The 243,793-nt window shown below is 46.2% G+C and overlaps 7 protein-coding genes across 8 annotated transcripts; 5 read left to right on the top strand and 2 right to left on the bottom strand.

The window, feature by feature from the left end:
* Positions 1-12,417: 12,417 nt before the first annotated feature.
* Positions 12,418-62,745, top strand: NARS2 (asparaginyl-tRNA synthetase 2, mitochondrial; the record flags this gene model as incomplete). 2 transcript variants are annotated; one of them, XM_079549348.1, is made up of 14 exons in its annotated part: positions 12,418-12,558; positions 16,025-16,134; positions 17,082-17,202; positions 17,890-18,030; positions 21,081-21,161; positions 29,956-30,056; positions 43,131-43,263; positions 50,367-50,465; positions 51,087-51,124; positions 53,017-53,083; positions 54,426-54,563; positions 55,320-55,417; positions 57,208-57,234; positions 62,601-62,745. In XM_079549348.1, 14 exons carry the CDS (start codon positions 12,418-12,420, stop codon positions 62,743-62,745), a joined length of 1,440 nt encoding a protein of 479 aa, XP_079405474.1. The 2 variants fall into 2 exon arrangements, with proteins under 2 accessions (XP_079405474.1, XP_079405473.1); XM_079549347.1 differs by having other exon boundaries at positions 51,081-51,124.
* Positions 62,746-75,290: 12,545 nt separating this feature from the next.
* On the top strand, positions 75,291-161,451 carry GAB2 (GRB2 associated binding protein 2; the record flags this gene model as incomplete). The annotated part of the gene is made up of 10 exons (XM_079549404.1): positions 75,291-75,365; positions 126,346-126,646; positions 150,449-150,689; positions 154,417-155,003; positions 156,177-156,271; positions 156,847-157,129; positions 158,121-158,211; positions 159,946-160,048; positions 160,862-160,987; positions 161,308-161,451. 10 exons carry the CDS (start codon positions 75,291-75,293, stop codon positions 161,449-161,451), a joined length of 2,046 nt encoding a protein of 681 aa, XP_079405530.1.
* Positions 161,452-178,364: 16,913 nt separating this feature from the next.
* On the bottom strand, positions 178,365-195,940 carry USP35 (ubiquitin specific peptidase 35; the record flags this gene model as incomplete). Its single annotated transcript, XM_079549063.1, has 10 exons — positions 195,179-195,940; positions 193,995-194,130; positions 189,301-189,430; positions 187,692-187,793; positions 183,959-184,117; positions 183,038-183,231; positions 182,826-182,919; positions 181,148-181,254; positions 179,409-180,630; positions 178,365-178,535 (listed from the first exon to the last, which is right to left on the bottom strand). Exons 1-10 carry the CDS (start codon positions 195,858-195,860, stop codon positions 178,365-178,367), a joined length of 2,997 nt encoding a protein of 998 aa, XP_079405189.1. The 5' UTR covers positions 195,861-195,940.
* A 14,567-nt stretch (positions 195,941-210,507) lies between these two features.
* Positions 210,508-211,290, top strand: KCTD21 (potassium channel tetramerization domain containing 21; the record flags this gene model as incomplete). The annotated part of the gene is made up of 1 exon (XM_079549265.1): positions 210,508-211,290. The coding sequence occupies one exon, from the start codon at positions 210,508-210,510 to the stop codon at positions 211,288-211,290; it is 783 nt and encodes a 260-aa protein (XP_079405391.1).
* Positions 211,291-217,728: 6,438 nt separating this feature from the next.
* Positions 217,729-228,509, top strand: ALG8 (ALG8 alpha-1,3-glucosyltransferase; the record flags this gene model as incomplete). Its single annotated transcript, XM_079549469.1, has 13 exons — positions 217,729-217,835; positions 218,357-218,435; positions 219,773-219,966; positions 221,477-221,586; positions 222,233-222,300; positions 222,834-222,960; positions 223,542-223,645; positions 223,745-223,865; positions 224,153-224,292; positions 225,264-225,403; positions 225,795-225,892; positions 226,922-226,994; positions 228,278-228,509. 13 exons carry the CDS (start codon positions 217,729-217,731, stop codon positions 228,507-228,509), a joined length of 1,593 nt encoding a protein of 530 aa, XP_079405595.1.
* Positions 228,510-229,433: 924 nt separating this feature from the next.
* Positions 229,434-233,326, top strand: LOC306948023 (NADH dehydrogenase [ubiquinone] 1 subunit C2-like). Its single transcript, XM_079537483.1, has 3 exons — positions 229,434-229,584; positions 232,574-232,717; positions 233,177-233,326. Exons 1-3 carry the CDS (start codon positions 229,446-229,448, stop codon positions 233,224-233,226), a joined length of 333 nt encoding a protein of 110 aa, XP_079393609.1. The 5' UTR covers positions 229,434-229,445; the 3' UTR covers positions 233,227-233,326.
* Positions 233,327-235,264: 1,938 nt separating this feature from the next.
* LOC306954010 (thyroid hormone-inducible hepatic protein-like) lies at positions 235,265-235,672 on the bottom strand (the record flags this gene model as incomplete). Its single annotated transcript, XM_079545052.1, has 1 exon — positions 235,265-235,672. One exon carries the CDS (start codon positions 235,670-235,672, stop codon positions 235,265-235,267), a length of 408 nt encoding a protein of 135 aa, XP_079401178.1.
* Between the last annotated feature and the right edge of the window lie 8,121 nt (positions 235,673-243,793).

The following is a 243,793-nucleotide window of genomic DNA, read 5'->3' as shown; positions in this document are numbered from 1 at the left end:
ATGCTGATACCCCTCTGCCTGCACAGGGAAGGTGGCACACAGTAAACAAAGGCAACATTTCACTGCAGCATACAGTACAGCTCACCTCAGGTAAATATGCCATAGATTACTAATAAAAAGAGCCCAGGCTGTTATAAGGAGAGGCTGTCATGGAAACCCTGGCAGCAAGTGGTGGCATTTAGAGGACTCACTTAGGAGTGATAGAAAAAAGGGCATAGTTCCTTGGAAGGCAGCAGAACTCTGGGATTAAATACTGAGCAAGGCTGAAGGATGGGCAGTTCTACAGGTTGCCCATCAACCCAGCCTTTCATTGTCTTCCTTGTAAACCAGGGGGATTTTCACCTACTATGAGTCGTTGAAAGGGTCTACATTCTTCAGAACAAGGAACATCTCTATGTGTTGGCAAAGAAATTGTACATAGGCTACCATAGGGAACCTCTCTGTAACCAGAAAGTTTTGGTGTGGGTATCCACCAAGAGGTTTGGCAACAGAGCCTGAAGGAATAGCAGCTGGATGACTGAATTCCCTCTGTACCACGGTCCAGAAGCCCATGGGTGATCCTGCAGTCTTCCAAATCAACTGGAGCACAGAGCAACTCCATGCTGCTCGTTTGATCTGAATTAATACTAACACTTTCAAAATGAACCCCACATTTTCCAAACCTGGTTTCATCAGGTGTGGGAAGATCACCATACACAACGCTGCTTTTGCTCCAGTGGTGTGCAAGCATCTTGTTCCTGGCATTCATATTGGGTTTTATGTCTTAATTGGCATCCCCCAAACCACGCCAGCACAAAGGCAGACAGTGTGATAAATGCAAGAACTTGCCCTCTTTGTGGTGCCTTTTCCATAGCAATTCCCCTTGCAGGCAGCCTGAGCTGCCTTTATCCCTGTCTGAAAAGGAACATGCAGCTGAGCCCCCAAACCTCACAGCAGCAGGGTGCTGGAGATAAAGCAGGGAAAATATTTCACTTGCAAGGAAACTGTGCTCATCTCACACTAGCGTCTCCATCCTCTGGAATCCAAGGCAATAATTACAGCAATTTGTAGATAATTATTTGTTAATTAAAAACAGGCTTGCTGGGTACAGTTACCAATTTCTGCTGGCTGCATAGGGCTGCACAAGGAGACACTGGGGGATTGGTGATTTCATAAAAGCATTCGTCTGTTCAGTTCAGAAAAAAAAGCCCCCAGTGGGTCGCCTTCCTCTCCCCCCACATCCTGGCAGGTCTGATTCATTCTCTGAAGACATCCCAGAGAAATCCATGCCTGGCTTCCCCTTAGAGATTTCCAGTGATGGTGACGGCTGCATCTCTCCATAGCAGTCTGTTTTCCTGGCTAATTTAATGACCCAGGTTCACACATGCATTTCCATCCACACTTGACTTAGTAGTTCCTAAAGGAGTTGTAGCCCTATATTGAGGCCATAAGGATGAGAAAAGCTCACTTCCATCCCATATTTATACTAGTAGTAATAAATGAATAATCCATAGATGATGTTAAAGCTGGGAGCAAAATGAAACCTCTGACTTACATAGTGCTGTTGGGCAGACTGTTTTGGGTAGCTGCCTGAGCACAGTTTCCATGCCAGCCGCAAGATAAAGCAATGAAAGGATTTCAGATGTCCTCCAAGAAATACAGCACGTGTATCTTGGAATGATTATCCTGACAATGTGCCAGGATTTGGGATCTATTTGGTCCTTTGCCTTACTTTCTCCAATGGAGCACATGTTCTCCAGGGCCCACCACCAGCCAGAAACCTCCTTCAGGGTTCCCCATTTCTCAAAAGGCTGGAGGAATTATTTAGCCTGGAAGCAGGGAGGTCACTGCTCCTCATCCACTGCTGGACTGAGCTGGATCTCAGCAGTCATTTTCATAGAATGATAGAATCATTTGAGTTGGAAGACACCTCTGAAGATTGTCTAGTCCAATTAGAATGCAATGAACAGGGACACCTACAGCTCGATCAGGTTGCTCAGAGGCCCATCCAGTCTGATCTTGAGTGTCATTTTGGATGTCCCTTCTTCAAGGGCACAGAGGAACCAGCTCATGTACAAAAGTGCGTTGGATATGTGGGCTGTGCACCAAAACTGCACCAGGAGCACCGGCCTCAACCCTCATAAATAAATCCTCCTGGCTGTAGCAGAGCTGCTCAGTGCCCTGGTGACAAGGACAGGACCAAGGAGTGACACAACCATTTTGTCATTTTGTCCAGAAACAGATGCTTCTCATTCCCCATAGCAAAACAGCAGAGAGGAAAACAAGCCAGTGCTAATGGCAGGGAGCAAATTAGACTGTCAATATCCTCTTCATGGAAATAATCTCATGGACTGTTAGTCACACAGAGCTGCCTTCGCCCCTCTAATTTTCTCCTGTATGTGGGCTTTCGTGTTCCTCTCATCACCTTAGCAGCTGAGTGCCAGCACCATGTGCCAAGGAATCACAATTAAGCAAAGTGGCTCGATGTCATGATGTATGGGGTGACATGTCAGCTTCAGCAGCACAGAAAACTAGAGAAGAACTAAGATTAAACACTGGGTTAATTAGTACATTTAATTAGCTCTCAGTTATTAAGTCCTTTCAGACCCTCAGATAAATTGCTCAAAACATTCCTGAGAAATGCTGTTATTTATTCTGCTCTTCTCTCTCCAGGTGTGTGCAGGGCTGGGAAGCTTTAGCTTTCTTCCTACATCTTCATGCATCATGAGCTTCATGAGCATGGTGGTCCCTTGCTCACCCACCCTCTGTCTCTCTACAGAGACTCACAGAGCTTCAGAGATCATCACAGCAGTATTGACAAAGGGGTTTTAGTTGCAGCAGGAGAATCCAGTTTCTCAGACAACACTGAAGGACCACCTAAAGTATCTATCATGGGGGTACTGTGAGGCCCTGAAAAACACAGGCTCTGGAAAGGCTGTGAAACTTCATTTCCATGGAGTCAAATCTGTAGGCTGTGCTCATCGTGCAGTTCATTGGGAAATAGATGTTTGGGTCTAAGAAAGGGAGTTTCAGCATCTTCAGCATCAAGCTTCCCTGTTCCTGCTTATTCACAACTGTGATGATGGGCACAGAATTCAGGTCCTCCTCTTATTGGTGACCTCAACCCTTACACTGAGAATTAATAGGACAGAGGACTATCTTGGCCATGACTTGCTTAGAAAAAAATAACAGTACAGGATTAAGCTGAGGGATATTTCCCACTGCACCATGGAAGTTATCCCACAGCAAGGATTCACCTAGTATTTGTCTGTGGTTCTAATAATTCTAAACAACTAGTAAGGAGAAAACAAAGCCTATGGGAAGGCACTGTTACACAGCAGACTAACATTTTGGGAACAAGAATGTAGCTTTACGGAAGATAATGTTCCTTCTTTTTTGCCCCTGCACAGCTTTGAAAGAGAAGTATTTAATCTTTTTATAAAGAAGTAGAATGAATTTGCTTCCGGAGTCTACAAAATATGTCTGCAATGAGGCAATGTGGAAACATTTGGGAATTAAGCAGCTAATTTGATTCTCATAAGAAACCATAACCATAGCTGAGGACTGTATCTCAGAGGACAGGGCTGACCTTTCAGCAGCTGATGCTAGTTCTAAAATGGCTTCTCATCACTGAAAGCCCAAATCTAACTTCAGTTAAAATAAATTAAAAGCTATCAGTGGCTTCTGCAGATATTGGATTAGACCACATAAAACCCACTTGAATGCTGGGAACCCAAGGAAATTATCATGGTAAATCTAACTTCTAGTGAAGTCTTACAGGCTTTAAAACATCTCTCTGCTGTCTCATTAAGAATAGGTTTCCACTTAGCTCATGAATAATTCACCTTTCCTTTTCTTCTGATAGATGATGAGTCCCATGAGGAAGCCTAACTCCAGCACAAAGTCCAGCATTCCAGTTTCCATCTTCCCCACAGCAGATCCAGAATTCATTTTAATTGGAAGAGCAGTTGAGAGAGTTAAGGTCCAAGCTAGACACTGTGTCTTCCTAAAATCTTTTCTAGTTTCCTGCTGTTCCCATATTGCTGAGAGTGACCTTTCCCAAGATTTTCTGATCCCTCAATTTTCAGTCTCTTTCTCCAGGCCATGGTGATGGGCAGCTTTGTTCATTGTGTCGTGCCCATTTTTGAAGCACTGGATCTTGATTTCAGAAGGATAAAAGCCTGTTACTGAACAGACCACCTTCTTGGTATATAGATCCATGCTTTTATTTGCACAGCAGAAATTTTCACTTTGGTTTTAACTGAAAAAAAGAGAGACAGAACCCTGGCAGATAGGCTGCACCTCTCCTGCATCATCCTCCCTGAAAACTGTTCTTAGCAATGGGATCTATGGACATCATATGCATTCCTCATCCAAAACCATTTCTCAGGATGCCCTTTAGTCGAGACCAGCTGTCTTCAAAATGATCTCATGCTACAGCCATAATAATCTTTAATCCCCTTTTAAACCTCCCTCGGTGAAAGACCATCATGGAAGATGCACCTAGTAAAAGCATTTCATGACTTCTCCACTTCTGAGGTGAGTTCACTGCTCTAGAAATTGGCAGGAGGGCGCTTGCATTGGTTAATTTTCAGAGTCCTTCCCCACTATTTTCTGCAAGGTTCCTGTAGGTCGTTTCCTTCAGTCTTCGACTCATAGTATAGATGTTAACTACTCCAATCCATTTCACTCCTTCTCCCCCTGCCTCACTGCATTCACACCTATCTCCCACCATCCACTCAACTTCTGATGTCAAGTGGCTGCCAAACAGAGAGGTGGCAGAGGGGGACAAATATTATCCCAGCCTGCATATTTCTCCCTTGAATCATACCGGTAACAGAGCCACTCCATTCTGTTCTAGTGCTTTGTGACTGTCTCAGATCCACACTGGACACATAGAAACCCACATCACTGTCATGGGAACAGATCTGCTGGTCCCAGAGGAATCTGTCCAGGTGCCTTGCTTGCTGAGTGCCATTCATGTAGCAGCACTCCTGTTTTGGATGTAGTAGGAAATGCTCTAGGGAAAGACACACAGAACAGGTTCAGAGTGGACACCTTGCTGCAGTTTTCTCCTATTCCCCAATAGCCAGGATCTCTGCTCACCTGGAGGATCTGTGCAAAGAGCCAGTTTTCTTTTCAGTGTATCACTGCCAGAGCCCCAGCACAAAAAGATCTTGAAGCTAGAAATTGCCACAGAGGTCACTGTTGCTCAGGTGGGTAAAATAAAATAGTTTTAAGAGAGAGATGGCTGGTAATAACCATGTCTCTTTCCACAGCATGAAGTTCTCAGTGGAGGAAATCAAAGGACTCCTGAATGCTGAGGGAACTGCGCAGTTCCTCAGTGCAAATCCACTCAATAGCAGAAGTGGCAACATCACTGATAACCAAGCAGGAACGGGTTTAATTTCTTCCTTTCACCTTTCTTCTGGAGGAAGGCAGGTTGTTCCATCAACAGACACCAGAAACAAGCAGCATCAGAGCAGGACAGTTATCAGAGGTGCTCACATACCGTTGTGATCTCCCTGGCTCCATCCCTGAAGTGATATCTTCTGTCTGGCTCCTTCCTGGGATGAAGGGGTAATCTCAGAGGACCACGATACACCTTAAGCTCAGCACAGGGAACTTGCAGCATCTCTGGGTATTTACTCACTCATCAACCTGTCAGGAGCATGGTACCACCAGTACAACCCCAAAGTCATCCATGTCAAGCCACGTATTATCCTCTGACAGAAGGATATGTTCTTTCCTTTTCTTCCCCTGCTGGGAAATGTAAAGGAAAAAAAAGCAAAGGACGGTGTAGGAAACAGCTTTTGTGTCTGCTTTTGTTTCTTTTCAGTGAAGGGTTAAGAAAAAGAAAAGGAAAAGGAAAGCTGAGATAGAAAGAATGAATTATCTAAACCAGTGATTTGTTTAGGAAAATCATCTTTACTTATTGGAAAAAATGTTCTTTTTATTGTATCTCGTTTCATTGGAAAGTTACTGCTGTGAAACAGAGAAATACAAATTCTTTACTTTGGAATAAAGACAAATGTGCTTCATTTTGGGTTACCAGGATACTACTGGGAAGGAAAGGAAAAAAAAGAAAAGAAAAAAAAGAAAGAAAGGGTAAAGAACAGCATTTTCTGATCACTGTGTCCCCTCTGCTTTTTCTGAAGCATTAGCAGGATGCTGCCTATCTGGTGCATCTCGGTTTCATGCTAAGTAAGACCTTTAGGGGGACCAGGGGGCATCTGCTGATACAGTGAAATATCTCCATAAAGTGGGAAGTGTGTCAGGTTGAAGGACTGCATATTAACCACAGGTTAACAAGGATATTTATCTGCCTTACTCCTCTTCTTCTGGGGAGAGCATGCTTATGCCTTGCACACAGTCTTTTACATGTTCAGAAAACACGATACTGACCTGCAACTAGAAGGCACAGGCTGATCTGATGACACAGTGAAAGGGATGTAAGACTTAGGGTTAGGATCAGGGATCTGCAAACAGTGGACACTCCTGATGACAAACACCCTCACTGAAATCAGAAAGAGAGGCCACTGCTGGGAAATACATGCTCTGGGCTGACAGAAGTAAAAAGATGGAAAAGATTTCCATAAAGCCAGATCTGAGGGCAGAGTTTTGCTATAATGGCATCTCCAGTTCCTAACTATGCCAAGAAAACATGTTCAGTTATCAGCTACTAAAAAGACAAGAGCCTTCTTGAAGGAGTCAGGATTTGATTTTTTGCTTCACATCACTCCCACTCTGTTCCTTGTTATTAGTTCCACTTCCCAGCCAGATCTGGATGGCTTCCCTAGATGTTCTTGCTTGGGAATGCTCCATTTCTTTAATGGACTCTCTGGTATCTTGACTGAGAAATCCTCTCTCCCAGTTGCTCTTCTTGAGGCCTGAAAGAGGTCACAAGTCCAGACAATTATCATGGGAATGTGCTAGCTAAAACCTCAGCATCAAAAGGAAACAGGGACAGGTTTACTTCAAAAGCAGAACTGCATGGAGCTATTCCTCCTCTACTCAGTAGACAAAATGAAGTGGGGGAACAGAAAGCTGTAGAGTGCGTGGATGAGGAGGCTGAACTTTGAGATAGAGAAAAAGCACCAGGATGAAACATGCATAGAGGAGGCTTTTCAGAGCATTTCTCCTGCCAGGTGATGATGCCAACAAGGTGATGACTTACAAGCACATCACTAATTGTCCACTCCCATCCAAAAACTGATGCTCCTTGTTTGGAAGTTCTTCACCACCATCGTTTCAAACTTTCTCAGCAAACCCTACAACCAGCTGGGAGTGTAAGAGAATGATCATTACTCGCCATTCTTTAAGCTTCTCTCCCTGCAGACATCCTGACAATTGGCTTTCTGCCTCTCAGCTCAGACTTACATTATTAAACTGATGCAAAAACAACACTAGTGTCCTCTGGAGACCTTTTAGAAGAACTCTTTTCTGTGGGGAAGGAAGAAGAGCACAGATTTAGACACTGCCACATCCTTTTTAGATACCCAAACTGGCTCCAGGGCACCCAGTTCAGGTACCAGAAAGGGAACAGACACGTGGGCTAGCTCTAGCACTGTATAGGCCCATGAGGATGAACTGAAACAACCTGCAACCTCTGTTTGTTACTGGGACTGTTATTCATGTTATCAACACTACAGAATATCTGTCCAGTAAGGACAGCAGCCAGCAGTGACAGGAGGATGGTCAGCTTTGAGAGGAACAAACTGATGTTTGTTGGAGAGCTTTGGGAATATTCTAACACCCGTCTGTCCCTGTGTTCTCTTAAAAAGCTTGCTTGGAACTGTATTCATTAGCACACAAATGTTATCTGCAGTCCAGGAACCTGGAGCAGCTCACAGCAAAATGACTAATGCTTCATCCTCATTTTCTTTCAGGGATGATGGACCAAAGTCCTGCTCTCTCCAGTAAAACCATTCCATCTTCAGAAGGAAAGTTATTCAAATGGATGGGACAAGATCATAACAAGCGTTAGAAATCTGAGGCCAGATTTGCCAAGTTATTCACTTCTCTCAAAGACCCATAGGTGGCCCTGGTGCATAGGGATGTGAAGGAAGAACCTTACCTCTTACCTCATGCCATCAGTTGCTGGCATTGGTGTTACTCCCAAGTTTTTCTGAAATAAATAGTTTATCCAGGCTGGAGATAGTTCTATGAGTCAAGCTATCCTGGAGAAAAATGTTCTGGAACACAATGAGCCAAATACTAGAGGCAAAATCTACAGATGAAAAGTAATAAATGTAGTACCATCTGTGACCTGGCAGAGAGAAGACCTAACATACACTGAACACTTATTACATACTCATTTAATTCTCACATAAGCCAGCAGCTTCCTGAACAGTAGGGAACTAATTTCCTACCAGTTTCTGTATTTCTGTCTCTCACCACAGCAGTACCAGCTCCTTCCTGCACTGTGATTCCCTAAGAAGCCACATCATGTCACTGTGTTAACACTTAGCAAAGCTCAGTACTGGCCCTTATAGAACAGGGAAGTGGCTGGCAATAAAAGAAAACTAATTCTACCAAGTAAGAAGCACCAGCAGATGTAAGGCTGTGAGTTTCTATCCAGTACTACCGCATGTGTATCCAGGCAGTCTGCCTGATCCCTTGCAAGAGGACAGAGGACAGATGAAACCAGCAATCAAGTTCTCCACATTGGTTTTAGCCTAACTCCCACCCACCCTTTCTGCGTCCCTTTCTGTGGTCTCCTGTCCTTATTGTGACTTTCTTTCTCTTCCACAGAGATATGCCTGTGCCCCTGATCACACCTCTAATTCCTCGGGATGGCCTTCTAAGGGAGCTCAGAGCTCAGGTCTAGACTGAGAGCCATGGGTGGGGACATCACTGACTAGAAGAAAAAAGAGAGGTGAAGGAAGGCCCCAGCAAGCTGTGTGAGGACTTCAAGGACAAGCTTCTTATTCATAGATAAAAAGCACCACAGGGGAAAGTAAAAACCAAGTATCTACAAAGCTTTCCTCTTCTCTTTCCCATGAGCTCAGCTTATTTCTTTTAAATGAGGTCTCTGGCCATTTTTTCTTGCCCAAGACCATGCAGTGAGGCAGCGGTTTGTCTTCCTGCAAGCAGTGCTGCTAACAAAGCTGCTTCCCAGCATCTCCTGGCCTGAGGGCAGATGCTGCTGCCACTTGGGAGGGGGAGGAAATTGGGAGCATGAAGCTGAATGGCAATGTTTCACATCTTCATTCCGTTAGCACTGTGTGTGGGAAAGCAAGACAGTCACCCAGAAGGACGGGAGAGTGGGACGATGGCAGACAGGTGCTACAGGTGCAAAAACCCACTGCAGCATGCTCCACATCACCATACTGAACTGCTGCTGAGGAGAGTGGCCTCTCCCTTCCATTCTTTCCTATCAGAGTCCCTGGTGCCATGTCATGAGTAGGGCCTGCAACCTGCTCCAAAGGAGCATCGGGAGTTGTGTTTTCACTCAGCCAGCCCCATTCCCAGCTTCCCTCATGCAGCAGAGAAAATGGGAGCCTTCCTGGGGCTCCTGGGACAGTGGAGATGGTGACTGCTACCAAGATCTTGGAAAGCTGCAGAAACTTAGTCTTCTCCATAGGGACCCCTTGTCCCCACCATATCATAGACTCATAGAATCATAGAGTGGCTTGGGTTGGAAGGGATCTTAAAAATCATCTGGTTTCAACATCCCTGCCATGAGCAGCGTTGTTGTCTGCTAGATCAAGCAGCAGATCAGGTTGCCCAGGGTCTCATCCATCCTGGCCTTGTATACCTCCAGGGACGGGGCAACCATATCATGGGATCCTTTGTCTGCCACTGTCCTGCTCTGCAATGCTATGGCCCCACTGGGAGCAGATTTGGGCAACGCAATATTAGGATATAAAACTACTTGAGAGCATGCAAAGAAGGGCTACAAAGATGGAAAAGGGTCTGGAGGGCCCTTATAGATTATTACAGAAGTCATAGAATGATAGAATCATAGAATTGCTCAGGTTGGAAAAGACCTTTAAGTTCATTAAGTCTAACCGCAACCTGACCATACTATCCTAACTAAAAACCCTCCTCTAAACCATGTTGCTGAGCACCACATCCAAATGGTTTTAAATACATTCTGGGATGGTGACTCAACCACCTCCCTTGGGAGCCTATTCCAGTGCTTAACCACACTTTCTGTAAAGAAGTTTTTCCTGATATCCAACCTAAACCTCCCGTGGTTTAGCTTAAGGCCATTTCCCCTCATTCTTTCACCTGTTACCAGTGAGAGCAGCCCAGCTCTTGCTGCAATCACCTTTCAGGTATTTGAAGAGAGCAATAAGGTCTCCTCTCAGCCTCCTCTTCCCCAGACTAAACAGCCCCAGTTCCTTCAGTCTCTCCTCATAGGCCATATTCTCCAAGCCCTTCACAAGCTTTGCTGCCCTTCTTTGGACCTGCTCCAGCACCTCCATGTTCTTTCTGTACTGAGGTGCCCAAAACTGATCACAATACTCGAGACGGGGCCTCACCAGTGCAGAGTACAGGGGCAGGATGACGTCCCTAGTCCTGCTCACCACAGCATTCCTCATACAAGCCAGGATGCGTTGGCCTTCTTGGCCACCTGGGCACACTGCTGACTCATATTCAGCCAACCGTCCATCAGTGTACCAAGGTCCCTTTCCATCAGGCAGCTTTCCAGCCATTCATCCCCAAGCCTGTAAGACTGCCTGGAGTTGTTGTGACCAAAATGCAGGACCTGACACTTGGCCCTATTGAAACTCACACTGTGGTGCCTTTCTCCCCTCTGGCAGATCAACACTCTCTCCCAGCTTGGTATCTTCTGCAAACTTACTGAAGGTACACTCAGTAAGTGTGGAGCAGCACACAGTTCCCTGCAGCCCAGAAGATGCCCATAGGCAGCACACATAGCAGATGTCCACATGCAGCAGTGGAGGAGCTGATGTTGCAGCAGTAGATGTGGCCTGGAGGAATCCGCAGACCATGGAGAACCAGCAAAAGTTGACTGTGGGCCGGAGCTGCAGCCCAAGGAGAGGAGTAGGTGGAACCAGGGTGGAGCAGAGGCACAGAGTGATCACAGAGGAGCAGCAGAGATGAAATGTTATGGATTGATCACAGCTCCCATTCTCCATTTCCCTATGCTGCTTGAAGGGGAGAAGAAGGGGCTAGGAAGAAGGTGTTTGTAGTTTGCTTTTAGTTCTTGCTGCTCCAGTCTGTTAGCAGTAGGCAATAAATCACATTGATTTATGCTCAAGTCTGTTCTGCCTGCTGTGGTCATAGGTGAGTCACCTCCCTGTCCTCATCTCAGCCCTTGAGCCAACAGTAGAGGGCTGGAACTCAGAGAGATCTGGACAGGCTGGATAGCTGGGCTGAAGCCAATGGGATGAGTTTCAACAAGGCCAAATGCCAGGTCCTGCACTTTGGCCACAAGAACCCCAGACAATGCTACAGGCTTGGGGCAGAATGGCTGGAAGACTGTGTAGAGGAAATGGACCTGGGGGTATTGATTGATGCTCGGCTGAACATGAGCCAGCAGCATGCCCAGGTGGCCAAGAAGGCCAATGGCATCCTGGCCTGCATCAGGACGGTGTTGCCAGCAGGAACAGGGCAGTGATCGTTCCCCTGTACTCAGCTCTGGTGAGGCCGCACCTCGAGTACTGTGTCCAGTTTTGGGCCCCTCACTGCAAGAAAAACATTGAGGCCCTGGAGTGGGTTCAAAGGAGGGCAACAAAGCTGGTGAGGGGTCTGGAACACAGACCTGATGAGGAGCAGCTGAAGGAGCTGGGATTGTTCAGTCTGGAGAAGAGGAGGCTCAGGGGAGACCTCATTGCTCTCTATAACTACCTGAAGGGAGGTTGTAGTGAGCTGGGGGTCAGCCAATTCTCTCGTGTAACTGGTGATAGAACTAGAGGGAATGGCTTCAAGCTATGGCAGGGGAGATTCAGGCTGGACGTTAGGAAATACTACTTCTCTGAAAGAGTGGTCAGGAACTGGAATGGGCTGCCCAGGGAGGTGGTGAAGTCACCGACCCTGGAGGTGTTCAAGGAACGTTTGAATTTTGTGTTGAGGGACATGGTTTAGTGAGAGCTATTGGTGATAGGTGGATGGTTGGACTGGAGGATCCTGCAGGTCTTTTCCAACCTTGGTGGTTCTGTGAAAGATCTTTAAAGTCCCTTCCAATCCCAGTTGTTCTATGAGCCTACAATATTTACTCCCTCTCTTCCTTAAAGAGTGGCAGTGAAAGAGCCTCCCACAAGTATTAAGCTGCCACAACCCCACCCTCTGCGAACTACATTTCCCAGAAGGCCTTGCGCCCGATCGGCGGAAAACGCAGTCCTTGCGAGCTCGCGCTCTCCCTTCCGATTGGTGCGCTGGGGGAGTCCGCCGAGCGGCCATTGGCTGCGGAGGTCACGTGAGGCGGAGGCGCTCGGAGGGCACCAGGCGTGCCCGGCCGCTGCCATGCTGGGGACCCGGGGCGGGTGGAGAGCTCTCCGCCGCTGCTTCTCTTCACTGCCGCGGGAGCAGCGGGTTCCGGCGGCTCGGCTGCGGGTCCGGGAGGCGTTGGGGGCCCGGGAAGCGGCGGGCAAAGTGAAGGTGCAGGTGTGTGGCGGCGGCGTAGCGACTCCCAGGCGGTAACGCGACCTGCGGCCGGAGAGAAAGGGAGAGGAGCCACCAGGTCCTCAGCTTCGGAGTTGAGGGCTTTAGTTTTAGCGTTTTGTAAAACTGTCTGGTCCCCTTCGCCGTCCGGCTCTGCCGTCCCTGATCGCTTGGTGTTCGTTAGATTGGATGCGAAGCTTTGCGATTACCCCGCAGGTGTGCAGGGAACGGCAGTTCCTGTAGCAGATTACACTGACGAATAGCAGCACGTCCACGTGTCCCCACACGCCTGGATGCTAGGAAGACATTCCTTGCTGTGAGGGTGGTGAGACACTGGCACGGGTTGCCCAGAGAAGTTGTGGATGCCCCACCATAGAGGCATTCATGGCCTGGCTGGATGGGGCTGCGAGCAGCCTGGTCTACCATGAGACCAGGTCTAGCTACAAGAGGTGCCCTGTCTATGGCAGGGAAGTTGGAACTCTATCGTCTTCAAGGTCCCTTCCAATCCAAACCATTCTATGATTATGTACAGCCTAACAGAGAAGGAAGGAGCTTAATACAGGTGCTTCTCATCTGTAGTTTTATGAATTATGCATTCTAGAATAAGATGCTGCTAATATTGACAGTACTCCCTTTTTGTTTCCTTGATACTTTGTTGTCTTTCCCTTGTGTTGACATGCGTGCTTTTGCATTAAGCTGGGCTGGAGAACTGATCTGGCTTAAAATGATCCTTATTGTGAGTAGTTTTAGTTACTGGAAGTTGCAGTTTGATATGAATTGAGACTGGCACTTAGCGGTGCTTTTGATAGGGTATGAAGTAGTCCAAACACTTCTGCTACAGCCTCTGCTGCTCTGTTGTAAGCCTGAGGGCACACTGATATTTTCCTGTGGCAGGCTGGAAGACTCATCTTGTTTAACAAATCCTGGTGCTGCTTGAGGTAGAAAAAAGCTATCAAGAACGTTTCTTTGTTTGGGATTTTTTTTTATGTCCTTGCAAGGAAGGAAACTAAGAAACACATCTACCATTATGCATCATGTACCTGTTCTGGGGGTTTTACTGGAATACACGAGACAGGCACAGCAGCCTTAGGAATGTTATTGTACAAAACACCTTTTAAACACCTGTTGCTTTAGCTATAAGAATATGAGGATGCCATGCCAGATAATCAAACTTTTGTTTTGGACTTAGTTTTTTTTTTTTTTTTTTTTTTTTTTTTTTTTTTTTATTAACACTGCTTCAAGTGGAACCACCTGCAGAGGATGCTCAGGTAAACACGTATCTGAATTTGCGAGGCTGAAAGAAAGGCTGAATTTTTAGTAATCCTTAGTTTTATGGCATAAACTTCTTTCACGTTTCTTATATGCACCTGCCCTGCACACTTTGGCAGGTGTTTCCTGTGCAGGAGATTTGAGGGTTCTGCAGAATTATCATAATGTGAGCTGGAAACTTCCCAGTGGACAGGTTTTGTTATAAGAGCAGCTTTGTCTTAGCTCTGGTGAGGTGAGGAGCTGCTAGGGGAGTTGCATTTTGGATGCCTTGCATATCGTAGAATCACAGAATGGCCTGGGTCAGAAGGAACCTCAAGGATCATGAAGCTCCAACCCCCTGCCACATGCAGGGCCACCAACCTACACGTTTAATCCTAGGCCAGGCTGCCCAGGATCCCATGCAGTCTGGCCTTGAACACCTCCAGGGACAGGGCATCCACAACCTCTCTGGGCAGCTGTTCCAGCACCTCACCACTCTCATAGTAAAGAACTTCTCCCTGGCATCCAACCTAAATCTTCTTTCCTTCAACTTAAAACCATTTCCCCTTGTTCTGCTGTTATCTACCCTTTCTAAGTGCTGATTCCCCTCCTGTTTGTAGGCTCCCTTTAGGTACTGAAAGACTGCAATGAGGTCACTCCACAGCCTTCTTCAAGCCCAGTTCCCCTAGCCTGTCTTTGTATAAGAGGTGCTCCAGCCTTCTGATCATCTTTGTGGCTCTCCTCTGGACCCTCTCCAACAGCTCCCTGTCCTTCTTGTACTGGGGGCCCCAGACCTGGACACAGTGTTCCAGGTGGTGCCTCACAAGGGCAGAGTAGTGAGGGACAATCACCTCCCTGTCCCTGCTGGCCACCCCTCTTTGATGGAGCCCAGGATACCATTTGCTTTCCGAGCTGCAAGAGCTCACTGCTGGCTCACGTTCTGTTTTTTCATCCATCAGGACCCCCAGGTCCTTCTCTGCAAGGCTGTTCTCAACGATTGCTACTTCCAGTCTGGATACATGCCTGGGATTCCTCCTGCCTAAGTGCAGAACGTTGCATTTAGTTGTGTTTTGCTTGGTGTCTTGGTACATTTTAGGTTATTTTATTTCATATTTCATTTCCTAAAATGCATCATAGAATTGCAGACTGATTTGGGCTGGAAGGGGCCTTCAGCCCATCTGTTCCTGGCCTCTGCTACAGACAGGATTCCTTCCACCAGATCAAGCTACCCACAGCCCCATCCAGCCTGTCCTTGGACACTCCCAGGGATGGGGCAGTCAGAATTTCTTCCTTATACCCAATCTAAATCTCTCTTCTTTCAGTCTACATCTGGTTGCCCCTTGTCCTGTCACTCTTTCTTATGAGCCCCTTTTATATATTGGAAGGCCACAGAAAGATCCCCCTGGAGCCTTCTCCAGGTGGAACAATCCTCATTCCCACAACCTCTATTCATCTCTCGCTGAACCACTGACTTAATTCTTTGGTTCAAAATGGCTAAGAATGTTTTTTTGCTTTTTTTTTTTTTTTTTTTTTTTTTTTTCAATGGGGACAGCATGGCAATATTGATTTTTAAGGCATAAAGAGAAACGTGAAGAAGTGTCAGAGTTTTAATTTTCATTTTTACGTTGCATGAATTGGCTGTAGTGTCATTATTTCAGTAGTCCAGTGGCTTTGGGCATATAATCAAAAACAACTAGTGAACCATTTCCAATTGGAACCTAAATACAGGCGCTGCTGCAACAAAGATTGGTACTAACTTTGTCAAAATAGCCTGGAGTATTTTCACTTAAAGCACTGTGCATTCCTGCACAGCTGCAATAAAGATGCTCATGAGGGAAATAACTAATAGAAATGTGTACGTTGCTAAAATGCTTTTCATCTTCAAAGCACTCTGCCAGTTTCGTTATTCTAAGCTGCACAGAGATGCAGGTAGATCTTAGTTATGCTTGCTTTACTCCTGGGGAGAGCTGATGTCTCTGCCTAAGGTTTTGTTCCTATTTGCTTTGAAGTGAATAGAAAAAAATGACATTGTTGGGTTGTTGTTGTTTTTTTTCCAACTTCCTCATAGAGAAATATTTCCTTTGATTTCAGTGAAAAGCTGAAATAGGCCTGCTGTGGCGTGTCCAGCTCTTCGGGGGAGGGGAAGAAAACAACAAAAAGAAACATGATTATATGGAACTGATGACAAGAAATAACAAATTTCTTTTTCTTTTACCTGTAGGGCTGGGTTCGCTCCGTCCGATCCCAGAAGGAGGTTTTGTTCCTGCATGTAAATGATGGGAGCTCTCTGGAAAGCCTCCAGGTGGTTGCTGATCCCAGTCTGGAGTGTAGGTGAGTCAGTTTGCGATACCTGGGGAAATATGTGTGTTGATCAATGCTCAGAGGGGTCTCCTGAGACCTCCTTTCTTGGGCCACAGTGCTGGAGGAGCCTCCAGCAGCTGGCACCTGATCATAGGAAAGAAACAGCTGCAGTTTGAGGTCCCTGGTTGTGTTTTTTCAGATAGAGCAGTGGCTTTGGGGTTCAGCTGCTTGTCCTGTCAGATTAATTTGGATCTCACTTTCTTGGTAGCTGTAGTAGTGAGGGTGTTCTGGACTACTGTTGGACCTGCTTGGAAATTGCACTCTGTTTTTGAGGATGACTGTTCTCCAGGTTTTTGATGACCACTGTTGTTCTTACTGTGCTGATTGAGAGATGGCTGGGTAGGCATACTTCCTAGATGGGCATGCCTGTTCTGTTGTCAGATGATAATAGAATAATGCACTTGATTTTCAGCTTCATTTTGTTACTGTCAGTTGTACTTTGGGGGTTTCATGACAGTCCAGGAACCTTCTGTGCATTACTTGATGTGTTTTATTTTTGTTACAAGCTTCATTTGTCCACATCAATGTGTTCTTATAAAAACCCATGTTCCTCTCTCTTGTCCAACACTCCAGTGTCCTAAATTGTTCTAGTGTGAATTTATTCTCATTTCATAGAATCATAGAACAGCCTGGGTTGAAAAGAACCTCAAAGATCATCTAGTTTCAACCCCCCTGCTATGTGCAGGGTCGCCAACTATCAGACTTAGGCTGCCCAGAGGCACATCCAGCCTGGCCTTGAATGCCTCCAGGGTTGGGGCATCCACAACCTCCTTGAGCAACCTGTTTCAGTGTGTCACCACCCTCTGTGTGAAAAACTTCCTCCTAATATCTAATCAAAACCAAATCTAACTTGCTGTTAAATTGTTATTGCCTTTGTATTAACAGCTGATGAATTGTTGTTGCTTCTGTTTTCATAGAGACCTGACTTTTGGAAGTGCAGTGGAAGTGCAAGGGAAACTGGTCAAAAGCCCTCACAAGATGCAAGATGTGGAGCTGCAAGCTGAAGCCATTCATGTGGTGGGACCTTGTGATACTTTGGTATGTCACTGCAGCAGGGGGTCCAACTGGTAGGAGCACTTTGGGAATGAAAGCCAAAATGCCCAACTGTCCAGTAGAGTGTGCTTCAAACTGTGCTGTTTGTTTGTTTTCCAACTCAGTATGCCTGCAGACTTTGATTTGGCTGCAGTGTATGTAGGGTGCATCATTTGAGGAAAAAAATTGATAGGAATGCCTTGAATGCTCTCCTCTGGGGCAGTGCTGTTCCTGTGTGGAAACAGGTGCAAATGTTGGCAGCTGAATGAGTGCATTTGTCCCACCCTGAAGCAGTTTTCTGGGCTACGTGGTTTACCTGGTAACTCTAGCCAAGAATCAGGGAAGCAATGAATCTGGCTAACTGCTCCAGATTGTGAAGGCAGAAGAATCTGCTGCAAGCATGTTTGGGAACAGCTCACTATTGCAGCAGTGAGTTGAACAGTTGACTTTCAAGGGGCTCAACTTCCAAAAGATGAAGCATTTCAGAGTGCTGCTACTTTTCTTCTGTTCATGGCGTAGAAAAATTTAAAAAATAAAATGTACATCCACAAAATATTAGAGAAGATGAGGAAAAAATGCTCTGTAATGGTGATTGAGTTTTAGAATGCGGAGATTGCTATTCCATGCATGGCAATAAAGATGTACTGACTCCATATTCTGATCGTCTTGTGTTTCTTGGCTTGTTGCTTTTAGTCATTCCCCTTCAAAATAAAGGAGAGGCACCCACTGGAGTATGTCCGACAGTTCCCACACTTGCGCTGCAGAAGCAATGCACTTGGAGCCCTCCTGAGAATCCGCAGTGAAGCCACGGCAGCAATCCACTCATTCTTCCAGGTAGTCCTCACTGTCCTGAGCTTTATATGTAGACCACTACCTGGGCTAGGCCTCACAGGAACTTGTTAAAAGGAAAGGGCCATCATGTGTTCACTGCATGGAGGTGTTTTTTCAGGTCTGGCCAGACTGAGACCTTGACCAGGGTGTTGCTGATGGTGAGGTTTGCACATTGGTGGTCTTTTCAGTGTCTTTCCACCTGTTTTCCTGTTATTTTTATCCCTTTTGCTTAGTTGCAGTATAATTGCCTGCAACTGTGTGTGGTCTGTAAAACACAGCATAATAAGGAATTATTTAACTCACTCTCAGCAGTGACCTTGGGCAGTAGCCTCCTCCTACGTGGAAATATCTGTGATACTGGAAAGCAACAGACAAACAGACTCAAATCTTCATGTTATTGCTGTCAATTCTTTTTATCTCTCTATGCAAGTCTGTGTGGATACTGTTAGCTGAGATTAAGATGCTTCTGTTTTAATGCTTTTCAAACTGATGGAGTGTAAATACCTATATTTAATGAAAATGTCCCCATCCTCAAGCTGTGGGCAGGGTGTAGGCAGTGAATTAACTCTAATTCCAGATGCTGTACAGAGACCATGTGAATACGTAAAGTCAGAAAGCAAGTCCTCTAGCAAACTGGAGCTCTTTCTTTTACAGCAATTCTTTATGTTTCAGTTGAAATAAACTGGCTTTAGCTGGTGTAGAATCATATGCACAACATTCCTATTATTATAGAAAGTCTGAAAGAACAGATTGGAATTGTTGAGGTTGAATTTCTGGTCCAGAGTGTGCGCTTACTTTCTGCTTGTAGTGACGAAGAAAGCGTGCTTGCTCACTCAGAGACTTGTCTGTATGAAATTGTGTGGTATTTTAAAGATTGTGTTTTAAGAGCTTAATAGTTATATCGTGTCAGTTAAAGCTGCTGTTAGTTTCAGCATTGTGCCTACTCATAACACAGAGCATGACTTTGCTGGGAATTGGTCTCTGCTGGTTTTGAGCCACTAGATGGCAATACCTACAAAACTTTGTCATTTCAAACCTGCAAGGAAGCCAGCTAGTACCAAAAAGCATCATATTCTGATAAAGACTTTACTTCTCCAACTTAATCCCAGCTCAGGCTGATGTATTTCTGTTTAAACTGCTCAGAATTATTGCAAAATGTGAAGTATTTTATCATCAGCAGCTACAGTAAAGTTAAGAGATGAGGAGAAGATGAGGAGTAGTGCTATTTGCAAATGCTGGTGTCACGACTCCTAGCACCAAGGATGGCTGTAGCTTTTTTCAATTCTGATGGAAGGAAAGCATTCCCTTTAAATTGCCACCTACGTTGTCCCAAAAATGCTGCAGTTTCAAACTCGATGTTGTCAGGTTGTATGATTGCTGGGAAGTACAGCCACAGCCTTTTTGCTCTGCAGGGCTGTAGGGAGGATTTCTGACCTTTGCAGGTCACGCAGAAGTTCCCTTAGGTGCTTTGGAAAGGAGTTTGAAACATGTATCATCTCTCATGTGGTATAAACAGTTGCTGTAAAAAAGAAAAAGAAGAAAAAAGGGGGGGTATTCTGAAGTCTTAAGGGGCAGTGAGAGGACCCATGACCAGCAGGTCTCCAGAATATGCATGGGGATACAGGAGAGAGCTGCACTTTGTATTGATAGGCTAAAAGTTCCTTCCCAGGCAAAGCAAATAGTTGTGCACAGAAAGATGTTTGAAAACCAGTAAGTGGATCTCTGTGAGGAGCACCTGGGCAAGCTAAGGTCTTTGCACCTGTAACCAAGGTAGCTTGGAGCTGACTGTGGGGACTTTGCTCTCTCTTGGTTGTGATAGATTACTTCTACAAAATACACTGCATGTCCATATAAGTTCTTCGGTCCTAATTCATTTTAGTTTGATTCTCAGTTTGAACAGTAAGTCCTATTCCTGTTTTCCTAGTCATTTAACTAGCTGATGATAAGAGTCAGAACTTGTGGTGTGAATTGAATTGTATTACCCTGGCAAAATCTGTGATTCTTAGCTTTTATGAGCACTCTTTATTTGTTTGGTGGTTTTTAGTGTTTCGTGTAAGTAAGATAATGGGTTATGCTTCATCATTGCCTGTATCGTGGTAATGCTGGCACACCCTCATTTTTAGAAGGATTCCCTTTTACTGGGCATTACAGTGATGCAAGAGAAAACAAGTCCTTCTTGTATTGGAGGCCCTAGAGCTGTATGCAGTACTGCAGGTGTGGCCTCACAGGAGTAAGGTAGAGGGGGACAATCGCCTTGCTTGACTTGCTGCCACCCTGATCTTGATGCAGACAAGGACACAGTTGGCTTTCTGAGCCACAATCACACTTTGACAGCTCATTTTGAACTTCTCATCAGCCAGCACCCCTAAGTCCTTCTTCGCAGGATTGCTCTCAATACGTTCTCTGCCCAGGTTGTATTTGTGCTTGGACTTGCCTCAACCAAAGTGCAGGACCTTGCATTTGGCCTTTTTCAGTTTCAGGGTTCAGACAGACCCACCTTTTAAGCCTGTCTGGGTCTCTTTGGATAGCATCCCTTCCTCCAATGTGTTGACTGCAACGCTCAGCTTGGTGTCACTTTCTGAGGTGCAAACTTTCTGAGGGTGCAATCAGTCCCAGTGACAAAGATGTTAAACAGCTCCAGGTCCCAGTAATGACCCCTGGGAATGCCTCTTATCACTGATCTCTATCTGGGAATCGAGCCATTGACCACAGCTCTTTGTGGCCATCCACCCTTTCCTTATCCAGTAAGTGGTCCATCCATCAGATCCATGTCTTTCCAATTTAGAGGGAGTGTTGTGGAGATGAGCAGTTGCAAATCATGTAGTAGTTGCATAAATCTTTAGGAAATATGGGTGTAAAGCACAAGTAGCATGCTTGGATTTGTAGTCCTCTTGTTTTTTGTCCATGAGAGGCAGAAGTTGCCTAAAAGGCTGCACATACTGTCCTGGTTGGGGTCTGATAGCGGAGTCATGATTTGTTCTGGTTGAGATCATCTTTAAAGTTGATACTTGATATCTTCAGTTAGTTAACTTTGCATGTTCTATCTGTTCCAGGATAATGGCTATGTGCATATTCATACTCCCATAATTACATCAAACGACTGTGAAGGTGCTGGGGAACTCTTTCAAATTGGGGTAAGTTGGAATGGGTAGAGTTTCTTGATCTATTTATTTATTTTACTTGCAGAGCAATATTGGGATCATTGAAGGTTAGGTGGAGTGTTTGCATAACACCTTTACTTTATATTCTGCTGTGATTATTATTATTTTTTTTTTAATATAGCAGTCCTTCAACGAATAACTGGGTCAGAATTAAACAGTTGGATTGCTTTTAAAGTCCTGTTTAGTGCGTTAATCAGTACTTTTTGTACTGAGGAGTTACTTTATCCTTGGTGCCCTGAGGTAGATTAGTGAGCAGGAAGACATGATAGAGACATAATGGAACGTTCAGGACAGCCTGATATACAAAAATATTTGTTAGCTCTGAAATTAGGAATATAATTCACCTTGATTCTTCTTTGCAACCGTGAGATTGCTCCTTAAAAGAATGTCAGCAATATCCCAAACTGCTTTTCACACATATATTCCTCCCTACAAATTACTCTTATTGCGTATTGGAATTCTTCCTACTGAAATTGCCTTGTCTCCTGATATTGCTAAGTCTCTCTGTTTGTCCACCAGACTTCTGCCACAATCTGTCATTTTCTTAAGTACTTGACATCTTGGGTCAAAAGTGCCTGTGAAACTTGTATACAGCTATAAACACTACAGATTCCTCATGATTCCAACCCCCCCCCCACGTTCATGAATCACAGGAGGTTCCATCTGCTTTTTATACTTCTGTATTTGAAATGTACTTTTCTATCTCAAACAATTACATCCATTGCCACTTATGCTCATTGACTCCAGCCTTGCTGGTGAATCATCTGTAAGCAAAAGTAAAACTGTTGAGGTAGCAGTTGCTTGCTGCAGGATCACGTCTTCCACTCTCTGCACAGCCTCATGGCAAACAGCCTCCATCTACTCATTCTCCAGGATGTCACTGTCTAACCTGTGCTTCTAGTGATTCCCTTCCATATGTGTGCCTCAGCTTTTTGTTTGCTGTGACAATAGAGTTGATTAGCTAAACTAAGTTGTTACTGTTTAATTGAGATCCCTTAACGCTACCAGAGGTTTCCTCCAGGCTGTTGCATGCAAATTAAGATGTGAAAACAAGTGACACTTAATGATGAGAACATTATACAGTGTGCAGCTGTACAGTATATTACGTCTTTGGTACAAATTGTATCCACTTGAAAGCAGGACTGGAGCGTAGGTGGCTGGTAGTAGCAGAAGCACTCATGCAAAATGTAGGTTGAGGTGGTAAAATATGAATCTGAAACTTGTATCAACTGGATCTTAACAAACAGTTCAAGATAAAAACTGCTAATCTCTCTCTAGCATGACTGCTCAGGTGTGAAATAGTACCAGTCCTGGGGAAACTGGGCTTGAAAGGAATGGAGTAAGTACTGAGTAATATACCATTGAGTGGTCTGCCACACAAAGAAGAGCCTTCAGAGAAGTTTTCCCTGATTTATTTCTTCTTTGAGCACTGTTTTATCATTTTGCCTAATTTAGTTAGGGCTTGGTTTCCTTTCTGCAGAGCTCTGCTCAAAGTTGGTCTTGGCTAGCAGAGGTCCAAGACAACTGGCTGTACTGCTGTGACTGCTGCACTCTGCAGGAAAAGCAAGACTGTTCCTTGGCAGTGGAAATCTCGGGAGCATGTAAATCATGGACATAAGATTGTAAGACCAGTCCTCCAGTTGTGAACAGAACATAAATTGATGTCCTATCGCTCCTGAATTAGTAGTAGTAAAATGTACCTGTGCTGACGGTCTGCAAGCAGACAAGGCTGGCTTTTTTGCACTTCTTTTTAATTAATTCCATCGAGCAGATGGGTAGTATCACCAGTTTAGTTATGCTGCTTTGGTTGAAATAAGCTGAAAGCTTTGAGTAGCCTTTAAGACCACAGTAGTTTTAATCCTCTAACTGATGTCTGACCACTGTTCAGACTGCTGTGTTCTTTAGAGATGGTGGAAAGTGAAGAAAGGAAGAGTCTATTTTCACATGAGACTTGGAGAGATGGGAAAGCATTATTCTGAGTTAGAAAGGAAAAGCTTTTTGAAGGCATATGATCTTTGATTCCTAGACCTCTTAATCCTGCAAGATTCATGTTTGTTTATATATTTGGCTTCCTCATCATCTTTGTTTGGTTTTGAGTGAACTGATTAGTCTACGTAGTTTTGGTTGGGATGTTCTCATACTAGGATTTAAAGTGAGGGGGAATCCCTTTCACCTCTGCTGGGCAAGTCAATTCAAGAAAATATTTTTAAAATGAAGTACTGTAAAATTGAAAAGAGAGTGGTAAACAGAGGAAATCTTAAAAAATAAGTCAGAAAATGGTAAGAACTTCAGAGAAATCCTTTGTATTTGAGGTTTTTTTTCTGCAGCTCAAAGAAAACAAATTGAGGAGAAACTGCTGGAAGTTTGAAAACAGCTAGGCAAATCTTAACCTGCACAGAGAACATCAACAACACCAACCTGCAGATTTCTGCACCTTTGGTAGTGTCATCTTTCTTTGGAACCCTGAAGGCAGGAAGCCTCTTGGCTGTGCCATCTTCCTTGAAGGAAACTTACTGAGAAGTCCAGAAGAGCTTTGAATATTGAGAGCTGTGTTTTAGTGAAATGCAAAGTAGGACAAGGTAATCCTCCAACTGGGGAGAGTTAGGATTAACAAGGTGAGACAGCCCTTTTTATTTTTAATTTAATCACAGAATAATTTCTTTGAGAACCTTAGGGGAGATCCTTTCCTTGTCTTTTTTTTTTCTTTTCTACTGAAGTCTAAAATCCTTTAAAAGCTTTGTATATCTCAATAAACTTGACCCAGTCTACTTCTGGGGCTGCTCCCTAGGAAATCTGCCTGCCTTTTGTCGTTGTGACCCAGCTGCGTGTCTGTTCCCTGCTATTTTCAGCAGCCTCCCACTCTGTCTGCAATGTTGAAGACTCTGTACGTTCTGGGTCTCTTTCTGTCTTTTTGACTTTGCTCTCTGGAAAGTTGCCTTGTTTGACTGTCCTCAGCTGCTGTGGGGAAGTTGCAGTCTCCTCTCCCCTCTGCAAGAGCTTTCCTGACATGGACTGCTCCGATAAAACCCTGGGCAGCCATATTCCTTACCACTCAGCCTGTTAAAAGAGCTTTTGCAGTCACTTAGCATGACAGTTCAATTGGCATCCACAGCTCTTTGAAGTGTATCTCACCTGTGTATGGTGTTGCCTGCAGACTTACTCTTTTCTGGAACAATGTTCTACTGAGAAGAGGTGCAGTCTACATAGTGGCTTCAGTGGAGGTAGTATGTTCTCTGTATCAGATTTATCTCTTCCCACACACATACCTCATTGCAGTTGACATCAGTGCTTGACTGATCAGACTAATTCATTAAATGAAGGAATATTTATTTTACTCCTAAACTTGAGAACCATCCAAGTATTGTTCTTCTCCAAAATGTATCCAGAGAGAGTATAGTGTTTGGTTTTCTTACCACTTGCTCATAGAGAAGAAGTAACTCTGGATCCCTGAAGAGTGAAGTTCATGGCTGCGTGTCCTGTGGAACCAGAAATGTGTGTCTGCTACTGAAATTTACTCCTACCGTACTTTCAGTACTTCTGAAAAATAACCCTGTCAGCACCAAGAAAGGCTGGGATCTGCTGGGAAGAGAAGCACAGTTAAATGCAACAGGATTAGCATCCGTCAGGTGTTTCCCCTTCAGAGATGTGTCACAGTCTGGGAGGCAGCCAGTACCTGGGAGCCTGGGACTTCAAGAGAGCTGCTCAGCACGGCTCAGCATAAGCTGGAACTGAGCTGAGGGAGAGCTTGCTGTCATCTTCCCTGGCTCTCCTGGTTTATGTTTTTCTTTACCTGGCTCTTCACTGTCTGTAATTCCAGTGCAGTTTGTGTGAGATGTTTCTTGCAGTAGAAATAGCTGATGCTGGACTCCCACTGGGCCATAGCAGAATTAGGGCTGGAATTGAAAGGAGGACTTCCTTGAAGTTAAAAATTCTGCAGTTTACCCACACATGTTTGTAATAGGGCATCACAGAGGGTAGGCTGGATTGAAGTTGTGTTACTGTGAAGCTTCAGCAGTGTGCTGTTCTGGGCCTGCTCTAGAGCTAGAGCAGTGATTTCTATGAGCTTTAAAGTCATCTCCTATCCCCTCATGCTTATGTAGAGTAGAAGAATCAAACGGTTTATACTCTCCTAAAGCAAATTGCCTCAAGTAGAAGTTAATACAAGACTGACATCAAAGTGAATAATTTTAAATTAAATCGTTAGACATTTGAGAAGGAGAACAAAACAGGTACTAAATCCAGTTGTTCTCGTACTTAGAATGAAAATAAAAAGCCTTTGATGTTGATGTCAAATCCTAGCATGTTTATAGTGCATTTACTCTGAAACACCAAGATGTTTCATACAAACTCCCCCTCCCTCTCTCTTCACTGTAAGTAGAGGAGTTTTTGATTAGGAAATGGAGAGAACTTTAAAGCAAACACATTATTTCCCCTCCCTGACTTGTAACAGGTAGGTTTGGTTTTGTGTTGTTTTTTTTTTTGTTTTTTTTTTTTTTTGAGGGGAAGTGGGAAATAAAGCCATCTAATTGAAATAAAAGCACAAGGTTGTAGCTTCATTTTCCTCATCATGAACATGAAAAAGCAACCTTGCTCTGTATCTGCAAAGAGATGACACTGTGAATGGGGTTATTTATTATACAGAAGCAGGCTGAGCATAAATCTGGGCCATAAATGCTTCAGAACGTTGGCCTTAGCCTGTTCTTGTATGTATAGAGTGGAGGAACCACTTCTGGTGGGTTTGTCAATATTTGCATGTGTGAAATGGGAAGTTGTTAATTACAGGACACCTTGCTGAAGGTGTCCCTTCTGCCCTTTTCCAAAGGAGAAGGGAGTCATCTTCTCCAGACAGCAAGTGGATTGATTTGGTGATTTTTTTTATTTCTTTTTTTCCAAATTCACAGCACCCATTTGTCAAGATTGTGCTTCAAAGTGGGGGAAAGTGAACACTTGGGAATGGGGACTAAAATTGTATTTAAGTTGCCATATTCACTCTCCAACTTTTGTTGGAAATAGCCTAGCAGCTTCTTGCAGTGCACACTTACATCTCAGGACCTGAAGGATGTACCAAGCTGGTTTGTATAGATCTAGTTTAGCTGTAGTGTCTCAGTTTTCCTTCAGTCACTTGCTGTTGTGTCTGTTTTCCCTTTGCCTCACTGTAATTACATCTGATATGAAGAATGAAAAATGACACAAAGTCATCAAAAATAAACCAGGGCCCAGCTCCTGGAGGCAGCTGTATCCTGTTTGTGGCTTTGGGGGAAGTATTGAGATTTCATGGCTGATTTCTTCTGTTCTTTTCCTGCTTCTAGTCTGTCTTTTTCTCATTGTTTAGAAGTTGCATCCCACAGGATTAGGTGGGATTTTTCACTGGTGGGATAAGGAATGTTAGTGAACTAAACTTCCAGTAGGATGAGCTGGGGTGGTACATGGCTCTTCTCTCTGGTTCTATGGGCATGGCTCTGGGTCTGTGGTATGTGGATGCTTGAATGTTTATTAATATCCATATTGTTTTTGAATAAATACACTGGATTTATTTGAAGAAAACAATAGGGGCCTGCTTCTGCATCCTTGTTTTCTTTTTTAGAACTACAAAACCTATGAAACAAAGGAAGCCGTCCTGGGGTTGCAGCAACAAGTTGTCTTACTTCCATTGATCTTTGTGTATCAAGGCAGGCTTGCTCTTTTCTTTAGCTTGATGATGTAAAGAGATAAAACTGCTCTATGATCTGAGGCCTTTGACAGTCTCTTTTTTTTCTTTTTAATCTTTGTGATGAGCAGCGAAGCTTTTTAAGAACAAAAAAGCAACATCTTCCAACTCATTGAGAAAAATGGCATGTTGTAGAATATCAAAGGCTGGCAGACAAGCCTGAGCTGAGCAACCTCCCCATGACAAAGCAAGCTGAGGAGCAGGGTGGCTAGAGGCAGTAGTGCGCTTTGTTGAGCTGGTAGCACTTAGCTTAAAATTCTAGGATCTACTCTTTGAAAAAAAGTATTTCAAATTTATCTCAGAAGAAAGTATTCATTTTGAAGTGAACATAGATCAACAAAGCCTCAAATTATCTTCAGAGTTTCTTTCATTTTCCTGAACCACTGACTCCTCTAAAGCTTAGGGATGATGTTGAGATACAGAAGATGCTGCTGTGATCTCATTTATCTTACTGTTTTTTGTTTTAAAAAAAAAAAAAAAAAAAAAAAAAAAAAAGTAAATAATAAATGACAGAATTGTTACCTTTAGACATAATCCAACTGCTGCTCAGGCAGAGCCAGGTGGAACAAGCTGTCTGGGGCTGAGTCCACTTGAATTCTGAACATCTCTGCAGCCGGAGCTTCCTTAGTCCATACCACTGTTTGAAAAAAAATAAAACTTCTTCAGATCGAATGGCACGGTGTTTTTATCTTCTCTTTTCTTGTGGTTGGGCACCACTTGCAAGAGGACCTGGCACTGTCTTCTTTGCACTGTCCTTTCTGGTATTTGTGGACAATGATGCGCTCCCCCTGAGCTACCTGTTCTCCAAGGTGAGCAGTCACAGCTCTCTGTCTCTCCTCATCTGAAAGATGCTCCAGTTCCTTCATCACCTTTGCTGGACTCACTGCATTATCATCTATCATGAGTACTCCTGCATCTTTCTTCGCTCCAAGGGCTCATTGCTGTTTTTGGGCCTCCTTGGTGTTCAGGAAAATAGTGAAGCATAATTTTTAAATGATTTATGAAGGTATCATTGCAAAGGTCTTTCAGTTTCTCTTTCATACCTGGAAATTAAAACCTGAAAATATGCCTCACTTGAATGGAATTTATTTCAGACTTCTTTCGTAATTGCTGAACTTGCTAAATTTTCCATTACATGTAGTTTTTTATACTTAAATATCTGGAGACCAGAACTAATGGGCAAAAGCTGAAATGAAATGCTTTTCAGTGCCTATACAATGTCTGTGCTGTGATGTTTCCAAATCCAGGTTGTTGTAGTTCTTCTTTTCTGGAGACTGAAAAACAATGAAGCCTTAAGAGGATATTCCATTGCTTTTCTTTTGCTGTTGGTTTTTGTTTTACTAGTGAGGGAAAAAATCACTTGTCTATGAACAAGAAATAGCACTGATTATAACTGTTGTTAAAGGAGTGTACCAGCATGGAAAATACTCATCTGCTTTTTCAATAGGCTTGAAATTGAATTTTGAAAGAAATGCTATTGACCTTCATAATAGTAGAGATTCTTCCCATTCATTATTCTTCTTGGTAGGAAAGAATGAAAAATAGAGTTTTCTGTTTAGAGACACGGTTGATACACTGCTGTCACTCTTTTGAATGTTGCTGAACAAATTGTCATGGAATCACAGAATGGCTTGGAAGGGAGCTCAGAGATCTTCAAGCTCCAACTCCCTGCCACATGCAGGGCCACCAACCTACACATTTAATCCTAGACCAGAGCCTCATCCAACCTACCTTGAACAGCTCCAGGGACGGGGCATCCACAGCCTCTCTGGGCAGCTGTTCCAGCACCTCACCACTCTCTCTGTAAAGAACTTCCCCCTGACATCCAGCCTAAATCTTCCCTCCTTCAACTTAAAGCCATTTTCCCTTGTCTTCTATTATCTACCATTGTAAAGAGTTGACTCCCCTCCTGTTTGTAGGCTCCCTTTAGGTACTGAAAGGCTGCAGTGAGGTCACCCTGCAGCCTTCTCTTCTCCAGGCTGGACAAGCCCATCTCCCTCAGCCTGTCTTCATAGGGGAGCTGCTCAGCAGACGATCCAATTTGTACAATTTTCATTGTGTGTTTTTATTTCCTATAAACATGGTACATCATTTCTCCACCTTCTCCCAAGTTCCTAGATGGGCAGAGCCTTTAGTTATGATATCTTTTACTCTGCCTTGGAGTTAAAACCCAGAGGTGATCCTAGAAAATCTGATCTTCCACCGCCTGTATTCTCTGACTTGCTTTTTAAATGGTGCAGATGTCCTTCTTGTCACTTTATTTTACTTTACTTTGCTTTATCATCTCCTTCTTTTCTGCAATATCATTTCTGTTTCAACTCACCCATATTTAAATACATACGTTACATAGTTGTTTACTTAGTAGAATTCAGAGCTCCTGATGTATATATCCAACATACGAGGGCAAGAGTGAGAAGGGAAGAGTCATGAATTCTTTTAGTTGGTAAGAACTCTCCACTGCCCTTGAAAAGTTTTTGGCTGATGGTCAAACCCTGTGAAGCTGTGTCACTTCAGCGAGTTGCTTCTCTGCAGCTGAACTGATAAAACTAATTGTTCTGCATCTAATTTACAATCCCTGTCATTCTGAGAAATATCTGAAAGAACTGTTTGTTTTTCCTCTGTGTTGACGTGTCTAAACTTTCTTGGTGATGCAGGTGGAATGTGCAACAGTTCACTTGTTCTGTTAGTTGTGATACCTCCAACCCACATCTTCATAAATTGCTGAAAGTGGAAGTGGGGAGCTGTGTTGTTTCCAGCTTAGAGTTTGACTTTTTACTATGCAGCCACTTCAGGTGCTTCAAAGCCCTGCAAAGAGAAGTCTCCGAGAGTACTTTATCATGTGGGTTATTTTTGTTTTCCTGTCTTTTGTTTGAATTGTTTATAGAGCCTGTTAGTTGTCTGAGCAAAGATGGGTAACATCATCTATGACTGTTGGGTTCCTTCTCAGAGGTGTTTGGGTGGACTGTGATGTAAGTTGTTAGGAGGAAAAAAAAAAAGAAATGGGGTGCTGTGATCTTTATTCAAACACTGATAGACTAACTGTGGATTTTTTATTTGCAGACATCACAGGAGGCAAAAAAATCTGTGGAAAAGAACCACTTCTTTAATGTGCCCACCTTCCTTACAGTTTCTGGCCAGCTCCATTTGGAAGCGATGGCAGGGTGAGCAAAACTAGACGTTTTTGGTTTGATCTATGATATCCTTTCATTTGGCAGTTGTGCCCCATTGTTACCCATTAGCTATCTGCAACGTGCACCAGAAAGAAAATGAGCAGCAGTGCCTGGATGATGATGTGAAAGGTCAGTGTATGTAGGTGAAAGCTGAACTTTTGATTCTGGTCTGTGAACTAGATTTTGTTGTTGCTACGTATCTGGTGTGGATTGGGAATACTGGATGCATCCTTGTAGGAATGACAAGAGGTTTGTTATCAACAGTTGTAATATCTTAAATGTCTGTTTGTTGTTCTTCACATTTACTGTGTCTCAGAAATTCGTTTTAACTTGAGCAATCGCATTACTTTCTTCTTTTTTTCTTTTCATTCCAAACTACATTGGTGTCTACAGTCTTTCTGTTGTGTTTCTTCCCCCTGCCAGTTTTCAATTCTCATGTTTCATGGCTTTCACACTTAATGCTATGTTCAGTCTGGCCACCAAAGTGATCACAGTTGAATAATTAATACTGACTTTAATTTAAAAAAAATAAAAATCCTTAAGCTTTCAATATTAATGTTTCACTGAGACTGCAAGGGGTGAAAGTGTCATAATCTGTCAGAGACACATTTGCCTTTGATGAGGGAATGTTATGCTCATCTACACCAAATTCTCCAAGTAAATTAAAACAGTTTGTCAAGCTGAAGGAGTCAGAAAGCAAAGTTCTCTGAACACTTAAAATGTGGGTTATCCTCAGATGTGGTGCTTCAGCCAAGTTGCTGTCAGCCAGCTGAATTGCTGGCAAAGCCTATCACAGGTCACGTAGGACTGTGTCTTTTTCTCAGTTGCCAAGGGGGTTTGACATGCACTTACAGGGGATACAGAGCTCTTTCTGAAGTGATTAGTTACTGTTAGGTAACTAATTAGAAGCAAGTCTCCAGAAAATGAGAGGAATAAAACCCTAGCTTTAGAAAACATGGTTAGAAGTTGAACAGCCTGCCTTTTCGTGTAGACTCTGAATATTTCTGACAGTCACAGTATAAGCTGTTGTCCATGCCATTCCAGTGTTGAGAACCAAATCATAAATGTTTAGCTGCTTTCTGTTTAATCAGTGTTGCAGAGTGCATTTGACTGCTGATATGTAAATAGTTGCAGTGAAGTTGTTAAAGTTTTGCCTGCAAATAAAAATAGCAATTTCTTCAGAAATCTGTTTTCTGCCTTGTTTATTCTGTCTGTGAGACTGTATCTCAGACCACCTAGACAGCTGGGATCTGCTAAAATACTCAAGCCAGAGGTTCTCAATGGACAGGATGTTTTTGACTTGCTCTCATGTGGTGCCCTGGCTGTTGTGACAGAAGCACAGGTCACTTGGCAGCCAAAGGCTGATGCGTCATCTCAGACATTATCTGAGGCAAGATAATGAGGTTTGTTTAACTGTAGAGTTTTGCATCCCTGAAAGAAGATGGGATGACATCCACTCGTACGTGTCAGACTTAATTGGCTTTCATGCCTTGTGACCTTTATTGAAAGACGTAATTCCATGAATCAAATAAGTGCAAAGAAAAGTATGGATTGTAATGATTAACTTGAAATACAATCTCGCCCTCGTACATCAGTCTGTTCCCTTTAAATAGTACACAGCCTGCCCTGGGATTGAGCAGAAGGCTCAATTGGGCAGATGCAGGACCTGTCTGCTAACTATTTTTTCCATTGCTGTCATTCACGTGCACCTTGCTCTGTAAAGATGGGCAAAAAAAATCAATGCTCTTCTGAATGCAGTACATTGTATTACAGCTTTGTGTTCTTGTTTGACAGTAGCATGCTGTTCTTACAGGCATTTAAATGGATCCAGTGCTGTCTAAATTTAGATAAGTGGTTTTTATTCGTAATGGGGCATAGCTGCTCTGTGAACCCACTCTTAGTATTTTTATTTTATTTAGTGGGTTTTTGAGGCCTAGAACTCAAGTGCTTTGCATCCCTTCAGCCTTCAAAACTTGATCAAGCTCTTCTAGATGCAGAAACATGATGCTTTGCTGTGGAATTGGGATATTAGCCATCTTAAAGCTGTGAAACCCTTCAGATACTGAGAAGATCTTTATTTCTGGTTTCTTGTGTGAAGAAAGTTGGATATTAGTCTGTGAATAGGATTCTTACACAATCAAATAATTTAAGTGCATAGTAGTAACGAAATCTGCTTGGCAAACAAATTTGTTCTCATGATGCTTTCAAAGCATGAAAACGTCAGTCCTTTTCCCAAAAGTGGAAATACACTGGTCCTCTTAGTAAACAAAGCAGTCAAAACAGTGTAGAATTATGTGTTTTAGATTTGATCCAATGAAATTTACCCTTTCTGTCAGTTGTGTTTTAACCAAATTTATTTTTCTTTGTGCCCCAAAAATGAACTATTCTTCAGTAATTCCCTTTTGCTTAAGTAAGTGTTGACTTGCATCAGTCATACCATTTTCAGGAACAACTGGTCCATGAGAATCTGCGAGAATCTCGTGAGACTAAGGTAGAAATATATGGGAGACAGACCTTCCTCATCCGATCTTGGCTTGTTTCCTGCTCTGACTTGCTGTGGGAAATGGGAGTGCAGAGGCAGATCCTGCACAAATCCATTACAAACCAGGGGTGGTGCAAGACAGGTATGAGAGGAATTTTTCCATGGGGTTTTCTAGGGGACAGAAAGTCAACTGGGCAGACAGTCATGTTTGCATGGAGCTTGCTTTTAGCTTTTCAGAGCTCATGAGCAGGCTGCAAGCTGTGGTTGGAAAAGTCTGGGCAGGGGCCGTATGGGAAGACTTACCAGATGTGTCTGGATCCAAGCCTTCTGCTGTCCTTGCTGAGAGTTCATTTGCAGTCTGTGGGGTGTCACTGTTAGGACATGATGTCTGTGTTGTCCAGAGACCTGGGCTCTATTTTACAGTGCTATTTCTGATGACAGAAGTAGAGCAGTTGAGCAGTTATGACTTAGGAGTTTTGAATCTTTTTCTCTGAAGAAAAAGGAGAAAAGAGGAGTTCCTGTATTTATTGACTATCTACTAAGCTGTGTGTGCTTGTTATTGAAAGCAAGGTCAGAGGAGTTCGTCTTGTTTCTCGGCGTGACACCAATGGCCTAGTTGGCACAACTTCTCATTTCATTTGCAGTGACGGCATCTAGGTTGACTGCTCAGCGTGTCTGAATCACTGTCAGCTGCTATAAATCTAGAGGCTGACTGAGGTCTCCAAAAAAAGTCTTCATTCAGTAATACAGCTCTGTAGCCTTCTAAATCCTAAATGAGTCAGTAAACACTGTGGGTAGAGGTTTGTAGGACTGTGTGCGCCCCAATATCTGGTTTAAAATGTCACTGGTTTGCTGTGAGGTCACTGGTCCTTGTGGTATTTCCTCCAACCCTCCTGTGAGCATAAAGGCCCTTTTGGGGATTTGAACTAGGCTGGAGGATCTGTGAGAGTTGATGATTCAAAGTCATGCTGCAGACAGCCAAAACCAACTGTTGCCAAGAAGTAAAGCTCACTGGGCTTATTTACTCATTTATTTCTCCTTTCGCCCATCTGAACTTCCCACAAGATCTACCTGCTCCTCTCTTTTCAGCCTTGTTGCTAATAGCTTACATCATTGTTTTGCTCTGGTTGTCCTGGCCTCTCATTCCATGTCAGGCACTGTCTGTTCTGCCTTTTGCATCATTAGTTTCACTGGAGCTGCTCTTCTAGATAACTCTGGAGCCTATCCCTTCCCTAAATCGCAGAAGTTTTCTCTTTTCTTGCCCTCCCTAGCTCTATTTCTTCCCTCTCTTCAGTCCCCCAGTAGGCTTCTCATCTCCTATTAATCTCATGTTTTCCTACAAATGAGCAAAAAGCTTAGGTGCAACCTTCTAGGAGCCTACTAATACCTGCATAGAGGTTGTCAAGAAGACAGTCACAGAATCTTTGCAGTGGTGAGTGACAGAAGGGCAGGAGAAAATGGGCATAGGTAGCAGTGAGAACTTCTGAATATTTACAGGGGAAAAACTTCATGAAGAGATCAGTCAAGCATCAGAGAAGATTACTGAGGGAGCTTTTGCAGTTTGTATCCTCAGAGATTTTCTAAGACAAGAGCTGGAGAAAGCCCAGATAACCCTGTTCTAATCTTCTTGCTGACCCTGCTTTGAGCAGCAGGTTGGGCCTGCGACCTCTCAAAATCCCTGCCAGCTTGAATTGTTCTGCCATTCTAAGTTTATTCTTGACTTCTTTCCCATTTGTGTCTTTGCTGATCTCATGCACAGAACCATCTGAATGAACCATCTCTAGTTCAGCATCTCTCCCTAGCACTTGTATTTTTCTGCCTAAACTACATTCTCAGCCTTTTGCACTGACATCTGCCTGTTAATGTCTAATTATCAAACTTGGTTTAGTTGAAACATAATTGATTTTGCTCTCATCTCCTTAAGCACATCCTCTTGGTTTCTAAGAGATTGTGGATTTTACTGGTTTCCTTCTAATTCCAGATATTATCTGCAATCCTGCAACTGGCTTTTCTGGTTTTAGAGAGACTCTAAAAAAATCTCTGTCATTCAGACCATGTTAGCTGTGTCTACCCTGAGTTTGCAGAGAGCTAAAAGCGTGAATTTCCTGTTGGTTTCAGAAGAATGCACAGATTTCATTTCACTGCTTTTCAAAGCAGTGGTGAAAGAGAGCTGTCTGTTTGGATTGATGTTCAAGAAGATATTGCAGAGCTGCACAGAGATGCGTGTGAGGCCTTCTTCTGTAAAAGTGGCTTTTCTTCTGGCAGTCTGGCAAATGCAGCCTTAAAATTTGACTCTGAAATGACTTGATAATTATGGAAAAAATTGCATTGACCTCAAGCAAATATTTGCTCTACATTGTACTATTTCAAATACTTTCAGATGCAGCTGCAAGAATGATGTCCAGTTGTATAGCATTCCTGTTGCTAAAAATTAACAAATAGAAGTGTAATTATTTATATTGGATCCCTAAAAAAATCTCTGACATTTCTTGTGCAACAGTTGAGTCTGACTCACAACACAGACTCTTATAATTAGCACGCTAACTTCCATTAATTAAGCTGCCACTTAACTTGAGCTATAAAAAGCATCTGTGACATGTCTGGTTTTAATCAATTACTGCATGCTTCAGCCTGGTACATGACTGCAGCAGTTAACGACTTTGTATCACTGGGAAGCCCAGTTCAAAAGCTCTGTAAAGTGCCTGGGGCTGCTTGGCTGGTTGGGGCTTTACATAGATACCCACTTGGTCTTTTCTACATCTTCACATTTTTGGGAGAGGAGGCAAAGGGAATGTGCTGACCCTAGCCATCCACACATGTAGGGCTGAGTGTAATCCCAGCAATGTCTTGAACTGTGCTCTTTACTTTCTCATGTGGCTGTAAAACACGTGCAGGTAGAGTCAGAACAGGTTTTATGTTGATCTGGTGAAAAGTATCATCATTCAAAACTCCAGGTCCTCCTAGCTAAGCAAAGGTAAGCTATTCTGTGTGTCTCCTAAATCCTTTACCCTTTCTTGTCATCCCTGTTCAAAGCACTAGTAGATGCTTCAGGATCCAGGTCAGCAGATCTAAACGTCCAGACTTGTCTAGGGCCTCATACAGCTTCAAGTGTGCCAAGCCAAACCTTCATGTCTGATGAAGGGAAGGATCTGTGGCTTTGTGAGTTGTGACAGGGCCATTACAGCCATCTCCATGTCCCATTGTAGCCACATTCATGGTGGTTTCCATAAACTTGTTCTTTGTGAGAGAGGCAAGCAAGAGGCTGCGGGTGCTCTGTGCTGCAGCTTACCTAATGCACAGTTGCTGATGTGGCAAACTTGATTGCTTTGAAGGGGATAAACATAGTGGTCTTTTCCAACCTTGATGATTCTAAGTTAATTCTAAGTCTCCCACAGTATTCTCCTGGAGAAGCTGGCTGCCCATGACTTGGACAGATAAAAGAGCTGGCTGGCAGGCCAGAGAGAGTGGTGGTGAATGGAGTTAAGTCCAGTTGGCAACCAATGATGAACCAGTGGTGTTCCCCAGGTGTTGATATTCTGACCTGTTCTGTTCAGTATCTTGATTGCTGACCTGGATGAGGGCATTGAGTGCACCCTCAGTAGGTTTGGAAATGACACCAAGTTGGCAGGACATGTCAATCTGCCTGGGGGTAGGAAGGCCCTACAGAGAGACGTGGACGGACTGGATTGCTAGACTGAGACCAATAGGATGAACTTTGACATGACCAAGTGATCCTGCACTTAGGCCACAACAACCCTAGGCAATGGTACAGGTGTGGGGCAGAGTGGAAGAAGGGGGTTGTTTGGTCTGGGGAAGAGGTGGCCTTATTGCTCTTGTTGACCTTATTTAGCAATGGGACGAGAGGGAATGGCCTCAAGTTGTGTCAGGGGAGATTCAGGTTGGATGTTAGGAAAAATTTCTTCTCTGAAGGAGTGGTCAGCTTCTGGAATGGGCTGCCCGTGAAGGTGGTGGAGTTACCATCCCTAGAGGTGTTCAAGAAGCATATACATGTTGCACTGAGGGGCATAGTTTAATGAGGAAATACTGGTGATTGGTGTACAGTTGGACTGGATGATCTTGAGGTCTTTTCCCACCTTGGTGATTCTATGATTCTGTGATAATCTAGTCCAGCCATCAACCCATCATCTCCATGCCCACTAAATCACATCCCTCATGGCACATATCCACGGTCCTTGAGCACCTCCAGGGATGGGACTCCACCACTTCCTTGGACAGCCTGTCCCAGTGCATTACTGCTCTTTTGGAGAAGAGATTTTTCTTAATATCTAGCCTGAATATGCCTTGTGTTCCAGCAGCTCCTGCTTCCCAGGGTGGCTTTATGCCCCAGGAAATGGCTGCAGTATTAGGCATTAAGGCAGGCAGCTCCATCTCCTTTTGCTCCTTTTCCAGTTATTGCACTGAGGTAGAATATATAGAGATGGATATTTTATAATCAACTAGAGTGTGTTGCATTGAATATAACCTTTTAAAACTATACTTAAAATAATTATTTACTTATCACTGTAGATCTCGAGGCCTTGCAAATTTTAAACAGCCTCACCCAAACTTTCAAGTGGGGCTCCAACTATGCTACTCTTTATGCAATGGTGCACCCACCAATGTGGTTTTGGGCTGCCATTCATATTTATGGAGCTGGGAGAGCCAGTGTCCATTTGAAAAAAAGCTGACCAAAAAAAAAAAAATCCTCTTTAAAGTTATTAAAATGGAGTTTATGGAGAACATGTGATTTTTCCACTCTGGAAGAAAAAGGATTTATCACAGTTGCTTTCTTTTTTTTCTTTTTTTTTCTCCCATGGTGGTAATGTATTTTTATTGCTTAGAGTTGGAGTCGCTGGAATGAATACATTTTGAAAGAGACCTTTGGACCTTGCTTTATTTAAATGCATGATACATTTTGTATCACTTCTTTGTGGAAGTTCTCTTTTATCTGGGGCATGGAAAATTATTTGAATAAATGCTGAAGTGCTTTGGTGGCTCTCATCAGCCCATCTCGAGTTATCATTGCTAATTGGTTGCTTTATTGACTCAAATTAGAAATCATAATAACAGAACTCAAACAAAACAAGAATCCAAAGAGAATAAAGTACTACAGAGACTCATAAAAGGGCAGAGGGCACATGCTGATGAGATCTTTGAGCCTCGAGCAGAAGAGGTTGTATGGCTCCAAATAACTCTTTGTGTCTCCCCTGTTCTCCTGCCACTTGTAAACTAACAATAGGAAGCCTAGGTGTGCAGTGAGGCTTCATAAGGAAAGTGTGGAGTGCTTTACCAGATAGTTGGAGAGTATGGATCACATTGCTATTCATTCATTTGTGCCTGGATCTTTGTCAAGCAGAGATGGGTGGCCTGGAGAGGAGCCTTGCTGCTGAAGCCAGAGAATATGATGTGGTTGGGGAGAAGCTGCTGGTAGGACTCTGCCCTTTGGAAGTCACAGCAAGGGAAACTGCTGCGTTGCTGCTGGCTGGCTGGGGTGGAAGTCTGGCACTTCCCAATCCCCGTCTGGGAACTTAGACAATATAATTTTTTTTAATATGTGTGTTTATTTTTGACTGCCTACAGAAGGAAATACAGTCCCATCTTGTCACAGCATGAATTGGAACCGGAGCACTCAGCATCTCAGCTCTGCTGCCCAGGCCTGAGCCTCACAGGCTGCTGTAAAAGCCCCTGTCAAGATGCAGCTTTTCCTCACGGGCAGGTGGAAGTGGCACGTTCTGTGAGGAATCCTTTAAAACTCCTTTTTCTGCTTCTTTTTCTGGATAAAATGCATGTCTCCTCTCGCTGACTTTTCAGCAAAACCATGAACATTTTGATTGCACAAAATCCAAACCACCAAACAACAGTCATGGGAATGTTAGTTTTACATTGAGGTTAAAAAACAGATACTTCTGTCCAACTCTTAGGTTTCTCTTTAACATAGTCCACTCAGATCAAAGATGTAAAACACAGTCCCAGAACCACAGGTTCTTCAAACTGCTGAGCACCTGTGCCTACCTTCCCAGCATCTTTAGGAGCTCAGTGTTTCCACCCCCTCTGAAAACAAGAAGCTGGAGATATTGGATTGATAGGTTTGAATGGTCATATTTGTGCATACAGCTTCTTGTATTGGGCCACAACATCTTTCAACATACATATTTCAACATGCCTGAATATCCCAGTTGTGTTTGGGTCAAGCGTTGACCCAAAGCGTTGACACATCAAACAGCTTGCTTTAGTGATTTCTTCCCTTTCCAAAGGAAAGGACAGTGTAGTTGACAAAGCTGCACTCCTGATCTTTACAGTGACCTTGCTCTTCTCTCTCCTCCTCTGCTGATGTTACGTGTTGTTTTACCCTTCAAGTACAACCTATTGCTTCTAGATTTTCTTGCAATCAGGATTTTAATGTATATCAAGGGGTGGGTCCTGTGGAAGAATATGAGGTGGAATACATTGTTTTGAAGGGTCATTCACTGTGGCCAAAGATAAGAATTGGCACAAATCACCTTCCAGCTGAATTCCTGCCCATAGACCTGGTATGTCATTGCTGTATTTTGGGTTAAGCAGGCACCTGTAGTATTTTGGGATGAGAATGAGAGCTCTGAAGAAATAAATAGCTGCATGCTGGTGTGGTTTAGTGCTTAGCCCTGAGTCACAACAAGCAGCTTCTGTCTCCAGCTGTGTCACCAGTGTGTGGTGTGACCTTGGCATAGGCTGTAAGCTGACTGTGCAGGAATTGCATCTTTTTGATTAATTGCCTTGCTCAGAGTTAGATCCCCTTGGTTCGACAGCACAAATAAGTCTTTATTACTGCAGTAACAGCATGAAGTCCTGGCTCAGAAAAAGCAGCTCAATCCACCTCTGGCTTGGGAACCATCAGCACAATTAATTATATTTGAATTGCAGTGTAAAAATTGCCAGGAAGGCAGAGATGCTCAGGCCCACAAACATTGTGTGAGTTTAATTAAAAGGACAATTTCAAGCAGCTTTGGGCACAGATACTTTATACTTCTCCGTTGATTTCTATCAGTGCTTTACTAATGAATTATCAACTAGTTTGAATGAAATGAGTTTTCATTCTGCATGCTGTAAAGTTCTTTGCATGGGAGAGAAGACTGTAGATTGTTTTAGTAATGTATAAGCTTGCAGGAGGAAGAAGTTTCTCCCTTCCTGGATATTTTACAGGTGGAGATCACAAACACAGCCTCCCCTAGGTGTCTTTCAGTGCAGAGGAGGGCAGTACTCCAGCAGTGTACCCAAGCAGTGATTTCTGCTTCCAGAGGGACTCCTGTGAGCCTGCACCTTGAAGATACCTGAGTTCTTGGCTGGATTGCAAGCTCAGCTTTCTGCAGGATGGGGCCCTGTATTTTGTTGGGGAATGTAGTGGGTATTCTCTTGGCCTCCTGCTTAAATTCTCAGGCATGCCCAGGAAACTGGATAGGGAATATACTGTCCCAGAAGGGGAGCGATTAATTAAGCAGCTCTGTGCTACCTTCTTGTTTTTAACCCCAGCAGCATCTGGGAACTGAATAAATGCACTCGGACTTGCTGACCAGAAAGCTCTGATCTGGAGCTCTGGGTCAAGTTGGCTGCAAAGGGAATCACTTCAAAACCTCTCTTCTATACTGTTATAGCAGATGAAAGGACAGCTAGCATTCCAGACATTATACTGCTCTGCCTGTAGTGGATAAAGCAAAGGGCTCAACAGATTGTTGTTCATTTTGTTGTTGTTGTTGTTGTTGTTTTTTTACCTAGGCACATTTTGGAGTCTGAGCCAATATTTTCAAGCCATTTTTAAATGCTGGAGAAAATCTCGCAGAGGTTTGGGAATGTAAATGATATTGGCATAGGAGATACAGCCCTGGACTGAGGCTCCATTGTGCTAGGTGTCAAATGCATACAGAACAAAATGCCCTTGGTACCATAACATTGAAGCAGAACCAGCTCCAGTGTCTGCTTTCTAATATATTTATACATGCTCGATATGATACTGCAGACACGCAGCTGAAGAACAATTTGAGGTCAGATTTGTACAGCCTGCATTTGTGTAAAGTCTTACATCCTTATTGTTGCTGTTGTTGAGCACCTTGAATAGTCCATGGAGCTTCAGGGCTGATGTTTTTTATCCATGTAGGTGCTACTCTGTGTACTTGTTAGAGGAGATTGGTCCCAGCAGGGTGGCTAGAGCTGAGAAGAAGCTGGATTCAGTGTTCTGAGAGAGCTGTTCTGCACTTGTCCTCCCCAAAATGTCTGGCACAGAGAGGCTTTATTCTAGCAGTGCAAAATCCATCTGTGGCTGTGAAGTGTTTGACCACACTTGACATCTTGGAGCAATAGTTGTTCTTATTTTTTATTTTTTCAGATGGCCTGCAGTCAGAGAGCCCCTTGGAAGATAAATAACTAGGCATCATGTTTGAGCTGCTGTCGAGTAAGAAATAAGGACAGTTCAGAGTACTCACAATAGTCTGTATTGCTGGAGTCTGTAATCTGCTACAGTGTCCTGCACCAAATTACACGTCAGTGATTTGTGCCTTGAGAAATGTGTGTCTAGCTCCTGGTTCCCACTGCAGGCCAGCCTCTGTGTCCTGTGAAGCTCCATAGCAAGTTTTTGACCAGCTCAGCCTTAAGCATTAAACCATTTTGGCCGAGTGAGTCATTGTTTTATGTTTGTTGTTTGTATTGCTATAGCAGTTGAGACTCTTAAGCTTTGGATCCAAGACCTTGTTGTGCCAGGTGCTGTAGGAACATGGAGAGGAAAAAAAAAGTGGTGTGAGGAAGAACATGCATTTCTCTAGAACCTGAGACAACAGATGGCTCCAGATGGGAGAGCACAAGGAACCGATGAGGTAATACTGACCAGTGTGGTGAGCAATGGTGTTGGAATATCACTTATCCAAACATCACTGAGGTTTTTATAGGCACTGTAGCATAGGACAGTTTGAAGGAGGACGATCAAGGCAGGGCAGAAGTTCACAGTAATGTCCTATCAAGCACAGGGGAAAGAAGCATGCTGAAAGGGATCCTGGATAAAAGGATTTGCTGCAAAATCTGGTGTTAGCAGCAGAGATGTTGTGGTCATGTATGGAGTCAGAGCTCAGGAGCGGGAGCTGTGGTTTCTGAAAGCAGACAAACTGTATTTGTTTAAATGGAGAAAGCACAGCCAGTAGGGAGAATAAGCCTACAGGCAGGCTGTGTACTTGAAATCTTGGCCAGGAACTGTTTTCTAATGTGTATACAACTAACAGCTCAAGGAAGAAGAAAGTGCTGCTGTTTTTGATCATAGCATTTATCTGTCATGTGATATGAGAGAACAGATGAGTGAACCAAAACATGCATGCGTCTTTGTTTGCCACACAGATGCCTCCTTAAAGGGTATAGGAAAAACATAGCTTTTTAGTAGCATTTTTTTGTTTAAATTTCAATTTAAAAATTTAATTTGTGCAAAATCCCTAATAAACATCCTCACTGAGCAGAAAGCTTGCAGAAGATACAAGTCAAATGCCAAACCCTGCAGATAGCACACATCCTTTCATGGGTGTTAAACTGTGCCTGATCTCCACTGATTGTGTCCTTTTTCCCCTAAACATTGTCAACTCTTAAAAATAATGACAAATTAGTTGTGTACTGAAGGGACCTGCTGCCCAGTCCTTGTTTTTTTCTGAAACAGCTCTGTCTCTACCCCACTCGTGGTTTGCCTCCCCTGCAGTGTGGCAGTAAAGACAGCTGCCATGGGATCTGATTGGGGAGCAGAAGATGTCCAGGAGCCCACCTTCTTGTAGCCTGCAGTATAAAAACGTTGCTTGGAGTGCAATTTCCCCACAGTTAAAGTAAGATTTGAAAGGAGCATTGCTCTTTGTTACAAAGAATTTTTAGGAAGGGATCATCAAAAAGGCCTTGTATCCTTTGTCGTGCAACTCAGCGTGGCTGGAGGGGAGACACTTAGGCTTCCCAGAAGGTTGCTGGAGGAAAAACTTCATAATAGGAAATGCACAGATTACGTCAGCGTAAGATGCTATCCCAGATGTGTTCTGTAGGAACTGCATTTAGCTGAACCATTCTCAGCTGGTTGGAAGGAGCTCCATCCATTCTCCTAAAGGGCCTTTCAGGGATAAACTTTGATCCTGTCGCTAGAGAAGACTGCGAGCTGTACAGCATACATTCATCCTGCTAACACCAGTCGTGTAGCATCAGCAGCAGGACTCTCTCTTCTCTGCTGTGCTTTGGGATGTCATAGCACCTAGAGATGTCAGACCTTGCAGTGTGAAGAGGTATGGATGAGGGGAGCGTGGCTGGTGTCTTCGTGCTTCTCCCTTCACCTGGTACTGCAGAATGGACCGTGGGTGTAAATGTTGTTCAGTGAAAACTGCACAGGGTTTATGCAACCTCGCTTAGTCATAGGGCTGCGGATAACCCCTCTTCCCACCACACTGAAGGAATGTAGCTGCAGTGTACACAGTAGCATCATTAAGCTGGTCAAAGGTAAAATGGAAGCATGAGTATTTCTAGATCCTGCAAGAAAAGTGAGCTTGTGGATAGGGTTTTCTTTGCTTGTTTTGTTGGGCCTGACCTAGCTGGTTCTTGCCTTTCAGGGCTTTTACTCGTGTGTTCACCTTTGGCCCCACATTTCGAGCTGAGAACTCACAGAGTCGCCGGCACCTGGCAGAGTTCTACATGGTGGAGGCTGAGCTGTCCTTCACTGAAAGCCTCCAAGACATCATGCAGGTAGGCACCTCCTGGTGTTTATGCAGAACCAGTGTCCAAACTTCCTCCTCCTCCCTCAGCTGTGCTTCCTGCCCTCACCTTGAGGTCACAGCTTCTCTCTCCATGCGTGAGCCAAGGAGGGGTTGCACAGGCACATCCCAAGGTTCAGGGTTTGATCAGCAGAGTTGGGGCCACCAAAGGGATTGGGAAGGGAAGGTATAAGAAAGAACAGAGGGAAAAGCAGAAATTTCCTCTGAATGGGAGGCTGCGTACAGCCAGAAGATGGATAAATGCATGTGACCAGTGCTAATGAAAGTGGCACTCTCCTCTTCAAAGCCTTCTGCATCTCTCCAGTGAATCTGAGCAGTATTTACGCAGTGGGCCCCTTGTTATGCTCTTTGAAAAGAGTTCCTTGAAAACTGCATTGAAATCAAAAGTAGAAACAGCTGCTGACTTACACTACTCACTGAGACTTTAGTACAGACTGAAATCCCTACAGTAGCTAGCTTTATATATTCCAGGTTAGATCTCTTAATCACATGATGGATGCTTATGCATCTCACTACTTTCAGCATATGAGCCATTTTGTACTCAGTAGGACTTGTGAGCAAATATCCACAAGTGCTCTCATATAGCAGATGAGCTCCTCGGAAGGCTGTTGAGGAAATATCCTTATTAATATAATAAAAGCTTGAGGCCCTGGTTATGCATGCATGAAGTAACATCCAAGTCATGTTTTTTTTCATCCTGAATCATGTGCAGTCTTCAGAGTTGGTCTGGCCTAACAGCAAAACTGAATTCCAGTCTGGAGAAGAGAAGGCTCCTGGGAGACCTTGTTGTAGCCTTTCAGTAGTTAAAGGGTGCTCATTAACAGCAGGGAGACCGACTTTTTAAATGGTCTGATAGTGACAAGGGGGAATGGTTTTAAACTAAAAGAGGAGAGATTTAGGTTAGATGCAAGGAGGAACTTCTTTACACAGAGTGTGGTAATGTGCTGGTGCCCTGATTGCTGTGGGTGCCCCAGCCCTGGAGGTGCTCAAGACCAGCCTGTTTTAGAGTGTGCCAGCTCTGCTGACAGGAAGAGATTGGAACTGGGTGTTCATTAAGGACCCTTACAACCCAAGCCATTCTGTGGTTTTGTCCTGTACAGAACTGTGCTGCTGCTTTATCTTGTATGTCTCGTTGGCACTGGGCTGTGCAGAATGACCCACTGGGAATCTCTGTGCTCCATTAACAATAACCCAATCTTTCTTTTCTCTTGTTTGTTTCCTCCAAAATGCCTTAGTATACTCTTAGAATATAACATACATGTCTGTTTCCACCTTACTTAGAATCACAGAATCATAGAATGGATTCTAAAGGACCACAGTGATCATCTAGTTCCAACTCCCCTGCTATGTGCAGGGTCACCAACCAGCAGACCAGGCTGCCCAGAGCCACATCCAGCCTGGCCTTGAATGCTTCCAGGGATGGGGCATCCACAACTTCCTTGGGCAACCTGTTCCAGTGCTTCACCACCCTCTGTGTGAAAAACTTCCTCCTAATATCTAATCTAAACCTCTCCTTGTCCTATCACTATCCACCCTTGTAAACAGTCATATCCCTTCCTGTTTATATGCTCCCTTCAAATATTGGAAGGCCACAATGAAGACTCCCTGGAGCCTTCTCTTTTCCAACCTAAACAAGCCCTGTTCCCTCAGCCTTTCCATTTCTTAAGGTAATTAGGTGCTGATTGAACCCTTCACTGGTTTTGTCATACAATAAGCAGGTTCTTCTGCAAAGTGGTCTTTAAGCCTTTGAACACAGCATGAACATGTACTGTTGCAGTGAAAACTCTAATTTCTTGGCTTCAAAACTATATATGGCCAGTAGGCTTCAGATAATTAGATTTGAGAGCTGTCTTGGAATGCGTAGGACCTTCACTTTGTAGGAAAAGAAATAATTCCTTCCTTGGCTTATTTTTTATTGCTGCTAAACATCTTACAAAGTCTCAGCTTGTTCTCTCCTTTTTCTCTTGCCTCAAAGTCTATGAGAATCATCCTTTCTTATACCAGAAATTCTCCTAACAGTAATGGTTTTGCATTCCCCATAGCAAGTCCACATTGCAACATGTGCTTACTTTAGTGAAGTTCTCACTTGCAGAAGTGGAGTTCCTGTTTTGTTTATTTTTAGATCATTGGGCAATCTCTTTAAGAGAAAAACACCCACGCTAAAACAAACAAAAAACAAGAGACAGCTGCTGTAAAGTCTAAGTTAAGTTTCTTTTTCCCCATTTAATTGACCTAAATTCAGTGTTCTCTCACATATTTGCCCACTGGGCAGTTTGGCTGTTTGTCATCATCTGCAAGTTCTTTGTTTGGTGCAGAACACTCAGTTGAAAGCCTTGGGGGCTATTGACAAGAGTTAGCGTCTGAACTTTATCCTTAGATAAATAGCTGGATTGCTTAAAAATTATTTTTGAAATTGGCATTCAAGATTTGGAATGAATACCTCTAAATTTAGCAAGTTGGGGTGCTGGGAATGCTCAGCTTCTTCAGGGACGTCTTGAAGTATTTGCTTATACACCATTCAAAGGTACAGAAAAACCTCGCTACAAAGAAATGCATGTTTACCATTCTCTGATGAGGCTTCAGATTTTTGCTCCCAAAGAAAAGCAGCTCTCTTTACAAAATAAAAGGAAGAACAATATTTAATAACAAAGGCGCATGTACTTAGGAGCAAAGGGCCTTTTTTCCCCACTGTAATTGCACAGAGCAATGCTCAGTTATTCCTAAATTAGTAACCCAGTTCTTATGAAGTCTTAAGTGCCTTGATCACGCAGTCTAAATTTCTGCTTTGTGCCAAGATGTGTTTTAGTGCTCCAAATAAACTTAAACTCTTGTAATACTGGTTTCACAATACTTTCTATGGAAAGTCCCACTATGCTCGGTGTTTGGTGCCACGCTGTGTGCTGAGTGTTTGGGTGATACTATTACAATTTAGCGTACTGGGTGTATGCAAGAGTTTCTGTGGAGAGGCCTTTGTGGCCACTTCCCAAAAGAGTCTAATCAAGAGGTTGAGTCAAACTGCCCCAAGGCACTGCTCCTCCAAAGCGAATGAGAGAGAATGAGTTAGAGGGTCAAGTTAGAAGGTGGAAGAGGTCCAGCTTGTATTGAAGTGTCTGGTCTCACCAGTCACCTCTCTTCCAGTTCCCAAATGAGAAATCCAAGATCTCTTCTTATCTGTGCTCTGGGATGCCTGCTGCCATCTTTTCCCATTCTATTCAGTGCTGTGTCCATCGTGTCTGTAGGTTTCTGTTTTTCCTTTCAGCTGTCTTGACAGTGAAGTGGATTTTGAAGGGTCCCACTTTACTCGTGGAGCCTCAAAGAGCTCATGTGATGCCATCATCATTGAATTACATCAAACGTGCATACAAAACCATGCTAAAATAACATTATTTAGACTGTAAAGATAGGAAATGCCAGGAGGAAAAATTTTTGAGGACACTTTGGAAAGTCTATGCATAGTGATAGTCTTAATAAAATTGGATCTTGTAAAATTGGATCTTAGAACCACTGTCTCTCACTGCCGAAGATGGAAGATATAATTTAACACTGTATTTGTGCTCTGTTCTGGGTGCAGAAATATCATCTTCCTCTGGTTATGTACTTCATCAAAACATTCATTGCTACAGCCCAGTGACATGAAGTATTGTTATCTCCCTTTTATAGAAAGGAATTCAGGCACAAAATGAAATCAGTAGTAGCACTGATATTGGGCACCAGTTGGAGGCTGTATCTTCAAGGTGATAGTTTCCCTTTCTAAAGTGGCATCCAACTGTCATAGCTGAACCTTTCTCTGTTTCCTGGGTTCCATCAGCAGTTACTGTTTAAGTTCTATGGTCAGAAAAGCAGTGGTCCAACAGACAAGTCTCCTTCCTTCCATAACAACAGCATCACTGCAGAGTGGGTCTAGTCTAAGAAAACCAGTACATGACCATGTAATTATGAACAGTGGGCAAGAATGCTCACTTGGAGCTGCATGCAAGATCTTCTGAAGTTCCTAACTGAAGTGAGCGATCTCACGTTTCTAATGCTTCTCTTCTACAAACTTGTTTGGAGAACTAATGGGTTAAAAAATGATCAGTATATCATAGTCGATGTGAAAAGGATATCCCTTGCAAGGTGCTACAGTCCTCATAAATGCTTTCTTTGCTATTGAAGTTCAGCTTGCTTTCCAAAGTGATGATTTTTCAAGACTGGTGAGGGCAGCAACACTGTACAGGTATATTTTGCCTTTGCAACAAGCGTACACTGAGCACAGGTGGAGCTTTTTTTTCACCAGGTGACAGTGAAGAGTGATCTTCAGCCTATAGAAATCTAGCTCTTGAGCTGTTCAGAATATAGATGAGAGAGGAGTCTTCACAACAAGGTCAGCTGTGAGTCTGCCCTCTGTGCGTGTGTATATATACATGCATGTGGTGTGTGTGAGAGCAAGCATGAGGGCAACAAATAACGATCAGGTTGATAAATGTATGTACATTTACTGTGATCTGTGTTTGCATCAGTACTCAAGGCCTGGGAAAATGTGGAAGCAAAAATCCTACTGTTACTGTGATTTTCTGGTAGTATGGTTGCATGACCTAATAAAAATCAGAGAGATGGTTGTTAAGTTCCACAACAGCACTGGGACAGGTCAGGACTGATGCTGCTGAACTTCTTTGAAAGGTGAGGATTAAGAGGAAAAGTGGGGAGAGGTGAGAGAAAAAAATTTTTACCTCACCTACACTTCTACCAGCACATTTCCTGTATTTTCCTTGTGAAGCAAGCAAACAAACAGGCTTTTGAAATCAAGAGTCCCACTTCTAAGACAGATGGCCATCTGTGAGTCTTCTGCTGTTTTTCATGTATAAGCCTCCTATGAAACATGCTTAATTCAGGATATATTCACACACAACCACTTGATCTATCCCTCCAGCTCACGTGCTCCCTCAACTAGCAAGCCAGTGGCTACGGTTCTCCACTCACTTTTCACGCATCCTGCTTTCTAGTCCTTCATTATATTATCTGCTTAAAGCCATAACTTCTGCATTGGAGCTTTTCTTTGCCTTTATTTTTCCTGTTCCTTGTTTGTGCCTGGTACACATTTGGCATAAATAAGAGTGGTGAGAAAGCCAGTGCATGACCCACGTGTCTGCCTTCTTTGCCAGGATAAAACCTCACGCTCAAACCTGGAAATATTTCTCAGATTGTTTTTCCCATACCACCCACATTTTTTTTCCACAAGAGGAAGCCGCTTATGTTGAATGCTGTGGGAACCTAATTGTTACTTTATCGCACTGCGAGGAAAAAAAAGTGCTAATTAAACAACATGCTTTTCTAAAAACAGATGATACTTTCATTTTCTAGAAAGAGGAAGCTTAATGTAAAATCCCTTTGTCTCTGCCTCGGTGAAACCAGATGAATTGCCAAGAAGTTCTCTAATTTCATTTGCATAAGCCTTTTTCTAGCTACTTTGAAAAAAGTTCAAAGCTGCCTGTTTGGTTATTTGCCAGCAGGAATGCTGGCTTTTCATTTCCTCTGCATTTGAGTACTAGTAGGGGTAAAATTGTTTATCTGCATATGATAATGCTGTGCCTTTATTTGGACCTTCCTTTTTTAGCACTCTGCACAGATTGATGCAGAGTATGAAGGTTCTGAAGGAGCGAAGATGGTCTGTTAAACAAGCTTCTCCTGGCAGGTGGGATGCAGTGACTGTTCATCAGTCAGTGTTTCAAGCAGTTTATAACAAGTGATCAAACATGAAAGTCTGAGCAAGATGCCTAAAAGCTAATCTTAGCTGTGTCAGTCGCCGAGCTGCTTCTCCCTGTGTTTTGTTCCTCTTGCCCAGTATAAGGTTCCTTATGGGGCAGCGACTTGCTTCTTCCTCAGACCTGCTGACAGTAAGGTTCATCTTTTCACACTTTGCCTCCCCTGGGCTTAGCAGTGTGGAGAGCCCACTGTTCATCTAGGTATCATGGGTGAATTCTTTGCTTTTGTCAGCTCTGCAGTTAATGAAACAAATTGTTACGCTTACAGAAAACACAGAGACCTGCCAGGACTTCCAAAAGTGCTTTTTGTTGCAAAAAAAAAAAAACACCTCCATCTCAGGCCAGGGTGATGAAATGCAGCCCAGCTGCATTGCTTGTTGCTTACAAAGGTGAGAATAAGGAAAGTGATTCTAAAGAAAAGTTGGGAGTGTCAGTTATCCACAGGTATCCCTGCTTTGTGCAGGCATGGGGCTACAAGTAGTTATGGGAACTCTTACTGGCCAGCATGACAGCGAGTGTTCTGGATAGACTGCCTTGCTTAACCAAGCATGAAAATGACTCTTACAGCAGGTTGATCAAAAAGCACTGAAATCCAGTGTGGGAGCTTTTTTTTTTGTTAAGAATCAAAATGGCATTTGTTTCATTTAATTTCTTCGTAGGTGAAGCCCTTTTTAACGGGTAAGTATATCAATGTTGTTTAGATTATCCACAGTAGTTTAGAGGAATTAAAGCAGGTCGTTTTTTTGTCTCTCAGGCATCTCTGAATTGATGTGTACTCAGCTTTATCTCACTGCTCATCTCTACAGATGTTCTCTTTGAGTTACTGTGCCGGGTCTCTCTAACTGGAATTTGTTGAATAGTCTGATTCCACACAGTGTGCATTTATTCTCTTCTCCTTTACTTCTATCTGTTGTGACAATAAAGCAGAAGGACAGAATTGCTCATTACAGGAAAGGCATCTCACTAGTGATTTATCTGAGACCAGTCACCACAGATGGTTGTATTGTGTTCATTTGTGGCTGACCTGGGCTGCTCGTTGTATATTTTAGTGTTTGGTTTTTGTTTTTTTTTCCACTGGAAATAGTTGACTGAAGATACTAAGGCCATCAGCAGACACTGAGACTCAAAACCTGTAGCAGAAAAGCAAGTTCTAATCCACTTCAGCCAGTGAGCAAGCCTGCTAATTAGGAGCATTAGCAAGCTGGTACTCTCTTATGCAGTCTGATCATGCAAAACCTCCTTTTGTACCCTTTGGTTGATGTGTACTGTGTTTTATTTATAGTCCTGGACGTCTAAGCACTGTTAATTTTCCATGCACTTCTGTTTTCTCTTTTAGGTTATGGAACATCTTTTCAAGACAGCAACAAGCACTGTGTTCTCCAAATGCCCTCGTGATGTTGAGCTTTTTCATAAATATGTAGCTCCTGCACAGAAGGTAATAAATGTGACAGGAAAGAGCTGCAACACTTTTATGCATTTGGGGGGGCTCTTGACAATAGAGAGGCTTGATTTTATTGTGTTCTCCTGTTAATCATAGAAGCATAGAATGGCCTAGGTTGAAAAGGACCACAATGCTCATCCAGTTCCAAGCCCCTGCTGTGTGCAGGTCACCAGCCACCAGACCAGGCTGCCCAGAGCCACATCCAGCCTGGCCTTGAATGCCTTTAGGGATGGGGCATCCAAAGCCTCCTTGGGCAACCTGTTCCAGTGCTTCACCACCCTCTGTGTGAAAAACTTCCTCCTAAAATCTAACCTAAACCTCCCCTATCTCGGTTTAAAACCGTAGGAACCTTAAGCCTGACCTTAAGTTATTTTTCAGACCAACACAGGGAGGACTCACAACTTTCTGTAGGTGTTGGCATTTGTGGTAGAGCTTTAGCTGTCACATCACCTTTTAGTACAGAATGACATGGAAGCGGATTTTGACATATATTTAGAGCACAACACAGATCTGTAAATGGGAACTTGGAGGGGGCGGTAACTTTTCTGTCTTTATTCTGGACCTGTGAACTCTTAGGAGTAGCTTTACCATTTTGTTTTTCTTGTTTTGAACAAGGGCAGGTTGGAACAAATGCTGAAGAACAAATTTGTAATGTGAGTATTTTAATTTCAAAATGAACTGGAGGAGGGAGGCCTTTTGGGAAAAGCATTCCTATTTTGTATATATATATATTTTTTTTTTCCCCCCAACTCAATACTTCTGAATTAATATGATGTCACCTAAAGAGCATGAACTTAAATTTCCTTTGTTCTGTTCCCTAGCTGCCCTTTCACTCCTGCATGAGACTGGCATCGAATCTACTGTCCTTTCACTTTTGCTTACCTAGACAGGATCGTCTTTCTACCAAGGCATCCTCTTTCCAGCATGCACCTCATGAGTTGGTTTCGCTCTCCTCTGTTTCAGCTTTGGTGCTTGCTCTGTTTTCCCTCACATTTTCATACAATCATAAAATCATTTGAGTTGGAATGGACTTTTAAAGGCCATCCAACCCAACTCCCTTGCAGTGAACAGGGACATCTCCAGTTTGATCAAATGCTCAGAGCCCCATCCAGTCGGACCTCGAGTGTCTCCAGGGATAAGGAATCCAGCACCTCTCTGAATAACAGGTCCCTTTTTATAAAAATATTTTTTGACAGAAAAACAAATTGGGTTTTAAAATATTTCCAATTACTTGTGCAACTCATATTTTTTCAGTTTCTGTGTCCTAAAGAACTGAAAGATTTTTGTTTCTTTCCTTGCTGCCCAGAATATCTCCTCTCCTCTTCTCTTGCCAGTCTCTACAGATAGTGGTGCTCTCTCTTCATCCAACAGAATATTTCAGTTACTCAGCCCAGCACTGGTTTTCCTGTTAAGCAGCTCGGCTTCTTTTTGCATCAAGATCATGAAAGATGCTCCTTGTGCATCTTATTTGCACAGACACCACAGAGGGCTTCTGTGAAGTGAATCTTTCTCCCCGTTTTGATCCTTCTCTCTTTGTACCTAACTTATATTTCCAGGAGGACAGAGTTACTCTCAGCTTCTCCCATGGAAAAAGAAATTGAGTCAGCCCATCTCTCCCTCCATTTCTGCCTCTCTTCCGTTACTGGCAGATCTAGGGCATTCTTAGCTTACACATCCCAGCAGTGTGGGTTAAACCTGTGCCTTACTTTGCCCAAACACGTAGAGCAATGCATTCCTGATGTATTTTCTCCAGAATATTCCATGTGTCAGTGAATGTAGCTGGATGTAAAGAGCTCATGTTCTTTACGTAATTTGGTTTATAATTGGGTTTGGATAACGATAAAGAGAGAGGAAATTATTGTGAGCAAGTTACCCTTTCTGCCTGCAGCATTTGCTTGGCTTGTGGAAAATCTGTCAGCAAAACTATCTGCCATTGAGACTTGATTTCCAGTTACCAAACTTGCAGTATCTTTAACTGACCCTTTTTTTCTGTTGGCATGATTCTGTTCATCAGTTCTGGTGAAAATTAGTGGGAATTCTGATTTCAGAACTGTCATAGGAGTAGGGAAACATTGCTGCAAATAAATATTGTGATATTTGCAAAATGCAATGAAAACACTCGAGGTGCAAGTCCTTTGCACACTGGGCTGTTATTCTTCCTTAATACTGGAACAGTGGAGCTGTGTTGGATCTATGCCAGTGAAGGCATTAAAAAAAATCCTCCAATTTGTATAAAGTTGCTTTTGTGCAAAACTCCCTTCTGACTGAAATGCAGTGTTGCAACAACGCAGAAGTGCTTTGAGAGCTCAGCATTTTCACTTTGCATGTAGCTGAAGCACAGGAAAACATAGGGTTCTTGCCATACCAAATGTAAGTTTTTGGTTTCTATTCCAAGCAGTATTACTGGGAAGTCTGACATCACACTACACGTTGGCATGGTCTTGGGGAAATGCTTCCTTAATTTTCCAGTGCAACACTTGGCCAGAACATTTAATTGTTATTCCTTTCACAGTTATCTCAAAGGCTTTTTTTTTTTCTCTTGCAGAATTTCCTACAATGAAGCAGTGGAAATTTTGAAACAGGCTTCTCAAACTTTCACTTTTAAGCCAGAGGTAGGTAGTTGTCTGGGTGTTTGTCCCTATGCCTGTTGGTGCACACAGCCAGTCTGAGCACTTTAGGTCTCAGGGACCTTTCCCTCTTTATGCAAGCAGTGCTAAGTGTGTTCTAGTTTCATTAATGGTCATCTTAAGAAGCTTATTTCAATAGTCTTCAAATAAAGGAATTGTATTTAGGTAGCACCAAAACTTTAAGTACCAAAACTTTAACAAGGGTTGATAAGTCAAAACCACGTCAAAATACCATGCATCATACATGTAGGCAAAGGGAATCCCTTGTCTTTCCAAAGGCTAGTTGTCATCTGGGAAAGAGAATCATGTAATAGTCTTACAAACAGTGTTAGATTATGACTTTCTGCAAACTGTATTTTGCCCAATTTCGAACATACGTGGCAGCGTTGAGAGCATTTGTGTTTGTGCTTATCTCCAGTGTAACAATTAGTCTTAACCTCACTCTGCTATTTTAAGGAAAATAATCCTCTGCCTGAAGACATCTTCATAGCTGGTTGGGTAGCTGTCTGGTCTCTGTGAGCAAGTGGGTGTCAAACCTTGAATCCTGTGTGTGAATATAGCCACAAATCGTGCTAGCAGTGCTGCTGCACAAATCATTACCGTTTTTTTCTGATGCAAAGGAGATTTATCAGCTGACTACATAAGAACAGAGATTTGGAAGGAACCACCTCAGTCAAATCTGTACTATCTAAATCTGAAACAGCAAACTCAGCATATTTTCAGATGAGGAGAGCCTGCAGAATGTATTTCCCTTCTTCTTTTCCATTCTCTCTGCATACTTTGCACATCCTGTGGTGGGCTGGAGATCTCTAGTCAAAAGCCACAGCATTTATAACATGGAAGAAAGCAGGAAAAGCAAAGGACATTGCAAATGTCCAATGCTTCCAATAAAAAATTGTTTGATAGGATGCTGAGTTTTTTTTAAATGAGAATGCTGAAGTCAGTCTGGCTGAGTAAGCCAATTTTGGATAAGTTCCTATTTCCCTGAAGCTATGTGGTGAGAACTCCAAGTGGTTGGTTTGTTTGTTTTGGTTTTGTATTGTTTTCTGTTTTGATATCAGATATTTGGGCTTGATGCAAGGACGATCAGGCCCTGTTCCATGGAAGTTAAGCCGTGTTATTTTCATTACTTTGCTCTGCCCTAATACCTGTGGAACATTGTGTACTTAGCATATTTTCCCAGTAGGTTGTGTGAACTCAGAAGTTAATGTTCATGTTTTTGTGTTAGTCAAAAGTGTGCCACTCTATGCAGGGATTTTGCTTGGTGTCTTGCTGCAGGTGAGGTACACAAAAGCAAGATACTAGGTTGCTTTTGTTCTCTTTACAGTGGGGCTGTGACCTCCAAACAGAACATGAGAAGTACCTGGTGAAGCACTGTGGTGAGGTTCCTGTATTTGTGATTAACTACCCCTACGACCTCAAACCTTTCTACATGCGGGACAATGAAGATGGACCTCAACATACAGTGAGTCCATGGGTCACAATTCCCCCTCCTTTTCATTGAGGTGTGTGTCTTAGCTTAAAAGTAAGTAGAACCATAGAATGTCCCGAATTGGAAGGGACCCATAAAGATCATCTTGTCCAACTCAAAGATGGCTTTCTGCTGGTCCTCTAGTCTTGAAGGCCAAGGTAAGACATGGCCATCATGTAGGTAATCCTGCCCAGTCTTCTTTCTGTTACAGAAGAAATCCCAGAGCAGGAGTAGCAGGAGGAAAATACAGGAGATAGGTAGCATGAAGTATTTGTTTAAAACCTTTAAGGCATATTTGCCATAGTTTGTTTTTTTTTCTCCCAAGTGTGTATCTGTACTACTAGTTAAGTGCCTAGAATTGTATGGGTTCAGGCAACCCATGATTCCCCAGTCATCCAAATCTACCATGAAATCCTCAAATAGCAGATGGACACTAGAAATAAACTTCTTCCACAAGTCTTTTGCTTTGAAAGTATGATTTTTCCAATTAAACCGAGACCAGTCTGAATCAGTGCTTCTACTAAAAAGTGTGACTTCTACTGCCATTTACTGCTCTTGCTTCACTTGCTTTAATTTCGGTATCTGACGAGCTGTAGAAAAGTAACCCTGCAGAACAAAACGGGGAAGAAAATCAACCCAAACCAATAGCACAGATGATAGCACTGTGTTCCTAATGCACTTCAATACTGCCAGCTGCATTTCTGCTATAGACTGTATGGCCTAACTTAAATTAGTTTTCTCCTTTTTAAGGTTGCAGCTGTTGATCTTCTAGTACCAGGAATAGGGGAGTTGTGTGGAGGCAGCTTGAGAGAGGAGCGACTTCCCTTCTTGGAATCACGCTTACAGAGGTACAGAAAACCTGCAGGTGCCAGGTGACCAGCCTGGCCACAAGTGTGTTCAGGCAGCCCTCAGTGCCTGCAAGGCAGGACTGGAAGGGCAACTGTTTGTCTGTTGTCTTTTGAGATACCTATTTATCTGAGTAAGCAATTGCTAACCAGTGGAGGAGGTCTTGTCCTTCTGCTGTAGGCATGTGAAGTGCCACTCGGCTTCAGCTCACTGCAGAAGAGGGGAGGGGAGCAGCCTTAGCTCTGTGGGGACTGTCTGAGACAGATTCTCATCAAGGCACTTCATCCTTGAGCCCTTCAGTCACAACTTTTGTGTCTGAGAGTTGACTGTGAAGGTGAAAGTTGTGTAGCCAGAGCTTAAGTACTTTTGTTACCATGTTGTGCAACGGAGGAACTGCAGCTGGGAAGCTTTGCCTAGCTGTGGTACAGTTGACTTCAGTAACTGTATTTCATAGAATACTGTTCTTTGCTAAGAGTTTTGTGGAAGGCTTCATTGGAAAGAGCTGAAACTTGTACTGAAGTCATATGGCCTTGTTGGCAGTTTTTTTCCCTACTGCGTTGTTCTGACTCGTGAGGCTTAGGGTAATTTTAGGCTAAATTCAGTGTCAGAACATCAGAGCTGTTATTTCGTTAACAGCAATTGACTTTAGAGATGGGGTAAATCTCCATCTCTAGATGGAGACAATCTAGACAATTACTCCCTGGATCCAGTCTGAATTTTCAAAATAACTTTTCGTAACTCATCTGAGTCCATTTGTACTATTTGTACACTTGTTACAAAGCAGTTTTGGAGGAGAATTAATCCCAGAGTAACGTAATTTATACATTGGGAATGAATCCATCACTTAAATCAGCCAGTTGGTCACGGTGATGTATCTCATCAGTGGAGAAATGCAAAATCCATTTCAGCATAATGAAAAAAGATAGGGCAATTAAAATCACTGCAAGATTGGTTCACAGTTCGTGGTGTAGGATGGTGTCACACCCTGCAAGGCTTCACTGTGCATGCTGTCGCTTTCATTGTGAACTCTCCAGACAGAACCATGCTTCAGCTGAAGCAAAGTGCACTTGACATTTCTACCCATAGAATCCAGAGTCCACAGCCTTCCAGGTGTGGGACTGGAGGAGGGATCTTTGTAAGGGTCAAAGCCAGACTTTTTTTGTGTGACAGGAAAGTCACAGGAAGTGTTTTGAGCTACAAATGATGTATCTTCAGTGACCTCAGACTATAGCTCTGCACTTAAGATGAACTGGAAAAATAACACCACGTGTTTCTCTGTTTTGAGTCCTCAGGATCTGATCTGCTGGACCAAAATATTTTGTTAATGCCTTTAAATTCTACTTCCTGCAGTCCCAGCACAAACAAGACAGAGATAACTGGATTCTTGTCTCCTTATGCACGCTTCTTACAGTAAATCTAAAAGTTCTGGTCAAGGATTGCTGCATTGTGCTGGAGATCAGAGAAATGTTCTCATTTTGCCTACAGAAATTTTTGTTTGTGTTGAGAGGAATGGGAAGAAAAAAATCAACTTTGTGCTGTTTCTGCTAGGGTTGGAAAAGGGTGGAGGATCTACTGGTGGCAATTAAGAAAAGATGTCTTCATTAAATTGCTTTACAGAAGCTACTTTTATTTAATAGTTGAGTATGTCTTCCTTTTATTTCCTGCCTTTCCTTTTTCAACTCAGTTTAGTCTGGAGACCCTCCCTTTCCTCATAACATTGTTTTCCAGGCAAGTGCTGCATATGCAGCTCCATGTTCCTTTATTTATGAGGTTTTTTCTTCTTGTTCCACAGATTAGGACTCACAGATGCCTACCAATGGTAAGACTGTTTCTTATTTTGCTGTATTTCTTCTGAGGTTCCTTAAACAACTGTTTCATTTTTTCATGCAGTTCTTGAGGGGGACGTTTCTTGGCCCAGCTGCATGGCCATCACTGCCAGTCTCAATGGAACAGCCAGTTCACTTCAACAAAGTTAATCTAATGCTACTTACTTTATCTTCCCAATTTGTCTGTGGACAGCACAGGTCATTCCTTTCAGGATTGCATAAAGTGGATTAATTTACAACTCATCAGTGATACTAAGTCATCAAATTGTGTTCCAAATTGAATAGATTCTGGCCACCATCACATGAGATAAACAGGTTGCAGAACCACAAGCAATTTGTGACCTTTAACAGCTCTGTGAATGACTCCCTTTGCAATTGACAGAGCAACTGGGTTGAAAAATCTTCCCTAACAAAGCTGTTGAAGCAATTAAAACTGTCCTGCTAAGGAGACAGAACAACCTTTGAATTAACGATTTAGCCCATTAAAATGACAAGATTTTAGTGCTCCTCTTGACAAGTGTTTCTTGGTATGTGCTTTGTCAAAGCTACTGAGAGGTTGATAGTATGGAGAATTTTAAATTTAGAAGAGTGTATTCAAATGCTCTTTAGTATTTGGATTGGCCATTAGGGAGACTGCCTTGAAGAATGCAGTGGTAGTGAGGATTCTTACACTCTCCTCTGAGTATGAACTCACTTTGAAACAGGCCAGTGCCTGGCAGTTCTTTATATCATCCATTTGCAAACAAGGTGAATGAAATGTCTTCCTTTATTATTTGCATTTATGGGTCAGAATGCACTGTATCACTTCATCTAACCCAAAGCAGAGGGTCAGAATTTCTTTCTGTAATTTCTCTGAGCCTGTAGCTTCTGTTTACAGGAAATATTTTTAGACAGGCATACAGGTTAACTGTCTGTGTTCCCAGGCAAAGCTGCTGGTAGAAAGCTGTTAACATGCCCAGTGTATCTTATAGACCAAGCAGCCTGTGTAAGGGAGTAGCAGTCGAGTTGAACCTTTTTAGCCTACTCTGTTTCTTAGTTGTCCCTTTGAAGCTTATGTGGAATACTCAGAAGAATCCCAGGGCCCTTTGTGGTACTTGTGATGGTTGTTTTTACTCCTGACTCTGACCAGCACCTGATATCCTAGGTGAGCATAGTCAGCAACTCTTACATACATAGATAATTAAATATTGGGTCTTCTGGAGAGGAAAGCGTGACCAAGGCTGATCAGGTGTATGGTTAGATGTTGAGATAAAGCCTTAGGAAGTCTGATGCTCAGTAGCAGGGAGCCTTTCAGCATTGCTAAAATAGCTCAGCCCTGTCTTATGCCCCCCACGAGAAACACTGCCCATCACCCATTTTCGGTTTCATGTCATGTGAAGCTGTCCTGTAATCTCATTTGGGAGACTCTCTTCTCCCCTTTTTCCTCCATTCCACTGAAGTGATGCAGCTTCCCATAGGAGACTGAAAATGTTTTTGCCCCTTGCACAGTTTGATGTGCTGGGAAGCTGCAGGATTAGAATATGCCAGGTAACTTCTGGAATCCAGTCCACATTCTGCCAGTGAAGAGGTAGTTATGTTGCCAGCATCCTTCTCAGAGGAGATGGCAGGAGAGACTGAAATTAATCTCCTCCATTTTAATGAACGAATTTAGTCTCCAAAGCTGGCACACAAACTCTTTGGAGAACAGCTGAGTCATTTCTTTTGAAGTATATTTGCTAACTTTTGAATGGACAGCTATATGAGATGTCCCTTTGGAAATCCCTTAGATAATGCCCTATCTCCACTTCTGATTGTTTTCTTCTGTGTTTTGGGACACACTGTTTCTTCAATGGCTTGAAGAGTTCCTTACTTGTGGAGGAGTCATTGATCAAAGAGGCAACCAACAATCTGTAGATAAAGGAATATGGCCAACCCCCTCTCAGTCTTCTTCAGTTCAATACAGCTTTCCTGTTGTGCAGGTTCCTTTCCATAAATAGTAAGAGGTGGGGAAGTACTTGGCTTGACTTTGGAGTAATTTTATCTTATTTTCACACTCCTTCCTTTGAACTGTAGACAGAGCTCAGTGCTGTAGATGCTGATTTTGGCTAGACTGAGAGACATCTATGAAATTGAGGTGGGAAAGTCAGGAGATCAGAGTTTACTCTGGGAAGTCACTTGCTGCCTTTGTGCCTCTTTCCTGCTGTTCTCTGCCAGTGTAGGCTGTTAGCTCCAGAGGGCAGATTGTGAATTCTGTGACCATGGGGTACTGAATATATTGTGTTATAAATGGACTGTAAATCCAGCTCATATCAGTGGTTTCCACTGAACACTCTGAACGCCTTCTTTTGTGGATTACCAAAACATTGTAGCAGAGCAGAATTTGCATGATACCAAAGATAGCATTTTACCCAGCATTAGAACCCAGAATCATGGAGTTGTTTGAGTTGGAAGGGACCTTTAAAGGTCATCTAGTCCAACTCCCTGCAGAGAACAGGGGACACCTACAGCTCAGTCATTTCCACAGAGCCTGTTACAGACTGATCTTGTGTGTCTCCAAGGATGGGGATTCACCACATCTCTGGACAAGCAGTTCCAGTGCCTCACTAGTGGTGCTTGCATGTTTATTTCCTAAAACATTCAATAGAACTGATCCTTCATATGCTAACCCATTTCACTGCTAGTTTTTTGTTACCCATATTTTTTCCTTAGTATATTTCTTTTCTTCCAGTAAAATATTCAGCTCTGGGGATGACAGTGTCTTTGTTCTCCCAGCCTTACTTTTTTCTGACTGGCAGCAGAGGCTTCAGTATTACAAGATGGTTATATGACAGATCAAGATTATATTTGTTTTGAAAGGAGACTAAAAAGCATACGTTCTGTTTTACAAACGATCACTGAGAATGCACTGATCTTCACAGTGCCTTGCTGTGCATCACAGGATTTGGTGATGGTGACACAAGGATATAGGTTTTGAAAAGGATGAAAGGAAATGCTTTTCTAACTTGGCACGTAACAAGCTCATGGAATTCACTGCCAGGGGATGTTGTTGCAGCACATATTTTAGTAAGATTCAAATCTCAGAACTACCAGTCCTCCAAGTCCAGAACATGAACAATGAAGATAGCAGGGGTCATGGAAACTTACTTCCCCCATTGGAATAACGTTGCACATTCCCTCAGTTGCCAATGGAAGTCTCAGCCGTCCTCTGAAGCACAAGCTGCTGGGAGAAATAGCTAGACTAGTTTGAGAGTGTTTTCTGAGGTGAGAAACATACAATGTGTGGAGATTATTGAGTGAAGGAAACCTCAGGAAACATTTTCCAGCCTAAAGGGATTTTTCTGTTAATCTGCAGGAAGTTATTCTTTCTTTCATCTGAGAAGAACGGAAAATTTCTCAATTCCTTCACTTTTTCTAAGTGCAGACATCAGGAAGGATTCACAGGCACGTTTAATTCAATGGACTTTTTCTATTAACTTTAATGGGCTTTGTTTTGGTTCTTTTGCCAGAATGGCTTCTCAGAGTGCTCTGAGATCCATAGATGAAAGCCTTGGATAAGCAAGGGTAGAATTTATTATTATTGTCCATCTGGAAGGAGCAGAGTTATTTAATCTTTATGATGACTTTATAAACTGCATTGCCACCAAAGAGGAATGAAAGCGCTAGGCAGAGTCTGACTGACGTCACCTGCAATATCTGTGCTGTTATTTCAACTCCCAGTTGCTGCTAGAGTTGCCACCAGCTGGTTTGCTAATTCTTCTCAGAACTGCTGAGTCGGTGCAGGTTAACCTGCCACGGGCAGCACCCATATCACCCACATCCCTCAGCTTTATGAGGCCCTTTATATTTTACAAGTCACCACCCTCAGCATTAGATTTGCTCATCATCTTCTTCACAAAGCTGCTAAGCAGGGTTTTCTGGAGGCAGTTCCCAGTATGTAAGTGGAAACTCAGTGCTAGGAAGAGGTAAGAAGTTCTGCTTTTGATTTTACTTGTTAGGCAGTGGAGTGGAGGAAGAAAGTCTCTTGAGGAAAAACAAAAAAAAAAGAAGAAGAAAAAACCCCAAAACATTGTACTGCTTGTAATAAGTGGCTTCCCAAATTTCAACTCTTGTTAATGAACCACAAGAAAAAAAGTGGTATGGTACAAACTGTCAAACTGTGTGAACAAGTGTATAGTTCAAGATGTGTGTTTATATGCATTGATATCTATATGCTTTCATATATATATTTCAGCATAATTTTGTATTTGCATTGAGGTTTAGTTGCTTTTTTTGTAAACTGGGCTGATGAAACACTCATACATGGGGATGAGAAGCATGCAGTGTATGTGCAGTCACACAGACCCTTTGTAGTGCATTCATACATCACAACTTTGTGGGCTCAGGAGGCTCAGGAGCGGCCCCATGAAAGAGCAGACCCACTGAGCTGATTTTCACTCCTGTTAAAACATAATTGTTGGTGACAGTTTATATCTGTAAACACAGTTCTTGCATATCATGTCACATGAAATCAGGAGGGGAGAGGGGGAGCTGAGCCATCTTAATGTTGTTGACACCCACATAGTTGGAATAGCTGCTCCAAACTAGGCAGCTGGCTTTTCTGTACACAACAGGTACCGTTCTCCAAACTGCGATGTCTTGTTGCAGATCTCATTTTTGGAGAAGAAATGTACAGGATTTTTTGCTGACTTGCTGTGGGAGTGAATAAATCAGTCTGTGAAAATGATTTGGGAGGGCTGGGAAGGGGGGAAAAGGTGACCAAAAAGCCATTATAATTACCCTAAGAAAAAAATAACACTCAGGAGGAATCTTCAGCAGACAAGAAGATGTATTTGAGCCAAGAAAATGACTTCTTAAGGAATTACTGGAAATGAAATGACTCGGCCTATTGAAAAGATGACTGGACAGAAGATGAAAATTTATTGTAGGGCAATTGCCTGGCAAGAGCTGAACAAACCCAAGCAGGGGACTCTGACAGTGGGAATGTTTTGTGTTGCTGTAGGAACCTGGGCTTGTGCTTCTATTAGGGATATATTTAAAAACTTTGGTGCTCTCAGTGCATGTAGAGCTATTGATGTTAAAGTTGTACTTTGTACCCAAATGAGTTCTTGCTCCTAAACAAAGCAGGCTGTAGCATATTGGCAAGGCACAGCACTGCTGGTTTACATTTGCACCTGGGGCTTCTTGCTAATACAGTTCTGCCTGTCAGGGAGCGCCACCGCTTCGTGCCCCTCTTCAGTGCTGGCTGTGTTGGCAGGAATCCACAGTGGTTAGGGTCAAAGGGAAGTAATTAAGATGGAAAGCGAAACGCCAGATAAAAAAGCTCTCTCTAATTACATCAGCATAAATGTGCTGCAAATGTAACTGTCTGTTTAAATTACAGGTACCTAGACCTGCGAAAATTTGGCTCTGTTCCTCATGGAGGCTTCGGGATGGGGTTTGAACGCTACCTGCAGTACATCCTGGGTGTTGACAACATCAAAGATGTTATTCCTTTCCCCAGGTTTCCTCACTCCTGTCTGCTGTAGCTCAGCAGTGTGAAAACTGCCCGTGTGACCACGTGTATATAATATTGGCGTATGACTGAGTGCATTGTAGAGGAAAATTGAGAGAAACGTTGTATTGGGGAAGCTCTCAGTAAATTGGATACTGCCTAACTGAAAATAATATATGTTCTTGTGAGATAATAGAAGCATGCTTGCAGTTAATGTGACAGCAGTTCACATCTTTGGTGCGTTTTGGGAGCATTAATAAATCCCACTTAACCAAAGAGTTAAGATTCCCATGAGCACAAACGATGGCAGTCCCGAATAAGTATTGTTCAGAGGTAGTGGGGGTTTGATGTGAAATATTCATAAGGAGGTGTGACCTGAAATGGACTGAGAGCCAGGTCTGTTGTGAGGCTTTAGTAGGCTTTAATTAAATGCCTGCGCAGTGCTTTGAAGGTTGAGGATTGTAAAATTGCAGAGTATTGTCCCTGCTGTGATGTACTTGCTCTTACGAAATGACAACTGTATAAAGCGTGGTTCTCCCCACCCTGAGTTAAAAGCAAATACTGTTTACGTTGGAAAAATCAGCCAAACCTAGCAAGGAGAAATGTCACCCTGAAACTGCTGGAGTGAATTAGGTGAACGATGTTTGATTTTGTGAATCATCAATAAAGATGTACACTGGGTTGTTTTGTAACTCTTCATGCTTCCTTATATTGTTATAAAACCGTGGCACTCGGCATCACAGCGTTTCCTCCAGTCTCCAGTAGATGTTTCTTTCTGCATATACACAAATTACTTACACAGCTTCTGCAGGAGATACCTGTTCTGTGTGCTCAAACAACCACATTTTCATAGCAGAAACGTTCAGTCACATCCCTGTCTCTGAAGGCAACGTGCAGTTTTCTGGTGTTCGTCCTTGTTGCTTTGCTTTTTTTTTTTTGGTGTTAAATATAAATATGTGATGTGTTCATCTGGCCCAAACAGTTTTGTGTGTATTTTGAAACAACCACCATCCACTGCCAGCCATTGCATGTGTATTAAGTAATTGCTTATCTCTGTAGGATCTGAACTCCATGCAGTCTTTAATGGGTTTGTGCTCTCAGCCTCCCTGCCAGGTAAAGAAATATTCATTTCTGTTTTGAAAACAGGATTAAGGGCAGATCAAGTGACTTGCCCAAGGCAATTGGAAACCAGTGGTTTATTTGGGACTTGAACTGAGGGTTTCCAGCATCCCTTTTCCCTTCTAAATTATCACAATCCAGCAAATTGTCATTTGCATAGTGCTTACTACTCTGTAGTCCAAGATGTCTGCAGTAAAAACAATTTATATAAAGAGAAAAAGCAAGGTAACAGCCTTATTGCTAATGAACCCCATGTAAACTGGCACACTGAACGTGAAGTGGCTGCAGAACAGCCCCAAAGACTTTTCCTCCAAGCAAATGAAAGAGATTTAAAGATAGTAATCAAATAGCATTGCGCTGGTAACGTTGCAGGCACATTTTCTCCGCAGTAGGGCTCTGTAATGCTGCACCTGCAGTATCTAAAAATACATGTTTATGTTATGTGGCACCTGCCACGTTTTGGTTTGGTTCATGGCTGGGACTCCTCCTTATCACGATCATACACCACAAGGTCATTGCTTTGGGGTGCTTGGTGCATGCGCTGGGACATCTCCTGCATATCAAGATTGTTGTCATATTTCTTTTTGGTTAGGCAGGCGTTAACTGTGCACTTGCTGGTTTGTATCTCCTGGTGCTGCCTCAGTTCACAGAATCATCACAGAATCCTTAGAGTTGTTAACTGTGATTCCATGAGTGGGTTCCAGCACCTGCCTTCCCTTTGAAACCACCACTTCCTACGTAGGGCACCCAAATATCTTCATGCATTCGAACTATCTCCTCCTTTAATGAGTTATCTTAAATGCCATCGCTGGAACACTCGCAGCAGAAAGATACAGAAAGAGTGCATGTGCCAATTGCCCCATCCATACGATGTTCCTAAATAACATGCAGTCAGCAAGTGTGCCCATTGAGATCTTCAGTCCTTGAGTCTGTCACAGTCGCCATAAAGGAGTGTTTGAACCAGAAGCTCACATGCTGACAGCAAAACCATCTCCTGTCCACTCAGCATTTGTCCCCGCAGCAGCTGCAGGGTGGCAGTGTTGATTTTGGCATCAGCAGGCTGTTGTCAGCAGGAGGTGGGTGATCAGGCAGCGAAATGCCAGATCTGATGGGCAGGGTGGGGCTAATGAGCGACAGGTGAAAAACAAGGTGTAGAAAAGAAGACAATGGAAGGTGCCAGTAAGTCAGAAGGTGATATGGGACGATGCACAAGTCAGGGCAGGGATGGAAGGAGTGTTTTAAATAGGCTTGTGGAGTGGTTATCGAGGCCTTATATGAGCTGACAGCTTGTGAGAACTGAAGACTGATGTGATCCACCCTTTGTTCTTTGTCTTGAAAGAGGTTGTTGCAGGACAGATCAAGGTTGAACCTTTCATTCTGTTGATAGGTAAGCATGTGAAGTGATGTCAGGGGGGGTTGGTTTTTTGTTGTTGTTGTTGTTGTCCTGGTTGTAGCCCTTGCAGAAAGGCAGAAATTGAAGAGAAGCATAGCAAGAGTGAAGTGTGGATGGCGATTCTTGTGATTGCAACTACGTGTCCAAGACGAGCAGCTTCCCTAGTTGTGTGCGTGTGCTTCTGTTTGATTCAAGGCTCTTGGTGAGTTGGCAGAGCTGACCTGGTGGGCATTGCCCTTGGATCAAAAAGCTCATTCCAGGTGCAGAACTCATTCCAGTTTGGCAGAATGGCAGGAGAACAGGGTTGTCCCCACCAGAGCTGATTGGTCAGGTTCAAAAAGGGGGGAAAAAAGGGTTGTGCAGGCTTGGAAGCAGCCTGCAACGTGCACCATTTTGCCTAGAGGGGAGACAGAGAAGGTAGAGTCTAAGACCTGTGTGCAATGATACCTTTTAGGCTTAACACCCCAGTGGTGTTCTTGTAAGAAGCTTGTTTAATGGATACCCAGCAAGGGTGGGAGCCACTCGTTCCCTCAAGTCTGGCATACTTCACCTCGAGTTACGTATAAATAGCATTGGCTGGTATTGCTAAGGAATGCAATGTGTGTTCTCTGGGATTTCCATGTGGAATGTCATGTATTTCCTTCGAGTCTTCTCTCCAGAATGAAAAGGAAGTTAATCAGGAGGATGGGGAGGTCGTTCCTCTTGGAGATGCAGGCAGGGAAACAGAGTTTTTTAGATTTAAGCCATTTCCTTGCTTCATCTTTGCTTAGAATCTACAGTCTGGCAAGAGTTGAAGCCGGATAAAAACTTCTTTAAACAAAAAGCTGTTATTCTTTGCACACGGGAGCACAATAGCTCACATAGGGGTATTTTTAGTGCTGTAAACAGTCCACTCTCAAGGCCAGGTAACCATCATGGTACTTTGGGTAAGTCTTTTTTTTTTTTTTTGACATTTCCCTTCCTTGGTGACCAGCACTGTCTCTTTTCAGCTTTGTCCTCACTTTGGATTTCAGAGGAAAGAATCGCTGTCATCAAAGGCTGCACCTCTGGGTTTGTAACACTGGGACAGAACGATGGGAGGGCAGCAGCCCTGGGAATAAAACAGTGACCCTGTAAACTCAGAGAAACGTTTAAAGGATGGCTGTTCTCTCCCGTATGATTTATGTTGTGTTACTCAGGCAGTGTGGAATCTTGGACTGTTGTACCACCTTCCATACAATCACAGAAATAAAAGTCCATTCCCTGGGCCAAATGTTCAGTCAGCAGACTGGCACAGGGTTTCTAGCTGGCTTACTTGCATTGAAGCCCTCAGACACAAGGGAGAAACATCAAGGTGCTCAGCTCAGCAGTCCTCTTTCCAGTTCATTTGGTAGTAGGTCTAAATTATAGAGCATCCCTTGAGGAAATGCCAGGAATTTGATGGGAAACGTAACGGACAGTTTTGTTTGCTGGACTAATATTGGTTGTTTTGGAAATAGCTTATAGTTGTGTTTTTCTTAAAGGGAAGAAGGGGACTAATTTGCCAAGAAACACTTTGGTCATTGTTCCGATTAAATGTGTGTATAGAGATAAATGAGACTTTGCTGCTGGATGCAGTGCCGCTCGTTAGTGCTGTTGTTTCAGCCTCTGTCTCACGCTTAGGGGGAGATGGGTCCAAAGGAGAAGTAACATTTTGCATGAAGATTGTCAAAGTCTCAGTTTCCTCAGATCTAAGCAAAGCTACGGAAGCCATAAAATGGTGGTCTCAGGGGTGAATTTATTGTTGTATCATATAGTTTGTTGCAGAGCCGTGACCTTCGGAAGGATCGTAAAGTTTTATTTTATGATCCTGCTGGTAAAGAGACGTATATAATTTACTGTATGAGATCTTACAGGCTTGGCTAACAAGAAGTTTGACCCAGAGTTCAAAGAAATTATGGCTCCCATTGTTTTATGGCTGCTGCAAAATGTGTGATTAGCTGTCCTACAGCTGTGTCTCAATGTCTGCTGCATGAGGTGTTGCACAAAGATGCTTTCACATAAAAAGGCAGCACCAGGCGAAGCTGTGTGGCCATTTAAAAGACAAATAGCAGAAATTGTAGGCTCAGTTATGGGTGAAATGTGGGTGAAACGACTTCAGAATCCTCGTTGCATTTAGTGCTGACGCTGTTTTACTGTGCAAGGTTGAGGCACGGAGCAATTAAGCAGCTTGCCCAAGGTTATGGAAGATATATGGCAGAACCATGGAACAGGCCAAAATCCCTACTTGTTGCTTCCCCGTGAGAATTCCCTCCACCTTTGGGTGCACCCACACCAGAATATTTGCAGCTGATCCGGTTTCAAATGCATTTTTGGCATTTCTAAGATCCCAGACAGCACTTCAGTGATTTTTATCTATCCCTATGTGTCCCGGGGCCTTTCAGATCTGCCAATGCAGATTTCACAGCGCTGCTATTTATTTTTATTACTCTTACAATTGATTTTTTCTTTTTTTTTTTCTCTGAATGATTTGAGGCAGCCAACAGGGTGTATTTTTAATTTTCTTTGCAAAGCTTTTTGCTTTTCACCAAGAGCTGTGTATCTCACTGTCTTCAGCAGCTTCATGCACTGATACTCCTATGTAATAATGTATTATTCTGTAACAGCAGAGGCCTGGATTCTCAGAAGCAGCCAGCCAGGGGGCTCGCTGGCAAACAATACACAAATGGGTCAGAAAAAAATCTCGGTGTGTTCTGGGAGGTGGCCTTGACAAACATTGCACACATTTCTTTATTGGATCGTTCTGTGCTGCCACGTCTTCCGAGAGATGCCAGATTTCCAGCCACTGGGGGAAAATAGTTCTATTTCATGGACACGATGGCTTTATCGTTGTAGTTCTATGGTGTCTTTACTCCCAGAGTGATTTTGAGCATTGATTCAGTGCTATCAAGGGGGAATGGTTTTTAACTAAGACAGGGGAGGTTTAGGTTAGATATTAGGAGGAAGTTTTTCACACAGAGGGTGTGAAGCACTGGAACAGGTTGCCCAAGGAGGCTGTGGATGCCCCATCCCTGGAGGCATTCAAGGCCAGGCTGGATGTGGCTCTGGGCAGCCTGGTCTGGTGGTGCACATAGCAGGGGGGTTGAAACTGGATGATCATTGTGGTCCTTTTCAACCCAGGCCATTCTGTGATTCTATCCTTTTAACCCTTTGAAGACCTCAGGCTCTAGGAGATTCTGGCATTGCTTTAATCCTGAGGCCTTGTTTTTGCCAGGCTGGAGGCTCAGGGCAGCATCTCCTCGAAGCACTTGGGGTGACTTCTCCACTTGTGTACTGTAAATAAACCACCACGTGTGTCCTGGCATTCCCAACAGCCCCTACTGCATCACAGCCACTGAGGAGGGGCCGTGCACAGCAGTTCAAGTTTGTGCTTTGGGTTCCTCTTTGTAAACATACAGAGGTGCTGTTTTCTCTATAGCCCCACGTTTGAACTTGCTGAACCCAAATAACAACGCAGATGGAATCTGAGGGCTTATACAATGGCTTAAAAACACTTCCAAAAGCTATTGGCATTAATAATTGTTTATGGTGATTTTAGGCAGCATAGGGTTCAAGTATTTAACAAATTTCATGTTTGTTAATGAACTCAAAGGGTGTTTTGCCTTGCAGGAGTACATTGCCTCTTTGGAGCACATGTACTGTTTTTAGCACTGATTGAGATCTGGTGCCATCTGTAACAGTGCTGGTATGGAAAATGGAAGAAAGTTTGTGCTCAGTCCTTTGAGACAGAACATTATGAAGTGCTCATTTCCCAGATCATTAGAAACTCCAAATAGCCATCTGGCCAAAACCAGAGATGCATATGCCTGCATCCACAGCTTAACAGCATTCAGCTGAGGGTGGCCACTCTGTAGCATTTGGGACTGGGAGTTGGAGTTCTTCCTTTGCCATGGGTCTTGGAAATGTCTCTTTGCACTTTGGTCTTTTTACAGTTAATCTGCAATTCAAAACTGACTGCCTTTTAAGAGGTGTCTATCTGACGTTCATTGCTCTTTTAGCCAGGGTTATAATGTGGTTCCTATGCCACCAAACAGTCTAAAATGCTGTGAAACCACAAGATCACATCATTTCCATGCATTGATGCTGTGATTATTTTCACTGTTCAAAAAGTGCCATATTTCAGTCTCCCATCTGTCTGGCCTCAGCATTAGTCAGGGTGAAATCACTGGGCCTGAAGTCTGAGCTTGAGGGGCTCATTAGGAAAGAGCGTAGGATGCCCCGTCCTCGGAAGCATTCAAGGTCAGGTTTGACAGGGCTCCGAGCACCTGATGGAGCTGTGGGTGTCCCTGTGCATTGCTGGGGAGTTGGACCAGATGGCCTTTAAAGGTCCCTTCCAACTTGAACAATTCTATGATGATTCTACAAGTCTGCAGAGCTTGACCTAAAAGATGATGAGAACATCCTTTCACATGCCACCTGAGTAAGTTAACACCAAAGGGGGTTGGAAGGCCTTTATGCTGCTGGCTTCATTATGTTTATCATGTGCCTCTCACCTGTAGCTTGCAGGAGATCTATCCTTAAGTGATGGCCTCGAATTGTACCCGGGGAGGTTCAGGTTGGATATTAGGAAAAAATTATTCTCTAGAAGAGTGGTTGAGCATTGGAAGAAGCTGCCCAGGGAGGTGGTAGAGTTGCTGTTCCTGGAGGTGTTCAAGAAGCATGGAGATGTGGCACTGAGGGATGTGGTCAGTGGGGACGGGTTGGAGTTGGACTTGGGGATCTCAGTGATCTTTTTGAACCTCTGTGATTTGGTGTCATCTGCCCCAGATGCAGAATTCTGTTATTCCTTTTTTTTTTGGCTGGTGATGTACAGCCAAACAGGGGACCTGAGGGACTCCTTCCTCATCGCTCCTGCTCGTGATCTCAGTTTTCCCATCTGTACAATAACATTTATACACCTCAATTTACACATGCATCATAGATCTGTGCTCCAGTATTTTTAGCTCTACAACTATAAACAAATATAGAAATGCACTACAATAACTTACACTTTCTAGGAGAGGCCGAAACTTAATATGACAGCAATGACTTCCTTCTCCTAATAGAATTTTTAGTTCATTATCTCGACTACGCAGCGCACGCCCATATCCTCAAGGGGTGTCAGTGGAGCAGGAGTGGGGGGAAAGCATCTGTTTTTATTCTGGCTTCTGTTCTGACCAGCGAACGTAATGGCACATGACCGCTGAGCCGACAGTAATCCAGTTACAAAAGTCTTCAGAGTTACTGCACCGACCGAATTAAACTTGATTACATCCAATTATCCTGAAAAGCCAGACAACAGCTCGTAGCTTGGGGTGAAGTAACTTCTTGTGGGGAGGCCTTGCGGGGTGTCAGGAGGATAATTGCTCGTTTGCTCTACTGCAGAGCACCATCTGCTCTTGAAGTGATGCCTAAGGATGGGAGCGTGCACCAGGCAGGGGAGCTGGGCAAGATTTCTCCCTGCTAGTTTTATGATGATTTGTTTTATGGTTGCTTGCTCTGGGCCCAGCTGTGGTCAGAGCCCTAAGAGCATCAAATAGTGTCTGTTCCATACAGAGCTGATGTAGCTGGATCCAGGCAGTGTTTGCATAAGGAGCTCTGATCCATCCCAGAGGAAGGACCAAGCATGAAGAGCATCAGTAGGATTTTGTCTCATTCAACTTGCAGCAAAATTAGATCGAGTCTGGTGCAGAAAGCAGGACTGGGCTTTACATTGAATTTTACTTCCCAAATAAAAAACCCATGTAATAAGCTTTGAATGAAAGGCCTGGAAGCATCCCCTGGCTGCATCCAGATTCGGACTCAGCATCTCAGTGCTGCCTGGCTGCTGCCTCCCCTCCTGATGAGATGGGCTGGGTTTGGCCAGGCCCCCAGCAGAGAGGGGACCATGCAGGATCACAGCATCGCAGTATGAGCAATGGGCTGAGGCTGGAGGAACCTCAGGCTCCCAGCTCTGCCTTAGGAGGAACACCCAGAGCAGGGTGTTCACTACACCACATCCAGGACTTCTGCAGCTCCTCCAGGAGCAGCCCCCAGCCCCTCTCTGGATCCCAGTTTAATCTCTTGTTTTCCCTTTGCTGCATTCTGAACACTGCTGACCTGTGAATCATCTCCTTCCCTTTTTTGCGTCTCCAATGCTCCCATCTTTGCCAGAACACTGCAGTGAAGGTGCTCCAAGCTGTCTCATTATCTGATCGAAGCATCCTGTGCTATATTCCCCCTCTCTTGGAAAGCTGCTGTCTATCACCAGAGGACAGAGCTGTCTCGTGGCTTGCCTCCGATTGCTGGCTGTTCTGGGGGGGTTGCTGTGCTCTTTTATGCAGGTTGGAAAGCTTGAAAAGGCTCTGCTTGAAAGCACTGATTTTTATTATTTTTTTTTCCCCCTAACCTTGAAAATTTTGGATGAAATAAAGCCGCTTCCATCCAGCTCTGCAGCAGGAACTGTTCGGGGAAGATAAAGTCAGGTCGCATTGTGGACTTGCATCTCAAGAGGCCGAGCAGCAGCTCAGAATCAAAAAGCAGGCGTGCGCCAGCGTGCAGCACAGCAGATCTGTGATGCCTGTTCCCTGCGGCGTGTGGAGGTTATTAACCAGCTTATAGGGCATTTCTGAGGGGTTGGTGCCTGGCTGGGGTGAGTAGCCCAAAGCATTCAGCATTGGGAATGCCCTATGCATCCATCCTTCACCAACAGCCGGTGCGGAGAGGGGAAACTGAGTCAGAGAATCGTAGGGCTGTGGAATCGTTTGAGTTGGAAGGGGACTTTAAAGGTCACCTGGTCCAGCTCCCCTGCAATAAGCAGGGACGCCCATGGCTCCATCGGGTGCTCGCAGCTTGCAGCCTTCCCTTCTGCCGGTAGATGGCACGGCTCGGTTACACACATTTGGGGCCGTGTTTCAGTCTCGGCCACGAACAGGGAAGCACGGTGAATTTCAGGATTGAAACCACCGAGGTTTCTGCAGTAGGAAGAGTCGCTCTCTCCAGTGCATCCCAACCCAAGTTCAGCCTGGCTTGCAGGAACAGCTCAAAACTTAGGGACGTGGTTCTGTAGGTACGGTGGCATTGGATGGATGGTTGGATGAGATGATCTTAGAAGTGTTTTCCAACCTTAATAATTCTATCAAATCGCGAATCCTGTTACGAGCTGCCAGATCAGAGCCACGCTGATGGTCTTTAACTCCTCAATGCGTTGTATCTGTACTCCTGGCCCTGTGCTGTGGTGCTGCATGCACTGCATCGCATGCAGCCTGGCCACCCAATGCTTGGGTTTACTTGCTGTTCCCACCCTGAGCACAGCACGTTCACACAATGTCTGTTTTGAGCATTTTTATGCTCAAAGCTTCTCTCTCACGTTCTTGCTGGCAGCGTGCTTGCAAGCACCCAAAATCTCATTTCCCATCCAAAAGTGCCAGAGATCTGAGTGCCGTGCTGGAGGCTCCGCGAACAGGCAGCGCTGAAGATGTCAAAAAATAATTCAGCGTCGCATTTTGGAGACTGCTGAGCCATACAACCGTGTCAGTCACTGGGATCTGCAATAGGGGATGAAGAGGGAAAGGGCAGCGCGTGGTAATGAACCAGAGGCCGTGGAATAATTTATTGCAATCCACGCGATGATAATTACGGAGCTTTTCTTTAAACATCTCTGTCCCAGATGGAGTGTTTCAGCTCTGCGTGGGGAAAGTTGTTAACATAAAAATGCAGGCGGGGTTCTCCGTAACTGGTTTTAAAACTGACACCACTTTGCTGTCTGTGTCAGTAGGAGCAAATTCCTGACCAATGAATCATTGACATCCAGCGTGGAAAATGGCTTTGCGTGGTACCTGCGTGGTAATCGTGGCTTTCTTGCTCTCCAGTCACTCTTTGTAAACCCTCTGGCAGGTTGGCAGACTGGGGAAGATCTCTCCAGCCACCAGGATGCTGTTGTCCCCTTGAATGTGCCAGGTGCCTCTGGGTCATGCACTCACACATAGGGCAGTCGGGTGAGAAGTGCCTTCCCTGTCCTCCCTTGCTCCATTAGCCATCCCTGCTGGGGATGCACCAGTGATGTGCCCATAGCTGGCACCTCTGCAATGCTTGAATAGGACCAAGCCCTTCTTTTTGTAGCCTTTTGCAGAAAAACAAACCACCAAAAAAAGAAGCTTTGGAAATAATCCATTCCTAACAAATTCTATCCATGTTCCTTGAGGGGTTATTCCCCTCCTTTGTGTGTTGGCAGAGATTATAAACACCATACGGCTTCACTTCTGTCCCTGTTTCAAACAGAGGTGCTGTAGCTGCTTCCCAGAGGCACTGAGCTGCAAGCCCAGCCTGCAGGTGCTGCAAAATCCACATTCCATCAGCAATACAGCTTACACCCCTAAGCATTGCAGCCCTAAGCATTGCAGCCCTACATCTTGCAGTCCTAAGCATCACAGTCCTGCACCTTGCAGCCCTACTGCTTGCATCCTTAAGCATTGCAGCCCTACACCTTGCAGCATTAAGCATTGCAGCCGTACAGCTTGCATCCCTAAGCACCTTGCAGCCCTAAGCAATGCACCCTATGCCTTGCAGCCTTAAGCATTGCAGCCCTGCAGCTTGCAGCCATAAGCACCGCAGCCTGACACCTTGCAGCCTTAAGCATCGCAGCCTTAAGCATTGCAACCCTACGTGTTACATGCAGCACCCAACCAATGCAGAGTTGTTATTGCACCAGACAGCACAGCCACACAAAGAGAAACTGTCCCTGCCCATGAAGAAAGAGGACAGGGAAATGGAGGCAGGGAGTGAATGTGCCCAAGCAGGTTTGGGGCAGAGCTGTCACACAGCCTTGGAAATCTGTCCCCAGCAAGCAAGCCTGAGTTGTATTTTCCTAAAGAAATACCAACAACAGCGTGAGCGTGCTGTGCTAGGAGGGCTCTGGAAAACTTTGATCAAGGATTTGGGGTCTAAGGATGGAGCAAAGGGAGGGTTGGAGCCTAATGCTGCTCTTGGGGAGGAGGCTGACGTTACTGCTGCCTGAGCCGGGGAGGGGATCAGACTGTAAATGCACAGCGTTCCCAGATCTGGGAGATGATAGCTAATCTCAGCCAGGCCATAATACCCTGTAACACGAAACCCAGCTCGTCTGCAGGAGACTCCAATCCCCTTTTCAGTGGGTACTGCTCCATTATTTGAAAATCGATAATAAAATATGAAGCTTTTATCGATTCCCCTCAATTATTTCTCTTTCCCCTCCTCCAGGAGGGTTTTGCTCTTGCCATGCCGTTGGCTTTTGTTGTTCTTTTCTTCCCCAGCCTCTTTGTTTTCCCTCTGGCACCTTCGTTGCACACATTGCATTGGTGGGGTGCAAAGGACCTTTGCCACAGGGGGAGGGGAAGGGGCATGGGGCAAGCTCTTTGAGAACAGTGATGGGGAGATTTGGTTGGACGCTAGGAGGAAATTCTTTGCTATGAGGGCTGCGGGTGCCCCTGTCCCAAGGTTAGATAGGGCTTTGGGCACCTGCTCTATGGGAGATGTCCCTGCCCATGGAAGGGTTGGGCTGGGTGGGCTTCGGGGTCCCAAATCGCTGTGATTCCGTGACTCTGTGATTCTGTGATTTAGGATTAAACCAGAGAGGCTGGCGCTCACCCACCGCACTATGGATCAAGTCCTATAGAAACGGGCTGGGTCCACACCCTGGGTACGAGGCAATACCAGCTTGGGGAGGGGGGGGGGGAAGGTATAAAGGAGGGTGGGCAAAGCACTGCGTGGCCCGTGCTCCCCACGCCGGGAGCGGGCGTGTTTTGTATCTTTAAAGCGGGCAGGAGGCGTGGTGAGCCGGGGCCGGGGCTGGTTTCCTGCTTCCCCGCTCAGAGCCGCCGCTGGAAGCGGGCGAGCGGCGGGGGGGAGGCGGTGCTCAGCCGCCCCCCAACCCCCCCCGGTCCCTCCCTGCCTCTCTCCCTCCCTCCTTCCCTCCTTCCCTCCTTCCCTCCTTCCCCTGCTCCGGCCCTGCCCGCTCCCTCCCGGCTCCCTCCTCCCCGGGCCGGCGCTGCGGGCGCTGAGCGCCCCGTGAGACAGCGCTCGGTTCTCGGTTCTCCTCTGCCGGTTCCATCAAAATGAGCGGAGGAGGAGAGGTTGTGTGTTCGGGCTGGCTCCGAAAGTCGCCGCCGGAGAAGAAGTTGAGGCGATACGTGAGTGAAGATACGGGGATGGAGATACGGGGTTGGGGGTATGGGGGGTAAGGATGAGGATCGGGACGGGGATGGGGATGGGGATGGGAGCTCCGCACCCAACAGCCGCTGCACCTGCTGCCCGCTGTTGGCTCCGTGCCCCCCGCCCGCTCCCATCGGAGCCACCCGGGGCTGCGGGGGACAGCGCTGGGCGCCCGGTCCTTCCACTGGCTGCTGGTTTGCACAGCCGGCTCGGCACAGCAGTGCTTGAGGGGTACCTTTGTCCCTAAGGGTAAAGGTAAAGCATCTCCGCTTCTCTCCTCGAGCCCCATAACGGTCGTTCCTCCCCCCCCCCCCCCCCCCCCCCCCCCCTCCCCGCCCGCGATTCTTCTGAATCCCGCAATGTTCCGACGCTTTGAAGATCGCCCCGGTAGCGCTCGGATCGCCCTTTGTGCCATTAGCGGCCGAGATCAAAACATTTTGAGGAAGTTGTAAAAGAGGGTCCAAATGCCGCCTCTGTCACATTCCCCGCTGTTCGTTGAAAGAAATAACTGTTCTTCAAGCTCTGCTCTGCCTGATGGGCTCCGTGCAGGGCTGGAGGAGCTGCCACCCTATGACTCGGCACATCCCTCGCCCCGATGCCAGCATCAGCTCATGAGGATGTGCCTGGTTGGGTACTCTCTTTCCTGGGGACATTCACCCTCCACCCATGGATGCTCTCCCTCCCTTCATGAGGATCTCCACCCATGGATGCTCTCTCTTCCTGGGGATCTCCATCCTTCGGTCTCATCTCTATCCCATGCATGTGTTTTTTTGGATCCACCTGCCTGGTGTTGTGTGATGGAGGCATTGCTATGTACCCTTCAAAGGGAGGTGGCTCGTTAGTCCTATTTTACAAGCTAAAGTAAGGTTGGAGATGTATCCCATTTGTGATTTGGGGTTACCAGCCTCACCCAGAGCAGAGGCAGCCTGACATCAGTGGTTCTGTCAGCCCACCCCAATAGCAGCCCTATCAGTGGTGCTGTGTCTCCTTGCATTGGACCCTTTGCAATCCTTTCCCTTGAATGCCTGTGCCCCTTTGAGGTGTAGGGATGGAGCCGGGAAGGAATCCAACCACAAATGTACTGAGACAGAGGTGCAGATGGCTGTTTGTGTGGGAAATGTCCAAACCCCTAATCCATGCAGGCATTTCTGGGAGACGGACGGGATGACTTTGTGCACGCTGAACTGTGGAGGATGCTTTTAGCTTAATGGAGCAAAGCACCTTCCTCCCTCAGAAATCAACTAATTGCCTATCCTGAGTCACCGGTGGCCTTAACTCATCGAACATCATTAGCTCCCCGGCGTCCTCCCCGTGAAAGGGCGCTCACACCGCCGCCTGAATATCCAGCCTGTGCTCCGGCATTCCAGCATAAATCTGCTCAACGCCACGCACGAGGGCGTGACGCGCTAATTACCGACGTGCATAAGGAGTGCTTTTCATCCAGATACACCCCAAAGTGCTCTTTGCAAGCCACCCATGTTTCCAAAACATCCTTATCCCCCCTCCCCCCCCCCCCCCTTCTCCCCAGAGGAAGCGCGGTCGCGGCGGGATGCGCCCATCCATCCCACGCAGCCGTGCGGGGCAGGAAGCGGCGCTGGGCAGATGGAGCTCGGGGGGATTGCTGGGCATCGACTTCCCCTCCAGTCACTCCAGTTGCCGTGGCTTCCTGCCTTGTGGGTTGGGTCTGGGGATGTTTGTCACCCATTCTGCTCCATCCCTTTGGCAGCCCTTTGGCAGTGGGGTTGAAGCCTGGTTGATCTTTCAGGTCCTTTCCAAGCCAAGCCGTTCTGTCATTCTACAACCCCTATGCTTTTTACTATAATAGTATAAATATCATCCAATAGTGGTTGGATGCGTTGATCAAATGGTTCTCTCCAATAGTGGTTGTGATTGTGAAGCTGATAGCACTGCTCCCATGCAACCTACAACAAAAACACACGCTCGGACTTTGATTTTCCACGCACAAAAAGCCCCCACGGTGGCTTTTGTATAGATTCCCAAGGAAGGATTCGCCGCTTTTCTTGGTTTATATTCTGCTTTGCGACCTCAAAGGAGGAATCTCAAGCTGCAGGATGCTGCTAATTGGGTTTGAAGTTCCTGCTCTGCCTGTATTGACACAGGGAAGATGATGGATTTATTTTCTTTTTGACAAGAGCTTTTCAGCAGTGCGTGTCTGCCCATGGGCGTGTTGCTGAAACTGCCCTTGGAAGGGCTGTGCTGTGTAAGCCTGGCTTTGTTTTGGTTTTACTTTTCAAGGAGAGCTTTGGCAAGAGGGGAGGATGCTCAGTTTTCTTTATGTTATCCATCCAGAGTCTGCGGGGCAGGGAGCTCTTCTCTGATCCTCATGGCATTCATCTGGAGTTACAGTCTCGCTTTAGTGGACTGTGTGTGGGAAATACTGGGGTCAGGAGTTTCTCTTCCATGGTGTGATGCTCACCAGATCAAACAGTGACTGCTTCAAGGTTGAAATAAACTGTGCCTTTCTTGCTTTGTAACTGGGGCATGTGTGGTCTCGGGGCCTCGGTCTGTTGGGCTCTGGTCTTGGATGAGCCTCATAGATACGGTACTGGAGGAAAACCAGGCAAACACTTGAAGATCAAAAGCATTGGAGGCACCAAAGTACCAATACCTCAGCTCTGCTTGGGATGCCAAGGTCCAGCACTGGTTGGCTTGAGTATTTTTCAAGGCAAACACTTTAATACCTTCTCCCCTTGTGACTTTCACGCGTGGAGAGATCTTATTATGCGCAGCCACAAAGCACAGAGCCATCCTTTAGCTCTGGCTCTTCCTTAAAGCACCCATGCAATAAATTAACGAATAAATAAATATGTGTAAGTGTATATATATGTGTGTGTGTGTGTGTGTGTGTGTGTATATGTATATATATATGTATATATATACATACCAAATCCAGTCCCTAACCAAACCCCTTGGCTTTCGTTGTGTAATCAATTATCTCCCAGCCCCATGTGAGTTTGGGGACTCAGTTCTCTTTATGCAGAGCCAGGTTTGAGGTGGACTCCCATAGAAAGGCAATGCAGAAATTAACTGCTGTCATCGTTGAGGAGCTCAGAGCTTCCTGTCGTTAAGTCAGCATGTGCATTTATGTACCATGAAGGCAGTGTGTTTTCTGTCTGGCTGAGATGTGCAGCTACAATTCTGCTGCAAACAAAACCTTTTTTCCTTGCACTGGTTTTACAGTCCTTTAATGCTTTTCTTGTTCTCCCCCTGTTTTAAACACTGAGGGGAGTGTTTTGCTTGGTGAGGCAGTGGACATCTTCACATCAAACAGGAGCAGTTTGTTCAAGGTCATGGAATCATAGGATCGTGTGAATTGTAAGAGGCCTTTAAAGGCCGTGTGGTCCAGCTCTCCTGCAATGAACAGGGACACCCACAGCTCCATCAGGTGCTCAGAGCCCATCCAGCCTGACCTTAGGTGTTTCCAGGGATGGGTCACAACCACCAATTTGTGCATCCTGTGCCAGTGCCTCACCGACCTTATTGTAAAAAACTTTTCCTTATATCCAGCCATCTGAAGGTCATCTGAAGGCTTGCTATGTCTTCTGTGCGGTGGGAAGAGCTTAAGGGATGCTGTGGGTTGAGCTGCTGAAATCCTGCAGCCCTATTTCTCGAGTATCTCCTGCTGAAGGGCTTCTTTTGCTTCTTTTGGGCCCTGAAGTGGATCCTCAATATCCCGCCTGAAGCTGCACAGCAAGGACATCCTCATTAAAAAAGAACAAAGGATGTGGACAAAGGAAGCAGGTGTAGGGTGAAGACATAGGCCAACCTGTGCAAAGAAGTGCTAGGCTGCCCAAATGATTGGGGTACCAATATTTCACCTCGGTTGGCAAGCTGCTAATCTGGGGGGATGGGAGAAGAAAGACATCCTTTTATGTCTGCAGTGAAAGTCTAAGAGATGGCTGTTAAGCAAACTGTGTTCCTCCTTTTCTTCCCAGTGGGTAGCTGCTGTGTTTGTCTGTGCCTTACTCAGGATGCTCCCCTCTGCTGAAAATAGAAAGCAGTTGCAGACACTCCTGAGAAAAGCACCAAAAAATGAGCAAAAACCTAGAAAGCGTGTAAAGGCTAAAGGAAATGAAGTTGTTTAGTCTGGGGATGAGAGGAGAAATAACAGTCCTTGAGCATGTCAAAGGTAGCTGCAGAGGGGAAGGGAGTAAACTGTTGTCTGAAGCCAGCAATGAGAGGCCAAGAAGTGCTGAGCTCGAGCTGCAGCAAGGGAAATAGTGTTAGGAAAAAAATTCCTAAGCTCTGCCTGTGAGGAGTGGAACAGATGGTTTGGGATGAGCTCGGAGTCTCCGTCGGAAGATTCAAAGAGCAGGTTGTCCAAGCAGTGCCTCAGGAGCGCCTGTTGTGAGGCAGTGGAATAAATCTGACAAATTCTTCAAGTCCTTTCCAGTACTGGTTTGGGTGAGTTTAGGGATTTTGAGCCTGAATTCAGGAAGGACAATAAAGAGGCTTTACGTGGGCATACATGGGCATACATGGGATCAGATGGGTGTGAGGAAGGAGGGTGGTGGGCATGGAACGGGCTGCCCAGAGCAGCGGGCGAGGGCCTGAGCTGCTGGAGCTCGAGGAGCATTGGGACACCTCTCTCAGACATCAGGTTTGGATTTGGGCAGTGCTGTGTGGAGCCATGGGTTGAACCTGTTGACCCCTGTGGGTCCCTTCCAACTCAGGATACGGTATGATTCTGTGATTCCAGCTGTCCAGCTGCCTTGCTGCACCCTGCTCCTCCCATGTAATCTACAACCTTGATTCAAAAGCACCATCAGAAGGTTTGGCTATTGTCGTCTGCCCCGTGATTCAGAGGAGGGATGAGCACTTACTCTTCCAGAGAAGGGTTTGCAGGTCAGAGGGTGCGTTCCCCTTGCCAGGGCAGCACCACCTCTCTTGTGCAACACTGCACAAGGATCATGCTCCCTCTCTCTTGTTTCTCTGCTGCATCATTACTGATGAGTCAAAACACACAGCCTCTTTCCTGCAACCTTCTCTTGGACCTCTTTCCTTGGGAACAGGTCTGCAGCACTTTCCTGGGGTCGCTGTGATGGTGGTGATACTCTTCATGGTGATCATCTGGATGATTGGACTGGGTGACTTAGAGGTCTTTTCCAGCCTCCGTGATTCTGTGATTTTTGACCTAAAACTTCCATCTACTAGAAGGGTTGTTCAGGGGATGGTGGAACCAAACTCTTCTTGGTTGTGACAAATGGCAAAGCAAGGAACAGCAACAACAAACTGCCTCTTCCCTAATGAGGTCATCGTGCAGAGGGTGAAGCTCCCACAGAATCTGTAGGGTCTCTGTCTTTGGAGAATTTTAGGGCTTGGTTGGAGAAAATCCCAGCTGTCTTGATGTAGTCCCACCTCACAGAGCTGGACCAGAAAACTCCAGAAGTGCCTGCATGCCAACATTTCCCATATATCTCTGGCACAAAGCAGCATGGAGACACCGAACTAGGAAGCAGTGTAACTGCTTTAGCGCAGCTCCCAATGCCATTGGATAGCCCTTCTTATTTTTATTTTATTTAGTTAGTTATCTATTAGCAATGTGGCCACTAAGATGATCAGAGGGCTGGAGAACCTATTCTATGAGGAAAGATTGAGGGAACTGGGCTTGTTTAGCTTGGAGACGAGAAGGCTGTGGGGACACTTCATTGTGGCCTTCCAGTACTTGAAAGGAGCTTATAAACAGGAGGGGGAATGGCTTTTTATGAAGGTAGAAAGTGATAGGACAAGGAGAAATGGTTTGAAACTGAAACAGGGGAGGTTTAGGTTAGATATTAGGAGGAAGTTTTTCACACAGAGGGTGGCGAAGCACTGGAACTGTTTGCCCAAGGAGGCTGTGGATGCCCCATCCCTGGAGGCATTCAAGGCCAGGCTGGATGTGGCTCTGGGCAGCCCAGTCTGGTGATGGGCGACCCTGCACATAGCAGGGGGTTGGAACTCGGTGATCCTTGTGGTCCTTTTCAACCCAGTCCATTCTATGATTCTATGATATGTGCTATGCTAAGGCAGCTCCTCTGTTACTGGGTTTGATCAAGGTGAGCCCAAAGTCATGCCCAAGAGGGTAAGGTATTTCTGTTGTGAACGTCATGCTTTGTGCTAAGACAGTTTGGCTGACATCTCTCCTTTGGGGCTGCGTTGTGACTTCAGAACTGACTAGCGGTCCTGGCCAAGCCCACAGTAGATGTGAGAGATCAGTGGACTTAAGGACTTAAGGACCACAAATAATACTTGAGGAAAGTGTTTTGGGAAGCTTGCTTCATTTCCCTTTGGAAGAGAGCAAAAGTGATACTCAAACCCTTCTTTCTCTTTTTCTTTTGGAGTATGCTAGATGCAAGAGATGATGTAATAGTGTTTACCAGACCAAAGCACATAATTTATAGTAGTGACTCAAAGGCAGAGCAAATATTATTTATTTGGATTACAGTAGCAGCTGAGGAAACCAGAATTTGGACTCAAAACACTTGGTGTTGGCCTTGAGCCAGCAGTGTGCTCTTGTGGCCAAAAAGGCCAACGTTATGCTGGGGTACATGAAAAGAGCATGGCCAGCAGGTTGAAGGAGGTGATCCCCCCCCTCTGCTCTGCCCAGCTGAGGCCATATATGGAGTACCGTGTCCATTTCTGGGCTACTTGGTTCAAAAAAGTTAGGGAACTGCTGGAGAGAGTCCAGTGGAAGGCCACAAAGATGACTGAATACCTGGAGTATTTCCCTTATGAGGAAAGGATGAGAGATCTGGGACTCTTCATCATGGAGGAGGCTGAGAGGGGATCTTATCAATGCTTATTAGATATCTAAAGGGCAGAAGTCAAGTGGATGGGGCCAGGCTCTTTTCAGTGGTGCCCAGCAATTCTATGATTCTGTGATTCTGTGTTGGGTTCAATGAGGCCATGTCTGCCAGAAAGGTTTGGTCAGATGGGGATACTGAGACATAGAGCGAGTCGGTGGTTTGTCTGCACATGTGTTCAGGGCCATCCCTGCTTGACTTAGAATAATTAGAATATAGAGTCATTAAGGTTGGAAAAGACCACTGAGATCATCTAGTCCAACTGTCAACCCATTCCCACCAGGCCCATTAATCCATGACCCTCAGCGCCACATCTCCACGGCTCTGGAGCACCTCCACGGACAGTGACTCCACCACCTCCCTGGGCAGCCTGTGCCAATGCACTGCCACTCTTTCTTAGAAGAAATTTGTCCTAATATCCAACCTGAATCTCCCCTGGTGCAACTTAAGGCCATTACTTCTCATCTTATCACTATTACCTGGGAGAACAGGCTGACCCCCACCTCACTACAACTTAGCTTCAGGTAGTTCATCCCATCTAGTTGAGTCAGTACTTCCCAATGTCCTCTTCCCCTGTTGTAATGCTGAGATGCTGCAGCTGGATCTTAGGGCAGCCAGAGGTGGTGATGCAGCACTTTCATCCCTGTCTTGAGAAGGGTGCACAGGGAGCAGTCAGAGAGCTGAAATAGGCTTCTGAGTTCTGTCGCTCCTGTACTGCATGGCCCACCCTACCTCCATGGCACAGACCCATCCTGCCAAGAATTTGAGCAAAAAGAGGTTCAGCCTAGGATCAGCAATACATGTTTGAAGAATAAGCCAGGAGTGTAGCTTGAAGAAGAAAAATCTCTCATTCTTATTGCATGCTGGCTGATCTCTGGGCATCACCACTGCTCCCTTCGAAGCTCAGAGCAGAGCAATGCAAGGGGGAGCAGGGAAAGCTTTGGGATTTTGCTTGACGTTTCCACTTTCATCCATTACATCTCAGCATTACATCCATGCCAAGAAGTCTTTGGTGTTAGAATTGAGTTGTTTACAGTGTGGAGCTAATCACCTTCTATGATTGAATGCTTTTGTAGTATATATATATATATGTATAAAAATTAACAAAACATCAGCCTCGCTCCAAAAAAACTCATAGTCATCTTCAGCTTATGAGCTGTGCCTTTAGAGAATGAGAGGAAAATGTGAGTGCTGGCAGTGTGTGTTTCTTGCTGTGTGTGATAGCCAGTGGCGCCCGCTTCTCCAATGAATCTGGAATAATTTGATGCCAGCAACCTGTGGGGGGATTTCATCTCTGGATTTGTCCTCTCGTATTTGATTCCCTCTTTCTGAGCTCTTGTGCAGTTTTCCTGGAGGAGGTTGGAAGGATCTGGGAAATGTTGCATCAGTCTGCATTACAACAATACCTAGAAACGAACTTCTCTGTCCAAATGTGATATTTCTCACCCAAAACTGATGCCTGCTCAGGATGGGAGGTTCACTTTGAGGCCAGAAATTGGACGTTTTTATTTATAGTTTCAATCTGGCTGTGCAGCAGGACCAGTTGAGAGCAGCTCTTAGACATTTCTGTATTAAGCATTTGAATTGCTTCTTCCTCTTAGCAAGCTTTGCCAGTTCTGCTCTGGCCCCTTCTTCCCGTGGCCTCAGTAGATTTAAATCCTGTGTGTTCAGTCTGTATTTTTCCCTGTAAAGTATTAACAGAGATTTCTTCTGGTTGGATTTTTGGACGGTTTTTTATTTCATTTTTTTTCTATTACTTTCTAGCACCTTTTGGGCACCTGAAATACTTCCATTGTGTCTCATGGGTTACTCTAGGACGCTGTCCTAATGGCATCTCAGCACTTGTTATGCATCATATTCCATTTAAACCTGGTATTTTCCAAAGGCATTTGCTTTGGAAGACATTTAGACATCTTGCTGGTGGTGTTCCAGCTCCTGCATCCATATGGTAGGATGGAAATAACATTTGAGTCAAAGATTTGCGGTCTTTGAATCTCAGATTTTCGGTGATTAAGTTTTGCTGATGATCACAGCTGCTTGCTCAGGTTCCACCCTGACTTTCTGAATGTCCCAGTGGAGTTTTTTACTGCTGCTAAAGGATGTCAGTTGGCTTGCTCAACAGACATTTAATGTCATACCTGAATGGGGATTGTCTCATTCCCAAAACTGATTGGTAAACCTGCCTTGTCCTCCTCTTTCCTGGTGGCACTGAGGTGTCTTCTGACTTTTCCTGCTGTCACAGAATGACAGATTGGCGTGGGTTGGAAGGAACCTTAGTGCCTGTCCAGTTCCAACCCTTACCATGGGCTGGCTGCCACCACCAGGTCACCCAGGGCCCCAACCAACCTGACCTTGAGCACCTCCATGGATGTGGCACCCACAAGAACAGGGAAGGTTTAGGTCCTAATTCAGCTCGGGTGTTCAGTACATCACCACTGCCTCTCCCTTTCAAAGTCTCTCTCAACTCCCCTCTACAGAGCACCTCAGCACATCCAAGTCTTCCTGCCATGCAGCTTGTGGGCTTGAGATCCATCCAGTGCAGGAAGGGGCAGACCCAACACATACCCATACCAGCATATTTAAGGCAAAAATAGCCAAGCTGCTCCCACGCCGTCCGTCCTGCACACAGCTCCTTTGATTCCAGCTTTTCTGCAGCTCTCTGTGTCATTCCTAAATAACCCCCTCCAGATAGGAAGCTCCCAGGAAAATGTCATTTGCTGTGACAGAGGAAGAATTGCTGACTTGAGGCTTGTGTTCTCCCTTCCCTGCCTCCTCCAGCCCCTGACTGCTGCACACAGTGTCAGAGCGGAGTTTCCAGCGGGGCAATGGGGAATAGAAGAGCTCATTGTTTTGGGGTCAGGGCGCAGGGTTGGGGTGGCAGAGGAGGGGAACGGAGCTGGCAGCTGAGCCCATCCCTACCTATATATAATACGTGTATTATCCGTAGCGACGGCAGCGGTGCAGACAGTGAGCAGTGTGTGATTCCTGCTGGCTCAAAGCGGGGGTAAAAGATATTAAATAAAGAGAAATATGAAATAGAAGACAAAATAGAAGAGATGGGATGCTGGTGATCACGGGGAGAGCAGGGCTTGGGGTCCTACTGTCTGTGCCGGGCAGATGCTGAGAAGCGATGCAGGCTGGTCCCTGGAGGAGGCTGGAAATTGGGGTTTGAGCTGTGAGCCATCTGTGTGTGCAGAGAGCCTTCCTGCCAGCAATCGGGACTTTATCCCACAGAAATGTGTGTGGGTGGACCCCTGACACCAAGCTCTTTGCAGAAGGGCGAGGAGAGTGATTAGGAGCCTGGGAAAGCTGTACACCATGGGTCTGCAAAACAGCGAGGGGCAGCCACCTTCCAGAGAGAGTGAATGGGAGAGAAGCCTGGTAGAGCACATAGGGCTGCCATCCGTGCAGAGGGGTCCCACCTTGGCTGCTGGGATGTTTTATGGGGTGCCTCATAGCGTTGGGCACATCACCAAGGGGCCGTGGGCTCCAGCAGCACACCGTGAGGTGGATATCCCACCCCATCACTTGAACCCACCCGTAGAATGGGATGTGTGCAATGTGACCCCATGTAATGGGGCGAGCTGTCTGTCATGATGTGATCCGTTGGGGAAATGTGATGCTGGACCCAGCTCAGAGCCCACGTTGGTCCCCTTTGCACTCAAGAATCAGGCATTTATGATCCCTTGGCATCAAGTGTAGAAAAGGAGCTGGTCATGGACATTCAGGCTCGCAAGACTTCTTGGTGAGTTCCCACCTACAGCACGGCCTGCATCGTTCTGGGACCAGCAAGATCCAGCACAGAGCCTCTCCCACTACCGTGATTTGTTCTCCTGAATTGCACCCTTTGCAAAGCAACACAAGCAAGGGCTGGAAAGGACTGGGCTGTTGTCTTAAATGCTTGCAAAACACGTTGGCTGAGGCTTCGACTCAGAATCAATCAGTGAGCTCGTTTTAGCATCAAATCAGCACGGCCAGCTGGCATGCATGCAGGAGATGCATCATGTGCTGGCATTCCAAGGAGCGGTTTGGGATGGGTTCTGTGCAGAGGGGAAGGTCGTTTGCACACTTTTTTAATACTGAAGGCGCTTCAGTAATTACACGCATGCGCAAGCGGAGGTAGGCTGTCCCACAGGTCGGTGTTGTGGACATTCGTTTCCGTGAGGATCAAGGTGCTGAGGGCAAGAAGCTTCAAGATTTGCATTTCTAATTAGAAAAATAAGAACTTTTAAAGCCTGTTCTTTGCATTTCTTTGTACCTGAAGCCACCCACTAGCCAGCCATAGCTGGGGCAGAGACAGAAGGTGAGAATCCAGCGCTATGTGCTCTGGATGAACTGCTCATAGATCACACGCTCCTGTCTGCTGCACGGTGCTGCTCAAACTGCTGCAGGTTAGGCACGGTCCTCACCTCCTTTTGCAATGTGGGAGGGCCCTGGTGTAAACCTTCCTTTGGATTTGTGGCTGTCAAGGCATGTGGAAGTTATGACTAATTATAAAAAGAGAGATTTAGGTAATGTACTGGGAGGAAATTCTTTACTCGAAGGATGGTGAGGCCCTGGCACTGCTGCTCAGGGAGCTGTGGGTGCCCCATCCCCAGAGATGCTCAAGACCGGGCTGGATGGGGCCCTGGGCAGCCTGAGGTAATGGGGGGCAACCAGCCCATGGCAGAGGCTGGAACTGGGTGGGCCTTAAGGTCTCCCTGCAACCTGAGTCACTCTGTGTTTATCCCTTTGTACCCAAACACCATCAACATGGGACAGAATCATAGAATCATATCACAGAATCATAGAATGGACTGGGTTGAAAAGGACCACAATGATCCTCTAGTTTCAACCCCCTGCTATGTGCAGGGTCGCCAACCAGCAGACCAGGCTGCCCAGAGGCACATCCAGCCTGGCCTTGAATGCCTCCAGGTTTGGGGCATCCACAACCTCCTTGGGCAACCTGTTCCAGTGTGTCACCACCCTCTGTGGGAAAAACTTCCTCCTAAGGAAGTAAGGATAGTTTGGGGTTTGTTTTCTTGCTCTGACTTTTTACACTTTCCTTTTTTCACTTGTTAACATTCATCTAACCTGAAAATTATGGTATCTTGGCATCACAGCGCTGAGGTGAAGAATTGAAGGGTATGAAGGATTTGAATACCCGTCATCCCAGCTTAACAGAAGTTTGGGGTGAGCAGTTGGACATCCAGCAGGTTTCTGAAGGAGAAATTGCCTTTGTGGCTGTGCTGGATGCTTTATAAATAGGAAATGGATGTGTGAAGTGACTCTTAGGCTGTCAGAGAGCTGAGAATTGGATATCAACATCCACCAGCACCCTTCAGTCCTATCTTCCTACCCATTTCTACGTTGCATCCAACAGAATCACTCATGGGTTGGAAGGTCCTCTGGAGGTCATTGGTCCCACCCTGCTCAGGCTGTGCTCCTGGTAAGGAACCCCTCATGTCTGCCTTTCCTTGCAGTCCGTGCTCCCAGACATAGGGTCTGAATTTTGGGAGGTCCTGTTTGGAGTCGGGAGTTGGACTCGATACAGCTCATGGGTCCCTTCCAACTTGGGATATCCTGAAATCCTATGATCAACGAGACAAGTCGAGGAGTGGATTCAGCCTGTAGGAAAGCTCAGCCCGAGAGCCAGAACAGAGGATCTGATGAGCGGAAAGCCTTTCAGACGTGGGAAAGGAGGGGGAAAGCTGAGCCCTTGATGCTGGTGCTGTGCTCACCATGGGTTTGTGCCCCGTAGCTGCAGTCAGGGGATGTACTCAGCATACACACGTGAGCTTGCTTGGGTAACGAGAGTAAATCTCACCCTACTTTAGTGTGTCTGGGGCTAAAGCTAAAACGTGCTATAATAGCAACGCGTATAATTTTGTACCGCGAGCTGGCAATATACTGTGCTGTTTTGGCTATCAGAGCAACAGCTAGAGGCTGTTAAGATAATTTAGTGGAGGTTTGCAGTTATAAATACATTTCCATCATGACTGCGGGTTCTAATAGATATTAAATTCAGCCAAAGGGTTTTTAGTATGATTCTTTTTTTTTTTTTCATTGCATACTGCCCGGTGTTTCTGTTTTAACTTATTTATCTTAAGGAATGAATCAGGGATGGCTATTAAATATGTTGGTTTGTTTTTAACATATAAAGTAGGAGTTGTAAAAGGGAAAAACAAATAAGAAAAAGGATGATGCAGTTAATGTTGTGTAATGCAGTTCTTCAGCAGCGTGGCTCTGGGGTGCCCTACTGCCATCCATGCTAATACTGCTGGTGTGTAGAGTAGCATGCAAAGCTATCGTAGTGCAATTCTTTATTACACACAAGGGTTTTGATTGGAGTGTTTGGGGTGAAAAGGACAGGAATCTTCTCTGTCCACTTTGGCCTCCATGCAACCGTGCAGAAATTAAGAACTTCTGTTTTGAAATTGGAAGACAGCTTTACCCAAACGCCTGCATCTCCACTCAGGACCTTAGAAACCCCCAGAACAACACCCATGGGTTTCCAAACCTACACCAACCCCATAAAGACATCTCCATGCAGCGCTGAGAGGCTGGCAGTGTGAGAAGCAGTGCGAGCTTCTGTGGGAATGCCTCAGTTCTCCCCCTCTGCTGCCTTCATCTGAATAATAACAAGCAAAAGTTTGAAGGCTTGGTTTGGAACTGGCTAGGTCTCCAAAAATAGGCTCTCCCTGGAGATTGCTCCTACTTCCTGCTGGGCTAGAAATGCTGTGCTGACAGCCTCTGTGCATGGAAGTTTAGGCATCTCTTGGAACCCAAAGCATGAAGGAATGCAAAATAATAAAGGGAATCAGTTGAGTTTATTGAAACTCATAGAAGGCATTGGTTTGAGCTTTGGAAAGTATTCCTCTCCTCCTCTCCCGCATAGAACGGCACCTGAGCCAAACCCTAATATTTACAAATATTTTTTAGATATTCCAGATTTTTGAGTTCAACTTGTTTTGAGTTCTTCCAGGCTAGCCTCTCTTCTGATAAATAACAGCACTGGGCTTTGACCATGTTGGAGCTCCTGGAAAGCATGGCCCCAAGCATCCATTGCTACGCTTGCTTCAGCTCTGTTTTCACCCATTCGGAGAAGGCTTTTTATTATATATATATGTGTGTGTTTTTAGGTTGGAAAGTCTCTAACAGGGCCAGTGGATAGCTGATACCATCTAGTATCTAGATAGTAGTATCTAGTATCTAGCATCCTACAAGCTTGTCATCGGGAGTTTTACCTACCATCTCTCCTTGGTCTTTCCATTTATTTTGGTCCTCCTTTTTCCTTTTCTTTTAATTCTTAACATTTAGTGGATCCCTGCTGTCAGCCCCCTTTCCTCAGTTGTGTACCTTATTTGTGTTTGCTTACTGAGGACCTGCTTGGACAGTGCTGAGCAGAGCATCTTGCTGGACGGGGCTCTGAGCACCTGATGGAGCTGTGGATATCCCTGTTCAGTGCAGGGGAGTTGGACCAGATGGCCTTTAGGAGTCCCTTCCAACCCAAACAATTCTGTGATTCTGCAAACCCATTGCCATCCCCCATGCTGCAATATCTTGCAGAAATGCAGCCTGAATCCCTGCCTCGAAGCACAGTCCTACAGTGAGGACCAAGCCTTACTACTTCACAAACACACACACAAAAAAACCCCAAACAACTCCAAGATATAAAAAGCTGCATTGTTAACCTGAATTGTCACATGGCCAGCCTGGGCTCAAGATGCTGGAAAATCTAAATTTCCAAAGTTGTTGATTAGGGATTTAAGCATGAAGCTTTTTTCCTCCGTCCCCCAGCTTTAAGGTTTCCACAGGGATGGCTCAGGCGATGCAGACGGCTGGTATTTCACCCACCATCTCCCCAGCCACACCAGCATCACCACACCTCTGAAACCCGTGTTGGGAACAGCAGTTCAGAAAGGCAGTCTCAACCTTTCCTGTCTTGTTTTTCCCGTCTGTTTTTAACAGTGTGCTCTTGCCATTTGGACCTTTCTGGGCTCGATCTTGTGATCTCCTGATGTAGTATGACATTTCCAGCTTATTAGGAATGCTTTTGTTTATTTGATGGACTTTTTATTTTTTTATTTTTTAATATTATTTCCTTATATAATTTCTTGTTAACTTCTCTATCTTTCTTTTTTCCCCATTTCCCCTACATTGTGAGGAGGTTATCCCATCAACATGTCCTTCAGTTCACTTAGGGGCTTTTTTAAAACCAAACGATAAAGGTGATTTATTTTTTTTACCCTTTGCTTTTCTACCATTGTGTAATCAAAGCCCAGGTCCTAGGGTGCAGAAGCATGGGAGTTCTTAACATTGAGTTCATTTTTGCAAATTGCTTAAGGAAGACCAGCAAGAATGGATTCAGGGCTTGAGGTACCAAGTGGTGGTTGGCTGGATGTAGGATTGGGGTTTGTCTCTGCCCGTAGTGTGCTGCTCTCCATAACCCATGAGACCTTCTCCAAGACCTCTTTTGTTCTCTCTCCTTAAATACCATCTGGTCCAACGGATGGATGTGGGAAGCAGGTTGCACAACCCCATCAGGCTTATATTTATCAAGGCAAGACATTGGGACGAAGCCAGTGTGCCCGCATTGATTTATTCTGGGTTGGTTCAACTTAATGCTTCAGGACCAAGTGCTGGGCTGCTGTGACCTGTTGGGGATCCATCTGTCAAGAGAAGGTGCTGCTGTACAGCTGAAGGGTTAGTTCAGGCTGCCAGAATTACTCCCCAGAAGCCATGGGGAGCTCAGAACTGCGGTGTCTGTGTCCTAATGATTTAAACATCGGAAGGCAGAGCTCCTTCCCAAAATCTCGCAGCTCCAACTGCATCCAGCTGAGCAGCAGAGACTTGTCCCTGTGTAATGAATCTGTTTTATGCATTGACTTTCCCAGAGAGCAGCCTTCATCTCACTTTGTTTTTGCATAGAAATCACCGTGATTTCCTCCAGCGCCAGGGGAATATCATCAGCAGATGAGTATCAGTAGTCATAGCAATATTTTTTCTCAGTGGCAAAATGACCCTTTTAATATCATCCCCACAACCACAGAATCATAGAATGAACTGGGTTGTATCGGAAGAGATCTTAAAACTCGTCCAGTCCCAACCCCTGCCATGGCAGGGACATCTCCCATAGACATAGAGCCTAATGCCCCATCCAGCCTGGCCTTGAGCACTGCCAAGGATGGGGCACCCACAGCTTCTGGAGCAGATATATTTGTGTGTGTTGGCACTGGAATGGGCTGCCCAAGGAGGTGGTGGAGTCACCCTCCCTGGAGGTATTCAGGAAACGTTTAGATGTTGTACTGTGGGTTTACTGGGAAATAGTGATGATAGGTGGATGATTGGGCTAGGTGATCTTGCAGGTCTTTTCCAACCTCAGTGATTCTGTGATTCTATTTCAGGGTAAACCTCATCTTCCTGTTACATTGAATAGTCTTGTTTAGTGGCAGATGCAGTAGAAATGAAAGGAGATGGCTGTAAAAAGGAATGATTGCAGGTGCCTCAGAGCAGGGTCAAGAGGACAGGCTTGTCCTTAATTGCGTGCTTTATCCCAGCTTAGGTTTGAAGGATACAGAGGATAAAAGAACTGTCTCGGATGGATTCGTTCAGCTTGCTCAGATCCACTGAATTTAGCCTTCACAAGTTTATTTTTAATGCTGGGGAAGGCCTCACCTGCTGGAAATAAAGCGGATCGATGCACACTCGGGGTCCTCATCGGGCAGGAAGGGCTCCATGGTGGATACACATCGCACATCCCTTAGTTTTTCTCGCTGCTCATCTCAGCTGGAATTCGGCCTCTGGGGACTTTTGCCAGAGTTCTGTGTTGGCTTTCATCCCTCAGAAGGACATGGGAGATAGGAGGGGATTCTTGTGCTCAAAGCCCTTTTACAAGCCGGCCCTAAAGGACGCAGCCAGGGCGATTTGTTGCCTAGTAGGGTCTCTCCAGCATTTCTGAATGGGGTTTTCAGTATTCATAACCACGTCGTGCAAAAGGGGCCGTCAGTGCTTCAAATCATTAATGCCACGCTGCTGCTTTTCCTTTGCTATCTTTTTATTCTCCTCGTCCTCCCTCAGTTCTGTTTGTTGTTTTACTTGCTCTGTGTATCCTTTCAGAAGCAGTGCTAGCATATTTATTAGTATTAATTGGCATATGTGCAACAAATGTCACGAGAGGATCACAGAAAGCGTTGCCTTGGAGAAATCAGCAGATGTATCCCACGTGGGGAATGGGAGGCAGCATGGAAACCAGATGGGCATCAGCTGCTGGCATACCCTGATGGGGTTGGCCATGATTGTGTCCTACACGGACCTTACAGTGGTTGGCAAATGTTCACTTCGAACTACTCCAGCCATGCCCTGGAAACCATGCAGTCAGTACCGCAGCACCCAAGCCAACACTCTGCTCCTTCCCCATTGTGTCACCAAAAAAATGGGAGAAGTCTTTAGGAGGTGATAATAGGAATAATTTCCTGAAAGGATGGTTTTAGAGCTGCTTATCAAGGTTTACCACCAATGCAAGCAGAAGGACCAGACTTGGAAGGTGGACACGGAGCACAAAGAAGGCCTGAAGCCTCATTTTCTTATATTTTTACCCACTGAGCTGCTTTTCAGTCTTGAAGATGGACAATAGGCACTTGTTCCCAGCCTATGTCCCGCAGACAGTGCTGGGGAGGGGAGCAGCCCTCGCCCCGCTGTGCTGGGGGAGTTGATTTTTCCAGCCTTCCTCCTCAGGAACATTTGGCTCAAGGAAAGATTGTGGAGGAGGCAGAGCTCAAGTGAGCAGAAAAAACATGTGTCCTTGCAGTGTACTGCTTGTAGAGCGGTGCTTTGGGTTGTTACTTTTTTTTTTTTTTTTTTTTTGTTAATATGTTCTCTATTTATTTATTTACTTATTTTATTAATTTTAAGTGTGTCTAAAAGCTTAGGAATCACGTGAGGAGGGTGGGGGCAAAGCCGTTCTGATGGATATGGGCTGTGTAAATATAAAGAAGAGAAATCTTTTCTGCACAATTTGAGTTCTCCCAGCAATGTGTTCAGCCTGGTTTTTCTCTTTCTCATGCTTTTTCTTTGGATGAATAAGTATGAGGATAGCAGAGGTCAAGGAAGCTTTTAAGAGCTTCATCTAAGCCCCTGCATGAAGCTACCATTGTCCCACTGTCTCTCACACAGAATCACAGAATCATTCAGGTTACAAAAAAGAACTGATATCATCCAGTCCAAGCCATCCCACCATGCCCACTGACTACGTCCCTCAGTGCCACATCTCCACAGTTCTTGAACACCTCCAGGAATGGTGACTCCACCACCATCTCCCTGGGCAGCCTGTGCCAATCCATCACCACTCTGAGAAGAAATTTTTCCTAATACCCAACCTGAACCTTCCTTGCACAAGGAAACAAGGTGCAGCATCACACCACGTCCCTTCTATTTGCAGCATGACCCAGTCCCCATAGGAGAGAAAGATACAAGAAAAGCTGGCTGCTGGGCTTTAAGACTGTGGAGCAAAGCACTGCCATCCTCTCTCTGTCACCACTTTATTTTCAATCCCAGCCTCTTCCTCCCTCTTTCTTCTTCCTCCTGCCCTCCCTAAATGAAACATATTGCTTCATCCAGATACAAGACGCTGAGCATACAAATTGCAGGTCCAAGTCTACTGCTCCTTTGCCCAACCTTACCCCCCATGGCAAGCACTGTGCACAGCCCCATAGGCACTCAGTCAGGTTTTGCCCAAAGAGAGAATGACAGCATGGTGTCTTTTGGTGGGTCCAGTAGGAAGCACTGATATCCAAAAGCAGTGTGAGCAGAATCACTGAATGGCTGAGGCTGGAGGCACCTCAGGATCCCTCTGGCCCAATTCAGCCCCAGTAGAAACACCCAGGGCAGGGTGCCCAGCACCACGTCCAGGAGCTTTTGGAGATCTCCAAAGATCAGCCCCCAGCCCTGCGCTGATCCCTGTTGGCCATGCTTTTCCTAATGCAGCCAAAGACACCATTACCTTTTTTTTTAAGGCATACTGCTGGCTTGTGTTCGGTTTGGTGCCTGCAAAGGATGCCAGCTCCTTTTCTGCAGTTTGTGCACTCTGGGTTGTTGCATCTCAAGGAGGTGCTATGAAGCCAAGTGAGGGCCAGAAACAGTGATTGCATGAAAACCCATTTGTCTGTGTGTACTGAGACAGCTGGTGAGAAGGAAGAGCGTTAGGAAAAGAGGGAAACACAGGAATGTAGCAATTCAGGAAAGAAAAACAGAATACTGCGGGTGTGTCTATCGTGGGGCACTGGGTTATCAGGATCAGAGGTGGTTCCCTTCTGGCTTTATCCTTCACCTTGTAACACAGCAACCAAACGCTGATGAAACCACCTTGTGAAGTTAAATTAGCACCGCCTGCCGTCTGTCTCCAGCTGGTGTGATGGAGCTGAGTGAAGTGCACCTGGGGGGTATTGCTGCAAAGGGCAGAGGGGCAGCGACGCAGAACCTCTGCTGCATCTACTCTTCCTCAACATCCGTGCTGTGCTGGCCAAAAAAATCCCTGACCCAGATAGAGGAAATGAGGATTTGCAAGCTGGTTTCTACCACCGAGTTTTAAACATGTTCCAGAGCCAGCTGAATTCTCCTTGGGCTCTTTCTCTAGATAGTCGTTTTGTTTTCTGGCTTGGACAGTAAATGATGATTTAATAGTGAAGTGAATCAGTGTATTTGATCTTATTACAGTGATATAAGTCAAATCACATCCTGGGAGGCTTTGTAGTGCGCATGAGGTTGCTGTCATGCCCACTGATGGGCAAGGAGAGCTACGGCCATGAAGGGATGGTACCCAGCAAGAGCTGCTTCTGGCTGTTCTGGTTCTCATCCTGGAAATGTTGCAGTCTCTCTCATGCCTCAAGTGGAATTGGCCTGATCTCAGTGGGTTACTTTGGGCTAAAAGGTGATGGTCCCACACAAATATGTGGTCTGGGAGAGAGGCAGTAGGAGTTACAGGGAAAAGAACCAGCTCACTGGCCTCACACCCTCCCCGTTCATGTTGGTGAGCTGCTTTTTTGTCCATTAGGGAAGAATTTTGCTTCAACTTGCAGTTCTCCTGCCATCTGAGCTCTGCAGGATGGAAGAGGATGCTTGCAATTGATATCATGTTTCATCACAAGATCCAGTGGGTCCTGAACACAGCCACGATACTCCACTGAACAGTACAGGATTGAGATGCACAAGGATGTAGTTGGATGGCCTGACCTTATGATACACCATGCAAAGTGCCAAAGCCCCTGCAGTTTCCGAATTGTCCCCTCCTGCCCCTATTTCTTAGTGAATTATAATGATTCAGAGATGTATGGGTAAGGGAGACAAGGATTTTGAAGAACTATCATGTCTATCCTGTATGATTTTCTACTTTCTTTCTTTCTTTTTCTTCTGCATCCTCTTCTCTTACTTCTGAAAAGGCATCAAGGGGTGTCAAATTTTGTCTTAGCTGGAGTTGGGAGAGGCTTGTTTCCTCCTTTGTTTGCTTCTTTTAAACATTCTGGGAGAAACTGTAAGAGAACAGAGCTGGGACAAAGTTGGACATAAAGATGTAGCAGAACACAGTCTAGTCCACCCTCAAGAGCTGCAAGACATTATCTTGGATTGATCATGATTTTAGAGTGGTTTTGCAGATGAATCTCTGAAGTCAACTGGGAAGGTCAGAAGAAGATGGGCATTGAGGAGTGGGACTGGATTACCTTCAGATATCTCTTCCAACTCAAACGATTCTATGTTTGTATGGTCAGGGTCCTTTATTCTCATTTGAAAACAATACCTCAGGAAGTTTATCTCTGGCAAGTTCCTTTCCTCAGGCTTTTCCAGAGATTCACCAAGTTACATCTTCTTGCATGTGAGCAAATAGAGTTGTGTTACGGTGCAATACAGCATGTGAGACAGAGGGCGATGCCAGTGGGGTCCTTATCGACTGCACATCCCTTTGGCTCAGCCTCACCTCCTGCCTCAAGCTCTGGAAACTGCTGACACATTGCATAGAAATGATGAGCAAATGGGGGATTTCCTCTCTTGCAGAGCCTGAGAGCCAAGCATGTTTCATGTCGAATGTTAACGGTGCAGAATCTTCAGCAGGGCTATCAGAGAGCTGCTGGGCTGTCTCAGCAGAGAAGGAGAAAGGGATTTTCACTTCTTGCACTCCTACCTTACCTCTTCCGAGGCTTTCCTGCATGGCTTGAACCTTTCCCCAAGTGCACACAGTGGAAATTTGATGATTCAACTTCTTCCTGCAGCTTTTGTTGCCTCATCAGCTCCAAAGTGTAAACTCATCGGTCTGTCTTCATGTGATTCCCTCAAAATAGCTTCCCTTGGGCAGATGGTGTGGGGACTGGGCAGCCTTGTCGGCACAGTCTCCTTGGAGAGCTGCCATAGCTCATCCTGCAGGATGGTCCCTGCAAGATTTTAACTTTTCCAGAAGAGAACTCTTGTGAGCAACTTTATGCTATGTTGAGCAGTCTGGTGTTCTTTCTGTTGGGTGTCTGAAGTGTTTTGAAACCCTGGGCTCGCTTCTTCTGAAACATCCTTACTTCCTCCTGTTGGACCTGGGGAGAGCAGGAGCTGTGACACACTTCAGCACCTCATGTGATATTGACCAAAACTTTAGAATTTATACTTGTTTTTTTGTTGTTTTCTTTTTTCTTGTTTGTTTATTTTTGGAGCAAACCCAGTAGTTTCTTGCAAGAGCCCCACACAGTTGTCTCAAGGATGGAGGGGTGGAGCTGGCTTCTGGTCTTGTTCTTGGGGCTGACCCCACAGCCCATTGCTCACAGCTGATGTAACATGGCTTCTTTCCCTGAACACTTCCACGTTGCCCTGCGTGCCAGTGAGAATCACTGTCTAAGAATGAGAAGTGATTTAGTTCCTAAGCAACCTCTCTCCTGGCCTCTTGCTAAAGAGTGACTTAGCATTTTCCAAAGGAAATAAAAGAAAGGCATGGATGGCAATGTGTCAGGGCAGGTTCTTCTAATGCACTTAACCCCCAGGATGCTGGTTTAATGAGCAGCCACCAAGCAGCTGGGTCAGTGCCGAGAGCCGTATCGTTCTCATTCTTTCCCACTGCTTTCATTTTCTTCCTGATCTCAAGACATTGTATTGTCTGCTGTCAGTTCATTTCTTCTGCTCCTCTCCATTCAAAAAACAGTAGATTCAACTAATGTCATTTTATAGGGCATTTCTGCTGTGGTGGCTATGGGTTTTATTTCAAACCCATGAATGCCAACCCTAAAAAATGAATTAGCAGGCCACATCCCTGTCCCAGCCATTTCTGTCCACCTGAGATACTCCTACCACCTCCATTAGAGCATTGTCTCAGGAAATTTAAATCTTTACTGTTTTATCTTGTTTGGATTCTCATAAGGCAGGGCTTCATGTTAATGATAGTTTGACCAGCTTTAGCCAGACTATAATTCTTTATTTCTCTGTTACAGAGCAGCCAAAGCAATGGGCTGAATGTGTACATTCAGGTACTTGGTGCTCGAGTGGATATGTTGTATTTTGAGCCACAACTGTAGGGATAGGATGAGCTGTTGAAAGGAAGATGTAGGAAATGAGATAAGGGAAACCATTCTCCAGAGGAGCTCCAAGCCCTTCAGCCTCTTGGTGGCCCTGCGTTGGAGTCTCTCCAGTATGTCCAGGTTTCCTTGTACTGGCTCAGAACTGGACCCAGCATCGAGATGTGTCCCACCAGCCACAGCCCACAGTGTTAGCTCATGGTCAACTTGGTGTCCACCAGGACAAAGCTACTTTCCAGCCAGTCAGGCCCCAGTGAGACCTACATCTCTGCCCAGCTATGTAGCCCATATCTCACCGGTTTGTCTATGAGGACATTATAGGAGACAGAAAGGAAAACATTAGCAAGCATTACTAAAATCACGTTGAGCAGCACGCACTGCTCTCACTGAGCCCAGCATCTCCCACATAGAGGGCCATCAGGTTGCCAAACATGATTTAGTGATCTTAATACAGAGGCCTAGGGATCAGGGGATTGAAGAAGGTCGAGGCCACATGGTGACAGTAGTGACAAGCAGAGATTTTGGTTAACATCTAGCAGCATGGGAGGCATTCCTGGGCATGCACAGGGCTTCTTTGTAGAGCTCAGAAAACTTTCTTCTTTATGTTTGTGAAGTCAACAGCCAAGGGGGGAGGCTTCACACAAGGAGCACTTCTGCTGGATAAAGTAATACTGTCTAACCCGAGTGCAGCCAAATCTGGCACAGATGCGTGGTTACATTAAGCAAAAGCTTCTTCAGCTCCTGATGAGGCTTTGAACCCAGAAGGAGCTAATGGCAGGTTTGGGATTAGGACCCAAGCATGAGCTAATGGTTGCTGATGAACCCCTCAAGCTGCAATGAGTTTCTATATATACTAGGAAGGAAACGCTATTAGTTTTTATTCTTCTTCACTTAAAAAAAAAAAAGATAAAACAGTCTGGCAGAAAGTCAACATGCAAGGAATGGGGAGGCACACTGCCTCGTTTGTTGGAATGGCCGACAGATTAAATTAAGGTTTAAAAAAAAAAAAATAGCGAGGGAGGGAGAGAGAACAAGCATTTTCTATGGGCAGAGTTCATTCGCAAGTCACTCATTTCTCTTGCTCTTCAGGGAGTGATATTAGACAATTAGCTAATTGGTTTGGGGAGGTGACCTGTCAGTGACTCAAGGAGGAAATGTCTCCCGTGCAGTTTGACATAAAGAATATATTTTCAGCCCGTTGTGACAGCTGCAAGCACCCCCCATTAAAATCGAGCATGTAATGGCTGTAATAATAGCGAGCTTGGAATCCATCGTAGCGAGGGAAAAGCAATGAAAAACCTGATAACACGCACTAAATTGCAGCCAGAGCCAGTACGTTACGTTGTCATGTTCGAAATATTTCTGAATTATCTTATCATTAGTGCTGTATAAGCACCAGAAGCCCTTTCTGAGGTGAAAATCTGTCCCCAGTTACCTTTCTGAGCCCATCAGTTCAGCAGCTCATCTGCCTGCAGACCCAGGTATGAATGATGCGGCCGATCACCACGTGTGAACTTGGGAGGACTTGGATTTTAGCCCAGTCCTTTGGAAAGACGTTCATAGAATCACTGAGAGTGGAAACAGTCCAACCATTAAAAGGTTGCTCATTCCCTTTCTAAGGTATCCATGATGTCTTCGTCAAGCTGACCGCTTAATTTTGTGTGTTCTGGCAAAAGCGGTGGGCTGGAGGAAAGAAAAGGGGAAAAGATCATCCCAGCAGGCCGTGCTGTGCACATCCCCTCCAACCCCAGACACTGATAGCACCGACGTAGCAAAAGCCGAGGTACCGAAGGCAGCGTGTTGTGAACAGACAGCAGTCATGTGATGATGAGACAAAGAAAAGCAGGAAGCCTCCTTCAGCTGAAGTGATGTAATTTTCCACAAACAGAACTTCATTCACGTGAACGTTTAGGAAAAAAAAAAAAACAAAACAACACAAAACAACAACCAGGGAAACAACGGCTTTCAGCTGCTGGTGGTTGGAAGGAGCTGCTGGCGGTTGCACAAGGCCTGTCTTGTGCTGGGGGCACAGAATGGGACCCGGCTCTCCAGATGTGGCTCCACAGAGCTGAGTAGAGCAGAAGGATCACCTTGACCTGCCGGTGATGCTTTGCCTGCTGCAGCCCAGGACACTGTTAGCCTGTGATTCTGTGAAGCTGGCGCTGCCATGAATGAGCACGTTGTGTCCCAGCCGGCTGCCTGGCACAAGAGGTGACATCCTTCATGCTCTCACCCCCCATACATCCCGAGAGGATATTGGGTCCTCTGCATGGATGGGCAGGTGGGAGATCCAGGAGCCTGGAGCTTGGGCCCATGCATTTAGGCAGACAGCGTTTAGGTGATGAATTAGGGTGATGTTTCCCATCCTGGTGTGTGTCTGTGTCGGTGTCAGACGGTTTCACTGCTGCACAAACAGGAGACGGCTGCTATTTTAATCGCAAGAGTTGCTCATAAAGGTTGTAAAATTAAAATAAACCCCGACAGGCTGACCCGTCATTAGTGGTAAAACCAACTGTGCACTACTACAGACGTCCCACAGCACGGTAACTGGACGTAGGAGTAGGTTGCACCAAAAAAAAAAGCAGACGTTTTCCAAACCAGTTTATTTTTATGTGCATCACAGTGAACTTTACAATACCTAGTTTGTGTCCTTTTGCATGAAGGGTCAAAACGATGTGAAATGCTGAAGTGTATGGAAAGTTCCTCTCTCTCCATCCTATCCCACCGCCCCAACACCAGGGATTACGTGGTGCAGGAGTGGCAGAGCTGCAAAGCCCATGCTGGATTTCATGTATGGGGAAATAGCAGCAAATAAAAAATAATTATGGCCATATATGGTGCAGAAGAGAACAACAAAAGATATTTTTTCTGCAGTATGCTAAAGGAGTTACTGCTCATCCACCACTTTGTTGGTTTGTGCAAGTGGTGTTGGAGGCTGTGGTTTGATGACCGTAAGTGTGAAGCTGTGATTTCTCTGAGGAACTCATGCAGTGTTTGGATAAACAAACTGTTTTTCAGGGGATTTAGAAAGCTGAGCTCGTGGTGAGCCCCACAAAGCTGCGCATCAAGTTGTACTTTCTATGAGATGAAGGGCTGGGATCTCAGTTGTTTAAACAGAATCAGTTGAAGATTTTTGGATAAATCTTTTAGAGAGTAAAAAGAAAAAAAAATCTGCTTTTTCAAAACCAAGATATCTTGCAGAGAACCTTTGTTTTCAGAAAAAAAAAAAAAAATTGGAAAGGTATTTTCCCAGGAGGGAAATGCAGGTGGAAAAGAGGAACGATAAAGTGGGCACTGGATGCCCATCTCTCTGGATTTTGGGCATTTCAAGAAACTCACCCAGATGTGCAGGTTTCTTTCTAGAGATTCCCCCCACGGCTTTATTGATCACACACTAAGGGAGCCCCTACCTAAATTTGGCAAGGGTCAGATATTATTTTTAACATTTGTCTTTGGCTGTTTTCCTCTGGCTCGCCCTTTCCAGCTCTGGGGCACTAGCATGGATTCAGACCATTTGCTGGGAGATGTTTGCTAAAATCTCCACAGAGGTGCAACCGCAACAGGAGGTTTCTATACATACCTCTCTCTGGGCTCATTGCAAACATCCTGCCAGGAAGAGGAAACATTTCCTCTGCCCCAGGATAACCTGTCTTCCTATAGAAAGAAAGTTTATGTTTCCAGCTGGAGCATATGAGTGTGGAAGAGGCTGCATCCCAAGGGCTGGCTTCACCGTTGGCCAAAGTCAATGGTGTGGCTCCTTGCATTGTGAGCTGGAAGAGCATCACTCAGGGTATTCTATCCCTCCCTTACACAAGATGTTAATCCAACAGAGGTCTGCAAGGAGATGCTCTGGAGGAAGATTGAAAACTGCTGAGTAGCGTGTCATTAAAAAAAGGAAGAAAGAAAGGAAGAAAGGAAGAAAAGGAAGAAAGAAAAGAAAGAAAGAAAGAAAAAGAAAGGAAGAAAGGAAGGAAGGAAGGAAGGAAGGAAGGAAGGAAGGAAGGAAGGAAGGAAGGAAGGAAGGAAGGAAGGAAGGAAGGAAGGAAGGAAGGAAGGAAGGAAGGAAGGAAGGAAGGAAGGAAGGAAGGAAGGAAGGAAGGAAAAATAAGGAAAACGGGAAGAGAAAAGGGAGGTGAAGAGGAAGACTTCAGACGTGAGGTGTTTTTTGGTTGTTTATTGCTTTTTTTTATTTTTATTTTTATTTTGTTGTTGTTGTTGTTTTTAATATAGTGTCCAGGAAAAGATTTCCTGCTACACAAAAGAGACAACAGAGGAAAGCTTTTCCTAAAAATAACCAGCCTGGCCTCAGAGGCAGATCCTCTGTGGGGACTGTCAGGTTTGATGGATCAGTCAGTCCTGAGGGCACGGCCACTCCATTCCTCTGCCTCCCATTTGATGGCAGTGCATCGATCTGGAGCAGAACTGGCTATTCCTCTCTTCTCCCTCCCCAGAGCTTTCCATCCCCCATGCACTGAACATATCTAAACATCTGTCAGATGATGGGAAGGGAAAAGACTTGGGAGAAAAACTCAGCTGCTTTCACCAGATGGGCGAAGGGCTGGAAATCACAGAACCGCAGAATTGTAGGGGTTAGAAGGGACCTCAGGATCTCATCGAGTCCAACCTCCCTGCTAAAGCAGATGTCCTACAATAGATCACACAGGTCTTGACGTCCAGCCAGGTCTTGAATATCACCATAGAAGGAGACCACAACCTTCCTGGGCAAATAATGAGAGCAAGATCATAGAATCATGGAATGGCTTAGGTTGGAAGGGCCCTTAAAACCCATCCAGCTGCAATCCCTGCCATGGGCTTGTTGTCCCCCACCAGATCAAGCTGCCCAGGGCCCATCTAACCTGGCCTCGAGCACCTCCAGGGATGGAGCATGAATGGGGTAAGATGGGGTGAATTTCAGAATTTGAGGGTGCTGTATATTGAAGTGTAATTCCAAAGGTCTCCCGTCTAAGTACAAAGTGCAGCTGGCTCTGCTTAGCTTTTGAGGTGAGACAAGATTGTGTCAGCATAGCATGGCCGTAGGTGTTGTTATTGTGAAGGAGAGCTAACAGCAGGCATCACCCTGGGTATTGCAGCTGGTAGGTGTAATAGTGTGATAACTGGGATTTTGAGGGTGTTAATGCTTAGCATGGGCAGGTGAGACAGTATGTGACCATGCCAGGCCCTGAAGGCTATCTTTTCATTCTACTACTGTAAATTGGTGAGAAATGAGGACAAGGTGAAGGTTGGGTGCAGAAGACAAGAGATCCTCTCGCTATCTCTCCCTGCAGCACCTTGTGCTCATCCAAAAGGGCAGTATCTGGAACCACCTTCTTTATGTACCCAGACAGCTGGCAGGAAAACAAAAGGCAAAATAACACTGGGCAAAGAGCTGGGAGTGATTCCCAGCTGTGGCTGCTGCAGCAGGCATTTAAAAATGTATATATAAATAAATAGAAAGCAATTGTAAAAGCAATAAAATTGTCATCATTAAGTTTCCAAAGCATTCATAATGAAGGGGAAAACAAGGATAGAAGTAAACAGTTTCTTGTTTTCCTTTCTGAGCTCTCATGGAACAGTTACAGGGGGGGTCAACACACTGAACAAGCTGCTGTCAGCCTTTTTGAGGCACAGCTCCATCCCTGCACACTCCAGGGTTGGGTTTCCAAAATGCCACTTTTTGATGCCAGCTCCTTGTTCAGTACAGAGACAGCTTTAGGATTGCTCGACAAAGAAAGTCCATTTCCTTGAATTCTTCCAACCTACATAAAGCATTTGGGCATGTGAAAGAGCAGGACACACACAGTAGATTACTGGACCCAATTTGAGTTTCTGCAACAATATCCATCAGTTCTTGTTCCTACATGGCTTGGTCAGCTTTCAGTCCAACCCTGGTCCCAAAGGTGCAGAGAAATACAAATCCATCATAAACCAGGTGCAGTACTTGTTCTCCTCATATAACCATGGATGATTCCCAAGTACTTTGCTTGGTGCCATATGGTGAAGTAATGATCGTATTCACCAGTATTTTCATGTTCTTGCCCAAATAAACCTCAGGGCTCCCTGGAAGAAGCACTGAGCACTATAGTCCCTAACAGGACTGCTGTTCGACCATGAAACCACTCTGTATTTCTAGGAATCTGCAGCTAAGAACACTTCCTTGTTAAATAATTCCTAATACAAATTGACCCAAAAGCCACTCAAGGTCTCCGGAGCCACTCATGAACCGTGGGAGTGAGCAACACCAAAAAGCATAAGGATTTAAAGCCCTAGAGAGCTGAGGTTGTCCCCAACAGACTGATGGAGAGTCGGTGATATTTATCTTCCCCACTGCTGCTTTTAAGCGCATTGGGAATCCAAGAGGGAGGGATTAAGTAATGGGAACGATTTGCTGTAGTCCCACTCAGCTACGAGATGTCTGCCAGTAAATAAAAGGTATCAGGAATAGGGAGCGACCACGGGTCTTGGGAGCAGCGATGCAGCAAGTGCAGGGAATCTGAATGCCGCAGAGGGGCGGAGGGAGGACTGGCAGCAGGGATGCTGCTGTTTTCAGGGAGCAAAACCCGAGTGTGCAGTTTGTCAGAGCGAGCAGTATCACAGCATGCAGGCCTGCCAGCTCAGGGATGACATCCCTGCGAGGATTTTTGGGGAGCACAGGTTAATGTTTATGCCTTTTGGGGCATGTGTCTGGCGTCAGATTTTGACAAATTAAGGCAGAAATGACTGCTGAGGGTTGAAAGCCCAGCTTCGGGCATCTCACAGGTGCACGCACCATTGTCACAGACACATTGGAGATGTCATCCTTTGGCCAACACGCTGCTGAGCATGGAATTTCTTCCTGTAATTCTGCCTTTCCCTTTTAGCCAGCCTGGGAGCAGGATCTATCAGCCAGGTTTGGGCTGAAATTTCCTTCTCTGAGCAAAATGTGGAGGTTGAACACTGCTTCTGGCACTGCAAGAAAAGCTGGGGGAAGGGGTTGTAATCTCACCTGGGCCATCTATATTTCTGTCCACTCCTGTGCTATTTTCTCCCATCATCATCCATTTTTCCCATCCAGCATTGTGCAGGCAGCCCTAACCTGGGATAATTCAAAACCCTTGTGCCCTCCAGAGAACAAGAGGTCAAGACTGCATGAGTCACTCTGCAACCCATCCCTCTGGGGCAATTCTAAATATTATACCTCACATTATGGGTTCACAATAAATCCTCATGATTTCCAGATGCTTTTTGCCAGATACAGATTTTCCTCTACTGTGTAACCTAATGTAGGGAACCTGCTATAGCAGAAGGTTGGATGAGGTGATCCGCAGAGGTCCCTTCCAACCCCAGTGTGAGTCTGTGAGTCTGTGACTTGAGAAAGGGATACTGGGGAGTCCCAGCGTGGAACGGCTTCACGCTGTTGGATGTGTAGTATGGCACATTGACATACATCATCCCATCAGGGATGGGTTCAGGAGCGTGTCACATGTAATAAATACATGTGAATTGCTCCTCCATCCAGAACACAGCGTGGGGTGTGGCATTAGGAGGTGCATCTGCATTTGGCATTGCAGTAATGCCATTGGCAGCTAGTAGAGATCCTTAATAATGAAACCTTTACCCTGGTGTCTTATTAGTAATTACTAATAATACCATATTGCTCAAGGTTCCTTATTGCCTGTTTTATTCCTTTCTGGCACCTGTTTCATTGTGATGGAGTCTCAGGGTGAGAAGATGCTGGGCATTTTCATTGAACCATAGAATTGTTTGAGTTGGAAGGGACATGTAAAGGTTATCTGGTCCAACTTCCCTGTGGTGATCTGGGACTGCCACAGCTCCATCAGTGCTCAGAGCCCAACAAGGCTGACCATGAATGTCTCCAGGAATGGGGGCACCACCACCTCTCTGGGTAACCTGTACCAGTGCCTCACCACCCACATTGTAAAATTTGTTTTCTTTACATCCAATCCAAATCTCCCCTCTTTTAGTTTGAAACCATTTCCCCTTGTCCTATCCAACAGATCCTACTTAAGAGTCTGTCCTCTTCTTTCTTACAGCTCCCCATTAGATACTGAAAGGATCTTCCTTCCTTCCCAGCCATACCTGACAGTGGATTCAAATCTACTCAGTGGAACAGCCATGGCTTTGCTAAAAACCTGAATTCAGACTTCCTCTAGAAAAAAAAAAGAAAAAGAAAAAAAAAAGAAAGAAAGCAAAACTGCTGTGTAAGGTTTGCATGTTTGCATGCTCACTGCCTGGGAGAATGGAGAAACCTCCAGGCACCCCTTAGTGACCCCAATCTGCTGCCCTGAGAGCACCTCGAAGGTGGGCCACCGCATTAATTGAAGCCTTTTTAGTTCTTACAGGCAAGATTTAATCACCTTAAATTATGGTAAATGGATGGGGAGTTATCCTGTGATCTCAAAGCCACACAGGTCAGCTTTAATTTCCTTCTCCTTCCATCATTAATACTGGCGGATGGGTGTTTGATTTATTAAGCACAGAATTATAAGGCTTTCATGTGGAGTGTCGTCAGGAGAAACAGGCTCCTTTGAAGCAGGTTTCTGGGAGATATACACACGTATATGTATAAAACAAGCCCTCTCCTGATCAGTGGTACCCGACCTCTCCATCTCTCACCCAGTCCTCCTGATGTCACATGCTGGGAGCGATGATCCGTGACCTGTCCCGCTGGGAGGATGATGAATGCTCACAAAGTGCTTTGAGAACATCAGATTAGTAGGACAGAGCCTCATTATTATATTAGCAATCACCGGTCCCTTGGCCTTTTCCACTCTTGGTGCACTTAGTGCAGCATCTGAAAGGCAAATGCTGTTTACAAGCAAACCTCAGTGCATTTGGATGCTTTGGGGAGAGCTTTTTGTGCTGCTCATGGGTTTATTTTTAATGATGCACCTGTGGTCCAGACTCCACCGCTGTCCCCACAAACCGCTGCCCGGCTCTTCATGCAAACATTGTGCAGATTAAAAATAAAGACCACCGGGTGCTCACTGTTATAACTATAGAAACCAAATATTTGGTTCAACTATAAAAGGCAGGAGTGTTTATGACTACAAGGCCAAAGGCATTTCTAGCCAAAGTGGAATGTATTTCAGTTCTGCAGACTATTTATAGCCAGCAGCCACTCTAAATTTGAATCTTCCCTTCCATAAGCAATTTTTGGTGCCCACTGGGATGTGCCCTTCTCATTCGGGGGTTAGCAACGTCACTACAGGGAGTTCAAGCTGCATCGATTCACCCTACAAGACAGAAGTAGATGTCATGTTTTGGGGGGATTTCTGGCAGTTCAGTGAAGCTGGAGGAGGACTTTGCTTGAAAGATGAACAAATATTTCCCTCAACTGTAAATTAAATATTGGGATTTGGAGCTATTGTTTTAACCCTTCCAATTTGAAAATAGGTGTCGCTTTGAGCTGAAAAATTCCAAACATATTTATGAAACACTAAAATGAATTGTTTCAGTAGCCGGTGTTGTTGTTTGTTTGTTTGTTTTTGTGGGTTTCTTTTTTTTAAAGTATGTTTTCCCCAAGTAAATAAGTTTGCAGAATTAGAATCTTAGAATCATAGAATATATAGGGTTGGAAAAGACTCCTAAGATTATCTAGTCCAACTCTCCACCTACCACCAATATTGCTCACTAAACCATGTCCCTAACTACCACATCTAGACTTTTCTTGAGCACCCCCAGGGTTGGTGACTCCACCACCTCCTTGGGCAGCCTGTGCCAGTGCTCAACCAAGAAGAATTTTTTCCTAATATCCAGCTTGAGATTAACACAGATGACAAAATACTTGTTAACACATCTGTCCTTCCAAGGTTTCACCTGAAAACCATCACACATCCATGTGCTTTAGCCTTAAAGCTGGTGGTGGCAGAAGAGGAAAACAAGATGTAGGTGATGAAATGGGCTTGTTGGGAGCAACTTGAATCACAGGATCATAGAACATCCCAAGTTGGAAGAGACCCATAAGGATTATCGAGTCCTCCTGGCTCTACACAGGACCACCCAAAGAAGACCTGCAGAGAACAGGGCTGTTGCCCTGCTGAGCTTAAAATTGCATAAGGATCTAGAAACCTTCTCCTTGTTGGCGTTTATAGACATGAAACCCAACGTAAGGGTTCTATGCTGTCAAATAAATTTTATGTGGAGAGACTTAAACCCAAGTCAGTGCATGATTTGGTGCCTTCTCCCCATTCCTTCTCATCCTACTCTGCAAGCCCCACTCGGTGATTTCCCTCTTTGCTGTTTATACCTTTCAAATATTTGCAGACTGTTAAGTCGCCTGAGTCCGTGCTAAACTGCCATTAAGCCAAGCTAAACACATTATCTCAAAAAGTCAGTCTATCTGACTTCGTAATAATATTTTGCTTTGCTCTTCTCTGAATTTCCTCTGGTTTATTGACATTTTCCTGGGATTGTGGCACTTGGCCCTGATGGTGATATGGGCAGTGTCATCTTTGCAGATAATCGAGCTGCGGGTAGAAAAACCATGTACTTGTGGCATATTAGATTGGATATTAGGAAAAATGTCTTCTCCAAAAGAGTGGTGAGGTATTGGAACAGGCTATCCAGGGAAGTGGTGGTGGAGTCACCTGAAGGTGTCCAAGAAAGGAGTAGATGTGGCACTGAGTGACATGGTTTTGTGAGCATGATGGGCATGGGTTGGGTTGGACTAGATGATGTGAGTGATCTTTTCCAACCTTAATGATTCTATGATATGAAGCCAGTATGAGTGCTGAGTTTTATGCATTCTAGGTACTTCCTTGCCTTGTTTAAGAAAGTGTAGATTGGGAGTGATCTCACAACTTGGCTGAACGTTGGGATGGTCTCCCAGGGGACTGCTCTCCAGAAATGCTCCATCTGATTGCCCTTCACTGGGCTTATCCTCCTGTCTTCTCCATAGTGACAGTGAAAACTGAGCTTTGTCAGACTCAAACCCCTCTACAGCTTTCCACTGATGTAGGGGTCTTCAGAGCGACACTCTCAACTCACCTGTACATGTACAAAATGATTTCCCCATTAGAAAAAGGCACTCATAGCCTTTTCTAATAGCCTAATATATCTAGGCATAATAATACCGCTTTTGAAGATGCTCCTGCTGCCACCTCCCCAGCCTTCATTCTCCCATCTCTTCCATTCTTTCTGGCTAAGGCAAGGGGACACCCTTGGCTTGGCATAGGACTTCCTTTCTTCTGATTCCCAAGACACCAAGAGCAGTAATTCAGGAACACCTGGGCTGTGTGTGTAGCCCACCCTCGCTGTTCTCCGGGTGTTTGCTCAGGGTGGAGATCTCAGCAGGGATCCCGTTGCTCATCCTTGCCGGTGGGAGGCCAAGAGAGACAGGGCAGAGATCTACAACAGGCTTCACTCCTATTTACTCAGCTGCATAAACCTCTTGAGCACTTGGTGCTTGCAGAGAGCACCCACAGAGTCAACACAAACCATTCTTTCCCTCTCACCTGCTGTGGGGAACACGTGGAGGGTTTAGGAAGTTCACAGTGAAAGCAAAGTCCAGGATCCCTGTGCATCAGGAGGTAACATAATAAGGAGGGGCTTCCTTCCTACTTCTGCAGTGCATGGTATGTGTGTATTGCTAACACTCAGCCAAGGCAACTGGGATATTGTAGCCCAGCTCAGACTCTCAATCTTCCCAAAACCCAACAGCTTCAGCAGTTTGAGGCAGAAAAGCCACATACCCTGTGCAGCTTCCAGCATGGCCTCAAAGTTCTCGTCTTTTAGTAATATTTGTTTCTGAAGATGATCTGCCTTCTGATAGAATTTGCAATTGGTACCCTGTGAGGGATTAACCATGAAGCTTTTATCAGGGTGCATGTAGGTGAAAGCCCTGATCATGGTCTGCAGGTGCCATGCCTTTGCCTGTGCCTTGGTGGGTTGATGGTTGGACTAGATGATCTTAGTGGTCTTTTCCAACTTCAGTGATTCTATACCTTGGTTCCTTGGTTCCTTGGTCACTGCGCTAAGAAGGGATACAATGGTGGAAGTGATGTAAAGTAGGATCAGATAAGAAGGAAATTTGAATGCAGAAATGCTGAGAATGAGCAGCAGGGTCCTGAAATGGAGGAGAAAACATCTTTCAGCTTTTAGTAGAGCCACATGGCCACCAAGCTCAGTCTGCCGCACCAAAGGATTCAGGACAAAGGCTCCCACCAAGAGCTGGACCTTTTCCCCCTTGTGATTCCATACAGGGCAGTCCCCACGGTTCAGAGTAAAGCTTTCTGCTCCCTTTGGGAAACATCTGTGGTAGTCCACAACCTCAGATCACTTGAGGAACACTTCACCTCCAAAGGCCATGCTTGGTTCATCAGGTCACGTTCTTCTTGCAGGTTAGCTGTAAAGAACATTTCCTTCTGGCCTGCCTAAGCCAGACACACTGTGTTCCCATTCCAGGATTGATCCCAGATGTGAGTTAGCATTACAAATACATCTCAAAAACGTCATTTCCCCCCTGCTGCCAAGTCTTCCACCCCCATCCCAGTCCCTCTTCTAGAGGGATGATAAACACATGTTGTAATAAAGCTCTGATCAGTTTCTGCTCTTTCCGCCCCTCTTTGCTTCAGGTTCAGGTTCCAGTGTGTTGTTTTCTACCTCTTGGTTCAGGTTCAGGTTCCCACATGCTGTTTTCTACCTCTTGCTTCACAGAACTGTTGCAGGCAGGAAAATTACTCCCTACTCATCATATAGGTACACTTTCCACCCCCAAAAGTATTTTTGCAGATAGCAGCTCAGTCATTTTTTCTGCAACATCTATCCGAGATTGGATCCTGATATAGCACTTGGAAAGCTGCAGTACAGCAGGGTAAAACCCCTTTTTCCAGGCTTGTGACAGATAAATGTCAGCTGCAGCATCAGTTCTCACCAACTCCCACCTCCTGATCTCATGTTCAGATTTCTGCTGCAGTTTATTCTGTTCCGTTTGTGTTATGTCTTTTAACAGAGGCATCATGTGAGAGTTTTATGAAGCTAAAAACAAATAGAAATTAATGTGTTTCGTGTCTATTTCGAAGGTCTGTCTCCAAGCATGTGAGCTTTAAGACAGTCTCCTGCATGGATCTGGTGCAACAGGGCAATGAACAGGGCACAGGAGGGGGGTACACAAGCACTTGCAGCTTCTTTTTGTCCCTACTGCACTTTCCAGGCGCTTTTTTAGTGATGAAGCAGATCAAGCTTTTGTGTCCTAGTAGCCTGAGCGTCCCATAGAGTCTGAGTTCTTTATGGGAGGAGAGCAGCTTCATCTTTATGACACTAATGGGAAAACAAGACCTAATGACTACTAATCCCATTCATTTCACTTGCAAGGGTACTTTTGGTGCCAACTGCCGTTGGTACTGTCATTTGGTTTTCTCAATTCTGCCTTGCATTGCCAATCACCTCATCCTCCATACCCCATATGTGTTAGTTTGAATTAAGGAGCAAATGTGGTTCTTCTGCTGGAGAATCCCAGGAGAAAAAAAGAGAACAGTCCCCCGGTGTGGACACTTCAGCAAGAGAACACAAGCAATGTGACACCTGGACCAACACATGTACATGGGCTTGTCCTCTGCCTACCATCGTATTTTCCATTTGCATGTTGGTTTCTTCCCAAATCCCCAAGTTTGGGGAGAGATCAGTGCTTGTGTGAGGGAGAATCGGGGATTCTTGTTTCTCTGGCAGTGTCCATGCAGCATGTAGGCTGAATGTTTCCTTTGTGGTTTTGTCTGTGAAGGCTTGTGTCTAGCCCTTTGCTCTCGTGCCAGGGAGTCCCAGTACTTCCATCTTGGAGCTGCATCGCTGGGACAAAGGACATCAGTCTGAGCACAACTTCCCTTAGCCCTTCTGATAGTTTTGTGTTTGAGTGGAGCATGTTTAAGTGGGCCAACAAAGAGGTCATTTTTCCAGCTCAGAGTACCCTGATAGATTAACCAGTGAGGACTTTAATAATACATGAATGGAGAGAGGTTTGCTGCTTTTGAGAAGGCTTCTCAGACATTGACGGGGTCAGCAGCAGGGTCGGTGGCCACTGGGATTCCAGCAGAGAGGTGGTAGGTCCCATCCTCCAAGGATAGCACGTCAGTGCCATCTGCTCGGGAGAGCTTCCCCTATTCAACCCTCCCATGGAAGTGTTGTTAGCAGCTTTTCAACACATTAGCAAGCGGAGGAGCTGCTCCCACAGTTACGGTGGTGAGGAGACAGCACTCGCACCCGTGCCCACTCCTGTGAAGCCTGAAATGTGGGCTCCAAGCTAGATTTCTAAGATGAGGTTTGTGTGATCAGGCAGGGAGCAGGAGACTGCAGTTGTGTCGGGGCTGTGGCCGCTTTTATGAAGTCATTTAAATTGAAGGAGAAAAGTCTAATCCACATCGATCCCACTAAACGATCCTGTTCATCCTGTAGCTTCTCAGCTGTTGTAAAGTGATTCTCAGCATTTCAGCTCATTCACTCCCCCATGGCTTCTTTCATTTTACAGAAGTGCTGAAACAAAGAATCACAGAATGGCCAGGGTTGGAAGAGACCTCAAGGACCATGAATCTCCAACCCCCTGCCACATGCAGGGCCACCAACCTCCACATTTAATACCAGACCAGGCTGCCCAGAGACCCATCCAATCTGGCCTTGAACACCTCCAGGGATGGAGCATCCACAGCCTCTCTGGGCAGCTGTTCCAGCACTTCATCACTCTCTCTGTAAAGAATTTCCCCCTGACATCCAACCTAAATCTTCCCACCCTCAACTTAAAACCATTTCCCATTCCAAAGCAATCTGTTACCATGTCCTCAAGTTATTTTTCTGCCCTGTTCAGACAGGTCTGTGGACATCTTCGGGCCAGACCAGGAATATTTGATATCAAAAACTTGCTCTCACTGTGTTGTTGTTTGACTGGGAAATAGGAATGAATAGAAGTCCTGTAGCATCCCATATCTACTGCTGCAGGTGCTTCTAAAGGCCTCACAACCTTTAGAAGCCTTTTAGGCCTTTTAAATTTTTAGAAGACAGCAGTGACATAAGCATTGCTGTTAAAAGATTGTTTTGGGGTAGACCATCTTCTGTTGACAGCTCTTCCTAATTGCCATAATGAATTCTTCCAATGCACAGTTGTACAGCGTAGCAGCATCCATCAGACAACAGTCATCTGTCTTTGAGGTGGTACCTTCTGAAGAAGGTTCCTTTCTTCCTACAGTGAAACCCAGGACTTCCCTTGCTATCAAATTCTGAGTGGATGGGTTCTGAAGACTGCCTCTCCCGAAGACATCTGCTCTAAACAGAATTCAAGATGGCTGCTTCCCTTTGGTTTTAATAGAGCAGAGTGGAATAGAGTGCAGTAGAGTACAGTAGAGTGTGATAGAATCAAATCGAATCAGAGCAGAACAGTTCAGTTCAGTTGAAAGAGATCTTCAAAGATCATCTAGTCCAGCTGCCCACCCGCTTCAGGGCTAGGCAAAAATTAAAGCGTAGTATTGAGAGCATTATCCAGATGTCTCTTGAACACTGACAGGCATGGGACATCAGCCACCTCTCCTATCCAGGAAGCCTATTTCAGTGTTTGTTTACCCTCAAAGTAAATAACCTGTTCCTAAAATTTTCCTGAAATTTTGTATCTGCAAGTTTCATCTGGTTCTTCTCAAGTTTCACCTACAAGTTTCATGTAGTAAGGGAGCCCATCACTGGAGGGCCATGGAGAGGTGTAGAAATCTGGCATTTGAGGAAGAGGTGTGCAGAGCAGCGTGAAAAGTTCTTGTAGGATTCTCATGGAGGTCTTGGAAGCAGCAGTTCTCTTGCCTTTCTACCAAAGAACGGGAAACAAACACAACAGCTTTCCAGACATGAGTTAATCCCAAATAAAGGAATTACTTCCAAACCAGCAGGCTGAAGAAGTGTTCAGAAAAGATTCATTGGATAGGAAGAGGCCACTGTCCAACATTAATCCTAGGCCAAACAGTAGAGCACGTTGCTGTGTTAGTGGTAGGTCAGCTAGAGGATAATGAGGACAGCTTGGACAGCCTGCATACATGGCAGATGAATTAGAATCTGATAGACTTCAGAAAGATTCACCTTTGAATGTGGCTTTTCTTGATGCTATTTTTCAGGGATTAACACTGGATCTATAGGCCATTTCTTTAAGTAAAACAGATCCGATGGCTCTTGTGGGGAGATGCTGCCAGTGGCACAATGGGTGATGAAGCAGTAAGTGCTTAAGACAAATTCATCACCACTGAACAGTCTGGGTCACTTGGCAAGCAGAGTCGATTTAAACAAAAAAAGTAAGAATACAGCCTGGTGCAAAGTTATGCATCAAAGGAGAAGAAATTAAGATTGTTCTTATGGAAAGGGACAGTGAATCATGCAGGGTTTTTCTGGGTTTAGAAGAAAGAAACTGCAACAGGCTCCTGACATGAGAGAGGCTGTAGAAGAAACAGCTACTGTGACCTTTGATGCCTGTATAGAGGGGTAAGAGTTGCATTTATTTCTCCCTACGTACAGCAGCAGCAAAATGTGTTAGATTAGCTGGCTACTGTTGTCAGTGCTGAAGGATAATAAAGGCAGTGTGAAAGTACTGCAGAATTGGTGTTTCTGTGCCTAGGCTGACGCTTGGCTAATTTTTCAGAAGAGTTGAGAGGTTGGAGTACACAAGTGAATGTGATATTTTCTGCCAGTGGAGGTGATAAGGACACTATAGTCAAGTGTAGAAAGGCATCACAAGAGCCTGCTGTGAAATGCCAAAACCACAGAGTGATAAATTATAAGCAACATTCCCTCTTTCCTTTTCTTTTTCTTTTTTTTTTTTTTTTTTTTTCAGAGATAGTGGCTTAAACAAATGATGGCTGCGTTCTGTGTGAGCATAAAGAGCATGTGATATCAGAGAGATCAGTTGATTGTAACATTGTTGAGTAATTCCAGTTGCAGGAGGACCGAACTGTCTGAATATGTGATTTGTGTGGATAGAGGAGGAATGGTCTTCTGGAGAAGTTTGGTTCTGTAGGCACAGTGCCTGCAGCTTTGATACTGACCATGCTTATTAGGAAAGCACCGTGAGGTACAACACAGTTGAGCGGGACTGAGAGTTCAATGCAAGGCAATCCAGTCCAGTTCCTCTGGTTTTCCATAGTTTACAGACAAACAGGGTTGCTTCTCTTTCCCCTTTTCCTAAAATATCCTCGAATGCTTCTTGTGTGTGTTTCTGTTGGAACGATACTGAGCCACAGCAATGGGCACATGCAGCGTGGCTGCCTCAAACCCATTCACTCAGCATTCACTCACTCTTTGGATTAATGGCTGCTCCCATTTCCTTCTCTCATCCACCTCACGGCCTCCAAAAAAAAATTGCCCAGCTCTCTGATGAAACCCACTGAAAGATACGTGGCAAATCCCAGGATGGAATTCCCAAGATGGAAGGGCCAATGATTGTCACCGTTGCCTTTGTGGAAGGCTGAGTTTGATTCAGCCTGAAATGACTTGGATCAAACTAGCATAATCTTAACCTGTTCACAGAAAACTTGAGTATATTCAAAGACAATCTGGATGGGACATGATGTCTAACATTTGTCACAGTCAGTGGGGACCTTGCCCATACAGGAGCCAGTGAACATCTTGAAAGTGCTGAGCCTCCTCTTGCCTCCTGTATTTCAGGGGCAGAAGGTGTCACCTGGGTCTGATACCAACTGGAGGGCATCCTGGTAGTCCAGCTCCATAACACTTTTTATATCCCTGCAGTCTTCAGGGCACGTTTGAACAGGGATCGATGCCTTCATTTTCTCTGAAAGGGATTTGGTTCACATCTGCCAAAGCCACTTGAAGATCTGAACCAGCACCTGGAGGCAAGCACGTACTTTTGTGTCAAAAAATGATTTGTCTGTGAGCAAAAAGCTCAGGCAGACACATGAACCTTGACCACATCCAGTCATAAACTAAACATGAAAAGGGGGAATTCTCCGCAAGGAAAAGATCATAGAAAAAGATTATTGTAGCCAAGAGATCAAGGGAGCCAGAAGATAAAGACATTTCCTCACCTCGGCAAGATTAGCACCCTCATTTCATTCCTGGTCTGCCTTTTCTCTTCCAATCTGGCATCTCTGAGCTAATGCTGTTAATCACTCCATGGCACCTGGCACAAAGCAGCCCGTTTTGAATAGTTTCTCATGCTGGGGCTACCACAGTAATGTTTTCTTGACAAAAGAGCTACAGCAGGGAAAGATGGAGATCCAAAAAATTTTTAAAGGCATCAGGATGCCCAATTCCCACAGCATTCCTGGGGACTGGTGCTATTTTTCAGAGAGTTTGAAGGAATTTGTTGGAAAGGATGAAAAAAGAAAAAAGAAAGAAAAAAAAAAAAAGAGACATTTGAGGGAATGCATTTCACCTGAGCATAACTAAACTCTGCCAAATGTTGTACAGATGGACCCTGTGCTGGATCCTATGTGTCTGGTGGAAGTTTTGGCAGCTAGGAGCACCATGCTGCCCACGCCGCTCTCCCCCAACATCCCATTGGTGAGACCACTGTTCTCATGGCAAAGGAGTTGGGGATCATAGAGCTGTTCTGATAACGTTCAGAACATGCAGTTTTGTCCCATCATCTCACTTTTGCAGTCATTTATCCAACTGGCAATGGTTATGCACTGTGACAGCAGGACAGCCCATAAAAGTGATTGACGATTAACAAGCTTTGGGGTTTTCCTAAAGTTAGAAATCATTCTTGGAAAAGCAAACTTGACCCAAATACTTTGTTGTAAGCCAAAGAAAACAGGAGTGCAGTCCTTTATATTATGGGAGTAACTCCCTAAAACTTTACTGTCACCTTCAGCCTTACAATACCTCCAGTTGATCACCTCATAGTGATTTTTGCTTTTTGTAGTTACATAGGACTTGGCAAGCTCAGAATAGCTTCAGTATCACCTTGCAAGACCCTTTTTTCTGCATTCTTTATGTGAAATGCATCAAGGGAATGGGGAAGCCTATAAACACTCCTCTCGTTCCTCTCTTCTATCTCTATTTCCATCCACCTTCGCTCAAAACGTGGAGAGCAGAGCAGTTTAATTATGGTATTGAGTCCAAAAGTCGACATGGGTACCTACCTCCAAAATGATGAAAACTGTGCTTCAAGTTCCCTGGTCTAGAGGGAGGTGTCCCTGCCTATTGCTGGGGGTTGGAACTGGATGATGTTAAAGGTCCCTTCCAGCCCAAACCGTTCTATGACTCTATGATTCTAGGATGTTTTTTTCAACTTCTTTTCTTGCTTCAAAAGTACTGTTTTAGATTGACTTGGCGTTGAGACACAAGAGTTTCAATGGGTCAAAGCATAGCTGCAGTGACTTTTGTGTGTGCAGAAACCAGGGTGTGCTCAACATGGACCTGGGGTAGGATCCATGGCCAGTGCGGGGTGGGTGTTATTTGAGGCAGATCTCTATCCTTGTGGGAGCAATTTGGGGCAGCCTAAACCTAGGAGAAAAGGGATGGAAGCCATTGGCAGTCCTGTGGGATTTGTTTTGCTCTTGCAGAGGTCTCCTGCTCTCTCTCTCACATTCTCCAATTCCTGCTGCACAGAAAAAAAGACAGTGACGGCTCAGACTGCCCAGAAAGACAGAAAAACTGGGTCCTGATTATCAAAGCCATTTGTTTGTGCTGAGTTCCCATGTCCAGCCCTGCTTGTGTAACAGGCCCTTGTTTCTGCCAACTGGTTCTCATATCCCGCCGGGAAAGCACTTATCAGAGCCTGATACCAAAGTCTCAGGAGGGAAGAAAAATCTCTGAGCAGTTTGCTTTTTCTTCCAGAAACCCAAAGCTCAAAAAGCAAAGTAAACTCCTTTCTTGCTGCTTGCGTGCTTGTGTCGTGTGTGTTAAATCACAGAATCATAGAGTCATTTGAGTTGGAAGGGATCCCTAAAGGTCATCTGGCCAACTCCCCACCAGTGAACAGGGACACCCACAGCTCCACCAGGTGCTCAGAGCCCCATCCAACCTGACCTTGAGTGTCTCCAGGCTTGGGGCACCTCTCTGGGCAATCTGTTCAGCGCCATAGGTCTGCCCACAGACACCTCTTGCTATGGACCATCACTGTAGTGAGGGGAGAAAGGAGATAGGATGGATGTTTTAACTGAAGGCAAAGTTGTCCAGAGACTGCTGTGGGTGTTGGGTCAGCTCTGATTGCTTCCTGAAGAGAAAAGGAGCTGGTGGTAGTAGATAGGCATGAAGTTGAGCGTGAGCCAGCCGTGTACTAGTTGGCATGGTAGTAGATAGGCATGAAGTTGAGCGTGTACTACAGCCGTGTTGCCATTTAAGAAGGCTAACATCCTAGACTGCATTGGGCCAGGTATCACCAGGTATCACTGCAAACAGGGAGGGGATTCTTCCCTTCCACTCAGCACTGGTGAGACCACACCTGGAGTCCTGGGTCCAGTTTTGGGCCTGGGTATACTTGGGAGAGCCTGGCACAGAGCCACCAGAATGCTGAAGGACCTCCAGGGTTGAGTATAGTCGATGGTGGTGTTTGGATTTTGCAAACCAGGAGAAGCACTAGTCTCTTTGTGCATCATGTAAACATAACTGTAGGGTCATAATAATTGTGTGATATCTATAGTATCATACTATGACAAATATAATGCCACATAATAACCCCCTCGAGCATCCTGTCTGTCATCTCAGCCTCTTGTCCATATTAGCCATGTCAGAAGAGGAAGCAAGGTGCAAGCCAGCAAACAAGCTGTGCTCCAGCACTGATGATGGTGAGGGATGAAAACAGTGCAGCCTTTTGCTCAGTTCATCACTTGCATTTCTGGTGCCCAGCAATCCAACTCAAGGGTGCCACTACCCCACACTCACATCAGCATCAAGTCAGGATGTGACCAAGGAAGATACAGGGGCCGGGATGGACTTTTGGGGCCAACATTGCCAAAAACAAAGCACCTCAAGGCTAAACATGAAAAATCCCTTTAGCTGCCCTGGCTTCTGGATCAGACCCAGACTAAACAGTTGGATGGAGACTTGCTGCATGGCTCTTTGGGGCCCCGGTGATATCACCCAAAGCCTTGCTTTTATAGGCCATGTTCCCTGTCACCCTTTTGTTTTGCTGCTCTAGTCCCTCTGTGAGGGGTGTGCTGTGGTGGGGGAGAAGAAATTTCGGCTAGGAATAACAGAGAGAAATACAGAGCAGGGCTGAATAGCAGGAAATACTTCCAGATAACAAAAGCAGGGACATGGAGGCCTTGCACGTGAACCATCTGCAGCCAGCCCCAGGGCAGGAGCTCACTACTCTGAACCCCTCATTTCCTGCACCTTTCTGCTTGTAAAGGCACCTTCTGCAAAAGGAATTACTAGAAGAGCTTCCTTTCCTTAAGAAGAGCTAAAATACATTCATGCTGCCCTTCGGCACATGAAATTGGTGTTATGGAGGATGAACATATGACAGGGTGGTGCACAAGCACTGCTCATCAGGTCTTCATACAGCAAGTTCAGATCGTATCAATTCCTCCCTGGGAACTGGGTCTAGTTATGGAAAAGTCATTTAGCTGTGGAGATAATTCAGGTTGGAAGGGAGCTCGGAGTTCTCTGGTCCAAGCTCTCACTCAAAGCAGGGCCAGCTTTGATGTTAAGGCCAAGTCTGGAGGTAAATCATGTTCTCAGGCTTTGTGCTGGCAGGTTTTGAGTATCTCCAAGGATGGACATTCCCCACATCTTGTTTTCTTTTTGTACTACCAATCATTTTGAAGCCTTTTCTATTCATTTAATAGAAATTTTCCATTGAAATTTGCTGTCTCTGTGCATCTCGCAGCACAGTTTGTCTCCATCTTTCTAGTAGAAGCACTCCCAGCCCACCCTGGGGTTTCCCTTGTGTCCCTTATTCTCAGATGGTCATAGCTGTCTGACAGTGTAAGTACAACCTCACTATTTGATATTTTGTTTTTCCACCCCATTCCAAATGAGACGCTCCAGCATCCCAGCAGAAACACAATCAGTGCCCTCATGTCACCCAGGGAAATCTTTATTTTCCTAAGATCGACAGCATAGCATTGAACTATTGAAATCTTTCCAACCAGAGAACTCCCCTAAAATAAATACCAAGGGAAATGTTTTCCACACTGTGTCACTGTTGTGTTTTTTTTTTCCCTCCGAGTTCACTGAACACAGCAGCACAGAGCAAATATGGATGCTATGGTTCTGCAGCTCCCACTGGCATCTCTTTGGGTAGAAGCCATCCCAAGCCATCTTTTGCCTAGGAGCAGGAATGTCTATTGGCAGGAGCTGGCTTTGGAGCCTATGTATTTTTGAGTGATCTTTCAAATAGGTTCTAGTCTTGTAAAACGTCCTTAAAGCCTCCAGCCAGCCATAAGTGATGCTTGGTGCAGGAAGGCTTGTGTTGGCCCAGCCGCCTTGGGGGTGGGTTTTGCATGTAGCAATTTGGTGCGTACTCCAAAGGCTAATTATGTCTTCAACGGTGGGAGAAACCTCCAGGAGAGAAGGTTTGACAGCCGGAGATACACACCAGGGTGTTTTTTATATTGCTATTAATTCCCTGGTTCCCCAGTGAGCTGAGGAGGAGCTGCCGTGCACCCCATCAAGGCTCACTGTGCCCTGCAGGCTCGCGCTGCTGCAGCTCGGCGTTATTAACGCTGTCAATCAAACCTCCCCCAAAGTGATGCCACTAACGAACTCGCCGTGAACTCTGCCGTGGCAGACGCATGATTAGCAGGGATCAGCACGGCGGGGCAGCCCGTCTCATGGGTGTGCAGCTGAGAAAAGGCTCTAGGAAGCAGCAGCGCTCAACTGCGAGGTCTTCTCCATCCCTTTAAAGGGAGCGAGGAGCAGGCAGCAGGTGAGGAGACAGTGCTCAGAGGGCGGTGGTGTGTGTTTGGAAGGGGTCTCAGAGCTCTCTTACTTGGAGACATGGGGTTGGGTGGCCATGGTAGGGCCCAAAGGTGCTTGGTAAGCTGCACAGGTCAGCTGCTTACCCGAGCAGACTCATGAGTTTTCCTCAGTCCCTGCTCTTTCTTGTCTTCTTCCAAGATGTATTTATTTCCTCTGAGTTAGCACTAGCATAGGGAAGGGAGAGGTTTTCCTGCATGAATAATCAAACCAGCATCCTTCTGTCCATCAGATGAGATAACAAGCCTGCAGGGACACAGACAAAGACAACATTATAATACAGGTCACCAGCAGGTTATTCTCCTGTTCTGAGCATCACTCCATGGTGTAGATAGCACAGCTGCAGTAGGCAGCTGTGTCCCTTCTACAGGGACAGGTGTCTGGGAAAAGCTCAGCCCCAATTACAATTGGTGCTGTTGTTGCATGTAACAAAAACAAGAACACCACCAGGCCAGCCAAAACATCCAAAATGATGCAGAAGGCAATGAAGAGTGTCACATCACGTGCTCCTGTGACACCTCCATCTCTATCGCCATTTCCTAGCGGTGATCCTGCTAGGATGCTGGAAGTGGTGGCACTGTGGGCTTCCAATGCACTCTGAATGCATCCCCACTACAGCTCGTGGCCATGGGAGCAATAGCAGGAGCCGTTCTGTGCCCAAGACTCTTCTAGCTCATAGTGAATCTGGGATACCAGGACGTGTTTGCACCTCTGCTGGGTTTGCTGCTTCTAATCATTCGGTCTCTGATTTTATCCTGTGTGAAACATTTGCCCAACATCACAGATCAGTCACTTATCCCACATGCCAGCTTGGTTTATACACTGCGATATGTGGTCAGATTACATTTTGGAAGACTTATTTCACACCTGCAGTGTGCTGTGCTGCTGTGGGCAAACGTTGGCAGCAGGGGAGAAAGAATAGGGTAGAAATATTTCCAGGGAGGTATTTCTGTTTGTCCTTCTCCTTTCCTTTTTCCATTTTTCTCCTCTCCTCTCCTCTCCTCTCCTCTCCTCTCCTCTCCTCTCTCTCTCCTCTCCTCTCCTCTCCTCTCCTCTCCTCTCCTCTCCTCTCCTCTCCTCTCCTCTCCTCTCCTCTCCTCTCCTCTCCTCTCCTCTCCTCTCCTCTCCTCTCCTCTCCTCTCCTCTCCTCTCCTCTCCTCTCCTCTCCTCTCCTCTCCTCTCCTCTCCTCTCCCCATCCTTCTCTCCCATCCCCTCCTCTCCCCTCCTCTCCCCTCCTCTCCCCTCCTCTCCCCTCCTCTCCCTCCTCCCCTCCTCTCCCTCCCCTCCCCTCCCCTCCCCTCCCCTCCCCTCCCCTCCCCTCCCCTCCCTTCCCTTCCCTTCCCTTCCTTCCTTCCCTTCCCTTCCCTTCCCTTCCCTTCCCTTCCCTTCCCTTCCCTTCCTTCCCTTCCCTTCCCTTCCTTCCCTTCCCTTCCTTCCCTTCCCTTCCCTTCCTTCCTTCCCTTCCCTTCCCTTCCCTTCCCTTCCCTTCCCTTCCCTTCCTTCCCTTCCTGCCCTTCCTCCTTCCCTTCCCTTCCCTTCCCTTCCCTTCCCTTCCCTTCCCTTCCCTTCCCTTCCCTCTTCCTTCCCTTCCCTTCCCTTCCCTTCCCTTCCCTTCATCCTGGTGATGAATCAGCCATCTTACTTCTCAACAGCCAGGGAGGATTCACATCATATCATCAGCATTATGGGGAATGGGTTTTATTTTTAACAAAAATACTTAAAAAGAAGTACTTGCCAAGCATCAAAATATCTGTCAATGATGTTAAGGCCAGCTGCAATTTAAATGGGAAGCAATCTGTTGCAGGCAAAGGACCACAAAGCTGAAGACGTATGTCACACAGGTACCATTTACAGCTGTGAAACTGTTGGCCTTTTTCCATCATAAAAGTGTTAAATAAACACAACCTTTGCCTCACACTGTGTGAGGCACAAGCTGGCAACAGCAGGGACGTCAGAACAGCCAGGAGAAAGAAAATAAGGAGAGGAAACAAATTTGGGTGAAGGAGGACATGTGTGTTGGCCATCATGGCCAACCCATCCCCAATCACATGTTTTTCCCATCATGGTAGGAGGAGAAAGGGACCTGCCTGGAAACATGATTTTGGAGCATGGAGGTTCATACAGACTTGTATTCTCCTGCAGTTTGGCCTAAATCCTGCTGTAGTTTAGCCAGGCTGAAGCAGTTCTTTTGCAATCAGCTTATATTAGGGTGTCACCAGTGCTACCAGCCTACATGTTATACCATCTTCTCTGCCAAATATTGACCATGTGGGACTTTCCATGACTACCAGACAGACAACAGAGATCTAGAGAAGTTGTGGGTCTTGTAACAGAGATAAAAAGGGAAGCTGTGGTAGCATCGCTGTCATCTTTTGCAGTACATCCTCCTCTTTTTTCCCTGAAAGTCTAGAATCTAGTTACTGTACTTTGTGTCTTTTTCAGTGCAACTTCTCACCCTTAAGGGATGTCTCAAGGCTTGATTCCAAATGGTTGAAAAGCAGTAAAGCCAAGGAGCAAGAAGTGTCTTCATTCACATAGTGGCTCATGTGATTGCACAACTTCATCTTTTTCCAGACACCCTTGGTAATCACAGAATCACAGAATCACAGAATGGTCAGGGTTGGAAGGGACCTCAAGGATCATCAAACTCCAACCCCCCTGCCACATGCAGGGCCACCAACCTCTACGTTTAGTACTAGACCAGGCTGCCCAGGGCCCCATGCAATCTGGCACTGAACACCTCCAGGGACAGGGCATCCACAGCCTTTCTGAGCAGCTGTTCCCACACCTCACCACTCTCTCTGCAAAGAATTTCACCCTGACATCCAATCTAAATCTTCCCTCCCTCAATTTCAAACCATTTTCCCTTGTCCTGCAGTTATCAACCCTTTCAAAGAGTTGATTTCCCTCCTGTTTGTAGGCTCCCTTTAGGCACTGGAAGGCTGCAGTGAGGTCACCCTGCAGCCTTCTTTTCTCCAGGCTGAACGAGCCCAGCTCCCTCAGCCTGTCTTCGTAGCAGAAGTGTTCCAGTCACCTGATCCTCTTTGTGGCTCTCCTCTGGACCCTCTCCAACAGCTCCCCATCCTTCCTGTACTGGGGGCTCCAGACCTGGACGCAGTACTCCAGATGATGCCTCACAAGAGCAGAGTAGAGGGGAACAATCACCCCTCTTCTGATGGAGCCCAGGATACCCATTTGCCTTCCGAACTGCAAGGGCTCACTGCTGGCTCATGTTAAGCTTTTCCTCTATCAAGGCCCCCAGGTCCTTCTCTGCAGGGCTGCTCTCAAGGACCGCTCCTTCCAGTCTGTATGGACGCCTGGGATTCCTCCGGCCCAAGTGCAAAAAACTCTGCACTTTGCCATGTTGAACCTCATTAGATTCACCCAGGCCCACCTTTCCAGCCTGTCAAGGTTCCTCTGAATGATATCCCTTCCTTCCACTGTGTCAACCACACCACTCAGCTTGATGTTATCAGCAAACTGGACATAGAGCCATTGATGACCATCTGCGGCATTTCAACCAGTTTCTTATCCATCGAGTGGTACCCATCAAATCCACATTCCTCCAATTTGGAGATAAGGATGAGGTGGGGGACCATGTCAAAGGCCTTGCTCAAGTCCAGGTAAATGACATCGGTCGCCTTTCCCTTGTCCACCAATGCCGTCATTCCATCATAGAAGGCCACCAGATTGGTCAAGCATGACCTTCCCCTGGTGAAGCCATGCAGGCTGTCTCAGATCACACACTCATTCCTCATGTGATCAAGCACGTCATCCAGGATGATCTGGATGGGTGCCCATCTCTTACTTCTGTAGGGTGGCAGCAAAGAAGTGGTTTTATGTTAAGAAGAAGAAGGTGATGGGATGTTTAAGAGCTAGAAAAAATATTCCTAAGATTGATTCCCAATGTTTTGGGTAATCCATTCTGAGGAGATGGAATAGCAAAATCGTTGCTGCTGCCTGGGGAAGACAGTTTTGTGTTTGTTTTTATTTTCCCTCCCTGACGGGTGCATCTCTGTCATGCATGTATTCTCTTTGTCTAGGAGCAACCATCTCATAGAGAGGTAGCTGAACATCTCCTGGACAAAACCAAAATCTGCCAGCCCTATCAGTCCTCTTGCTAAGCAGTTTGCTTCTCTGCTGCATTTGGAAGTCTGTACAGAAGATGCTTTCCTGGCACCAGGAGCCAGTTTGAGAATCAGTGCAAAACTAATTAGCTTACAAATCTCAAAGACACAAACAAAAGCAATCTGGAAGCCTTTGAGAAGTGTGGTCCAAACAATCACAAAGGTTTCTTTCCCTTATTTCAGCCACCAAAGTATCCAAAACTGTGGCACCCTGATGCAACTGGACGCCTAAGATCTAGCTCATGCCCTGTCACCTGTGTGTGAAAACTGATGGGGCTACCATTGCCTCCCAGGGATCATCATGGAGGTCCTCACACAGTGCTCACCTTTCTGCCTCTCCAGGGTTATTAAAGATGTGGCAGTTGGTTCTTCCTTCGTAGGGACATCAAGTGTTTTTTTATGCCCTGACCTCTCATGATCACACGAACCCAAAACCTGGTGGTGAAAAAATAAAATAGAGTAAATCTCTCAAACAGATATCCAGAATCGGGGCAAGGTGGTGGGAAAGGAATCACTTTGTGTGAATTGAGAGCATGGGCCTCGCCTTCCCTCACCCTGCTCATCCACGTGGGCAGTATCCATCCCATGTTGTTCAAATGCTTTCATTTCTGGTCAGTCAGATGACCTAAATGCTTTTGTTGAGCTTGTGTTGGTGCCCTCTGGTATTTAATAGATAAAACTGATGTTTTATTCAGCAAGAACTCCCATGAAGCAATGCTGGGAAGCACCTGCCTCTCTTCATTGACTTAGAATCATGGAATCTTAGAATGGTTTGAGTTGGAAGGGACCTTTAAAGGCCATCTGGTCCAGGTCCCCTGCAATGAACAGGGGCACTCACAGCTCCATCAGGTGCTCAGAGCCTGGTGACCAGGAATGTCTCCAGGGACGGGGTACCCACCATCTCTCTTGTCAACATGCATCAGTGCATCACCACTCTTATCGTAGAAAAAGGCATCTTTGTTCAAACCCCAGCACTGGCACTGATAACTGGCATTTGTTTTCCAAGGCTGCTACCCATAGAAATCAATAATAACCTTTTCTTTGCTAAGGAACTTCCTTTGTACCCAGGAGCAGAAGATGCTGAAAAACAAATGAAGCTTGGATTGCCCCCTGGCATTATTCCTGATATTTAAAAAGCCGAACCAGTTTCCCATTGGTTTCATTAGCTTTTCTATCCTGCCATTTAAACAGAGATGGAATTGGCATGCTCAGTATCTGCAGATGCTCCCTATGATTCTCTCAGGGGTTTCTCTGAAGGGCAAGATGCCCAGAGCTCTGTGTCCAAAGCTCCAGGACTCCTCTGAGCTGCTGAAAGGCATTTTGATATTGCAATTTCAGATTATCATCCAGGAGTGAAGGATATTCGGGTCCTGAGAGTGCGGCTGAGAAAGGTCATTGTAAGCCTCAGGACTAATGCTTCTTGGAGTCATTTGTATCTTAAGCCATAATGATATTTCAGTGCTTAATTCTCTCAGATAACCAGTGAGATTTGGGTACCGAAGTCCTGGGTCTGTACACTGCTTATATGGACGCCTCGAGCAGTGTCCCAGAGCATCCCTGGGTGGGGAGGTGTCACATGCATCTGTGTCACTGTATCCATGACAGTGGTTTTCTGGCCCTCATGACGTGAGCAATGGGTTTGACGTCCCCTCTCTTCTTGGTTTCAGGCATGGAAGAAGCGCTGGTTCGTCCTGCGCAGCGGTCGGATGAGCGGCGACCCCGACGTCCTGGAGTACTACAAAAATGACCACTCCAAGAAACCCTTGCGTGTGATCAACCTCAATTTCTGCGAGCAAGTGGACGCGGGACTGACCTTCAACAAGAAGGAGCTGCAAGACAGCTACATCTTTGACATCAAGACCAGCGACAGGACCTTCTACCTGGTGGCCGAGACTGAGGACGACATGAACAAGTGGGTTCGCAGCATCTGCCAGATCTGTGGCTTCAACCAGTCCGAGGAGAACACAGGTACCATGAGAGCCAGGTCCTCAAACAAAGCATGCCCCATCCCATGCTCTCAGCAGGACCCGAATGCTCTTTCAGTCAGACCTATAGGAGGAAGGTGCTGCTCTGTGCAGGGCTAGAGGATCTGGAGTAATCTCTGCATGACTCTGCTTGTATTTCCCACCTTTGATATCCAAAGCAGAGCAAGTTTTGCCTGTGCAAGCTACCTAATTCACTTTTTCCCTATGACTGTAGCCCTCTGAGCCTCTTATGAGAAGTTGATGGGGTTTGGGATAGCTTTTAGCTGCAGCCTTTGTCCCCATCCATTACCACATTCCCCTTGAAAGTCATGGGAATCAGCAGTGAAAATTCCCTTTGTTCAGCAGTTTCAGTCCCTCATTGGAGAGCTTTACTGGGATTGCAGGACCATGTCTTTCCTCCTGCTTTGGCTGTCCCCACCACTGTGATTGTACTGTGTGATGGATGTGCATGTCCCTATCTCCATCACTATTTCCTCCTGAGAAAAGCTTGGGTGTAAGGAGGTAGATATGGGATAGTCTCCTGGAGCAACAGGACCTATTCCACTCATCATTTTCCACCATCCAAACCCAGCTGTGCTTTGGCAAGCTGCTGCAATCAGTGCCATTGAGCCACCTCCACATCCCCAGCATGGCTTGGGGACTTTCACAACCACCTCACCAAGCCTGGCCCTCAGAATGGTGCCACCAGCTTCCAGCCCTCCAAGGGCTCCACAGCTTGCTCAGAGGCACTGGGAGAGGTCACATCCAGCACAAGGTTGGTCTGAGTGCCTGGGGTGCAGCATTGTGGTCTTGATGTTCTTCCTATCAGCTGTGGGCATCTTATCTCTACCTTGGTTTTATCTCATCCGGGCCTTTATGTTATCCATGCCTTTACCTCATTGCGGCTTTCCCTGAGGACCCAGCATGCGCTGCCAAAGGATGTGGAATGCTGAGTCCTTTCAAACCTCCTTCTGGCACACACAATAAACCCTCTCTGTGTGCATTACTGTTCTATCTCATCCCCAAAGGATCTTCAGAAATCAGCCTCGAAAAGCACCTAATCAAAGGGGGCTTGGGCTCCATGCTCTGCGTTTATGTAGCAAGCTCCCCTTAGCAACATCCAGCTTGAGTCTGTTTTGGTCCAGTGCAGAGCAGCTGCAATCTGCGTGAGCTGAAACCCTGCCAAGATCTCGTCAGGCAGGACAGCAAACAAAGCATCACAACAGCACGCCTGCAATCTCCCCTGAGTGACGCATTAGAGGGGACGTCACCTTGGCAATGGGTGTACAAGTGGCAGAAAGGATCCTCGATAATGCCACGAGTGTAATCCGGCAGGGAAAGGTCAGGCTAAATAAATTGCATCCTGTTGCGATGTCAGCGACGCAGCTTATTGAGAGCTGTTTGGTTGCAGGATTTTCTATTTTCATCGATCACAGAATCCTGTGAGTTGGAAGGGACCTTCAAAAAGGCATCTGGTCCAACTCCCCTGCAATGCACAGGGATACCCACAGCTCCATCAGAGCTCATCCAGCCTGACCCCAGGGACGGGGGACCGCCATCTCTCTGGGCAGCCTGTGCCAGTGCTTCCCTACCCTTACAGTAAAAGATGTCTTCCTTACATCCAATCTAAATCTCTCTTTTAGTTTGAGTTTTGCGTGCATGCAGCTGGGGGAATTTGTTTTCTTCCCATTTAGTAAAACGAACTTCCATTTGGGGACAGCAGGATCGATACTGGACTTTGCTGAAATATAAACCTGAGCATCAAAAGGAAAAACAATCTTGTGCCTTCAAGTGCATCTGTCCCAAAGGGAACATAGGATTTTTCAGGCTGCAGAGATGCAAGTGATGTTCCCCACAGGACCATGGAGTGACATCAGCAAATGAGAAACAAAACTCCTTATTTGTAACTAAATCACAGCTTGTTAGTGCTGGAGGGAAAGTACCCACTTGAAACAGTACCCAGCTGCCAAAGAGCAGTTTTCTGAGTCAGCTGTGAAAGAGCCTGCGACAGGAATGCAGCAGATGTGGCCAGATGCTATGGAAAGAGGGAGCATGAATTATGCAGGACTGGTGCTTTGCTTTGGTGCTCGCAGGAATGGTGACCTCTGCAAGACGCCTTTCATTCACCATCCCTGCTAAGCAATGTGAAAACACCATTTCTGTGGTTGTCGCAGAGTGGCTGAGGCTGGAGGCACCTCAGGGTCCTTCCAGGCCATCCCTGCCTCGGAGCAGGGTGCCCAGCACCATGTCCAGGGCTTCTGGAGCTCCCCCAGGAGCAGCCCCCAGCCCCTGTCTGCTCACTGCACACAGCAGTGAAGCCTGGTGTCCTGAGGGACCTCCTGGGCTCCAGGCTGTGTCCTGGGACCTCTGGGCCACACTGATCAGCATGGTGTTAAAAGTCAGTAATTGGATGGACAAAAAGCAGCAGGAAAAGATAAACATCATAGGCAGTAGTAGCTCTGTGCTAATTGTAGCAATTAATTACCTCCACCCACTTCTCCCAGCAGTCAGGCAGTGTGGTGTAATGAGATCAGAAACCATTGGTGAAGCTCCTGTGCACATCTGCTTTTTCTCGTTCCTGGGGGATGCGGGGCGCTGCCTGCATTATGCCAACCCCACGGCCTGGATCTGGCCTCAAAACCAGGTGGCTCCTGGCTGGGTTCATAGAATGGTTTGAGTTGGAAGGGACCTTTAAAGGCCATCTGGTTCCAACTCACCTGCAAAGAACGGGGGCACCCTCAGCTCCATCAGTGCTCAGAGCCCATCCAGCCTGACCTTGGGTGTCTCCAGGGATGGTGCACCCACTACCTCTCTCGGCAACCTATGCCAGTGCCTCCCATTCTTAGTGTAAAAAACTACTTCTTTCTTATATCCAGTCTAAATCTCCCCTCTTTTAGTATGAAACCGCTTCCCCTTGTCCTGTCACAACAGACCCTGCTAAAGAGTCTGTCCCTTCTTTCTTACAGCCCCCATTCAGATACTGAAAGGCTGTTATCAGATCTCTTCCCAGCCGGGAGAGCACTACATCACCAGCAAAGGTGCTTGCTCGCTACAGGGTACCTCCATTGCTTTTTAGCACAGCCAGTGAGCAAATGAAACCTGAAAGAGACTACAGGCAGCAAGGCTGGATGCATACTGCCTTGCAAGGATTGCAAGAAAAAAAAGCAAAACGCCTTTGCAAGAAAACAAAGAAAAATAGGCCAAAGAGCCCTTTGTTGCTTCCTTCTGCCAGCAGCTCAACAGGAGATGGTAAATTTTCTGATGCTTGGTTTTTACATTAGTGGGTTGTGTCCTGTCTAGACTAGGAGGCTCTGAGGATTAAGGCACGGATGGAGTTTAGCGTGGTGCTGCTGTCAGTGACCGCCAGCTGTGCTCCACATCTGGCTCATCAAAAGGAGCTCGTTTCAGCCTCAGGGACTGACACGGCTGCCCCGGTATCACCAGTGAGTGCCCCAGCCTGGAAATAGCTGTGTAGCAGTGAGAACGTTTACTAAAAGAGGGGAAATTAAATTAGATCTGAGGTGTTTACCCAGACGGAGCGCAGCTCTTTGTTTCTGCAAACACCTATTTACTTAGGTAGCTAATTACTGCTTTGAACAAGAGGAGCCTTGCAAGGAGGGACGCTGTGCAACAGCTCTGCCTTTAATCCAAACTGTGATGCTTCCTCCATCTGGAGACAAAAGGCAAAAAGTCGCTGAGGTTTTGCTTGCTTTTATCAAGTTTTAATCCATTCTGGGTGGGAATGTGGCTAGTTATGTCCCCTCAGTGGATTGCAGTGTGTATGTGCTTAACACACCCAAGGTGCAGCACAAAAGAAGGCATCAGCTTTGCTCTGTTGACCCTTGTTTTCGAGAATATTTCTTGTTATCACACAGCTGTTGGGTTCCCAGGGCCCCTCTGCTGGGTGCTGTGCCCAGAGCCCGACTCCGTGGCCGCAACGCTGAGTTTCCAACCATCTGCATTTTCCCTGCCCTAGTGGGCAGGCAGCCAGGTCTGTGCTGCGAACTGTATTTTCTCATACAAGCTTTGCTTGTCGGGGGAAGAAAGAACAGAAAAAAATATATATGTCTATTATAACAATCCTGCTAAACTTATCTCATGTGCCTTTAACTCCTTCTGGAGCCGATGCTTCCGCCAAAACTCTGACGTCTCCTATTTCTGATAGGACTGAGAGGTGCAGCTACGTGTGTAATTTAATTTCTCATGGACCAGTGAGTACATCCTTTCAGGGGACCCATGCCCAGGTTACTTATTTCAGATGGGTTGGTACCTTCCTGTTTCTGCCCCCATCCATCTATCTTCTCCTTTTCTTCTGCCATACGATGTGAGCTCTCTCTCTGGTCATTGACTCATGGACACCAAGCAAACCCTTGGTGGGTTTTCATGTTTTATGAAAACCAATTTGCTGCCTGTGTGCAAGAGATTTTTCCCCACAGTGGAGGGAGGGAAGGCAGTACGTGCTGAGGTTTCAGTCTGCTTTGCACAGTTGGTGTCTCAGCTCAGCCATGATGTCTCACCCAATGCTCAAGGCTTCCCAAGTGCTCGTACTACGGCTTTGTCCTAGTGAACAGCAACCCAATCTCAGCCAGGCTTTTCAGGCCACAGTGAAAAATCAAAGAGAAGGAGCAGTGATGCATTAGTGGATGAGTAAACGTCGCTGCTCTGAGCTGAAGACTGAGGGTGAGCAGAGCGTGGGAAAGGGCCGGCGCTGGCTCCTGCCCATGGGCTGTGCTTGGCAGCAGTGGCCTCTTCCACCCAGCCTGGGCACACATGTCCCCAGCCAAAAGAGAGTCATCAAGTGCTATTTTTTTTCTTTTTTTTTTTAAATATCATCTGGGATTTCATTTCTTTTATTTCTTCTTTATGAATTCAGCGAGGTGCTCCCAGGATCTGGCTCCCTCCTTGCTCCATCTCTGAAGCATGGCATTAATGTGTTGCACCCTGGCTGGGATCAATCCTCAGCGCTCAGCAGGTTTTTACCATCTCACAAAACGCCAGCCAGGGCCCAGCATTAATGTTTAATGGGGATCTCTGTCTCTCTGCCTGCAGAGGCTGCAGAGCTGTTGGTTTCCCAGCTGTAAAGAGGGGACTCTCCTTCCGCTTTCAAGCTTTTTCAGCTTACTCCCAACCTTGCATGCGTGGGCTGCCTGTAGTCTGTGCTGCTCAGTCCATGTGCTGCTCTTGCTCCCTTCTCACTTCTTTTCCCAATATGCCTTGGTCCCAGTATCAAGCCAGCAGTGCCTGTCGCTTTGCTGATTCCCTGCAACCAGGGAATAAAACATAAACCAGGTTTATGTGAGTGTTTGTTGAGGTGAAGGGTTAAAACACCACACAAAGGTACCGCCCCCAAATTCTGTCCAGTGGACAGGAGCTGCCCGAAAGCTCAGCAAAGGGGCTACAGAGTAAGACCAGAGAAAAAACATTGATTTGTGTGCCACCCACCACCCAAAACCACCACCAGATGGCTGGTGTTCACCATCCTTGCATGTAGGAGCAGGGTACCAGGGAAGGTACCCTGGGAACCTAAGCAAAGCAGCAACCCCAGGGCAGCCCCCACTTTCCACTGTCTCCACCTCTGTTGTGGCCAGGAGGAATGAGACCAAAGGGGAAGCACTAATGACCAGGTACTTCCTTGCTATTGTACCCGGCACACGCCTGCTTCCTTCCCTGCTCGCACCCTAGATTAGCAGTGAGCTGTGCTTGGAAGCATGCTGATGTTTGAGAAATGGGAGAAAGGAGGGAGGTGTAGGCACGTCCTTGTGTCTCTGAAAGCACCCAAGCCCCATGTGCTGTATTTTGGGATATGTCACCCTTGCTGAATCCTACACCCTCCAGCTGGGTCAGAAGGACTTGATGCTTCGGCTCCTATCAACTCAAGTTGATTTGCCTTGGGTTCATCTTAATAACCATAGCTGGTCATCATCTTACCTAGAGGCCAATCTGTGTCCCAGCAGACGGCACAGTGCTCTATGGCAAGAGATGAGCAAGGTTATCATGGAATCACAGAATCATTAAGGTTGGAAAAGCCACTAAGATCATCTTGTCCAAATATCAACCCATCAGTGGTTGAGCTGAGCTTGAACCATGGTGGGTATGAGGCAGACTTGTCTTAGTTCACTCCATGTATCCAAGCATGTCTTGTTAACAAAGACGTAATGCACTCTGCCCCATTCAAGATTTGGAGGTGGCCTGCACTAGGGCAGCAATATGGAGTTCCTCTTTGAGCCCCTTCCTCTCACCCTAGGGATGTCACCCTGCAGCAATCCCTGTAAATTCAGCACTTCCTCAGTGTTCTCATCAGTGCTTTCTGCACTCAGCATCATGGAGCTCTTCTTTTTAAAACACAGTAATTCACATCTAGACCCACTGGTTGCACATCTCAGAGTCATTTGGATCAGTTTCACCTGTCCTCTAATGTGTGTGAAGAATTCCTAACAGAGGAAACCTCTGTGGCTGCAGATTTGCTTTGGGAGAACAAGTGCAGATGTCACATCTCAGCCTGATCAAGGCCTGATCCAGTCTAGGTAGTATGGATAGGGAGACCCAGAGGCCTGAACAGTTTGCTCCAGGCTGATGATTGATCACCACGTGCATGTGAATGCCTCCTTGTATGAGTCCCAGTCCATCCCTTAGTCATCCTGCCTCTTTAAATTTGCTCCAAACTTCCCTGACCCTGGCTTTCCTGAGCTGAAAACAGCAAGTTATTTTAAGATCCGACACTGTTCAGCTTTTATTTCAGTGTAAACAATACCAGAGATGGAGTGGTCTTGGCACAAAAGAGCAGCTTGAGAGCAGTTAAGTGCCTGCTGGCTTTTCCCCCTCCTTTTTCCCTCTTTGCCTTTGGAGATGAGCTAGTTCAGGTGCTAACGAGTCTGCTAAAGAGCAGACTGCCACTGGCAACCAAGGAATTTGCTTCCTAGAAGAAGGAAGCAGGGAGAGACAGTTGCTGATCCCTACCAACCCATTGAGGGCTCCTTACTGTGGTTCACCTCGTGTTTTGGCTCTCCACTGCAACCAGTGCTGCTGTCAGTGAGACTCGTGGTTGAAATAGGGCCCACTTCTGGGGAGAAGGTGGAAAAAGTCTGAAATGGGGTGAATCATTTGTGCCCTAAAAGTGTTTGTTTCTTTCCCGGGACTCTCCAGGAAAACAGCACTGCTGAGCTCAGGTGGAGACTTTACTCCTAAAATGATGCTGAGATGAATCCGATCCATCTCAGAGCTGCTGCCAACACTTTTGAGATGTTTGGCTTTTCAGGTTGTTTCATCTGACATCGTTCTATTTACGCTGAATGAGGATCAGCCCCTATGCTAAGAGTACATATGACACTGGGGGACATGGCTTAGCAGGCATGTTAGTGACGGATTGGCAGTTGGACTTGATGATCTTTGTGGTTTTTTCCAACCTTAATGGCCCTATGATTCTGTTCTTCTACACCTTACTCTGCTTGCTGTATCCAGTCCTTCACCATGTCGTGTTATCTGCAGAAACACTGCAGAACTGGAGTCAACACAGCACTGCTACGATGGTCACTGTCCTTAATACCCAGAGCAGATTGTAAGCCTTTGTATGCCAGGAAAAAGACCAAAGCAGGGATACAGAGGAGTTTGGAAGCCGGAACCAAAAGAAAAATTCTTAAGGTGTCTACGTGATTACAAAGCCAAGCTTCTGGGTTCAAGAGTCTGATGCCATTGAACAAAGAATCATAGAATCATTTGAGTTGGAAGAGATCTCTAAAGGCCATCAGGTCCAACTCCCCTGCAGTGAACAGGGACACCCACAGGTGCTCCATCAGGTGCTCAGAGCCCATCCAGCCTGACCTTGGGTGTCTCCAGGGGCAGGGCATCTACCACCTCACTGTGCAACCTGTACAAGTGCCTCACCATACTTATCATAAAAAACTTCATTATATCCAATCTAAGTCTCCCATCTTTTAGTTTGAAATCTTTTCCCTTTGTACTATCACAACAAATCCCGCTAAAGGTCTGTTCCCTTCGTCAGCAGAGCATGTTGTGATATAATGGTTTCAGACATCTGAGGGTTGCAATGCTGGGTCAATATTTTCTTTAGAATTTGGGATTAGGGAATTCAGGATTTTTTAATTTTATTTTGACTCTGGCCATTTTGGGAGAGATGAAGATGGAAGAATCTAAGAGATCTCTCAGCCTTTTAACTGTAAACCCGTAGCCATTCCAGGAGAGACTGCCAGTAGACTGGTGTCAGTTGAGTCCCCTCTAACCATATCCTACAGTGATGGGAACAGTCAGAGGAGCACCAGATTTACCAATAAGGAGTGCTTCTGTCTTTTCTGCAAATAATAAAAACATTAACCTGCAGATTAGAAAATGTACATGGTGCTGTCCAAAAAAAAACCCCAAATATTGCAGGTGCAATGCAACCTGGCTGAACTCTGTCGAGAATGAATATGGAGCTGGAGGTGTGGGGCTGTTGGGGAAAATTCTGCCCCTTCCTGGACACAGTCCCACTGAGTTCACTGATGTAGGGCTGGGATTTAAGTTGGGAGGGGAGGAAGAAATGTGAATTTCAGGACTTGGGAGGGGTTTATTATTATTAGAGCAAAGTCACCCAGCCTTTCCAGCACAGGTTTCCAGCAGATGTTGGCAAATTGTATTCACGCCTCTTGGTCCTGCCCAGGACTCACTTGTGGACCAGATACTCTGAATCAGAAAACCATCTGACATAATTCTTCATTTTCTAATTGGCTTTTATCGCTACAAGCCCTGCAAGCATCAGGTCAGCCCCATTAGTTTAATGGGCACAGAGGAATTTTTAGAATGACTTACTGACCGTGGAAAAACGAGTGCAGCAGACAGTATCAGCATCAGATCAAAAAAGCAAAATCATGCAAGGCCTTTGAAAAGAAAAACAGCTGATGGGCTTGGAGCAAAGCAACCGATGAAGCGGTACAGTCTGAGCACTGCTGAGGGAGGGAGGGAAAGAGGGAGGGAGGCATTTTGGGTGTCAGCCAGCTGGGAGGGAGGACACAGCCAGATTTGCCTGTATTTATATTTCCCAGAAGAGTCTTGGGCCGTGTAGTGCTGGGATTTGCTATGCTGCACGAGATCTTCAGAGCTCTGGGGCATTGGGATGAGACACAGGCCTGCAAGTGATGGTCTGTGTGTAGAGCTCAGCCCCGGAAATGTGATGGAAGCAGGACCCCAAACTTGTGTGCGAGCAAGTTGGAGGATGAGGGAGAAAACCACAGTGACCTCTGAGTCAGATAATTTAGGGCCGACATGCCTCCCTTTTACTTCCCCCCGTGTACTCCATGACTTCCCTTTCACTTCCCCCATATGTTCCATGCTGTTCCCCCAAAGCATTTAACGTGGGCCTTGCTTTCTACCTCCTGAGCACTGCTTGAGAATCACGCTCTGAAGGCTGGGATAGACTCAAGCTCTCACTTTGCAGACCCCAATACCTGTTTGTTTTTCTGGTTTCTGTTGCTTTACATTTCCAATTAAAACAAAGATTTTTTAAAGCCTGCAAGTGAATATTCTAGTGGAGCAGGAAGGAGCCTTGAAGCTGTCGATTACTATGAACTTTCCATGACACCGCTCAGCATTTGTTTCCAGACTGATTTTTATTTATGAATGCAGTAGCATTTATTACTGATTTTATCAGCAAAGATAACACTTCTTCCTTAGATGTTTTCTACGCTTCGGTTATAATTACTGCCTGCTTCTCAAACATATTTCTGCACTCTTTGGTGTGGCACAATGTCAGAGCTGCAACGACGGCAGTTTATTACTGGGACTGTGGGGTTACACCTGATTTGAGGAACGCATACAGATTCCCATGTTCCCATGCATGCCTTCATCTGAGGACATCTCTCAGAGACCCTCATAGTGCTGATAGAGCCAGGAACTCTGTTTTCTGCTGAAGTGGGGACTGCACAAGCAGAAGGGAGACATCACCAAGACACAGCATAGAGACATTGGAGCATCTTTTCTTCTGCCTGCAGCCATTGGGTGTTGGAGGCAGCACGGTGATGGTACCCGTCCCACTCAAGCTGGAAATGGTGTTAAAAGGCACACTTGGCCACAGCTCCTGAAAAAAACATGGCTTAGTGGAACTGGTGGCAATGAGTCGACAGTTTGACTAGATGATCGTAATGGTCTTTTCCAACTGTAGTGATTCTATGAAAAATGAGACTGTCTAGCAAAATGTGATATCATCTATCTCTTCTGTGCCCACCTTGCTCTCAGTCTACATCTTCCCTCTCTGAGAATCAAATGTGGCATGGGTTTAGTCTCCGCTAGTCATCAAAGGACATGTTTCACTGTTAGTCCATGCTTGCGATCACTTTAAGCCACTTTAAGAGGCTGAATTGAATTCTTACAGTTAAGCATTAAAAGCAAAACAAAAAAAAATTTAAAAAAAAAACTTTTTTGATGTTATGGAACTCAAATGCTGTTGGCTGTGGAGTCTCCATCCTTGGAGATACTCAAATCCCAACTGGACTCAGTCTTAAGCTGCCATAGTTCCCCCTGCATTGAGCAGGAGGTTGGGCTGGACCATGAGGAACAAATGCAGTCAATCAAAAGGCATCTGATGTAATTAAAGGAGGAACGAAGGAAGTTTTTCACCCAGAGGGTGGTGAGGCACTGGAACAGGTTGCCCAAGGAGGTTGTGGATGCCCCATCCCTGGAGGCATTCAAGACCCCACATAGCAGGGAGATTGAAACTAGATGATCACTGTGGTCCTTTTCAACCCAGGCCATTCTATGATTCTATGATTTTATGATCTTCAGCAGTCCGTTCCCTCCTCAGGTATTCTTTGCTTCTTGCATTTATATGAACTAACACTGCAGGGAAATATCAGACTTCAGAGTATGGTGAGGAGGAGGGACATCTTAGCAATCGCAGCAGGTAAAACTGGTGTTAGCATTGCCTCAAAGGTGGAAGGGCAGAGCGTGAGATAAGGCACTGCCCAGCAGAGCCCATATCTTAGAATGTTGTTTGATAACCCTTGGTGCTGGCTAAGTCCAGACTCCTGTTTTCTTACCTTTTTTACTCTCTGTGATGGCCCTAGTAGTCTTACAGCTGCTCTGAGTCAGGTTGGGAAGCTCTTACACGTCTCAGCCCTTGCTGGGGGTTCAGCTCCCTTTTGTACTTCATGGGTCACTGTCATATGCATCTGCCTTGTTTGCACATCTGATTGACTGCCGCCCTTTGTCTCTTTGTTAGGGTAGAAAACAACATTTCACCTAAAAAATTTCATCCTGTGTTCCTCTAGCTGCACATGACCAAATTCCTTCCTGGCCAATGCAGCTGCTGCTTGGCAATTTTTGGTCTGATTGCCTCCATCATTTTACTGCCAAATATATAAACTGCCCCTGTTCTTGTACACTGTTGCTTTTGAAAGTAAACTGGAGTTGAGTGACTCACTGCATTTGCTATTTTTTCGTAACTGACAACAGATCCCCTTTTTGAAGCATTGGGCAGGCGTTGGGTGTGCACTCAGGCACTTGCAAATTCTTCATCACATGCAAAAGTGAAGAGAATGGTTACTGCCCTGCCAGTGGCCCCATCCTCACCTTCTTTCTCTGGCAGGTCACCCATTCTGCTGAGTACCACCTTGTCTGACATTGGTATCTGTGCAAACCATTCCCTTAAGCTTGCATATACTTTGCACAGGCTCAACCTTGACGTAAAGCCTTTATGATGGTAATTATTTTTGCTGGCTTGCCATAATAGTTCAAATTGCTCTCAAATGAGTCATGATAAAGTCTTTCAAATATCCACTTGAAATCCATAAAATCCACGCTGAGTCTTTTTGCCAGCTGATGGTTGCTTCTATGATTAGTGTTAGAGTCAAAACTTGGTCACGTGCCACCCTCCTCTCTTCTAGAGGTTCACCTCAAAACAGTTCTTGATGGAGAAGACTTTCTTTTAATATCTCTGTCCCAATACTTTGACTCCAAATGTTTTTACTCATCCCCAAACTTCATTCCATGTCTCTAAGAATGGGGTGTTGTCATTTGTGATTTTGTGACTTGAAGCTCATTCGTTTACAAGTTTATTACTTTTCTTTGTCACTATCATCAACTCCTGAAGGTTTGCTCTTTTGTGATGCTCCAGAAACTCAGTCTCACCATTTCCACTACTTTCAAGAGGAGCTCAGAATACGAGCATGTGAATGCTTTGAATTTCTTTGGTGTGTTAGAAGGACTATCCTCTCCCATGTCCGTCATCCATGTTTCCATGCAGATAGGTCCATGATGTCCCTCCTGAGTTCTAGCCCTGGGCAAACAGTGCTTCTTGCAGTAAAACATCCACCAATGTGCCTCAGTAATGGAAACACAGGCTGCTAGAGGGTGTCTCAGTGCTATTTGAAGGGAGGCCCAGCTCTGTGCTCATAGACCTGAATAATAGAATCATTAAGGTTGGAAAGACCACAAAGATCATCTAGTGCAACCATCAACCCATCACCACCACTACAGAGGGGTTCATTTTGCAGATGGAGTGGCTTGAAGAATTAATGCTTCCATCAGTGCAAACACTTCCACAGCTACATTAGATAAGTTAAAGTATTTGCTTTAATAAGGGTTGTAAATGATGAAGTGAGGTGTAAGTCACTTCTTTCTGAGGTGCATTGCTGCGTGACTGATCACTGTGAAGTTCTCAGCTTTCTCTGAAGAGTCTGGAGATGGAAAGCTGAAGCAGTCTGCCATGGTCTGCTCCTAGTAATTCCTGCATTCCTGTGGTCGCAGCCAAAATACATTATATCATGGCTTGTTCCTCCCAGCATCTGTGGACAAAAACAGTTCCAATGCACCGCGTATTTGTTGCCAAGCCATATTTTATCTCATGAGTGAAGGACTGATAGGGACAGTGTATCACCCGTGGTGATAGGGATAAGAGGGACACGAGTTACTGGATTAAACCCAGATCTGCTTCAACAGCCACCTATTTAGAGTGTGGTTTTTCCCAGAGGTGGTAAAAATTCACTGTGTTCCTTTTCTCTTGAATTCATTTTCGTCTGTTCTCAGCATCTATTTTGACTCATGCATTTTCATTCTCAATTGAAATGGATTTTCAAAAAAAAAAAAGAGTTTCACTGAGAACTGTGCTTTCACCTTGCACACAGCAGGGTTTGAAACTGCATGGTCTTTAAGGTCCCTTCCAATCCAAGCCTTTCTAAGACTCTGTAATCTGGAAAGTGCATAGCAGTGGTTTTCAGTCAAAGCAGTCAAGAGGTATCCCCTCTTGAATCAAAACTCTTTGACCTTCTCCCCTTCCTTTAGAATTCACTTATATTCTCTACAGGTTTCTTGTAATTTCTGGCTGCGGATGATGCCTTGTCAAGCTCCTGTTTTGATGAAATGGCATGTTCCAGCTGGAGGATGTCAGAACATTTTCAACTGGCCCTAAGCCAAACATGAAGCACGGGAGCTGCAATGGGCCTAAGCCAGTCTATGGTTCTATGAGGATTTGGGTCCAGGTGTTGGTACCATCTGCAGTGCACACAAGGACAGTCACAGCCATAGAGGTGATAATGTAATCTGGCTTTTCTAGGTGTTAGGGACAGGCTCACAGCACTTCACGAGCTGTGTTTGAATGAGAAAGTGGAGGGAGAAGAGCTGCTCAATAAGGAGAGTGCATGAGATGGTTCCCATCCCATAAGAGAATGCCAGGGGAGACAGAATTTACTCCAGTGCTGAGATACTGCAGAATGTTTTGCTCCTGAGTCAGATGAGATTGTCCATGTGGAAATGTTCATGCCCAGAAACAAGAATTGCAAGAGCACAACATAGAGATGAAGTAATGGTTACCAAAGTCCAGCAGGATGTTAAATGCAGCAGAATTCAGGAGTCCAGCCACTCCTGGAATTCCTTCAACTATCCAAGCTCCTGCTTGGGATGGTCCCAAAGGGGACAGGGATGAGCATGATCCTAACCCAAAGGCACTTCTAGGAGAGGCTGCTGGCCATGTGCTTCTGAGCATGAATACTCCTCTAATGTATTGCTGTGCTGCTTTCAGCCCACGCCAGTACTTGCCTTTGGCACAAGCCCTGCTCCCAGTCCCTGCCAAACCAGTACAGATGTTTTAACACCCACCGGAGCCCAGATAATTACTAACAGAGCTGGGAGACTGGTTGGGGTTGTTTTCTTTTCATTGACTGAACTTTCAGTCATTCTTAAGTGAGACGCTTCTGACATTGCTTTCAAAGACATTTTTGTGGGCCACGTTGCTAATATTCATTTCATTAAGGGAATGCCAAAAAGCCCCAACCATAATGAGGATCCCACCATTTACATAACAGTGACCACAGATTGAAACAAGTGCAGGGAAGACAGGTGGAGCAGCAGGAATAACATTTTGATGGGAAATGAGCTGGTTTCTATTCAGTGGCTTTTTAGCCATGGCAAGGCAAAGCTTGGCTCTTTTTCAAATGGATCTGGGGAGTGTTTTCATTGGGATGAGACATGGTGAGCAGTGACCAGAGGATGCAGCAGACTGTCCCATTCCTAGATCCTGGTGAGAGATGGCGCTCATTGAGGGCAGCTTGTGAGCAGAGCAGAGCAGATGGAGGAGGGAAGCCAGCAGTGAACACCTTGTTCCTTGTCTGTGCTTCTATATCCCTAAAATACTGGAGGTTGGCCCATGACCAGGAGCTATATTGCCCTGCACCATTTGCAAACAGTCAGGTTGGAATTTAACGAATACGAATCATGAATGAAACCTCCCATCAAATACATCTCCCTGGGGCCATTTAGAAGATATCAGTAGGAAGGAGGGCCAAGAAAGTCTTCCCAATTTTCATGGCTACACAGACTCCATGTCTTCTCACTCTTTTTCCATCAGCACACTTTGAGACCCTCCTGCAGAAGCAGGTTTGCTTTCCCATGCCATTCATTATCCCAGCTGCTTGGGTTACAGATTGTAGAATCGTTATGGTTGGAAATGACCAATAAGATCAACTAGATGGGCACAGACCCACCAGCCATGGCTGGATCAAGCCATTTTCATGTCTGCAAGCTTTGCTGTGAAATTCCTCACTCACCATGTCCAGCCATGAAGATTTTCATCTGACATTTTGTTTCCAGTTGCTGTGGAGACCGATTTAAATGAAACTCTAGTATTTTGAAGAAGAATATGATTATAAGACATTTGCAATGCAAGGTCCCAGGTTAATAGCATTAGCATATTATTTGAGTATGGTGATGTGTAGGGAATAAATTGTAAGTCCTTTTAGCCATCATTTCATATTAAAAGAAGAGGGAAGGAAAAATCTGGTACTGAATCTTTATCTGGTACTGAATCTTTTCTGTGGCTGAACTCACCATCTCTGCATGCATAAAGCTTTGGGGGTCACAGGCATTTATAACCTGATGGCAATGAGAGTCGCTCCCCAGAAGAGATCTTTTCTTTCTCCACCTCCACTGAGCATTAATCGACTGCATAATGGGCAGGATTCTCATTATTAATGATGGATAGAGGGATGTAAGATGTTTTTTTAAGCAGAGTGACTTTTGCTGGTGCACCGGTGGTGCAGGGTCCCTTTAGTGTTGTGCAAGGTGCAGTCCTCCCAATGCGTGCAGGGATTTTATTCTTTCTGTTTTGTTCCCAGTTCATCTTAGTGATGGATTTGCCTTCAGGACCTGTTTGGATGGTTCTGATGTGTGTACAGGGTAAGTCAGTAGCCCTTAAATAAGAAAAATGCCATGCAACAGCTCGGCAAAATGCTTGTTCTGAGAGCTAAAGCTACATCCGTGAGAAAGGAAGTCCTGAGTCTTCAACAGTAACTTCCAGGGAGAGCAACTGGACAACAAAGAGCTGAACTTCCAGCAGGAAAAAAAAAAGAACCAAGGGAAAAGTTCACCTCATTTTTGAGTCTCTATCCCTGCAGACATAGGGATTTTCAGGGATGAAATGCCCCCTGCTCACACTGACCCTGCTCTCGGGTTCAGGGACTCTGTGTTGCAGCTGTGCAGGTGAATGACTCTGGGGGTCTCCTCTTTTTGCTTTTTGAAGTTGATATGGCTGTCATTCCCTGGGCTGGGAGCTCCTGAAGCCATGCAAGAAATCTGTGGCTGTCCCACATTCCCATGCCCATAATCTGTCCTACACCTTGTGCTGCGTCCATCATTTTAACCCAAAAACACCACCTGGGAAGCAAAGATAACACTAATCCTTGTTGCAGGAAAAAAAAAAACTATTTTTTTTTTCCAAACTCGTGCATTTTGGTCCCACTCATGGATGTGAATGTAGCAAGGGAAGAAAAGAGAGGAGAAATTTGGTGATCCTCTTTCTGTTCCCATCACCTCTTTGCTCAGCAATCGCAAAACAGATCTTTAACAGCACTGCTGTTTTATTGACTCTCCAGCAAACCAGGAGTTAGAATGTTTCTCCCCCAAGGTAAGGAGAGAGAAATAAATTACTTCTGTAAAGAGCCAGGAATGGCAGTTCTTCTATAATACAGAGTGCAAATATTTGGGCCTCTCGTGCGCTCCATTGAATAGAAATGGCACTAAATCATGCATAAGTAAAGCAGGTTCACATTTCCTCGTAACAGAAGTTTTTCTCTGCTCTCCTGGAGCATTAAAGACCTGCGCTGCAGTCTCCATAAAAAAGGCTATAAAATTTCAAGCAGGCCATTAGGCAGCTGGAGGAAGCCCCGCCTGGGATTGGGCTGGGTTTCCATTCTTGGGAAGAGAGAAATGCAAGCAAGGAGAGTCATCTGCATTCTACTCCATAGAGCATGAAGAAATTTGTTCAACACTGGAAAGTCTCAGTCCCTCACTTTTTCAGCAGGCAGGGGGGAAGGTTCCTGGGGTCCCACAAGGAGCAGAGCAGAGCAGAGCCCTTCCCCTGGGGAGGAACAGCCCCAGCACCAAACTGGGCACCCAGGTGGGGGCAGCTCTGCAGGAATAGGCCTGGGGGTCCTGGAAGGCACTATGTGGAACATAGCGCAGCAGCGTGTTCTCACTGCTAAGAAGAGAAACGGTGTCCTGGGCTGTATCAGGCAAAGCAGCAGCAGATGGATGGAGGTGATCAGTGCAGCCCAGAGGCCCCGGGACACAGCCTGGAGCCCAGGAGGTCCCTCAGGACCAGGCTGCACTGCTGTGTGCAGTGAGCAGAGAGGGGCTGGGAGCTGCTTCTGGGGGAGCTCCTGAAGCCTTGGATGTGGTGCTGGGCACCCTGCTCTGAGTGTCCCTGCTGGGGCATGGCTGGGACCCTGAGGTGCCTCCAGCCTCAGCCAGCTGATGATGCTGTGATGCTTCTCTCCTGAGACCGCTTTGTGTTTTATAGAGTTATAGCTGAGCACCCTTGCCCTTTCCCCTCCATTCCAGCCTTCTTTCTTGTTTTCTCTTTCATCCCCCGTCGGCTTGTTTTTGCAGTGGCAGAGGTGATGATTCCTGAAAGGTCAGAGGCATGAATGGAGCCAACCCCATCCCACTCTGCTGCCTGGTGCTGTCCTTCCTTTAGGTCATCGTCCCCCAGTGGTGCTCTCAGATAAGGCTGCCCCAGGTGGGATGCTGAAGGTCACACATAAATCAGAGCTGCAAGGCGCCCACGTTCGCCTGCTGTTATCTCCAGCACCGAAGCACTTCTACCAAAAACAAACAGCAGCATGGGGAGCCCTCCAAATATTGACACAAAAGGATTTGCTCTTTAAATGGTGTCCGCTCTATGCAGGGTGTGCTGATACGATGCACAGCCAGCTCAGTGCTGCCAAGGGTGTTCCCCAGGGTTCTGGGGGATTTTCTGTGGGCTCTCAGCGACAAACATCACTGTTTTTGTCACAGCCCCTCTCCCTCCTGCCCCTTTGTCCTTCAGCGAATTGATTTCTGTTCTGATAACTAAGATATATAATGGTTTGGGGCCAGGATGATCTGACTTGGCTCCTTTTCCTCTTCTTCTCTCACCAGCAGTGGGATACTTCCCCCTGTTCCTGTGCCCCTGCAAGGCAAAGGCTGGTGAAAGCACCTGCATTCACCCCATTTTTTTGGTGATTGCAAATACGAGCAGATCTCTGGCTTTAACAGTCAGAGACAATGCAATTTATTTCCAATGATGTTTGACTGACAGTTTCTCCCATCACCTCTTGCTACAGCAATTCTTCCAATCCTGCATTGGATGCTTGGCTGATTGGTGGTTTTAACCGTTGTCAGTAGAGAAAGACTAAGGGGAGCAGCCTGGGCTAAAAATCACTTTGATGGCTGAAATGGAATAAAAGTAACCATGCTTTTAGTCCCTCTGTGCAGCAGATCACTGTCTGTAAATTGGACATACACCTCTTTTCTTTAGGCAGTCTGTCCTGCATGATTTCTCAAAAGCAAATCATGGAATCATAGAACCATTAGGATTGGAAAAGGCCATTAGGATCAAGTCCAACCCTACCCATCACACCATGCCCACTTAAAATGTCCCTCAGTGCCACATATCCATGGCTCTTGAACACCTCCAGGGACGGTGACTTCACCACCTCCCTCTGGCCTTTGCCACTGCACCACCACACTTTGAGAAGTTTTTCCTGAGCAGCAATCTGAACGTCCACAGGTGCAACTTAGGGCAGAAATCACAGAACTCATCTGGAAAGGAAAAGCTGAGGAGCCCAGTGTCACTTTAGTTCACATCTTTTCTCTCTTCTGCAGAGGAGGATGCCTCATAATGAGCGTTACCTTGTCCCATCCTTACGGTGAGGAGCTCTGCACCCTCTTTGTGACGCCCCAAATTTGGGCAATACTTATTATTATGGTAACAGTGCCCTCTTCTGCAGCAGCTTGACGGGGGAGATGCCCGAACCTCATGCCCTTCCCCACTAACCTGCTGGAGGAAAACTTTAGCATGACACCCTGCATACCCTCAGGCCAACAATTTGATTTTTCCAGATGCCATCCAACTCCAAAATCTGGGGCAGTAAGACTTCCCAGGGTACCACAGCATCCCAGGGCATCCTGGCAGCACAGCACCCTCCACCATGACTCATCAACGGATGTGCTGTTTGCTCTGTCCTTGCCAGGAGAAGCATGCAGCCTTGTTTTGATATTTTTTAAAAGATATATATATTTCTATTTTATTTTATTTTATTTTATTTTATTTTATTTTATTTTATTTTATTTTATTTTATTTTCAAGTGGTGAGCTAGCAGCAAGGGCAGAGGCACAAGCAGATCCCCTTGGGTTTTTGTCCCCTTTTTTTTTTTTTTTTTTTTTTGCTAATAAAGGATGGAGCTGCTCCAAACAGTGTATGAGCATGCATCTCTGCCCTTCCTAGGGATTATTTCTAGTTGATTTCTGTATTCCTTCCTAAAAATAAAGCTTTAGCCAGAAGTTTTAGCAGGCCAAAAGTCAGTGGCGCAGTCCAAGGGTTTGTAGTTTCCCATTGCAGAGGGATGGTGCATCTAAAATGCCATTACCAGCTGAAATGATGGAGCTCACAGTCCAGTGTACGGCACACCATTGCCCAGAGAGGCATTTTTTTGCGTTTTTTTTTCACAAAGCAGGCCAAGAGTTCCCTTATTTGCAAGGGCACCTGGACTGACAAGGGTCCCTTCCCCCTCTAATGGTTCTATGACTCTATTCTGTGATTCTGTGATTCACCCTGGCCAGCATGGTGTGTGCATCACAGGGAACTGGGGGGGAAAAAAAGCTAACCTGGCACCGTGCTGCAGCCGTCAAGGGAAAGTGCAGAATTGAACTGCAACTGAAAACCATCGTCTTCCTGACTGCGTCTTTTCCACTCGGTGGTTAGGGAGCTGAAGCTGCAGCCTCTGCCACAGTGGAAAAAAAAAAAAAAGCCATTGTGAACAGCAATTTCCAAAAGAGCCCGAGTAATTATTGCACTCAGACAAGCCCAGGAACACTGTGTAAAGAGATGTGCACACTGCAATAGCCGAGTGCTGGAAGCGAGGGAGTTCAGAGCTGTCAGCAATGAGGAAAACAGCGCTTCTGGGGATCGAAAATGTTCATGAAAAATTCCTGGCTCCCAGCCTACTCAGTGCCGTTGCAGTCATGTGTTTTTCCTTCAGGGACAGAGTCCCAGTGAGGATTTTCTTTCCCTTTGATGCAACACGTGGCCAAAAAGGCACATCTAAACCTGGACTGGAGAGCACCGAGCCTTCTGCTGACCAAAACGTGCCTGGCATCGTGGTGTTTTGCTTCTGGCTCTCCTCTTGTAGGGAGAGGTGTAGCATCTGTAGCACAAACCCAAGAACTCTGCATGCAAGCTGTGCTGCTGACATCAAGATTTACGTTGTGGCTGTCCAACACCACTTCTTCCAGGCTGTGAGAGTCCAATTCCCCAAACTCAGAGGAACACAGGCCAGGAAACATGGGGTTAAGATGACACTTCCCACATGGCCCCACTCCATAATCTTAACCCTGCCCCCCTAGGGAATGGCCATTGGAACGGCATCTCATCCTTCCTTGGCTCAATTTGATGCATTCCCTAAACATAAACTCAAGACATCAACATCGAGCCAAGGGATTTGGAAGTTTCATCCATACTGCAAAATAAATGAGGGCCATGGACTTATCTTTGTCCCCGAGACAGATGGTGTTAATGAAAGAGCTTCATTCTTTTTGGGTCCTGACCAGAGTGAGTTGAGTGTCACTGGTTGTGTCGTGGGTGAAACCAATGCCCAGAGGAATCCAGGTGGGACCACCAGACATAGAATCATAGAATCATTAAGGTTGGGAAACACCCCTAAAATCATCATGGCCCCAACCCAACCCCACCATGCCCACTGAACCGTGTCCCTCAGTGCCACATCCCCATGTTTCTTGAACACCTCCACAGACTCCACCACCTCCCTCCATGGGCAGCCAGTACAATTGCCTTACCACTCTTTCTGAGAAGATTTTTTTCCTGCTACACAACCCAAATTGATGTTCTCAAAGTGCTGAGCGTGGACCAAGCACATGAGCACAAATATCTTGACCTTTAGCACATGCTAGTCATCAAGTCCCATTGTGTAACCTTAGTTACCTTTTTTTCTCCTTTCCTACCTCAAGCACGACACACCATCAATGTGTGACATGGGGTCACAAGCTGCCCTTTCTTTTTTAATGTAAAAAAAAAAGATAAAAAATACATAAAAGAAGAAAAAAGCAACAACCATCTTAGCATCTGCAGTAGCAGAATTTATCTTCCTAGCCCTTGCAATCCCCTCCCAGGCTAGTGAAACCATACATCTCTCACCTGCTATTAGAGAGCTCATGTCACAGCCCTAATGGAGTACGTGAGTCCTGGATTCACTCTCACTGATGCTCTCAGGCTCTGGGTCACTGTGGAAAGCAGGCTGGGAAATCATTTTGAAAATCAATGCAGCCATCAATAGAGCGACTTCCCCTGGGGAAGCAGAGGTGCTTTCACTGGGCTTTGCCACTTGCTTTCTCCCCTCCATCTCCCGTTTCATTTTACACCATTGAAGTGATAGAGATAACCTCCATGTAATTAATCCTGCTTCTAGGAGCCACTGTTCTCTCCGGTCTCCCCAAATTGAGCTGATTCTTTGGAAAAGTCACCTGGTGGTGCAGGATTTGATGGGTTACTCCGCGTGTTGTGATTCTGATATGCTGTCCCTCATGGTGATGCCAGGAACTGTCTCCTCAGACCAGCCCCAACTGTACCCTTGAGTTGTGGCAATACGAGAAAATCTCTGCAATTCCTGACTCCTGGGTGTATTTTCAGGTTGGACATCAGGAAAATCTTCTCCAAAAGAGTGGTCAGGTGCTGGAACAGACTGCCCAGGGAGGCGGTGGAGTCACCGTCCTTGGAGATGTTCAAGAAACATTAGATGTTGTAGTGAGGGACATGGTGAAAGTGAAAAATCTTCATGATAGGTGGATGGTTGGACTGGATGATCTTGGGGAGGTCTTTTCCAACCTCAGTGATTCAGTGGTTCTATGATTTTAGCTTGCTGAGGCTTTTCCATGGCATGAGAACTGCAGAGCCTGCAGGGATAGCAATGGACAATTGCTCAAAGACCCAGCCCATCACCATTCATGATTATCTCCAGATGGGGACAGGACCCCAACATTCCATCCTCACACCATCTTGGCCATAGCCCAGTTTTGTGGACAATTTCCAGCCACGATTCAGGAGGCAGCAGGACCGTGGTGCCGTTCCCAAGGGGTATTTTGGGTGCAGTAACCCTAATTTGGATAGGAACATGGCTGTGGGTTCCACTGTGTTGACTGACTTCAAAGCACTTGTTATGGAGCTAGCATTTGAGACTCTGAGATTTCTGGAGACTCCCTTTCCAATGGAGGTATGTCCTCGCTGCAACAGGATAAATATTTAATAAGAATAAGGGTGAAGTCGTTGTTTTGTCTAAGGACACCAGAGTAGCCACTTACTCCCATGAAAAGCACTGAGGAATCTCTAATGACCATGCAAAGAAGACGGGAATTGGAGTTTTAAGCTCTCATCCCCCACCATTAATGTCAGTGTTCTGTATTGATCCTTCTTCTGTTTAACACAAACCAAACAATAGAGTCAAGCCACACTCTTTGGCTTTTATTAATGTACTTTTTCTGCATAGGGTGAAGTTTGCAGCATTGCTGGGGGAAAAAAATGGAGCATCAGCGAGCAAGTGGCAGACAGATCGATGAGGCATCTTGACGCAATTCAAAAGGCAGTGAAAAATCACCCCATACACTGCAGCTCCTTGTCTGAGCTACAGTGGGCATTTTGTGGGGAAAGGGTCAAGGATTTGAGAGAAGAAATGGAGGAAAAGGGATCAGAAACCTGGAAAATCCTCCATCTCCATTGTGTTGATTCTTTAAGCGTTTCTGAAGCTGAAGCTCATGGTAGAGAAAATGTGGGAGCAGTTCTTAAATCAGTGTTTGCCCAAGGGAAGAGGGATTTTTTTCATTAGTGTCTGGGATTTTTTTTGCATTTTGCATCAGCACCAAATAAATGTGAATCAGAGCTATAAAATGGGTGACCTCAGCACCACACGAGTGTTTTACACACCAGGAGTGTGGAAAGGAGACCACTGTCTCTTCTGCAGCTAGAGATGGAACAACTTTCCCAAATTTTTTTGCAGCATGCTGGTTTGGGGATTTTCTTTTTTAATGACATTTTCAGCTTGGCTGTAAAAATTCATTTCTGATTCAAATTCCTGGAGTTTCCCAGGAGGGCTGGAGTAGCTGGGTGATTACTCTTGACCTCTGGGACATCCTCGTTTGAAACATATTTAATAGTTTTTGTTGTATTTCTTCTTCAGCAAGGGGAAGGGACATTGGTTGTTGGGTGCACATCCTGTTTTATGGACATAAAATGTCAGAAGCTCTTCCTAAGTCATAGAATTAATAGAGAACTTGAGAACGTGGGAATATGTTCCAGCTCTGCTGTCACTGGGTCCATTCACATGGGGTGGGAACCCCATGCCTCAGTTTACCCCAGTGCAGGACAGCAGTGATGTCCTCACACAGAGGTATGGAGGTGACTTGAATCATGTCTCTTAAACCTCCCACAGGAAGTTTCTAAGGAGAAACAGCAGCAGAAACTATGGTGTTAAAGCTCTTTCTTCCTTATAAGTTGGCCTGGCATCCCCTAGACATCCTTGCAAGCTGCCGAGGATATGATAAAAAATAACATAGGATAAAATGATAAAATATAATAAAATGTGATAAAATATTTATTTTCCTAGTACCAGTAATTGCTTTTGCTCCAAGTGCAGAAGCCTGCTGCTGCATCACTTAGAGCTGTAAGCAAACCCCACTGACCCTACAAACACGGGAGCAGCATTTAAATAAGGGAATCCATGCAAAATCAAGCCGTGGTGTCTCTGAGTGTTCCCACTCACCACTGTGTTTTCTTCCCACACAGATGCCCTGCGGAGCATCGTCTCCATGAACCATGCACCACGGTCCTCGCCGGCAGAGCTCAGTGGTGCCAACCACCACCTGCTGCGTGAGCGCAAGTCCTCCGCGCCTTCTCACTCCAGCCAGCCCACCCTCTTCACCTTCGACTCCCCCGCTGGCCACCTCCAGAGCACCCTCTCTGCCAGTGCCCCCCAGGATTACCTTTTCCTCCACCAGTGTATGAGCAGAAAGTCGGAAAACGCAAGGTATTGTAACAAATCTCATGGCCAGGCAACGCTGGCGTTGGGCGACTCAATCATAGAATCATAGAATCATAGAATCACCAAGGTTGGAAAAGACCTAAAAGATCATCCAGTCCAACCGTTCACCTATTCCCAATAGCTCTCACTAAACCACATCCCTCAACACAACATCCAGCCTTTCATTGAACACCCCCAGGCTCAGTGACTCCACCACCTCCCTTGACAGTCCATTCCAGTGCCTGACCACCCTTTCTGAAAAGTAATACTTCCTAATGTCCAGCCTGAATCTCCCCTGCCGTAGCTTGAAGCCATTCCCCCTGGTCCTATCACTAATGACACGAGAGAAGAGGCCAACCCCCAGCTCACTACAACCTCCCTTCAGGAAGTTATAGAGAGCAATGAGGACTCAACGAGATGGCCCTACTTGAGCAGGGGTTGAATGAGATCATAGAACCATAGAGTCATTATGGTTGGAAAAGACCTCTAAGGCCCAACCAACCTACCACCAATATTGCCTGCTAGCCCATCTACCTAAGTACTAAATCTATCCTTCTCGTAAACACCTCCACTGACTATGACTCCTCCACCTCCCTGGGCAGCCTGTTTTAATGAAACACCACTCTTTCTGAAAATAAATTCTTCCTCATATCCAACCTGAGCCTCCCCTGGCCTAACTTGAGGCCATTCTCTCTTATCCTTTTGCCAAGATGGACCCAGAGTTCCCTTCCAACCTCAACCCTGTGGTGATTTCCTGAGGTTTTGCAAAACTCAGATGCAGAAAACCCTGAGCAATGGTCTGCTTTTGGAGTTTCCACCACAGACATTATGGCTTTCCCAGCTTTAACCAGAAAACCCCCAGCAGGTTTTCTGGTTATGCTCAGGTTTTGCATCACTCTCCAACTCCAGACACAGATAGTTGCCTTAAATAGGGAAGAGCTTTCTTGGCGTGAGGAGTTTTGGCTGGCGAGAGCAGTGAGGAGGATGCAGGAGAAGTGGCCAGAGCCCAGCTGGCGGGGTGTGAGAGCAGAGCCTGAGCTGCCGCCTCCGCTGGGTTTTCCTGCTGCAGCTGCCTTTCCCTACCAAAAACAACAACAACAAAAAGATGGGGTCAGAAAATTAACTTCAGATGGCGTTAATGGAACAGTGTTTATAAAAAGCCCTCTGATGCTCCAGCTGGAAGGATGTCTCAAAGCCACGCTTCAAGATTCCAAACGCAGCCACAGTGAGGAGGAGGAGGGCACAAACACTGATGCTTTGATGGGCAGAGACAAATTGGACCTGAAATAATCACCCTGATTGATGCCCAGTGCACGGGTCAGGCTGCAGGACTACTGGGAATCCCCCCACCCAGCTCTGCTGCTCTCACTTTAATCATCCGTAAAATGAGGATAGTAGTAGCTAATTGGTGGAGGAAGATGAGTTATTAACCCATGGGATACTTCAAATCTTTGCCTGAAAGAACCAAACATCTCACAGGCAGACAGAACTCGGAAGGCAGAAGGGATGCGTTGGTGTTATCACAGCATCACATTTCTTTTTTCCCCACACAAACCCTGTTTCTGAGCGCCATCTCGTGCTGGTTGCAGGAAACAGAGCCTTCACCCTGCACATAATCAGCCCCACTTGAATGATGTTAACTGACATCTCCTAGTTTTTCCCACCAAGCTGACACTTGCCAGAGATTTGCAGCAGGAAAGTTCCCACCTTGGTGAAGGATTCACAATACAGGGAGGGCTGATTGAGCAATTTTTTTTTGGCTGTGAGCGTATGGTTGAAATGATTGCAAACTAAAACAGTGAAGATTCAGATCTTCAAGAAGGAAAGGTTTTTGGTTGTGTTTTTTTTTTAGTGATAAGGGTAGTGAGGCACTGGAACAGGTTGCCCAGAGAGATGGTGGATAACCCATCCCTGGAGACATTCAAGGTCAGGCTGGATGGGTCTTTGAGCACCTGATCAAGCTGTAGACATCCCTGTTCATTGCAGGGGAGTTGGACTAGATGACCTTTAAGTGTCCCTTCCAACTCTAACGATTCTATGATTCACGTGGTCTCAAAAAGCCTGACCCATGTATGGCCCAAAGGTGACCCAAGTCCAGAGGTCTGATGCCCATGTCTTATGCACATATGTTTGTTCCTTACTGCAGAAGTCACTATGACATTAGACATGGGGAAAAAAAAAATGAGGATTGTGGGTGCAGAAAGCCAGTCTGCTGGGGCCTGTGGTCCTCTGCAAAAAGTCCCATTGAAGGGAGGAAGAGGGAGAAGTCACACTGTAGGAAGAGGGAAGAAGCAGCAGGAGGAACGAAACAAGAGGCTGGAGATGGAATTTGCTTTGCCAGAGGGCTCAGAGGAACTCACTGGAGGAATGGCAGCTAACAAGTGGTCACTGGAGGATCAGGGTCTCCCCAGCTTTAGGTCTTCATTCCGCAGGCATGACTTCAAGGCAAATCAAAGAATCAAAGGGCGGGACATATACTGATCGTAATGCCCCACTCCCCCCAAGGAATGGAATGTAGATCTGAATGCAGCCCCAAGAATTATTCCTCTCGGACTGCAATTAAGGCTGCAAACCCCAGTTCCCAGCTGGAAACCACTGAGAGTATAACTGACTTCTTTGGAGCTTGCACCACTCTGTGTGGGGTTCCAGAATGGGGCATCAGCATCCCTGTCCTGCTGTCCGTACATCCCCACAACCACACAAGTGATTAAACAGAGCCACAATGAAAGGAAGAGAAAAGAAAAACACATCTCCATCCATCACTGGCTTCCTATGGCTCTGAGTGTCGACGGAAGGAAATTGTCTGTTTCAGTAACAAACACCCCTGAATAGGAGATGCATCTTGAGCAGCATGACAGGGTCCTGGGGATGTGCTGGTCTTGTAACACACTGGTTTTAGAGGCTGCTCCCTGCAGGAGTATAGCAAAGGGACCTGATCAGAGCTTTGCAATGAGCACTCTTCCCTCCAGCCCTCCCATAAGGGCTCCATCTCTCCCAGAGAGGTTTTGTTGTCCTCTGAGAGGGTAAGATATAGGTGTTGCCTGGATACTTTGAAAAAATCCCCATGAATAATCATTTCAGCCCATCTTGAATGAATTGACACGGTGTAGGTAAAAGCAATCCTTCCTACTTCCTTGGACATGGGTGGCCAGCACATGATGGTGGGGATGATGGTGTGGCTCATTGCAGTATTGTCTTGGATCCTTGTCAACTAATACAAAAATTGCAATTTCTGTCTATCTGAATTAAAGGCACATTGCAGCCTTTAGCCCTGCCATGAAGCTTTGTGTGTGCAGCTCCCACTCATGGCTTTGCTGGGAGGAGGCTGAGGTTGCAGGTTGTCCTTGGGCATCCTGAAGATGTTTCATAGAATCATAGAATCATTAAGGTTGGAAAAGACCACTAACATCAAGTCCAACCACAGACCCATCCCCACCATGCCCACTAAGCATGTCCCTCAGTGCCCCATCTACACATTTTTTTAACACCTCCATCACTTTCCTGGGCAGCCTGTTCCAACGCATTATGACTTCTTCCAAGAAGAATTTTTTCCTAATATCCAACTTGCTTTGGGACACACTGGGTCCTGGGCAAGCACACTTGAAGGGGTCTGAGGTGTTCTTGTTCCCATGGATTTGGCAATGCAGGTTGGGAGGGTAATGAAGAGACGGAGCAGAGCTCAATGCCCTCCAGCTCTCTCGCATCTCAGCCCCTTTCTTTCCTTCCTCTGCAGGAGCGCCAGCTTCTCCCAAGCCACGAGGTCCTCCTTTTTCATGCGCAGTGACACGGCTGTCCAGAAGCTCTCACAAGGCAACGGGCACTGCGTGAACGGAGTGGGTGGGCAGCTCCATGGCTTTTACAGCCTGCCAAAACCCAGCCGACACAACTCAGAGTTCAGGGACAGCGCGTACGACCTCCCACGCTCTTTCGGTTCCTACACACACCCCAAGTTGAGCCTCACCAGTTCCGAAACGGATAACGAGGAAGTCTACACCTACAAGACTCCCAGCAATGCCTTATGCAAGGAATTTGGAGAGCTCTCCACGGACTCCTACGATATTCCCACCACCCCGCTCTCCGTCTACCAGATCCCCAGGACATTTACACTAGACAAGAACCACAATGCTCTGGCCGTGGCCGCCAGCGACTCGCCCACCATGCCACCCCCGCGGCCTCCGAAACCTGGGCAGATGGAGCCACGATGGGGCAGCCCACCCCAGCGACCCCAACCCAGTGAAAGCTTAGGGTTGGCCCCCATGGCAGCCACCATTCCCCGGAGAAACACACTGCCAGCAGTGGAGAACAGCAGGCTGCACCGAGGTGAATTTGGGAACCGGGAGCAGGGTTGGCTTTCTCTTATCTTGACCTTACCTTGGACAAGGAGGTCCAACTGAGTCGCAACAGAGCCAGGGCAGATGTTGACAAAAGCCAATATGGGAGGCTAAACACAAAGAATCTTTCTCTGGCAATGTTCTGGCCCTGCTTTTGATATGCAATAGGCTCATGGCATGGAGAAGCACCCCAGGGCTCTGCTCATCCAAGCTGCTCAGCAGGGTGTTGTGCTTTGAACTAAAACCCCAAACCTGCTTGTACATGCAGTCTTTCACCAAGATTTGCCATTTTTAGCTTGCTTGTGGTTCAGTTCATAACCAGGACTGCCAGAGCAACACCAGCCTGGAGGTGTCTCTTCATTTTGCTCACCAGACAGGGAAGTAGTTTTGCATATCACCCAGACCCAATACCCCCAGTGAGGAAGAGATGCCCTTTCCATTCGCCACCTATGGAAAGTGGAAACTGTTCTTTCCACCTCATGGGTGGGCCATGGATGAGTGTACCCTTTCTGAACTTTGGTCCTAGTCTTGCAGGGATCAGAGGAGTCTTGGAAAGAACAGTTTCTCTCTGCATCTCCTAATCTAGCCCAGTTCATGTAATCATTGGTGGTTCTCAAGCAGATGAGATAGTGCAAAGTAATTTAGAAGGGGAAGTTGGAAAGAAAACGTACAATAAATGATACACACAGCTTCCAGAATCGCCTTTTTTATTTTCTTCTACCTAAATACAAACATTTAGACTGAGATCAGAGCCACACTCAACAACATGTAGACAGTAGGTATTCCAGTGCTTAGCACCCCATCTTCAGCCCATCCTCCCTTTAGCAGAAGCTGCCAGCCCTTATGTCTGCCAACGGAGCTGCAACAAAGCTCTCCCTTAACCCAGTTTTGTCTCCATGATCTACCTTTCCTGACATCTTCACCTCTGAGATTCTGCAGTGCTTTGACAGAACCAGGTTAGGTGCGGGCAGCACGGTGATGTGTTGGAGATGATAAATGGGAGAGAGTGCATCAGAGATTCAAAGGAGCTGGGATGGCCTTCAAGTCACATCATCACACCAGTGTCTCTTGCCATGATCAGCAGAAATAGATACTGCCTTGCAGGGCCAAGTTTATTAGCAGCTGTGCTGGGATGCTTTATACATTTGTGGTTGTCTTGCAGCTTCTTCTTGTGAGACATACGACTACCCCCAGCATGGGGGCAGCAGCGCCGTGCAGTCGGTGGAGTCCATGAATGATGGGTACAACTCCTACCTGGTGAGTTGGCTGTTGGGTTGGCCGTTGCTCTATAAGCACTGTTTGGGTCTTTATAGGTTAAGACAGTTCCAGGTGGAGCCTCACAGAAAGGCTTTATGATCCTAAACCATGCTGACCAGGAGTTAGGCTTCTTCCTGAAAGCCAGGGGTGCTGCTGAGCTGCGTTTTGACACATTGCCAGAGCAGCCTCTTTCGTGATCTTTCTAAAACTTCCTGAGCTGGGAATTACTTTAAAGCAGTCTTTCATATTTTGTTTTAGCCGTGGTCAAAGCCCGGGGAAAAATAACTTCCCAGGTTGTTTGCTTTTGCAGATCACTGTGATCATGAAAGTGCATGCTTGGGTGATGCAAGCCTTTCCCTAAGTTTGGGATTCTGCAGTATCTTGAAAGCAGGGGAGGTAGGCCCACAGTACAAACTGATGGCCGAGGAAGAGAAAGGCTGTTCATTCCCTCTGTGCTGAGTTGTTAAGGCTAGTCCCACTGACGACTGGGGTGTTTGACGATAATGAAATGAAGGGGTTTGAAGGGTCTCTGAGTGGTGCCTGTTGCTTACAATGTGCTCCCACTTGTCCCACAGCAGGCCAAGGCTGTGGTGGCCCGTTCCCACAGCGCCGACTCCGAGGACAACTACGTCCCCATGAACCCCGGTTCCTCGCCCCTGATCCACACTGAGAAAGCCAATGACAACGCCCAAAATCTCTACATCCCCATGAGCCCTGGGCCGCATCACTTCGACCTGGTGGGATTGTCCTCAGCCACCCTCCCCATGCATAAAGGAGGGGCCATGGCCCAGTGCCACAGGAGGCTGAGTGAAATCCAGCCCCCACCAGTCAACCGCAACCTCAAACCCGACCGGAAAGGTAAGAATGGATGTTTGTGGGCAAAGCTTTCCCTGAACCCTTCTGGCTACATCTGTCTTCTTGTACACACTCAACAAAATCCTTTGCGAGGTCTCATTTGCTACCAGCAGCACAGTCAGATCTTCGGATCTCCCCTTTCCCCATTCCATTCCTCTTTCAAGAGGACTGTGGTGCAACGATGCTCAAAATATCCATCTCACACCCTTCCTGGCCTTTAAAGGAGATGCACGTGGCAAGCACAACTCTTTTGCTGGCAGCTCTGTCTACACTCCACCCCAAAACCATCCCTGGAGGTGTTGAAGAAACATTTAGATGTGCCATTTAGGGACATGGTTTAGTGGGCAATATTGGTGGTAGACAGACTAGAGGTCTGACTAGAGGACAATCTTAGAGATCTTTTCTAACCTTCATAATTCAATGATTCTATTCAGATCACTCACATTTCTCCTACTGTTTCCTACTCAGGGCTTTACCTGCACCCATATCACCACCTTGACCCTTGCTCAGCCCACTCAGGGTATTTTGGTCCCAGCTCAGGAGGAGGGCTCCCATCTTTAGAATGGCAGCACCTAACTCAACCAGCACACTAGATGAGGGCTGGGACGGCAGCACAGCATTCTTTTCTTCCACTTAATAACTCACCCATGATGAGGAAAGCTTTCAGGTTACTCTGTAGATTTCCTTTTCGAATGTCTCTGGGCAAGTGCTCTCGCCAGAAGTTGATCAGTGCTGGTGTTTTCCAGCTGTGTTGAGGCATCAGAACTCCCTTATGAGACACATTCCCCTTTTGGGGCCATCCATCCAGCTCTGAACTGTGAGTTAGAGGGAGAAACTGACCTTTTCTCCCTGGTCTCAGCATAAATGACAGCAGAGATCTTTGATTTGTCATCAGCAAGGAGGACTAATGTGCGAAATGGGAAACAACAAGTAAATTTTAGGAGATTATCCCCTCTCATGTTGGTTATGATCTGAATAAAAACTTTTATCCCAGCAAAGCCATCACCACTGGACCTGAGGAACAACACTGTCATCGATGAGCTTCCCTTCAAATCACCAGTGACAAAATCCTGGTCCAGACCAAGGTGAGTAGTGGTTGGGTATGATGCATACTCAAGTTTCCCCAAAAGATGGGTGATCTTTCATCTTTATTTTTCCTTTGTTGATTTTAGAAACAGTAGCTGCAGAGCTGGGTCATGTCTTGAAAATAGACAAGCAGCTGTATTAAGCTGAAAGTCCACATTGCACAACATCTTCATCCATCAGGGATCAGTAGGAGCTATCTGAGAAGAGGATTAGAATTGGGAATTTATTGAGTAATTATTTCCTAAAATCTCCTGCCACACCAGCTGATTTGGGGCTTGGGGATTTCTTTGGTCACATCATGGCCAAACTTTGGATCTGGGTCAGGTTGAAGAAGAGGAGCTTCTCTCTTGGATTCCTTGTGAACTCCATCCAAGTGTTGGGAGAGCCAGAGCCACATTCCCCACATCACAGCCAGTGACAGGAAGACAAATGGGTTTAGGTTAGGATTTCACATGAAAGCCCAGAATGTGGCTAATTAAGATCCCTTGGAAACATTTTGGGATCTGACACTGCCACCACAGCTCTGTGGCTCTGACGCAAGACCTGCAGTCCATCATGACTTATGACATGGCCAAGCAACCCCAGCTCAACTGCAGTAGGGGCACAGAACCAATTTCAGATCCAGCTCATCCCCAGAAATTCTGCTTTGGTCTAAAAATGCAGGGTGAGACACACAGGGTTTGACTCAGTTGTGTTTTGATTGCCTTGAAAGCAAAGTCTAGCCTGGAGGAAGTCTGCAAAATGAAACCGAAGCACTTCATAGCAAAGTCTGCCAGCCAGAAATAACAGGATTCGCACAGCTCCAGTTCTGCTGCTAATTCTCAGTCTGATGTTGTCCAATGAAAGGAAGAAGCCAGGTTTGGCTGTTATGACTCTTGTAATAAATTGGATTGTGTGGAGACTGACTGCAGGGCATGAGCACTGTGTGCTGAAATCACTGCACCAGGAAACAGCACACAGACTTTGACTGACAAGATGCCTGACCCCGTAGAAGCTAATGGATTTTTCCCTTATCAGTTAATCATATGACCCTGCCTTTACTGCAAAGCAACAAATAGCTTTTTAAGACATGGGCTTCAGTGCCAGATGCTGATTGCATTATGTTATTCTCCATAATTAGATCTGGCCAATTGAAAACAAGGCAACGCCTTGCAGATTTTTTTCAGTCAAAAAATTCAGATGGGGCCCTGTATGGTCCTAAAGCCTGGAGCTGAAAAGGGGCTAGAGATGAGAAGCCTGCTGAGGATCTCCAGGGAGGCTGGCTGTGCATCCTCCCCAGTGAAATACTTCCCATGAGATGAAAGAGTTTATGGAGCCTGATTTATGCAGCTGATTGCAGGAGAGTTATGGACGTATTCAGAGAGGTGGGGATGCCCCGTCCTCGGAGACATACAAGGTCAGGCTGAACTGGGCTCTGAGCATCTGATGGAGCTCTGGGTGTCCCTGTTCGTTGCAGGGAAGTTGGACCAGATGGCCTTTAATGGTCCTTTCCAACTCAAATGATTCTGTGATTCTATGGTATTTAAAAAGTTCTAGGAAGGGAAAAAAACAAAAAGATCAAACCCAGTGTTTAGTTGACCCAAGGGACAGTCAGATTGGAAGACCCCCAATACGCCCAGCTCTTCTCCATCACCCACTGTGAGCACTGGAAGAGAAGAGGTGCAGCTCTCTTCCATCTCTCCCCAGCCATGCTCCTGCAGCCATCATTAACACGTTGAACCTTGTCCTTACAGCCAGACCTTCAACGCCGGCTCTTTGCAATACTGTCGACCTGTCTCCTCCCAGAGCATCACCAGCACTGACTCAGGAGACAGTGAGGAGAACTACGTGGCAATGGTAAGGGCCTCCAGCTAGGATACGTGGTCCTGGCAGGACAGGACCATTCCCCAATGCTGCAAACACATTCCTAGCTCATGACATGCAAGCACCACAATGATTCCGATAGCATCATGATGGATGTAGTGTGCATCCTTACATAATCCCCACATGCACAAAACAGTGGCTTTGGTTCCTGATCTGATACATCCTACGGGGGTTTTAACTCCATATGAGAGCAGGAACTCGCATTACCTACTCTGCAAGGAATTAAGAGGGGATAAAAACATCCAGGGCGTATTTTCCTAATTGAGTTCATTTTTTTTTTCAGGGTTTTTTTCCCCACTGACGTCATGTTTGTGCGGAGGGCAGGGGCTATCAGAGCACAGCAGGGAGCGGCACTGCTCGCAGGGAGGGGCTTTGTCTCTCTTCGCAAAGCTGCTGACTTGAAGCATATTTTTAAGGCTGTTGTAACTGAGGGGGCTGAGCAGAGATCCCAGCACTGTGCCCACTGGGGAGTGGCTCCCAGGAAATGCTGGAGCTGACTGTCTCATGTCTGGCATGTGAATAAAGTCAGCGTGGGGCAGCAGAACTGCCGTGATGCAACAAATCCACAGCACACATTTATATTTATTATCCCATACGTAACCCAGTCCCCAGCAGTTCTGCCGTTCTGGTTGCTGTGAGCAATGAGGGAGCATCTTCAATTTAGGACCTCTTTTGGAAGTGCCACTGAGGCATTTCTTTGCCAGATTTGTGTTAATTCCTTTATAATTATTATTATTTCTTCCCATTTTAATGCCTGTTATCTCTCCTGTCTCTTCCCTGCATTAGCAAAACCCCATTTCTGCTTCTCCTGTTCCTAGTGGCACCAACAGCCCAGCGCCTAAAAAGAGTTCGGGTAGTGTGGATTATCTGGCCCTGGACTTCCAGCCAAGCTCACCAGGGCCACACAGAAAGGTACTGGGGATTTTCTAAACTTCTGATTAAAAGCAATGCTAAGATTTTTCTGTGTCTCTGTAAGAATTCTTGAGATCTTACAAGAAAATGAGCAAGATGTGACCCACGCTCCAGAGTTGGTGAGAAGGCAGAAAACTGGGTGCTGGTTTAACCATCCCATCATCCCATCACACTGTGGTCTCGTGCAAGAAAGCTGCAGAACAGACCAAAATCTTTCACCCGAAACCATTCAGAGGGAGGGTGATGATCTATTTGGGAGGATGGGAGTTGATGGCTGCTGATGGATAACCAGCCGGTGGCTGTCTTTCTCCTCCCCACAGCCCTCCACCTCATCGGTTGCCTCAGATGAGAAGGTTGACTATGTGCAAGTGGACAAGGAGAAGACACAGGCGCTGCAGAGCACCATGCAGGAGTGGACTGATGTGCGGCAGTCCTCAGAGGCCACCAAGAGCACCAAGCAATAGTGACAGGGCAGATACCTAACAGGCAAATGTCCCAGGGGTTCTTCCAGCTTGGGGCACCACCAGACTTCCAGCTCCATTTGGACTGGATTTCTCTAAAACTGCTGTCTGTGGAGGGGAGGGGTTCTTTATTATTGTTTTCTTTTAAGACAAAAGAAACTTAATTGCAGAGGAAGACTTGGCAGATACTGTTTGCCAGTGATAAAGGTCAACTATGTTAGTTGGCTGGGTTTGTGCTTTAGCTGCTGAATGCACCATCCAGGAACTTTGACGTAGCAATACCAGGTTCCACCTTACACATTTGTTGCTTAGAGTTATTAAAGCCACCTTTTATATGCTAATATCATCTTTCCCCTTCTTCTTCCATACAACGCCCATAAACCATGCCATTTAGGTTTGGCAGCATCTCTTCCAGGACATCATTCCCTAGCACCAGATCTCTCCTCTTTATGGTTGCCCTCTTCTCTGCCTCCTCTCAATCCGAAAACTGAGCAAAGACCATTCCTCTTTGACTTTACTTTCATCATGCCATCTGTTGTAAATAGTAATGTGTCCAAAACCTCCGATAGTTTTTCTCATAGTGGGACAGTCTCTGTGTTTCTGGTAGTGATTTGTAATTGTGACAAGCTCGAAGAGCTTCCAGACTGCCTTGTTGAGCTGGCTTTGCAGTCCAGGACTTGCCCACCATGCATACATATACCAGCATGTGTTCACAGACATTTGCGTGCACGCAGGAACACCTGGGTGTGATGGAGTGTCTTTTGTGGTTGACTCTCAAAGTCAGTGGGTTGGAGAGGTTGGCTTTGGATGGCAGAATGTCAGTCTTTCTGAAGCCAATTGCCTGTGAATCTGGCCCTAGAAACCAAAATCTACCTTTTGTGGCACGAAAATAAGCCCAGTGAAGATGAGTCCCCATCATGAGAAGCTCTGTATGAGGTATCCAGAAAGGCTATGGGATCCCTGTGTACCTGGGCTGATGTGAGGTTGAGTGATAAGTGGGAGGCAGGAGGAGATGTAGGGACCAGGAGAAGGCAGGTGCTGTACCTCAGAGGTCAGACTTGGGTGAAGTGCCCCTGTGGGCTGTAACTTGGGGGAAAGGAGTGGAATAACTGAAATGTTGGTCAGTGGTGAGGCCTTAGGCTTGGAAAGATGCTGATCAGAAGAAGCAGGACAGGGTGTTTCAGTATTAAATTTATCGCAGCATACAGCTGGTTCATGCTGGAAACAAAGGGTTGGTCTAAATATTTTTCTCCATCTTTGGTGATACCTCTTTGATACAAACAGGACTTTGTGATGGTAATGATCCCAGGCTCTGATAGTGGATGGGAAGCTGCTGTTCCACTGCCTGCATCTTTGACACATCCAGGCTTTGGGATTGCTCCCCAAGCAGCTGCTGCACACAGAGAGTAGAGAAGGAAGAGGCAGCTTATTGCGAAGATAATAACTCATGATCTCATGAAAACAGGAAGAACTAATGATTGCCATGGAGCTGCCTGATTGCCAGACAGCAAGCACTGACACAGATAAACAGACCGACTGCAAATTGAGAGCTAAACAAAAGGCACATTAGAAGGATTAGGTAATAGCATTTGCTAAACAGCTTGAGTTATTCTTTCTTCAAGATGAACCCCTCCCAGCAGCAGGGGCTCTACTTCCCACAACCACCACCAAGAAAAGCAATCATTTCTATTAATTATTGATGCTTAAGTATTAACACATTTGTTTAATCTTGGCCTGAGTTTGGAAAGGTCCAGATGCATCTCATATGGGTATAGGATGCCAGACCCTTAAAGGCTAGGCTCTGCCTCGTAAAATAAGTCTCCAGTTTCCAACACCAGTTGATATTTTCCTCTGCCTTGCCATGAAATGGGAGGATATCAAGGGACCCTTTTAAGACATTGCAGTGTTGGGCTTTTACAAGAATAATGGAGCAAATATCCTCATGCTTATGGTAAAAATAATGATCATCTAGGAGAGAGATGAGAGAAGTCCCAAAGGGGAAGATTAACACAGCCAGATGCTTTGTGAAGACCAGGGCCTGTGCCTCTCATTGAAGACTTGCACGCTTGCATGGTGAGATAATGAAATGAAGAGCAGAGTGCAGTGCTTCATCTTTCTATAGCCCCTTTCATCACCACTTCTCAGGGGAGACAAAACATTGGGTCTGGTCCAGAGCCCACTGAAGTCACTGTAAAGACTCCCATGAAGCTCAGTGAGCTCATTAAGAGGATATGGGGAGATCTTCTGGTCTTGGCATCCCACGGGTGCCTGAGACACGAAGGAAAAGCCAGTCCCATGGATCTGGTGTGCAATGACCTGGCTGGAAGTGAGCTCTGCACAGTGCTGAAAGGCAAGGAACTTGGCTTTCCTATTTCATCCTCCAACCTGCCATATACAAAGGAAGATCAGGTTGGGGAGGAGGGGTTATGACGTACACTGAATGTACTTCCCTGTCAAAATCACGCTGTTTGCCTCCTAAAATGCAGCCATCTCTGGGTGGATTGCAGCTGAAACTTCAGAAATAGCCCTTCATGTTGCTTAGGATCTCTCAGAGTTATGCTTTAGATGAAACTGAGCCAGCTTCAGGCCAAAAAAATCTTGAACCACACCAAAAGCATAAAAAAATCAAGTTGTAATTTGCATTCAGATCTTTTTCTTCACTTTTCTGACCCAGTGCATTAGATATGTATCCAGCTGTTTGGAGCTTGGTCAGAAATGTGTGTCTTCTACCTCATGTGAGGCTGGGAGATGGGGAGCTCAGCAAATCTTTCTGATGGTGCAGTTGTTTGAGAAGCAAACCAGGGTTGGGATGCAATTCTGCACTGGGACTAGGTGCATCTAGTGCCCACTTCCATGTTTAATCCGAGGTGTTAAGATTAGGAAAGCATAATCAGTACTAAACAGTACTGTAGAAAATAGTCCTTTTTCTCCACGTCCCACAGATGCTGACATTTCTTCATGGGCAGACCAAAAGCAGCTATTTCACAACTGCTGCTTACTATCCCTACCTTGCTTTGAGGTCTTTATTTCTCCTGAAACAGAAATACTCCTACATTTTTTTCCTGCTGAGCATCGAGCAAGTGGCTCCTCCATACTAAGCAGCAACTCCTTGATTCCATCCATGCCTTGCCGTGTCGACGTGGCTGTGCCTGCCCCTATGTAATCAATTGCTGTGGTGGAAATCATCATCCCTGCCTGTTGCTGAGCTGATTACAGCAGTCCCTGATGATTAATGTTTGTGCAGTATTTAGTCTTAGACTGTATTGAAAACCAGCTGGCTTAATTACACGGACTGCCAAGAACTTTGTCCCGAAGGCACTGAGTTTATCACATCCACTCTATACTTGGATGCTGAAGTACGACAGATTCTTTTGTTAGCAATAGGTATTTTAGGAAGCTGAGAACACTGCTAATGATTCATTTTAATTGCTGGCAAAAGATTTGACTTGAGTCCTTACGTCAGAGCCTCCTCTTCAGCTATACAATCTCATTTATGACAAGGGATGTGCTTTTATGCATGTGTGAGCTCATGGAGGAGAGTTGACCGTAGGACAAGCATCATGATCTCAGTTTTTGGTTTTATGAAGTATCAGAGCCATGTCAGAAATCTTCCCAAGATTTAAAGCTACTAATTTGGTGGGTTTATGGGCAGAAATTTCCAAAAACTCTGTATTTCTTTCTGTGAGTTTGCAACTGCTGTTCACAACCCCTCTGTCTCGTGAGATATACGAGTTGTCTTTGAACTGATTTGCAATGACTTGACATTTGAGTGTTCAGTGAGAAATAAATTTCCATCTCTAAATGGATGCCAGGATGAAATCTAGTTTCAAATATAAGAAAATATGTGTGTGTGCAGACTGTGCTGGGACAAAGCTGACTGACTGGCAGATGGGGCTACATCTGAAGCTGGCACCAGAAGGTGGCCAAGGCTTGGGTTAACTGGGAGATAACTGGGATGAGTTTGGAGCCAGGGCCACCAGCCACTGACGAGGGTTGTACATGGGTTGAGAGGAGAGAAGGTAGGGGTGTTTGCCAGCAAGATTTGAGTCCTGGTCTCCGAAACTTCATTTGGCACGAGTCTCAAGTCAGATCAGCAGAGGCCGGTGGGTTGTGAAGAGTTTTTCTCAGTAAAAGCCATGGGGAGCCATAAAAGCTCCCCTCCCACCACTCTCAGGAATTATCCAGGGCACTTCAGCCTTGGGGGAGTCATCCTGCCCGACATTCAGGAATCCCAATCAGAATCACAACAAAAAGTGTGGTGGGGACCCAGCTGTGCTGGTGGACACCTGGTTCTGGGGATCCCTTGGTTTAATCATTGGGAAGCGGTGCTGTGGCTTGACAGCACGTGAAGAGGATGTGCTGTCTCTGTCCTCGGAGACCAGAATGGATCAAGTCCTGAACAAATGGGTTGGACCTGACAGCTGCCCTTGATTGAAGCAGGGAGTGGAACTGGAGATATCCCTTCCCCTTGATTTACCCTGAGACCCTACTGCTAGAGCAGGGGCTCCTACATGTAAGGGAAAAGGAAAAACACCTAAATGCTATAACATCCTCAACAGGGCCAGGACCTCTTCTCTGGGCATGAAGTGACCTCAGTCCCTAAGGTCATATACACTGGTGAAGTGGCCTAACCCACACTGAGGCCATCCCTTGCACCTGGGATAGGGCTGACTAGATCAGGCCAAGTCATCTAGGATATGGATACACAGTCTGAGCCACTGGAAAACAGCTTGAAGCCAAAATTTGACATTGACATTGACCCTCCTGAGCCCCACCTGCATCCCTGCATCCCAGGATCACACTCCCTTGAGTTGTACAGGAAAGAGTTGGCTCCATTTGGCCACCCGTGGCTCATTGGCTTGGATAGAGTTGATTGTTTTTGTAGTACCTTGAGTAGTTTTTCTTTCATAGTACCTGGAATGGTGCTATGCTCTTGATTCATGATGAGAACAGTATTGATAGCACACTGATGCTGTTATCAGATGTTGCAGAGCAGTGCTTGCTCAGAGTTGAGGAGGACTCTTCAGCTTCTTGTGCTGCCTTACCAGTGAGGAACAAGGAGGTGTACAAGAAGCTGGGAGGGGACACAGCTGGGACAACTGGCCCAGAGTGGCCAAAGGGACTTTGCATACAATATGATGCCATGCCCAGCAATAAAGCTTGGGGAGAAATTTGAATTTTCCAGAGCTGCTATTGCTCGGGGACCAGCTGGGCATTGGTCAGTTGATGGTGAGCAGCTGCATCATGCAAATTTTCTTTTCATCCTTTTTCAAAAAACTTGTTCAACTGTCTTTCACTTCTAACTTTTGCCCTTTCAATTATCTTTCTCCTTTCCACTGAGAATGAGTGAATGAGCAACGGTGTGGTGCTTAAATGCCTGCCAAGGTTAAACCACCACATGGGCTCTGATGGGAAGATGTTTAGATAGACTGAGTGCTGACAAAGGAACCCAGAGAGGGTTTGGCTCTCCTCCATGGGGATCTCCAGAAGCCCTTGGATGTAGGGCTGGACACCCTTTTCTGGGTGTCTCTGCTGGGGTAGGGATGGGCCAGAGGTACATAGAGACTCCTCCAGCACCATGATTCTAATACTGTGATTCTGTGAAATAGCTCCACAGGTCCTGGCTGATCTCCTTAGTCTGGGAAGGGAAGAAGTGGGTGTTTCTCTTAAGTCATATTTATATTGCACTGACATTTCCCCAGCTGGCGATATTGCTTTTCCATGTAAAAGTTGATAGCTCCACTGTTCATCGTACTGGAGGAACACTGTCAGTATGAGACCAGTGCAGTTGGACTGTGCCTATTAGAGAAGCCCTATTTGCAATGGGAAGGGCAAAAAAAAGCCTAACCCCAGACAGATCTGGAGCCAAAGGACATGCATGGCTACCAAAAAGCCAAGCAAATCTGAGAGACCACTCCAGCAGCAAATCGCAAGGCAGAGGCAGGGCTGTGTACACTTATGAGTTCTGCACAGTCTGAAGCAGTCCATCCCTCTGTCCGCTCGTCCTTAGTGTCCAATCCTTGTTCACAGCTCCTTGAGAAGTGCTGTTAATCAGATTCCTGCCTCAGTGGTTTCTCTTGGAGAAGAGCCAATATGTAGCAAGGTGTCACCAGCCAACTTACCATGAGCCTTGCTTAACACGCTGTGCCCAAATTTCAACATGTTCTGGAGCAGGAGCTGGGCCCCGTGGCTCCATCTCTTGAGCTAAAATTGCTTCTTGGTGGGCTTGCTTGCAATCAGCAGACTCTTAATTTTCAATGCTGGCTATTTCTAAGATAACAAGTGCATTTGTAGGCCAGTGGATTGACTAGAAGAGCCATCATTTTATTGTTGTCTTTCAGGTGACGCTGCATTTTATCTTCAGGTGGGCCCAGGAGGTTCATTTTAAACTAACTCCCACTTTCAGGCTGTAAAATGAAGATTACAATCTTAGTACTTATTTCCCCACCTCACAGGAGCATGGTGAGGTTGAATTAGTTGACATCACAATTGCCACATCCAGCATCATACATGACGTTGCTCTGCAAAACTCACTGAGAACCTCATGTATAATTGCCAATGGGAAAAAGAACACTTGTTGGGGCTTTCTTCTGAGTGAGGGAATGGGAGAAAAAAACATTTGCACAGTTTTGGTGTTTTGCTCCCTCACAGTCCCGAAAAATACCACATTTAACTTGGGAGCCCGTAGGACGCAGTGGCTGAAAGCATCGTGGAGAAAAGGGCTCCAAGGGAAACACACTGATGAATCCCATGGGGCTAGGGCAAACCTTTAGCATTAGTGATGTCCCACTCAGCTCTTAGTGAAGTCAGCAGTGACTTTGAGCATCATTGGGTGGGAGTGGACCCAGCCAAAGTAGAATAGTTTTTGCCATTTGTATCTTAACCTGCAGCAAGGGCAGGTCAAAGCCCTGGCTTTGAAGCAGGGATGTGTTGTGTGTTTCAAAGCCTATGACTGTTCTGAAAATGGAGGATTTTTTTTTTCATTTTGTAGAAGGAAAGACAAGAGTAATCTGTGGCAAACTGTACAGTACATGTCTTCTTGTGGTGTCGCTGTTGGAATGGTTATGAAGTTTTCAAATCACTGTGGACAGCTAATCACTTAAGTTAATTAATTTATTCTTTACGGTTTGTTGTCGTCTTTTTTTTTTTTTAATGTAATTGGAAACAATTATTTATCCTGTAAATCAGTCTTGAGTGAAACCTAGATAATTCCTTTTTTTTTTTGCTGTTAATAAACATGGTACATGACTGATGTGAAAGTGATCTCGTTTTTAAGTACTGTATATGCAGGGGAAAAGAAGCAAGAAAATAAAAGAATGATAATAAAATGATGTCTCTCATTGCTGACTGCCAGCACGGCTATGGAGTGGGATGGAAGTGGGATTGGTTTCAAGCTATGGCAGGGGAGATTCAGGCTGGACATGAGGAAGTATTACTGTTCAGAAAGGGTGGTCAGGCACTGCAATGGATGCCCAGGGAGGTGGTGGAGTCACCGACCCTGGGGGTGTTCAAGGAAAGGCTGGATGTTGTGTTGAGGGACGTGGTTTAGTGGGAGCTATTGGGAATAGGTGAACGGTTGGACTGGATGAGCTTTTAGGTCTTTTCCAACCTTGGTGATTCTATGATTCTATGATTCTATGAAGGAGGAAACTGGATCAGTTTGAATTATGCAACACTTTGAAGCTCTCAAAACATTCTTCAGGTCATGTTTCTATGTATTTCTCACAGTTACACGTGTCCACTCTGTGAAGTGATGGACATGAGAATGAAGCTAGGGATTTTCATGGTAAGAGAAACCTACGGAGATGTTTTTGGTTAATAAAGTGAATTACAACTACAGCTATGCCTGCTTCAGGGGAACACTTTAGTACCTCACAGCCATGTATGCTCCCTTTTTCTCAGCCCTCACTGATAAAGACTTTTTCCTTACATCTCACCTGAATCCACCTGCTTTGAGCTTGAAACCATTTCCCCTTGTTCTGTCATCACAGATCCTGCCCAAGAGTCTGTCCCCATCTTTCCTGTAGCTCCTCTTTAGATACTGAAAGGCTGCTCTCAGGTCACCTCACAGCCTCCTCCAGGCTGCACAGCCTCAGCTCTCAGCCTGTCCTCGTAGGAGGGATGTTCCATCCCTTGGATCATTTTTGTGGCCCTTCTCTGGATGCACTCCAACAGCTCCATGTCTCTCCTGTTCTGAGGACTCCACATCTGGACGCAGTACTCCAGCTGAGGCCTCATCAGCACAGAATAGAGGGGCAGGATCACCTCCCTCGCCCTGCTGGCCAAGCTGTCTTGGATGCAGCCCAGCTTACAGTTGGCTTTCTGGGCTGCAAGGGCACAGTGCTGGCTCAGGTCCAGCTTCCAATCCACCAGTACCCCTGGGTCCTTTTCTGCAGGGCTGCGCTCAATCCTTTCATCCCCCACCTTGTACTGGTAGCAGGGGTTGCCTCAAACCAGGTTCAAGATCTTGCATTTCGAGTTGTTGAACCTCAGGATGTTCAACTGCTCATCTTTTTCTAGTCCCTCTGGACAGCATTTCATCCCTCTGGTGTGTCAACCACATCCCACAGCTTGGTGTCATCAGCAAATTTGTTGAGGGTGCTCTCGACCCCATTGTCAATGTCACTGATGAAGATATTAAAGAGTTTTGGTCCCAGCACTGACTCCTGAGGGTCACCACTCGTCACCAACCTCCATCCAAACATGGAGTCATTGACCACCACTCTCTGGACTCAATCCTGCAGCCAGTTCCTCATGCACTGAACAGTTACCAAATCCATGTCTATCCAATTTGGAGAGAAGAATGTAGTGGGCTGCCATGTAAAAGGCCTTAATGAAGTCCAGATAGATGACACCACTGGCTCTTCCCCTGTCTGTTGATGCAGTAATACCATCATAGAAGTCCAGTAGGCTGTGGCCAGGGCACACTGAGAATCACAGGATCATAGAATCACAGAATTACAGGGGATGGAAGGGGCCTCTAAAGATCAACCCCCCTGCCAAAGCAAGCTCCCTAGACCAGGTTGCAACAGGAAGGCATCCAGACAGGTCTTGAACGTCTCCAGAAAAGGAGACTCCACAACCTCTCTGGCAGTTTGTTCCAGTGCTTTGTCACCCATACTGTGAAGTCCTTACACACATTTGTGTGGAACTTCCTATGCTTCAGTTTGTCCTGTCACCACTGTCATGGTTTTATGATTTTTGGTTATCAGTGTTCCACATCATAGCATCGTGCAGTGCACTGGGAGTTAAAGAGTTAATGCTCCAGTTCCGGGTATCCGTCCCAGAAGAGAAGAACTACTACATTCCCCAGAAGACTGTTTGCTGTTCTGTTATCATTTCTGCTCAGGGGGAACAGATATAAGGCCTTGGTAGGTCATCTGACATCTGCACATCTCACCTCAGCCTTATGGTGAAGCCTTCAGTTCTCAGACAATCTTTCTCTCATTGTATTTGATTAATTAGCTTCAATTCTAATTATATTGCATTAGAGTGTGCTATCTTGCATTCCGATACCATATTTAGTAAATTAGTTTGTTTCTCCTAAGATTGTTGCCTCTGTTTTTAATAATTCAGTTCCTCTGTTTCCCCTTTTCAGAGGCACGGATTCATGAATCCCTCCTCTCCACTAGTGACAGACTGGGCTGAACCACCCGTAAACCACTGACAACCATGCACCACTGAAAAGAGTCTGGCCTTTTGCCTCCCACACCTTAGATTTTTCTAGACATTAATCAGATCCACTCTGAGTCTTCTTTTCTCAAGGCTGAACAGACCCAGGTCATTCTTTTCTTAAGAGAGATGCTTCATCATCTTCGTGGTCCCCCACTGGACTTTTACCAGGAGATCCCTGTCTTTTTTGTAATGGGGAACCCAGAACTGGACACAGTACTCCAGGTGAGGCCTGACCAGGGCACAGTAGAGGGGGAAGATCACCTCTCTTGACCTGCTGGCCACACTCCTTTTAGTGCACCCCAGGATGCCATAGGCATTCTCAGCCACCAGGGCACACTGCTGTCTCATGGCCAACCTGTCGTCCACCAGCACATCCATTTTCCACAGGTCATTCCCCAACCTGTACTGGTGCATGTGATTTGATTATTCCTTCCTAGGAGCAAGACTCTACACTTGCTCTTGTTAAATCTCATCTGGTTCCTCTCTGACCAACTCTTCAGCCTGTCCAGGTCTTGCTGAATTGGCAGCACAGCCTTCTGGTATGTCAGCCATTCCTTCCAGCTTTGTATTGTAAGCAAACTTGCTGAGGGTGGACGGCATCCCTTCATCAAGGACGTTGATGAAGATGTTGAACAAGAGCAGACCCAGCACTGACCCCTGAGGGAAACTCCTAAATAAAGGCCTCCAACTGGACTTTGCACCACCAATCACAACCCTCTGAGCTCAGACAGTCAGCCAGTTCTCAACCCACCTGACCATCAACTCATCTATTCCACACATCCTCAGCTTCAATATAAGGATGCTGTGGGAAACAGAATCAAATGCCTTGCGGAAATCAAGGTAGACTACATCCACTGCTCTCCCCCCATCCACCCAGCCAGTGATGACACAGAAGGCTACCAGGTTGGTCGAGGACAACCAGCCCCTGGTCAAACCATGCTGACTACTTCTGATAATCTTCTCTCCCAACTGCCTGGAGATGGTATGAAAAATAAGTTGTTCCATGATCTTTCCATGGATGGAGATGACGATGACTGCCAAAATGTCCATTGGGGAATCCTCCAGGGCGCACTGGGAATCCTGTGGCAGGTGTGGGAGGAAGTGTTGATCTGCCAGAGTGCGGAAAAGCACTACAGAGGGACCTGTATAGGTTGGATCAATGGGTCAAGGTAAACTGTGTGAGTTTCAGTAGAGCCAAGTGTCAGGTCCTGCATTTTGGTCACAACAACTCCAGGCAGTCTTACAGGCTTGGGGATGAATGGCTGGAAAGCTGCCTGATGGAAAGGGACCTTGGTACACTGATGGACGGTTGGCTGAATATGAGTCAGCAGTGTGCCCAGGTGGCCAAGAAGGCCAATGCATCCTGGCTTGTATGAGGAATGCTGTGGTGAGCAGGACTAGGGACGTCATCCTGCCCCTGTACTCTGCACTGGTGAGGCCCCGTCTCGAGTATTGTGATCAGTTTTGGGCACCTCAGTACAGAAAGGACAAGGAGGTGCTGGAGCAGGTCCAAAGAAGGGCAGCAAGGCTTGTGAAGGGCTTGGAGAATATGGCCTATGAGGAGAGACTGAAGGAACTGGGTCTGTTTAGTCTGGGGAAGAGGAGGCTGGACATCATTAAGTCAAGTGAATGGCCCTTTGAATGGCCACTCAGTGACCCTAATTCTGCTATTGTAGGAGCTGGGGGCTTGCAGCAGCCCATAGTGCCCAGGTTTTATCCGTTGCTCACGCTGCTCCTCACATCTTGCTGGTTCTTTGTATTTTGTGGGGTAGTGATCTTTTAAGTCAATGGGGTGTGATTTTGCATACAAATTTTCAGTAAGGGCCATTGATTGGCAGCAACCTATACCCATAGCTTGGAAAACAGAACAACCTATTTGGGTAGATCACTGGCCCCTAACAAAGGAAAAGTTGCTGCATTTACATGAGCTAGTTTGAGAACAGTTTGCTGCTGGTCATAGTGCCTACTGCCAGCCCTTGGAATACTCCAGTCTTTGTTATCCTCAAGAAGAGAGGAAAGTGGAGGCTTTTACAGGACCTGCGTGCTGTCAACGCTGTAATTGAGCCCATGGGGACATTGCAGCCTGATCTTCCTTTGCCTTCATTGTTATCTTTGAATTGGCCTATAGCAGTCACTGATTTGAAAGGCTGTTTTATTACCATTCAACTTCATCCAAAAGGTGCACCACCATCTGCTTTCTCAGTGCCCTCCATCAACCAGCAAAGCCCTGTTCAGTGGTATCATTGGACTGTGTTACCACAAGGAATGCCTAACAGTGCGACAATATGCCAACCGATGGTAGCCAAAGCATTACAACCAGTACAAAAATTCAGACCTCACATCCTTATTTATCATTGCATGGATGATATATTAATAGCAGAAGAACAGGAAGAGGGTCTGAAGGACACCTTACTGTTCATCTGGCAGGCAGTCCAATCTGTTGGCTTACAAACAGCTGAAGACAAGTTGCAACTCAGTTCTCCCATCACTGCCAATTTTTGTCTGTTTGCTTGTTTTTTTGTCCTGTGAGAGGTGGGTAGGGGGACAAGATGTTGCCTGCCTCTCTCTGGGAAAGTGCCAGTCCTCTCTGCATTACCGTGTTTTGTAATTTGTTGTATTGTAAACAACCTTAGCAATGGTATCACAAAGAGGGTGATTTTCCTGTGTTCCCAACGCAGTCTCAAGAATCAGAATTATTAGGCATTATCTAGGATGTTGTGCGCATCCTCTGCTTTAGTAGTAGATCGAATGTGAATTGAGCAGGATTTGATGCTACCAACACTGGAATCTGTGGGAATTGCTTTTTCAGTGAATTAGTAATGCTCGGTTATGATGTTATTAGCCTACTAATTAGCCTTTTTTTCAATTTGCAAAGACAAAACCTGGAAAGGAATCTCAGGCAAAGGGATGTTAAAGAATGAAGAATTCCACTAATCAGGATTTTAAAAATATGACCATGCATCACTCGAGACAAAGGCACACGCTACCTTACTTTGATTCAGCATATGATTCTGGTACAGGATTCTGGAATACAGATGTTTTAGTTTACCAATCTTTTCATTTAGCAGCATGTCAGGGACCTAAAGGCCCCTCACTGAAGAATGATCTTGGGATGAAACAAAGCATTCTGACAGTTCTTAGTGAATTGATATTTGTGGCTATAGATGCAAACGCTTTGTTTTGTAGAGAGAGCTAACCTTGGGAGTTCGTTTTGTTTTACAAGCAGGTGTTCCACGTGGGCTCTGTATCACACACTGGCCACATGGATATGGTGTACAAATGGAAAAACCCTGCAGATCCTGAGAAGAATAAAAGCAGGAGACAATCTGTGATGGGTGAGAGAGGAACAGAGCACTTTGAAGCAGGGGATGCCCTGCTGGCACTGCCTGTTGCACCCATCGTGGGCACGTTCCTCCTCTCTCCTTTTGGCAGTTTGCAGTCTCCCAAGGGTCGATAGGTAATAATGCACTGGCTGAGGGAGTTCCTGCTTCCTGCTTATGGGACTGCCTAAAATGGATGCCTCTGTGTGTGTGTGTGTGTGTGTGTGTGTGTGTATCTGAATGTGCATGTGTTGACTAAAACTCATAACCCTCTGTGCTGCTCTGAATGCACTGTTTGCTGGCCTCTGCTCCTGCGACATCCTGTCTCTCAGATCCAAATGTAACTTGAAACAGTTCTGCTCAAGCTTTAGGCACACTCACCAAGTTAGGATATTAGCCAGCTAAGGAAACTAATGTCCCTAGTGATACTCTACCACACTTGCCCACGAATATTGATGCTATCTGACATGCCATTTCGTCAAGTTGTGCCACCATTAATTTCCTGTTAGCGTGGTTGTGGTTAGCGTAGGCGTGGTTGTGAGCACACTGAAAGTATGTGCTGTACAAATTTCAGTGATCATTCACAATCAATATAGCAGAGTATACGAAAGTTGAAGATTTCTTCTAACCAGTTATAGGTTAATACAGAATGGGACCCTCAGGGGTTTTTTCCAGGATGCAGAAACTTAGGCTGTAAGCCAAACGTGTGTTGTTCTATTTAATGGGTTTAACAATTTTTCTTATCATTATGCTGTATTTCTCTTGTCTCTTTCCTTGTATTTAGAGCTTTGTCAATCAAGACCTTGCTTGAGTTATGATTATGTTATTAATACGATTAGTGTTACTATGTTATGCCAATAGTTTGCTAATAAAAAAGTGGGAATTGTGGGAATATGAGAAAGACTGTTCAAAGTATCAACTGTGAAGCAAGATAAGCAATGCTGAGAACAAAGGACAACTCTAGAAGAAGAGAGAAAAACAAAAGGAAAGGCCCATGGCCCTGACTGGATAAACACCTGCATGCACGGTTATGGAGTGTTTGTGGAATACTCTGTTGACAAGTAAAGGTGGATGGGAAAGTTGTGAGGGTGGATGGGAAAGCTAAAAAAGGAAACTTGTGAATGTATATAAGTGATGTGAGAACTTGTAATAATGATTTGGATCATTCACATCTGACTCCATGCATCAGATGCTGCATCTTTCGGACACAGCAAGTCCAAAAGTATCATAGAGTCGTAGAATCATAGAAACACAGAATGATTAGGGCTGGAAGGGACCTTCAAGATCATCTAGTTCCAGTCTCCTGCTATAGGTAGGGACACCTCCCTCTAGGCCACGTTGCTCACAGCCCCATCCATCCTGGCCTTGAACGCCTCTAGAGTGGGGCATTCACAGCCTCTCTGGGCAACCCGTGCCAGTGTCTCACCACCCTCACTGTAAAGAATGTCTTCTTAATATCTAGTCTGAAACTGCCCTCTTCCAGATTAAAACCATTTCCCTTTATCCTGTTTCTACTTGCCTATTTTAAAAGTCCCTCCCCAGCTTTCCTGTAGGCCCCCTTCAGTTACTGGAAGGTCGCTATAAGGTCCCCTCAGAGCCTTCTCTTCTCCAGGCCAAAGAGCCCCAGCTCCATCAGCCTGTCCTCGTAGGGAAGGTGCTCCAGCCCTCTGATCATCTTCATGGCACTCCCTGGACCCACTCCAACAGCTCCGTGCCCTTTTTGTGTTGGGGCTCCAGAAGTGGATGCAATACGGCACTTGGGGGCTCACGACAGCAGAGCACAGGGGCAGAATCACCTCTCTGACCCTGCTGGTCACACTTCTCCTGATGCAACCCAGGATACAGTTGGCCTTCTGGGCTGCATACGCACATTGACGGCTCATATTGAATCTTTCATCAACTGACACTCCCAAATCCTTGTCCTCAAGGCTGCTCTCAAGCACTGCCCATCCTATATCTTTGCCTGGGATTGCCCCATCCCAGGTACAGGACCTTGCACTTGGCCTTGCTGAGCTCCACGAGATTGGTATGGACCCACCTCTCAAGCCTGTCCAGGCCCCTCTGGAGAGCATTGCTTCCCTCTAGCATGTCAGCTACACCACTCAGCTTGGTGTTGTCTGCAAACTTGCTGAGGGTGCACTCCATCCCACTGCCCACGTTGTCTACAAAGATGTTAAACAACAACGATCCCAGCACCGATCCCTGAGGAACACCACTCATCTCCAGTCTCTACATGGACATTGAGCAGCTGACTGCAACTCTCTGAGTAGGACCATCCAGCCAGTTCCTTATCCAGTGAGCGGTCCGTCCATCAGATCCATTTTTCTCCAACTTGGTGACCACGATGTCATGCAGGACACTGTCAAACGCTTTGCTCAAGTCCCGGTAGGTGACATCAGCCGCTTTTCTTTTATCCACTGATGCTGTAGCTGCATCATGAAAGGCCACCAAGTTTGTCAGGCAGGAGTTGCCTGGGGTAAATCCATCCGTACTCCATGTGATTTTCATGAACACACAAGGTCGGGTTCTCCTCTCCCATCAGCTTCTCCTGTCCTTTTGTCCCCATCAACCCAACACAAATGAGTACTGCTGTAAGATACTAAGCCTCTATACTGAATTGATTTCCTTTATTTATATGTAGGGATGAAAATAAAACAATATATAAGAGTATACACCAAGAGATTCGATCCTTTGCTTGCATCCCCTGTAGCAATGCCTGTGCTTTGTCTTCTCCTCCACAGCAATACAGTGCTCCCCCCCTGACACCCCACATTCAAGATTAAGCCTCACACACAGCACTGAAGGCACACACTTCTGCCACTTGAGCTCAAGCAACCTTTACTAGAAACACAAGTAAGAAGCAGGTTGGGACAATGGGTGGGGGGCATTGTGGGCTGGAGCTACGATCCTACAGACACAATGCCCTGGGCTTGCGTTGGCTCCTGCCACCAACATCAGCCCCTGTTCTGTGACTGATTATGTAGAAAGCTCTGCTTTACATAGGCTGCACTTATATGGGGTGCATACAGTGCATCTGGTTGGGTTACTTTCCTAGCCAATCAGTATTTTAAGAAATAGCTGGTGGGTTTAGGGGTCTTAGCTCAGGGCATCCTAAAAGAATGCCCAGATGTCTGGTCTGGCAGATCTGACCAGAATCCAGGAAACGCCAGAGTAACCAAGTCCTAATGACACATCTGGACAAACAGCTGGGTCTGCCTTGTACATTCTCAGCATCCAGAGGTCACGAGTGACACAAGGACCCAATGGAGCCCAAAGAACCAACCAGAGCTGCTCAGTCTCTTGTAGCTGGGGGCAGTTTGTGACCCTCAGCATCGTCCAGATCAACCTGCTGCTACTCAGTGCCACCAAGCAAGCTTGCAGACCCACCACCTTGGAATACTGGCATTGCAGTGTTGGCGGCTGGGCCTTATTCAGCCTTTTCCCACCGTTAGATGTGCCTCAAGGTGGGCTGGCAAAAGCGCACTACAATAAAACAACCCAGGAAAGGTCCCCCGGAACTCAGTGCCGCAGAAAGGACCGCAGATGGCATGCGCAGGAGCGGTCTCCATCCTCTGGGCATTGCTGGGTCCATCCTCACCCCTATCCCCATCCCCACCCAGGCTGGTGGCAGCAGCCAAGACAGTACTATGCTGAAGCAGAAGGGCACTTCTTCAAGCTGTTGGCAGACGCTTGTCTCTCAGGTGCTTAGCTGCAGGGGTTAATTTAAGGCGTTAAGTGCATAGAAAGCAGTAGAAACCTCCAGGTGCCAATAATAGTCTCCAAATCAGCCCCTGAGTCTTTTTCCATTGCATTGTTCCCCAAATTCTCTCCTGAGTGGCTCACTGACACCGAGGTGAGAAAGAGAAGCCTTCAGCTTTGGGTCCGCCCAATGGACAAGGGCTGTCTGATAGACACTGGTTGCTAGAAGACAAGTCCATGAAAAGAGCCAGATCCACCTCCACCCCCTCCAGGACTGCATCCTCCTGGTGAGCTGTCATCATCCTTGTCCCTCTCAAAGTCTCTCCACCACAGAGGGGATTTTGGCAAGGTGGAAATGTAGGCAGCTCTGTTCCTCGCCTCTTTTTCCTGCTCCTGTAGGGAAAATGACCAAGAATATTGCTATCATTTGCATGGAAATGAGCCTTGGGAATTGCTCCCTCCTTCCCTGTGCTGTCCCGTTTGACCCTGGGAATTTTCCCAAAACCAATCTGGGGTTGCTATGGCATGTACTCATCTCTAGAACTTGGTTGGAGAGATGCATCTAAGTGTCTCATCTCTCTAGCCACACGGGTGATCCAAAATCAGCCCCCCGACAGCCACCATGGGAGAAGAGGGAGCTGGGTAAAAAATCCTGTGAAACTTCTGGGAAGGAGAAATGAAAAAGAAGCTGCCCTGCAGCCACCCAGGTCACAGCAGGAGGAGGGCAGAAGGTGTTTATGGTGCAGCAGGGCAGAGAATGACCATGGAGGAGCATCAGAGACAAAGCATTATCGACTGACCACAGCCCCCACTCCATGTTCCCCTGCTCTGCTTGGAGGGGAGAAGGTAGAAGAAGGTGGATGGGGAGGAAGTGTTTCTTGTTTGCTTTTAGTTCTCATTATTCTACTCTTACTGACTGGCATCAAATTCACCTTATCTTCCCTGAGTTGAGCTTGTTTTGCCCAGGATGGTAAGCAGTGAGCCATCTCTCTGTACTTATCTTGACCCACATGAGCTTTGTCATCTTATGTTCCTTCTCCTGCTAAGGAGGGGGAGTGAGAGAGCAGGTGGGTGGGCACCTGACTGGCAGCTGTGCTCCACTCACCACACCTGGACACTAGGAAAAACAAGATGCAGAGCTGCCCAGCACAGACGTCACTCAGTCAGTCTCTTGTGCCTGGTGTTGGCTGCCTCACTGATGCCATACATCAAGCTCAACACCCAATCTCAGGGGGAAAGTGCAGTGTGTGCACAGCTGGGATCTACCTGCAAGTAGAGGATGTTGTCTTTGGAGATGGCTTCCATCAAGTCTTTATTGAGGGACAGTTCGCTGTGCAGGTGGCTGGCTTCTGCCACAGCCTCATGCAGTGGGGAGCTTGGCCTGCCCTCCCGCTGCCTGTAGAAGAGCACGTAGGCAGTGTCCTTGGGGAAGAAAGAAGTCACATTGCTGACTGATTCAAAGGAGGAGAAGGAAACCCTGGTGTCGTTGAAGAGGTACCACGGGATTTCAAAGTCCAACTGCTTGCCAGAAGCCGGTTTTGGTGTCCCGTCGCGGGGCGGTGCGTGGGGCACGGTGTCAGTGCACTCTCTGGAGTAGCAGTAGTAGTGGCCGCTCTCAGAGGAGATGCCCGAATGCACCACCACGCTGCAGAGATCGTACACGGCGGGCACAAAGGTGCTGCCCCGGCCAGCCCTGTCCTCCCCATGCTGGCAAACGTCCTCAGTTTCCTCTGAGCTGAGAAGGATGGGCAGTTTAAGGACCACAGGGATGGAGACGTTGTCCAGAATCTTCCTCCTCTTCATGGTCTGCGGGTCGAAGGAGAACCGCAGCAGTGTGAGGATGAGGTAGTGCGGGCCCTCTGTCAGCTCTGCCACCTTCTCAGCATCCTGCAAGGAAGCACACTGCTCGCAGTGGTATTGATTCTCTGCTGTCAGCCTTTCTGGGGACAGAAAATAGTTGATTAAATCTGGGACGGATCGGGAGTCCTTAGGAGCGCATGTCTGCTCCGCAAAAGCCAAGTGAGGATCTTTGGCTGTATCCACGCCAACAGCACTGTTGCTTAAGGGATGTGCTGGTTCTCTGGGCTCCTGAAAACCCAGTGATTCCACCGGCACCGGCTGGGCTGCGGGATCTCCAGGCACAGGGGGCTTCCTCCGGACCCAGGGAGACCCTGTTGTCTGGCTTGGGTTTCTATGGGGCTCAATAAACTGTGGGCTGACTTCTGCCACGGGCAAAACAGAGGTGCTTCCTGGTCCACGTATGGGCCTATCTGGAGGGGGAAATGCCAACGACAGGTCTGTGAAGGCTTCTTCTCTACAGGAGATGTTCAAACACTTCAAGCAACGAATCTTTGTCGTCATTTTTCCCCCAAACATCCTCTCGATCAACGTCTTGTTTAAGGAATGATGCTCTGTGGCTTGAGACGTCAAGCTGGATTCCTTGAGTTTCTGGTAGATCCTCTTTCCAGTTTTTTCTTCTTCATGCAATCTTTGGCAGAAGAAAAAAGATGGCAACATAGAGCAATAAAACCTAAAGAACGAGTTTCTACAGTATGGTGTCTGTTCTCTGCTCCTCGCAGCTAACGTGTGATAACCTGTCTGTGCACAGGGCTCTGATGCCAAGTGTGGTGGTGCAGAAAGCAGAGATGGTCAGTGTGCATTGAGCCCACTTCCAGGGGCATCACGAGGACTCTGGGGATTCGGGATTTTAAGGTGAAGGAAAGGCAAAATCAGCATTTTAAAGAGGAGGCTTGTCAGGCAAACACTTCTCCTCTGAACTTGGTGCAATTTCAGAAATTTTCAAACTGAATCCATTTCTTACCCCCAGCTGGGCACACACAGTTCGACTAAGAAGCCCCAGACTGGTTTTCCCATTTTTACACCAAATCTCTCAGATCTCAGCCACTCGCACCACTCCCATGGGAGTGCTTGAAGCACTTCATATTACACCAAGTCTTGGGGCCTCATCGTGTCTGGGCTCCAAAATTGGAGTGCTTGCCACATACCGATCCAGGAGGTACTTGAGATACTCCGAGCAGTCCTGCTGAGCACCAGGGGTGAACCAGGGTGGCCAGGAGGCAGAGAGGAAGCTCTCGGGTGAGATGGCAGGTCGCTGGAACCGAGAGAGAAAAACACGTTTTAAGCAACTGGATCTCACTTCATACAGGAGAAGAGTTGCTTTGTTTGCTGCACCCAGCAGTGGAGGGATGAACTTCAGCCCTGCTGAACGTCCTTTTGCAGACTGTCATGAGGATGAGAGCTTTGTATGCTCACTTTTACCAGCATGTATCACTTAGGTACTCATACGAGCTATCCATGCATTTCTTCATTCAGTTTCAAAATGGTTTGTGCTCCTGACCCACAGACTTCTACTTAATTCAGCCTGAACTTAATTTGATCCTTAATTTGATACCAAGTCCATTTAAGAAAGAAAAAAAAATCCATTAAACTTCCACCATCCTTCTGATCACTGCAGGCAGCTAATCTGCATTACTGGATAATGTAATCAGTGCCATTAGGCAACTGTTGTCTAATTAATATGCTGAAAGACCCATCATTGGCTGGAGAAACGACTTTAAGTACTGGTCCAAAAGAAAAATAACTAGAATGATTACAGGAAATTACTGGGAAATTATTAACTATGAGCTATGCAACAAGCAAGTATGCTAATGCACATCAAACACACCATAACCTGCTTTGAACAAACAGGCTCTTTTATGACCAGATGTTAAGATGTTCTCTGTATTACCTCCTGTTCAAGGAACATTTGGATGTTGTGTTGAGGGACACGGTTTAGTGAGAATTATTGGTGATTACTGGATGGTTGGACTGGGTGATCCTGTGGGTCTTTTCCAACCTTGGTGATTCTGTGATTCTGTGATTCTATGCAAGTGATCTATAATGAATCTGTAATGCTGTAGCACCACAATGTAGCAAGCCAAAGCTGTCAGTCGTGTTTTGGGAAATTGAGAGGTACAAGTAAATGGGTCCACCAACCTGAAATTTAACTGTGTCTTTGGGGGCAGACGGGTGTTTCCACAAACGGACCCTGATATGACCCACCTGGAGTCACTTGTTAAATTTCAGGTTGGTGAAGAAACCACTCAATTAATTTGTTTATGGGTTATTTTTTTTACTTTCCCTCAGATGTAAAAGATTCATAACATCTGGAATCCAAAGGTTTGTTGCTGTTGTAGTTTTTTGTCTTTGTTTTTTTGGTCTGCCAAAGCTAATTTTAAGGAATTTTCTACTGACTGACTGCAGTTTGCAGTGAGGCAAGGGGACAAACAGCTTGCTCCAGTCTTCTTCCTTGCTGCACAGCAAGAAACAGAAAGTGCTGTTTTACACCAACAGGCTTTTCAGTTGGCCACGCATATAAACTATTACCAAATGGATTTCATTGTCAAAACTATTAGTTATTGCATTCTTCAAAGCCAGGATGGCCAGAGGCAGCCTGGTGTGAACACAGCTCACTTTCACAGATGAAAGGAGCTCAAGATTCACTTTGCCTCCTCCACCCCCAAAATCAGCCTCTTTCCTGTCAACAAAATTTGTCCCGTCACAAAAAATGCATCCAGATCCACAACTCCTTATCAGCACATTGGAGTTGGCAGGAAGCAACTTGGAGACGAGCCGTTCCACAGCCAACAGTCCAAACAAATAACTGGAACATGAAATAATTACCTGACTGTGCTCCAAAAATGCAAAGAGCCACTGCAGTTTTGTCATCAGGGGCTGGGAGATGGCCTCAGTTAAATTCAACACCGAATGCCGAAAGCTGCAAAAGACAACAAGAGATGCAAACCAGTATGGAAAATCAGCGTGGAAAGCACAATGCCAGTGCACAAAGCAGCCCTGGAGCTGTCCTAAGTGGGAACAAGGGAGCAACAACTCACTCCGAAGCCATGAAAAGAGACTGGATGACGCTGTTCATGTAGCAAGTGTTTCCCAAGTTAATTAAGCCGATCTTCCCTGTCTCTGATTTGGAGGCCAGGCGTGGGTAGAAGCAGGCCAGCTCATTCTTCTGGGAGGTCCAAGCATTTTGTCCCAAGAGATGTTTAATCCGGTCTTCGTTTGGAATTGGAAGAGCCTTGGAAAGAGAGATCAGTGACATCAACCGTTATCTTTCTGATGGGCAAATGCAGAACTCCTCTGCAGGAGGTGCTTGTATTCGTGGCACAGCTCGTCCTCATGCTCTTCACATGGATGTGTTTTTTAGCTACTGGTACTACTATTTTAGAGGCACCCAAGACTAAAACTACAGATAAAACCCACGGTCATGACAAGGACTTCTGCACGCCTACCATAAGAGAAGTCTATTCCCAAAATGCAGCCAACTAGCCTACGTGGGGCTCAACCTCAGAACTGTAAACACTTTCTTCTGCCACAGTTTGAAGTGTTGAGGTTAGGACATTTCTACCAGCAGAACGGCCCCTCTGCACAATGCTGCAAATTGAGATGTCATTTATATAGGGGGAGCTGTAAGAAAGAAAGGGACAGACACTTCAGCCAGGACAGGAAAAGAAGAAATGGTTTCAACTAAAAGAAGGGAGATTCAGATTGGATTTAAGGAAAAAAGTTTTTAATATAAGGGTAGTGAAGTACTGGAGCAGGTTGTCAGAGAGGCGGAGGTGCCCCATCCCTGGAGACGTTCAAGATCAGGCTGGATGGGCTCTGAGCACCTGATCGAGGTGCAGGCATCCCTGTTCATTGCAAGGGAGTTGGACCAGATGGCATCTGAAAAGTCCCTTTCAACTCAAATGATTCTATGATTGCATATGAAGTATAGAAAAACAGCCAAGAAGCAAATAGCTTACTTTTATAGCTTCCAACACTGGTTCATAGAGATCTGGATATCCTGAGAAGCGGAAGAACATGCAGTGGATGAGCTCAGCCAGCTGCTCCAGGGAGCTGGTGGCAGAGTTGGAATCCTCCTTCTTCAGCGAGGCCACCAGCCTGGGGATGTGAGGGAGCAGCTGGAAAAGAAGAGTTCACTATCTCAAAAATGATTCCAAGTAATTCACAAAGCTTTAACAGAATGACATTCAGACCCGGGCAGAAAAGACAGTCAATAGAAGCTGACTTCAATCCAGTGCCAGACTTCATCATTCACCCTATGAACTCAACAGCAAATCCTCCATCAAATTTAGCAGTTCAAATTCAGGGCTAACCAGTCTTGAAGGGTTTCACTGTACAGCACCTGCAAGGTTGTGCTGTCATTTCAATTTTTTGTGAAGATCAATATCTGCTAAAACATACACTGGAAAGGATTGTTATATGCTGAATACTGAGTTCAGGAATTCAGACCAACAGAATACGTGAACTAACGTACAAAAAGTGCTACCTGGTACATTATATTTTATCCCATGCTTCATAAAATAAACTGGAATTGGCATCACAAAATCACAGAATCACCAAAGTTGGAAAAGACTTACAAGAACATCCAGTCCAACCATCAACCAATCACCAGTAGTACTCATTATGTGTGAGTTGGATGGGTAGTGAAAGGCCCATAAAAAGTACATTTGTTATTTTGCATTTATCTAGAAAACTTAAACACGAGCAAACAGATCAAAAGGAGAATAATAAATTGCTCAAGGGCACCCTCTGCTGACCCCAGAGCCACACAGAAAATTAAAAACAGGATTCCGATGTAGCAGATGCACTGGAGTAACCCTGAAATCACACTGCATTTATCGTGTTTCTGCTGTGCTTCATTTTACTCCAGAACAGTTCTGGACTGAAGGCTCAGAATCCTCAATCCACCCATTTCTGTCCCACTGTAACAGTGGAACAAGTTTGAATCCTCCTCATGAAACTGAACATGTATAAGTGCATGGGGCTGAATGATATCCATCCTAGGGTTCTGAAAGAGATGGCTGATGTGGTTGCCAAGCCACTCTCCATCGTATTTGAAAAATCATGGCTGTCTGGTGAAGTCCCCAGTGACTGGAAAAGCAGAAACATTACTCCCATTTTTAAGAAAGGGAGAAAGGAAGAGCTGGGGAACCAAAAGCCAGTGAGCCTCACCTCTGTGCCCGGGAAGATCGTGGAGCAGATCCTCCTAGAAGCTGTGTTAAGGCACATATGAGATAAAGAGGTGATTCACGACAGCCAGCATGGCTTCACCAAGGGCAGATCGTGCCTGGCCAATCTGGTGGCCTTCTATGATGGAGTGACGGATTCAGTGGATGGGGGAAGGGTGATGGTTGTCGTCTGCCTGGACTTCTGCGAGGCCTTTGACATGGTCCCTCACCACATTCTTCTCTCTACATTGGAGAGGTGTGGATTTGAAGGATGGACTGTTCAGTGGATTAAGAACTGGCTGGCTGGACACAGCCAAAGGGCTGTGATGAATGGTTCTGTGTCAGGGTAGAGGACGGTCACAAGCGGTGTCCCTCAGGGTCGGTCTTGGGACCGGTGCTCTTCAACATCTTCATCATTGACAGACGATGGCATCGAGTGCAGCCTCAGCAAGGCTGTGGATGACACCAAGCTGAGCGGTGCAGTAGATACACTGGAAGGAAGGGAAGCCATCCAGAGGGACCTGGACAGCCTGGAGAAGTGGGCAAATGAAAACCTAATGAGGTTCAACAAGGCCTAGTGCAGGGTGTTGCATCGGGTCGGGGCAATCTCTGTATTGATACAGACTGGGGGAAGATCTTGAGAGCAGCCCTGCAGAGAAGGACTTGGGGGTTCGGGTGGATGAGAAGCTGGGCATGAGCCAGCAGTGTGTGCCTGCAGCCCGGAATGCAGCCAACATGTTCTGGGCTGCATTAAAAAGGGGCGGCCAGCAGGAGAGGGAGGTGATCATCCCCCTCTGCTCAGCTCTTGTGAGGCCCCATCTGCAGCGCTGCGTCCAGGCCTGGGGCCCCAGCACAGGAAGGATGTGGAGCTCTTGGAGCGGGTCCAGAGGAGGGCACTGAGATGAGCAGAGCGCTGGAGCAGCTCTGCTGTGAGGAAAGGTTTGTTTAGCTGGGCTTGTTTAGCTTGGAAAAGAGAAGGCTGCAGGGAGACTTCATTGTGGCCTTCCAGTACTTGAAGGAAAGGGGAACGGCTGTTTGTGAGGGTGGATAGTGATAGAACAAGGGGGAATGGTTTTAAACTGAGACGGGAAGGTTTAGGTTGGATATTAGGAGGAAGTTTTTCCCCCAGAGGGTGGTGAAGCACTGGAACTGATTGCCCAAGGAGGCTGTGGATGCCCCATCCCTGCAGGCATTCAAGGCCAGGCTGGATGTGGCTCTGGGCAGCCTGGGCTGCTGGTTGGTGACCCTGCACATAGCAGGGGGTTGGAACTGGATGAACACTGTGGTCCTTTGCAACCCAGGCCATTCTGTGATTCCATGATTCTATGATTCCTGATCTTCCCCTTTTCTCTCTTCTGCTCTTCTTTTCTCTCTTTCTTTTCTTCTCCTTGAAATGTTGCAGATTTTAACTATTTCCTTTCCAATGGGAAAGTTTTGGAGAGGGCAATGAATGAAGCCCAGTACCATGGCATGCACCAACATTTTGCCAAGCTGTGATTGGAACAATTCTCAAAACTCTTCCAAAGTGCTCCAGCAAACACGGAGATAAGAAGCATGACAAGCTTATGTCTTCTTGTAGTCTCTTTCATTTTGAATAGGGAAGAAAATCTGTGCTCATTGGGCCACAGATGGAAACATCAGGCCAAGAGTGACTGATGGCTTTTGGAGTCTTTCAAATTTTGGACACTCAGCTGAAGATCATTCATTGGAACATCTGTTTTTAGAAACTGAGGGGTTTCTCAAGAAATTGGGCTCAATTAAAGTGTCTCCTGCTCAAAAACAAAAAAACACCTGCTGACGACATTGGTTAGCTCCACCATTTTCCAACTTTATCTGTTTATCCTGTGAAATTTAGGTAAAAAGTAAAAAATAAGGGCTTAAATGCAAAAGTACAATATCAGGCATTTTTAGCAGTAATTTTCCATTACTTCTTTTAGCAGTTCAATCTCTGCAAGCATGCCTTTGTCCTCAGCCCTGCTTTTCAATTATAGCATTCCAGGGGCAATATTGGTGGGAATCAGAGCTGCGCCTCAGTTTCAACTGTAAATATATACATACATATATATGAATTATCATTGTGGAAATGAAAAGAGGAGATAAAATGCTGCTAGAAGTGGCTATTGAGTGTGTGATTTGGGGTTTTTTTGTTGGATTACTGTTGCTGGAATTGGGGATTGTTTGGGTTTTTTGTGCCTCTGAACAGTGGGGAATTTGTGATTAGAAGTGTTCTGATCCTGCCTTCAAGTCTTACTACATTGATGGTGTGTGGTGCTTGGGAAGGTGCCTCAGGACTTCAATAAATGGTGATGGATGGCACACATTGGTAGGATTTGCTTCTACAATACCAGCTCCATAGGATCAAAAAGCTGGTTGGGCTGCAGAAGAGTTTGAAATATGCAGTATGCAGAAGAGTGGGAAATATTCAGTACTCAACAGCATTATTCAGCCTCTTAGGCTCCTTCCCAGGCATGTTGTCCTACAACTTAGGGCAATGAGTTCATCCAAGGGTTGGATGCATCCTTACCAAGTGAAATGCTTCATGGGAGTGCTGGAAGCTCAAGAGCATGTACTGTAGGACAGACAAAGCCCCCTCCCTCACGATGGGGTACAGCAGCTTGGAGAAGACCTGGTGGGGAGAGAAAAGCAAGTGAGCAGGCAGGATTGGCATCAAAACATGCATGTAAAGGGCCTTCAGGAAATGGAGGCCACGGGCATCTACTACATCTACTTGTGTGTTCCTACACTTATCTGGATGTCAAAGCACACAGCATGAAGCTAGGCCTCTAGAGACATCTGTCCAGTGATGTATGGCCTTGAAGCACCATAAAAACACCATGTGAGTTGTCCTCACTCTTTCAGACCTGCACAGTGACGCACAGGGCTTTGGGCTGTTGTAACATAACTCCACTCTTCTTGATAGAAGAGGCCTTACAAGAACAGAGGGCAGCTACATTTTCTATTAAGAGCTTCTTCTGTTTATTGTTATATTTGAAATCTTACCACCAACCTTCCAAGGCAAAGGGATAGAAATCAAAGTCCTTTCAGAGTCTCTCAGTGCTTTCAAAGGCTAAGTAATGACATTTGTCCCAATCTACAGAAAGTAACAGTGCTCTTTACTGCTTTCAGACCCTTCTTCTGAGATTTTCCAACAATCATGCAGCATTTTAAGTGCTGTGCTTTTCCTATGCTTTAACAATGAAAGGAAAGATAAAGAGAAGTTGAGGAAATTCAGTGACCCGCTCACTGCTTGATGCACAAGAGGGATCACAGGTGCAAATTCAGTTACTAACAATGTTCTGGTATAGACAATTATGGTATTGATAACTATTAATATTCATGATAACTGAATAAATGGTATTGAGAGACTCAGTCAGGCCTTATGACCATCTTACAAAGGAAGGAACTGTGGGACCATAAATTGGAGAATATTTTTGAAGTGGCCACCAATTTGATTGCATGGTTTTCAGACAGTAGCAAGTACTCATTGCCAAAGCAGGGATTGGCAATGGGAGTGAGGCTTTGTCTGTGCTGCTAAATTAAATAAAGCCAAGGCACTGGCTTTAAAACTGCCCTGTGACTGTATGGATTGTTAACCTACAAGGTGGTGTGTGCTTTGGCCAAGCCAACCAGCATGGACCTAGGCACATTTGATTGAGAGTGTTTTACAGTCCCAACGATGTATTGTACAAGACCTCCATGTTTGACTGGCTTTAAATTCTTTGGCTTGATATATTTCATAACTTTTAAGACATCAGTGCCTCTGCAAACCAAGCTCTAAATGACATTGGATTGGGCTTACAGTTGCTGCAGGACCCAAAATTTTTATGCAAGATACTCAAGCAAGAACCAGCTTGACTCCCAGTACCCAGCTCCTTTTATTAGGAGCTACACTAAATGGCTAAAATGGGCATTACTGGAGAACATCATTCCTAGATGCAAAACTACCCCATACACAGTAACACAGCATACACAGTGTGCAGTGGGCACTATGGATCCTGCAAAACTCCTTGGTGTAGAACAATCTTCCCTATACATCTGAAGTTGTATCTCACCCTCATTCAGTTGAAGGGCAGGAAGGTAGCCCAGGTACAAGAAATTTGTGTTTTGTGGTCATATTTAAGATGCCCACTGACCTTTTCAATTTTTGAAAGAGTAACTTCAATCAAGATGCTGAACTTTTTCACTGCAGCCAAACCCTTCAGCAGAGCAATGATCCACTTGTCTATGTTCTTCCCCAGGGGCCATGACACCCAGTCGATCATCCTGAAATGAAAATCAAACTCCTGAAGCAAATGTAATGCACATATTGTGAAAGTTAAACTCCACTTTGGGTTAAATTTTCTCCAAGTTCCTACCAGTCAATGGGATGGCCAAGTCAAAGATAGGGTGCACATGTGGCGTTTAGAGAGCAGACTTTGAACTCTTCAGGGAACTGCTTGGCAGGATGACATGTGAGAAAGCCCTGGAGGGAAGAGGGGCCCAAGAAAGCTGGTTGATGTTCAAAAACCATCCCATCCAAGCCCAGAAGGCAGTGCATCCCAAGAAAAAGGAAGGCAGACAGAATGCCAGGAGATCTCTGTGGATCAGCAAGGAGCTCCTTGGGCTAGTGAAGCGCAAAAAGAAAGTCTATAGGGAGTGGAAGCACGGACAGGTTACCAGACCTGGGAGAACTAAGCATCCAGGGATCAGGTTAGAAAAGCTAAGAGACAGAATTAAATCTAGCCAGGGACATAAAGGGGAACAAGAAGAAATTCTATAGATATATCAGTGATAAAAAGAAAGTCAGGGAGGATGTGGGCCCTCTCTGGAAGGAAACTGGTCATGAGGGATACAGAGAAGGATTTTCTAATACATCTTTCACAGGATTCCCTAGAAGGTCAGTCTTCTTTTTTCAAGAGCCATAATGCAGATCTAAAGAGTTGGTGCTGTTAGATAACAAGTGGGATCTGGATCTTTATCTTCCCTGTACAGGAAACATTCATTCCCCAAATCACATTAAAGCAAGAAAATAGCCTCATAGAAATCAGGTACTACTGAATAGAATAGCTAATCAATTCCTACTACAGCCACTGAGCCAACGAGATGTCAAGGTTCTGCAATACTTTATAGAAGAGCCACTTGTAAAAAAATGGTATCACTGAGCGATGACAGGTTGTTTAAGTATTCATTTAAACATCTTTTAAAATCATGTTTGAATTAAATGCTAAGCAGAACCTCAAGGTAATCCAGGCTTGGGAGCTTCAAAGGTCAAACTTTGCTAATCATTTTCATTCCAGTACCTTATGTTTGAAGATACCAGTCCAGCCTTCTTACCCAATCAGACCCTTTTGTTTACAAGCCTGCATCTTGTGAAATAATGCATAAAGGCAAATAACCGACCAAGGCAAATGGCAAGGATAAATCAAGTCTACAAAAAATTGGGGAAAAAAAGAAATGCTAGCCAATAAATAAAGCTTGAAGAGCAAAATATGTTGGGACATTGAGAAATAACAAAAATCAAGCCAAGCCGGATCATAAAACAAATACCAGAAAAACTCCTGGAGAGAGTTGCATCAAAGTAGAGTAAGGATAGATATGACACTGTGCATGGGGGGTGTGATGGTAATTGAACATATCACATGGCCTTTAGATGCAACTTGCAAACTAAATGCATCCTCTTGTTTTCAGCAAGATGAAGGAACTGGTCAGCAACAAGGAGGAGGCAGAGAAAAGAAACAGGAGTAATAGAAACAGGAGCAATGAGGGCTGATGTGAAAGAGAAACATGAAGAGCTCATACACTACCAAGAGGAGCTGAATCAAGTGAAAAAAAAAAAAAAGTATCAAGTAAAATTCAACTCTGGTGGTTTTCATGACTGTTAACATTCGAGTAGTGCTTTGTGTGGGAAGAATAGGAAGAAAGTTCCAGAAATTAAGCAAGCAATGAGGGAATGAGTGGGAAGAAGGGCCACAGGGGTTTACTGAGGTGGCAAAAGTAAGATTTGCCAGGATATCTAATTTTCTAGTCAAAGGATATAAGCTCATATCTGACTGTATCTGCGGGGATACAGAACAAGCAGTGTACTTCAGGACCTGATGGCGTTGGCACAAACATCCTGAATGTGGTGGTGAAACTTGTGATGATGCAAAGCTGGGAGGCATCATCAACACAGGAGGATCAAAGCATCACGAGGAAGACCCCAAGGATTAGAGATGCAGAACAAGGATGAAATGCTTTCATTCAAAACAAAGGCAAGGCACATGGGAAAGAAATAACAAGAAATGGCTGCTGATGGAAATTCATCAGCTTGAAGAAGTCAGATATTTGATGATCTCTCGTGCCGCCATCTAAAGCCAGGGTGAACCTCACTGGGAACATGGTGCACAAATTCAACATCCATATCCAAGACCAATGAACTGAAGTGGGAACAGGTGTTGAAAAAGCCTGATGATCTGGTCAAGAAAACGAAGAACCTCTCCTGAGAGGTTCCTCTCCTTTACTCTCTCCTGAGAGAAAAGCTTGAAATAATATGGCTCATCCAGCATAGCCACTGGAAAGTAGAGAGGGGATGAGGCAGCTCTCTGAGCATACACTGAACAAATAAACACCAGGGAAGGAAAAGAGACACTGCAGCTATTTATGCTGGCATAAAATCAAAAGAGCTGCAAGAATACCAGAAATAAATATAAGCTGCCTATTAGAAGAGAAATCTAAACCACTAAAGCAATCAAATGGTGGAACAGCTACGAAAGAAAGCAGTGGGAGCAAAAACCCTTCTTGCTTTGAAGATTATGGTTGAGCACTCATAAAAGGGATGTAATATCAATACCTATAAAGCAGGAAGATGGATTCAGGGATCTAAAGGCCTTCCTTCATCTCTCTCTTCTCACACTGGCATAAAATAACCCTGTCCACTATAAGCTATTTTTTACCAACATTAATGGCCGAATTATAACCCTGCCCCATTAGCAGCCAGTGGGAACAAAAAGCTTTTTAAATTCACACTGCACTTTTCACATTGCAAGATTCACATTTTTTGAACCAGGGCCTTAGTTTTCCAAAGGACCCATTGGCGTGGCATGCTCAGCTTTTAAATTCAAATTCTGATTTCTAGAGATAGCAAGTGCTTGCATCTCTTTGTGATGGTAGAAGCTGTATGCAGCTGAAGTTGGACCCTTTGAAACACACGCGCCATAAGGGGGAAAAAAAAGAAAAATACAAGCAAAAATACAAATGAGTACTTCTGAAGTCATGGATACATATTAATAGGCTCTACCTGAGCTATGACAAAGGATACTAAGAGATTATGATGTGCATCTACACCAGCAGATTGTAACAAACCAGGCTTGTTTTTGTTTTTTTTTAACCACTATTTGCTCTCTAAATGCCTGGTCAAAAGCTCCACCCCATGTCCAGTCCATTCCCCTGCCATGAACTCCCAAATCCAATATTTGGAAGAAGAAACTTCTGTGTATGTCTGCTCTTCTAGGGATCCTGACCAAAAAGACCCTTTCAAGCTGTACATTCTTCTCTATTTTTCTATTGATGCAGCACGCACTCGTCCAAAGGCCAACCATGGTGCAGTTTTCTGGGGCATCTGCTGGCTATAAACACGCCACCAAAACTTCTGCATTCCTCCTAAGTGATCTTAATTACACTGTGCATACTCTGCTTACAGATCTGGGCTGAGTAATCGTTTACTCGTCCCTCGGCATGACAAAGAATTTTTTAAGGAATGATGCAATTGATTTTGCAAGCACTATATTTAGACACTAGTGCTCTTAGAGGATTTATCGCCTGGAGCTGGGAACCAGATCCCAGAAGGAGAAAAAGATGGAGAAGGTTGAGAACTGAACCAGTAACTTTAACATTTGTCCTGGTTTGCTTTGGATCCTATGAAAACCATGCAAGTCAGAGATCCTTTTCTTTGTGCATCAAGTTCCTACTGGGAATAATGTGGGCTTCTGTCATGAAAACTACTTGAGGGGGAACAATCCTAGTAGGAACAGTGAGAAAAAGGTATTTCCACCTCCCCTGGGCTAAGTGCATGCCAACATCACCCACTTAAGTGGAGACCTCTTGTGGAGGAAAGCATGGGTTGGAGATGCCAAATGTGGAGCAATACGCTGGGGCAAAGTGAAGCTGTACGATTTGGACAAAGGTGTGCAAGGAAGATCAGGGCCCCAGCTCTGTGAGGACCAAGTCCAGCATGACAAGTGATATTTCACCCACTGCCTCTTCATCATGCCTCGATATCACCATCAACTCTTCTTGCACAGAGGATAAAAATCACACAGCACCAAGACGCAGACCAGCAGCACTGCACCCATCTGGCGGAGGTCGAGATGTGCTCATTCAGACAGCTGAACATTGAAAAATTTCTGCTGGTCTTTTAGCTGTGGCTAATGATTTAGGGCAATACCCCTCCGAAGGGATACAGGGGCCAAAAAAACATTATTTAAAGGAGACTTTGTGAAGAAAAATCTCTTAATAACCTCTGGAGGAAAAAAATCAGTTGTTTTTAAAGTATCTCACGCTTGGTATCCCATAACACTACTTATTTCTAAGAAAAAAAGAAACCAAATTCATTGTCATTGTCGTCATCATCATCATCATCATCATCATCATCATCATCATCAGTAGTCTTAATTCTAGTTCTCCAAGCCCTCAGGGATGGAAGAAATGATCCTGGACTTCCCCTTTTCTCTACACCTTGCAAGACAACACCAGCCAAAATGGCTTTCGCTGCAATCTGGGGATAAAACTATGCATAGTAACCCAATGCAGCTTTGGGACAGTTTTTTTTCTCCAGATTGAGAATGACATTCATTAATGCAGCTTAGCCTACCTGCCAATGGCCATCATCATTTGCACATCAGTGATGCTGTCATCATTGGTTAGGTTTCTTATGACACCATCCATGAGCTCCAGAGGGACAAATTGGACCACGCTGGCTAAGGCATTGGATGGCACCTCCTGCTCCTCTGCAAGACATGGATGAGTGCCAGTAATTAAGATGTTAGTCACCAGAGAAACCAGGCACATGAGGTCATTTCTCAGCTGTAAAAGCCAAATCGTTCCCACCTTCATAAATGGAACTGACATAAACCAGCCATGAGGAGTCCGTGCTCAGCAGCACTAGGACAATTCCCCAAGTCCCAGTGTAGCACAGAATGAGGTTGGGTGGCAGCCAATGAACTGTTGCATGATGTCATACACGGCCCAAAGGGAGTCAGGAACCATAGACACAAGCACATTATTCCTAAAACACAGAATTCCCTCTGGGTGCTTTCTTTATACTAATTACTGCAATTACTGCAATGAGATGTGACTGTGGGTTTGCCTGCCTGGAGCACATTCCAAAAGATGAGGTTTCCATGGAGGGAACACTGGAATGCCCATCTCCTCAAGGGCTTAGAAATAGTGGGTCTGGGTGCTCATTTACATGCAGAGACTCTGATCTTTCAAGGCACTGGTATCTCCAAAAACCTTCTGAGCTCTTCTGCAATGATCTAAAGGTGTCAGAAGCCGGATTAACATCTTATCTCCCACCTACAGACATAACCACCTTCCAGAAAGATGGCAGGGCCTCCCACCTCTAGATTGCAGAGAAATAAGCCCTTAGCTTCACTCTTACTTTCTTCTAACAAGCAGGCTGAGAGGCCCCATTGAGTCAGCCATTGGAGAGGGATATTTCTGAAAGCTTCTGGGTCCCACTCTAGCCTTCTGCAAAGAAGTTTCTTTCCATTAAGCCCAGCTGATGCTGAAAAATGCCAAGCACTCAAATTTTGCAACATGGCATTTCAAACCAGGTAAAAAATCCTGTGTAGAGATCCAGTGTGGCTTCACAAGATATTTATTTCTCATCCTAAAGCTTTGAGTAACAGTTAGATGCACAAGAATATTTCAGCTGTGATTGCATTTCTGGGGGGAGGATCATAAGATCATAATCAAGCAAGATTAATTAAAGCATTTTGCTCCTCATCAAAGCCAATATCTACATTTGCACCCTCATTTTTTTCTTATTCTTACCTGTGGAAGAAATGATAGTGAACAGCTCCTTCAGCGAGGGCAGGATGGCCGAGGTCTGAGTCCTCCAGATCCTCTGCAGCAGACCGCTCACCTTGTTCACCTGCTCCAAAAACTCCATGATGTCATCTTCCCCCTCAGAGACACACTGAAACTGCCCAATGCACCGTATCAGCTGCTGACAAAACAGGACCTGGTGTTTGCCTGTGGGGATGCACTGAGGATGTTGCGTTAGGAGTTTGCTGATCTTTGCACACTGCTTGGGGCTGGGCCTCTCACAGACTTTGCGGAGCACCTCGATCCTCAGTAAGCTGAAAATGCTGTTTGCTGATGGACTTTCCAAGACAAACTGCAGTCCTAACTGGATATAATCAAGTACATAATGGCTTCTCTTCCCCAGAGGCCCATAGCCTTCCTGGAGGAGACTCAGCAGGAAGCGGACATTGAAGAACTCCTCAAATTCCTCTGGGTGGTAGTGGCCATAGACCTCCAAAACCTCTTTCCCGATCTCTCTTTTATATTTTGTGTCCCCCACGAGATACAGCTTGGTGCACAGCTCCAGCATGGACCAGCATTGCTCGCTGTCCATGGGCTGCTTTGATGCCTCAATGACGCGCCTCACGAGCCCTTGCTTCACATTGTTGGGGTATGAGGACATCACCACAGCTTCCAGTATCTTATCCATCTTTGTTTCCAGCTGAAAGAAAAGAACAAGCAGCAGGTTAGTTCAGGCAAGGTCAACTGAGCATTCAAGACCAAGTTTGCAAGAAAAGCCAAAGGAATAGAGCTTGGGAGTTGTCTGGAACACTAGAAAGGTGATAATTCTTGTGACTTTTTGGTGGTGGTTTTCTAAAAAATTTCCTTTTTTGGTGATGCTTGATGGAAACCAAAGCTGCAAAACTGGAACAAATGCATAAAAACAGAACTTCTTCAGACTTGTCACATACTTGAGCACAGTGGTCTTGTAAATCTCTTACAACCTCACACTTGACCCCTTCTCTTCGAGGGATACAGCAGCTGAAGATGTGTCCCACTGCTCACAAAATTCAATTCCCCCACGAAACAGGCTGCCATGGACCTGTAAGAGGGGCTGAATTTGGGATCAGGAAGCAAACAGTGGGGTCAAAGTCTTCAACTAATGTCTGCTGGCCCAGGTGCCTCCCAGAGGCAATGACATTCTCAGTGATTGCTTTCACAGTCGGGGTAGAAAAACCCTAGGAAGGAGAAGCACACAGTAGAAGGAATGTACATTTGACATTTACACCGTGCTGTTATCCACCCCAGCTCAGAGTAGAGGGAGAGCTGCAGTCCTGGCTGTCCTCCAGGGACTTTCCACATTTGTATGCAGGTCCAAAGCAAGGAAGAGAAACTGCAGAGTCAGGCAAAGCTTCCCATTCGTCACAGCCTGGATTCAACAGCAATAAAGTATTAGAGAGTACTGAAAAAATCCCCAAGGCTTTCCTTGGAACAGTTCGGAACATTTACAGCCAAGGTACTGGATGCACTGCTGCACAAGAAACTCTGTTACAGATGATAAAATCAGATAGACAGAATTTCCTAAATCATATTACAGGAAAAAACAGCAGGTCACCCCTGGTGCTATATGCTGCCCAAATGCACTGTGAGACCATCCCTTCCTGCATACAGCCTGAAACCATACATAGGAGAGGAAAAAGGGAAGCATGTTTCAGCTTAAGATGAAAAGAGATCGAGGCAGCAAAAGTCCATCCATACTCATCTGTGTCTGAGTGCAAGGAAAGTCTCTTCTCCGTTTCTCATCTTCCCAGTCTGCAAAACAAGGACAATACCAGTGCTTTTCTAGTGCAGTCCTTTCAATGATTGACTGAAATTTCATGGACATTACAAAGCATTCGAAGCTCCTCAAGTGGGTAGCATTATATTAATCAAAAGTATACATGCAGATGGTATATACCTGCAGCCTAATCTAGTGACTGGGGACTCTGTCCAAAGCAGAGTTGGAACCTGATCATCTTTAAGGTCCCCTTCATCCCAAGCCATTCCATGATTCTACGATTCTATACCTCAACTTTGACTTTCACAGATGAAAAGCAGAAGGAACCTCAGAGGATGCAATACAAGGATCATCCGATTCCTGGAATAAGCCTGTGTCTGAACCACAGATTGTCTTCTCTGGTAGGCACCTTCATGCTGGTGGGGAAAAAACTAGGCCAGATGCAAACCAGAAATGGAGGGACACAGCTGTCCTGTCTGTAGCTCACTGATCAACAAACACCACAATGGTCACCAGCTGTAACATTACCAAACTTCACCCAATTTTTTAATGTGTAGAGTCTGCTTCCAACTACATTTTTAGAGGAAGCTGCAGCTCTGGGCTGGTGCCCGGAGGAAGTATGAGGATGGGTCACCCCAGCCTGCTGTGGTCTGACGTAGTGTGGAGAACTTAAGACTGAAGTAGGGCTCTGCCCACAGTCAAAACACATGAACAAGTGGAGAGTGTCTAACAGTTGTCAAGGAAGACCATCTTCCTCGCTAAGAAAGATTGTAGTGGCTCATACTGACTTTAGGAGCTCGTATTTACACACAGAGGACCGTCTGAATTGACCTTGTGGTGATCCATGGTCTCTGCAGCAACACAAGACTTCACAACACAAGGTTGTGAACTGCCCTGAAGTAACCAGAGGTGGTTGAACAATCCCACATTTCTATCGTGTATCAGGATGCACCAAGCTAGACATGGGCCAGATAATGCCAGGACAGAATATGCCAGCCAGGCAGCCCTTAAAAAGGTGACATTTACAATGCATGTTGCAATCTTAAAACTGTATTAAAACAACACTCAGGATGCATTGCGATATATAATAATAAACACTACAGTTTTCAAACTACATTAAGAGAGCATTCAAGTGGCAAACGTTGGGAATTAGGATGGCTAATTCAGACCCACGGCCTCTGCAGATGCTATCAGAGATAATAATAAAGAATCTTGTACTGACTTGATTTTTTCCAGGGCCTTCCCAGAGAATGAATCAGGGTTTGCAGTTAAGGACTGCTGCCTGCAAGAGCACTGTCTCATTTGTTGCAGGAATTGGAACTGTGTCATAAGTAACCCCAGGAACTGCAGGAGGAGGAAGGATAGGTTCATTGCTGGGCATCTGCATGCCACCTGGAGATTTGCTTCCTGGTCCTCTTCTGTTAAATACTAAAACAAAGAGAAAAAATACTCAGGAAATGAGGCAACTATTCCTGAAGTGGGAGAACTTTAACATTTCTGCACTTTATCATCCTGACAGGGAATAATAACTCACAGAAAAGCTGGGAGGATTGGCTCATTCCTGCTTGTACAGAGAACTGAGTTCCCGAAGCACATGAAGTTGCTGTAGAAGGTTAAAGTGTTAATTATTAATCTAAAGAGCCATTTTGAGGTTCCATCTGTTATGTAGCTCAAATAAAACAGAAAGTACACAACACAAGATCTGCACTTGAAAAAGAAATCCCATGAGAGCATGAAACTGGCAGAAGAAACATGGGTAAAGTCAAAGTGCTGGGCGAGAAAGGACCTTGAGAGCTCTCTGGTCCAATGGCTGCACAAAGCTGTAATTAAACCAAGTTCCTTGGGGCTTCCTGAATTCAGACACAGCTTCCTAAAGAGCATGCCCAATGATTTTCCCAAAGGGAGACTGACAAGACCAGCTTCCCAGCATCATCCTTCTTGATTTTTTGAAGATATGCAAGGACAAATACCCAACCATGCCCTAGGAAGCAGATAGTGAAATGGAATGTAAGCAAAGAACTGCATCCACCATCTCAGTTTCTCACACTGAACTGAGCAAACTGCAACCAAAAACGTAACAAAAAGCAGAGCTCAGGATGAAAAGTCACCTTGGGCTCTACTTGAATCTAATCTTCATAATCTGTACTGCTCAGAGGTGTCCTAACATATTTCTCTTCCGTTTTTTGTTTTTTTCCTTTTCTTTAATTAGGACTCAATTCAGTTGAATTCTATCCAATTTCTTCTAAATCAATTCATTCCCCTATCCCTGCCAGCAGCAGATTTTCAGTAAAGGCTCCTTGGTATTTTTGCAGTATCAGACCCTACATCCCAGATCATACAAAGCCATGAAAACACAGATCTGAGATGCACCTTACCTCTAGGGAATCTTGGTAATAAATTCAGCACGTTCTCTGCAGTGACTTTTGGATTATTTCATGCTATATAGCTTGAAACTATTATTTCATGCTATATAGCTTTTCCACTGGAGGAGGAAAAGAATCCCACCATCCAAAGGAAGGCTGATTAATAAAGTGATTTCTTCTTAATTAAAAAGAAATAATGATCTACTTTTCTAAATTCTCCGGAGGTCTGGAAGTACAGAAACAAAAGTCACCTTTTACTGACCTTAACTCCTGCTCAAACAGTTCCTTTTATGTCAGCCAAGACATTGCTATTCTTCTTGCTGCATCCTCCAGGCAGCCAGGCAATTAGAGTTCAGTCCTGCAGGATGCTGAGCTGCTGCAGGATGAAAGTGACTGCACACAGTAGCTTCCTAGAGCACAACACTCTGCTCAACAGTACTCTGTGAAATTTCTATGAAATTTGCCATGATTTGGTACACTTTTTCAAAGAAACTGCTGTCACACACCTTCTTGAGTCTGTACTTCAGGACATCAAAGCAGTTTTCAGTTCTAAAGATTTTTTTTTTTAATTATTTCCCTGCAGGGACCACATGTGTCCTTAGTCAGAGATGTAATGGAGATACTTTTGGTCTGAAGTACCTGCCCATCCATCCTGTCAAAGAGGAGGAACAGGCTGCAACTCATCAACACCATATCCAACAGATGCAGCCTGACCAGCAGGTATTAAATAGTCACAGAAAATCCCTCTTGTCATTTCCCTATGACTTCTTTATTTTTAAGGCTGTCTAAATCATAGAATCAGAGTGGCCTAGGTTGGAGGAGACTTTAAAGATGATCTAGTTCCAATCCCCTGCTGTGGACAGGGTTGCTGACAACCAGCCCAGGCTGCCCAGGGTCCCATCCAACCTGGCCTTGAGCAACTTCAAGGCTGGGGCATCCACAGCCCTCTGGGCAGCCTGTGTCAGTGAATAGCTATGGTCCAGTGAATAACTGCAAAGAAACTGCAATTTCCCTACAGAGCTGGAAATCTTCAAACAAAGGCCCTCAACACAGTACCATATCCCCAACTCCAATGTCAACATGATTATGGCTTACACATCCACTTATACTCTTAATTTAGCCAGGATCGAGTTATTCTGCTAAATCACCTGAGTTAAAGGAATTGACGTGACTCCAGAGCTGTCTGTGCACAGCTGAAGCACTCCCAATGACTTAATGCTGCAGTTGCTTTCTACAGTCCACTCAATAACATGATTGCTGCTTCCCTCTTTACTGCTTTCTTAATTATTCTACATCCTGCTACTCATTACTTGAAGCCTTAGCCTTCCTTCTTTATTTGCATTATAATAACTTCTGGAGGCTTCAGCTGAAATTGTTTTGATAGGACAAGAGCTCACGGCTTTAAGTTGTGCCAGGGGAGGTTCAGGTTTGATATTAGGAATAATTTCTCCTCCAAAACAGTGGTAATGCAGTTGCACAGGCTGCCCAGGGGAGTGGAAGAGTCACCATCTCTGGAGCTGTTCAAGAACTGTTGGGATGTGGCATTTGGGGACATGGGGCATGGTGGGGTGGGCTGGGCTTGGGAATCTTACTGGTCTTTCCAACCTTAATGATTCTATGATTCCGTGTCCAACAGCCAACAGATTGTATATATATGGGAATGTATAGAGAGGAACCTATGCTGTATTCAAAGCAGATAGCATTCATGCGATTGCAAGACTACAACATAAACTCAGAGCTAGTAACTTCCCAGAAATGCAGCTAAATAGCCCTTTTAGGAACCAAAGTGAGACTCTGCCCACATGTGGTTATAGCAAGGAAAGGTGTCAGTGCAGAAACCTGGCCAACTTTTTGCATGTAATGGCAGTCGGCGTCTCTTCATTCACCTTCTCTTCTCAAGGAGATCACATTTTCTTCACTTCCCATCCCAAAGTGCTTTTCAGTGACAGCTTGCACTTGTGTTGTATGTCTCCAACTCGCTAAAGCTAATTAATTCTGTCTCATCCCGGCGTAGGGCCCTTGGTTTGTTTGGTCCACAGCAGAGGAGGCTGAGGGGAGGCGTCATGGTGGCTGCAGCTCCTTACAGGGCAGTGGAAGGGCAGCGCTGATCTCTGCTCTTTGGTGACAGTGACAGGGCCCAAGGGAACAACATGGAGCTGTGTCAGGGGAGGGCCAGGGTGTGAGGAAAAGGCTGTGCTGCAGAGGGTGGCGGGCATGGAACAGCCTGCCCAGGGCAGTGGGCACAGCCCTGAGCTGATGGAGCTCAGGGAGCTTTGGGACACCTCTCTCAGACATTGGGTTTGGGCAGTGCTGTGTGGGGACTCAGTGATCCTTTGACAAGGGGAAATGGTTTGAAGTTGAGGGAGGGAAGATTTAGGTTGGATGTCAGGGGGAAGTTCTTTACAGAGAGAGTGGTGAGGTGCTGGAACAGCTGCCCAGAGAGGCTGTGGATGCCCCATCCCTGGAGGTGTCCAAGGCCAGATTGGATGGGACCCTGGGCAGCCTGGTCTGGTATTAAATGTGGAGGTTGGTGACCCTGCATGTGGTGGGGGGATTGGAGATTCCAACCCTGGCCATTCTGTGATTCTGTGATCCTTGTGGGTCCATTCCAACTCGGGACTTTCTATGATTCTATCTAAGTGCATCTGTGTGGATTACCAAATAGTTGCCCATACCTTTACCAAAATCTGCTGCTTCTCCTGCAGTGACAGGTTGGGAGAGCTGGAATCTTTTACTCTAGGGAAGAGAAGGCTCCAGGAAGAACTTGCAGTGGCCTTGCAGTACCTAAAGAGGGTCTTCATGAAAGATAGTGAGGTGCTTTATCAAAGATTTTAGTGATAGAGTAAGGAAGAATCTTAAACAAAAAGATTTACGTTGGATGTTAGAGGAAATTCTTTGCTCAGAGGGCGGTGAGGCACAGGCACAGACTGTGTGGGTTCCCAGATTGCTGTGGGTGCCCCATTTGTTGCAGTGCTCAGGCTGGATGGGGCTCTGGGCAGCCTGTGCTGGTGGGAGATGTCCCTGCTCTGGCAGGGGGTTGGAACCGGGTGGGCTTTAAGATCCCTTCCAACCCAAACCAGTCTGTGATTCTGTGATTCTAAATCTGCAGACCACTTTACTTTCTGCTGCAGTACAGTTCTTTATCCTTCTTTTTTTCTCTAAAACACTCTTACACACTTACGACCACATTATATGATTCTCTCAGCCTTCTGTAGCTGACTTACCTTGGCCTTAATGGACGGACACCACTGCTGGCCTGGCTGCCCTCCCTGGGAGCCGCTGTCTCAGCCACCCCACCCCTTATTTCTCCCATGCTGCTCCTTCAGTCCCTGTGATGCATACAGACTCCCAGGTCTCTCCTCTTGCTTTATGTTTCCTGCTGTGAGGCACTCAGTAGTCAGATTAAAAAAAGGCTTTGGCTCAATGTCAAAGTGATCAGTGCAGTAATGCCAAATAAAGCCGAAGGCCCTGACATTTTATCCTCTCTGTCTCCAGACTCCTCCCAGCTCCATTCCTCCCCTCAAGACAACAGACACACACACATCTCTAATAGATGCCAGCATCCTTTTCCGATAAAGCATCTCAAAATGCATGTCATCAGCCTTCATCCCCCGGGGTGACTGCAGGAAACGAGGCACAAGGAATTACATTTCTCTATCCCATGGCATCAAAAAACAGCAGCAAAGACATAGAAAGCAGGACTTGGACCACCACTGACGAGTCACTGGATTTATGGCTAAGCCAGCACCCATCACAGACAAAAAAATAACTCACACTAGCTGCTTTTCAATTTTCTGAATATATTGGACAACATATGCTGAAAAGCCTTGTCCTGCCTGCATTAGGCAAAGTTTCCCCTGTTCTGTCTCTCCTGTTCATGTCCCCCTGATGAACATATCTCTTTTTTCTTGCCACCAAAGACTTCTGCTTTCCTCCCTAGCCAGAGCTCTCAGCCAGGGCACAGCTCTGCATACAGAAGCACCCAGATCCCTCACTGACCTTCAGCCCGGTGTCCTTCCTATTATCATCCCCAGAGACTGTAAACACATTCACTCCGGAGGCTTGTTCGGTTTTTTTTTTGAGGTATTTATAGCATAAACATCACTCTTCTTTCATCACATTTTTGTCTGCATCTCTGTGTATGGAAACAGATACCCTGGAAGTAGCCCAAACAAAAGACATGTCCTCTTCACTAAAGCATACCAGACCAACAGCTACCAACGCTGGCTGAGAATCATCAAACACTGCCTAGCTATTCGGAGATACACCGACCTCCAGTCTTTCTGGCACTGCCTTCAGGAAATAAGGAATATGTCCCTCATTTTAGACATCAATTTCTCCTGCATCCTGAGCCCTGAGGATCCCTCCTTTGAGCACTCCTCCTGTGTTCTGCTCCCTGAACATCCTCCTGCTGAGCAACCCAACCCCCAAACAACCCTCTCTCTACCTGCATCTGAAGCCCTGGGCATACCAACTCCTGAACAAACTCCTGCATTCTGAACTCCAAGCATCTTTCCCACTGGGCATCCCTCTTTGGAGCATCCCTCCTGCATCCCAAGCCCTGAACACTCCTCCAGCATCCTGATTGCAAATATTCCTCTCTCTAAGCATGCTGACCTCTGAACATCCTTCCTTCGTGTATCATCCCTATATCCTGATACACTGAGCATCCTGACCCCCAAGCATCCTTCCCTCTGAGTAGCCTAACCTGCAAATAACACCTTTGCAGCTAGACCCCCAAGTATTCTCTCACATGAGCATACCTATTTCTGAGCATCTTGACTCCTGAACACCCCTACAGCATCCCTCCCTCTTGCATCCCTTTCTTTGAAACATCCTAAAATATCCCTCCCCCTTAGCTTCCCAGCCCCTGAGCATCCCTCTTTCAAGTATCCTTCCTGTATCCTGAAGCTCCAAGCATGCCAACTTTCAAACATCCCTCTCTCTGAGCAGCCCGACCACCAGACAACTGTCTCACATCCCAAGCATCCCTCCTGCATCCCTCTCTAAGTATCCCTTCTCCCAGGCAACTCTTGAGCAACCCAGTTCCCCAGCATTTCAGCCCCTGACCATCCCTCCTTCAAGTATCCTTACCTTTGAGCAGCTCAAGCCTTGAACATCATTCCTGTATCCAGATTCTTGAGGATCCCTCCTGCATCCCTTCCCTGGAGCATCCCTCTCTGAGCACCCCGACCCCCATACACCAATCCTGCATCCCGATCCCCCAAAACTCTCCTCCTGTATTCCTTCCCTCTGAACATCCCTCCTGCATCCCTCCCCACAGCAACGCTTTCTGAGCATCCCACTCCCCAAGCATTCCAATCCCATTCGAGCATCTTGTGCCTTGAAGCTGTGAGCATCCCAACCCCCAAGCATCCTTCTCTCTGAGAAGCCTGAACCCCGAACCCCCCTCCCGCATCCTGACCCCTGAGGCATCCTTCCCTATGAGCATCCCGACCCCAAACACCATCCAACATCCCAATCACCGAGCACTCTTCCTGCATCCCTTCCCCGGAGCACCCCGCGCACCCCTTCCCTCTCATCATCCCGCACACCCCAACCCCTCCATCCCCTCCTATCCTTCTTTACCTCACTCCGGAGCCGTGCCCGGTCCTTCCCCTATCGCTCCGGGCGGGCAGAAAGCCGCAGCCCCGCGGGCAGCTCCGGGGGCAGGGCGAAGAGAAAGGAACTACAACTCCCAGCGCTGGCCGCACCGGGATCCTGCGTTCGCCGCGCCCCCGCTTCCTCCTCCGCCTCCTGCGGGTCCGGGCGGGGACGGGGCGCGGGGCTTCGGGACCGCAGGTGGGTGCGGGGCTGCGGGGCTGCGGGGCGGGGGGAGCGGCGGGGAAGGGCTGGGGTCAGCCCGTCCCCGCCCAGAGAGGGGAAAGTGAGGCACGGGGTAGCGGGAGAAAGGCTTTGGGATGTTCAGGTTTTGTGTAAATCGGACTAACCTAGTTATTAACAATGACATCGTTACTGGTACTGTTAGGATTATATATTATTATTATTTTAGTATGTCGTGCTGCTTGCCGATGATTTGGGGTATTTCTCTGGTTCTGTCACCAGTTCAGGCTGCCCAGGGCCTCATGCAGCCTGGCCTTGGGCACCTCCAGGGATGGGGCACCCACGGCTCTTTGGGCAGCAGTGCAGGTTTGGCAAGTGATGTGGACATTTAAATGGGATATTAGAAATCAGTGCAAAGCTTTACAGGGCTGGCATGACCTGGGAACAGGCTCCCTCCCTGCTGGCTATCTGCTTGTCAGCACAGCTTGTGGGTTTTGGAATCATGAGTTTCATTTCAGCTTTTATCCTCTGGCTCTTTACTCTGTGTTCCCCTCTGTCTTGTCCTCTAGGTCCTCCTTCAGCAGCTGTTACCTTCATTTCTTCTTCTTTCTCCCCAGCACCTGTGAATACTATCATTCCTCATATCTCAGTATGAGCCTGACCTTTATTTTATATTTTCTTCCCCGCACTGTTTGCCCATCAGCCATATTTCCATCTCCCTACCTCCTTCTCTTTGTCCCAGACTGTTCACTGCTTAAACCTAGAGGGCCACATCTGTTTGCATTCACCTGCAGCTCTTTGCCAGCAGTACCAGCCTGGAGTATCTGCCAGGAGATGCTCAGAGCATCAGGGACGTCCCCACGCATCACTCAGAGCAAGCCAGGGATGTTAGAAAGCTCACATTCATGCTTCCCTTTTCATCTCGTTGGCAGAGTATTTCAATGCTAATACAGCACGGTTAGACAATAAAATCCAAGTCACTGTTGCCTGGCACTGCCACAGGCAGCAGATCGATAGGGATGCTTCCTGTAAGGAGGGGTGAGCTGGCATTTCCTGCCCTGTGCCTGCTGGGAGTTGGAGTCCTCTCCTGCAGCTCGCTGACACAGCACTGTGATGCCTCAGCCAAGTGTCCACAATGAGGTGGGATAGACTTCCATCTTGGAGCCGTGGGAAAACATGGGGTTTTCCTCTATAGGATTGCTGTAAAGAAGCACAAAGTGTGTAGAGCCCACACTGCAGAGAGCTGAGGATCAGCTGGGATTGGTGAGAGTGCATCAGTGGTACACTAAGGGAGGGTTAAGCATCTTGTCACAACATGGTTTGTCCCACATCCTTCTTTAAACCCAGCTCTCACGTGATGCCTGCCCACTGACTCTCACTATGGAAGCACTGAACTGAGGTTCTTAATTTAATTTTTCTTTTCTAAATACTTTCTATTTTATTTCCACCCTCCGTATGCTGTTCTTATGTTGTTTTTTTTTCTCCTATCATGACTTCTAGACATCAAGCTACCTTTGCTGTAGTGCCCATAACACAAATTTCCAGCTGGTGGTCTTTTTTCTCTGAAAAACCAACCCTTTGAGAAGGGGCTGGGAAGAAAATGGCTCTCCAGATACGGCCATAGTGAGTGCTACGACTCTGCTGCCTCCATCTGTGCCCAGACCCAGATTTTGCAGCTTAATGATAATTTTTACCAGGGTGTTTTGTGGAAATTGAGATTTTTTTTTACCTCAAACCAAAATGCTCTGCTGTAGTCAGATGTGCTGGAGCAAAACAGTTGTAGGGAGCTGGGAACAGAGCCCAGCACCGACGGAGCACTGCCTGTGGCTGATTATCTATGTGACATTAATGCACTCTAACAAAGCAGTGGGGCCCAGTGCTGGGAACAACCATCTTCTCTGATCAGACTCTACCTACCGTCTCTCACAACCACACAGGTGCTTGGATACTTTTTTCCCCATCCCTCCTTTTTTAGCTGAAATCAATCGGGCTGCTCACAATGCAGAATCGCTTCCTGCAGCGCATGACCTGGCCAGATCCGCTCGACATTTATCCAGACACCACAGCTCTCAGCAGCTCTCCTGGGCAATGCTCAGAAACAGGGAGGTTTTTAGTCTGGCTCCTTCTCCTGATGCTTAGCAGAAATAGTCCCTGTCATGCTTGAATGTTCTTGCCATTTAGGCTCTCTTCCTTGTGCCCACCTGAATAATTCATCTCCTGGTTTTGCTGTGTGTGTGCTTTGCCGCTTGCTGTTACTCCGCAGCTCTTTCTTAACTAAGCTGCATGTTTCACTGTCTTAAAGATGAGTTTCCAAAGTTTTGGTGTGAAAGGATGTTTTAGATGTTGGGTATTGAAGGGGACACTGTACCTGTGACCAATTGCTGCTGCTTTTCCTTCCTCACTCCCAATAAATACTTGTGCTTAGGTTTACTTCTCAAGGAAATCAAGGCTTTGCTGCACGTTCTCCCAAATAAAAACTTCATTTTGTTTTCTATTTAGTATCTTTTGTATCTTTTCTCTGCCCTGCCAGTAATTACAGTTTTGGCTAAATGAGTGTTATCTTCATTTTGTTAATGCAGAGACAGCTTTCTTCAAATCTTCAGTGAGGGTCTTAAACAGAATTGGACATGCAATCTCTTCCATGTTCCATCAAATTGTTGTTTTGGGGTAGATTGTTTTTAATGGGAATGACCAAAATTAACAATTTTGATCTGGATAAGCAACAGAAAGGCTCACGTTAAATAACGACATGACTTTATATATATCAGCATATGTCAGTAAGTGAAAATGAATGGATTTTGTCATTTCCCACACTGTTTCACAGCTGCAATCCGGTGTTATGATTATGTGCTTTCAGAGTGATTTGTATCCAAATACATTTGAATACAGATGTAACTTGGTGTTCAGGTGTACTGGAACACAAATCACTCTAACAGCACATAATACCAGTGCTATTGGCCAAATTCACGTCTTTAAATCTCAGATTAAATCTCAAAGTGATCTAATCTGAAATGGACTTCAAGTTCTGCTTTGGGAGCAGCTACACAGAGGTCCTTACTGTAATTCTCTGCTTCCAAGAACCATAACCCATTTTGTACTTCCACCAGTGACTGCAGGTTGTTGCCACCTATGTCCATGTTTTTGGATCAGAATAAACTTTAGAGCATACTGAGTTTGAAATGAAAGTCTGCATCTGACCACTGAACTTTTAGGCCATCCAGTGGCCTTCAGGTGGCATCCAAAGGAGGGGAACATCTGCCTGCAGGTGGCAGAGAGCCTGAGAAAACTCCTGTGGCGCAGCTAAGCAGGCTTAGGCTCAGTAATCTGAAAATATGATCTGTGAAGAAAGAATGGAAAGAAAAAAAAATAGGTCACTGAGTCTGAAACAGCAGAGGAAGGAAGAAATGAGCGTGGCCTTTGGGGTCACTGTCAGTACTGCTTCTACAGCTTGCATTATCTGCAGGGCGACGCTTCTGTTCTTGTATGAAACTTGCAAAACAATCCACGTGGGGCTGTTTCTTGTGCCAGATTGTGTTTGCAGAAACACTTTCACAGGTACACTGCAAGTTCTTAGGGGAAACACTTGCCACTTGTACCACAGAATAAGATCAACTGAAGCCTATATATGACCTGTTTAAACAGCTCTTGACTCTACATTGGGTAGAAGCCTTCAAGAATGGGAAGTGTGCTGAGAACAGAGTGCCATAGGGAGTTCAACACTGCAACGAGGTTTTTTCCACAGTGTTTTTGGCTCAGCTTAGTAACAAGGATGGTCTTTGGTCTGGGGTGGAGGGGGTGCTGTGTTGGTCTACGTGTGCACCTTTGTCAATTGTATTGGTTACAAGGGGTTAAGACTCACACAGGCAAAGCACACAGAGGATTTAGGGAGTTGATTATTTCCCTTAATCACTATGCACTGACATACACACAGTGTGCTAAGGGCTAATGCAGGCTAAAGAAGAGAGGGGAATGTTAAAGTAGAAGTGAAATAAAGATTCTCCTTTGACTCGTTCATTAACTGTTTTAGTGTGGATGAGTTTTTCATAGCAAAATGGGCTTGCTGTCTGAAGGTGCAGTTGTTCTGGCCGTTACCACCATTACTCAGGTTTTAGCAGCCATAAAGGAATCGATATCACAGCACAAGATGATGTTCTTCCAGTCTGTATTCTGCTGTGACTACTGAACTGATAATAGTCTTATCCTGTCTATAACCAGTTAGGAAAATGCCTGCATGTAAACTTCATTTTAAGAGAGCTGTTGGGCTGCTTTCTGTGAAATGACCATAGCTAATAAGGCAAGAGGTAACTCGTATCTCTGCAAGCAAGCACTGATGGGCTTCCTGTTGTTTTTAGTCAATTGTCAACAGTAAAACTGGGAAGGAACTGTTGATGGGTTTGGATTCAGTGAGCAAGGAGAAACATGCGAAATGGAGCAGCCGCATTTGCAGGTCTTCAGCTAACAGGAATGAGAGCACAGCTTCTCAGTACAGCTAAGCTGGTTTGCAGTAGAAAAGTGCCTCCCTCCTCTTCCTTTGCATCAGCCCTGGTATTCATCTGGTTCCAAGATGTAACAGAAGTGTATTCTGAATAGAAAATGAGTGAGATTGCTCTCTAAACGGGTTCAGTGTTGGGTCAGATAAGTGCCAGAGATGATTTAAGAGATAAGGGAAGTATGGTGGAGGGCAAAGGGAGGTGTGTTGTTTCCAGAAGCAGTGATGCTTAACTGCATCATAAAAATACATCCTCAGTTTGTCTCAGCTGACTGCAGAGGAGCTGCACAGAAGCTACGTCAACTAAGGATACAGTCCAAATTAATTAAGAGGTGTTTTCTAAGGTAAAGCACATTGGAAGGAGAAAGCTTGGTGTGTTTATTTTTTACTGAATAGAACTGCAAAGAACCAGGGAGCTCGCTGGCTCCTTGGTAAGATGATTGCACACCAGTGTGTGTTTGGGGATTCTGCTGCAACAATTTGTTGCTTTAATTAAATCTTGAGATGCCATGGAAGATGTTGGGATGTGTCTGGTTCTTATCCTGCCCTTATTTTCTCCATTGTCATGAGGGAGATGGGAATGGTTGAGTCCAGGATACAACTCTGGAAATCAGTCGTTTTCTGCTTTAGGCACCTGTGGGAGGGATTTCACATTTAGCACGACTGTAAAGCTACGGAAGACTCATGATTTCTGGCAGTAAACTGAATGAAACAAAGCCCTGATAAAAACTATTAGGAGAAGAGATGCTTATTCTCACGACACAGCCTCCAAAAATATTTCCCCACTTCTATTTTCAAAGATAAATTATTGCCATGTAGTTACCCATATATATATACCGAAACCTTTTTTCCCTGTAGTTTAATCTTTTCAACCATGTTGGATGTTTTTTATTTTTTTATTTTTTTTTTTTAGCCTTAGTCACAGCATCGTGGCTTTTCCATCATGTCAGAACCCATCACGCTCAATGTTGGAGGAAAACTTTATACCACCTCTCTGTCCACCTTGACTAGCTTTCCAGACTCCATGCTGGGGGCCATGTTTAGTGGGAAGATGCCAACCAAGAAGGACAGCCAAGGCAACTGCTTTATTGACAGAGATGGAAAAATCTTCCGCTATATCCTGAACTTCTTGAGAACTTCTCACTTGGATCTCCCCGAAGACTTTCAGGAAATGGGCTTACTTCGACGGGAGGCAGATTTCTATCAAATCCAGCCTCTGATTGAAGCCTTGCAGGAGAAGGAGGTGGAGCTTTCTAAAGCAGAGAAGAATGCCATGCTCAACATCAGCCTCGATCAGAAGACCCAGACTGTTCACTTCACCGTTCGAGAAGCACCCCAGATTTACAGCCTGTCTTCCTCCAACATGGAAGTGTTCAGTGCTCATATCTTCTCCACTTCGTGTTTGTTCCTGAAGCTTCTTGGTTCCAAACTTTATTATTGCTTCAATGGAAACCTCTCTTCAATATCCAGCTACCTGCAGGACCCCAACCATTTGACCTTAGATTGGGTTGCAAGTGTGGAAGGTCTTCCCGAAGAGGAGTACACGAAGCAGAACTTAAAGAGACTCTGGGTGGTGCCAGATAATAAGCAAATCAATAGTTTCCAGGTATTTGTGGAAGAAATGCTAAAAATAGCTGTCAGTGATGGTTTCTGCATAGATTCTTCTCATCCACATACTTCAGATTTCATGAATAATAAGATTATTCGCCTAATTCGATACAAGTAGGAATGTTTTTTTCTTACGATGCCATCATGGAGATAACACAGGTTAAGTGTTTCCCTTTAAAACACACACTTACAGCCTAATTCAGAATCATGCTTACCTGGATTAAGAGTCACTAACAGGGAGATGATTTTCCTTTAATGTATTTACCAATACAGTCTTTCAGAATATGTCTATATTCTAAATAGAAGGAATATTGTCTAGCACCTGAATTAAGGATTGGTTCTGTCTCAGCCTCCACCTCTAACCTGCCATACAACTGTGGGGAAAATCACTTATCTTCTTACTACATTTTCCAGATGAAAAATGGGAATGATCCTTAACCTGTAATGTAGGGAATGCTCAGTTATCAGGGTTTGGAAAGTGTCTGGAGATCAGATGTGGCGAAGGAAGCCCGGAGACATAATGAGATCAGCTGTACAGAAGGAAGCCACAGAGTCACAGTGCAGCAGAAGACAGTTCAGAAAGGCACATTTTCCTTGTCTTTGCCATGTAACCTGAGCAAGAAGCTTGTTTCGATTCGTGGAGAAGCCGCCTCTCCACATGGACACGTTGAATCTAGATGTAAAGGAAGGTGCACATTGCCAGTGAGTAGAGGATCCTGTCTGTTCTGTCGCCATCTGAAGATGACTTAGTTTTTTTTTCCTGAACTGTGTGAGGAAACCACTGCTGTGTTCTGCTTTCAGGGAAGCCATGGTTGAATGATGTGACTGACTCTGGGAACAACCAAGAAAGCCGTAACAGAGAGAAAGACATCTTTACAAACTGACAAGATTGTGTCTGTTGGAGAACCTTGCTTTGGATGCTCTTACACCTTGACATTTTCATTCCAAAGGCATCCAAGACAACTATTCCTTTTCTGTCTCTTAAAATGCTGTATTTGTCTCGAGGATGCTCCCAGAAACACTCTCTGAGGTGATGACAACTTTAGAGGGAAGACGTCCCCAAATATCGTCTGAATGGTTGGGTTTCTTCTGACTGGACATGACCTTCCCTTGGGAAGTCTCCCTTCAGCAGTGTCTGGAGCTTATGGGATGGCTTTTGGGTAGGATGGATTCCATCTGAAAGGACTATTTTTCCATCACCGTCTCTACTACTTTTAATTACAAAACTAGAGGCTCAGTTTTTCTACCTCTATACACTGAGCCATTTTTTTATACCACTGTGAAATGTCAGACTGCTAAAGGCACCATTTTACCTTCTTGCTTGGCTTTAGTGTCCAGTTGTCAGAGAGATAAGGCAGTGGGAAACAAAGGGTGATGACAATGGTCAAGCCCTTTCTAGAAGCCTGATCCTTGCTATGATGAAGATCGTAGTCCCCTAGCTGCGTGTTAGCTCTAGATGCCACTTTTGCCACATTCAAGGTGGTTCATTCTTCAGCTGACTATTTTTAAGAGTATCTTAGCTGTCTTTCCCTAGTCAGATCTCTACGCATGCATGAGAGACCCTCCAGAACTTTTCCCATTCCCTCAGGTGAGATAGAAGGGAAACTGCAATAACCAACTTTAGTGTTTATAATTTTATTGCTTCTTAGCACAGAGGTACAAAGCTCAATATTGCTCTTGTTCTTTCTTTTCCCGGAGCAGCTAGGCTGTTGTTACGTTAAGCTGATCCATGAGGAGCAAAAAAGCCTCATTAATATTGTTCTAAAAAAACTGTGAGATAAATATATTCCCACTGTCCCAAGCGGTATTGCATGAATAACACAAATCAGCATGCTGATGGTAAAAGTGTTCATTCACTCTGTAGCTATTGGCAGCCTGTTATAAATCTCCTTCCCTGTCTGCCTCGGTGCAAGACTCACCAGCATGATGGTGGAAATGAGACCGTGTTGTTAGGCCGTACTGACTGGGACTGAAGTCCAAAGAACCATTAAGCCTCGCCACTTCTTGTGAATTTTGAGGATTAGAAGCAGGATGCTGTGGCCAAATTTCAACTTTCAACTTTTCTGCCTTCAGTTGCATTAGGAAGAACTCTCTTTTTCCTGTTCCTGTCCTGAATTATGAAGCAGGAGTAACATACTCCAGAAGATGCGGCGTGCCATTGACAAAGCAGAGCAACACAGATGTGAATCCTGTTTCTGCTGAGAGATTGCCAGTCAGTTGGACATTCATAGTTATCATCTATGCTATTATTATGATCTGTAAAATACCATTCGTGAACTCTCTTTCATCAAATCTATGCCTTCAAACAGATATGCCTCTGCTGAACTTATGATAAAAGCTTTGGGGGGATGTCAATGGTAATATTTTTTTTTAACTCAAGCCTTTGAGAGTATTTTTTAAATGATTTGTAACGGCAGTTTTTGAATGTCAGGACTAAATGAATAATTATCTGTAATAATTAGTTTGCTCTTAGCTTGAGTTTATCCAGGGGCAAGAGCAGTGGGCTTAAAAGGGGAGGAAGTCTGTTCCAGAATTCTTGAACCCATCAGCTTATTACACAAACAATGGACCACTTGAATCCACGTTTGTCTGTGCTCAGGTCACTAAAGTAGGCAAAGGTATTACTGACTACAAATCTCTGTCATTTATTAATATGCAGAGAGATGCAGAATTTCCAGCCAGTGTAAAAACACCAATGAAAACAGGCCTTGGGAGGAATAGAAGAGCTTCAAATACTTCTTTTTGTTGAGGAGAATAAATGTCTTTGAGAATGAGATACTATGTATAGTACCACAGTAGTTCTGCGTGCTACCGAGTGAAATAAGTGGTAAGTGAATCAGCTGGGATAGCAATCAAACATATGTTATATAAATACAGCTGCTACTTCAGACAACATGCTAAGCTAAATTTATAGCTGCACCCTAATTCTGCACTCTGTGAGTTATGCTGTAATGACTGTTTATAGGAATGCTCTCTCTCTAAAGCATTTCTTTGCCTGTTATCTAGATAGCAAGCTTTTGTTTACCTTCTGTTTCAAAGCCCTGGAGGTAACTTGCTTTTCTGTCACCAGTCAACAGCACTGATGATTCTTGTTCTCAAGCTGTCCTGGCTTAAAGAAGAGTGAACATGCACAACGCCATTTTGTGTGCTTAGGGTACATCACAACCCCATCGCTTAGTCATGAAAAGCACTCGAAACGTATTAGCAGTAACAACTACAAATCATTTCACTGTTGGAGTGGAATACTTTCTCTTGGAACAGACTTCTGATTTTTTCCAGTAAGCGCCTTAAAACAAGGAAAGAATCTAGCAAGCTTTTTTTCCCGTCTAGATTGAAGTGAGTTTTTTTCCACATCTCAGATCCTATCTCCTGTTCTGATTCTGCTATCAGCCTGTGTCTCTCAGCACCTCCATCTACAAAATGAGGCTGACCTGCACTTTATTATTTTATTTTAATGGCCTAAATGCTGGCAGAACCACTGGATAGAGAGATCAATTGTTTTCAGAGCAGAAAAACACCAGACTTAGGGCAGACGATAAATAAGTTACTGGCTCGAATGTAATGGCAGTTACAGACATGGGCATGTACATGGCACAGTGGGATTTCTTAGATGACAGAAAGAATATTCTAAAGTATCTTAGTGGAATCCAGACAGAATCACTCACGGGTTTTTTGGCTTGATATCTCTAACCTGTCTACTAATATCTAATAATAATGAAGGGACTGAAACCACGCCTAAAGGCTGAAATGGCTGATGAATGCTGCTGTTGTTAAGAATCATTAGAAGACTGTGAGATGAATGTTTGTTCCTACGGGTGATGGTAGGAGAATAAAAGAAATTGGTGCAGAAAGTTAGATTTGGAAGAATTCCTAAGTTAACAAGAAATTCAGGATTTAGAAGGAGAGCATAGAAACTCTAGATGCGTTGCCCATATTTCGACTTGGTTGCTGAATATAAGTTTCTGCTTGAGCTCACTTAGTAAATCTCTGCAGTCAATCAGACAGATTCCCATTCTAGAAAAGAAAAGGCTGGAGGAGTCTGTATGTAATGTTCAATGGAGTAATAAATACTGCCTTCAGCCCTTGTCAGGAACTGTGTAAAATAAATCTATGACCTTCTGACACTTCACAGATAAATGGAGAAGTTATGAAGAGTACTTTATGTGAGAATTTCATTTTCATCCCATACCACTGAACTTGAACTTGGTATCTCAGAATTGCAGTGTTTTTGGAAATATTTAACTGTCCTGGTTGGTAGCCATTCTGTAACAGTTCCCTTATCCACACACTGGATAGAAACCACATGCTGGCAAGAAACAGGAAACAAGCACTGGTAATGGGACCCTCCCATTAGAAGTCTTATGTGTGAATTAGTATCTGAGGTGATGTAGGTATTCCATGTGATAAGAGCTGGATCCAGCATAAATGTGCAGATCATGCTCTCAGATTCACTCAGGATAATAAGAGGGATGGTTTTCCTATGGATTCAGAAAAAAATGGAAAAAAAAAAAAAAAGGAGCTATATGAATGAATAATTTCTTTTCTTTTCCTCCTCTTGCCATTCTCCCTCCTCTTATGTTCTTATTATTCCCACTCCTAGCTGTTGGATTTCTCTGTTCAACAGAACTTGGTTCTTGAATCACTAAAAAGCCAAACTTTTGAATGAAGGGTTTTAGAAACGTGTCAGAAGATGGGTTTTGTTTCTTACCATTTTCACAGACAACCCATGGGATATCACATTTTAATATCTGGTTGCATTTCTCTGCCTGTAGTTCTTCTGGGAACTGTTAATAATATATGTTTTAGAAAACAATAAATAAAATGTGAATGAAGCAGTAGATGGTCTGCCTGACATACATTTTCATGCAGCAACATCTGCTGAATCTGCATTTTTTACTCTTAAGACTTTTAAGTTTGTCATTGCAATGCTTACCAAGAAGTCTCTATGACTAAGAATCACAGGAAGCTCACAAAAAATATGAGAGCTGATGTAGAATAGACCAGATCAACGTACATCTTCAATAATCCAAGCCATTCTTAATGCCACTCGTCTTCAAATGTCTGCAATGCAGAGATTCAAAAAATACATTTTTGAACAAATCCTCATACATTCGCACAGCCCCACTGTGGCCTCATCACCCAACATTACACCCCCCAGGCCCAACGCCACCCAAACCACTGCTGGTCCCACACCACCCAACCTCACATCAGTCAGGTCTACCACCACCCAACATCACTGCTGGAGCCACAGAATCACAGAATGGCCAGAGTTGGGAGGGACCTCAAGGATCATGAATCTCCAACCCCGCTGCCACATGCAGGGCCACCAACCTCCACATTTAATACCAGACCAAGCTGCCCAGGGCCCCATCCAACCTGGCCTTGAACACCTCCAGGGATGGGGCACCACAACCTCTCTGGGCAGCTGTTCCAGCACCTCACCACTCTCTCTGTAAAGAAATTCCCCGTGACATCCAACCTAAATCTTCCCTCCCTCAACTTCAAACCATTTCCCTTTGTCCTGCTGCTATCTACCCCTTTCAAAGAGTTGATTTTCCTCCTGTTTGTAGGCTCCCTTTAGGTACTGAAAGGCTGCAAGAGGAAAGCCACAAGAGTAACCCCGTGCCAAGGTCCACACCATCCAATGCCATACCTGACCTCATAACACCCAGCACAAATCTGACACAACATTCAGTGTCCCTCTCAAATTCAATGGAGCAGGATGCATGAGGAGCTGCTGAGTTCTCTTGGTTTTTTCAGCCCAGGGAATCATAGAATAACCGAATGGCTTAGGTTGGAAAGGACCTTAAAGATTATCCAGTTCCAACATGCCATGTGCTGACTGCCACCCACCAGCTCATGCCATCCAGCCTGGCCTTGAGCACCTCCAGGAACGGGGCACCCACAGTTCTCTGGTCAGCAGTGCCAGGGCCTCAACGATCTCTGAGTACAGATTTTCCTATCTTTCCTCTCCTTTAGTTTAAAGCCGCTCCCCCCTGTCCGTCACTGTGAGGAAAAGGCTGTGCCCCAAAGTTCTTTACTATGAGAGTGGTGAGGTGCTGGGACAGCTGCCCAGAGAGGCTGTGGATGCCCCATCCATAGAAGTGTTCAAGGCCAGACTGGATGGGCCCTGGGCAGCCTGGTCTGGTACTAAATGTGGAGGTTGGTGGCTCTGCATGTGGCAGGGGGTTGTAGCTTGGTGATCCCTTCCAACCCTGGCCATTCTGTGATTCAGAGGATGGTGGACATGGAACAGCGTGCCCAGGGCACTGCACCCTCAGGGCAGCGTCTGGACACTGCTGTCACATATCGGGTTCGGATGGTACTGCGTAGAACCAGAACTTAGCCTCATTCCTTGGTGGTGACCACGCCAAACAACACGGAGCTCCGCACAGGACTCCTCACAGCCGACCCCTCCCACCTCACACAGCTCCGGCGCAGCGCCGCATGAGAGGCAAGCGCAGGCGTGACGTAGCTACTGCGCATGCGCACTCAGTGCGGAGGCGGAGTCGCGCGCTTCAAACCGTGCGGGCGGGCTGCGTCGCCCGTACTGCGCATGCGCGGGGCGTCTGTGAGGCGCGTAATGGCGGCGGGTGGCTGGAGCTGGTTCCGCGCCTTGGCGCTCGGCGTCTCCTTCCTCAAGTGCCTCCTCATCCCCACGTAGTAAGGATCTGCTCGGGGCTGGGGAGCAGCGGCACGGCCTCTCAGCTTTTCCTATGGGTGGGGATGGGGTGGTGTGTGTGGGAGGGGCGGTCCTCGTTTCTCTCAGGGCTTTGGTTGCTGAGCTGTTGTGCTGCCGTCTCCTCGTCCTCTTGCACGTATAAAAGGGCTTTGCTTTTGGGTCTGAAGGTGCTTACAGCCCGTTCCTTCTGGCTGCTTTTCACGGTCTTGAAGTATGCTGAAACTTATGCTTTTCAGTTAAAAAAAACAAAAAAAAAAACAAAAAAACCCCCAGATTTTTCCCTCGAAAATATTACATTTGCTTTAAAAATAGCCACTAAAACCCCAGGACGTTAGAATTAATTGAAAGAAAAGCCTGAGCTACGAGTCATCCTGCCCTGCAGTTACATGCATGTGTCTTTGGTACAGGTTCTGTGTGACCGTTCCGGCTTGGTTTTACTGCTGTATTCTGAAGTGTTTCTCCTTTAAGTGTAAATGTGTCTCTTAATCCAAACCTTCTGTAGTCATTCCACAGACTTTGAAGTGCACCGGAACTGGTTGGCCATCACGCACAACTTGCCTCTGTCTCGTTGGTACTATGAAGTAAGTTTGGGGGTTACGTTTGGTTCTTCGGCTTGATGTTCTTAGCTACACATAAGGTATAGAAGTGTTGGTTATGTCAGTCAGATGCTAGAGGAGAAAACCCTTTCTTTTTCAGAAGGTATGAGGGCCACTTTAAAAGTAATGCTTCTTATTTGAATCATAGAATGGAATGGGTTGGAAGGGGTTCTAAAGATCATTGAGCTCCATCTCCCAGCCGTGAGCTGGTTGTCACCCACCAGCTCAGGCTGCCCGTGCTCCATCCAGTGTAGCCTTTGGCACCTCCAGGGACACAGCACCTGTGGAAACTACAGCAGATTTAAAAAATGCAAAGTACTGCTGTCTGATGGAGCAGATTTTCAGCTGTAAAACACTGCTTTTCAACATAATCACTAATATATATGCATATATATAATATATATATGTTAGCTATGCATCTTTGCCACTGATGAACAAGAGGAAATACTACTTCTCTTTCCTGAAAGAGTGGTCAGGCACTGGAATGGGCTGCCCAGGGAGGCGGTGGAGTCACCGACCCTGGAGGTGTTCAAGGAATGTTTGGATGTTGTGTTGAGGGATATGGTTTAGTGAGAACTGTTGGTGATAGCTGGATGGTTGGACTGGATGATCTTGAAGGTCTTTTCCATCCTTGGTGTTTGTGTGATTTTGTGAAGAGCCTTTGTGCCGTGCTTGTAAGAAATCTGCACCTGTGGAGGTGACGTGCTGTTTCTCAGCTGCTATTTTGGTATTGTTGCTAAGAAAAGGCTGCACATGTGGTTTGACTTTATCTGTTTGGTCTCTATAAACATTCAGCAAGCACTGACGAATGGCAGTGGTGCGTTTTTTTTTTTTTCCATGTGGAGAAATTCAGTGACACTCCTTTGCTGTAGGTGCCATCTGCTCCTCTACTGCCATACCACCAACATCCACCCCTAATGTCATGGGCCATAAAGTAGAAGGGCTAGATTGAGAGTAACAAGACTGTGCTGATGATTCCTCTATTGTAGACAACAAAATGTTATTGATCTTTTTTGAATGCTGGCACTATTCCAAGTTGAGGTTTAAGGAGCAGGTGATTCTATATGAGTTAAGTAGAGGTTATCAAAATAATGTTCAGCCTTCTGCCAATAGAAAGGTGTCCTATTCCTCTATCAGTACAGCGGAACAGCTGAAGTCATGTCTGGCACCCTACAGCTGGCTACTTTGTTGTGAAGTAGCCTCTGTTAAATGGAGACTACCAAGATTAAATGACCAACTGATTTGTTGTGATGAGCAGCAAACTTGAGAGACTGCAAACAGCCTAAATTGTATAAAATTGATTAATCTCATTTTGCCTTTAGGCAACTTCAGAATGGACCCTGGATTATCCACCTTTTTTTGCTTGGTTTGAATATGCATTGTCACATATTGCCAAGTACTTTGACCCGAAGATGTTGGTTATTGGAAATCTGAATTACACCAGTCCTGCAACCATCTTCTTCCAAAGATTTTCTGTCATCTTCACAGATGTTCTCTTCATATATGCAGTTCGTGAGTAAGTCTTAATGTTCTAATTTTAGGGAGAGTGGGCAGTCTCTTACATTGTTGAGTAACAACTACATTATTTGTACATAGAAGCTTGTTTTTAAAAAAAAAAAAAAAAAAAAAGCCAACAGCAGAGCTGCTTTGAAGGAGAAATATGGAGCCTGCTGCTCAATGCAAGATAGCATTGCCAAGAAGAACAAAAGTTACAGCTTTTGTAATGTACATGTGATTGTTTGTTTGTTTGTTTGTTTTACATATTAAGGTATCAGCAGCCTTTTCACACGCTCTTGATGTTTTGTTTCTGTCACTGGGTTGCTTTGCAGGGCTTGTGGGTCCACTTGGGTAAGCTCAACTGCTTTTTTCCTATTATTGCTCTGCTCCTAAGGACTAGAGACATGGAAGAAATTTGTGATGAGGTGCCAGTATGATCAAAGATTCTATGTCACTCCTGTGGTTTTGGTATCTAGATGATAAACCAATTATTCCAAGTGTAACTTAACAAAATTAAGTTTATATTTTTAGTGTGCCTTGCTTTTGCAAGAGAGAAGAATGGTGCTACCAAAAGCAATGCAGCATAAATCATAGAATGGCTTTGGTTGGAAGGGACCTCAAGGATCATCAAGCTCCAGTCCCCCCAGCACAGGAGGGCATTCAACTTCCACATTTAATGCTAGACCAGGCTGCCCAGGGCCCCATCCAACCTGGCCTTGAGCTCCAGGGATGGACAGGGCATCACAGCCTCTCTGGGCAGCTGTTCCAGCACCTCACCACTTTCTGTAAAGAATTTCCCCCTGACATCCAACCTAAATCTTTCCTCCTTCAACTTCAAACCATTTCCCCTTGTCCTGCTGTTATCAACCCTTTCAAAGAGTTGACTCCCCTCCTGTTTGTAGGCTCCCTTTAGGTACTGGAAGGCTGCAATGAGGTCACCCCGCAGCCTTCTTTTATCCAGGCTGAACAAGCCCAGCTCCTTCAGGCTGTCTTCATAGGGGAGCTGCTCCAACCCTCTAATAATCTTTATGGCCCTCCTCTGGATGCTCTCCAACAGCTCCCAAATTGATCACAATCGTTTTTAATCTGATCTAACCTTAACTTCAACACATTTCGACCGTATGACTTCATATGAGAAATTGTAAGATATTTTTGACCAGCAGGCTGCTGGTATTGGTGAGAGAGGGTGGGCTAGAATCTAGGGTGATGACTTGAAATGCAGTACTTCTGGTTCCAAAATCAGCAGCAAACAGTGGTAGCTGTGGTGGTGTTACTGAAGATGAGACTTGAGCCTGTGACAGTTACTTTATGAACTTTAACATGTGGAAATTGCTACAGCAGCTTCTGAATATTAATTCTGTTTTCCTGCTCAACAGTATTCGTGGCACTCCTCTTGATGAGTTTAGCAAGAATTCTATTGTTGCCTTCCATCCAAATAAGATTTATTTAAATGCAGTTTTTAGCTTCAAGAAGCGAGGTTTTCATTTGTTGTTTCGACTAAGACTTTTGTTTCTTTTGTTGTTGTTCAGATGCTGCAGATGTGTGAATGGGAAGCGAGCTGCAAAGGATATTCTGGAAAAACCAACCTTTATTCTCGCTGTTCTGCTCTTGTGGAACTTTGGGCTGTTAATTGTGGATCGTATCCTTACAAACCACACCAGTTATTTGTGTTGGTGGTCTTTTTATTTTAACTCATGAAAAAGCCACAAGTATGATCGTTATGGAGCTGATTAATGTTGTGTGGGAGATAGCAAGGTGTCTTCAACCTTGGATATAAAAATAACTGTAGAAAGTCCAATTGCTGTCGGTCGGTTTGGACGTCATGTTCATTGATCTGGCTAAAGAGAGAACAGGAAAAAGCAGCAGTCATTCCTTCTTGTGGGCAGGACTAGTTCTGTCCTTCCTGTCCTTGTCTGAGTTGCATGCTTACAGGTGACATGTGATGAGCGAGGGCTGCCATCTCCATCCATTGATCAATGTGAGGCAGAAACTAATATTTAACATTCAGAAAGTGGAGAGTTAACCTTTTGTTTGTTTTGTGATGCAGTTCCATGTTACGTATGCAGTCAAATTACTTTGTTTCCTTGCACTCAATAGAATTCTAAGTTTTGTAGACCCTGTGTTCTTAGTTAAGGTTAGGAATGTCTTTGTGTCTACATGGAGTGTATTAAAGGCTGCTTTCTTGATTTAAGCTTCATTTTAGTTTGATTATACGTTTGAGCCTATACAGGAGACTGATAGTTGTGGAGAAAGCTTCCTGTATTCCTTTCCTGACTCAAGTTCAGACATTCACTTTCAGTACAATGGCTTTCTGTTTGGCCTGATGCTTCTCTCTGTTGCCCGATTGTGTCAGGTAAACTTAAATTGTTCCGTATTTTGGTTTTTGCTTTTAATTACTATTATTCTTGCATATTTCTTTTAGGTACATCAGTTGACCTCTTCTAGTTTCAGTGGGAGGAGCCCATGGGGGTGGCTCAGAGTTGTGTGTCTAATTATTTCTTGAGCCTCAGGGTAAGAGTAGAACCTGAATATCGCTGCAGCTGCTTATTGATGCTGCAGCATTTCAGTTTGCTGTCAGAAAGCTGATTTCTGTTATACCTGAGCAACATGATGTGGCTTTCTGCCATCTCATCTCCAAGTCACCAGTTCTTAGAAGCTGCAAGGTAGTGAGGCCTATCTTATTATCATCTGACAGCATAGTTTCCTTGTCTGCACTGATCATGCTTAACAACATAGGTTGTAATTTGAAGTAAAAATCCATTTGGTTGTATGCTTCTGATAAATGTCTTGTCAGGAATATGCTAGGGAACTATTTAAAGTTAATATGCAGGGAGAACAAGTAGAAAAGCGTGCATTTTTTTTCTTCTGTTATTCTTTTTCCTTTAGAGGAGATATCTGGAAGGTGCTCTTCTTTTTGCTGTTCTTCTGCATTTCAAACACATCTACTTGTATGTGGCCCCAGCTTATGGCGTTTATCTGCTGCGCTCCTATTGTTTTACTGCAAGTAATGCAGGTGAGGTGGGGATTTGCACTTGCTTTTTTGGGGATTGTGTTGGGTGAGATAGGAGGAAGGTGGAAGACTTGCTGGTGCCATTGGGACAGGATGGCTGTGGGTCAGACGAAGATTCTTATGGGGAACAGAGTTGGGAACCTTTCCATTTGTTTGAGAAGTAAAAAGAGTTTTGTATTCCTCATGTGAAACAAAGGAGGTGCCTTTCTTTAAAGGGGAAAAACAAAAGGCTGTATAATGTAGGAGCTGCCATGTGGAAAAAGTAAATGGGCAAAGGTTATTGAAGAACACAAGCCTCCTTTTAACCCAAACAGGCAGAAAGTACAGTGATTGATGATTGCCCTCTCTGTGCTTAAATTCAGAACAAACTAAAAGGACTGCTGGCTTCTTCTCACCTGTATGAAAATGCTGTAGAGATTGCATGCCTTGAATTAGCTAAAAAGTCAAGGAAACAATTGAATATATTGATATTGAGGGTTTTGTTCTTGTAGTTAGTGCTAGGAGATCACTGATAGCGTGGGGTGTGTTGTCTGCCTCTCCACCTGCTGCAGTAACTGCATTCACAATCTGTCTGCTTCTTGTAGATGGATCTGTGAAGTGGAGGAGTTTCAGCTTTCTTCGTATAACCCTTCTGGCATTGATTGTCTGCCTTGTTTCTGCTGTTTCATTGGGCCCCTTCATAGTATTGGTAATAACCCACCTGCTGTTCACCTGTACTGTTAGAACAATGTATAAAAATGTCAACTATGTCTCATTTATTTTCTTCCATTCTCTTACTTTCCTGTAGGGCCAGCTGCCTCAAGTGGTTTCACGCCTCTTTCCTTTCAAGCGAGGCCTGTGCCATGCTTATTGGGCCCCGAACTTCTGGGCTTTGTACAGTGCTGTGGATAAAGCACTCACACTTGTTGGTACAGTATGCAAATCTCGCTACTTGGTGCTTCTTTGAGTCCTCCTTCCCCATGCAGGGAGCAGATCACGTTTTCAGTTTGCCTGAAATCAGCTGATGATCCACGTAACTCATTCCATGTCATGTTTCCAGTGAGAGATCTGAAATCAGTCTTCCCTCTTTATCTTTTTCTCAAAGAAAACAATCTTATCCATATACTTCAATCCTGTTCTGTACAACAGTTTGGTTTTAGTTCGGTTCTGCAGCTGCTTTTTCTTTATTAATAATCAGTTTGTACTTTGCTTTCAGGCTTGAAGTATAACTTTCTCGATCCCACAAAAATTCCTAAAGCCTCAATGACAGGAGGGCTGGTTCAAGAATTTCAGCACACTGTCCTTCCTTCTGTGACTCCACTGGCAACATTAATCTGTACTTTCATATCGATATTGGTAAGAAGAAATCACAGCTTTGGAAATGTGTTGTGTCCCCAGTGGTTTTTGTTTAATTAACGTACACTTCATAAATTTTCATTGCAGGGCAAAAATACACTTCATTAAACTATTAATAATAAGTTATCAGGGTAAATATGAAGTTAATATCTTTTTTTATATGCAGTATTATTCAAGTATGAGTACGATTACGATCTGTGGCTCTAGAACAGTTAAGAGCTCAGAAGCAGTCTTGCACTCTGTGCATGTTGTGTGATAGAAGGCAGCTGAAGTAGGATTTGAGCCGAGATAATGATGGAGTGGTGTGGGCAGCTTGCTGTGTTCCTGTCAGCATGACCTGCATGTCATGTAAGAACATCATGCTTGCAGGGATAGAGTTGAAGGTTCAGTAATGACCTGCCTACGGAGTTTTCAACTCTAATGGAGATAGACATGAGGAAGTATTACTTTTCAGCAAGGGTGGTCAGGCACTGGAACGGACTGCCCAGGGAGGTGGTGGAGTCACCAAGCCTGGGGGTGTTCAAGGAAAGGCTGGATGTTGTGTTGAGGGACATGGTTTAGTGGGAGCTACTGGGAATAGGTGAACGGTTGGACTGGATGATCTTGAAGGTCTTTTCCAACCTTGGTGATTCTATGATTCTATATGTATGAGCCTTTAACTGGAATGCTTTGTTTCAACACTAGTGGGCAGTAATTTCTATATCAAGAGCTTAGCAGCCTGGCCTCAAAAGTGATGGCGGAGTTGCCTGTGTGATTGGGGTTTTTATTAATATATGGCACGAGGGGAAAAGCTGAAGTTGTTCAGGTTCTACATCCAGAAACAGCATCAAAGTAGATTCTGTTCCTCCAGTGCTGTATGATTCTTGTGCCATATAATCACAGCTGTGTAATGTTGAAAAGCTTTTGGACAATGGCTTGCATTCAGAATTGCAAAACTTCACTGAAGTCCTGTTTTTGCCTGTTGTTTCTAGCCCTCTGTTTTCTGTCTTTGGTTTAAACCTCAAGGGCCCAGAGGCTTTCTTCAGTGCCTTGTTCTCTGTGCATTGAGCTCCTTCATGTTTGGCTGGCACGTGCATGAAAAAGCAATACTCCTTGCTATTCTTCCTTTAAGGTAAGTGAGTTCCCTGTGTGGTGGCTGGCCAAACTGAACCTGCTGCCACTTGCTGAGGAATCCTCAGAAGAGGATCCTAACCAGCGCCAGCTTTGATATGTGAAATCAGCACAATTGGAAAATATTGTTACTTGTGTGCACAACTCTGTTGCAGAACTGGAAATACTGGGGAAAGGAAGATAAGGGTTTTCTGTGGTGGGGTTTCCTTGCTGACTTTTTTTCTGCATTTTTGTGAGGCTAGCTGGCTTGGAAGCAAGAGATTCCATCACTGGTTTGAATCTGGGAGGACTGGGGTGTTACAGAGCTCTATGTGACCCATTCTTAAGTCTCTTTTGTGACTTGTGTGGTGTTGCTGAATTTACTGGATAACATAAATTCTTGTCACTTTTAGCTTGCTGTCTGTTCAGAGAGCAAAGGATGCTGGCATCTACTTGATTCTAACAACCACAGGGCATTTCTCACTTTTTCCATTGCTGTTCACAGCACCAGGTAAAGTGTCTTCCTTGGATTATTTTGCTATAAGCTGAAAATTGCAGGAGACTGTGAGTCTTAGAAAGATAAACAACGCTGCAGAAGAGCCCTGGGCTCCAGATTGAAGTGGAGATGGGAAATCATAGCCAGCATTTGTTATCCCTCACCAAGTTACACTGGGAGAAACTTCCCTTTGCCTAACACAGCCCTGCCAAGCAAAAGTGACAAAGACAATTGGAGACTGCAAGCCTGGTGGGCTGTTTTCCAGCTGACTTTTCCAGCTGACTATTGCTAGTGCTATCAATTAAATAAATTGAAATTCCTGCAGCAGCATCAATTAAATCAGTATGTGTGGGGATAGGCTTGTTCTTGTAGACGGATGCTGTTCCAACCTTCTTCACCCTGCCTTTGGTTAATCGGACATGCTAAGGTTTAAGTGAAATAAGCAGAGCTATGACAGCAGTGTAACCTCTAGAATAATGATTGGCTGCAGATGTGATAGAGTTCAAATCCACATGCTCTCCTTTTGGTCAGGTAATGCTGTTTATGTGCAGTAGAGAGGCTGTTACATTGAGACATTGGGAACTGCTGTAGGGAACCTGCTTTGGCAGGGGGGTTGGACTCGATGATCCCTGGAGATCCCTTCCAACCCCTACAGTTCTGTGATTCTGTGAACTTCCTTTGCACTCTCTATTAACTAACAGTTGTCCCGTGCACAGCCTGGATAGCAGTGACTCGTCTGTTTGAAACTTGCCAGCAGTTCTGTAAATTTTACCAGTAACATTTGTTTGTATTGCTGCTATATGTTGTAATTCCAGTTGTGTTCAGTATGCATTCATTGTGTCGTAATGCTTGGCATGTTCTTTAGTAAGAATCTATGCCCATCTTTTTGTGTCCTAAGCTATAAATCGTTTTGCTCAGCTTGGATAGGATAACTTGTATGGGCATCACCAGCTTGCATACTAGCACTTCAGGATGCTGCAGTGTATGTGGCACAAGCTTGTTAGAATTTATTTTAAACCTATGTTGTGTTCTTTTGTATTTCAGAACTTCCAATTAAAATACTGCTTATGCTGCTGTTCAGCATTTATAGCTTCTCTTCGCTGAAATCGCTGTACAGGTAATAAAAACAGACTTCATTTTGAAGCAAAGAATGAAACTACTTCTGTTAGGAAGCAGTGCTGTAACAGGAGGCGAACAGCACAGCAAGCTGATGCTGAAGAGTTAAATTCCAGTGATGCCTTTCCTCCTTTCTCAGGAGGAAAGGCTTAAGATAGGACTTGTGCAAACATCACAAGGATGTCCTGTACAGACAGCCACCCAGTTGCTCTCAGATGGTAAATCCCAGCCTCCTCAGATGTGCATAAAGGTACAACAGCAATCTTTATTAGAATTTAATTCTGTGTTAGAGTGCTTCCCAGAGTGCCAGGAGTTAAAAATACTGCTGTGCTTAAGCAGCGGTGCTCATTACTCCCACGTTTATAAGGGGCAGGTTATGAAGAGCATACTTTACAACTTGTAATTTGGTTGTGGGCTGTCTGAATTGTCCAGTGCGTGTTCATGGGACACTGATCTGCTTGCTGCCCACTCAGTCAAATACAGTGCCTGTCATTAGGAATCCTGTAGCTGTCACGTTCCTGTTTGCTGAACTTTTCATGGCAAAGCCAAGTTGTAACGAAAGATCTGTTGGAAATGCCAGAAATCTGCATTCACTGCATCAGTCACCTGCTTTTTGAAGGTCATCCATTTTCAACCAGGCTGCATTTTTCCGTTCTTACTATTGTGGAATCCACTAATTCCTTCTCAAGTGCTTCAGTTCCTCTGTAGGAGCTCTGTCTAGAGCTTAGGCTTTTGCAAATTTCTTGTTCCTAACTTTGCAAAAAAACAAAAAACAAAACAAAACAAATTCCTTCCAGAAGAAAACAAATGTAGCTTGTAAACTGCTTGCAGACCAGGTGCAACCAGTGTCCTTTGCAAGGCACACTCATACTGGTTACAGGAGGCTTGTGGGGCGGGGGCAGTGGTCATGACAAAAACTGATGGTTCCAATGTTTAGGTCTAAGGAACTGCTGTGGAACAGATATGTGTAGGAAGAACAGAAATCTGTTTGGTTCTTTGGTGTGAGGTAAAGTAAAGCAGCTGCTGAGATATTTTAAACTTGAATCCATTTCTGCTGAACAAAGGCACCTTGGAAGAGGGTACAAAAACATGGTAAGGGAGTCAGCTGTGCTGCGCGTTTTTGTACTGAAAGCTCAGAAGATGTAGTTGTTACTTAAAGCCTTCCTATGAGCGAGTGGGTGACGTTCTCTGTGCTGGTTATGTGTCACCAGTGGTAGCTGGGAAGAGGAATGGTTATTTTTAGTGACAGTGAGTATTTTAACACTTTTTAATCCTTTCTGACAGGAGGGAGAAGCCTCTCCTTAACTGGCTCGAAACAATCTACCTCATCCATCTGGTGCCTTTGGAAATCTTCTGTGAAATTGTATTTCCTCTGACCTCCTGGAAACCACGGTTTCCTTTTGTCCCCCTGTTGCTGACCTCTGTTTACTGTGCTCTGGGCATCACGTACGTGTGGCTGAAACTTTACGTCTCTGTCTTATCTGAAAGAACTTCCATTAGACAGAAGGCTGAATAACGTCACGTTGGTGGGAGCCATCCCAGCTTGTCCCTTTGAGATGATCAGGCACTGTGAGGGGTTGTCATAAGGACATCTGCTGTCTTGCTGGCTGAATGTGCATCGTCTCCATCAGGGAAGTTTCTCCCAACGCTTCTGTACTTGTCCAACTACGATACCTCTGCTTGGAATCGCTCATCACAGCGAGATGCAGCATCATGCAAAGAACTTTGCATTTGTACTGACTGCGAGAGGTCCAGACTTCTGCCCTGGGCAAAACCTCTCCGCCTTTCACATTACTCTTTGTAATTTGCCATTCTATTTTTGTTAACATACAGAAGATCATTGCTGTGTAGAGGTGAGCATTGTCACAGCATACTGCACAATGTGTAAATAAAAACTTGGTATTTTTATTCCGAGCCTTCCTTCGTGGTTTTGGAGGGCAGCTGTACCACAAGGCACGCACTGCCTGCCTGGAGCTTGTCCTGATCCCTGTGCTTGCATTAGTTGCTTCATCATCTCTTTCAGTCTTCTCAGGAAGTTTTACTCTACCCTGATTCACTGCTGTAGGCACATCTCTGACCTGAGCCGTAACACCACTTAGGGTGCAAGGCAATCGTAGAGTGCTTTATGTTGGAAGGGACCCTTACGGCCATCTGTTCCATCTCCCCTGCTGTGCACGGGGACACCGCAGCCCCATCGGCGCTCACAGCCCGTCCGCCCTGCCCTTGGGTGACCCGGGGATGGGGCACCGCCACCCCTCTGTGCTTCTTTCGGAGCAGAAACGTGTCCTAACGCCAGCGCCACCCTCCCCCGCTGCCGTCCCTTCGTCCTGCCGCTGGTCCCCGGCAGTGAGGCGGAGCCGCCCCGCTCTGAGCGGAACTCGTCTTCGGGGCTCCGCGAGCGGCGGAGCGCGGGCAGCGCCGCACCGCGCGGTCACCTTTGGGCGCCGCCGCCATGCCGTTCCTCCCGGACGAGGCCCGTTCGCTGCCGCCGCCGCCCCTCGTGAACAAGGGCTCGGTGTGGTTGGGGCTGACCGGCTGGCTGGCGGCCCTGCTGGATAACGGCTTCGCTCACCGGCCCGTCCTGAGAGCGGGTGAGGGGAGGCGGGCTGAGCGGGGGGGGGGGGAGCCCTGAGGTGCGGGGCTGAGGGCATCGTGAGGGGATTTGGGTGTTGGGAGGGATAGTAGGGGGTGAGGGGACCATGGGGGGGATATGGGATGTGCGGAGCCCTGAGGTGAGGGGGTGGGGAGGCTGTGAGGGGATATTGGGGGAATGGGAGGAGATTTGGGGGGATTGAGGGCACTGTGAGGGGTGTGGGGAGTCGTGAAGTGAGGGGCTGAGGAGATCGTGAGGAGATTGGCGCTGTTGGGAGGGATACTGGGGGAGGCGAGGGGAATATGGGGATGTGGGCTGTGCAGAGCCTGAGGTGAGGGGCTGAGGGGGCTGTGAGGAGCGCTGGGGGAATGTGAGGAGGTTTGGGAGGGATTGAGGGGACTCTGAGGGATGTGGGAACTCCTGAAGTGCGGGGCTGAGGGAGCTCTGAGGGGTACTGGGGGAACGTGAGGAATTTGGGGGGGAAGAGAGGGGATTGAGGGGACTCTGAGGGATAGGGGAAGTGGGAACTCCCGAGTCCTGAGGTGAGGAGCTGGGGGATGTGGGGAAGCTGTGAGGGGATACTGGGGGGATTGAGGGCACTGTGGGGTGTGGGGAGCCCTGAGGTGAGGGGCTGATGGTGCTGTAAGGGGACTTAAGAGTGTTGGAGGAAACTATGGGGGTGAGGGGACTATGGGGGATATGGACTTTGCAGAGACCTGAGGTAAGGGGCAGGGGGATGTGGGAAGGCTGTGAGTGGATACTGGGGGAACATGAGGAGATCTGGGAGGATCTGGGCACTGTGAGGAATATGGGATGTGGGGAGCCCTGAGGTGAGGGGCTGAGGGGGGCTCTGAAGGGTGCTGGGGGAATGTGAGGAGATTTGGGAGGGATTGAGGGGACTCTGAGGGATATGGGATGTGGAAACCGCTGAGGTGAGGGGCTGGGGGATGTGGGGAAGCTGTGAGGGGATACTGGGGGGATTGAGGGCACTGTGAGAGATGTGGGATGTGGGGAGTCCTGAAGTGAAGGGCTGATGGGGCTGTGAGGGGACTTGGGATGTTGGGAAGGGTACTGGGGGGATTGAGGGGACACAGGGATATGGGATGTGGGGAACCCTGAGGTGAGGGGCTGAGGGGATTGTGAGGGGACGTAGGGGGGTTGCGAGGAGATTGCAGGGATTGAGGAGACTCTGAGAGATATAGGGGGGATCTCTGTGGGATGTGGGAGTGCCTTGGAGCAGTCTTAGTAATGTGGGGGGGATGTGAGTGGAATTTGGGGGATTCTGAGGAGTGTCAGGGGTATGCAGGGGTTGGGGGAGACTCAGAGGGATGGGGGAAAACCCTGAGGTGAGGGATAAGGAGTTTGGTAGGGGAGACTCAGAGGGATGTTAGGAAAAATTGAGGGGGCTCTGAAGGATGTGGAGGGGTGGGGAGCCTTGAGATGAGGAACTGGGGGGGAGATTTGGAGAGGACTCCAAGGGATATGGTGGGGAGGGTCTCTGAGGAATGGGGACCTTGGGAAGGGGACTTGGGAATGTGACAGGGGGTGGGGGGGGGATTGGAGGAAATTCTGAAGGATGTGGGGGGATCTGAGAGACTAAGAGAGGAACTGGGGAGATTTGAGGTGCTCAGGGGCATATTGGAGGGGGTTGAGGGGACTCAGAGGGATGTGGGGTGGAAGGTGAAGCCCTGAGATGAGGGATGTGGCAGGAGGGATTTAGAGCAACTCTAAGGGATATGGGAGGACCTTGATGGGGGGACTCAGGGAGGTGGAGATTTGGATTGGATTCTGAGGGATGTGCAGGATTCTGGGAGGACTGCGGGTTGTGGCCTTCCTGTCAGAAATCCCTCTTGTGAGGGCTTTGGGGATTTGGAGGGATATGAGCTGGGGGGAAAGACACTGGGGTGAGAGATAGTGAGGATACCAGGGGGGGGCTTGGAGAGATATTGTGAGTGATGAACTGGAATCTGAGGGACTTAGAGGGGTGGAGGGCCTTGAGGTGCAGGATGGAGTGGGGCTGTATGGGGATAATTTGGGGGTTGTGATGGATATTGGGGGGATTAAGGAGAGTCTGAGGGACATGGAAAATGGGTAGCCCTGAGGTGAGGGATAATGAGAGGGGATGTAAGAGGATGCAGAGTGTGGGGGGGGGGGGGATTTGGTGGCTCAGAAGGATATTGGAGAGAGCTGAGAAGATTGAGGGGCATGGGGTGGTGAAAGCTCTGAAGTGGGGGATATGGGAGGGTTTTTAGGGGACTCATGGATGTGTGGTGGATTTGGAAGGGATTCTGAGGGACACGGGGAGAATGTGGGAGGATTGAGAGTTGTGGGGATTGGAGGGGACTTGTGAGGGATCTGGGGGACTCAGACATTGGGCAGTGGGGAAACTCAGAGGCGAGAGAGCTAATGTGGGGGATTTGGAAGGGTGGAGAACTGAAGTGAGGGATGGGGGGGCTGAGATTCATGGGGTTGCTCAGAGGGTTGTGGGAGGACTGTGGGGGGGGATATGAGGGTGGTCTGAGGTTACTGTGAGAGTTATGGGGATGGTCTGAGGGAGCTGAGAGGGATTTGGGCTTTTTTGGGAGGATGTGAAGATATGGAAGGATTGGGGGAGACTCAGAGGGATGGGGGGAGCCTTGAGGTGAGAGATATGGGTATGGGATGTAGGGGGTCTGAGAGGGTTATGGGCGAGATTTGGGGGGATCAGAAGGATGCTGGGGAGTAGTAAGGGGAGTCTGAGGGACATGGGGTGGTGGGGAAGCTTTGAGAAGTAGGATATTGGGGGTACTCAGTGAGGTACTGAGGTGAGGGATGGGGGGACTTAGCAGGGAGAGACTGAGGGGGATATGGTGGAGAATCCAGGAGGAGGCATTCAGGAGGTTGGGGAATGAGGTGTTTTGTGGGGAAGATTTGGGGCGCTCCATGAGGGACACGTGGGGAGAAAATGACAGTTGAAATCATTGCTTGGGGGTTTCTCCCTGTTGCAGGTGTTCACCGCCAGATCCTGTTTGTTACTGTGGGATGGTTTGCTGGCTATTTTCTTGTTAAACATGCTGAGTATGTCCACGCTAAACTGGACAGAGAGCTGCTTGATTACGTCAAGCGGCACCCTGAAGACTTCAAGGAAGCAGGTTGGTAACCTGTAACCAAAGGGCTTTTTGTTTGGAAGTGACAGGTCACCAGGGAGAGGTGGTTCCTTTGCAGTGTGCTGAATGAGTGCTGTCCCTCGTGGTGTCCTGAGTGTCTTGAGGCTGCAGTGCGTGTGGATAGCAAGATGTTGTGATGAGTAAACAGAAAATAAGTAGAGCAGGTGGGAAAAGGAATAACTAGAATTGCCAGAAAGGCCAAAATGCAGCCGTATGGAAGAGGAATTGCATGCTGGGTTTATGCAGCAAGCCTGGAGTTGACTGTTGGTAACAGGAGGTGGTTCTTGGTGGCATATTAACCCTTCAAACAGGAATAATAGTGATGACTTCAATCCTGAGGTCTTTAGGAATGATCTCAAATGCCAAACAGTGTTTTCCCAACTCCAGCATTGATCTCAAGTGTCCAATAAGGGTTTTCCCGACTCCACTTGCTGCCTTTTGCAGAAAAGAAAAGAATAGGAGAGCTTCTGGAGGATTTCTATCCAATTCGCTGATGCTTCTGCTGAGCTGTTTCCGTGCTGAGAACTCCAGGGCTGCCCACGACCTTTCAGCTGCCGATGCTTGGAAGGGGAACCATCGTTCAATCTCATTAAATAAAAGTTAATGATGGAATACAGAGTGTTTACTCTTCTGTTAACTCTGATTCACTCCTTACTTCAATTTTTAAGCGTGAAAATGGTAGATTGTATGCATTTAAAATAAGCCAGAAAGTGTGTGTCATTTTTGCTGACTACTGAGCATGCTCTGCACCACCCCTGGAGCCAAAGTGATGCTGTGAAAGGAATTCTGTGCTTTCCACAATCAGTTCCCTCTCTATATTTCGCATGCTCACGTTTGTTGATTCTCAGTGCTGCCTTTTCTTTGCCTGGTGATCAGGATCTGGTGTTTCTGCTTCCTCGCTTTGTGGATTCTGAATCTGCATCCTGAACCCAAAAGTTTCCAGTCATGCTGAGCATCTGCATCTCTCTGGGATTTCATTGCATGGTGCTCATCACGTCTGAAGGTGAAAGCCCTTCCAGTTCTATTTGAATGTTCAAATCTGGAAATAGAAAAGCCTGAGGAAAACACTGAAGCCTGTGGTCTTGAGTACAGAAAAGTCAGCAGTGGTGTGATGGCTGTGCTGGTGCGCTGCAGGAGGCGATGCAGAAAATAGAGCAAGGGAACAATGGAGGAATGGGAGAACAGCAGCAGTCTTGTGCTTTGTCAGCACTCCCCGCACGCCCATCCCCAGGAGCAGAGCAGCTCTGCTCTCTTCTGCTCCATCCTGCTGGGCTGCCTTTGGCTCTGGTCCTACTGGAGCTGGCCACGCCGTGTCCCTGGCTCTGTGCCCTCGTCCCGACCTCAGCCCACCGTGGCCTTGGCCCCATCTGGCCCCGGTGCCACCGCGTTCCTGGGCACGCAGGGAGAGTGGTGCTGAGGAGGGGAGGTGTGTGGGGCCTCTCGCCCTGTCCTGCCCAGCACCGCCAGCCCTGGCCCTGTGGCAGCTCCCAGCACCACACATGGCTTTCACGTGCACGCTGCTGGATCCTGCAGCACCATCAGGAGACGATCTGCTCCCACATCTGCTGTGCCGCTCCCAGCCGTGTTGGCCATATGAGGACAATGACCGCCCCGTGGCCACCTGCCTCTTATCAGCCGCATCCCACCCTGGGCTGACACTTGCCTGGGGACACGGTGCCGGGCTGCCAGGGACCTCTGGTGCTCATCCCAGGTCACAGAGCGGATCTGGAACGTCTCACAGCTCTTATCAGCCATGTTCTATAGCAGTACTGAGCACTGGGATGTCCGGAGGTGACACATCCATGGGCACCCTGAGCCTCTCCGGCCCGAGCCAAAGCACAGCCCAAGGAGCCCGCAGCCCTCCTCCCTGCCACCACTGTCTTGTGATACAGGGGCTGTCCTTCAGCTCTGGGCAGGGAAAAAGGCCATCAGCCCTCCTTCTCCCTCACCTCAGTGGGAGCTGATGTCCCCCTGTGACCCGTGGCACAGCACCACGAGGTCATGGGCACAGTGACAGCTCTGCTCCACACTGGATGCCGGTGACGCCTCACTCAGCACCTCGCTCAGGAACCGCGGAGATGCGGCACTGAGGGACGTGCTCAGTGCTGGGAACGGAGTCGGGGATCCAGCACGGATCCCAGGCCGCTCCCGCCGCCCCATGACGGCCCTCGTCCTCGCCGCCCCCCCAGCCCCACTCGGGACGCGGGCAGCGCCGCTCCGCCCCCCCTCCACCCGCCGCCACCCCCAGCGGCCGCCCGTCCCGCGGGTCCCCGCCCTCCTCCGCGCCCCGTGCGGGCGGCTCCGCGCCGTGGAAAGCATCGTGCGGACGGCGGCTGTGGAGAGTTCCTTTTATTAGCAAAGACAGGGGAGCGACGCGCGGCTCCGGGATCCAGCCCGAAGGCGCCTGCGCCGCGCGGCTCCGTCCGAGCTCGGCGAGAGTTCGAGGCCCGAGAACGGAGCGGACGGCGGAGCCGGGCAGCGCCACGGGGCACCGCGGAACGGCACCGCCGGCTCTTCCGTGGGGACGCGGGGTCACCAGCTGGGCTGCGCGTCGCTGGGGCTGATCCGCTCCAGGATCTGGCTGTAGCGGCGCGTGAGGGCGGTGGTGTCCCTGGTGAGGTGGCTGAGGATCTGCTGCAGCCCGGCCAGGTGGTGGCACAGCCGCTGCTCCAGGCTGCCGTCCGCCCCGTCGGCTGCGGCCGCGGCGTCGTCGGCGTCGGAATTGGAGTCGGAGTCGCCGGCGGAACCGCGCTCGGTGACGGAGGCCAGGCCTCGCTCCACCACGGGCTTGATGGCCTTGAGGAGCTGGTAGCGCTCATACAGGTCCGCGGGGCCGCCGGCGGCTGGATCGGCGCCGTCCTGCGGGAAGACCCCTCGCAGCAGGCTGGGGAACATCACCTCCTGCTCCATCTTCTGCGTGGCCGAGAAGTACTGCTCCATGCCCCGTGCCTCGGCTCTCCTCGCGTCCCGCCGCTGCCCGGCCCCGCGGGCTTTTATGCCGCTCCGCTCTCGTCTCCCCGCTGCTCTCTCCGCCTCCCGCTGGGCAGCGCCGCGTCCCTGGCTCCGTGCCCCCGTCCGCGCTGGGGCTCCGTGCCGGGGGGGAGGAACGGCACCTTTGTCCCCGCTTGCGGCACTCCGGGGACGTCAGTGCCCATGTGCTGAGCGACGCCGCGCCGCACCGACGGCACGGGGCTGACGGCAACGCTGGCGGACGTGCAGCTGCGTGCAAAATGCCGCTGGGCTGCTCTGGAGACGGGGGCGCCGACGGGCGTCGGACCAGACGGCTCCGCAGAAATGTCCCCTTGCCCGCCGCTGGTGACACCGCGGCTCGGCGGCTGGGGCCGCCCGTCTGCCTTCGTCCCTCGGTGGGAAGTGCTCTGTTTTTGGGCCACTTCTCGCGCGGCCACTTGTCGCTTGCGCATCCCCCGGGGGCTGCGGCTGCCCCAGCGCCATCCCCGCTGCTGGGAGCTGTGCTCAGAGCGGCCTGCCTGATGAGCGCATTGGGCAGGGCAGAGGAAGCCGCTGGGCTCTCCCATACCTGAGCAGATGATACTATCCGGTGCACATACGGGAAGAAAACTTTGTTCGCTTTTACATTTATGAAGCAAACGATGTATATTTGCTCATAAAGCTATCAACAACACTAATAAAACTTCTGTGAAAGAACAAAACCTGGATATCAAACTCTGCACCTTATTTTGCCAGAGCAAGAAAATGAGATAACGTTAGTAGAAGGATCAGATCCTTAGAGTTTACAACTGTAACCAAGAAATTAATTCTAGGGGCATACTAGAAATAGAATATGGCAATGAAATACTCTCAGCTCCCCTTTCTTTTTTATGTTGCTCGGTTCAAATGATGACTTTGTGCTTCCCTTACATTTTTCTCTACTTCGATGATTTTTTTTGGTTTGGTTTTCACAACTGTGTGTTATGTTCGAAAACTAAAAATGAAAGCAGAGGGGAACATACTCAATCTGTCAAGGATGACTTTGTGACCCAAGTTCTCTTTAAACTAGAATCACTTACTGCATGTTCAGCAGTCTAATATTTAGGACACTGCCTCCTGCTCCCAGCTTTTGGTCCCAGCATTGCCCTCCCGAGCTGCTGCAGGGCTCGGGGCAGCAAATGAGGCTCAGCAGCCTCAGGCTGGTCCCCATCACCTCCTCGTGCCCCATCGTGACGCTGGAGTTGCTCGCAGGGGACACAGAACGCTCCGAGATGAAACCGAGGGTGAGGAGGTGCTGCTGAAATCCCACCCGTCAGCAGAACCAGCAGCCCAGTGGTGCCAAAAGGGCCAAAAGACAGACAGTCGGGGTGTGTGGCAACCCGCTCCTATTTTGGGAGCACAGACGAGCTCCTTTGCCCTTTTGCAACCCACGGCGGAAGCAGCTCTCCGCCACGTGCACAGCAGGGACACTCACCCCATGCAGCAAACACGCTGGGGCTCCGTGACTGCCCTCAGCTATTCCCAGCGTGCCCATATGGGTCGTGTTTGTCCATGTGTGTCCATGGAGCTGCATGGAAAATCCCACTGGGGTCCCCTGAGGACGTGGGCAGTGATGGCAGCAGGACATGCAGAGTCCCTTTGCCCACGGCTGTTCACCACCAAGTTGGGTTGGGAATGGGGACCTGGTGCTACGATGGCCACTCTCAGGTCAGCTTGCAGCCTTCTCTTCTCCAGGCTGCACAGCCCCAGACCTCAGCCTGTCCTTGTAGGACAGGTGTTCTGTCCCTTGGATCCTTTTTGTGGCCCTCCTCTGGATGCACTCCAACATTTTCCTGCCTCTCCTGTTCTGAGGACTCCACATCTGGACACAGTACTCCAGCTGAAGCCTCACCAGCACAGAGCAGGGGGGCAGGATCACCTCCCTCGCCCTGCTGCCCCCCCTGCCAGCTTTGCTCCACACTCTTGTCCATGAGTTTCCCAGGGTGTCTTGTTGAATAACACCCTGAAGAGCAGGAATGAGGCTTTCCTAAAGTTTAGCTTCCTAATTCTACTCTTTGCCTGTCCCATATCCCTCTGGAGCATGAACTCAACCGTAACATGCTCACTACAGCCCAGGCAGCCTCCAATCCCCATGGCAGCAATCAGTGCATTTGCCTTGGTTTCCATTTTCTGTTCAGAGGGAAAGATAGAGCTGCCTGGGAGTCCCCAGACTGGCCCTTCTTTTTCTGCCCACCTCTGCAATGTGCTTCCTAGCTGTCATGCCTTCAGCATTAGAATAAGGCCTGAAGTTTTGCTTCATGGCTTCATGACTTCATGAACACCCAATCTCAGGGGGAAAGTGCAGTCTGTGTACAGCTGGGATGTACCTGCAAGTAGAGGATGTTGTCTTTGGAGATGGCTTCCATCAAGTCCTTATTGAGGGACAGTTTGCTGTGCAGGTGGCTGGCTTCTGCCACAGCCTCATGCAGTGGGAGCTTGGCCTGCCCTCCCGCTGCCTGTAGAAGAGCACGTAGGCAGTGTCCTTGGAAGAAGTCACATTGCTGACTGATTCAAAGGAGGAGAAGGAAACCCTGGTGTCGTTGAAGAGGTACCACGGGATTTCAAAGTTGGGACAGTGGGTGGGGGGCGTTGTGTGCCAGAGCTACAATCCTACAGACACAATGCCCAGGGCTTGTGTTGGCTCCTGCCACCAAAATCAGCCCCTGTTCTGTGACTGATTATGTAGAAAGCTCTGCTTTACATAGGCTGCACTTATATGGGGTGCATACGGTGCATCTGGTTGGGTTACTTTCCTAGCCAATCAGTATTTTAAGAAATAGCTGGTGGGTTTAGGGGTCTTAGCTCAGGGCATCCTAAAAGAATGCCCAGATGTCTGGTCTGGCAGATCTGATCAGAATCCAGGAAACGCCAGAGTAACCAAGTCCTAAAGACACATCTGGACAAACAGCTGGGTCTGCCTTACAAGGCACTCACAGCATCCACAGGTCACCAATGACACAAGAATGGCCCAATGGAGCCCAAAAGAACCAACCAGAGCTGCTCAGTCTCTTGTAGCTGGGGGCAGTTTGTGACCCTCAGCGCCGTCCAGGTCGACCTGCTGCTGCTCAGTGCCACCAAGCAAGCTTGCAGACCCACCACCTGGGAATACTGCAGGCGTGGAATCAAACTCTGTAACCCATGTAAGATTATAAAGCAGGTATGGTTATTATGGCTCCGGGTGCGAGGGGGATATCTCCTCTTGAGTCGCACACCGAGAAAAGCAGTGGTTACACATTTAAAGACATAACATGCACATATTGTTACATTCCAAGAAAACAGGCTGGGATTCTGAGAAATTATTAACATGCTGGCCCACCCTCTTAAGCATGCGTCCCAATGATGTGCTGGGGGTCTCTGGCGGTCACTGGATGCAGGATGTCTTGGACACTGGATGTCTTTCTCACTGTGAACTTTCAGCCTTTCCAGGGGGTTGCACTGTGTGGCAACAGCAACTCTGCCTCCTTATTTTCACAGGACTCCCCCCTCTGGCCTTGAGTTGCTCACAGCTCTGCTTACCTTCACTCATCCTCAAGGACCTCACATTCCTATGGTTTCTGTGTTCCTCCGCACAGTTTGCGTCCTTGATTCACTTGGCAATGCAGTGTTGGCTGCTGGGCCTGATTCGGCCTTTTCCCACCGTTAGATGCGCCTCCAGGTGGGCTGGCAAAAGCACATTACAATGAAACAACCCAGGAAAGGTCCCCCGGCGCTCAGTGCTGCAGGAAGGACTGCAGATGGCGTGCGCGGGAGACACTGCCGACGCTGTTTTGTACGCAGACCCCCTCCCTACACTTTCCACACCCCTGTCCCCACTGCCCAGGTTGTTTGTCCCTCTGCCCCGTTAGTCACGGAACCGGGCCGCACCGGGCTGGAACCGTAACACCGCCCAGTGCCCCGAAGTCCCGCAGGCTGCTCTCAGCAACTTCATGGCTGCCGGCCTGAGCTGCCAGTCAGCGATAAGAAGCCAAGGGGTGAAGCAGAGCAGGCAGTCTGAGCCGCCGCGCCTCAGAGCCTCCCTCCTTTTCCCAGCAGCTCCTGCTGCGGTGTCTTGCCGCCATTTCTCCTTCCTGGGAAGGCTCCCTCGCTGCAGGCCTCCACTAGGAAGCTGATCTGCACGGCATCCTTGCAGAAGTGGCCCTGCTGAGGATTCCCAGTGTGCCCTGGATGCTTCCCAGCGTGCTGCAGGACTCACAGGGCCTCCCTGTGTCCACTGTATTCCTGCACTGATGCATGCTGAGCACTCGAGGCACAGCAGGCAGAAGGTCGTCACATCACTCTTCACGAGCCTTAGTTGATCCTCAATCAGGCAGGACAGGATGGAAGCAATTTCGTTGTTCTTTTCCTGGCACTCAGTTTGCAAGGAAACCGAGGCTGTTTTTCCCATTCCCTGGAAGTGAGAGTGCATGGGCACAGTGCAAGGGATGCAGGCTCGTTTTGCAGTGTATCACCCTGCAGGGCTCTGATTGTCACAGAGCATTTCCAGCCGCACAGGACAGCTCAGGGCAGCCCGTGGGGCTCACCCCACCTCTGTCAGGCCCTGTTTTGCATAGGGGGCTCTGGCTGGGTCCAGGCCCATGGCCAGGTCCATCAAGAGAGCTGATGGACCTCCAGGGGTCTGCTTTCCTTGGGAGACTTCACAGACAAGACCTCTGTGGTTCTCTGCTCCCCACCCGTGGTCACCTCCGTGCATGATGAATCTCAGTTTCTTGCCTGTCCCCAATGTCTTCTCACTCTTCTCCAGAGGCTGCAGGCAATCTGGATTGCAGCCAGAAAATATGGTAGTTTGTCCAGACTTTTATGAAGAACCCAGTTATCCGGCTTTGCGTAAGGTCGTCCCAAAGCTGGGACAGGATATCAGGCAAGCTGAAGGCTGTCTGCTCGGTGCCTGAGGACTGCTGCTTTGGGCCCTCTGGAATAACGGACTTGCTGACCTTGTACAGGACCCATTTGTGGCATGGAGAAAGGCCAAGCTAGAAGGGCCAGTTGGAGACACATCGCTCAGCATTAGTGGGCAGCTGCTCCTCAGGAAGCACAAGTATTTGTCCCCTTCCTCCCTTGTTACTTGGCAGGAGGACAGGCAAGCCAGCAGGGCCGGTTGAACATACAGTGCTGGTTATGAGCACGTCCGCAGGGTGTGTGGGTGCTTTCACGCTGTGTGCAGTGCTGTGCACTATGGCCTGCAGGTGCATCAGCAGCTGCTCCTGCTTTAAGGCGCAGGAGTGCAGTGGGTTGTGCAGGGATGGGGTCAGGAAGGCCACGGCCCAACTGCAACTGGCACAGAGATGAGACTGACAGCTCAGTAGTTCCCCGGGTCACCCTTTGTACCCTCCTTAAAAATGGGTGTGATGTTCTCTTCTTTCCAGGCATCAGGGACTTGATTGCCACGACTCAGACACAAGGAAGAACCTTTTCTCTCAGAGGGTGGTCAGGCACTGGAATGGCCTTCCCAGAGAGGTGGTGGAGTCGCCGTCCCTGGCAGTGTTCAAGAGGCGTCTGGATGACGTGCTGTGTGATATGGTTTGGTGCTACTGGTGGCAATGGTGATAGGAGACGGTTGGACTAGATGATCGTGTAGGTCGTTTCCAACCATGGGATTCTATGATTCTATGATTCTATGACTTTTCTTGCATTCCCCTGTCATGTTTAGAAAACGAGTTTTTGTTCCCTCAGCTCGCTGATGCTGTTTTGTACGTAGGCACCCCTCCCTACACTTTCCACACCCCTGTCCCCACTGCCCAGGTTGTTTGTCCCTCTGCCCCATTAGTCACGGAACCGGGCCGCACCGGGCTGGAACCGTAACACCGCCCAGTGCCCCGAAGTCCCGCAGGCTGCTCTCAGCAACTTCATGGCTGCCGGCCTGAGCTGCCAGTCAGCGATAAGAAGCCAAGGGGTGAAGCAGAGCAGGCAGTCTGAGCCGCCGCGCCTCAGGGCCTCCCTCCCCTTCCCCGCACAGCAGCACTGTCCTGCACCAACGCCTTTCGTGCTGCCGCTGTCCCGGACCCACTGCCACCACAATGACACAGGCTGCAGGAATGATGGTTTTATTTATCTCACGCATGCTTGAAAATGGACGTGATGATCCAGGAGATGTTGGCATGATCTTGGCATGCACTCAGGAAAAGACATTGTTGTCATCAAGGAGTTTTCCGCTCACACACCTTTGGTGGACTGAGGCGTGGGGCATTTTGGCAAGGAGGGAATGTAGGCAGATCTATTCCTTGCCTCTTTTTTCCTGGTCCTGTAGGAGAAATGACCAAGAATATTGCTGTCATTTGCATGGAAATGAGCCTTGGGAATTGCTCCCTCCTTCCCTGTGCTGTCCCGTTTGCCCCTGGGAATTTTCCCAAAACTAATCTGGGGTTGCTATGGCACGTACTCATCTCTGGGACTTGGTTGGAGAGATGCATCTAAGTGTGGCACTACATGGGTGATCAAAAACGGGGGAGTGATGGAGCAGGTGGGTGGGCACCTGACTAGCAGCTGTGCTCCACTCACCACACCTGGACACTAGGAAAAACAAGATGCAGAGCTGCCCAGCACAGACGTCACTCAGTCAGTCTCTTGTGCCTGGTGTCGGCTGCCTCACTGATGCCATACATCAAGCTCAACACCCAATCTCAGGGGGAAAATGCAGTGTGCGTACAGCTGGGATGTACCTGCAAGTAGAGGATGTTGTCTTTGGAGATGGCTTCCATCAAGTCCTTATTGAGGGACAGTTTGCTGTGCAGGTGGCTGGCTTCTGCCACAGCCTCATGCAGTGGGAGCTTGGCCTGCCCTCCCGCTGCCTGTAGAAGAGCACATAGGCAGTGTCCTTGGGGTATAAAGAAGCCAGGTTGCTGACTGATTCAAAGGAGGAGAAGGAAACCCTGGTGTCGTTGAAGAGGTACCACGGGTTTTCAAAGTCCAACTGCTTGCCAGAAGCCGGTTTTGGTGTCCCGTCGCGGGGCGGTGCGTGGGGCACGGTGTCAGTGCACTCTCTGGAGTAGCAGTAGTAGTGGCCGCTCTCGGAGGAGATGCCCGAATGCACCACCACGCTGCAGAGATCGTACACGGCGGGCACAAAGGTGCTGCCCCGGCCAGCCCTGTCCTCCCCATGCTGGCAAACGTCCTCAGTTTCCTCTGAGCTGACAAGGATGGGCAGCTCGAGCACTGCAGGGATGGAGATGTTCTCCAGGATCTTAGTCCTCTTCATGGTCTGCGGGTCGAAGGAGAACCGCAGCAGTGTGAGGATGAGGTAGTGTGGGCCCTCTGTCAGCTCTGCCACCTTCTCAGCATCCTGCAAGGAAGCACACTGCTCGCAGTGGTATTGATTCTCTGCTGTCAGCCTCTCTGGGGACAGAAAATAGTTGAGTAAATCCGAGACGGATTGGGAGTCCTTAGACCCTGTTGTCTGGCTTGGATATTTGTGAGGTTCAATAAACTGTGGGCTGACTTCTGCCACGGGCAAAACAGAGGTGCTTCCTGGTCCACGTATGGGCCTATCTGGAGGGGGAAAGGCCAACGACAGGTCTGTGAAGGCTTCTTCTCTACAGGAGATGTTCAAACACTTCAAGCAACGAATCTTTGTCGTCATTTTTCCCCCAAACATCCTCTCGATCAACGTCTTGTTTAAGGAATGATGCTCTGTGGCTTGAGACGTCAAGCTGGATTCCTTGAGTTTCTGGTAGATCCTCTTTCCAGTTTTTTCTTCTTCATGCAATCTTTGGCAGAAGAAAAAAGATGGCAACATAGAGCAATAAAACCTAAAGAACGAGTTTCTACAGTATGGTGTCTGTTCTCTGCTCCTCGCAGATAACGTGTGATAACCTGTCTGTGCACAGGGCTCTGATGCCAAGTGTGGTGGTGCAGAAAGCAGAGATGGTCAATGTGCATTGAGCCCACTTCCAGGGGCATCACGAGGACTCTGGGGATTCGGGATTTTAAGGTGAAGGAAAGGCAAAATCAGCATTTTAAAGAGGAGGCTTGTCAGGCAAACACTTCTCCTCTGAACTTGGTGCAATTTCAGAAATTTTCAAACTGAATCCATTTCTTACCCCCAGCTGGGCACACACAGTTCGACTAAGAAGCCCCAGA

The sequence above is a fragment of the Tetrao urogallus genome, assembly GCF_951394365.1.
Source record: "Tetrao urogallus genome assembly, chromosome: 1".
NCBI classification, from domain to species: Eukaryota; Metazoa; Chordata; class Aves; order Galliformes; family Phasianidae; genus Tetrao; species Tetrao urogallus.
The sequence above is the reverse complement of the archived record's forward strand: the minus strand, read 5'-3'. Positions and strand labels throughout refer to the sequence as shown.

Bases quoted from the DNA above. Each gene is read 5' to 3' on its own strand.
- LOC306948023 (XM_079537483.1), top strand. From the start codon at position 229,446: ATGCCGTTCCTCCCGGACGAGGCCCGTTCGCTGCCGCCGCCGCCCCTC. The intron at 229,585-232,573 runs GTGAGGGGAGGC...TCCCTGTTGCAG, and splicing joins CCGGCCCGTCCTGAGAGCGG to GTGTTCACCGCCAGATCCTG. The intron at 232,718-233,176 runs GTTGGTAACCTG...TGCCTTTTGCAG, and splicing joins TGAAGACTTCAAGGAAGCAG to AAAAGAAAAGAATAGGAGAG.